This window comes from Eurosta solidaginis, chromosome 3 (genome assembly GCF_040869045.1).
Source record: "Eurosta solidaginis isolate ZX-2024a chromosome 3, ASM4086904v1, whole genome shotgun sequence".
NCBI classification, from domain to species: Eukaryota; Metazoa; Arthropoda; class Insecta; order Diptera; family Tephritidae; genus Eurosta; species Eurosta solidaginis.
The window spans coordinates 111651566-111939923 of NC_090321.1; the positions used below are offsets into that span (position 1 = coordinate 111651566).

At 38.8% G+C, this 288358-nt stretch overlaps 3 protein-coding genes and 4 long non-coding RNA genes across 10 annotated transcripts; 4 read left to right on the plus strand and 3 right to left on the minus strand.

Annotated features, from left to right (window-relative positions):
* The first annotated feature begins 18135 nt into the window (after positions 1-18135).
* LOC137246594 (uncharacterized) lies at positions 18136-25752 on the plus strand. Its single transcript, XR_010951587.1, has 4 exons — positions 18136-18523; positions 18623-18852; positions 23884-24064; positions 24135-25752. It is a non-coding gene; the product is annotated as an uncharacterized lncRNA (long non-coding RNA).
* Positions 25753-30007: 4255 nt separating this feature from the next.
* On the plus strand, positions 30008-195593 carry Ak2 (Adenylate kinase 2). 2 transcript variants are annotated; one of them, XM_067772949.1, is made up of 4 exons: positions 30008-30236; positions 147558-147794; positions 191780-191947; positions 195206-195593. In XM_067772949.1, the coding sequence occupies exons 1-4, from the start codon at positions 30138-30140 to the stop codon at positions 195419-195421; spliced, it is 720 nt and encodes a 239-aa protein (XP_067629050.1). In that variant the 5' UTR covers positions 30008-30137; the 3' UTR covers positions 195422-195593. The 2 variants fall into 2 exon arrangements, with proteins under 2 accessions (XP_067629050.1, XP_067629051.1); XM_067772950.1 differs by lacking the exon at positions 30008-30236 and adding an exon at positions 30547-30582.
* On the minus strand, positions 46499-49968 carry LOC137246595 (uncharacterized). Of its 2 annotated transcripts, none has more exons than XR_010951588.1 (2): positions 46643-49968; positions 46499-46564 (listed from the first exon to the last, which is right to left on the minus strand). XR_010951588.1 is itself a non-coding variant. In XM_067777662.1 (2 exons), the coding sequence occupies exon 2, from the start codon at positions 49440-49442 to the stop codon at positions 46830-46832; it is 2613 nt and encodes an 870-aa protein (XP_067633763.1). In that variant the 5' UTR covers positions 49443-49593; positions 49672-49968; the 3' UTR covers positions 46589-46829. The 2 variants fall into 2 exon arrangements, 1 of the variants encoding a protein (XP_067633763.1); XM_067777662.1 differs by lacking the exon at positions 46499-46564 and having other exon boundaries at positions 46589-49593; positions 49672-49968.
* LOC137246597 (uncharacterized) lies at positions 81065-82393 on the plus strand. Its single transcript, XR_010951589.1, has 2 exons — positions 81065-81654; positions 81860-82393. It is a non-coding gene; the product is annotated as an uncharacterized lncRNA (long non-coding RNA).
* Positions 84392-86771, minus strand: LOC137246598 (uncharacterized). Its single transcript, XR_010951590.1, has 3 exons — positions 86575-86771; positions 86233-86519; positions 84392-84767 (listed from the first exon to the last, which is right to left on the minus strand). It is a non-coding gene; the product is annotated as an uncharacterized lncRNA (long non-coding RNA).
* Positions 127345-128876, minus strand: LOC137246599 (uncharacterized). 2 transcript variants are annotated; one of them, XM_067777663.1, is made up of 2 exons: positions 127530-128876; positions 127345-127474 (listed from the first exon to the last, which is right to left on the minus strand). In XM_067777663.1, exon 1 carries the CDS (start codon positions 128655-128657, stop codon positions 127929-127931), a length of 729 nt encoding a protein of 242 aa, XP_067633764.1. In that variant the 5' UTR covers positions 128658-128876; the 3' UTR covers positions 127345-127474; positions 127530-127928. The 2 variants fall into 2 exon arrangements, with proteins under 2 accessions (XP_067633764.1, XP_067633766.1); XM_067777665.1 differs by having other exon boundaries at positions 127354-127462.
* A 5521-nt stretch (positions 195594-201114) lies between the features above and the next one.
* LOC137246600 (uncharacterized) lies at positions 201115-205719 on the plus strand. The gene is made up of 2 exons (XR_010951591.1): positions 201115-203620; positions 203680-205719. It is a non-coding gene; the product is annotated as an uncharacterized lncRNA (long non-coding RNA).
* Positions 205720-288358: the final 82639 nt, after the last annotated feature.

Here is a 288358-nt window from a genome sequence, read left to right on the forward strand (position 1 = left end):
TTTCGGCTTTCCTTTTTTATATTTTAAATAAAATAGATTTGTTTTAGTTTCCAAATTTTATTAGTTTCTTTAATTTAAAACTTCGTTCTTTTCACACTTAGTTCTTTACAACTTTTATATTTTTAAGTTAAACTATATTTACAGAAACCTTCTTTTCGGGTTCACTCCGTCTATCAACTTTATTTACAAAACTTTATATTTTCTGGTACAGTGTACTTTTTTATGTTTGCACCACTGTCCACTGGTTTTGTGTGTGTCCAATATTGCGCGTCTTAATCAGGTGCCGGTTCACTTAAAACTAAAAACTGCCGCTAACGCAACTCTGCGGCTTGGCTTATTTTTCCCTACGTTGCTTAGCAACGAAATTAATTATGGCGTCGAAATAAATCATGGCGTCGAGCAACGGCAGTTTCAGCCAATCAGAAACTCTCCGAGTTGCTCGACTCTAACAATTTTAGTGATGCCAAGTGCATCTGATGTATGGTTGCATCTTGGACATTTCCAAAGAGGGTTGCCATCTAAAATTTATTTTAATGTATTTTAATTTGGCACTACATCTTCCCCCTTTAGAAAAGAAGAATTTGGTAAGATTAAGGTAATTAATCTTGCCACATTCTTCTTTAGGCTTTAATATGTTGTTGTAATGTTATGAACGAAGGAGTTTGCTAGCATTAGGGTGCTCTAACCCGGGACTCATTCGTTCATCGCAGTGCAACTTCTAAAAAGATGATTAAAAATGAAAAGAAAATTTTGAGTAAAGTGAAATATATAAAAGTTAGTTTTGAAATTGAATTTAATGTTTGAAGTAAACCGGTTTTTTTTTCTTATTGTAAAATCTACCTGATTAAATGTATATTTGTTTGTTACATTTTTTTTTTTTTTAGCCTTCATTGGCGGTTTTAAAATATATTTATATGATTAATAATAGATTATTAGATTAATTAATTTTTTGTACTCGATTTTTGTGTACAATTTTTTCGTTTTCTTTACTTATTTCACAAATAGTTACATTTGGCCCATCAATATTCTTTACTATGTAGGGACCTTGATATATATTTTTATGTTTATTCCTAGGTTCTGTTTGTACTAAAACTCTATCATTAATTTTAATATCTAAAGGCTTAGCCGTTTTATCGTATAAATCTTTATTTCTAATCTTATGCTTATTAATCAAATTTTTTGCCATTTTATGCGATTTTTGCATTCTAAACTTAAGCTCTTTTGCGTAATTTTCTACGTTATAGATCGGATCAATTTGCTCTTTTTGCAATTCATGTGGCATTGTAGTTTTTCTGCCAAATATTAATTCAAAGGGAGTAAATTTATTATCAAAAACCGAACTACTTGTAGTATTGTGTAAAAATGTAAAGTATTTTAGGTATGTATCCCAATCTGAATACGTTTCATTCAGATACGCACGTAAGTATTCGTTAAAGACTCTATGATTTCTTTCAACAGTACCAACAGTTTCGTGATGGTAAGCTGTTGAGAAATCTTGATCAATTTTTAAAAGTTTCGTCAATTCAGAGAATAATTCGTTTTTATATTCCGTTCCTAAATCGGATCTAATAGCTTTCATTGTACCATATGTTAATATAAAGGTTTCAAAAATAGCGCAAGCAATAGTTTTTGCTGATTTATCTGGTACAGCTACTGTTACCAGGTATTTAGAAAAGTCACAAATCATAGTAACAGCGAACTTGTTACCATATTTGGATTCCGGAAGTGGACCTATTGTATCGACAATTATTATGTCAAAGGGTTTGCAGGGGGTTGGAGTCAAAACAAGATTTTCCTTTGTTTTTGGTTTTACTTTATTTAAAAGGCATTTATTGCAATTTTTGACAAATTTCGCAATGTCTCTTGTCATATTTTTCCAATAGTATTTTGTTCTTAATTTGGAATATAATCGTTTTGTACCGCAATGACCGCCTAACAAAGGGTCCTCATGATAAATTGTCATAAGTTTTTGTTTTTGCTCTGTTTCTGTTACAGTTTCTACAGAGTCTGTTAGTATTATTTGCAATGATTTTAAAATTTTATTACCGCTGATTTTAAAATTTGTAATCGAAAATTCTTTGAAAAATATATCATTCTTTGGCCATTCTAATTGCTTAATATTGTGACTGCCGGCTGCTTTTTCAAGCCTCGAAAATAACTCATCTAAATTTGTTTTTCACAAAATTAAGTAAACTTAGTTTTTTATGTTTTAAATGCGCATAAATTTGTATATTAGAGATCTCATTATTTTTATTAAATTGTATAGTCGACTTTATTCGCGGTATCTTTTTTGAAAAATTGTATGAAAATTTGTCATAAACTTGCACTTTAGGCGTTTCGCAAAAAGTATCAGTAAAATTATCGTCTTTATTTTGTAAATCCTTTTGTTTGGTTTGCGATCGCGTTTGGACTGCTAAAACATGCTTTGTAGATTCTTTTATTTCGTCTATACTAATGCGTGAAAGAGCGTCAGCCACAACGTTAGATTTTCCTTTTATATATTCAATCGTAAATTTATATTCTGATAGTTCTAATCGAATTCTAGAAAGTTTAGACGAAGGGTCTTTCATGTTAAAAAGATAAACTAGTGGTCTATGATCAAATTTTACTGTGAAATTTGTACCGTAAACATATGGACGAAAATGCTTTATAGCGAAATGTATTGCTAGGAGTTCTAATTCGATAATTGCTTTTTTCTGTTCTGCTTTATTAAAAGATTTTGACGCGAAACAAATTGGTAAATCGTTATCACCGTGCTTTTGGCTTAATATAGCGCCACACCCACTCTTAGAAGCATCTACTGTAATTATAAATTCTTTTGTGAAGTCAGGGTATTGTAGTAGTTGAGGAGACATTAATGCTTGTTTTAGTTTTTCGAAAGCGTTTTCGCACGCTTCGTCCCAAACAAATTCAACTTTTTTCCTATTTAAACGATTTAAAGGCGCTGCCAGTGACGCAAAATTCGGTATAAATCGCCTGTAATAATTTGCAAATGCGACAAATCGCCTAACCGCATCTTTGTCTTTTGGCTTAGTATACCTTTTAATAGCGTCTATTTTTGAATCGTCTGGCAGCAAACCTTTTGACGTACATTTATGGCCTAGAAAAGTTACTTCAGAACGAAAGAAATTGCATTTGATTGGGTTCAGCTTTAAATTAAACTTTCTACAGGTTTCGAAAACTTTTTCCAAATTTTTAAGGTGGTGTGTCTCACTACAACCAATGACGATAACGTCGTCAATATACATAAAAGCCTGATTTGGCGAAATGCCTGAAAATGCTATTGACATCATACGAGAAAATGAGTTTGGTGCAATGTTTAACCCGAAAGGTAAAACTTTCCAACGAAAAGCTCCTCGATCTGTACTGAAAGAAGTTACATCTCTAGATTTAGGGTGAAGGGGTATTTGGTGAAAACCAGAAAAAAAGATCTAAAGTTGAAAAGTATTTGGCTCTGCCAAGATTATCGAGTATGTCATCAACGCGTGCTAGTGGAAATTTGTCGGCTATGAGCTTTTTATTGACTGCTCTGAAATCTACGCACATACGATACGACTTTTTGCCTGTTGGATCTTTTTTCGGTACCAGAATTAAAGGACTGTTATAATTTGAAAAACTAGGTTCGATTAAATCATTCTGTAATAGGTTTTCGACTTGTTTATTGATTTCTTCGCGTTGTGTGTATGGCAAACGGTAATTTTTAATATAGACAGGGGTTTTGTCAGTTAATCTAAGTTTTTGTTCGTAGAAATTATTAAGCGTCATTACGTCGGTTTTTAATGCAAAAATATCAGAATATTTCAAACATAAATCAAGTAATTTCTTTTTAGCGTAAGAAGGCATTTGTTTTGCCAAAATTGATTTAAGCTCTTCTATACGTTTTGCATCGATAGATGTATCATTTATTCGATAGACATTGAAGTTTTTAATGTCTTCAGTTTGAATATTGAAATCTTTTACGTACTTGACCTCGTCGGTGGTGTTGATAACTTTTATTATTGGATTTTTTGTATCAACGATACATTTTGCTGTGAAAACACCGTTACTAAGTTCCTGAGAATCGACAAAAACTGGACTTGTCGAATTTTTCAAACTAAAAACACGAAAAACTTCGCATCTTGGTGGAATTACAAGAGTATTTGTTGAAGTGCTATGCAAAATTGAAATATTTACCTTTTCTGTCCCTTGTCCGAATGTAATTGTGTCATTAGCATAATTGATTATGCATTTGTTCGTTTTTAGAAAATCTTTCCCTATTATGCCGTCCGAAGGGATATTAAAGTTGTCATTGACAACGTGAAGAGTCAGAGGAAAAAATTTATTTGATGCGATTATACTTGTATTAACTGTTCCTATTGTCGTTACCGTGTCTGTTGTTACGCCTGTTATATTTATTACGTTACTATCGTCTACTTCTACATCGTTTGCCAAACTGGAAATTTTTATTAATGAAATGTCTGCCTGTGAATCTACTAGAAAAGAACATATTTTATGTGAATCGCTACAAGCGACTTCGACGAAATCGGAAAAATTTAAATTTAGACAATATATTGACTGAGAAATATTTAGTCGAATTGCTCCTGCTCCCTCAGTGTTCGCGCTTCGACATTTAAAGAACGAACATTGGCTGAATTTCTAGAATTTGAACCCTGATTATTGGAATTTCTGTTATTTCCAGACCGATTATTATTGTTATTGTTGGAATTGCTATTTCCTCTATTGTAATTGCGATTATTGCCTCTGTTATAATTGTTATTTCGGAAATTTGTATTATTGTGTTGCCTATTTGCGTTATTGTTAAATCGAAAATTACTATTATTGTTGTACCTGAAATTACTGTTGCCTCTATAATTCCCACGGAAATTATTATATCTTATTGGACGTGACCGAAACGCTAACACTTGCCGCTCTTTAACTTCCTGATCTCGCTCTATAATCATTTTTGCTACTACGTCCTTTGAGTCTTTGAAGGTTGTTGACGCAAGGATTGATTTCACCATATCTGACCTACTATTTAATCTACAAACGCTAATGGTTTGTTCAACTGCCATCTCATGGGCTTTTGCCTTCGTCATACCTTCAATGATTAGACATCGCTCTAACGAGTCAGAAAGCTCTTCTACCTGCTTTGAAAATTCTGAAAAGTTGTTATTGGTTACTCTTAAGGCTGCAATTTTTCCCGCGACAACTTTCGAGTTGTCTGGCCTAATTTCACTACATAGCGCTTCTTTAATTTGGTTGACAGATTCTATATGCGTTGGTAGTGCTTCGCGAGCTTTGCCTTCGAGCTTGGATTTTAAAAATGCAATAAAAGTAGGGGTTAAATTTTCGTTAGAGAATACTTCCATTAATTCAACTTTATTTATAAATGAGCCAAGTGCTAACGGGTCTCCACTGTAGTTGTCTCGCATAATCGAGGCGCAAGTACTAATGAACGATTTTTTCTCCTCGATTGTGGCCATGGTTGTAACGTTAAGAATCGGAGTTATAATAGAAAAACTTGAATTTGGAGTAACAGGTTGATTAGCAAAACCTAAAAAGTCTGCACTCAGGGATAATTTATAATTATGTTCACTTGTTAAGGTATCAGCTGACGATGCACTCGAAGATGAATCAGAATCTGAATTATTGGAATCTATATCTTGCTCTGAATTTTCGGAATCTAAATTTTGCTCTGAATTTTTGGGACTTGAACTCGAATGGGAATCTTTAGAAACAACCTTCCCGCTTCTTAGGTCCATACGCGTTGAAACGAATAGACAAAATATTAAAATTTTTGTTACAAGATATGTGGAATTTGTTTATGAAGATTGAATAGAAATTGAATTTAAAGAAATTAAATTGGAAGGGTTGAGTTGAGCTCAAAGAAAATTATGAAAGTATTCTTAAAGGGAATTTATGAAAATATTTTAAAAGAAATTTGTGAAAGTATGTAGTTTTGAAAGCTTTTAGCTTTTAGTTATAATTATACAATTGGTTAGCGAATACTTATAGCAAAAAAACTAGTTAGTGAATTTTATTGAAATATTAAAGTTAGTGATTAGTTAATGAAAAGAAAGATTAAAGAAATACTTTACGCTTTTGTTGTCCGCAAATCCAAATCCAATGATTGAAATTAGCTGAAAATTTTTCATGTAAAACGGGAATGGGAATTGGGATTCACATGCAATTTAAAAGATGTTGATTGTTTACGAATATATTTATTGAAATGTACGAATTTTTAATTGTACAGAATGTGAAAAAAAAATTTTTTGAATCAGAAATGTATGGCAAAGTTATAAATTTGTTTGAATTTAAATGCAAAGATTATAGAATGGCAAATATTTTTGTACAGGCTTTAAACGGACGCACCGCTTTTATCAAAATTGTCTTGTTTTTATTTTTATAGATACGGGCGCACCGCATCTTTCAAAAATTGATTATAAATGTCCTCGGACGCACCGGGGTTTGAAAAAAAATTTGTCATATTTTTACGCGGACGCACCGCTTACGAAAAGTAAAGAAACATTTTTTTTTGTATTTTTGTGTTGATGGAGCCCACTGTAGGGCAGAGTGGGATTAAACTAATGAAAACTTTAATGAAAATTTATTGAACCACCATTGTGTGAATAAAGAAAAGATCGAATGGATGAATAATTTTTTTTTCTTCAGTTTTTGTCCGACTCTGTTCTACAGTGCCTACCTATGGTTTTACACATATATGTATGTATGAGTATGTGAGTTTTAATAAAATTTTTTGTAGGCAATTTAATTTTGACTATAAAACAAAATATTTTTATAATAATTTTGAAAATGAATGAAATATGGTTTGCTGGGTAGAGCTTTTATGGTCGTTTTAATAAGTGTACTTTGTTGTTTTTGTATTCTTTGACGCGTTTCGACGCTTACTGCGTCATCATCAGAAAGCTGTTTTTATTTGAAAATATATCAAATATATAAACATTAACTACTTTATCCAACAATAAACATGAAAATGTTATCTTGACAATTGTTACTTACATTGATTGTTTAACTAATTGTAATATCACAGTTTAAAAACACACATACATATTTACATATTATCAAGTAGCACTGATTTGCGCTTGTTTCTTTGCTCTTTGTACAACTGCGGTATAGATGTTGCTTATATTGTTAGCGTCCTCTTTGAAATTCATAACCTGGTGTATTTTTTGTTGTATTCTTAAGCTCTCCAAAGTTAGACGTGTTTTTTCTCTTTTTTCTATGTCTAATATTTGTGCATGGTCAAAATCCGCTGTATGGTTACTCTTTGTAAGGTGCTGTGCGAGAGCCGTTGTCATCTTCTTATTTTTCGCATCTGTTCTGTGTTCATTTAGCCGTATACCCAGTTGTCGTTTTGTTGTGCCTATATAGTATTGATCACATTTTTCACCCACTTTGCCATTACATTTTATTTGATATACTACATTGTTCTGTTGCTCTTTTTCCACCGGATCCTTTGTTTTTGTAAAAATATTTCTTAGAGTGAACCACCGACCATAAAAGCTCTACCCAGCAAACCATATAGTTTCAAATTGGTCTAAATAAAAATAGTGAATGAAATATGTTTTAACTTCGATATAAAAATTGAAAAATGTAATTTTTAAATGTATTTATTAAATATGAAAATATGTATCAAAAGTTTTATTTCGCCATACCAATGCTGCTTGTTTGATTTACCGCTGTATGTTCTGCTGCTGCGCTTCCTTTTCTGCTGCTACTGCTTGGTGTTCTGCTGCTGATGGCGTTGCTTGTTTTCCGCTATTTTATGGTGTACGGTGGTTTGCCGTTACAAAGGTGGCGTGGCTAAAGTTCCGTTTTTCACTAAGGAATTTTTCCCAAGGTTTTGGTACAGTTTCACGAAAACGTATATTTGAGATTTTGTTGTTTTTTTTTTCATGTAATTGTTTCTAATTTATGTATTACTTCTGCTTGCAATTAGTTTGTTTTATTATTAATTTCAAAAATTTCTTATTATTTCCGTCTTTTATTAAGTCTTTGTATTATATGCACGTACTTTCCTGTTAAAGTTTTTATTTCTTTGCACAAGCCACTGCCAAAAACCACCGCCACTGCCATGTACCATTATCAATAATTTATGTTATTGTCTATTTGTACATTTTTCAAAATTTGTAATTTTAAAATTTTTCAATATATAATTGAATATGTCCAAATTTCCAAATTTTTGTGGATTTTTGTTAACTTTTATATAAATTTTTTTTGGTAGTTTTTAAGTATTTCAAATTGTTTTTGGAGATTTTTCTCAGTTTTATATCTTTTGTAATGGTTTTAAGTTTTATATATTTTTTTGTAAATGTTTTTTTTTTTAATTTCTGTTTTTTTTGTAGATTTTTAAATGTTTTTAATAAATTTTTTTTTTTGTAGATTTTAAATATATTTTTTTTGTTTTTTTTTTTTTTTTGTAGTGTTTTTGTAAATTTTGTATTTTTTTTTGTAGATTTTTCCAAATTTTTATATTTTTTTGTAATAGTTTTTTAATGTTTTATATTTTTTTTGTAAGAATTTTTAAATGTTTTATATTTTTTTTTTGTAAATGTCTTTTTTTTTTTTTTAATTTTTGTAGTTTTTTTGTTTTTGAAGATTTTTGATGTTTTTTTTAAATTTTTTTGTAGGGTTTTTGTATATTTTGTACTTTTTTTGTAATTTTTCAAATTTTTATATTTTTTTTGTAATATTTTTGTATGTATATGTATTTTTGTTACTTATTCAATCATTTTTTAAATTTTATGTGGGTTTTTTCGCATTAATTGGTGTTACACCCACGCCTGTTGGGAGGCTTTCCTAATGCCCACTCGCCGCATTTACAGGGCTTCTGCCCACGGTCGCCATGTGGAGGATCCATTTTAGATCCAGGGGAAACTAGCGCTCTAATGCGCTCCCGCCCCACAACGCACTTACTTTCGGCTTTCCTTTTTTATATTTTAAATAAAATAGATTTGTTTTAGTTTCCAAATTTTATTAGTTTCTTTAATTTAAAACTTCGTTCTTTTCACTCTTAGTTCTTTACAACTTTTATATTTTTAAGTTAAACTATATTTACAGAAACCTTCTTTTCGGGTTCACTCCGTCTATCAACTTTATTTACAAAACTTTATATTTTCTGGTACAGTGTACTTTTTTATGTTTGCACCACTGTCCACTGGTTTTGTGTGTGTCCAATATTGCGCGTCTTAATCAGGTGCCGGTTCACTTAAAACTAAAAACTGCCGCTAACGCAACTCTGCGGCTTGGCTTATTTTTCCCTACGTTGCTTAGCAACGAAATTAATTATGGCGTCGAAATAAATCATGGCGTCGAGCAACGGCAGTTTCAGCCAATCAGAAACTCTCCGAGTTGCTCGACTCTAACAATTTTAGTGATGCCAAGTGCATCTGATGTATGGTTGCATCTTGGACATTTCCAAAGAGGGTTGCCATCTACAATTTATTTTAATGTATTTTAATTTGGCACTACACTGTTTCAACAGGGGTGGTTGGTGTCATGTGGGTACACATTGCAAGCGGGGCATACATTTTGTATGTCGTGGTTGATTCTGGATAGGTAAGAGTTTAACCTATTGCAGTATCCAGAACGAAGTTGAGCAAGAGTGACACGCGTTTCCCTAGGGAGTATGCGTTCCTCTTCCACAAGTTTTGGGTACTTTTCTTTGAGTACTGGATTCACCGGGCAATTCCTGACATAAAGGTCCGACGCCTGTTTGTGGAATTCACCAAGGACCTGCTTGTGTTTTTTTTTTGCTTCATACGGCTGGGTTCTCAGGTGCCGTATTTCCTCAAAATGCTTACGGAGATGACTCCTCAATCCCCTAGACGGTGTTGGCTCATTAATCAGATGTCTGTTTGGATGCCCAGGTTTCTGGGTATTCAACAGGAACTGTTTGGTTAGCATCTCATTTATCTCCGTGATGGGGAGTATTCTCGCCTCATTATGTAGATGGTGTTCTGGGGACATAAGAAGGCAGCCCGTGGCGATTCTAAGAGCAGTATTTTGGCAGGCCTGTAGCTTCTTCCAGTGGGTAGTTTTTAGGCTTGGCGACCATATGGGTGACGCGTAGCACGTAAACGGCTGGCCAATTGCTTTGTATGTAGTAATGAGCGTTTCTTTATCTTTTCTCCAGGTACTGCGGTTTGATGCCGATGAGTTGACTTTCACTACCACACCCGGGGAAATAGACTTAGTTTCTCCCGAATTTAGCACTAACGAAGATCTAGATTTTATTAGGACCGTCACCAAAAACGAGGAGTCGCTTCCGGACTTATGAGTGGTGGATGGGGTAATTTTCAAAAGAGTTAAATTTCGTAAGGGGGTGGTAGGGGAAGAAGACTCGCTATGGCGTTTGTGGTTGCCGAAAGGGTTGACTGAGAAAGCACTGAGATTAGCTCATGACGCTAACCGGAGTTACCATGGCGGGTGGCAGAAAACCTTAGAACGTGTTATACGCCAATTACACGGCTCAAGTATCCTTGTGCCAATTACCAATTTGCACAAGGTTTTGGCCGGTGTGTGCACTGGTTGCGCTATTTGCGCAGAGAACTGCGCTAAAATCAAAACGATTTTGATATTTACGCATGCCTGCAAATATTGCACTTGCTTTTTTCTTCGTGTGTGGTGAATCTTACACAGTTTACCTGTGGTTTCTGATAATATAACATCAGTAATTATTGCCTAAAAATGTTAATATCGAAGGCGTAAGGACCATATCTAGCTTGTAACAGGAATTCACACAAATTCAATAATACATAATAATTTTTTATACAATTAGAAAACATGTTTCATTTGTTGCGCTAGTTGAAAAATGAATATTGCGCAGTGCTGCAATGAGTTGAGCTGGTCTTGCAACTAAAATATAAAAGTTATAAATACAATGGAAAATAAACGCTTCTGGTGCGAGTTTTTCGACTTATACTGTGAATTACCAGCACTGTGGAAAATAAATAGTGTTTTTTTATACAATTAGTGCATTTTTTATAAAATTAAAACACATGTTTCATTTGTTGCGCTACATTAAAAATGAATATTGCGCGTTGTTTTTGAGCCGTGTATGTCAACATTTTCATTTGCACAAATTCCGTCGTTTTATATTTGCGCATGGCTTTTGTGTCATGTATGGGCCGTCTTAGGCAAAAGTACTTCTGGCCACAGCAGGCTAAGGACGTCAGGGACTACGCCCAGAGTTATGACACTTGCAAAGCAGTAAAACCCACTAACCAGCAGTCGAGACCGCCTATAGAGAGTACCTTTGCATCCGAAAGGCCATTTCAACGATTATATCGCGATTTTCTAGGGCCTTATCCGAGATCTAAGCGGCGAAATCAATTTTTCTTTATAGTACAAAAAAAAAAAAAAAAAACGCCGGAGTCTTAGTGTTAACTCCTTTTCGCACCTCTTAGCTTTAACTCCCTTTAGCACCTCCGAGAAAGCCGGAGTCTTAGCGTTATCTCCCTTTGGCTTATCTCCTACTTCCGTAGTTGAACCTCCCTCTGACTCGCAGCTTTCGTGGTAGTTGCATCGTCGCTATTGGGGCCCATCTGTCTTTCAGCTTTGGGCCTACTTGTCTTGTCTATTCGACTGCCCTGCCTCGCGGTTCTGGGACTGGGTCCTTTCTGCCCCTTGAAAGCAGGCTTGTCGGCTTCCGCCGAACGTTGCCTCTTCATTCTGCCATTCGACGCTTCTTCCTCCTCGTACCGGTTGCAGAACCGAGGGTTTCTAGCAGCAAACCTTTTGAACTGTCTTCGACCTACTTCTACCGTCTCATGGGCCCATTCCAAGCGCTCGGGCTCCACTTTTGTTGGGTCGACCACTGCTCCCAGGCGTTGGACAATTCTTAGTGCTGCACAGTACTGCGAGAGAGCTCTTTTACTTCCTCTGCTCCGTACCCGTCTCCACTCTTCTACTCCGTTTTCATTTGTGTGCTTTTCCAACACGGAGTTCATTGAATCAGCTCTACTCACGCACCCCGAGTCCGACGCACCGCTTAGTGCGTATTCGTCGTCCTTGGATTGCGACTCAGTCCACCTATTATCGTCCTCCTTATTACAATTTGGTAATGAGTTGTTCATCTTGATCGTACGACCACCTGCCCGACAAGACGGGCTCAGCGGTCCAGTATTATATACGGGGAAAGAACCGTCAGCCGCAGCAGCGCCCCTTACTGTGGTAAGGCCATCAATACTTCCCGAGGTGGCCCGGTATCGGGAAGGCTCCGTTCGAATACAGCCGAATGTATCCCCTGGCTGCAAATCGTCCAATAGGCACAGTCCGCATAACACCCTAGATTAGGGGGTTGGCAGTCCTTGGTCACCGACATCCCGCCGCCCTCCTATGAGGCGAAACAGTGTAGATGCCAGTCCTAAACAGCTCCGCCTCATAGTCGGGCGCTTTGGAGATCGGCTAAGCCCTCACACCAACGACAAGGTGCCTACCCTAGTGAGGGCCACATCTTTGGCTAGTTGGTGAACTGTGCGTATGGCGAGGTAGGGGGCACAGTTTACGCCAAATGTGACTGTTTTAAGCCGGTAGTCCTTTATGGGATCGCGTGGAGATGACCGAAAGGCAATCCGCTGGTAGTTTCTGTCGTCCTCGTGCATGAGAATTTGACGGTACATTTACTCTATGTCTCCGTTGAAAACAAATTGGTATGTCCTCCATTTGAGAATAAGGAGCATAAGATCCGGTTGGAGGGTAAGACCGGTGTAGAGAACATCATTAAGATAATATCCTTATGCCGATTTTTTTGAGGCGTTAAACACGACCCTTACCTGGGTTTTTTTTCTCGGGTTTTATAACCGCATGATGGGAGAGATAAAACGAGGCGCATTTGCCTTCGTTGAATTTTTCATGGGAGCCCGTTTCTTCCATATGATCGATGGTGTTGTATTCTTCTAATACATTTCATATAATTCCTTTATATTTTCTCTTCTTGGGAGAGTTTTTTCCATCCCTAAAAATTGGCTGAGGGCCGAGGGGCGTGAATTTGATAATGGGATCGCATCGGGGAAGCTAGGCTTAAAGGGGAGCCTGACCACATAACGTCCATTATCTGCGCGCGTAGTTGTGGCTGTGTAATAATTTTCACAAAACTCATCTTCCGTACTTTTGTCATTGAAGCTGGGTATTTCTTCCAATTTCCAAAACTTCTGGAGTAGGGAGCTTAGGTCGTTATTCGTTACCTCGGACACTTGTATAGAGTAGGAGGATACTTCGACGGGCGTCTTGCCGCTGATGATCCATCCAAATATCGTGTTCTGAGCTAACAGGTGGAGTGAGAGCTTTTCGTCGCCTTCCTTAATTATTTGGGGGATTAAGTCACTATCTAGAACAAGGTCTATTTGGGATGGAGAGTGACAATTTGAATCCGCGAGGTTAAGGTGCGCCCTTTTCGTTTGAAGTTCATTGGCGAGTTGGAAGTTGGGGAGCATTTTCGTCAGCTGAGGTAATACTATTGCTTCCGCATTTATTTTGTCTGCTGTCAGCGGAACCTAGGGTCAGGGAACACAGTTTGTTGGAGGTTTGAACTGTTTTCCCTCCCATGCCAGAGATTTCAGACGTAGAGGGTTTATACGGGAGTCTGATCCCCTCTTGGGATCTTGTGGAGATAAAGCTTTTTTCAGATCCCGGATCTACGAGAGCTCTCCTCTATGTTCTACCGGGACGATAGCCTTGGTTAAAATTATTTTGCAATCGGTTTCTGCGCAGAACGATTACTCTTGGCTTTTCTGCGAGCAGTAAAGTTCTTCATCCATAAGATCTGCTTGATCCAGGGTTTTATCGGATGAGTTAATGGGGTTTGTCGTTGTGGTTTGGGAGGTTGTCATTTGCGCTCGGGAGGGTTGTCTCTTCGGCGTGGGTGAAGTGTCTTCATGAAGTACTAAGTTGTGCCGATCTCGACATTGATTACAGGTTTGAGTGCTAGGACAATCTTTCAACATGTGTGACTGGGAGAGGCAATTGAAGCACATATTGTTTTCTTTGACAAACTTCCTGCGGTCAGAGGTAGACAATTTCTTAAATTTTAAACAATTTATTAAGGGATGAGAGGAGGTTTTGCACATTTAGCATTTGTACATCGTTCGATGCTCTGTTATGTTAGACTGAGTCTGAGCTGTCGATCTATTTTGGAACGAATGTGACTGTTAAGGTTTAAATGGCGGCCTAGTTTGAGGAGTAGTGAATTTACTTTTACATCGGGTAATCAGAAACTGGTTCACTTGGGCCCAGTTGGGGAAATCATTCCTTTAGGTTAGAGACTATTCCCACAGGGTTACGTTTTCCGGGAGTTTAGAGGTAACCAGATAGATGAGGATTGGATCCCAACTCTGTTGAAACTTGCAACTATATTCGTGTGTGTATAGTTCTCATATAGTTTCTACTTGTTTACAATTGTCTACTTTTTAGCGCTTCTCAGATGTACATATATGAGTTTGTAGTTTACAGTCTCCCGCACACACATAAGCGTATAAGTAAATTCATCTGTGTGTGACAGCTCATCTCTCGTAGCCTTGTATGTAAATGTTGCTCGTCGGAATGTGTACATATGTGTAGACGCAATTATTGATTCGTTTATGTAGATACATAATGATTGAATTATTGATGTGAATTCACGTCACTGCTTAGCATCGGCCTGGAAATGGCAGCACTCCTTAGTTTTGCTAATATTCGTAACACTGCCCTCCACCTAAGTCTGATCGTCCCGATCAGACAAATCTCCCAATCTAAACGCCGCTAGCATCTCCAAATGTACCACCCTTCTAATCCGTGGTTTCCCAGTGGTTTTTATGCGGTAGATGGTATCACTGATCTTCTTCACAACTTTGTACGGGCCTTCCCAACTGCACCGAAATTGTGCTGGAACACCTTTCCGCCGGTGAGTGTTGTTTAACAGTACCAAATCTCTATTCCGGAAACCTTCCGAATTATTTTCCCTGTCGTACCTGTGTTCCATCTTACTACTCATTGTTCTGGATCGTTCTCTCGCACTCTGTTGCCTGGCCAATGAAGAACTACTTTGTAGAGCTTGTTCTTGACGGATTGGCTTCACATACTCAGTATCGTTCCGACGTTTCCCAACAAAAGTGCGCGCTGGCTTGAAACCATCCTTGCATTCTTTCTGAAAAATTCTTTCAGTCATTTTAGTGCGTCCATTAGGGTTTGTTGATGCCGGTCTTTTCCTCGGAGGTACTTTTAATTTCGCTTTATTTGGCACATTCGATCCATCAACCTTTGCTCGATCTACTTTCCTTAACTTTCGTGATCTCTGTCGAATCTCCTCCACCAGCACTCGCTTTCTGCTGAACCCTTTTTCCAAACTGAAGTTAAGTGGCACATCTTGGTTCTCATAATGCATCACCCTTCTCTGCATATCGAGCTTGATGTCATGGTCAACCAAGAAATCCACTCCCAATATAACTTCATCAACGATCTCCGCCACAACGAATTTGTGTAGAACCATGACCTTCCCAATCAATACTTCACATATCACTTCTCCCTGAACTTGGTTATACTCGCCAGTGGCCGTACGCAACTTTGCTCCAGGTAACGGTTTTACTCTCCTGTTGACCAAGTCAGATCGGATCAAGGAATGAGATGCGCCCGTATCTACAGTCAGTACTCGTTCTTTGCCATCCACATTCCCTCTGACGGAAAGACTGCTCGATTTTCTACCAATTTGCGACACAGATATCACAGGGCATTCAATAGCTGGATCTAGCTCTCTGCCTCTTACTCGCTCTTGCTCATCTCCTCTAGCTTTGCGTTTATGGCCACCCACATTGTTGGAACTATTAGGACCAAGATCGCAATGACGTGCAATGTGACCTGGGTTGCCGCACTTGAAACATTTAATAACTCTGTAATTGTTTCTACCCACTCTGGCCTTTCTACTTCCACACGGCGTGCTTTGTACGCTGGCTTACTCAAAAGTGAGGCTGTTTCCTGAGTCGGTGCATGCGATACCGTTTCAGCAAACGTTAGTTTTGGATTCGCATATGTAGCCCGCTTCGTTTCAACATCTCGTATGACATTTATGAAGCTCTGGATTTTTACCCTTTCAGTGTATTCCACGGGTGCGTCTGCATTTGCAAGATGAGCGAATCTTTCAATATCTGAAGCAAACTCCTGCAATGTCTCATTTGCTTTTTGGTAGCGGTTTTGCAACTCTATTTGGAATATCTGTTTCCTATGCTCGCTTCCGTAACGTCTCTCTAAAGCGCTCATCAATGTTTCGTAGTGGTTGCGCTCGTACTCTGGGATGGTCTGTAAGATTTCCGCGGCAGGCCCTTTCAGTGCCACGAACAGAGCTGCAATTTTATATTCAGCATTCCATTGGTTCACTGCTGCGGTCTTCTCAAACTGTAGCTTAAAGACCTGAAAAGGAACAGAACCGTCAAAGGATGGTGTCTTTACCTTTGGATTACTCGCTGAAACAGCTGGGCGGTTTAGTTGTAACTGCTCCATACGACCTTTTAACGCTTCTATTTCGGCATCAATTTTGTCCTCGAGTTGTAAAATTTTTGTATCCTGCTCTTCCATTTTCACAAAGAGCTGCGATGATACCTGTTCCGAAATTTGTGCCGACATTTCAGATATACGTGCCTCTTGCGCTTCCAGTTGAGATGCCAAATATGTCTTCTGTTCTTCCAATTGTGATGTTATACGGGTTTCCTGCGATTCCAGTTGGGATACCATATACGTCTTCTGTTCTTCAAGTTGTGAAGAAATTTGTGTTTCCTGTGCTTCAATCTTCGATGTTATTCGGTTCTCCTGCTCTTCCATCTTGGATGTTATACGGTTCTCCTGCGAATCCATATATGTTTGCTGTTCTGCCAGTTGAGATGACACTGTCGATGTTTGAGCAGATATTGCAGCTAAAATCATGTTCAAGTCTGTACTGGTAACCGTCTGCGATGTTTCGTTTTTCTCTTCAATTTTTGTTGTCTCCTCACCATCAAGATGAAAGAAATGCTCTTTCACATCAATTCCTTCTGCTTCCATTGCCTCTCGTAGCCGTGCCTGAAGTTCAAGTTTAACGCCGCTTGTATTCAATCCACGGCTCTCCAACTCCTTCTTCAGTTGCTGGATCTTCAATTCACTGAACTTTGCCATTTCCTTGTTGTCCTCTGGAATTTATTCAACAATTCCTCTTCTGACACCAATTGTAACGAATTTTACTTGCAAATCCTCTTATTTGCAATCCTCTGCTAAGTTCGAATCACTAAACTGCTGAATAAATAACTCCAATATTGAATAATGTAAAAATGGCCTTTATTAAAGTACTTCACAATGACACTTATACTTTGCTACTCGCTGGCTTAATAACCAAACTGATTGATAACTCAAATTGAACTCTACTATTGGCCGCCAGATCGCGTGCTTAATCAATAACTGATTGATTGCTCAACTCAAACTGAATTACTTCTTACTCGCCTGCCCCGCTTTTATAGTTTACGCTGCATACTTCTAGGCTCTTCCACTTCCAGAACTTACCAACTATATTCGTGTGTGCATAGTTCTCATATAGTTTCTACTTGTTTACAATTGTCTACTTTTTAGCGCTTCTCAGATATACATATGTGAGTTTGTAGTTTACAGTCTCCCGCACACACATAAGCGTATAAGTAAATTCATCTGTGTGTGACATCTCATCTCTCGATGCCTTGTATGTAAATGTTGCTCGTCGGAATGTGTACATATGTAAAAAAAAAAAAAAAAAAAAAATAAATGTAAGGCGCGATAACCTCCGAAGAGATCTAAGGCCGAGATTCTCTTCCAATTTGCGTCGTGCTCCTCTTGATTTTTCCCTACAAATTGGCCGGACGGGACCTACATGTTTTATGCCGACTCCGAACGGCATCTGCAAGGCAGATGAGTTTTCACTGAGAGCTTTTCATGGCAGAAATACAATCGGAGCGTTTGCCAGACACTGCCGAGGGGCGACCCCGCTTAGAAAAATTTTCTTCTAATTGAAAAATCTTATTTCTAAAATTTTGATGTTGCTTTGCCCGGGAGTTGAACCCAGGGCATACGGTGTGATAGGCGGAGCACGCTACCATCACACCACGGTGCACCGTCTTTTAAATCGTTACCATATTAAGTTGTATAGAATCGACGGGATGGCCTACAAGGTTTTATGTCAACTAAATCGCTCCCGATATGGTCGGGCTAGTACCTTAATGGTTCCCGGAACGTACCCGATCAGCATCTGGCAAAGGACCAACAAACTCGATAACGGGGAGTGTCCTTATCGCTACAACAACAACATTATTTACTTTCTGATTTTTATTCATACGTATGTGCATTTTTAAATAATAAAAAAAATGTTATATTATTCTAATAGATAGCATCTCCGCCGGGTTGCGATTCAGCTCAGAATATGCCAAAATCAGAGGAAATCTACAAAAATAAGGTACTTTACAAGCAACATGCTTTGGAATACGGTACCAAACTGGTTGGATGTATTTCCCTAAAAAAGGGTGGAACTACGCATCTTGGTTTGCCAGTATTTGCTTCGGTAATTTATATTGATTTGTAGTGATTAAAATACAAATACAAATACAAATACAAAAAAATTGCAATAGTAGATAATGAATAGTGAATTAAAATTGAATAGGTAGCCGGAGCAAAAAAGGCAACTGATCGGCATGCAACTGTTATTTATGTGGTGCCACCGGGAGCTGCTGCTGCTATCCTAGAAGCATTAGAAGCAGAAATGTCTTTGATTTTTTGCATCACCAAAGTTGTGCCATAACATGATAGGGTTCGCGTTAAGCACGCTCTCTTAAGGCAAAAAAATCGCGTCTAGTCAGGCCCGATTGTCCAGGAATCATCGCACCAGAAAGGGTAAATAAATTGGCTACCATATTAAATATATAAGCAACATGTATGAATTTTTTAGTGATAATTTGTCATGCTTTTGTTGATAATCAACTGAAGAATGCAAATACGACAGAGTTCGAAGTTCATGTGAAAACCAATTAATTTTTTTTATTAGCATTTGGAGAGAAAAATATATATGTATGTATGCATAGAACTGCATAGAAGGGGAGGAAAAATTAATTATTATCAGTAGATTTGCAAGATTTTTGTCATTTTCCCTGCATCGCAGTTGTCATTACATTGCGTTAAGAGAGGACATCAACACCTTACTACCCACAGCCAGTTAAAATTATTGTAAATTTTGCTCTTTTCATCACTGTTTCAAAACGTGGAAAGTTATATATCGAGCATTCCATGGAGAATGGTGCATTTTAGCAGACTTTCGCATTGCCGGCATTATTAAGATTCAATCCCTAGAAGGTTTAATGTAGTCACATCAATAGTTCCCGAGATGGTGGGGCTAGTACCACAATGGTGCTTGTTACCGGAACGTAGATAGATAGATCATTTATTGAGGATTGCACAGTGACTTGCACATCTCCTTCACAGCACCTCATCCTAGCCGACTTCCTTGATGAACCCCAGCAGTGTTCTTTGCTTGAGGGATTAAATGTGGGAATGCTCTGGCCATGGTGAGCCCATAAACTTAGCCCTACGTCTTGAAATTGCGCCGCAATCTAGAAGGATATGGTCCACCGTCTGCTGATCCATCACAAAATCGGTATGTGTTGTTCGATACTATACCCAGCTTTTGCATGTGACTGTTCAGTCTACAGTGTCTTGTAAGAATAGCCGTTGGGGTTCTTAGGTTATCTTTTTGAGAGGCCTATTAATGCCCTATATCGAGTTGTGCTGTAACCCCCTAACAGTAACTTGGATTGACTCAGGCCTGGCATATTGCGCCAGTGTTCTCTCTTTTCCCTCCCTTCTGCTAATAAATGCCCCTGTGGGCCAACTGGCAGGAACGGCTCGGGATCGATGGGTCATGCAGTTGCTGCCTCTCTTTCCGTGTTGTCCGCCTGCTGTTGTTGTAGTAGCAGTGCTTCGCCCCATCCAATAGGTGCGACCGATCACAAATTGTCATCAATGTCCTCTAACGGGAGTCCAAAGAAACTTTCTGTTTCAACAGGGGTGGGCCATAATGAGAGGAGTGTTAGAGGCGTTGGTTGCACAATACAGTTAAAGAGATGGTTGGTGACATGTGGGGACACATTACAAGCAGGACAATGTTTTGTATGTCGGGGTTGATTCTGGATAGGTAAGAGTTTAACCTGTTACGTTATCCAGCTCGAAGTTGAGCTAGAGTGACTACTCTCGTTTCCCTAGGGAGAGTGCGTTCCTCCTCTGCTACTTTTGTTCTTTGAGTACAGGAATCAGCGGCATAGAGGTCCGACGCCTGTTTGTGGAGTTCACTGAAGACATGCTTGTGTTTTTTAGCTGCATACGGCTGTGTTCTCAGGTGCCGTATTTCCTCATAATGTCATGAGGCCGTGAACAACAAGAGCCACAAAAGATTTATAAAAGTAACGGGGACGCTGGATTTTGGAATCTAGCCCAGAGCAACCTGTCCGATGCAACCATCCCTTTCACGTGAAACACTGACAAGAGTATTTATTTTTTTAATTTAATTTATTTATTCTTACGGCTGTTTAGGCCCAAAACATAAACTACTAAGTACAATTCATTGTTATAATCACTTATTTCTATTGAATATGCTGTTGGAATGCCATGTGATTCCGATCAGCATATTTACTAGCGTGACAGAGGGACGAGTCTGGGAGCCACTCATTAAAGGAAGGTTGGAAAGGACGCGTTTCCAATCCTCCAGTGATCCCAGCTTAAGGCAACAAAATTTGGAACTTATATTTTTCAATTATATGTGTATTTTAAGCTTTCGGAATGTATTAGTCTCCGATCAATGCAGCTTAACATGTCTTTGGATGTTGGAAATTGAAAATAACGTGTATCCAATCACCCCTCAACTTTGTTTAGTAAAGACGCTGTCGGAATGCATGAAGATTCCGATTAGCACAGCTCAACATATAATGGGAGGTTGAAAAGGACGTGTTTCCAATCCCCCTTGCTCCAACTTTTATTTGGCCTTATTTTCGTTATTTTTGTTACACAATATATAATTTTATTGTTATATTTATGCTGTCGGAATGCGAATGATTCCGATCAGCAACAGTAAATACCAGCTGGAAATACCGAATTCCAGCGAAATTAGTTGTTGGAACTGTCTGGAGTTACAGGTGGCTACCGATTTTCTTTCCCTTAGGGCCGGATGCATTGTATTTTGCTGCTACCATTATTACCATTCCCTTTTCGCGCTCCAGTATCGGTATATCATGTAAAAAAATAAAAGAAAAAAAAACTATCTTATTGGAAGGGCTTTACAATGCTCCAATAAACTTTTTTTAAAAGTATTGAAGTTATTACTACTTTTTATGTGATTAGGAAGTTCATTGAAATATTTCAGGCCCTTATATATATGACCGTCCTAAAAAGATTCTTTTCCGGCAAACGCAGCAAACCCATTTCTCAGTACTGGGGTCAGGAGAAGGACCCGGATTGGGGTCGATACCTTCCCGGAAGAGGAGAGTATGGCGCAGATCCGCTGCAAGGATCTGCTGGGGGTTGACAATTTGTGGGAGAGACGCAACAAATTAAACATGGAGTCCGCCTGCTCATTGCCTTCCACTCCCCTGTGGCCTAGGACCCACGCCAACAGTACTACGTTGTGTGCTCCTAATTGATTCAGCTTTTCTACGCACTAAAGGACAAGTGCTGACTTTATTTCGAACGCCGCAAGTGCCTTTAGTGGAACCTGACTGCCTGACTGAGTATGGCAATTGTTTCATTGGGGTATCAGCGCTGAAGGTTCAGCTTAGCGCACTAACTTATGGCGAATACTTCCGCTCGAAAATGCTCGGATGTGCTTTTAGAGTTACTGATATTTTGGTTCTGGGTCCGAAAACTCTGGCTCCAATCCCCTCTGGCGTCTTCGAGCCATCTATGTACCTTCCGATCTTGAGCCTAGTAATACATTGCACCCGCCTATACCTATACAGCCGTACCAAGAGACGGAGCAGCCCATTACATATTGGCACAACCGGAGCACTGCTGGACATCCATCCTATATGAAAGCTATGCATTCAAAAGTGTTTGTACCAGTGGCTGGTGCACACCGAACTGGACCAATGTATGCTATATTGAGGCCTGCACAAATACCAAGCTATGTTTATGTAAATAATGTTACTGCTAATGTCAATTTGCACGGTTGAGCACATACAGTACCTACGTTTATACAAGGTGGAACACCACACTACCTACATGGCGATGTAGCCACCGATCAGGTTGTTGTAAGAGATTAATTAAAATATGTTATTCATAAACACTGATTCTTATATTTTTATTATCATTAAACTGTAGACTAGACTCATGACGGGTATTCTTACTGGACACTGCCTTCTGGCGTCACATGCCTTTAAATTAGGCTTGGTCAGTGATAGCAGATGTAGGAAGTGCGAGTTGGAGGAGGAAACGATCGATTTCATTCTGTGCTCGTGCCCTGCGCTTGCCGGGCTAAGACTCCAGCTGACAGATGTCAGATCTAGAAGCAGCAAGTGGCTTAAGTTCTAGGAAGCCGCTAACCCGCTGGAGCCATGAGAAGCGTGAGTGCACTTTGGGTGTCCCAAGACAAGTTCCGTACCTGCTCCGAATAATTTGATAGATAGATAGATTAGACAGGGATCTGTTCTAGGTCCAACTCTTTGGAATGCGGTGTATGGCGGGGTGCTACAAATCGACCTTCCCGTAGGCACGGAAATTGTCGGCTATGCAGATGATATTGCCGTAGTAGCAGTCGCCAAGAAACTTGATCTGCTCAAAGCATTATGTAATGGCGCCGTGGGAAGAATAAACGAATGGTTGAACACGGGGCTGGAGATGGCTAGCAATAAGACAGAAGTGGTTCTGATGAGCTCAAAGCGGACTGTGGATGAGTTGGTCCTAACCATAGGAGATTTTCAAATAAATTCAAAGCCCTCCTTGAAATATCTAGGAGTAGGAACCCTAACGCGAATAATGCCCAACATCGGCGGCCCAAGCGAAGCTACCCGTCAGCCATTATCCAACGTAACCAGCTCTATAATATTATATGCAGCACCAGTATGGCACAGATCTAAAATGGTCCACCAAAAAGATATACTAGCAGCCTACCGCATTACTGCTATACGAATAGCATGTGCTGTTCCGACGACGCGATCCCTGTTTTATCCAGGAAAATCCCAGTAGATCTACTCTCACGTGAAATGGCCGATCTGTATGGCATTGGATTCAGCCGACCATCTGAAGATGCTAAGAAAAGCGCAAGGTCACGAACAATAGTTAGGTGGCAAGAATGGCGGGAAGATTCGAGAAAAGAGCGCTGAACCTTCATGCTAGTCCGGAATATAGCGGAATGGTACGAGCGAAAACACGGCAAACTAAATTACCATCTCACACAGATATTGAGCGGGCACGGTGGCTTGAAGGAATATATACATAAGCGTGGGATAGAGGAGGATCCTTTCTGTCCAAGCTGTCCGTCCGAATTGGAAAGCGCAGAACATGTAATATTTCACTGCCCTCGTTTTCACGGCGAGAGACTGTCTGTAAACAGAGTTTTTGGAGAGGAACCTTCCATTAGGAATTTAGTTCCACGAATTTGCGGACAAATAGATTGTTGGATTGCTGTGAGCAAGATGGCCTTTATAGTAATGACGAAATTGATGATGCATGCCGAAAGGGAGCGTAGAGAAATGCGCATACGAAGTACTGGCGACTAAATCGCCTTTGAAGTTACTTTACCAGGTCCTGATTCTAGTTATCTGAAATTTCTCTTGTGCCTTTGGAAAAGAGCTATGTGTGGAGCCCTATTTATGGAACACTTTTCGGCTTATATTAAAAACTTTTAATCTATTCTTACTGATATGAGTTTCTTTTTCATTCTAGGTAATTTGATTTTGACGATGTGAGGATAGAAATATCCCAAGTATTCCAGCTGTGGCTGTAAGAACATACATTTGCTCAAATTAGAAGAAAACTGCACGGTTGAGCACATCCAGTATCTACGTTTATACAAGGAGGAACACCACACTACTTGCACGGGGATGTAGCCACCGATCACGTTGTTGTAAGAGCTTATTTTAAATATGTTATTCATAAACACTGATTCTAATATTTTGTTTTGGTTTTTACTTTAGAGTCAACCTGTTATATAAGCGATGTCAGCTATGCCTGTAACTTAAGCGCCTTCAGATGTAATAGTTACCGCGGACGCGGTCACAGGAGTAGTTCACTACGTGGGGATTACACTAATCAAGGACTTTCAATATCGGAAGGTTTTCCAGCACTACAACACGCCAACAATATGTGCAATCACCCGAATAAATTGTACAACAAACGTTAACACCACATCATCAGCCAGCAACAACAACAACAAACGCAACAAGTTGAAACTTCTAAACAATTAATGACTAGTGAACCACCAACATATCCGCACTATGCGCAAGCATCAACACCAACATGTGTCGCCTACTTTGCAACACGGTGAAGATGGCCAAGGCCATTCTGATTCTAATACTGATAAAGGCGAACCATTGGCAAATTTAAAAACTCAAACAGACCACGAAAAATGTTGATGATGGTATTAATTCTAGTACGGATAGTAAAGAATTTAAACCTAGGAAAAAAGCTAAACGTGATAAAAACTTAACCGAAGATGACAATGTTTCTAATTCTAATACAAAGGAAGATGAACCTTTGATAAATATGAAGCTTAAAACAGAGTTATCAAAAAATGACGATGATGATAATGATGTTGATGCAAAGTCCAATGTTGAAAATTATGAAACAGAATCTGAAAATAGTATGAGTGTGGATTATAACCTGAAGCAAAACTGTCATATCCGGTACGACCAGAATTAGATGTTAAGAAAAGAGCCTACATAAAGAGGCTCAGTATATTTATGGAAAATTTATCATGAGACAATGCCCAATGTATGTATTTCAATTAAATTCAGCACATTGTTGGAAAAAGCATATAAACTTTATGCATCGTGTAGAGAAACCAGAACATTTACAATTTAAATATAAGGAACGTGGTGCAAAATGTCAATTTTGTGATATTCAAGCAGCTACACCAAGCTTCAACAAATTATTGGACCATGAGATTTCTCATATGCCTAATAGTCATTATTTAAAATGTAAATTATGCGATTGGAAGACGAAAATACATTCAAGTATGAATTTTCATTTACGTGTACAACACGCTGAAACAATTGATGTAACAACGAAAAGTTTAGAATTGAATGTTTGTCCATATTGTAATCACAATGGTATTTACGCAAACACTTAATACATCTTTTCTATGTTTAGAATGTGGTGAATAATTTAGAACAAATACAAGTTTACGTGTACAGCACAAGATTTGAACGGAAATATCTTGAGGGTATGGTTACACCTATGTGGCATCTACAAGCTATTTATAATGACTAGTATGGAATGAATCCGGATATGGAAGAAAACGGAGGTGACGAAATGAATCACCATGCTTCTTTGGATTCTGGTGATACTCCTGACATGCTTCCTAATTTCCCTACCTCTGATGTTACTATACCTACCAAACTAATATGACTGCAAACTGATGAGCAACACTACCAGCGCAGGAAAAATAAGAATAGACGTTAATGTATTTATATTGTTTATAAATATAAAAATTCACATATGTAAAGTTCGCTAGAGTAATAAGGCAATAATTTAAATTGTAAAAAAACATTGTATATATGAATAATTTATAATTAAATATTATCTGAACATAAAGGACGCGTTTCATTCATAGAAAAAGCGATTTGACAGAAGGTAACCGATACGGGTAACCGATATGACAGTTACCCGTGTTGTTGTTGTTGCATATGTTTTGGTTAGCGATAACGAAAACATAAGTGATGAAGTAACTTAAAAATGTAAATAACATCGAGCGAGAAGGAATGTCGAAAACACAATAGGTAAGAGCGAGAAAGCGAGTCACACGTACACTATTTTGAGAGAGCGCATGCGTTACCTTTTTCACGACAGCAATGTAAAAGTCATTAAGACGATAATTGGTGAACAAGTTATTAGTGACGATTAAGTAATCGATTAGGGAACGGGTACCTGTCTTGTAGGGAACTTCAAAACAAGGTTTCGGAAAGGGAACGACTATGAATAGACGTTAATGTATTTATATAGTTTATAAATATAAAAATTCATATATGTAAAGTTCACTAGAGTAATAAGGGAATAATTTAATTTGTAAAAAAACATTGTATATATGAATAATTTATAATTAAATAATATCTGAACATAAAGGACGCGTTTCATTCATAGAAAAAGCGATTTGACAGAAGGTAACCGATACGGGTAACCGATAGGCCAGTTACCCGTGTTGTTGTTGTTGCATATGTTTTGGTTAGCGATAACGAAAACATACCTAATGAAGTAACTTGAAAATGTAAATAACATCGAGCGAGAAGGAATGTCGAAAACACAATAGGTAAGAGCGAGAAAGCGAGTCACACGTACACTATTTTGAGAGAGCGCATGAGTTACCTTTTTCCCGACAGCAATGTAAAAGTCATTAAGACGATAATTGGTGACCAAGTTATTGGTAACGATTAAGTAATCGATTAGGTAACGGGTACCTGTCTTGTAGGGTAATGGTGACTTATAACCATAAAGCCATAACCAGATAAAACAGCTTATCGAACCTACCTTATGTAAATCAATGTAATCAATTAATGGTGCCATACCATAACGCTAACTCGATTACATTGATTTCCATAAGGTAGGTGAGATCAGCTGTTTTATCTGGTAATGGCCATTGTGAATGATGACCAAGTGTGATCTCTTATCTGTCAACTGCCTGACAGGCTGTTCAATATGGCTACTTTTCAGCGTTTTGACAGGTTGTTCAATATGGCGGCGCCTATCTTCAGCGGGTGATAGAAAGAGATACAGAATGAGACAGCGATAGTCAAATACGAATCAGGTGATCCGATCACTTTGGAATTTTGACGTTTATGCAGAAGAGATCACACTTTGTCATCATTCACAATGGTTATGGCTTTATGGTTATAAGTCACCATTAGGGGAATATTTTGAATAAGGTGCCTCGATTTTCCAACTTTTTTTTCGAGGGGTGGAGGGGGTCCTAAAAATCACAAAATTATCGTCCGCAACTCTAGGAAACACTTAGTTTATGAAATATAAGCTTTTTAATTTCCAAATTTAGTAAAATTTCAACTTAAGTCCTGCACTTAAAATTCGGGTCGCACATGTCGATAGCGATATCAAAAGACGCGTATTTGCGTCAAGATTCAGAATCCGAAAGCAGAAACTATATTTTTTATCTCGTTTAAGGGTTATTTGCGGAAACCCCGTCGATACTATTGTCGCTTTTTTCGTTGTTGCAATTAAACAAACGAAAACAAATGAAGGTGGTGAATAGTGTTGCCAGCTCCGCAACAATATCTTTTTATCTTGGTAGAACATTATAAGGTGGTGGCACGTCGACATAAATGCAAACAAACATACACTATCAATGTATTTTGTTTTTGCAATTCTCTGAATAATTAGAAATTAATGTATTTAATTTACCGGAACGCGAGATTTTTAAGTAAATATTAAAATTTTGTATGATAAGAATTTAGAAAAAGGGGCTTAAGTGCAGAATACATACAATTGTAAAAAAAAATAACAAATCGGACTTTATAAGAGATTTGTATGCTGATTCCAACGGTATATCTCTATTTTGGTGCAAATGAAAGGTTTGGGGGTAATTCCATGTAAAATGGCGAAATTATGAATTTTTCAAATCAAAATATCTCCGAAACTAGTGGATGGATTTCAAAAATTAAAAAATCTAAAAATAACTTATAAAAATACATTTTATCCGATGTATATATATCCTTAAATTTTTTAGTCTTTATTTACCAAAAATTTGAAAAAGCTCTTTTTTCGTGGCCATGGACAGTAGTTCAGCGTAGAACACATTTTTGCATAGGCGGCCTTCGGCCGCGCTTATAAAAAATAACCCTGGGCTACGCCATGCCAAGTCCGGGTGTGTGGTATAACCGTGGCTACCGCCACGTTGATGTCCTTCTGCGTAGGCGGCCTTCGGCCGCACTTTAAAAAAACAACCCTTAGCAGATCCAACACCGGCTACGCCATGCACAGTAATTCTGCGTAGAACACCTTTAAAAAAATTACCCTTAACCGATCCGACACCGGCAACAAGAAAACTAACATAAAAACTCACCTCCAAACAAACCCGTCAAAGAGTTTTACAAAATTAAAATAAATTGATATGGTATGTTTGCTTGCATTTATGTCGATGTGCCACCAGCTTATATAAAAAGTTATTGTTGTGGAGCTGGCAACACTATTCCCCACCTTCATTTGTTTTCCTTTGTTTAATTGCAACAACGAAAAAAGAGACAATAGTATCGACGGGTTTTCCGCGAGTAACTTTTAAACGAGATAAAAAATATAGTTTCCGCTTTCGGATTCTGAATCTTGACGCAAATACGCGTCTTTTGATGCCGCCATCGACATGTGCGACCCGAATTTTAGGTGCAGGACTTAAGTTGAAATTTTACTAAATTTGGAAATTAAAAAGCGGGAAATATTTTGAATAAGGTGCCACGATTTCACAACTTTTTTTTTTGAGGGGTGGGGGGTCCTAAAAATCACAAAATTATCATCCGCAACTCTAGGAAGCTCTTAGTTTATGAAATATAAGCTTTTTAATTTCCAAATTTAGTAAAATTTCAAATTAAGTCCTGCACTTAAAATTCCGGTCGCACATGTCGATAGCGGTATCAAAAGACGCGTATTTGCGTCAAGATTAAACAGAATCCGAAAGCAGAAACTATATTTTTTTATCTCGTTTAAAAGTTATTCGCGGAAAACACGTCGGTACTATTGTCGCTTTTTTCGTTGTTGCAATTAAACAAACCAAAACAAATGAAGGTGGTGAATAGTGTTGCCAGCTCCGCAACAATATCTTTTTATCTTGGTAGAACATTATAAAGTGGTGGCACCTGGACATAAATGCAAACAAACATACACTATCAATATATTTTGTTTTGTAATTCTCTGAATAATTTGAAATTAACGTATTTAATTGGAACAAGTGCAGAATACATACATTTGTAAAAAAAAAAAATAAATAAAAAATCGGACTTTATAGAGATTTTTATGCTGATTCCAACGGTAATTCTGCGTAGAACACCTTTCTGCATTATAAAAAATAACCGTGTGCTACGCCATACCAACTCCGGGTGTGTGGTATAACCGTGGCTACCGCCACGGTGATGTCCTTCTGCGTAGTACACCCTTCTGCGCAGCACCCCAAATAATATTAGACTACAAATTATTAAAAGTGTTTTACAAAAACAAAATACATTGATAGTGTATGTTTGTTTGCATTTATGTCGACGTGCTACCACCTTATAATGTTCTACCAAGATAAAAAGATATTCTTGTGGAGATGGCAACACTATTCACCACCTTCATTTGTTTTCGTTTGTTTAATTGCAACAACGAAAAAAGCGACAATAGTACCGACGGGTTTTCCGCGAATAACTTTTAAACGAGATAAAAAATATAGTTTCTGCCTTCGGATTCTTGACGCAAATACGCGTCTTTTGATACCGCTAACGACATGTGCGACCCGAATTTTAAGTGCAGGACTTAAGTTGAAATTTTACTAAATTTGGAAATTAAAAAGCTTATATTTCATAAACTAAGAGTTTCCTAGAGCTGCGGATTCCATTCTGGTAATTTTTAGGAAACCATCTACCCCTATTAATCAACAAAAGTTTGAAAATCGTGGCACCTTATATAAAATCCAACCCCACCATTAATTCGCTCCTTAATATGTGCAATCTACTCATAATCCTTAAGATAGAGTTAAATCCTTCTATATCAAAACCTGCCATTGTGACGGGGCTTTTGCACCATGAAGTATTTCTAAGTAGAAAATTTTATAATGATTGGATCACCCTGTTCTTACCTGGAAACTTCACACATTTCTTTTTGGGCCAACCAACGGACATGTCTTTTCCAATTGGTTCGTTTACTCGTTTCCATTCTAAATTGGCCGGTGCTGGTAGCTATATTAACGTAGTCTTTCACCTAAGGAGAATAATAAATTGCTTTTGAAGATGGCTCCGAACTTCGCAGCTCCAAGTTCACGGTATGAACCAAGTATTGGGATAAATGCTATTTTAATGGGACCACCAGGGTCCGGTAAAGGAACACAAGTAAGAATTGCAATTTATATGATTTTTTTAAAATGTAAGATTTAAAAATATATAGATTTTGTGATAACAAAATTGTTAACGCAAGTCTAATGATTATGAAAATGTGAATGTAACCAGGCCTAATAAGCTGTACTACAAATCTTGCAATTGTATAATTCACTGTTATGCACAAGCAAGTACAAAGTTCAACTTATTAGTGAAAGCTTGTTTTTTTATGTTGTGTAGTTCATTACTTGGCCTGGATGCAGAAGTTTGGATTGCAATGGTAATGTTGTGTTAACAGTGCTGTGCCCCATTCAATAGGTGCGACCACTCACAAATTGTCATGAAAGTTGGTGTAATAGGCGTAAGTTCCATATCACAATTTAAAATATTGTTGGTGTCATGTGGGACACATCGCATGCAGTACATACATTTTCTATGACCAGGCCCGTCGGGGGAAGGATCGAATGGGGATTCCCCCCGGGCCCGTGGTTTCTCAGGGGGCCCGCTATTTAGAGGTACTAAGAAATTTTTTTAATTCAGGAGAGTTTTTAGTTGTTCCATGTGCAAATTTTAAGCCGAATTTCAAAAGCAACGAATATTGGTAATGATTTTTTGCCTGGGCCTGAGGAGAAAATAAAAACATCAAACAAAAATGTATGTTTATATGAGTCCGAAATCGTAAAGTTTTCGTGGTGACACTGATGAAGGTTCATCTTCAAAAAGGCTTCCAACAGTACCGCCAACTCTGTATCAAAGTCCGGATTATTTAAACGACTTCGATATGGGTACCGTGAATAATGAGTTTTTCGATCTGAAGAAGTCAACGAAATAATTCGTCGAGGTCATCAAAAGTGTCCCGTTATTTTTTCACGTGATTGTCGTGACGAGACATTTCCTACCTCGGTAAACAGAATCGTGCCAAATGGAGAGAGAGTGGAGCGTGATTGGTTAGTGTGGAGTGCCAGTAGCAATGCTTTTTATTGCCTACCATGTCGTCTATCAAGCACCAATACTTTAAATCGACCTAAAATTTGTTATGCGGATATTCGAAATTCCAGGTATGGAAGAAGCTATACGATAAAACTGCCATCACCCAAAAATACTCAAAATCACGTTAAATGTTATATTCATTGGCGATCTTTACAATTCAAAAGGAGGCTACAATTGATACACTTATCAATGAACGGCTAATCACTGAAACTCAAAAGTGGAAAGAAATTTTATATAGAACTAGCGGACCCGTTGCACTTCGTAGCAACCAACCAAAAAAAGAAATGAAAGATTATACATTTTTTTTTATGAAATGAATGCATTGTATTTCAAAATTATTAATGTCAATCCAAAACATTTGGATATACAATATTTTTAGTTGCCCATTGGAAGCGAGCACAAACATAAGGTCGCGGAAGATTTAGTCGGTGAAAATGCCACTTTTTGCGAGGCGAAAAAACTGGGATTCAAGGGGTTGTGTAGCGCGATATATAGCTTCTCCAACCCAATTGTCAACCTCACCTTCGAGCGGCGAATCCCGTTTCACTAACAGACGAGGCTCTGGCGACCCCAAGCTCCTCATGGAACTTGGGGGTGGGGAGGGAGGGATGGCCTGAAGGTTCAATGTGGCCATATAAATCGTTCCCGAGATGGTCGGGCCAGCACCTTAATGGTGCTGTGTTACCGGAGCGTATCGGATCTGTATCCGACAAAGGACCATCACATCGATAACACTCCCCAAAGCCTTCGGGGAGTAACCTAATCGCTACAACAACAACAGGCGAAAAAACTGCAGAGATCAGGGAGGTAGCCGGTTATTCTATTGCATGGCTCATCGATCTGTGGGCCTGGGCCTGTGGCCATTATTGTGCAGTCATCGGCGTAGGAAACGATTGTGACTCCTTCCGGTGGTGAAGGTAGCTTAGATATGTAGAAATTAAACAAAAGTGGGGACAGGACACCAACCTGTGGCACCCTTTGTTTAATTCTTCTTGGTTTTGATGTTTCGCTCTAAATTGCACCGATGACTGCCGACCACCCAGATAATTTGTGGTCCACCTTTTAAGACATGGGGGAAGGGTAGACCCTTCCAGGTCTTGCAGTAACGAGCCATGGTTGACCGCATCAAAAGCTTTTGATAGGTCTAGCGCTACGAGTACTGTTCTATGGTGGGGGTTTTGATTTGAGTGCTAATGGCATTTAGCGCGGTGGTAGTGCTATGGAGTTTTCTGAAGCCATGCTGATGACAGGCTAGCTGCAAATTTGCTTGGAAATAGGGGACCAAATTGGCTTCAAGCGCATTTGCTACTGGCGATAGGAGAGATGTCGGACGATACGACTCTCCTATGTTAGCTGGTTTCCCAGGCTTTAGTATCGGCACCACCTTGGCCATTTTCCATTTTTCGGGTATGACAAAGGTGGAAAGAGACAGGTTGAAGACATGCGCTAAATATTTGAAGCCCTTTTTCCCTAGGCTTTTAAGCATCGGCATGGCTATGGCGCCTGGGCCCACTGCTTTGGATAGTTTAGCGTGACCAATGGCGTCCTCAACCTCTTTAGCGGTGATGGTGATTGGTGACGCGCTTAATTTGTGTTTATGTGCGTGTCTGTTGACCGTCCGTCTATCTTTGTCGACCGTAGAATGCATTATATATTGTCGGCAGAAAGCGCTCGCGCATTTTTTCACATCCAATAGCACTTTATCGCCAAAGGCGATGGAAACGTTGTCTTTATGCTTAGCCGGATTCGATAGGGACTTTACGGTGGACCAAAGTTTACCCACACCGGTAGAGAGGTTACAACCTCTTAGGTGCTCCTCCCATTTCGCCCGCTTGTGTAATCCACAAGCAATCTGATGCGTTGGTTTATATCCCTTATTTGGGGATCGCCTGGACAAATCTGTCTTATAAGGTCACGTTCTCTCTTTCAATGACCTTGCGGAAGGCACGCTCCCCTTGGCGGGCATCAGTCGGGATAGGGAGGGTAGCAAAGAGGTTGACTGTAAAAGATTTATATTCGTCCCACTCTCCTTTTTTGAAGTTTATGAAAGTGCGTTTTTCTGTGACGATGAAGTCGGCGGTACGCTCGAGCGAAATAAGTATAGGCAGGTGGTCGGATGCCAATGTTATCTGGCGAGCTGTAACAGCTTCTTACCATACGTGTGGGGGCGTCTCCGTTTATTGTGCAGAACGTCGTTTCTTCTATTTGATCCGCCAACATCTCACCCCTACTGTCCGCCCGCAAATTTGAATGCCATAGATCTTGATGGGCATTGAAATCGCCTAAGATAATGCGATTGTTACCAGTGAGTAAGGCGCTGATATTAGGACGGTATCCACTGGGGCAACAGGTGGCAGGAGGGATGTTGATGTTGATGATTTCTAGGTTTGCATCGCCTGACCGGACAGATAGGCCTTGAGGTTCTAAGACATTGTCCCTGCGGTCGATGCCAGGATCAAATATATAATATTGCACAGAGTGGTGTATGATAAACGCGAGGCCGCCTCCATTTCCGCTCTCACGATCTTTTCTGTGGACATTATACCCAGAGCAGGTCTGCAATGCAGATCTCGCTGTGAGTTTAGTCTCTTGAATCGCAGCAATGCGGATGTTATGCCGCTTCATGAAATCGACTATCTCCGTAATCTTCCCAGCTAGTCCATTACAGTTTAACTGCAGAATTCTGAAGTGCATAGGGGGAGACGTCGCCACTCTTGGGGTAAGTGACGGGTGACTACGCCTGGGTTGAGGAAGGCTAGGACGCAATTGCTGTCGTGGCCCTGGGACTGGGCGTCCTTGGGCAAGCATTGGGGTACCCGGATGTTGTTGTTGTAGCAGTGCTTCGCCCCACCTAACAGCCGCGACCGATCACAAATTGTCATCAATATCCTCTAACAGGAGTCCAAGGAAACTTGCTGTTTCAACAGTGGTGGACCATAAGGAAAGGGGTTTTAGAGGCGTTGGTTCCACATTACAAATAAAGAGATGGTTGGTGCAATTGTGCAGGTCAGGGAAACAGACTCTTAGTCCCTACCTCCGTTTGCACCGTCTGCCAGCACAGAATATATAGGTTTGCGACATCCGCCCAATGCAGCTCCTGCCTTGCGTGGTGCCACTTTCCTAGATGTTCTGGTCTCCGCGACGGCAACCCCCCGACGGGTTTCATCGCGCCATGTTGCCAGGTCGCAAACCCAAATCATCCGGGTACCCCAATGCTTGCCCAAGGACGCCCAGTCCCAGGGCCACAACAGCAATTGCGTCCTGGCCTTCCACAACCCAGGCGTAGTCACCCGTCACTTACCCCCAGGGTGGCGGCGTCTCCCCTTATGCACTTCAGAATTCTGCAGTTAAACTGTAATGGACTAACTGGGAAGATTACGGAGATAGTCGATTTCATGAAGCGGCACAACATCCGCATTGCTGAGATTCAAGAGACTAAACTCACAGCAAGATATGCATTGCAGGCCTGCTCTGGGTATAATGTCCACAGGAAAGACCGCGATAGCGGAAATGGAGGCGGCCTCGCATTTATCATACACCACTCTGTGCAATATTATATATTTGATCCTGGCATCGACCGCAGGGACAATGTCTTAGAACGTCAAGGCCTATCTGTCCGGTCAGGCGATGCAAAACCTAGAAATCATCAACATCTACATCCCTCCTGCCACCTGTTGCCCCAGTGGATATCGCCCTAATATCAGGGCCTTACTCACTGGCAACAATCGCATTATCTTAGGCGATTTCAATGCCCATCATGATCTATGGCATTCAAACTTGCGGGCGGACAGTAGGGGTGAGATGTTGGCGGATCAAATAGAAGAAACGACGTTCTGCACAATAAACGGAGACGCCCCCACACGTATGGTAGGAAGCTGTCACAGCTAGCCACATATCAATCGTGAGCGCAGAACTCGTAAACTGCGTCAACTGGCAGCCGATGGTAACATACTTATTTCGCTCGAGCGTACCGCCGACTTCATCGTCACCGAAAAACGCACTTTCATAAACTTCAAAAAAGGAAAGTGGGAAGAATATAAATCTTTTACAGACAACCGCTTTGCTGGCCTCCCTATCCCGACTGATGCCCGCCAAGGGGAGCGTGCCTTCCGTAAGGCCTTGAAGCCGCCTCGACACGTTTCATTCCCGCCGGGAGAATTCCCGAAATCCGGCCCCACTTCCCGGCGGAGGCCGCAAACTTAGCGAGAGAACGTGACCTTATAAGACAGCTTGATCCAGGCGACCCCCAAATAAGGGATATAAACCAACGCATCAGATTGCATGTGGACGAACACAAGCGGGCGAAATGGGAGGAGCACCTAAGAGGTTGTAACCTCTCTACCGGTGTGGGTAAACTTTGGTCCACCGTAAAGTCCCTATCGAATCCGACTAAGCACAAAGACAAAGTTTCCATCGCCTTTGGCGACAAAGTGCTGTCGGATGCGAAAAAATGCGCGAGCTCTTTCTGCCGACAATATATAATGCATCCTACGGTCGACAAAGATAGACGGAGAGCCAATAGACACGCACATAAACACAAATTAAGCGCGTCACCAATCACCATCACCGCTAAAGAGGTTGAGGACGCCATTGGTAGCGCTAAACCATCCAAAACAGTGGGCCCAGACGGCATAGCCATGCCGATGCTTAAAAGCCTAGGGAAAGAGGGTTTCAAATATTTAGGCCATGTCTTCAACCTGTATCTTTCCACCTTTGTCATACCCGGGAAATGGAAAATGGCCAAGGTGGTCCCGCTACTAAAGCCTGGGAACCAGCTAACATAGGTGAGTCGTATCGTCCGATATCTCTCCTATGGCAAAGACGCTTGAAGCCATTTTGCTCCCTTATTTCCAAGCAAATTTGCAGCTAGCCCCTCATCAGCATGGCTTCAGAAAACTACCACCGCGCTAAATGCCATTAGCACCCAGATAAATTGCGGTTTAAATCAATACCCCCACCATAGAACAGCATTCGTAGCGCTAGACCTATCAAAAGCTTTTGATACGGTCAACCATGGCTCGTTACTGCAAGACCTGGAAGGGTCTACCCTTCCCCCATGTCTTAAAAGGTGGACCGCAAATTATCTGGGTGGTCGGCAGGCATCGGTGCAATTTAGAAACGAAACATCAAAACCAAGGAGAATTAAACAAGGGGTGCCACAGGGTGGTGTCATATCCCCACTTTTGTTTAATTTCTACATATCTAAGCTACCTTCACCACCGGAAGGAGTCACAATCGTTTCCTACGCCGATGACTGCACAATAATGGCCACAGGCCCAGGCCCAGGCCCAAAGATCGATGCGCTATGCAATAAAATATACGGCTACCTCCCTGATCTCTGCAGTTTTTTCGTCTCGCGAAACCTGGCATTATCACCGACTAAATCTTCCGCGACCTTATTTACAACATGGACGTCCCAAATGTCGACCACTTTGAACATCCACGTCGATGGCACTACGCTACCGACTGTCCTACGCCCCAAAATCTTGGGTGTGACGGTTGATCAGGATCTACATTTTGGTGAGCACGCAGCCGCAATTGTTCCGAGAATTCAGAGCCGTAACAAAATCCTCTAATCCCTTGCTGGCAGTACCTGGGGAAATGATAAAGAAACGCTCATGACTACATACATAGCAATTAGCCAGCCGATTACGTGCTACGCGTCACCCATATGGTCACCAAGCCTAAAAATTACCCACTGGAAGAAACTACAGGCCTGCCAAAATACTGCTCTCAGAATCGCCACGGGCTGTCTTCTTATGTCCCCAGAACACCATCTGCATAATGAGGCGAGAATACTCCTCATCACGGAGAGAAATGAGATGCTAACCAAACAGTTCCTGTTGAATACCCAGAAACCTGGGCATCCAAACAGACATCTGATTGATGAACCAGCACCGCCTAGGGGCTTAAGGAGTCATCTCCGTAAGCATTTTGAGGAAATACGGCACCTGAGAACCCAGCCGTATGAAGCGAAAAACATAAGCAGGTCCTTGGTGAACTCCATAAACAGGCGTCGGACCTTTATGCTATGAATTGCCCGGTGAATCCAGTACTTAAAGAAAAGTATCCAAAACTCGCGGAAGAGGAACGCATACTCCCCAGGGAAACGCGTGTCACTCTTGCTCAACTTCGTTCTGGATACTGTAAGAGGTTAAACTCTTACCTATCCAGAATCAACCCCGACATACAAAATGTATGCCCCGCTTGCAATGTGTCCACACATGACACCAACCATCTCTTTAATTGTAATGTGGAACCAACGCCTCTAACACCCCTTTCCTTATGGTCCACCCCTGTTGAAACGGCAAGTTTCCTTGGACTCCCGTTAGAGGATATTGATGACAATTTGTGATCGGTCGCGGCTATTAGGTGGGGCGAGCATTGCTACAACAACAACAACAACAGATGGTTGGTGTCATGTGGGGACACATTTTGTATGTTGTTGTTATTGTTGTAGCAGTGCTTCGCCCCACCTAATAGCCGCGAACGATCACAAATTGTCATCAATATCTTCTAACGGGAGTCCAAGGAAACTTGCTGTTTCAACAGGGGTGGTTGGTGTCATGTGGGTACACATTGCAAGCGGGGCATACATTTTGTATGTCGTGGTTGATTCTGGATAGGTAAGAGTTTAACCTATTACAGTATCCAGAACGAAGTTGAGCAAGAGTGACACGCGTTTCCCTAGGGAGTATGCGTTCCTCTTCCACAAGTTTTGGGTACTTTTCTTTGAGTACTGGATTTACCGGGCAATTCCTGACATAAAGGTCCGACGCCTGTTTGTGGAGTTCACCAAGGACCTGCTTGTGTTTTTTTTTGCTTCATACGGCTGGGTTCTCAGGTGCCGTATTTCCTCAAAATGCTTACGGAGATGACTCCTCAATCCCCTAGACGGTGTTGGCTCATTAATCAGATGTCTGTTTGGATGCCCAGGTTTCTGGGTATTCAACAGGAACTGTTTGGTTAGCATCTCATTTATCTCCGTGATGGGGAGTATTCTCGCCTCATTATGTAGATGGTGTTCTGGGGACATAAGAAGGCAGCCCGTGGCGATTCTGAGAGCAGTATTTTGGCAGGCCTGTAGCTTCTTCCAGTGGGTAGTTTTTAGGCTTGGCGACCATATGGGTGACGCGTAGCACGTAAACGGCTGGCCAATTGCTTTGTATGTAGTAATGAGCGTTTCTTTATCTTTTCTCCAGGAACTGCGGTTTGATGCAGATGAGTTGACTTTCACTACCACACCCGGGGAAATAGACTTAGTTTCTCCCGAATTTAGCACTAACGAAGATCTAGATTTTATTAGGACCGTCACCAAAAACGAGGAGTCGCTTCCGGACTTATGAGTGGTGGATGGGGTAATTTTCAAAAGAGTTAAATTTCGTAAGGGGGTGGTAGGGGAAGAAGACTCGCTATGGCGTTTGTGGTTGCCGAAAGGGTTGACTGAGAAAGCAGTGAGATTAGCTCATGACGCTAACCGGAGTTACCATGGCGGGTGGCAGAAAACCTTAGAACGTGTTATACGCCAATTACACGGCTCAAGTATCCTTGTGCCAATTACCAATTTGCAAAAGGTTTTGGCCGGTGTGTGCACTGGTTGCGCTATTTGCGCAGAGAACTGCGCTAAAATCAAAACGATTTTGATATTTACGCATGCCTGCAAATATTGCACATGCTTTTTTCTTCGTGTGTGGTGAATCTTACACAGTTTACCTGTGGTTTCTGATAATATAACATCAGTAATTATTGCCTAAAAATGTTAATATCGAAGGCGTAAGGACCATATCTAGCTTGTAACAGGAATTCACACAAATTCAATAATACATAATAATTTTTTATACAATTAGAAAACATGTTTCATTTGTTGCGCTAGTTGAAAAATGAATATTGCGCAGTGCTGCAATGAGTTGAGCTGGTCTTGCAACTAAAATATAAAAGTTATAAATACAATGGAAAATAAACGCTTCTGGTGCGAGTTTTTCGACTTATACTGTGAATTACCAGCACTGTGGAAAATAAATATTGTTTTTTTTATACAATTAGTGCATTTTTTATAAAATTAAAACACATGTTTCATTTGTTGCGCTACATTAAAAATGAATATTGCGCGTTGTTTTTGAGCCGTGTATGTCAACATTTTCATTTGCACAAATTCCGTCGTTTTATATTTGCGCATGGCTTTTGTGTCATGTATGGGCCGTCAGGGACTACGCCCAGCGTTGTGACACTTGCAAAGCAGTAAAACCCACTAACCAGCAGTCGAGACCGCCTATAGAGAGTACCTTTGCATCCGAAAGGCCATTTCAACGATTATATCGCGATTTTCTAGGGCCTTATCCGAGATCTAAGCGGCGAAATCAATTTTTCTTTATAGTACAAAAAAAAAAAAAAAAAACGCCAGAGTCTTAGTGTTAACTCCTTTTCGCACCTCTTAGCTTTAACTCCCTTTAGCACCTCCGAGAAAGCCGGAGTCTTAGCGTTATCTCCCTTTGGCTTATCTCCTACTTCCGTAGTTGAACCTCCCTCTGACTCGCAGCTTTCGTGGTAGTTGCAACGTCGCTATTGGGGCCCATCTGTCTTTCAGCTTTGGGCCTACTTGTCTTGTCTATTCGACTGCCCTGCCTCGCGGTTCTGGGACTGGGTCCTTTCTGCCCCTTGAAAGCAGGCTTGTCGGCTTCCGCCGAACGTTGCCTCTTCATTCTGCCATTCGACGCTTCTTCCTCCTCGTACCGGTTGCAGAACCGAGGGTTTCTAGCAGCAAACCTTTTGAACTGTCTTCGACCTACTTCTACCGTCTCATGGGCCCATTCCAAGCGCTCGGGCTCCACTTTTGTTGGGTCGACCACTGCTCCCAGGCGTTGGACAATTCTTAGTGCTGCACAGTACTGCGAGAGAGCTCTTTTACTTCCTCTGCTCCGTACCCGTCTCCACTCTTCTACTCCGTTTTCATTTGTGTGCTTTTCCAACACGGAGTTCATTGAATCAGCTCTACTCACGCACCCCGAGTCCGACGCACCGCTTAGTGCGTATTCGTCGTCCTTGGATTGCGACTCAGTCCACCTATTATCGTCCTCCTTATTACAATTTGGTAATGAGTTGTTCATCTTGATCGTACGACCACCTGCCGGACAAGACGGGCTCAGCGGTCCAGTATTATATACGGGGAAAGAACCGTCAGCCGCAGCAGCGCCCCTTACTGTGGTAAGGCCATCAATACTTCCCGAGGTGGCCCGGTATCGGGAAGGCTCCGTTCGAATACAGGCGAATGTATCCCCTGGCTGCAAATCGTCCAATAGGCACGGTCCGCATAACACCCTAGATTAGGGGGTTGGCAGTCCTTGGTCACCGACATCCCGCCGCCCTCCTATGAGGCGAAACAGCGTAGATGCCAGTCCTAAACAGCTCCGCCTCATAGTCGGGCGCTTTGGAGATCGGCTAAGCCCTCACACCAACGACAAGGTGCCTACCCTAGTGAGGGCCACATCTTTGGCTAGTTGGTGAACTGTGCGTATGGCGAGGTAGGGTGCACAGTTTACGCCAAATGTGACTGTTTTAAGCCGGTAGTCCTTTATGGGATCGCGTGGAGATGACCGAAAGGCAATCCGCTGGTAGTTTCTGTCGTCCTCGTGCATGAGAATTTGACGGTACATTTACTCTATGTCTCCGTTGAAAACAAATTGGTATGTCCTCCATTTGAGAATAAGGAGCATAAGATCCGGTTGGAGGGTAAGCCCGGTGTAGAGAACATCATTAAGATAATATCCTTATGCCGATTTTTTTGAGGCGTTAAACACGACCCTTACCTGGGTTTTTTTTCTCGGGTTTTATAACCGCATGATGGGAGAGATAAAACGAGGCGCATTTGCCTTCGTTGAATTTTTCATGGGAGCCCGTTTCTTCCATATGATCGATGGTGTTGTATTCTTCTAATACATTTCATATAATTCCTTTATATTTTCTCTTCTTGGGAGAGTTTTTTCCATCCCTAAAAATTGGCTGAGGGCCGAGGGGCGTGAATTTGATAATGGGATCGCATCGGGGAAGCTAGGCTTAAAGGGGAGCCTGACCACATAACGTCCATTATCTGCGCGCGTAGTTGTGGCTGTGTAATAATTTTCACAAAACTCATCTTCCGGACTTTTGTCATTGAAGCTGGGTATTTCTTCCAATTTCCAAAACTTCTGGAGTAGGGAGTGTTTGAGCGAGGATTAGAATTTCCCGCCAATAATCCTCATTTCCCGCCAAATTTTCTCAAGTTCCCACTAAAATTGCACATACCATTTCGTATATATATATATATATATATATATATACATATAGCAATAACCCCATATTGCAAAACTCAGTACGGTATATGTGCAAAGCAAAATAAGAAAAACTCAGTAGTTAGCTACAGTGGGCACACTTGCTAAAAGCACCCCTTATATTTTAATGCGACATATCTCTTAATAATTTTAAATTTCCTCATTTTAAATTAAAATATCTCTTGTCGTTAATTAAATATATTGCACAACCTCTGCTAACTTCTGATTTTTCCCAATTTAAATTAATACAAAACGCAAAAAATATTTTCAAATCTCCATACTTGCGTATACATACATACGGATATACAAAAGAAAGAAAACGACATAAGCGGTGAAATAAAATATCGTGCACAGTGGTACAAGAGTGGTGCAGTGCGTATTATAGCACTTTTCTCGCATTAAATTTGCACGCTATAAATTCTCAATCCCCATTAAGAATTTCGATAAGCTACTAATTTCTCTCTCCTCAAAGCCCCTACAGTCCAACAAATCGAAGCTAAATAAGACTCCTCTAAGTCACAAAAAAAAAAAAAAATACACATTTTTAGATAATCTCATACGTATCAAAATTATAATAATTTACCCCCGAGATACTTTTAATACGTATATATACATATATCTCACATAATTTTTCCCACGTATATTTAAACCACCCTCATATACATATATTAAATATAGTGCAAACGCAGCACAGTGGTAAAATTTTCTCAGTCTCACCCTCAAATAAATTTAGCTTAAAAACTTTTTTTTGGTTTTGAAAAGTACTCTCTCTTGCTATTTAACGTGAATATTTTAACGTAACTCCCTCACATAGTTAAAAGCAAATACTCTCTCTTCAAAAAAAAAAAGTTTTCTCTCTGAAGTTAAATTTTTTGTTGATTCTCAACTCTAAGCGACATAAAACAAAGCTCAAAAATGAGTGACGATGAAACCAAAAAAGGTGGCTCCAAAACTCAAGGAGTTAAAAAATTTAAAATCTCGTCTGCCCCCAAAAAATTTACATCCGAAACGGACAATTTTTTGGAATATTGTGCTCGGTTTAGGTCGACGTCGCTCCAAGACAACACGGAGTCCTCACTCAAAATAAAAAACGCCAATATAGACAAATTTTGGAATAGAGTCCAAACAGTCTTCGATAAGATTGTCGAAACCCCAGATCAGGACCTGCCCGAAGATTTTCCAACATCTGCTAATAGCATATACAGGTCCTGTCTCATAGCATACGAAGACACAAAAGCCCAGATAGAAGACCAGCTTCACTTGCTTAAACAAGCAAATGCCCCCGCTCCCCCTACCGTCACACCAGCTCCATCTGACAACTCCGGTATTTCGCTGAAAATCCCTCCCTGCGATACCGAAATATTTTATGGTGGTTATGAAAAATGGCCCTCATTTCGTGACATGTTCACAGCCGTTTATATTAACCACCCGAAACTCTCCCAAGCGCAAAAATTGTATCACCTCAGATACAAAACCCAAGGAAAGGCAGCTCAAATAGTCAATCAATTCCCCTTGACTGACGACAACTTTGCCTTAGCGTGGGAAGCCCTAAAGGCCCGATACGAGAACAGACGAGTTCTCGTAGATAATCAAATACGGGCCCTAATGAACTTAAAAACTATCACTACCGAAAACAGTGAAGACATTCAAAGGTTGCAATCGTCGGTAAATAATTGCCTTCAAATTCTCGCCACGCAACAAGTCTCCACAGATAACTGGGACCCCATACTTATTTATCTCGTGACCTCTAAACTCCCAGAAAATACAGTCACGTTGTGGGAGCAATCTCTAACCTCAAGAAGAGAACTTCCCAACTGGTCCCAAATGGACCAGTTCCTCACAACGCGATACGAAGTGGTAGAAAGAGTTGATCAATGGCGCCCAAGTAAAAGTAAATTCACTCCTCCTCAAACTAGGCCGCCATTTAAACCCCAACAGTCACATGCGTTTCCAAATAAACCGACCTCCCACACCCAGTCCCATGTGACAGAGCAGCGGACAATGTACAAGTGCGCTATGTGTAAAACCTCATCTCACCCCCTTATAAGTTGCTTCAAATTTAAGAAGCTGTCGACCTCTAATCGCAGAAGGTTTGTGAGAGAAAACAATATGTGTTTCAATTGTCTCTCTCAGTCACACATATTGAAAGACTGTTCCAGTACTCAAACTTGCAATCAATGTCAAGATCGGCACAACTCAGTTCTTCACGAAGACACATCTCAAGTGCCGAAAAGACAACCCTCACGATTGCAAAGGACAGCCTCACAAGCCACCACCACGAATTCCACAGTCTCACCCGGCAATACTCCCGATCAAGCCAATGCTCTGGATGAAAGCCCTTCATGCTCGCAGAAAAGCCAAGTGCAATCGTTTTATTCCGAAAACGATTGTGAAATAATTTTACCCACGGCTATCGTTCCCGTAGAGCATAAAGGAGAAATTTTTAAACTACGAGCTCTTGTGGATCAGGGATCTGAACGAACCTTTATCTCTACCAGAGCCCAAGATAGACTCAAACTCCCATTCAAACCCTCTAGATTTGAAATATCAGGGATGGGCGGCAAGGTAGTTCAGACCTCAAACAAATTGTGCTCTCTGACTTTGGTATCCCCCGATTTCAAAACCAGAATAAGTGCAGAGGCAATAGTATTACCCCGGCTAACTAAAATGCTCCCCTCGCTTAAGCTCACTAGCGAGCTTCAAGCAAAATGGGCACACCTCAACCTCGCAGACTCGAACTGTCACTCCCCCTCGCAAATAGATCTCGTCCTAGGCAGTGATGTAATACCGCAAATCATCCAAAATGGCGTTGAGAAACTTTCCCCCCATCTTCTAGCGCAGAAAACCATTTTTGGATGGATTCTGAGCGGTAGAGCTCCTGTGTTGGTAAACGCTTTCTGCATGCAAGTGTCAGAAGTGTCCAACGAAGATCTTAACTCTTTATTGCGTAAATTCTGGGAATTGGAGGAAGTTCCCACCAAACCCCAAATAATCCCAGAAGACGAGTTTTGCGAAAATTTCTATGCAGGCACAACCTCACGCGATGATAACGGTCGTTATATCGTAAGGCTCCCGTTTAAACCCAGCTTCCCAGAGTCAATCTCATTATCCCACTCTCGGTCTTCAGCTCTAAGCCAGTTTCTTGGAATGGAGAGAAGTCTGCAGAAGAAGGGGGATTTAAAGACTCAATATGATAGTGTTCTAGAAGAATACCTCACCCTCGATCATATGGAGGAAACCGGCTCCTATGAAAAATTTGACGGAGGAAAATGCCTCTCATTTTATCTTCCTCATCACGCAGTTGTCAAACCCGAGAAAAAGACATCAAAGGTGCGGGTCGTGTTTAACGCCTCAAAGAATTCGGCATCTGGACATGCGCTCAACGACGTTCTGTATACCGGCCCTACCCTCCAGCCCGATCTGATGCTTCTGATTCTCAAGTGGCGTACCTACCAATTTGTTTTTAACGGAGACGTAGAAAAAATGTATCGTCAAATCATAATGCATGAAGACGACAGAGACTATCAGAGGATAGTCTTTCGCTCATCTCCGAGCGACCCCATAAAAGACTATCGTCTGAAAACAGTCACATTTGGTGTGAACTGTGCCCCCTACCTCGCCATACGTACTCTTCACCAACTGGCCAAAGATGTAAAGGAAACTTTCCCCAAAGCCGTCCCTGTTTTGACGAAAGAAACATATGTAGATGACATTCTCTCTGGCAGCCATGAAATTCTCTCTGCTGAAACATCTCTCTCCCAAGTCATCCAAGTGTTAGCGTCAGCAGGATTTCCATTACGGAAAATAACGGCCAATCACCCCAGTATAATAAAAAACATCAAAGAAGAGGACTTGCTAGATACCAATCTTTTGGAATTCGAGAAAGCAAGCAACACCAAAACTCTCGGCATACAGTGGAACGCTCTGACCGACACGTTTTCGTATACAGTGGACTCAATACCCCTCTCGTCCGCTAATACAAAACGACAAATTCTCTCCTCGGTCGCAAAACTTTTTGACCCCGCAGGGTGGCTTACGCCGATTATGATTCAGGCCAAGATTTTACTCCAAGAGCTATGGATAGACGGAACTGGCTGGGACGAACCAGTGAAGCCCCTCCGCTTCATTAAATGGACGCAGTTCGCAAAAAATTTACCCAACATCTCAGAGATAAAGATACCTCGATGGGTTGACTACATGCCGAACCAGCAGGTTGAACTGCATGGTTTCTGCGATGCGTCAGAAAAGGCATATTGCGCCACTATATATCTGCGAACAACCCACGGTGCCACCACATCGTCCCACCTTCTGGTCGCTAAAGGCAAGGTTGCCCCTCTTCGCACTACCAGTCTTCCAAGACTAGAACTATGTGCAGCTCTACTCCTTGCCCGACTAATCGCCGTCGTACAATCCCATCTCGAGCTCTCTCTTACAAATCTTTACATGTGGTCTGACTCGGAAATTGTGTTAGCATGGCTCGAAAAGCCTCCCCACGCTTGGAAAACTTTCATATCCAATCGAACAGCTGAAATTATGGATCTCGTCGGAAGCGCCTCCTGGAAGCATGTAGGCAGTCGCGACAATCCAGCAGACATGGGCACTAGAGGATGCAAACCCATGGACTTGGCAAATTCTTCGCTGTGGTGGAATGGCCCTGCGTGGCTGACCCAGCCCCTCGAAGCTTGGCCAAACCCATCTACCCGCAGCATCAACCCGCCTGAAATGCGCCGAGTCGAAGCACTATACTCAGCTGAAGATGACCCCGATGTATTGGATCGATTTTCCTCATTTCCTCGCGCCCTCAGGGTCATGGCATATGCCTTCAGGTTCATTAATAATCTCAAGGACCGAATTCGAGGCATTAAACCCGCTTACACTCCCTCTCTGTCTCATGAAGATCTCCGCAAAACGAAAAATAAACTTGTGACTTATTATTGTAAAAAATTTAATGAGCTGATAGGCCTTAGTTAAATAAAACACAATATTTAAAGTTGTGTTTTAGTTTTACTTCGTCGATATTTCGATTTCAGTCTGAAATCATCTTCAGGACTGTCAAACACAAATAGAAAAAAGGACTATTAGAATAATATTATATTTTGCATATAGGTATATAATAAAGCAACTTACACATATGACTATGTTTGATCGACTGATCAGATGTTCAAAAATTAAGTATAATAAAGCATAACAACGAAAGTAAACAATAGAAAATACCGCAAGTGTAAACAAATTTTTGCAATAACAATAATACATAGGACAAAGAACAATAAGACAGATAAAATGCATGAGCCATAACTATGGTGTTTAGTTGTTGTCATTGGATAGATTTTGAGCGGGATGTTGGCTGGACGCTGTTTGAATTTGCTGAGCACCGTGAAGCTTGCACTGCATTTTGTTGTTGTTTCAGCAATAGATGTCGATATGCATATGCACATTGGTCGGTGTCGCTTTTAAAATTCATTCTCTTATCATTAGGTGTGCTCATAATATGGAGCATTTCCAAAGTAAAACGCTTATTATAATGTTTCTCAATATCCAAGATAGAAACATTTTTGAAGTCAGGATAGTGACCAGTATCCTTACAAGGCGCTGTCAAGGCCGTCTTATTGTCCGAAGCAATGTTTCTAAGCTTTATATTGGACTTATGACCGGAAATCCTTGTCTTTAGCTTTAATTTGGTTGTCCCCACATATACCTTATCGCATAAGTGGGACCCGTCACCGTTGCATGGAATTTTATAAATGATGTTGGATTTCTCATCTTTCGAGATTCTGTCCTTAGTATTGCTGTAAACCTGTCGTAACGTATTGTTATATGTGAACGCTAGTGTAATTTTCTCTTTATCATATAATTGCGATGTCTTTATTCTCTCCGATATTCCTGGAACATATACTATAGACTTGTATATTTTACTTTTCGTTTCACGTGTTGCCTCATCATTAGAGGTTCTAATTTTGAAATTTCGTATGAGTTTGTTGATGAGATTACTGGGGAATTCATTTTCTTCTAGAGTTTTCTTTATAATCGCAATATTCTTTCCATGGTATATTCTGTCGCTAATAGTGAGTACCCTACTGATGAAGTTTTTGGCTGTATTTAAAATTGTTTTCCTTTCATGGTGTGAGTTGTAGTTGATTAATCTTCCCGAAGCTGTGGGTTTTTTGTACCAGTCAAAATATATTTTATTGTTGTGCGTGTTTATTAGCGTGTCAAGGTATGGTAGTTGACCGTCTTTTTCGACCTCCACTGTAAATCTGATGTTCTTGTTGTAGCTGTTGAGTTCCTTCAGCATATTCTCTACTTCATCCGTTTTGACAATCGCAAATAAATCATCTACATATTTAGTTAGTAGGCGTGGTTTACATTTGGCTTCCATCTCAAATCTTGTTAGCAGCTCTTCCATGACGATGTCTGCTATGACCGGGGAGGCTGGGGAACCCATGGGCATTCCTGTCCGTTGTTCATATATCTTTTCATTGTATTTGAAATATCTATTCTCCTTTATACAAAATTTGACAATCGTTAAAAAAAGTTCCCTTGTTAACGTTGTGTACTCTTTTATTTCATCCCACTTTGAAGAAATGATTTCCAAGGCCACATCAACTGGAATGCTTGGGAACAGGGAGACTACGTCGAAGGACACCAAGCATTCATCATCATATATGTACGTGCCCCCCACTTTGTTTTTAAATTCTGTCGAGTCCTTAACATTATACTTGGACGACATAGTAACTTTTTCAAGAATTTTCACGACATATTTGCATAAATTGTATGACGGGGAGTCAATCGAGGAGCATATAGGCCGTACAGGTATATTTTCTTTGTGAATTTTTGGTAATCCGTAAATTCTCGGTGTGTTTGCGTTTTTACATAGTAGAAATTTCTTTTCTTGGGCATCTATATTGCCATTGTTGAACATTCGTTGTACTAATTCATTGTTTTTCTCCTGTAATTTGTTAGTCGGATCGCGTTTTAAAACCCTGTAGGTAGAGATGTCGTTGACTACCGTCTGTATTTTTGAGTCGTATTCTTTTTTGTCCATGACAACCGTAACATTGCCCTTGTCGGCATTAAGTATGATTAACTGTTTGTTTTGTTTGAGGAACCGTTTTGTGTCTTCTAAGGTTTGGCATATAAATTTGTCTCGGAATGAAGTCGTCTTTTTCTTTAAGTGATCCTGTATTAGTGTCGTGAAATTATTTCTGGCTATTTCTTGCATATCTCTATCTTTTACAGTTTGTATGATGTTCTCCCCGTCTGCTATAAACTTAAACAATGGAAACTTCTCATTATCGGACGCAAGGGCGTATTTTGGGCCAAGGGATAATAGCCACTGTATGTTGTGTGGGATTTCTATCTGTGTTAGGTTTCGAAACCATTGTGGGACTACCCTAATATTTAATTTTTCCATTTCTTTTTGTCTTAGTTTTTCGTACTTGTTGGTTTGTGTCTTTTTGATATTGTTGGTAAGTTTGTCCAGCAGTACATTTTCACTGTCGAAAAACTTTTTTGAGTGATGCAAGTCAAGTATATGAGAAATCTCTGTTTTCATTTTTTCCGATTCCCTCTTTTTTTGTCTTAGGAGTTCATGTTTGATACATATTATGATGTTTAATAATTTTATTTGCACTTTGCTAATATATGTGGACACTCTGTTGGTGAACTTACTTGGTATCCTGCTGCTACTGGTGTTGTTGCTTATGATGTACATGATCGTTTTTGTTGCATCACTAATAAAATTCGGTGTTAGTCCGCTCCGCTTGCATCTCTCCAAAAACTTGGTCGACTGGGATAGTTTTGTAATTTGTTTGGTTATTTGTTGGTATCGTTTGATATACCTGTTGGTCCGATTATTGTATTCGTGTTTGATTGTATGGTACACTTTGAATGTGTTGATGTTTTCTCGGTGTGCTCTCCGTTTAAACATATTGCTGATTTTTGATAGCCTTGTAAGTACTTATTATTGTAAAAAATTTAATGAGCTGATAGGCCTTAGTTAAATAAAACACAATATTTAAAGTTGTGTTTTAGTTTTACTTCGTCGATATTTCGATTTCAGTCTGAAATCATCTTCAGGACTGTCAAACACAAATAGAAAAAAGGACTATTAGAATAATATTATATTTTGCATATAGGTATATAATAAAGCAACTTACACATATGACTATGTTTGATCGACTGATCAGATGTTCAAAAATTAAGTATAATAAAGCATAACAACGAAAGTAAACAATAGAAAATACCGCAAGTGTAAACAAATTTTTGCAATAACAATAATACATAGGACAAAGAACAATAAGACAGATAAAATGCATGAGCCATAACTATGGTGTTTAGTTGTTGTCATTGGATAGATTTTGAGCGGGATGTTGGCTGGACGCTGTTTGAATTTGCTGAGCACCGTGAAGCTTGCACTGCATTTTGTTGTTGTTTCAGCAATAGATGTCGATATGCATATGCACATTGGTCGGTGTCGCTTTTAAAAACGACACCGACCAATGTGCATATGCATATCGACATCTATTGCTGAAACAACAACAAAATGCAGTGCAAGCTTCACGGTGCTCAGCAAATTCAAACAGCGTCCAGCCAACATCCCGCTCAAAATCTATCCAATGACAACAACTAAACACCATAGTTATGGCTCATGCATTTTATCTGTCTTATTGTTCTTTGTCCTATGTATTATTGTTATTGCAAAAATTTGTTTACACTTGCGGTATTTTCTATTGTTTACTTTCGTTGTTATGCTTTATTATACTTAATTTTTGAACATCTGATCAGTCGATCAAACATAGTCATATGTGTAAGTTGCTTTATTATATACCTATATGCAAAATATAATATTATTCTAATAGTCCTTTTTTCTATTTGTGTTTGACAGTCCTGAAGATGATTTCAGACTGAAATCGAAATATCGACGAAGTAAAACTAAAACACAACTTTAAATATTGTGTTTTATTTAACTAAGGCCTATCAGCTCATTAAATTTTTTACAATAATAAGTACTTACAAGGCTATCAAAAATCAGCAATAAACTTGTGACGTTAACACAAACCCGATATTTTCCTCGCGAAAGAGCATGCTTGGAAAATGCAAAACCCATTGATCAAAGAAGCTCTCTACTAACCCTCAACCCATACCTCGATGAAAATGGGCTCCTCAGGGTTCATGGTAGACTAGTTCATTCGACGTTGACTTACAATGAAAAACATCCCGTTATTATCCCAGAAAAATCAAGATTCGCTGTCCTCTATATACAGTACCTCCATGAACTTCTTCTCCATGCCGAAATACGTCTCATGCAGCAATGCCTCAGACAGGATCTCTATATTCCACGACTTAAACCCCTCATAAAGAGATGCATACATCAGTGCAAAACTTGTACCCTCCACAAGCAGCAAATGCGATCGCAAATCATGGCGGCTTTGCCCCCGGAACGATGCACATATGCTCCGCCTTTCACCACTACCGGTGTCGACTTTGCGGGGCCTTTTCAAATAAAAGCCTCCTTGCTAAGGTCTCACACCTTACTGAAAGGCTACGTGGCCGTTTTTGTCTGTTTCGTGACAAAAGCTGTCCACCTTGAGCTGTGCTCGGACCTAACAACAAATGCCTTTCTCGCAGCATTCGCTCGCTTCGTCGGACGTCGTGGATATCCTGCCACAATGATGAGTGACAACGGCAAAACGTTTATTGGAGCTAAAAGAGCGACGGAAAAAGAGTTCGTTGACTTCATGAAAACTGCCTCTCAAGAAGTAATCGCAAAATACTCTCCCCAGGGCATTAATTGGAAATTCATTCCGCCCGGAGCTCCCCACATGGGCGGCTTGTGGGAGTCTGCAGTGAAGAGTTTCAAACTGCACTTCAAGAGGACTGCAGGAGCCCACAAGTTCACATTTGAAGAATTTACCACCCTCTTGGTAAGAATTGAAGCCGTATTAAACTCTCGTCCTATCTCACCTTTATCCCAAGATCCCACAGAGTTTACCGCGCTGACCCCCGGCCACTTTCTCCGAGGTAGCCCCCTCCTCGCTATCCCTGAAGTGGATCACGCGGATTTATCTCTTATAAACCGATGGGACAGGGTAAAAAGCTTACATCATCAATTCAGCAAAAGGTGGAAGGAAGACTACCTAAAGGATCTCCAGAAAAGGCAGAAGTGGAAAAATCCACAACCCGAACCCAAGGTCGGTGAGTGTGTCTGCATTTACGACGACTCACTTCCCCCGACTGAATGGCGCCTTGGACGGATTGAAAAAATACATCCAGGTCCTGACGGCCATATACGTGTTGTTGACGTTCGTACTCAAACCGGCACCCTCACACGACCACTTGTCAAGCTCTGTTTCCTCCCTCAGGCTGAAAGCCCACCCTCTCGGGCAACCCCGGAGAATTCGTAGCTACTCTCAAACTACCTCTGTCCACTCTTACCACATCACCGTCACTAATATGTCGTATTTTGCAACATAATGCCAGCTGAAATCCCCTGTATCAGTATTTCTCTCCACTAAAATACTTTTACAACTGTAATTACAGATCGCTATGGATCGTGCAAATCAGTCGTCGTCACGAAGACCAGTGCGGTCGGAGATCGTTGCTCCCAACCGCGCCAATGAATCACGCAGCTCGACACTAATAACAGATTACCGACGGTGCCGCATATGCACCCGTCAGCACGCTCTTCGGAACTGCGTCATATTCAAAAAAATGAAACCACCCCAGAGATGGATGCTTGCACGAGCCCATGAGTTTTGCCTGAATTGCTTGGCATTATCTCACATCACCAGCGAGTGCAGCTCGTACGACAGATGCCGGATCTGTGGAGCGCGACATCACTCCCTACTCCATCGGCGGGACGCTACCCCAAGCGCCCAGCGCGCCATCCAGGCACCCCGGCCTGGCAGATCCGCCGTACCGGCACCCCCTGCCGCCACCGGGCAACCCCGTTCTCGCCCGGGAAACAACATTCCCTCAGCAGCACCCAGCATCGCACGACGCACCATTCGATGCACCGCACAAGGGCTGCAAACCGCCAACGCTAGAGGAAGAGTGTCCCAAATCCTCGTTCGAGATGCATTGCGGACCCTTAAGGAGCTACAGGAGGCTCTAGCCGCTGAACGCGCCTAGGGCGGGGACGATGTTTGAGCGACTGTCGTAGTCGCCAACAGCCAACCCTTCTATTTAATAGAAATTAGGCTTAAGGAAACCTAAACCTGAATTTACCTGAATTTTATATTGAATTTATTGATATATGTACCTTTTACGTATAAGTACGCATTCTGAATTATTTGCACGTACAAATACGTAATATCATATATTACGTACATATTTATTAAACTTAAGAATTTGAAATGTTTGTATTTTACGCTAACACGCGAGCGTATTTCACCTCTCTGGCAACCCCAACAATGGGTTGACAGATGTGACTATGTACGTACATACATACATTTATATTATTGTTTTTGACATTTCTTTTATTTTTACTTATTCGAAATTTTTCATCCCGTGTGTGACACAAAATTTGTAAAGTCTCTTTAAAAGATATAATATATTAAATGAAATAGTAATTTTCGCTAAAGTTTAAACCCCTAGTTTGCTTTATGAAGTTATAAAGTGTTTTTCCCTTTCGGTTCGAGAAATATTCTCCGTTGTTTTTGTGTGTGCCGCAAGTACCTATCCTAAAATTTAGGAACGCACTCTGCTATCATCGAGATCGTAGAAAGCCGAATCCACGGAGCGTTAGATTTCCATCCATTCGCTACCATCAACAAAGCTCCGCCACTAGCACAACCATCATAATATCACGACAGCACCGCCGCAGCCATATCCATCAGCTACATCCCACTGCAGAAAAAGCAGGTAAATTGTGCATTATCCACACCCCCTTAAACAGGGAGCTTAGGTCGTTATTCGTTACCTCGGACACTTGTATAGAGTAGGAGGATACTTCGACGGGCGTCTTGCCGCTGATGATCCATCCAAATATCGTGTTCTGAGCTAACAGGTGGAGTGAGAGCTTTTCGTCGCCTTCCTTAATTATTTGGGGGATTAAGTCACTATCTATAACAAGGTCTATTTGGGATGGAGAGTGACAATTTGAATCCGCGAGGTTAAGGTGCGCCCTTTTCGTTTGAAGTTCATTGGCGAGTTGGAAGTTGGGGAGCATTTTCGTCAGCTGAGGTAATACTATTGCTTCCGCATTTATTTTGTCTGCTGTCAGCGGAACCTAGGGTCAGGGAACACAGTTTGTTGGAGGTTTGAACTATTTTCCCTCCCATGCCAGAGATTTCAGACGTAGAGGGTTTATACGGGAGTCTGATCCCCTCTTGGGATCTTGTGGAGATAAAGCTTTTTTCAGATCCCGGATCTACGAGAGCTCTCCTCTATGTTCTACCGGGACGATAGCCTTGGTTAAAATTATTTTGCAATCGGTTTCTGCGCAGAACGATTACTCTTGGCTTTTCTGCGAGCAGTAAATTTCTTCATCCATAAGATCTGCTTGATCCAGGGTTTTATCGGATGAGTTAATGGGGTTTGTCGTTGTGGTTTGGGAGGTTGTCCTTTGCGCTCGGGAGGGTTGTCTCTTCGGCGTGGGTGAAGTGTCTTCATGAAGTACTAAGTTGTGCCGATCTCGACATTGATTACAGGTTTGAGTGCTAGGACAATCTTTCAACATGTGTGACTGGGAGAGGCAATTGAAGCACATATTGTTTTCTTTGACAAACTTCCTGCGGTCAGAGGTAGACAATTTCTTAAATTTTAAACAATTTATTAAGGGATGAGAGGAGGTTTTGCACATTTAGCATTTGTACATCGTTCGATGCTCTGTTATGTTAGACTGAGTCTGAGCTGTCGATCTATTTTGGAACGAATGTGACTGTTAAGGTTTAAATGGCGGCCTAGTTTGAGGAGTAGTGAATTTACTTTTACATCGGGTAATCAGAAACTGGTTCACTTGGGCCCAGTTGGGGAAATCATTCCTTTAGGTTAGAGACTATTCCCACAGGGTTACGTTTTCCGGGAGTTTAGAGGTAACCAGATAGATGAGGATTGGATCCCAACTCTGTTGAAACTTGCTGGGTAGCGAGGATTTGGAGGCAATTATTTACGGATGATTGCAATTTCTGTATATCCTCGCTATTTTCGATGGGAATTGGTTTTAAATCATAAGGGTTTTTATTTGGTTGTCTACCAAAACCCTGCGATTTTCATATCGCAACCTTAGGGCTTCCCACGCCAGTTCGAAATTGTGTGTGGCCGGCTTTGCCTTGTGTTTTATACCGGAGGTGGGTTAGTTTCTGGGCTTTTGTGAGATTTGGGTGGTTAATATAAACCGCAGTGAACATGTCACGAAATGACGGTCATTGCTCATAACCCCCATAAAATACTTCTGTGTCACAAGGCTGGATTTTTAAGCCGACACCTGTTCCATCTCTGGGAAGTGATGCGGTTGGGGCGGTTATGGGAGTGTTTGCTTGTTGGAGCAACATAAGTTGGTCCCCTATCTGGGCTTTTGTCTCCTCATAGAAAATCAGACATGACCGGTATTTATTAAACACGACCGGTTTGAAGTCATCTGGGAGATCTTGATCTTCTGTATCTAATACAGCGTCATGGGAGGTTTGGACCCGGTCCCAAAACCTATCGATATTGTTATCTTTAATTTTTAGGGACGACTCCGTATTTTCGTTAATCGGGGTGCACCTGAATCGAGCACAGTAGTCCGTGACATTATCCGTTTCCGAGGTGAATTTACTTGCCGTGAACATTTGCTTATTTTTTTTTTGTGATTTGACGTGTTTGGCGTTGATCTTTGGAACTGCCTTGGGATTTTTCGTCGTCACCCATTGTAGGGCTTTTTGATTGACCCCTTTCCGGGACCCCTAACATATAGTGAGCAAGCTAGGGAGAGAGCCTGAGAGAGAGAGAGAGAGAGTGAGTTGACGAATTAAAGAAAACTTTATGACCGCAATGCAAATTTCACCACAAGAGAGAGAGCAACAAAAATAAAATTTTATCACTTTACCTCACTTTTATTTGTGTGTATGTTCTTTGTAAGGAGTATGAGTAAACAAAAAAAAAACAAAAATTTTCCTTCAATGGTATATATATTTCTTGTATATTTGAGGGTGGTTTAAATATACGTGGGAAAATTATATGAGATATATATATACTTATGAACGGTATTTAGGGGGAATTATTATACTTTTTTATACGGGAAATTAATATGTATGAGAGGTTCTCGAAATGAGTTTTTTTTTTTGATTTTGGTGTGACTTACGCTCCAATTCTGAGCGTTACCGGTAAAATAGTTCCCAGAACATTATGTAACCGAATATCGTTACCAGTTCATTTATTCGCGATTCTGGCCCAAGTGGTAACGCTGTCATCACTGAGAAACTCACCAGTGTCTGGAGAAATTCGAAAGGTAGTTTTCTTCGCTTTCACGGTTGCCATTTTGGTCCATTTTGCCCAAAAATGGACCCTTCCAACCCCATTTGTTCCACTGGTCCCTCTTCTTCAATTTTGGTCCTTTTTAGGCAGTATCCACGATTGGTACTTTTCTTCCTTTTTCACTCAGGTAAAAATTCTCAATATTGCCCAAAAATTCGCCACACTTTCGTTAGCCCCCATATAATTTTAAATTTACTTCAATGGAAATCTCACCATACAAATTGCTCAGTCAGTAAAATGTACCAGAACAATAACATTTCACCTAGGATATAATTTATGCCAGGCATTAAAAAGAAAAGTGTTGGCAAACACATTGTCGTTAATTGTTGATGAAATAACCGACTAATCAAAAAAAACTCTTGTTTTATAATAATATTAATAACGGCTAGATATTTCGATCGGTTGTACAACACTATGTAAAATATATGAAAATAAAAATTGCTTCTCGCCTAGCATAGCTTATAGCGAGCACTCTGCCGTGAGCCTAACACTTTCAAAACTTATACAAAGAAATTCTATGCATTACCTACTTCTCGTTTGGCACGTTGATATTTAAATCTTTCTCACCCAGCTCATTGAATTCAAGGAATTCCAGGACTGTTGTGGTGTTAAGCCACGCAAGGTAGGTAATTGAAAACTAAGTATCTTGGCACAAGAAATATTTTAACTCGAAGACAGAAGGAAGCAAATGCAAAAGAGATTTGATTTCGGAAGAAATGTTTTGTATAAAATTATTCCCGTAGGTGCTAGCAGAACCGCTGAGGCCTGGGGCAAAACTCACACTTACACAGTTTAAACGCTAAGGGAAAAAGTAAGCATCTATAAAAATAGCACTAACAAAATTGCCTAGTTTCATTTATGATTTACTGAATTTTCCACATACATAGTTCGGCAACACCAGAACGCAAATTTTGAACCGTTTCTTACTGAAACCTAACTGCATTATACATTTTATTTCATTGCAGTCAACAACATAATGCTAGAACCAAGAGCTTTGTGACCAAAACTAGGTTCACAACGTTTGGTTGGTGGAAGACATAGACTTATCCTATGTCAAAATATATAGTATCATTTTTGGTTGCATGCACATATATTTGTTTGTTCAGTTTTAAATAAAGGAAAGTCTTCACTATGTTTAGTAAAATTTTATAAGGAAACATCCTAAAATTTTGTATTTTATAGTATTAAAATAAAACAAAAATTTGGACTTTTTTCGATGAATTTTGGTCCGAAATGAAAACATGGTGTGGCAACCGTGTTCGCTTTACCGAAAATGTCTCACTTGTAGATACGAGTTTAACGAATAAACGGGACGATGTGTATATGCATATTATGCATGATAAGTTTCTACATAGGTATACTAGCGGGACTCATGTAACCGTATAAATGCCTTATAAAGTGTGTAAACGTATAAATTTATCTAGTGCGTAAACTAGCTGTCAAATTTTGTATGGAAAATCATTTACACAATTTGTATAAATTTACGCGTACATTTCATTGTGTAAACGCGGTAAACTCAAAGAAATGCAACCCTGCAGACATTACAGCAGGCATTTTCATCAGAAATCGCCAACATCAGCAATAAAGGCGTTTTAGTTTTGATTTTTCACTTAATTTTGGCATTTTTTAATTTGTATAATAATCAAAAAAATTGTCTTTGGCAATAATACAGCTGATAAACAATCAAGTTTATCAAGAGTATTACTAGGTGCGTTCATATAACAGCGTGTGTAAATGGATATAATTTTGCACCTTATAAGTTTATATGCTTTCATGAGTCCCCCTATTGTAATTTATTCTGTGAAAGTACATAATGTAAACAAATATGTATAGCAAGAGGCAACACTTTTTTACTATTATCTTTACTTATTTGCGCTTACAATTCTTTATTTTTCAGTTTTGCCTTTTTCTAAGCAACAGCTGTTGTGTGATTATTTCGATGTAACCACCTACTTTTGTGGGTAAAAAATTATCCGGCTACTTTCGCGGGTAGAATATCAAAAGGGTGTAAAAGTTGCATATTAATAGAGCTTGGCCTAGGGATGAAGAACAGAAATTAAGGATAAAGGCGAGCTTGCAATAGTAGTAAGGTGATAAGTTTAATTCTTAGAGAAGGTTGGCGGTGGAGAGTAAAGGAGGATAAGAAACAGTGTTTAAAAGACTGCAGTCGGAATAGTAAAAGTCACGAAAATTTCGATTTTCATAAACTTTACTGTTCGTCGACTTATTAATTCGAACACTTGCTTGTGCTTGCGCTTTTGAGAAAAAACAACAGTCTCAGTTCTAGCACAAGTAAAAAACGAAATACGAAAGAAATGAAATGCCGTAAACAGTCGAGCCTTCGTATATTTAATTATTGATATTACTGCGGCTTTCCTCAGAGTCCACAGTCGCTGTGAAATCAATGGTGTTTATTTTAACAGTCGCAAAAATTAACAGTCTCAAAAAGCAGCAGTCGTGAAACATGAAAATCAGCGCTTTTTGCAAACTGCAAGCGACTAATATTTTGCGTTTGGTTATGATTTTTGTTTACTAAGACGAGACGATACAGCGTTATACGTAATACGATGTACTTATGCATGTATATATGTATGTGCATTAAGGTGGCCCTTATTTTCCAGAGTGTTCCGATTCTCGATCTCACCCCTAGAAATATGCGAATAGCCTAAAAACTAGAATATAAAAAGTTTTAGGTCAATCGAAAAAGGGTTAGAGGTGGCGCAAAGAGCTTGAAATCGTGAAAAATTACGAATTTTTACAATTTCTTTAATTTGGTCAACCCTACTTCATTTGTTATGGGCGAAACGTAATTTATCGTGTTATTAGTAAGTTCTAGACATATTTTGCTTTCAAATAAATCTAAAACAACAAATATTGGACAAATAATAAGTTTTGAGAAAAGTGAGAAAAAGTTAATGCAGGTAAAAATAAATTTATAATAATCCTACTTGGTAGGATTTTATATAGTATGATTCTTTGATAAGAAAAAGTAACAAATTTTATATATACATAATTTTATTAGAAAATGGATGATTTTTTTTTGAGTTATGCCGTTATTCCACAGATCGAATATCATATATTTTGATTGATATACTTTATTAAACCAAATAGTAAATACATTAATAACCATTGTTAAATACATTATATTCTATAATTTAGATGTGCTTATAACTATTTGTTATTTCCGTTTATAATTTTTAGAAATTTTTTTTTTACTACTTTTATCACTTAAACTTTTTCTATTTTTAACAATGGAGTTCTCTGTCTGCTTAGTCGTTTTTGAAACCACTTCAATTCTTTTATTTTTCAGTTCTTTCTGGTCTACGACATTGAATATATTTTCATACCATTTCGATGCTTCACTACTGCAAAATTTTATTAGCAAGTTATACCGTTTTTCCATAAATGAAGCTAATATCTTTGTTATTATTTTCTAAGATTAATATGATATGTGTATGTAATCGTGCTCTTTTTATTTAGTTGATTTATGGAAAAACGGTGTAACTCGACTTATACCATTATTCCACACATCACCTCAATTAATGATGATTTATTGTGTGATTCAAATTTTTTTTGTAATCAGTTACAATTGTTTTTCTTGTTCGTCATTTGCAAGTATTCTATTATATGCTTCCAAAAGTTTTACTCCCCGTTCTGCTGTGTCGTCAACTACTTTTATATTTATAACAGTATGCTTAGCTTTTTTATATGTTTCTGTATCCCCCCAGTATCGTATCAATTGTATTTCCTGTTACAAAATCGTGTAGTTCTTTTTCTATGAATTTGTTGATTTCACTGGGCCTTAAGTGTAACCTCTTTAAATTTTCTGTTTCCTTGTCGCAGTTGTCTGTTATGTTTTTGATTTTTTCCACAATGTTGTTGTTGTAGCGATTAGTTACTCCCCGAAGGCTTTGGGGAGTGTTATCGATGTGATGGTCCTTTGTCGGATACAGATCCGATACGCTCCGGTAACACAGCACCATTAAGGTACTGGCCCGACCATCTCGGGAACGATTTATATGGCCACATTAAACCTTCAGGCCATCCCTCCCTCCCCACCCCCAAGTTCCATGAGGAGCTTGGGGTCGCCAGAGCCTCGTCTGTTAGTGAAACGGGATTCGCCGCTCGAAGGTGAGGTTGACAATTGGGTTGGAGAAGCTATATATTGCGCTACACAACCCCTTGAATCCCTTTGTTGTTGTTGTTGTTGTAGCGATAAGGTTGCTCCCCGAAGGCTTTGGGGAGTGTTATCGATGTGATGGTCCTTTGCCGGATACAGATCCGGTACGCTCCGGTACCACAGCACCATTAAGGTGCTGGCCCGACCATCTCGGGAACGATTTATGTGGCCACATTAAACCTTCATGAATCCCTTTCTTTATTCATTGTACAAGAGACTTTACATCGAACAATGCCAATGCAATACATTCTTCAGACAGGTAGGTGCCATAGGCGGTTACAAAACTTTTTTATTGCAATGTCAGATATTTATTTATTAACATTTCTGTATTTATAAATTTCTTTAATAAAAGATAAGTCTTGAAGAGGTGCTCTATAAGAATTGGTACAGTTAAACCAAAGCTTAACATAGAATTGTCTAATAAACGCGCATATACTTGCTATCGAATTCTCTTCATACTCCGTTAGTTTAAACTGTTCACGAAATAAATAAATTTTTAAGCAATACAATGCCTTAGACATCCACCGAGCATGATGATTGGGCCCTGGTACCCGAAACTTTATGCCATCACTTGCTCCTAGACATATAGACGTTAATTCCAATAATTCCCTATAGTCATCTCTTTCTATTTTATTTTTCAACTCTTCCTTAGAGAAATTTAGAATAGTATCTTTGCTATTGCTAAAAAGTAATTTCAATTCGTTATTTTGTAGCAAATCTTTAAAACTATTTTTGTCGATGTTTCTCCAATTATCTTGATATTGCCGAAATAACTGAACGTTCTTACTAGTATTTAATGGACAATAACATTCGAAAAACCCTCTCAGCAAAATTTCATAAGTATGATGACGACAAGGTAGATATAAAAGTTTTCGCGCAAGTTTTTTTTCTGATAACGTTGCCGCTCCTTTTATAACGCCTGTGTTAACCGATGTCGTATCAAAACAACAGGCCACAATATCATCCTTCAGATCCCATTCAAATAACAGTTCATACAACGTATCACCTATTGCCGAGCCTGTTGCAGCATATAATTTTGGAGCTCCTATTAACTGTTCTCAATTCCTGTAAGTAACAATTGGAAGTAGTTCCGCCTTTTTACGACCTGTTATTTCTGGAAATAGATTTCCACTCCATAACGGTTATAACGGTATATCACAAGCATGTCACGCTTCAGCATGCACGTGCAACACATTTGCACCAACTTAATTTACTTTTCAAATTTGGTCGTCGAAAGCAATATATATTTTGCCCTGTAACTCTGATCGACCGATTTTGAAGATTGTGGCCATTTTAGAAAATTAAGCAAATACAGATTTTATTACGGTATGGAAAAGCAGGAAATTTTCGTAGGGTTTAGAAATATGGAAGCCTGAAACACGAAATTGTAAAAATTCGTAATTTTTCAGGATTTAAAGCCCTTTGCCCCACCTCTAAATCTTTTTTGATTGGCCAAAAACTTTGCATATATTCGTTTTCAAGAATCCAAACACTTTTTTCCCCCTCCATGCAACGAAGAGCCACCCTAATGTGCATGCATTTCCATTTCAAGTATATTAAAAAAACAAGTAAGGACGGGCTGTGCCGAAGACTTCATACCTTTCATGAATAGGGCTGAACAATAATCTTATCCCGTTCGTAATCTCCAAATAATCGGATGTATAAGATAAATATATAGTGAACAGATGTACATACCTAAACGATTTTTAAGATAAATATAAAATAAATAAGTAAGGACGGGACTGTCTTCGGCTGTGCCGAAGACTTCATACCTTTCATGAATGGGGCTGAACAATAATCTTATCCCGTTCGTAATCTCCAAATAATCGGATGTATAAGATAAGAAATATATAGTGAACAGATGTACATACCTAAACGATTTTTAAGATAAATATAAAATAAAAAATGGCAAAAAACCCCCTTATCTGAACGATCGGTTGTATGGGATATATATTATATATAGCTCCGATCGAAATGATTTTTACAGGAAATCTATGATATATTAAAATATATATCACCAAGTTTCACGTTTTTATATTGGAAAGTAAGGGAAAAATGGCCCAAAATCGTTCTATCTGAACGATCGGTTGTATGGGATAGGTATATACTATATACATACATATAGCTCCGATCAAACTGATTTTTTCAATAAAATCTTCTATGATATATTAGGATAAATATCACCAAATTTAACGTTTTTATATTGAATATTAAGGGAGAAATGGCTAAAAATCTTTCTATCTGAACGATCGGTTGTATGGGATATATATTGTATATAGCTCCGATCGAAATGATTTTTTCATGAAATCTTCTATGATATATTAGAATAAATATAACCAAGTTTAACGTCTTTATATTGGAAATTAAGGAAGAAATTGCCAATCTTCCTATCTGAACGATCGGTTGTATGGGATATATGCTATATATAGCTCCGATCAAAGTGATTTTTTCAGGATATCTTCTATGATATATTAGAATATATATCACCGAGTTTCACGATTATACCTTCTAAATTGCGGCAGGAATGACCAAAATCGTCTTATCTCAACGATCGGTTGTATGGGAGATATATGTTATAGTGGTCCGATCCTACCGGATCCGACAAATGTCTAATATAATACAAAAATACATCCTTGTGCCAAATTTCATTGAGATATCTCAAAATTTGAGGGACTAGTTTGCGTTCAAACAGACAGACGGACATGGCTATATCAACTCAGTTCGTCGCCCTGATCAATTCGGTATACTTAATGGTGAGTCTATCTTCTATATTTCTCAACGTTACAAACATCGGACCAAAGTTAATATACCATTTCATGTTCATGAAAGGTATAAAAATAGAATATATGACATATTTCTGCATACATATGTACATGTGTGTATATTTTATTTTGAAACATTTTAAATTTAAATAATAAATATTTATTTATATTTTAATTAAAACAATTACATGGATTTAAAACAAGCACGAAACTAAAAATTCATTATCAAATAAAATTTTAGTTCTTATTTCAATTGACTTCAAAATCATGCTTCCAATGGTTGTTACGAGCTCCAGACTTGAGTTGTTAACAATGTTTTCAGTTTTAATTTTTATTTTCAGCCACTGTGCCTAAAAATTTGCATAGTGTAGATGCTCTTTTTGAAATTTTTAATAGTTTTTTGATGATTAGCTTACCGCACAAAATCATACTAAATTTTTAAATATGTTCTTTTAGCAGCAATATTAACCACCAAACAAAAAGAGATACCGTTACAATTACTGAGAAGTAAACGCAAAAACTAACTCCTAGTAGTGTTTGGATTTACATGTACAACGATTACGTGCAACGCTGTATCGCCTCGTCTTACAAACAAAAATCATAACCAAACGCAAAATAACACTCGCTTGCAGTTTGCAAAAAGCGTTGGTTTTCATGTTTCACGACTGCTGCTTTTTGAGACTGTTAATTTTTGCGACTGTTAAAATCAAAAGCATTGATTTTACAGCGACTGCGCGCACAGAGGAAAGACGCAGTAATATCAATAACACTGGTCGACGGCCAAAATTTACCAGAGACGCCGTTATGAAATTCGTATGTAAAACCACCCCCTGATTTCGAAAATCGAGTTCATTTTTGATGATATTTGCAATTTACCGTTATTCGAAAAAACCAAAAAGATGGCTCCCTTTAATTACGTATATCTCACGAACGGGTCAGGCAATTGCAAAAAAGGTTACAGAATCGGAAAGACGATAAAATTTGCTATAAATGCATAATACATTTATTTATTTATACAAATCAAAAATGAACTCAATTTTCGAAATCAGGGGGTGATTTTACATACCAATTTCATAACGGCGTTTCTGGTAAAGAGAAAAAGTTGAAATTCGTGGTCCAGTGTAATTAAATGAGTCGTTAATTTTGAAAGTGGTTTAAGTCCATTTTTTCTTATATTGAGGTATTTAAGGGTTTGTGTTTGATTTGTTTCAAAAATATTGTTAAGTAGTATTAATTTTTTTTTTGGCTTTGTGACCTTAAACATGTTAGAATATATAACGTAATATGCTTTATAAACTTTACTAGCTGCGTTTCAGAACCTAAAACGGACTTAAACCACTTTCAAAATTAATAAAATGGCTTTTTTGTTTGTGAAATTATTTTTAAGAAATTATATAATAGAAATTGTATATATTTTATCTTCGATGTAGATGAATGTAAAAGCTTTAAAATAAATAGAGAAGTTTTTAAGTTAGATATAGATTTGTATTTATGTAATTAAAAAAATGTTTTTAAAAATAAATATTAATTCATTTATTAAAAAATTTAATTTACATTCACTTATTTATTAAGGATAATATTGAAGATTTTGCCATATTATTTTTCCTCATTTAGATTATGTGTGAGGTTGTTAAAATATTCATAGTGCATAGGTGGTATATGTGTACCTTAGTAACTCCATCATATCCTTATACTTAGTAGTTGAAATGGGACGTACATTTTGCTATAATGGTGTTAATTTTATTTTGTTGAAGTTTCTTAGTCTTCGCCGACAACGTAATAAATCAAGTATTTTGAACCCTTCCACTTCCATAGATTCTTTATAAAGCATTTTATAGGATGCATTTTTTATAAATCGCATCCAACATATCCTTAGCCAATTTACAGGTTCGCCACTAGAGTTTTTTAATCTTTTATGAATTGCTTCTTCCAGATAATAATTAATAATAATAAATTTTAAATAAATATTAAATAATAAGTTTTATTTGAGTGGACTTAAACCAGTTTCAAAATGTTTTTTTTCCTTTCAAGTCCCCAAAATCATAGCGATTTTAATGATACTAGACTTAAATTGTTTATAAAAAAAAGATTATATAGAAATGTGATTATTGTTATCATTAACTCCATTTTTTTTTAAATGGACTTAAACCACTTTCAAAATAAACGACTCAAATATACGAAGGCGCGACTGTTTACGGCATTTCATTTATTTCGTTTCTCGTTTTTTGTTTGTGCTAGAACTGAGACTTTTGTTTTTTCTCAAAGGCGCAATGACAAGCAAAATCAAATAACATGACAACTCACACAGTTTTTTAAACACTGATAAGAAATCAGTAAAGTAAATAAGTTATGGAAGAATATGTGAGTTAGTTATAAAAACAGATTAACTCTTGCTTGAAATGCAGTGCGTTACGTATTTGCCTTATTCTAGCAGGAAAGTTATTCCAAAGACGGATCGAAGTGACAAAGAATTGTCTTTCAGAAACTAACATACGGTATTTGAAAAGTGCAAGAAGCATTGACCTTGTTGAATGAAGAAACTGAAGCCTTCGAAATGGGTAATGAGGAGCTTTGGTATGATTTATCTTATATAAGGTAGTAAGAGTTGTAACATTTAGAAGGTTGTCAAAGGATGTGTCGAGCAACTTTCCATAGTAATGGGAAACGTGATGAAGTCTATTCAGCCCATGTACATATCTGGCAATGTTATTGTAAGCAAAATTTGACTTCTTTTTGCTCGCATAGTCACAGTTAGAAAAATCTCACAGCCATAAAGGAGTATAGGTATTAAGTCGCTTCCCAAGGCAGTCGGTTCTATGTACCGGAGCGACTCGGGATTTTTCCCGACCAAGGACTGTCATTTCAGTTAATTAATTTTAATTTGTTTAATTTGTTGGGTCTCTCCTTGCAGCGGGACTGCTCCATATTCTCTTGCTCCGGGAAGGTATCGAATCCAATCCGGGTCCGTCTGAGAAATGGTTTTGCTGCGTCTGCCGTAAAAGAATCTTTTTAGGACGGTCAGACTCTTGTCAGTGTGTCTCTAGCAAGGGATGGTTGCATCGTACAGGTTGTTCTGGGCTAGATCCCAAAATCCGACGTCCACGTAACTTTTATAAATCTTTTGTGGCTCCAAGGGGAGCGTGCTTTCCGCAAGGTCATTGAATTGAATCCGTCTCGGCTCGCTTCATTCCCGCCGGTAGAATTCCCGAAATTCGGCCTCCGGCCTCACTTTCCGGCGGAGGCCACAAATTTAGCGAGAGAACGCGACCTTATAAGACAGCTCGATCCCGCCGACCCCCAAATAATGGATATACACCGCATCAGATTGTTTGTGGATGAACACAAGCGGGCGAAATGGGAGGAGCACCTAAGTGTTTGTAACCGCTCTGCCGGTGTAGGTAAGCTTTGGTCCACCGTAAAATCCCTATCGAATCCGTCTAAGCCCAATGACAAAATTTCCATCGCCTTTGGCGATAAAGTGCTGTTGGATGCGAAAAAATGCGCAAGCGCTTTCTGCCGACAATATATTATGCATTCTACGGTCGACAAAGAAAGACGGAGGGCCAAGAGACACGCATATAAACATAAATTCAGCGCGTCGCCAATTACCATCACCACCAAAGAGGTTGAGGATGCCATCGGTCATGCTAAACCATCCAAAGCAGTGGGCCCATACGGCATAGCCATGCCGATGCTTAAAAGCCTAGGGAAAGAGGGTTTCAAATATTTAGCACATGTCTTCAACCTGTCTCTTTCCACCTTTGTCATTCCCGAAAAATAGAAAATGGCCAAGGTGGTCCCGCTACTAAAGCCTGGGAAACCAGCTAACACAGGAGAGTCATACCGACCGATATCTCTCCTATCGCCAGTAGCCAAGACGCTTGAAGCCATTTTGCTACCCTACTTCAAAGCAAATTTGCAGCTAGTCTGTCATCAGCATGGAGAAAACTCCATAGCACCACCACCGCGCTAAATGCCATTAGCACCCAGATAAATTGCGGTTTAAATCAAAACCCCCCATAGAGCAGTACTCGTTGCGCTAGACCTATCAAAAGCTTTTGATACGGTCAACCATGGCACGTTACTGCAAGACCTGGAAGGGTCTACCCTTTCCCCATGTCTTAAAAGGTGGACCGCAAATTATCTGGGTGGTCGGCAGGCATCGGTGCAATTTAGAAACGAAACATCAAAACCAAGAAGAATTAAACAAGGGGTGCCACAGGGTGGTGTCCCATCCCCACTTTTGTTTAATTTCTACATATCTAAGCTACCTTCGCCACCAGAAGGAGTTACTATCGATTCCTACGCCGATGACTGCACAATAATGGCCACAGGCCCAGGCCCACAGATCGATGAGCTTTGCAACAGAATAAACAACTACCTCTCTGATCTCTCCAGTTTTTTCGCCTCGCGAAACGTGGCATTATCACAGTCTAAATCCTCCGCGACCTTATTTACAACATGGACGTCCCAAATGTCGACCATTTTGAACATCCACGTCGATGGCACTACGCTACCGACTGTCCTACACCCCAAAATCTTGGATGTGAGTTTAATCAGGATCTATATTTTGGTGAGAATGCTGCCGCAATTGTACCGAAAATCCAGAGCCGTAATAAAATCCTCAAATCTTTTGCTGGCAGTACTTGGGGAAAATACAAAGAAATGCTCATTACCACTCACAAAGCAATTGACCAGCCGATTGCATGCTACGAGTCCCCTATATGGTCGCCAAGCCTAAAAACTATCCACTGGAAGAAGCTACAGGCCTGCCAAAATACTGTTCTCAGAACCGCCACGGGCTGTCTTCTTATGTCGCCAGAACACCATCTACATAATGGGGCGAGAATACTCCCCATCAGGGAGAGAAATTACGTGCTATTCAACAGTTCCTGTTGAATACCCAGAAACCTGGGCATTCCAACAGACATCTGATTGGTGAGCCAACTCCGCCCAGGGGCTTAAGGAGTCACCTCCGTAAGCATTATGAGGAAATACGGCACCTGAGAACTCAGCCGTATGAAGCAAAAAACACAAGCAGGTCCTCAGTGAACTCCATAAACAGGCGTCGGACCTTTATGCCAGGAATTGCCCGGTGAATCAGTACTCAACAGTAACCGAAAACTTGCAGAAGAGGAACGCACACTCCCCAGGGAAACGCGAGTCACTCTAGCTCAACTTCGATCGGGATACTGTAACAGGTTAAACTCTTACCAATCCAGAATCAGCCCCGACATACAAAATGTATGCTCTGCTTGCAATATGTCCCCACATGACACCAACCATCTCTTTAATTGTAATGTGGAACCAATGCCTCTAACACCCCTCAAGCTGTTGAAACAGCAAGTTTCCTTGGACTCCCGCTAGAGGATATTGATGACAATTTGTGATCGGTCGCAGCTATTGGATGGGGGCGAAGCACTGCTACAACAACAACAACAACATAGGTATTAAGTAAACCAAGAATAATTAAACAATGGGTGCCACAGGGTGGTGTCCTATCCCCACTTTTGTTTCACTTCTACACATCAAAACTACCTTCACCACCAGTACGAGTCACTATAATTTCCTACCCCTCAAACATCGACAGTGGCATCTCAGCTGGAATCGCAGGAGACACGTTTAACATCCAAGATGGAAGAACAGAAAACATATATGGCATCCCAACTGGAATCACAGGAGGCACGCATTTCAAAAATGTCGTCACAAATGTCATCTCAACTGGAATCGCAGGAGACACGCATAACATCACAGATGGAATCGCAAGAAACACGCATAACATCTAAGATTGAAGCACAGGAGACGCGTATTTCCGAAATGTCGGCACAAATTTCAGCACAGATATCATCTCAGATCTCCACACAACTAGAAGAGCAGGAAGTCCGTATATCATCGAAACTGGAAGCGCATGTGGAAGAAAAACTAACCCAGTTTCATGAAGGCTTCAGGGGTCGACAGGATAAAATAGAGGCAGAGATGGATGCTTTGAAAGATAGGATCCAGGAATTACAATTAATCGCCCAGCTGTTTCAGCGAGTAATCCAAAGGTAAAAACACCATCCTTTGACGGTTCTGTTCCTTTCCAGGTCTTTAAGCTACAGTTTGAGAAGACCGCGGCAGTGAACAACTGGAATGCTGCACTCTTCGTAGCATTGAAAGGACCAGCTGCCGAAATCTTACAGACTATTCCAGAGTACGAACGGAACAGTTATGACACATTGATGGCTGCTGTAGAACGACGTTATGGAAGCGAGCATAGAAAACAGATATTCCAAATTGAGTTGCAAAACCGCTACCAAAAAGCAAGTGAGACATTGCAGGAGTTTGCTTCAGATATTGAAAGATTGGTTCATCTTGCAAATGCGGACGCACCCGTGGAATACACTGAAAGGGTAAAAATCCAGAGCTCATAAATGGCATACGGGATGTGGAAACGAAGCGGGCTACATATGCGAATCCAAAACTAACATTTGCTGAAACGGTATCCCACGCACTGACTCAGGAAACAGCGTCACTTTTGAGTAAGCCCGCATATAAAGCTCATCGCGTGGAAGTGGAAAGGCCAGACTGGGTAGACACAATTTTGGAAGCATTGAAGGGTACGCAGCAGAAGAATAATGATGCAGTCAAATGCTTTAAGTGTGGAAAGCCAGGGCATATTGCGCGTTATTGCAACACCAACCCTAACAGTTCCAATAATGTGGGTGGTCGTAAACGCAGAGCAGAAGGAGATGAGCAAATCTCCAAGACCACTCAATCGTTAAACTAAATCGAGTCAGCCGCAAGGGGCGGCAGCTGGCTCCCGCAATTGAATGCCCCATAATCTCTATCTCGCAGATTGGAAGAAGATCGAGCAATTTTACTGTTGGAGGACATGTGGATGGAAAGGAACGTTTACTGACTGTAGATACGGGTGCATCTCATTCCATCATTCGAGCGGATTTAGTCAACAAAACGATAAGACCATTGCTTGGAGCAAGATTACGTACAGCCACTGGAGAGGACACCCAGGTAATTGGAGAAGTTAAATGTGAAGTAGCAATTGGGAACGTCATAGCAATTGGGAACGTCACGGTATTACACAATTTTATAGTGGCAGGTATTGTTGATGAAATCATAATTGGAGTGGACTTCTTAATCAACCAAGGCATCAAAATCGATATGCAAAGCAAGACTATGCGATATAAGAACATGGATGTGCCACTTAATTTCGGTTACGAGAGAGGCTACAGCAGTAAACGAGTGCTGGTGGAAGAGAGTCAGGAAATACCACCAAAATCAGAATCAGTCATCTGGGAAAAGGTTGATGGAGATTGTGGGACAAACAAATTGTGGGTTGTCGAAGCAGCAAACAAATCAGCACCGAACATACTTGTAGGAAAAACCCTGGCTATGACAAAACAAGATGAACGTATTCCGTTAAGAGTACTCAATGAGTTCAAGTCACCACTCAAACTGACCAAAGGAGCTATTTTGGGAAGATGCCAGGAGGCTGAAGTAATTATTAACTGTGAACAGCTCCAGGAACACGTTTCATCTAGTAATACTGATCTTTCAAATGACATCACGGCATGGACGGAGGGGCTAGAGGAAGATTATCAGAGTAAGGCAAAGCAACTGCTCCTAAAGTACGCAAACATATTTGACCAGGATGGTTACAAACCATGCCGCACCAATGTTGTGAAACATCAAATTGACACTGGAGATGCAAGGCCGATCCGTCAAGCTCCACGTAGTGTTCCACTGGCGAAGCGGGAAGTTGTAAGTCAAATTATACAAGAAATGAGCGACAGCGGCGTCATCGAACCATCAGCTAGTCCCTGGAGCTCACCGGTAGTACTTGTAAAGAAGAAGGATGAAAAAATGAGGTTTTGCGTGGACTACCGGAAGTTGAATGACGTTAAGAAAAAGGATAGCTACCCATTGCCAAGAATTGACGACACTCTGGACTCGCTATCTGGTACGGAATGGTTTTCCACACTGGACTTGAAAAGCGGCTACTGGCAAGTGGAGGTGAAGGAGGAAGACAAAGAGAAAACAGCCTTCAGCGTCGGAGATGGTCTTTGGCAATTTACAGTGATGCCCTTTGGACTATTTAATGCACCAGCTACTTTCGAGAGACTCATAGATCAGGTATTGAAAAGACTCCATTGGAAAACATGCTTGGTGTACCTGGACGACATCATCGTATTGGGCAAGAACTTTGATAAACATCTTAAAAACTTAGATGAAGTTTTCCAGAGAATAGCTGGCGCTGGTCTGAAGTTAAGTCCCAAAAAGTGTGCGCTGTTTAAAAAGGAAGTAAATTATTTGGGTCACAAGGTAACGAGGTATCCGTACAGCGAATGAAAAGATAGAGGCAGTAAAGGATTGGCCAAGACCACAGAATCTGTATGAATTGAGAAGTTTCCTTGGGCTGTGCACATATTACCGCCGATTTGTACCAAATTTTTCCAGCGTAGCCCCTAGCCTCCATGAGCTTACAAGAACAAACAAAGCTTTTGAATGGAAGAAGGAGCAAGAAGTGGCTTTCCAAACATTGAAGAAGCGTTTGTGCACTGCCCCAATGTTAGCATATCCGATTCCAGGAGCAACATTTATTCTAGATACAGATGCGAGTGGATATGCTATAGGAGGCGTTTTATCACAACTGGTCGATGGACAGGAGAAGGTAGTTGCATATTACAGCCGTTCGATTGGAAAACCAGAGAGGAACTACTGTGTTACGCGGAGAGAGCTGGTGGCATTGGTAGAGTGCATTAAACATTTTCACAAATACCTCTACGGCCAGCGATTCCGTGCCAGGACAGATCACGCAGCGTTGAAATGGCTTCTGCAGTTCCGTAATCCGGAAGGACAATTGGCACGGTGGATCGAGCGACCACAAAGCTATGACTTTTCCATTGAGCATCGAAAAGGTAGTACCCATGGAAATGCTGATGCAATGTCACGAAGACCATGTAGTTTGGAATGCAAGCACTGTTCAAAGGCCGAGGCTAAAGAAGACATTATAGATGTCCGGCTAATGACTATAACGTGTACGGATGAATGGGACAAGGAACAACTAAGAAAGTGTCAGCTAGAAGATACAGATCTGTCACATGTCATGCAAGGGCTGGAACGAAACGAAAGACCAAGCAGAGAGGAGATGTCAGCAGAGAGTCCCATTGCGAAGTCATATTGGGCACAGTGGAACAGTTTAGAATTGATATCCGGTTGCTTGCATCGAGTATGGGAGAGTGAGGATGGTCAATGCAAGAAGAAACTGATAGTTCCCAGAAAGAGGATTCCTGACGAGCTCAGCGAGCTGCACAATGGTCCAAGTGGATGTCATCTTGGAATCACGAAGACACTCGAGAAAATTAAGCAGATACTCTATTGGGTTGGTTGCCGTCAGTCGGTCACCGAGTGGATTGCCAACTGCGAGGTATGCAACAGAGCGAAAGAGCCCAAAACCCGAAGTCATGGCCAGATGAAGCAGTATATTTCAGGTGAACCATTTGAAAGGATCGCCGTGGATGTCGCAGGTCCATTTCCTACTAGCAACCGCGGAAACAAATACGTACTGGTGGTTATGGATTATTTCAGTAAATGGCCAGAGGTATACCCAATCCCAAACCAAGAAGCAGAAACAGTAGCAGAAGTGGTTAAAAACGAATGGGTTGCAAGGTATGGTGTACCGATGGAGTTGCATTCTGACCAAGGCAGGACTTATGAATCAGCTGTGTTCCAAGAAATGTGCAAGAAGTTGGGCATTCGAAAAACGCGGATAACTTCATTGCATCCTCAGTCCGATGGTATGGTGGAACGTTTCAATAGAACATTGGAGGAGCATTTAAGGAAAGTAGTAGACAAGTACCATAAGGACTGGGATACACACATATCATTATTCTTGATGGCCTACCGATCGGCAGTACATGACACAACGGGCCAAACTCCCGCAAAGGTAATTTTTGGCAATGACCTTCGACTGCCAGCTGATTTTAAGTATGGGATGGATGCCGATGCGGAGAGGAATGTCAAGAAATCCACTGGTGTCTTGGAAGAAGAGCTGAGAGAGATACACGATCTGGTAAGGCAACGAGCAAAGATTGTGAGTGACAAGATGAAAGCGAGGTACGATAAAGCAATTAATTCGGAAGGGTTTCAGGAAGGAGATTTGGTGCTGCTATACAACCCACAACGAAAAAAAGGTTTGTCTCCGAAATTGCAGTGTAACTGGGAAGGCCCATACAAAGTTGTAAAACGGATCAACGATGTAGTTTACCGCATACAAACCACTACCAAACCACGAGCCAAAATGAAAGTAGTTCATTTGGAGAGGTTAGCAGCGTTTAGATAGAGAGATTTGTCTGATCGGGACGATCAGACTTAGTTGGAGGGCAGTGTTACGAATATTAGCAAAACTAAGGGGTGCTGCTATCTCTAAGCCGATTCTAAGCAGTGACGTGAATTCACATCAATAATTCAATCATTATGTATCTACATAAACGAATCAATTATTGCGTCTACACATGTGTACGAGCAGCGGAGAACAAATGCACAAACACATGCATATATCTTATCTGAGTTGTCACAAGAGAGGGCAATAATTTGTGCAAGTATTACTCAAATGGGAAATTATAAACGTAGGTGTGGCTGGCGATTTTGTAGCTGAAACAAACTAGTAAGTTCTGGAATAGAAAAGCCTGGAAGTATGCAATGAGAAATCAAAAAGTATAAAAGGCGCGACAGTAGAGGCGAAGAGGTGTTTCAATTGAGCTATCAATCAGTTTGGTTATTAAGCAAGCTACTCGTTGCAAAGTTTGAGTGTTATTGTGAAGTACTTTAATAAAGACCATTTTGCATTATTAAATATTGGAGTTATTTATTCAACAGTTTAGTGATTCGAACTCAGCAGAAGATTGCAAATAAGGGGAGTTGCAAGTAAAATCGTTACAATAAGTACAAGTATTAATTCATTGGTATTTTATACACTTGTTGGCACTAACTAAGTATTTTTGTGCTTAGGCACGCGCGAACGACAACAACCGACCGACAACTCTAGATGATCACGATGATGGCATTATATGACCAACTTCTTTCCCCCAACTCTCCAAACACGATTTAATTTTTATATCGTATGGTTTTCATTTCGCTTCTGACACCTCAAGTTTTTCATATCGCGATTTCAATCGTATAGACTACGGTCAACTCGATGCAGGTGTTAATGCTATAAATTGGAGCTCAATACATATTATGACTTCTGCCGATGATCAGATAAGTTTTATTCAAAAGAACATAAATATCCTCTTTGACCAATTTGTTCCGCTTATAACAAGGTCAGCTGGGTCCAAGAGGCATCCATGGTTTAACAATTTTATAAAGCAGCTAATAGAAAAACACAGCAAAGCTTATCTGAGTTGGAAACAAAATCGATCAGAGAGAGCTTATAATGATTACAAGAAACTGAGAAGAGACGTGAAAAAACAATTAAGAGGCAAAAAAGAAAGTGTTATGAATATCAGTTCAGTACAGCCATTGGCTCACAGAAGACGTGGAAGCAGATCCGCGAAATTGGCATTGGAAAAAAGTAGATGAGTTAAACGTAACCTTTGCAAATTCCCCACCTCTGCATAATATTAACTATAATCGTTATAGTTATGGTCCAAGTGTCTTACCCGGTTTTGCCTTTCAATGCGTCTTTGAATACGATGTGGTCGAGTCCATTCTCAATCAAGTCAAGCGCCGTTGGCTTTGATGGTGTTCATCCTAAGCTCGTAAAATGCATCCTGCCAAGAATTCCTTCATATATCGTTTACGCTTTCAACTCCATTTTAACTACATCAGTTTATCCTAAATGCTGGAAAAAAGCTAAAATTATTCCTGTTCAGAAACGAAATGTTGACTTTCGACCTATTGCTATTCTGACTTTTCTTTCTAAGGTTTTCGAACGCGTGATGCATCGACAGATAAATATTTTTGTCCATAACAACTCCCTGATAAGCCCGTATCAGTCGGGATTAAGAACAAGCAAGAGCTGTATCACAGCGCTATGAAGCGTTTCAGTTGATATTAGAAGAAATATGGATAAGGACCATGTAACGTTCCTCACACTCTTCGACCACTCGAAGGAATTTTACTCAGTTCACCATACTTTACTACGCTTAAAACTTAAAACGCTTTTCAACCTCTCAGCACCATCCTTGGAGCTAGTAAGTACGTATATTCTTGAGAGATATCAAGCATTAAGCGTCGTTATTATTCGGTCTATATAAATAATAATATAAATGGCCTGCCTGAAATTCTTAACCCTTAAGCACCTAACACCATCTCCAGACGGTCATTACTTAAATCAAAATAAAATTGAAAACAACGTGCGTAGCATCTTATGCGCTCATACCGTTGATTGTGCATGGAATGTGCTTTACAGCTGTTTTTTTCAAAACCGTTCGTGAAAATGACGGGAAATTATGTGTGAATTTAGAGCGCATTAGAATTATAATAAAAATCATTTTCTACAACGCAGTTGTTCTGAAATTTTTATGTAAGGTATGCGCTATTAAAACTTTGTAGTATTGAGGTTTTTGTGAAGGCCGTCTATAGACGGTCTTAGTAGCTTGAGTGATACAAAGTTCCTCAGTTTTTGTCACGTTTTATGTGCGGTTTTGTAAATTTTTTTATGATTAACGTTAATTTTTTAATTGAGAAAGTGTTTATTTGCTGTTGATTGCTGTTACCACAAAATGTCTCATCAGAAAATGTTGGTGTACCTGAGAGCACGTGATATATATAGTCTAGGAACTGTGAGAGCGTATCGGATCCCAAAATGCAAGCTACCAACGGACAAAAGTGAAGAATTGAAAAAAGTTCCACGGGGATATTCAACGGAGTTTGTTGCAACCGCTTACGGCGTCGACATCAGCACCGTTTTGTGGAAGGCCACAAAAAATTTCACACTTTGCTCGACATATGTAGGTATTAAACCTTTCGGAAGAGCGGATGTTGAAATTACAGATCAGCAATCTAAAATTCCAAGATATATAAGAAAGGAAAAGTCTTATATAGACATCGACTGTCCACAAATTATACGCGAATATAATGCGCACATGGAAGGAGTGGACCTAATGGACTCGTATATGGGTCGCAACGGACTCCGAATTAAAACTCAAGAAATGGCTAAAAGATTATTTTATCATCTCCTCGACATGGCTGTAACCAATGCATTCGTTTTGTATAGAATACTCAATGCTGAAAAAATGGGATTGCTGATGAAGAAGTACAATATATGACCATGTACGTATTTCGCTGTAGCATTGCCAGAGAGCTTTGTGCTTCAGTTGAAAAGAGGTCGGTTGGTCGCCCACTGGCTAATGAATAGCCAACTACCAGTACTAGTAGTGTTGGTAAAAAGGCCATTCATTCAGGGGATAATATCAGATTTGATCGAATTGACCATTTTCCTAAATGGGGACCAAAAAAATCCTGCAGGTTGTGTAAAAAATCTGAAACGCACACTTTTTGTACGAAATGCAATATAAATTTCTGTTATTCCGATGCAAAAAACTGTTTTACAGAGTATCGTATAGCAAAATAGTTATTTTAAAACATATTGAATATTTTTGTTATTGAACGGAATATTCACTTTAACTCTCCGATAGATTGTGGCGTCTGGCCAGACGAGAAGGCTTTATTTTCGTGAATAACTTTACTGCTACCCACCCTATCATGAAAAGCTTTAGTGACTTTTTAAGTTTATAGGCGGTCTTTATGATAATTCGGAAATCGATATTTTTTCTTTTTATTTTACCCATTTTTTTGTACTAAAGTTGATTATGTCACATCTTAGCGTTGTCGTCTGGCTAGACGAACATATTTTTAAGCCTATAAGACCTTATAGTTCGCATTCATTTCAAAATTTATCAATAAAATTTCAAACTTATTTCTGGGCTATCATAGTATGCGACGAATTTTCTTCCAAATTTAAATATTTGTGGATAAAGTTCATTGTGTCAAATTTCGTCTGGCCAGACGGCAACGCTAAGATGTGTTGAATCTATTAACCGCTAATCGGAGGGTTAAATAAAAGCACCTTTTGGTAAATGAATTGATATTTTGATGACTATTAGTGACACTACGTGATACTCACATCACTAGTCTGATGCTAAGAAAATGAAGCCACAACAACAATAAAGCAGGAAGTCACTTGTATCTGTATAAACGAATCAATCATTATGTCTACACATACGAACGTACACGCAGCGGAGAGAGACGCACAAACACATGCATATATCGGAGTTACTCCCGAAAGTATGCAATCATTTGTGCAAGTATCACTTACATATACACGCGCGTGGGCCATACGAGAAGCTATAAAATCGTGCATCTGTTATTATAGCTGATAAATAAGTGGTAGATTCTAGAAAAAGAAGCGCCTAGAAATATGTCAACGAGGAAACCAAACAATATAAAAAGGAGCAACAGTTGAGGCACGACAATCAGTTTGATTTACGCCAGCTGTCAGTTGCGAAATATAAGTGTTATTGTGAAGTACTTTAATAAAGGCCATTTTGCATTATTGAATAGTGGAGTTATTTATTCAACAGTTTAGTGATTCGAACGTTAGTAGAAGGTTGCAAATAAGAGGAATTGCACTAAATTCGTTAGAATTGGTGTCAGAAGAGGAATTGTTGAATAAATTCCGAAGATTGCGAATACAACTTGGACATAGCAAAGTTGAGTGAATTGAGGATCCAGCGACTGAAGAAGGAGTTGGAGAGCCGTGGATTGAATACAACCGACAATAAGATCGAACTTCAAGCACAGCTACGAGAGGTATTGGAGTTGGAAGGAATTAATGTTGACGAGTATGTCTTTTATCCTGATGTGGAAGAATCAACAACAAAAATTTAAGAGAAAAACGAAACATCGCAGACAGTTACGCACAGACTTGAACATGATATTGGCTGCAATATCTGCTCAAACTTCGACAATGGCATCTCAACTGGAATCACAGGAGACATATATGACATCTCAGTTGGCTGAGCAGTTGAAAGCACAGGAGGCCCGCATATCCTCGCAGCTGGAGGCACAGGAGATAAGGGTATCATTGAAGCTGGAGGCCCAGGATACAAAAATTTTACAGTTTGAGGAAAAAATCGGGGCCTAGGTGGATGCTTTGAGAGGACGTATCGAGCAGTTGCAACTAAATCGCCCAGCAGTTTCAACGAGTAATCCAAAGGTAAAAACACCATCCTTTGACGGTTCTATTCCTTTCCAGGCCTTTAAGCTACAATTTGAGAAGACCGCAACAGTTAACAACTGGAATGCTGAAGATAAAGTTGCTGCTCTTCGTAGCATTGAAAGGACCAGCTGCCGAAATCTTACAGTCTACTCCAAAGTACGAACGGAACAGTTATGACAGATTGATAGCAGCTGTAGAACGAAGGTACGGAAGCGAACACAGGAAACAGATATATATATAATTTAGAATTGCAAAAGCGTTACCAAAAAGCTAATGAGACTTTGCAAAAGTTTGCTTCGGATGTTGAAAGGTTGGTTCATTTGGCAAATGCGAACGCACCTGTGGAGTACACCCAGAGGGTAAAAATCCAGAGTTTTATAAATGGCATACGGGACGTAGAAACGAAGCGAGCGACATACGAAAGCCCAAAACCTACATTTACAGAAACGGTATCACATGCTCTGCTTCAGGAAACAGCATCGTTTCTGTGTAAGCCAGCGTTCAAAGCACGCCGTGTGGAGGTAGAAAGGCCCGACTGGGTGAACACAATATTGGAGGCGCTGAAAGGATCGAAAAAGCGGAGTGAAGTAGTTATCAAATGCTTCGAATTCGGGAAGCCCGGTTACATTGCACGTAATTGCGATCTTGATCGTAGTGGTTTCAACAGCATGGGTGGTCTTAATAACAAAGCTAGAGGGAATGAGCAAGAGCCAGTATGTTGTCTACATCGACAGCTAGCTCCAGCTATTCAATGTCCTGTGATATCTGTGTCGCAAATTGGAAGAAAATCGAGCAGTCTTACCGTCAGAGGGAACGTGGTTGGCAAAGAACGTGTACTGACTGTAGATACAGGCGCATCTCATTCCTTAATCCGATCTGACTTGGTCAACAGGAGAGTAAAAGCGTTACCTGGAGCAAGGATGCGTATATAACCAAGTCCAGGGAGAAGTGATATGTGAAGTCTTAATTGGAAAGGTCACAGTTCTACACAAATTCGTTGTGGCGGAGATCGTTGATGAAGTCATGTTGGGAGTGGACTTCTTGGTTAACCGCGACATCAAGATCGATATGCAGAGAAGGGTGGTGCGTTGTGAGAACCAGGATGTGCCACTTAACTTTAGTTTGGAAAAAGGTTTTAGCAGTAATATAGTGCTGGTGAATAAGATTCGATAAAAACCACAAAAGTCAAAGGCAGCAGTTCGGGCAAGGGTTGATGGAACGAATGGGCCAAACAAATCAAAACCGAAGGTATCTGCGAGAAAAACACAGGCATTGACAAACCCTAATAGACGCACTAAAACGACTGTAAGAATTTTCCAGAAAGAATGCAAGGGTGGTTTCAAGCCAGCGCGCACTATTGTTGTGAAACTTCAAGACGATACTGATGATGCAAAGCCAATCCGTCAAGCGCAAGCTCTACGAAGTAGTTCATTGGCCAAACAACAGAGAGTAAAACGGCCCAGGTTAATGAGTAGTAAGATAAAACTCAGGTACGACAAGAAAAATAATTCGGAAGGTTTCCGGGAGGAAGATTTGGAACTGCTATAAATCCCTCACCGTCTGCGGCCGAACGGTGTTCCATCCAAATTTTGGTGCAGGTGGGAAGGCCCGTGCGGAGTTGTGAAGAGGATCAGTGATGTCATCTACAAACAATGGAGAAACCTCGAAATATAAGGGTGGTTCATTTGGAGAGGTTAGCAGCGGTTAGATCGAGAGATTTGTTTGATCGGGACGATCAGACTTAGGTGGAGGACAGTGTGACGAATATTAGTGATACTCACATCACTAGTCTGATGCTACGTAAATGAAACCACAACAACAATAAAGCAGGCAGTCACTTGTATCTACATAAATGAATCAGTCATTATGTCTACACGTACGTACGTACACGCAGCGGAGAGAGAAACACATGCATATATCTGAGATACTCCCGAAAGTACGCAATCATTTGTGCAAGTATCACTCACATGTACATGCGCATGGGCCATGCGAGAAGCTATAAAATCGTGCATCTGTAGTTATAGTTGATAAATAAGTAGTAGATTCTAGAAATAGAAGCGCCTAGAAATACTTCAACGAGGAAACAAACAGTATAAAAAGCAGCAACAGTTGAGGCGCGATAATCAGTTTGATTTACGCAAGCTATCAGTTGCGAAGTATAAGAGTTATTGTGAAGTACTTTAATAAAGGCCATTTTGCATTATTGAATAGTGGAGTTATTTATTCAACAGTTAAGTGATTAGAACGTTAGTAGAAGGTTGCAAATAAGAGGAATGCACTAAATTTGTTAGAATATAAACATGTATTATTTTTTTCTTCACCTAAAGCACTAAGACCGTCTGCAGGCGTCCACCTGTAGCTTCCAAGGAACATTTATTTGTCAGGAAAACATAAGATTCGAGTTTTTCGCCTTCAAATCAATTAAGAGCTTTAATTTTCATAACAAAATATTAAGTATTTCCATTTCAGTTGCTTAAGGGTTAAATAGAGTAAAGTGCACGTTTATGCAGATGACGTTCAAGTATATTATTTAATAATAACTGTACGAAAACGATCTATGTCTCATGAATAAATGGGTTAGTGATAACGGGCTAGTCTTAAATCCAAGTAAGTCTCAATGCATCGCTATTTATAAAAAAAACCATTAACATAGATCAGCGCCCCAAAATAGCACTGAACAATGCTCCGATAAACTTTGTCGACACGGAAAAAAATCTTGGTGTAATTTTTAACAGAACATTAACTTGGAATAATCATATCCTTTCTACAATTGGCAAAGTATATGGCACGTTACGAACACTATGGACCACACAACACTTCACGCCAGTTAAAATTAGATTGCTTCTGGCAAAGTCTTACTTGTTACCATCATTGCTGTATGGCTGTGAAGTTTATGCCTATTGTGACAGTGGGTGTAGTAAAATACTTAGGGCCGATTTCACCAACTCGACTAAGGCTAAAACTTAGTTGTGACTTAAGTTAGTCCTGATTTGCGGCTTAGTTTTTTTTCGGTTTCACCAACTTAGTTACTTAACGAAATTGACATACAACAACCCTATCAGCTGTTTTATACATAGTAGTATTTTTTGCTACTCTTTAATTTCACGCAACCCAATCCATTTGAAGTATTGTCAGTTACGGCTGTCAGTTGCGTATTGGCAACTTTTAATAAAATTATAATAAAAATAATAACATTTCATATGCGGGTGTAAGCGGTTTTGGTAGTTATTTAATGTATGAGAGTGGTACAAGTGGTTGCTACCTGCAAGCTTTCTGAATTCAATTGGCGCTAACACTGAGGCGACACTTGTGCACATGCATCCAGGTAATGTGCCACAGAAGCAAGCAATGAAAGAGTAACTAACACGTTGTATCTCGGTAAATTTATATTCGGTGCTGCGAGAATACTATCAAAAGAAGGATCAACAGGTACCCGAGGCCGCAACTGAGCCAAGTACATCCATTGAAGAAAGAGAGCCAAGCAGTAAAAAGCAGAAACTAAGCGAAGATGATGCGGGTAAGTAACATTGAATAAACGATTAGACAAGCTTGATCTGTATAAAAATATTGCCAAAAACACTTGGAGAATTCTCCAAAGCCTTTCTGGTCTTGTTTACAGAACGACCTAAATTTGTATGCTCAAAAACCTCGGACAGGTTTTCGCCATTACAGCACAATAAAACCTTGCTAGCTGTAATAACTTGACTCTTTTTTTTCTGCAGCAACTTCGGGCGCAACATCAAGCACTGTTACAACAACAGCAGCGTCCCCTAATAGCGACAGCACCGGCGATTATAGCGAAACAAATAACCCATCTGCAACAGTTCCAGCAGCACCGGCGCAGAAATGGCAGATAGAAAACCGGCGTGCATGTGAGTTAATGCGCGGCACTTTTGATGCACTTGTCATAGCAGCAAAGGAACACCCAAGTAACATCGTGCAAGCTTTATTACACTTTGTAAAACCTTCACGCCCAATAGTGTTGTACAGTCTTAGCAAGGAATTGTTAATGGACTTGTATGTAGAGCTGAAAACCAACTGTAATGTCACACATTTGCATTTTACTTGAAATTGGTTACGTTACTATCAAATATTGCCCAATCGCACACATCCTGAAGTAAATATGAATGGTAATAGTGGTTACCTCTTGACTGGTTATAACATAGGCTAACATTCTTAGTTTATTTATAATGTGTAAACAATTATATTGAAATTAATAATATATCGGACGAATATATACCACGGTTTTAAGTTGACTTTTGCTGTAATTCTTTTTAAATTGGTTTTACTTCCTTTAATTGGAAATAAAATCCACATTCACACCGTTTGGGTGCACCCTTTTCCAGCCACATCCAATTAACATAGCGATTACCCTTACCTAAAAAGAATGGTTGCAAAAAACTAAATACAAAGCATAGTTGGTTGCTCTTTAGGGCCAGGCCCACGCTTTATGATTGTATCGAGTAGCAAGGGATTTGAGGATTTTATTACGGCTCTGGATTTTCGGAACAATGTCGGCTGCGTGCTCACCAAAATGTAGATCCTGATCAAACGTCACACCCAAGATTTTGGGGTGTAGGACAGTCGGTAGCGTAGTGCCATCGGCGTGGATGTTCAAAATGGTCGACATTTGGGAAGTCCATGTTGTAAATAAGGTCGCGGAAGATTTAGTCGGGATCAGGGAGGTAGCCGTTTATTCTGTTGCAGAGCTCATCGATCTGTGGGACTGGGTCTGTGGCCATTATTGTGTAGTCATCGGCGTATGAAAGGATAGTGACTCCTTCTGGTGGTGAAGGTAGCTTAGATTTGTAGAAATTAAACAAAAGAGGGGATAGAACACCACCCTGTGGCACCCCTTGTTTAATTCTTCTTGGTTTTGATGTTTCGTTTCTAAATTGCACCGATGCCTGCCGACCACCCAGATAATTTGCGGTCCACCTGGTCCGCCGGGAAGTGGGGCTGGATTTCGGGAAATCTCCCGGCGGAAATGAAACGTGCCGAGGCGGATTCAATGACCTTACGGAAGGCACGCTCCCCTTGGCGGGCATCAGTCGGGATAGGGAGGGCAGCAAAGCGGTTTTCTGTAAAGCATTTATATTCTTCCCATTTTTCCTTTTTTGAAGTTTATGAAAGTGCGTTTTTCAGTGACGATGAAGTCGGCGGTACGCTCGAGCGAAATAAGTATGGGCAGGTGGTCGGATGCGAATGTTACCATCGGCTGCCAGTTGACGCAGTTTACGAGTTCTGCGCTCACGATTGAGATATCTGGCGAGCTGTGACAGCTTCCTACCATACGTGTGGGGGCGTCTCCGTTTATTGTGCAGAACGTCGTTTCTTCTATTTGATCAGCCAACATCTCACCCCTACTGTCCGCCCGAAAATTTGAATGCCATAGATCGTGATGGGCATTAAGGTCGGCTAAGATAATGCGATTGTTGCCAGTGAGTAAGGCGCTGAGGGATGTAGATGTTGATGATTTCTAGGTTTACATCGCCTGACCGGACAGAAAGGCCTTGACGTTCTAAGACATTGTCCCAGCAGTCGATGCCAGGATCAAATATATGATATTGCACAGAGTGGTGTATGATAAACGTGAGGCCGCCTCCATTTCCGCTCATGCGATCTTTTCTGTGGAAATTATACCCAGAACAGGTTTGCAGACCTTGCTGTGAGTTGAGTCTCTTGAATCGCAGCAATGCGGATGTTGTGCCGCTTCATGAAATCGACTATCTCCGTGATCTTCCCAGTTAGTACATTACAGTTTAACTGCAGAATTCTGAAGTGCATAGGGGGAGACGTCGCCACTCTGGGAGTAAGTGACGGGTGACTACGCCTGGGTTGAGGAAGGCCAGGACGCAACTGCTGTTGTTGCCCTGGGACTGGGCGTCCTTGGGCAAGCATTGGGGTACCCGGTAGATTGGGGTTTGCGACCTGGCAACATGGCGCAATGAAACCCCTCGGGGGTTGCCGTCGCGGAGACGCTAAAGCGTAGACTACGGTATGCCCTTGGACGTGAACAGCAAGGAGCCACAAAAGATTTATAAAAGTTACGTGGACGTCGGGTTTTGGGATCAAGCCCAGAACAACCTGTCCGATACAACCATCCCTTACACGAGACACACTGAACAGAGTATGACCGTCCTAAAAATATTCCTTTCCGGCAGACGCAGCAAAAGCATTTCTCAGGACCGGGGTCAGGAGGCGGACCCGGATTGGATTCGATACCTTCCCAGAGCAAGAGAATATGGAGCAGTCCCGCTGCAAGGAGCTGCTGGGAGGATGCAAATTTGTGGGAGGGACGCAGCAAATTAAATGGGGTTACACTGAAATGACAGTCCTTCGTCAGAAAAATCCCGAATCGCTCCGGTACATAGAACCGACTGCCTTGGGAAGCAGTCACTAAATATAATCAACATAAATTACAGTGTTTATAAAGTATTAAATTATTATTATTATTTGTGAATTTATTTGGTTACTTTTTTCTTAATAAAAATATATTTGCGTTTATTTAAAAGTAATAAGTTTATACAGGAGCTTTCTCAACCAATTTTAACCAATGACCGCATTAGCAGCGTTTTGATGTACCTTTTTGCAGCCACTTCCATTGCACATAAGTTTGATCTTCTTCGCCTGGAAATAATATAAAATAAATGTTTAGTATGTTAAAAAAATAGTTTTTGTTCGCTGGTGCTATTTATTCTTCACTCACAGATGCAACATTTTAGTGAGCACGCAGCCGCAATTGTCCCGAAAATCCAGAGCCGTAATAAAATCCTCAAATCCCTTGCTGGCAGTACATGGGGAAAAGATAAAGAAACGCTCATTACTACATACAAAGCAATTGGCCAGCAGTTTACGTGCTACGCGTCACCCATATGGTCGGCAAGCCTAAAAATGACTCCACTGGAAGAAGCTACAGGCCTGCCAAAATACTTTTCTCAGAATCGCCACGGGCTGCCTTCTTTTGTCCCCAGAACACCATCTACATAATGAGGCGAGAATATTCCCCATCAGGGAGAGAAATGAGATGCTAACCAAACAGTTCCTGTTGAATACCCAGAAACCTGAGCATCCCAACAGACATCTGATTGATGAGCCAACACCGCCTAGGGGCTTAAGGAGTCATCTCCGTAAGCATTTTGAGGAAATACGGCACCTGAGAACTCAGCCGTATGAATGAGGGTTATTAAAAGCGTTGGTTCCAAGAGGGGATAAGAAGACGGGGCGGTTGCTGATGCTCGGCATTGCTACCAACTCAACTACGGAGATTGTAGTCATGAGTGGAAGCGGCCGTATGAGCTGGTGGCGCCGTGGGGCGTGGCTTGTTGAGCAGCAGAACTGCTGAAAGGTAGTGAGGGGTGCTGAGGCGTAGACTACGGGGCGCCCTTAGGGTTCGATACCTTCCCGGAGCAGGAGTATGGCGCAGTCCCGCTGCAGGTAACAGTCTAGTTGAGGGGTCGACCGCTAATACGCGTCCAAAAATATCGAGAGGTGTCAAACGACGCGTCTTGACATCAGTATTAATAATCCGAAGGCCGAAAGTAAGAATTTTAACTCGTTCGAAAGATATTAACGAAAAACAGAAATATTTCCCGCGGGTCCCTCCGAAACCAGGGGTGGGATCCATCGTATTTTTGCGCAGAACACCTCTCTGTATTGGCGGCCTTCGGCCGCGCTTATAAAAAATTACCCTGGGTGGGTCCAACACCGGTTTGTAGACCAAAACTATATCCGCGCAAAACACTTATGTTCACAACTTTTTTTGTGGGTACACAACGTTACAACAACCACATGAAAATCGCCCACTTCAACTGCAAATATCTCAGAACTGAGATACAATTTTTATTTTCCGCCCTCGGATTATTATTTTCGAGATTATTCGCATCTTTTGATACCTCTCTCGATATTTTTGGTAGCGTATTAGCAGTCGACCCCTCAACTAAACTTTTACCCCGCTGCAAGGATCTGCTGGGAGGACGCAACAAATTAAATGGGATTAGACTGAAATGAAGCCGGACAGCACCGGCTGCCTTGGGAAGCGTTTATAAATAAATATAGAGATATTGTTTTCCAATTGCTATTCACGCATATTCACCTGGGGAATTGATTTTAACATGGGTGCAGTCCATTGCCCCAATTACACGCGGAAAATTTGCCCTTTCTTTAAAAGCAGCCTGTGTTTCCAAGCGCTCCTGTTTCGTTTGAGGAAATTTCACAAAATCTGGTTGCAAGGATACTAGATGGTAGGAAACTAGCGTAATTGCACGTGAGGCACTTGCTTTTGAAACTCCGGAAAGGGCTGCCACAATTTGCTAAAAAGATCCTGGAGCATAGAACCGGAGTGCGATGAAAAATATTTGGTGTGGCTGCATTGCGTTGTTGCTGTAAACGGAGAAGTAATTTAGGGCAACATTTATAAAATATGATGTAAACTTACCGAGCTTCAAGATAAATTTTGTCTTTCATTAAAGAAAAAACCAACCAAGCAGCACCTTTGCACATAAGAAATCGTTCGCGAAAGTCAACATCGTTATAATAATGAAACAAGTCAGGACGCTCTTTAATTTTTCTTTTTCGTCGAAGCACGATTACCTGCAGAGCTTCAAAATCGCAATCACTTTCACCAGAAGCTCGAAGATCCATTAATTTTTATACAAATTTTCCACCGAGAATACAAATAAGCCTCTTCAGAGAAATTACAGATGTCAACAATAGCGGGGTTGCTATATTTGCATAATTAAATAAGTATAAATAGTGCCATTTAATTCAACTCAAAATTTGTACTACAGCAACACTGTTGAAAGTCGAGAATAAGCCAGCTAACAGGTAGGCTAATTTGCGACTTAGCTAAGCTTTGGTGGTGAAACAGAAAAATTAAAAAATATGACTTAACTAAGTTAAGTCGAGTTGGTGAAACCGGGCCTTAATGTAATTTAAAATAACATAGCCCGCTATATTTATGGTATACGCTCTTATGAACATATTTATTTATTTATTTAATTTCTTCAGTGAACAAAAGTTTCTTACTGACTACGCATATACTAGTAACAATAAAATACTTATACAATTAAAAAGCAGAAAATTGTTTAATGTAGTTTAAAACAACATTTCTTAATACTGAACCCGGAAGTGAAAGATACAAGTCTATCATTTGGTTAATATGATTAATTTCCTTAAGGGCTCGCCCAATTGGTGCATTCATAGCATAATTCGATCTAGCAGCGGTCAAGTAAAAATAAATCAGAACGCCTCAAATTTCTAAAAGGAATATTGAACGGTATTTTACGAAGAATATCCGGACAATCTACCACGCCGGTAAGAACGTTCAGAATGAAAGAGCAAGATAAAAGTAATCTCCTATCCACTAGTAGATCTAAGTTTAGAAGCAAACAACGTGACTTATAGGATGGCATAGGTTCGCTGAAGTTGAGAAATCTTAGTGCAGACTTAAAAACTTTCTTTTGCAGATGCTCAATTCTATTTATGTGGGTACTATGGAAAGGTCGCCAAATAATCGCAGCATATTGAAGACAAGACCTAACAAAGGCCGTATAAAGAGATTTAAGAGTGTACGGATCGGAGAAATCGGAGCTATTGCGGCGTACAAAGCCCAGCATAGAGTAGGAGTTAGCAACAATGAAATTAATATAAAAATTAAATGTGAGTTTAGAGTCAAAATACACTCCTAGGTCTTTAACCATATCGACCGATTTCAGTTGATTACCAGCAATCGAGTAGGTCGAATTCACTGTAATCAACTTTCTTGAATAGACCATCTGAAAACATCTGCCAATATTTAAGAAGATGTGATTCCTTTCACACCAAGAGTTAACCCTCTCGAGATCAGATTGCAGAGAAATAGAGTCCTCAGTTCTCGAAACAACCGAGTAAATTTTGAGATCATCAGCATAAAGCAGACATTTTGCTGATAAGAAACACGAGCTTATATCATTTATAAAAATTATAAATAAAAGCGGTCCTAGGATGCTACCTTGAGGAACTCCTGAGCTTGCATGAAACTCCCGTGATAATACATTATCTGGCTGGATTCTACAGTACCTTCCACTGAGATACGATCTGATCCATTCGAGAAACATGGGATGAAAACCCATTAATGCTAACTTTTTAAGTAAAATTTTATACGACACCCTATCAAATGCTTTGAAAAAATCAGTGTACACTGCATCAATTTGAAACCCACCAACAAAACTTTTGATGCAATCTTCTGTAAAAATAGCAAGATTAGATACGGTTGATCTACCATTGACGAAACCATGCTGGTTCGGACAAATAAGTTTTTTAATACTAAAACTAATTTTATCTCTTACAATACTTTCAAACAATTTAGCTATTGTTGACAGTTTGGCAATTGGTCTGTGGTTCGAAACAGCATTTTTATTACCATTTTTGTAAATAGGCATTATGTTAGCACTTTTACAATCAGTTATAAATATTCCAGATGAGAGGGACTTAAAATACCATTACTGATGTCTTCCTCCGAATATGATAGAGAGCCAAAAGAAAAACACGAATTAGAAATAACGGGAAAGCTCCTCATCCATCTCATTACTAACAAAGTTTGCACTAAAAAAGTCAGCAAAAAGATTAGCAGAGTCTATAGCCGAATAAGAGTGCTTTCATTATAATACATCGAGGTAGGAATATTTGATTTATTTTTCTTTGACTTAATAAAAGACTAAAAGGCTTTAGGGTTAATCTTTATATTACTTTCGAATTTGCATATCTAGTTTTCCCGAAGTAACTAATCAAGAGTTTTATAATCAGCAAGGCAACATTTATATTTTTCAAAGTGCAAGATATTTTTCGGGATTTTGAATTTTCTGTAAAATTTACAACAAATATTCTTTAAATGCTTTAGCTCTTTCGTATACCACGGTAGCTTATATCGCTTATTAGGTAAAACCGGAACATGATTCAAACAACTGTTATGTACCATAGACGTAAAAATTTTGAAGCAATGATCTACATCTACATTAGCAAAAAGCCCATCCCAATCAAACTCAGCCAGACAGTTGTTGAGGGCCTCGAAATCGCACTCATTAAAATTAAAGTTTAGAGCATCACATCCGGGAGAGATATTAAGAAATTCGTAGAATTCTATCTCTAACACTAAAGGAGGATGATGCAAACAAGCCGGAGAAATTGGTAAGCAACACTCAAACAGCGTAAAATTTAAATTACTTGATAAGAAAATTAAATTCAAAATACGAAAACACTTATTATAAAATCTATTAACTTGACGCAGATCTAAGCTTAAGAAATTATCAACTAAATATGATTCATAAAATCTAATAACATTACCAGGAGTAAGAAAGTCTGCGTTATGTAAATAAGACCAAGAAACACTACTTAAATTAAAATCGCCAAGGACACATAACTGTTGATCACCAATCATTGATTGTAACGATGTGACGTTATCGACATGCAACTTGTAATTGTGATTCATGACTGTTAGGAGGCCAATTGGTAACACCAAGGGAGTTCAAATCGTTCTCCACCTGGTCCTTCCAACGGAGTGTGGGGCGCCCTCTACCTCTGCTTACATAGGCGGGTTCCGATAGAAACACTTTCTTCGCCGGAGCATCATCTTTCATTCGCTAACATGGCCTAGCCAGCGCATCCCCTGCGTTTTAATTCGCTGGACTATGTTGATGTCTGCGTATAGCTCGTACAGCTCATCATTAAATCTTCTTCGGTACTCGCCATCGCCAACGCGTAGAGGTCCATAAATCTTTCGAAGAACTTTTCTCTCGAACACTCCCAAAGCCGCTTCATCTGCTGTTGTCATGGTCCATGCTTCTGCCCCATATAGCAGGACGGGTACGATAAGTGACTTGTATAGTATGATTTTCGTTCGCCGAGAGAGGACTTTACTTTTCAATTGCCTACCTAGTCCAAAGTAGCATTTATTGGCAAGATTGATTCTCCCTTGGATTTCAGTGCTGACCAAACCCATCTTTACCGCTTCTTTTTCCAGTTTGGAGTAAGCAGAGCTAACAGTGCGGGTGTTTAGGCCGATGATATCAATGTCATCAGCATATGCCAGTAATTGCACGCTTTTGTAGTATATTGTTCCAGGCGGTTAAGTTCTGCAGCTAGTAGGGGGACTCATGTAACCGTATAAATGCCTTATAAAGTGTGTAAACGTATAAATTTATCTAGTTTACGCACGAGCTGTCAAATTTTGTATGAAAAATCATTTACACAATTTGTATAAATTTACGCGCAGATTTCATTGTGTAAACGCGGTAAACTCAAAGGAATGCAACCTTGCAGACATTACAGACGGCATTTTCATCAAAAATCTCCAACATCAGCAAGTAAAGGCGTTTTAGTTTTGATTTTTCACTTAATCTTGGTATTTTTTAATTTGTATAACAATCAAAAACATTTTTTTGGAAATAATACAGGTGAAAAACAATCAAGTTTATCAAGAGTATTACTAGGTGCGTTCATATAACCGCGTGTGTAAATGGATATAATTTTACACCTTATAAGTTTATATGCTATCATGAGTCCCCCTAGTATAATTTTCTTCAGCATCAAATTAAAGAAATCACACTATAGGGAGTCACCTGTCTGAAACCTCGTTTAGTTTCGAACGGCTCGGAGAGGTCGTTCCCAATTCTGACTGAGCTGATGGTGTTGCTTAACGCCATTTTGCACAGCCGTATACGTTTTGCGAGGAAACCAAATTCAGACATAGCGGCATATAGGCAGCTCCTTTTCGTGCTGTCGAAGACGGCTTTAAAGTCGACGAAGAGGTGATGTGTGTCGATTCTTTTTTCACGGGTTTTTTCCAAGATTTGGCGTATTGTGAAAATCTGGTCGATGGTAGATTTACCAGGTCTGAAGCCGCACTGATAAGGTCCAATCAGACGGTTCACGGTGGGCTTCAATCTTTCGCACAATACACTTGAAAGGACCTTATATGCGATATTGAGAATGCTGATTCCACGATAGTTGGTGCATTTTGCAGTATCCCCCTTCTTGTGGACTGGGCAAAGAACACTTCGATTCCAACCGTCGGGCATGCACTCTTCCGCCCATGTTTTGCTAAGAAGCTGCTGCATGCGTCTTACCAACTCCTCGCCGCCGTACTTGAATAGCTCCGCAGGCAATCCATCAGCACCCACGGCCTTGTTGTTTTTTCAATATGGTTATTGCTATTCTAACTTCGTCATAATCGGGCGGGGGGACATATATTCCATTATCATCGATTGCGGGAACGGGTTCTTCATCTCTACGCGCTGAATTGCTGCCTCCATTTAGTAGAACAGAGAAGTGTTCCCTCCATAATCTAAGCACTCTCTGGACATCAGTTACAAGGTCGCCGTTTTCGTTCCTACAGCAGTTTGCCCCGGTCTTAAAACCTTCCGTATGTCACCGTATTTTTTGGTAAAATTTTCGGGCGTTATTCCTGGTGGCTAGCAGCTCAAGCTCCTCGCACTCACACCTTTCTGCTTCTGCTTTTTTCTTCCTGAAAAGGCGTCTCGCTTCCTTTTTCAACTCACGATAGCGTTCACACACTCATCTTGTCGCGCTCGCTTTTAACGTAGCCCTGTAGGCAGCGTCTTTTCTTTCAGTTGCAACGCGGCATTCTTCATCGTACCAGTTGTTTTTTCGTGGTCGCCGGTAACCAATTTGTTCCTCCTTCAGGATGAGTTGTGCTCTCAGAGAGCAGGTGTGAGAGTCGAGTTGCGAAATCATTGGCAGTCTGTTGTGATTGAAGCTTTTCGACGTCTAGCTTCCCTTGTGTTTTTTTTCCTTGGTTTTAGACGCGTTGAGGCGGGTGCGTATTTTGGCTGCAACGAGATAATGGTCCGAGTCGATGTTAGGTCCTCGGATCGTGCGCACATCTAAAACACTGGAGGCATGCCGTGCGTCTATCACAACGTGATCGAGCTGATTACGAGTATTTCGATCCGAAGACAGCCATGTAGCTTGATGTATCTTTTTATGCATGAACCTCGTGCTGGATATGACCATGTTCCGAGCACTGGCAAAGTCAATCAGCCTCAGTCCGTTAGGAGAAGTTTCATTGTGTAGGCTGAACTTTCCGACTGTAAGGCCAAAAACACCGTCTTTGCCCACCCTGGCGTTAAAGTCACCAAGCACGACTTTTATATCGTGACGGGGCAGCGCTCGTATGTGCGTTCTAAGTGTTCATAAAAAGTGTCTTTCACCTCATCGTCTTTCTCCTCTGTCTGCGCATGGGCGCAGATGAATGATATATTAAAAAATTTTGCTTTTATTCGGATAGCGGCGAAACGTTCGTCCACAGGTGTGAACGCCAGAACTTGGCGACAAAGTCTCTCTCCCACCACGAATCCGACGCCGAAACTGCGCTTATTCGTATGGCCGCTCCAATATATGTCACAATTTTCTTTCTTCCTTGCTTCGTCCAACGCATTTCTTGGATGGCGGTGATGTCAGATTTTGCTTTGACGAGGACATCTGCACCAATCCCATTCAGGGAACGGACGTTCCAGGTGCATGCCCTCAATTCATTGTCCTTCAAACGCCACGGTCGTCATCAATAGAGAGTGTATTTATCCGAGGCTTGTTGTTATATTTCATTGGAGTATGGTTTTACGTGGCGGGTCCCAAGCCCAGCACACAACCCGCTCAGCGAGGGTGAAAATATTACTTGGCACGTTTATATAGCGAGCCGCTTGCTCCAAGACAGACGCCCGCTTGCAGCCGGACCTAGAGGTGTACAGACGCTGCCGATGAGATCTCCCCCGGCTAGCCCTTAAACCGATTATGTCAGAGTGGCCTAGCCATGTTTTCGCCTTCTCACATTAGCTCACCGCTAAACGGATGTATAGCGGCTACCCAGAGGATAATTGGCCGCAAGCGACCGGCAGTAGTGAGCTGCTTGAACCGCATGCAAAAGAATCGCTCTGGCCATTCCCAGGTGAATGGCGGTCAGAAGCTTTCCCCACTTTCTTGGACTTCTACACACGGCCCCACCCTCCCTGCAACATCTTTACTTTTCGATAATCTTTGGTAGCATCACGAACCAAATCAGCAGAAGCAGCAGCGCCATCAGCAACAACAAGAGTTGGTTGTTCGTTCTTCATACCATTGCTAACAGTGGCAGGCGAAATGCAATTGGTGTTAGCGACATTCGCTTTAGAGCGCGTAGTAACCACATTATTGCTTTTATCACTGTTGGACTTTTTAACATTAGGAGCTTGATTGATATTAGCAATTATTTGTTGTATCATCATATTTTCGGAATATGCTCATAAGATAACATTCGACAATCTGCTTAAATTTAGATGCATTTCACTCCTTCATAGAATAGTGTTGTTTAAGGAGCCTGCCTATTTATACGAAAGACTTCAGCTAACACGGTCTGTGCGACCAGTACAACTACTGCATACAAAATATGGCTCACGAATTTCTGAGCGTCAATTGTTTGTTATAACAGTATGTCTCTGGAATGTTTTGCTTTTGGAGATTAGAAGCATTTCTAACATAATGCACTTCAAAAAGAAACCATTGAGTCATCTTTCTTAACATGTTGAAATACTTTTGAAAATCCTTCACTCTTTTTTCTTTACTCTTCTCCTTTCATATCTTATATCTTTCTCCATACAATCTTTACATAAACACATTTAATATTATGTTACTTTAACACCAAACACTGTAAATAAAATTTATGGTTGTTGTGTTTGGAATTTATAAATAAATAAATAAATAAAATAAATAAATGAATAAATAAAATAAATAATTACAAAGCCATCCTTAAGATTGAAGAATTTAAAAGAGATACATAAAAATTAACATGTTATAAAAATTTGACATCGTATTGCATCTACATAATGAGGCGAAAGTACTCCCCATTAGGGAGAGAAATGAAATGCTAACCAAACAGTTCCTGTTGAATACCCTGTACCATGGGTACATGTTTTACTTTATCTGCAAAAGCAAGCTTTATTCCATATATTGTATTTCAACACGATTGATTACCAGTCTACTTTTCTGCGTACACGGACGCCCTGTACCTTTCACAAAAATAAACGCATTTATTTTTTTATTTCCTTTTTATGCTATGTTTGTCTAGAGAAATAGCGATAGACATGACTGGCAATTTGGCTTAGTATCAGCTTCCGCAAATTTTCCTCTTTCTTTTCCTTTGGAACTTTGGAATCGACGGTAGCTGATTAGCATATTTAATGTGTGTCCAAAATTGGTAGATGACTAGTGGACATTTTAACTTTGATTTTTTTAAAGAAAAAAGGAAAATAATTTAACTACCGCACCAGCAGAATACCGTAGCTGCCAGTATATTAGCAGATACAATCATTGGTAAGAAGAATAAAGTATATAGTGAAGTGCCCATATGCATATTACATTTGATACTCACCTCTAAATATAAATAGGTATACGCACTTACCTTAATACTTACAATAAGATTTTCTGAAATTAATTACGCACTATGAAGAAAAAGCTTAAATTATAAAAATTATAATACAATAGAATTTCGCTGCTTTTAGATATTTATCAATATTCAAGTTTTAAATGTAATCTAAAATATGCATATTTACTTATAATTTTTGCAATCATACATACTTAAACTTACGTTTGATTGTCGAACTATGTTTAAGTGGTAGGTACACACATACAAACTAGTGTATATGATTTAACAGTCTTCTTGCTTAAATCGTAATAATGATCAATAAGATCGTCCCACCTAACTCAACATAGGAGTATGTTCATACACATTAACTCAATTTATATGTACTATTTAAGAGCGTACGCTTTTAAGAGCACAAGACATTTCGGTTAACATTTCTTTCTTTGATTTTTGTTTCCATTTGAGTCTGAGATGAGCGCTTACTCCATCTCCCATTCCGTGCTCTAGTTTGCTTAGTTGGCATATAACTACTGAATGTGCCCCTTAGTCATACCTTAGCAACATTTTTATATGTCCGATTTAGGTAGACCTTTATATAACTATGACCGGCATAGATATATTATAGAAGAGTTATATAAACCTGTCGTCCCTCGTCGAAGGACAGCGTGGTTTAAATGCGCATCTGTTTTCTAACGCCGTTCGCCGTTATATACATATGAATAAACCAAGCACAGTAAGCGGAATCGCTACTCACAGGAAGCAGCAGCAACACAGCAAGGAGGCCTCTTCGCTACGGGGGAATGCCAACAACGTGAGTTCGTCTGGTTTGATTTTTATTTATAAACATATATTAAGTATTGGTATTGATATGCATATTTATTAACTTGCAATAATCCATGCATATAGGTATATTCACATTTTATTTGATAGTGAACCAAGAGGGGTGGGCAATTTAAGTCACCTCTGAATCAAAGAAACAAACCCAGGTAAACCTAAATGCATGAATTATTATAGATGTCGTGGTTAATTTTTTTTTCTTCGCGCTTCACGCTCCCTGTCGTACTTAGATCCGGCACATACTCCGGTATATGCTTCACTAACCACAGAGACCAATAATATCGTTGCTTGACCACTCTCTGAGTACACCCTTTTGAATATCTTTATGCATTCAATTAGTTTTCCTCTCTTCTTTCATAAATCGATTTCCGAGTTCCTTTTGGCTTATCTTACTTGCGAATGTATGCACATACTTTTATTTTAAATGGGTCAACGACATCAAAGATTCTTGCGTTGAGGTAGGTCGGAATACAAAATTATATCCATGGTAGGGTGGGTGCAGAGCAGTCGCCAATATCATTATAAGCAGGCGCTGCATCAGGTGTAGGGGCATGAATGACACAAAGCGGGAGACGGTTAGTCTGGAGTTGTGGTTATTTAGTGTGCAAACTAAGTTTTGTTAGGGTCATAGTCTGAGGAGGAAGGGGCTTGGTCAACCGCTAAGAGTTTTACCCACCCCAGGCTGAAGCTCCGGGAACAAGCGAGTGCACACGCCTTAGCGTTTGGCAGCATCACAAGACCTTCTCGCTGAACTGATACGACCGTTACGCCAGGCTCAGGCTACCAGCTCATAACAGAAATGGCGTCCAAGTGTGGGGCCCGGTAAACGATGCGGCTGATTTTAATTAGACAAAGTAATTGCGGCTCCAACAGTATATTCCTCTTTGGAATAAGTTTTAGTCCGTTTTGGTTTTTTTTTTCCTCTATAAACTGTTCTAATACTTTTTTGTTTGTTTTGTGAGACCAATCGTAACTATTTGGAAATTAAATTTAATGCGAAGAGCACAGATTTTTGACCAGGTTACTAAAGTTGGTATAATCTTGGTATTAATGTTAGTATGCAGACGACTAGCTGGAATTGCGACTTTTATAGACTATATGTTTTGGAAGTTGACCACTAGGATAGGGTATACATTCCAATTCCTGCCAAACCAGTTGATTTTCCGTTCCAATTCTATTTTGGAATTCTTGCCAGTTGTTTGAAATTGAGGGTTAGAACCATCTAAATGATAGTTGGCTCACCAGCAACGTTAGAGAATTACAGCTTCCAGAATTGACGACGTTTATTTCTCAGTCTTGCTTCGAGAAGCCTTTCAATAATACACATACAAACATTTTTTTATCTGATTTTGTTTGATTGATTAGCTTTTTGTCAAACTCCAGATTGATAGAAAACCCACTTTGGGTTGATCCTTAGCCACCTACACCAATAAATACGACCACATGACCGGAAAATCAGACCATTTTATTGATACCTTTTGTACCGCTCTCGATTACAAGAAAAACTACTTTTTTTTTCATTTTTTTTGTTGTACGCGGGAAATTCGTGTGGACATCCATACATACATTTATTAGTTTACTTCACATTCGTTACATTTAGTTAGGTACTCTTAGTAGATAACTACTGTTGCCCTTTTACCAATTGTAGGGAACAACCCCAATTCTTTTTTATTACACATAGGTACATACCTAGAAGGCATAGCACAAAACTTAAACAGGAACCTAGTGCTTGAGATATTTCCATAAGACTACTGGAACTATTCAAGCAAATTTCGTTGGTTCACACAATCTTTTTTTTCAAATTTGTTTTTTTTGCCCGACCTTTGGGTTTTGTCGAATACCTACTGGTTATGAAGATGTCGCTAAGAAATGCAAGCGACTCTAGATTTGAGCCAGTTGGCTCCTGTTCTATCTGTAGAGATGACCTTTCGGAAGGTGACGATGTTCTGGGAACGACGTGTGGATATCGCTTCCATAGGACCTGTCTGCTAAATTGGCTGAAGAAGAACTCCTCGTGTCCCCAATGTCGGGCCAAATGCACCAGAAGTGAGTTTACTAAAAAATCGGGGCACGTTCAAAAATTTCAAGTGCCGCACAGTTAGATTCGAACTTGGATAATCTTACTTTGCCCCAGTCAACCCAGAACAAAGACCAGGAAGTTCAAGGAGCAGCCAGCCTACCTATTATAAATGAGGAAGAGAATCGTGTTCGTAACATTGTCGCCGCTGTAATATCAGCGAGACAAGCATCAATTTTTGATAGCCTGGAGAACTGAGTTTCTCAATTAATTGAACAAGAATGGATGGTATACTTACCACCTTAGTAGACCGTTTGCAATTGAATCCTCCGCAGCCACAGCAGGCACACAACAGCCCTAACATTAGCACTCACGCTTTTGCCCAACCAGCCCCAAATCAACGTAACCGATCAACACCCGCCTGGCCTAGGGAGATACCAAGCTTTAATCAAAACACGAATAATTTTCACCATCAAATTGACCAATTTCGGTTTAGCGATTTGTCCAGTGTGCCAAACTCAGGAAGAATCGCGCAATTGATTTCAAATTGGGATATTAAATTTGATGGATCCCCCAAACTTTCGGTTGATAGTTTCATCTATCGTATAGAGTGTCAGGTGACTGATACGCTTGGGGGAAACTTCAACATATTATGCGAGCACGTACAAAGTTTGTTTGTTAAAGAAGCTAGATAAGGGTATTGGCGATATCGACGCTCGGTTGAACGCGTCACATGGCCCTCACTTTGTCAAGCTTTAAGAATAAATTTTCAACTTCACAAAAGCGACTTCGAGATCAAAGAAATGATTCGAAGCCGCAAACAGGGTTCAACTGAAAGTTTCGATGATTTCCGGAACGCTGTCCTTAAATTAGCTGAGACCCTACAAACACCCTTACCCGAACCCGAGTTACTTGAAATTTTGCAACACAACCTTAGACCACGCGTATGTCAACAATTACTATACGTGAATATAAGCTCACTAGCGGAGTTGCGTAGGTTATGTTTAAAAGGTGAAAGCCTGCTAAACGAAATCGCGAAACCAACCAGTCAATTACTGGCGGCCAACGCCCGGCAACAACAGCGGCGCTATGTGGATGAGGTGGACGATGCAGACAGCTTGGAAGAGGATTTGGAGGTCCAGATAACTGAGGTGGGAAGAAATGCAACAAGGCCAAAGTTAGCTTGCTGGAACTGCCAAGCCGACGGTCATCGATACATGGATTGCCTGGAGGACAGATCAGTCTTTTGCTATGGATGTGGTGCTCCAGAGGTTTACCGCCCGAAATGTCCGACCTGCAGTCCGGGAAACTTGAAGGAGAGCGAGGTTTCAAGACAGAATCCTCGCAACGACACGAAGAAAAAGGTTTAAATAATGTCCCAATACGGTCTAACGGCAATGTCGTTAAACCACCCACTCGCTCTAATATACCAGTCACAACCAACCCATTGGTGCACAAAATCATCCCGTATGAAATACGGTTAGCTAAATACAATCAAATTAGAGACCGAATTTTCAATGAAAAATATAAAAATGTAAATAGCCCAACCCGTTCCACTACCAGAATGAAAGATTTTTGGAAATGTGTAAAAAGAAGCCGAAAGATGGTCAACACCTTTATCTCTGCCATTGAGCACAAACCCTCCGATTTGAGGCCATATGCCAAGGTCGGACTTTTAGGCGCAGAATACTTAGGCCTATTAGACAGTGGAGCTCAGGTTTCTGTTTAGGTTCCACTTTGGCTGAGCGCATTTGTAGAGGCGAGAAACTGCGTAAACATACAATGTCCGTCTGCACGGCGAACGGAAAACAAGTCGTTTATGGCATCGTCGACTTAGTCGTTAGATTTCAGAAAAAAAAAGCGGTCATCAGTTTCTTCGTCATCCCTAGTATGTCGCAAAAGATAATTTTAGGAGTCAATTTTTGGATCAAGTTCCAAATCGCCCCTGATTTCCGAGATTTCCTTTGATGCAGATGAAAATACTCTTTCCCTAAGTAGAGAGCAACAACAACAACTAGATTTAATAAAGAATAGATTCCCATCTTTTGAGAAAGAAGGTCTGGGAAAGACCTCATTGATGGAATACGTCATAGAGCTCCAGCCAAACGTCCGTCCGATAAAGCAACGATACTTCCCGATATCTCCAGCGGTTGAAAAATTAGTTCATGCCGAGATAGATGAAATGCTAAAGTTAGGTGTAATCGAGGAGGCTCCAAACAGTCCATGGTCCAGTCCGATTGTTTTAGTCTGTGTTTAGATTCTAGGAAAGTCAATAACGTAACCATCAAGGACGCTTATCCCCTACCTCATATTGATGGTATTCTGAGTAGAATACCTAAGGCAAGATTTATTAGTTCCCTCGATCTGCGACGAGCCTTTTGGAAAATCCCCTTCGCAGAAAACTAACGAGATTACACATGTTTTACCGTCCCTAATCGTCCGCTTTACCGATACCGTGTTATGCCTTTCGGTCTCTGCAACGCCCCGCAAGCACTATGTCGCTTGATGGATCGTGTTATCCCACCAACACTAAAAAACCAAGTATTCGTCTACTTAGACGATCTTTTAATAGTATCGGAAACATTCGATACCCACATTTCCGTTTTGTCCGAAGTCGCTCATCATCTGAGGAAAGCAGGTCTTACTATAAACGTCGAAAAGAGCAGATTCTGCATCAGGGAAGTGAAGTATCTCGGATATATTGTAGGTGATGGTATCTTGAAAACCGACCCTGACAAAGTTTCAGCGGTTACTAATTACCCGGTTCCAACAAATGTTAAAAAATTAAGGCGCTTTTTGGGCATTGCTGGGTGGTACAGGCGGTTTGTAGAGAACTTCGCGTCCATTACAACCCCGTTAACTAATCTTTTGAGAAAGAGCAAAAATTTTACTTGGAATGACGAAGCCCAAAAAGCATTTGACACTTTAAAGAACATGCTTTGTTCCGCGCCAGTGTTGGCCAGTCCTACCTATGAGATCCCCTTTATAATTCAATGTGACGCAAGCAAACTCGGTGTCGGTGCTGTGCTGTCCCAGAAAGATGCTGAGAGTATTGAGGTGCCTATCACCTACTTCTATCAAAAGTTAAATAAGGCCCAAAGTAAATACAGTGTAACCGAGTTGGAATGTCTAGCGGCTATCCTTAGTTTGAAGAAGTTCAGGGCATACGTGGAAGGCCAGGAATTTACGATTGTGACCGATCACGCCAGTTTACAATGGCTCATGCGGCAGACCGATTTATCGAGCAGATTAGCGAGATGGTCTTTAAAATTACAAGGATATAGGTTCAAAATCGAACATAGAAAAGGTTCCTTCAATGTCGTGCCCGACAGCCTCTCAAGGGAAAATTTCGACACAGCTGTCGAAACCAACGGTTAGAAGTCCGCCCCTTAGTCGATTTGAGTTCGTCCGATTTTTTGTCCGAAGACTACAAAAAGATTGTTAGTCATGTCCGAAATAATAAATCACAGTTACCAGATCTCCAAATTATTGATGAAACAGTATATAAAAGAACTGAACATGCCGATGGAAATCCGGCACGTGAGGCTTTTAACTGGAAGTTGTGGATACCGAAAACTTTGGCTAGACAGGCAATCGAAAATGCCCACTGTCCTCCAAATAAATGCCACGGTGGCATAGCAAAAACTTTAGAGCGGTTGAGACTTACCCTATATTGGCCAAACATGACTACCGATGTTAAAGATTACGTTGCGAGTTGCCAGGCTTGTCGACAGAGTAAGGCCGCTAATAGTATGTTACGACCACCTATGTCTGCTCAATATGTTGTCCAACGGCTATTTCAAAAACTTTATATTGATCTAATTGGTCCTTATCCAAGATCAAAGCAGGGAAATACGGGCATACTGATTTTGCTTGATCATCTCACCAAATTCCCCCTGCTAAAAGCTATTCGTAACTTTAAGACTACCTCGATTTGCAGATTCTTGAAAGGCAATGTCTTTAGCGTTTTCGGCACTCCTGAAATAATTTTTAGCGATAACGGGAAGCAATTCAAATCACAACAGTTTAGCAGTCTATTGGCAGAGCGGGGTATTAAGCATATCTTCACGGCTCTTTATAGTCCCCAGGCCAACGCCAGTGAGAGGGTTAATCGGTCAATTATAGCAGGCATTAGGTCCTATTTGAAAGAAGACCAAACATATTGGGACAAGCATCTGACGGACATCGCAGAAGCGCTTAGGAGTTCATTGCACCAAACGATTGGCTGCTCGCCATATTTTGCACTGTTCGGCCAACATATGGTAGCACATGCTAGCGAATATGAGCTATTGAGGTAGCTTGATACCCTGGATTACAATGTTTTGGATAGAATCGATAAATTAAAGATCGTTAGAAAGGATGTCATGGAAAATATAAAAGCGGCATTTGAACATTCCGCAAAGCGGTACAACCTCCGGACTTCCAAAGAAACTTTCAAAGGAGGCGAAATAGTGTACAGAAGAAATTTTGCTCAGAGTGACGCGAGTAGGAAATTTTGCGCTAAACTTGCACCGAAATTTATAAAAGCCAAAGTAATTGCACTAAAGGGAAACTGCTTGTATCAGCTCGAGGATGTGGGGAACGGGAAACGAGGTATATACCATCGTAAAGACATCCAGAAAGCGAAAGACTAATTGCGCACTCCGCCAACACTTTAGGTGGTGGGTGTGTACCATGGGTACATGTTAGAATCGCTTTACTTTATCTGCAAAAGCAAGCTTTATTCCATATATCGTATTTCAACACGATTGATTACCATTCTACTTTTCTGCATACACGGACAGGGCGTCCTTTCACAAAAATAAACGCATTTATTTTTTTATTTCCTTTTTATGCTATGTTTGTCTAGAGAAATAGCGATAGACATGACTGCCAATTTGGCTTAGTATCAGCTTCCGCAAATTTTCCTCTTTCTTTTCCTTTGGAACTTTGGAATCGACGATAGCTGGTTAGCATATTTAATTTGTGTCCAAAATTGGTAGATGACTAGTGGACATTTAACTTTGATTTTTTTTTAAAGAAAAAAGTAAAATAATTTAACTACCGCGCCAGGAGAATACCGTAGCTGACATTATATTAGCAGAGACAATCATTGGTAAGAAGAATAAAGTATATAGTGAAGTGCCCAGTGATTATTTGCAATTTTTTTATTAGGTGTTTGAATTTCTACTTAACGAAATTGTGTTAAAGGGATTTGGGGATCGAGCAGCCGGAGCAGCGTGACCGGCACCCGGCCTAAACGTTTGCTAACAGCCACAGGAGCTGTTTATATTAATAAAAAATATATTAATTTATTTAAGATTCTTGAAATTTCTACCTAACGCGCGAGTAGGCATAAAAAGGCTAAGGATTTCTCGCCTTACCTCTGCGTTTAAATTTGCTAAAAGCCTGCCAAATTTTCTGTGCGATCACAGAAAAATACAATTATTTCATTTTTCCCACCATAACGTTTCACGCAAATATCTAACTATACATATTTATAGAAAACGAAAAAAAAAAAATAAGAACCTGAAATCAAAGGAAATATACAGGACAAGGTCCAATATGCATTTGCATATTACATTTGATACTCACCTCTAAATATACATAGGTATACGCACTTGCCTTAATACTTACAATAAGATTTCCTGAAATTATAAAAATTATAATACAATAGAATTTCGCTGCTTTTAGATATTTATCAATATTCAAGTTTTAAATGTAATCTAAAATATGCATATTTACTTATAATTTTTGCAATCATACATACTTATACTTACGTTTGATTGTCGAACTATGTTAAAGTGGTAGGTACACACATACAAACTAGTGTATAGGATTTAATAGTCTTCTTGCTTAAATCGTAATAATGATCAATAAGATCGTCCCACCTAACTCAACATAGGAGTATGTTCATACACATTAACTCAATTTATATGTACTATTTAAGAGCGTACGCTTTTAAGATCACAAGACATTTCGGTTGACATTTCTTTCTTTGATTTTTGTTTCTATTTGCGTCTGAGATGAGCGCTACTCCATCTCCTATTCCGTGCTCTAGTTTGATTAGTTGGCATATAACTACTCATAACTCCAAAAATAAAATGTGCCCCTTAGTCATACCTTAGCAACATTTTTATATGTCCGATTTAGGTAGACCATTATATAACTATGACCGGCATAGTTATATTATAGAACAGTCATATAAACCTGTCGTCCCTCGTCGAAGGACAGCGTGGTTTAAATGCGCACAGTAAGCGGAATCGCTACTCACAGGAAGCAGCAGCAACACAGCAAGGAGGCCTCTTCGCTACGTGGGAATGCCAACAACGTGAGTTCGTCTGGTTTGATTTTTATTTATAAACATATATTAAGTATTGGTATTGATATGCATATTTATTAACTTGTAATAATCCATGCATATAGGTATATTCACATTTTATTTGATAGTGAATCAAGAGGGGTGGGCAATTTAAGTCACCTCTGAATCAAAGAAACAAACCCAGGTAAACCTAAATGCATGAATTATTATAGATGTCGTGGTTAATTTTTTTTTCTTCGCGCTTCACGCTCCGGTATATGCTTCACTAACCACAGAGACCAATAATATCGTTGCTTAAATAGGTCAACGACATCAAAGATTCTTGCGTTTAGGTAGGTCGAGATACAAAATTATCATATTACGCCCTAGGAAAAATGTTCGTAGATATACTTTTAACCATTAAGTATTGTAATCGAGTTTAAATTCACTATTCTCTTTAGAAGTCATATATTGTTTAGTTTTACTTTATATAGGCCTTATATAGGTATAAGCAGCTATGAGTTGAATTTTTAAATAAAATATTGTTTGCATTGCTGATTTGAAATTTTGGTCTGATTTAGAAGGAAGCGTAGGTGGTTGAGAAGGGGCTTTAAGAACATCAACAAAGCCATGGTAGGGTGGATGCAGAGCAGTCGCCAATATCATTATAAGCAGGCGCTGCATCAGGTGTAGGGGCATGAATGACACAAAGCGGGAGACGGTTAGTCTGGAGTTGTGGTTATTTAATGTGCAAACTAAGTTTTGTTAGGGTCATAGTCTGAGGAGGAAGGGGCTTGGTCAACCGCTAAGAGTTTTACCCACCCCAGGCTGAAGCTCCGGGAACAAGCGAGTGCACACGCCTTAGCGTTTGGCAGCATCACAAGACCTTCTCGCTGAACTGATACGATCGTTACGCCAGGCTCAGCTACCAGCTCATAACAACCCAGAAACCTGGGCATCCCAACACACATCTGATTGATGACGCTACACTGCCCACGGGCTTAAGGGTCATCTCCGTAAGCGTTATGAGGAAATACCGCACCTGAGAACACATCCATATGAAGAAAAAAAGCACAAGCAGGTGCTCATTGATATCCACAAACAGGCGTCGCACCTCTATGCCAGGAACTTCCCCGCAAATCCACTACTTAAAGAAAAATACCCAGAACTAGCAGAGGAGGGACGCACTCTCCCTAGGGAAACGCGCGTCACTCTAGCTCAACTTAGATCTGGCTACTGTAACAGGTTAAACTCTTACCTATCCAGAATCATCCCCGACATACAAAATGTATGTCCTAGTTGCAATGTGTCCTCACGTGACACCAAAAATCTGTTATTTATTTATTAGTCTACACATTTTACAATTAATCATACTAAATATAATTATGGATTACAGAATAAATTACAGAAGCATACATAGTGAGAAAACTTATATTATAAAATATGTTTATATATTATTAAATCAGTTGTCTGGATGGACTGAGATGCCGAGCAACGGAATTGAATATTAGTGCTGTCGGAATGGACGTGATTTCGAGCAGGTGATGTATATTTAACACACATCAAGTAGGGCTGCGATGTGCGGAAGTTTGGAAAGGACGTGATTCCAAGCCACCCGCCCAAAGTAACTATTGATTATTAGTGCTGTCGGAATGGACGTGTTTTCGAGCAGCTGATGTATATTTAACACACAATGAGTAGGGCTGCGATGAGTGGGAGGTTGGAAAGGACGTGATTCCAAGTCACTCGCCCAAAGTAACTGGAGCTGGTAACAAATTTAGTTTAACATGTTAATCTTGAAACAGCTATGAGTTCAAGGCAGTGATTATATATTTTTATACTCAGTTGAGCAGAGCTCACAGAGTATATTAAGTTTGATTGGATAACGGTTGGTTGTACATATATAAAGGAATCGAGATATATCAAAATAATCAGGATCGAAAAAAAATTTGATTGAGCCATGTCCGTCCGTCCGTCCGTCCGTTAACACGATAACTTGAGTAAATTTTGAGGTATCTTGATGAAATTTGGTATGTAAATTGCTGGGCACTCATCTCAGATCGCTATTTAAAATGAACGATATCGGACTATAACCACGCCCATTTTTTCGATATCGAAAATTTCGAAAAACCGAAAAAATGCGATAATTCATTGCCAAAGGCGGATAAAGTGATGCAACTTGGTAGATGGGTTGATGTTATGACGCAGAATAGAAAATTATTAAGATTTTGGACAATGGGCGTGGCACCGCCCACTTTTACAAGAAGGTAATTTAAAAGTTTTGCAAGCTGTAATTTGGCAGTCGTTGAAGATATCATGATGAAATTTGGCAGGAACGTTACTACTATTACTATATATGTGCCAAATAAAAATTAGCAAAATTGGATGAAGAACACGCCCACTTTTTAAAAAAAAAATTTTTTTAATTCAAATTTTAACAAAAAATTTAATATCTTTACTGTATATAAGTATATAAAGTCAGAATTCAACTCCAGTAATGATATGATGCAACAAAATACAAAAATAAAAGAAAATTTCAAAATGGGCGTGGCTCCGCCCATTTTCATTTAGTTTGTCTAGAATACTTTTAATGCCATAAGTCGAACAAAAATTTACCAATCCTTCTTAAATTTGGTACAGGCATAGACTCTATGACGGTAACTGTTTTCTGTGAAAATGGGCGAAATCGGTGGAAGACACGCCCAGTTTTTATACACAGTCCACCGCCTGGCCTTCATCTCGGCCGTTAACACAATAACTTAAGCAAAAACCAATATATCTTTACTAAACTTAGTCCACGCACTTATCTGAACTCACTTTATCTTGGTAAAAAAAATGGCCGAAATCCGACCATAACCACGCCCACTTTATCTATATCGAAAATTACGAAAAATGAAAAAAATGCCATAATTCTATACCAAATACGAAAAAAGGGATGAAACATGGTAATTGGATTGGTTTATTGACGCAAAATATAACTTTGGAAAAAACTTTGTAAAATGGGTGTGACACCTACCATATTAAGTAGAAGAAAATGAAAAAGTTCTACAAGGCGAAATCAACAGCGTTTGGAATCTTGGCAAGAATACTGTTAGTGGTATTGCATATATAAATAAATTAGCAGTACCCGACAGATGATTTTCTGGATCACCTGGTCCACATTTTGGTCGATATCGCGAAAACGCCTTCACATATACATCTAAGGGCCACTCGCTTTTAAAACCCTTATTAATACCTTTAATTTGATATCCATATCGTACAAATACATTCTATAGTCACCCCTGGCCCACCCTAATGGCGATATCTCGAAAAGGCGTCCACCTATAGACCTAATGCCCACTCCCTCTTAAAATGCTCAGTAACACCTTTCGTTATTTACCCATATCGTACAAACATTCTAGAGTCACCCCTGGCCCACCCTAATGGCGATATCTCGAAAAGGCGTCCACCTATAGACCTAACGCCCACTCCCTCCTAAAATGCTCAGTAACACCTTTCGTTTGATACCCATATCGTACAAACATTCTAGAGTCACCCTTGGCCCACCCTAATGGCGATATCTCGAAAAGGTGGCCACCTATAGACCTAATGCCCACTCCCTCTTAAAATGCTCAGTAACGCCTTTCGTTTGATATCCATATCGTACAAACATTCTAGAGTCACCCTTCGTCCACCTTTATGGCGATATCTCGAAAAGGCGTCAACCTATAGAACTAAGGATTACTCCCTTTTAAAATACTCATTACCACCTTTCATTTGATACCCATATCGTACAAACACATTCTAGAGTCACCCTGGCCCACTCTAATGGCGATATCTCCAAATGGCGTCCACTTATAGACCTAATGCCCACTCCCTCTTAAAATGCTCAGTAACACCGTGGTGTGATGGTAGCGTGCTCCGCCTATCACACCGTATGCCCTGGGTTCAACTCCCGGGCAAAGCAACATCAAAATTTTAGAAATAAGATTTTTCAATTAGAAAAAAATTTTTCTAAGCGGGGTCGCCCCTCGGCAGTGTTTGGCAAGCACTCCGGGTGTATTTCTGCCATGAAAAGCTCTCAGTGAAAACTCATCTGCCTTGCAGATGCCGTTCGGAGTCGGCATAAAACATGTAGGTCCCGTCCGGCCGATTTGTAGGGAAAATCAAGAGGAGCACGACGCAAATTGGAAGAGAAGCTCGGCCTTAGATCTCTTCGGAGGTTATCGCGCCTTACATTTATTTATTTATTTATTTTTTAACACCTTTCGTTTGATACCCATATCGTACAAACATTCTAGAGTTACCCCTGGCCCACCCTAATGGCGATATCTCGAAAAGGCGTCCACCTATAGGCCTAATGCCCACTCCATCTTAAAGTGCTCAGTAACACCTTTCGTTTGATACCCATATCGTACAAACATTCTAGAGTCACCCTTGGTCCACCTTTATGGCGATATCTCGAAAAGGCTTCCTTCCACCTATAGAACTAAGGATCACTCCCTTTGAAAATACTCATTAACACCTTTCATTTGATACCCATATCGTACAAACACATTCTAGAGTCACCCCTGGCCCACCCTAATGGCGATATTTCGAAAAGGCGTCCACCTATAGACCTAATGCCCACTCCCTTTTAAAATGCTCAGTAACACCTTTCGTTTGATACCCATATCGTACAAACATTCTAGAGTCACCCCTGGCCCACCCTAATGGCGACATCTCGAAAAGGCGTCCACCTATAGACCACTCCCTCTTAAAATGCTCAGTAACACCTTTCATTTGATTCCCATATCGTACAAACACATTCTAGAGTCGCCCCTGGTTCACCTTTATGGCGATATCTCGAAACGGCGTCCACCTATGGAACTAAGGATCACTCCCTTTGAAAATACTCATTAACACCTTTCATTTGATACCCATATCGTACAAACATATTCTAGAGTCACCCCTGGTCCACCTTTATGGCGATGTCTCGAAAAGGCGTTCACCTATAGAACTAAAGGCCATTCCCTTTTAAAATACTCATTACCACCTTTCATTTGATACCCATATCGTACAAACACATGCTAGAGTCACCCCTGGCCCACCTTAATGGCGATATCTCGAAAAGGCGTCCACCGATAGACCTAAGGCCCGCTCCCTCTTAAAATGCTTAGTAACACCTTTCATTTGATACCCATATCGTACAAACAAATTCTAGAGTCAGCCCTGGTCCACCTTTATGGCGACATCCCTAAATGGCGTCCATCCATATAACTATAGCCTACTCTCTCTTAAAATACTCTTTAATACCTTCCATTTGATACACATGCCATACAACCACATTCCAGGGTTACCCTAGGTTCATTTTCCTACATGGTGATTTTCCTTATTTTGTCTCTATAGCTCTCAACTGAGTATTTAATGTTCGGTCACACCCGAACTTATCCTTCCTTACTTGTTTTATACTGTAAAATGTGTCACAAGTATCAACGTTGTAACGAATTTAGGGAAATTCCGCTTATTCCAAACCTTCTGCTAACGTTCCAATCGCCAATTTGTTGAATAAATAACTCCAATATTCAATAATGCAAATTGGTCTTTATTAGACTACTTTGAAAGTACTTCACTATAACACTTATACTTCACAACCAATAGCGTGCTTAAACCCAAACTGATTCCTCATTCCTCAGCTTGCGCTGCTTTTATACTCTGCTGCCTCGTCAGCATATTTCTCTAAAAGTCTAGACGTTTCGCCTTCTAGAATCTCTTGCTTGGTTACCAGCGATATACATGTATATTTGTAGTTTAGGCGTTCTCGTAGTCATATGCGTGTGTATATGTACTTCGGCTGATGATTACATGTTTTTGTGAGTATCTTTCCGTTGCCTTGTATGTTTAAATTATTATTGATTTGTTTACGTACATACGAGTGGCTGCTTAGTATTAGCTTAGTGGTGGCAGTATCACTTAGTGATGCTAATATTCGTCACAATATTATTGCAGTGATTATTGAAATCTTGACACAGACAACGAAGAGGTTCATGCATTTACCAAGCAGAAATGGACTGTTTATCATCCCTCTTAATAGTTTTACCATGAATAAAACGCCAAGCATCTCCCTACGGCTCTGTAGTGAAGGCAGCTGTAAAAGTTTTAACCGGCTGCAGGAGGGCGGTAGACTCCTTGATGGATCCTAGGGAAAATGATTTAAAGCAAAAAGCAAAAATTGCTTTTGGACCGATGCGAATTTTTCGTTATGAATCTGATAACGCGGGTTCCAGATAATGGAACCATATTCCAATATAGGTCTTACTAACGATAAAAAAAGAGTTTAGTGACATAGGGGTCATTGAATTCCTTTGACTACCTTTTCACGAAAGCCAAAGTCCTTCTAGCCCTATTCACACACGATTCGATATGTAATTTGAAGTCCAGTTTAGGGTCCATTATAACGCCAAGATCAGCAAAGTTTGTGGCTTGCTTAATGATATAATCGCCTATCAAGTACTAATGGGATTTAAAAGATTTCCTCGTAAAACACATAAACTTGCACTTCGGTAAGTGACGTTCACATCACACCACTCAACAAGGTTATTCAGATCCGATTGAAGAAGTGCCCTATCTTCAGGTGAGCGAATTGGCATAACCAGTTTGACATCATCAGCGTACATCAGCGGCATGCAGCGCTTCAAAACATTTGGGAGGTCATTAATGAAGAGCAGGAAAAACACTGTACCAAGGTGACTGCCCTGGGGAACTCCAGAAGGGGTCTACCACGTTATCCTAAAAATCACAATCCCCTAATCAAAATCCCCAAAATCAAAATCTCAAAAATCAAAATCCCCAAACTCATAATCTCCAAAACCAAAATCCCCAACACAAAATCCCCATCGCAGCGATTTTAAACCTAATTTGAATTTATTTCACACATAAAATGAGGAGTTATGTTAGATATATTTCAAATAAAGCAGAAGAAATTTCATGTATAACGAATTTACAAATATTTAATAGGTATATTGATGAAAATGCAATACAATCTGAATACACTTATGTACATATATTATACAATCTATTATATAAATAAATACAAAATTCTTTGCTGTCGTTTATCAATAATATAAATACAATCGTAGCGATTTTAAACATAACCACGAAACTAATTACATCCATTTGAAAATGACGTAATTTGTGGTGCTGAGCCAATTTGAGTACAATTGTTGTTTTGATAATGGCAATTTTTATAGTCTTGGACAGATAAAAGTTGCCACATTAAGAACATATAAAAGTTTTTCAAAAAAGTTTCAAAAATTATAAGAAAAATCACTTTGAAAAAAAAAAAATTTTTTTTCCCATACAAAATATACGGAAAAAAAAATAGGGACCTCTAAGGGTTAAGCAATCGCGGCCATTTTTTGTGAGGGGTATTTTTTATCAATACTAACTTTTAAGGGATAAGACCCAGAAAAAAAAAAGAAATTTTTTTTTTGCATCACACTCATATACATACATACATAAATAGCTTGAAATGTTGGAGTACTAACTACAAAGTGAAATATTGAAGGCTTTGGATTTCAAATAAGTTAGCTTATCTAAACTCAAACGATTTTTAACAACTTTCTTAATTTTCTTGGCACGCTTCACATTTTTTTTATTTCTTCGTATCCCTGAACCTGATTTGATCTTTTCTATCTCTGTTTTAACTTCAATCATTTCTTTTCGTAAGTGTGTTATCATTTCATACACACAACATTTTTTTTGACTGTAATTACTTTAAGCCTACGGTGCCAGGCTTCGATAGAGTTTTGAGTGCGTGGAAAATTTTATCTAAATGTATCTGAAACACACCAAAAATTAGGGTCATTTCGGGACACCCGACCTTGTACTTGAACTAATATAATTTTTTTTTAAAACCAAATACATATTTTCTTAAAATCTTTATCAGTCGATCTGTCAGTTAAATCAGTATAATACTCCGAAACACTTTCTGGAGGAACAAATGATGGACTTTTCAGCATACGGATTGATATGCAGAAAACTTCATTATTTCCGTATTTTTGGGTAAACCTTTTTTTTGGACTCGTCTCCAAATAATATGACCGAAGTGAAATAAACATCCCTTATACTCGGCACCACGAAAATATTCTTTCGCCGCAGACGAGATGGTTTTTTCAAAATCCGAAATAATTCTTTTTGGATTCAAATTTATATTTTGTGCTGAAGCCAAATGAAACAATTGATGAAAAAATTCAGTATATGCCTGCTTTGATTTTTTTCTCATAAGGCAAAAAACGAGAGGCACAAATTGGCCATAAATTACTCCCTGGATGGTGAAAAGCTGGCGAAAAACTGTCGGTACAACGAAAAACGTTCCATCCATCACCCAGCATTCCGATCTTCCTAATTCTTTTAAAGAATCCGACGTGCCCATAATTATGTTTTTTTGGCCGTCGAAATCCCAGTCGCTCAAAACGAAAAGTTACCATCTAAGAATTTTAAGTGTTCTGGAATATCGATTTGTTGTAAATTACTCGGCTCGCTGGCTGTATTTGTTGTTTTTCGAGTACGCGAAATTTTAATTTTTTGTGCTCGCTTCGATGGCAGGTACACTCGACACTCTGGTTGACAGTCAACAATTGCTTCCCTTATAATTTGGGAAGGTTCTAGAGAAGATGATTTACTCAGCTGTTTCACTTTATTGTTAGCACCACATATGGACCCAAGACGGGCCTTTGAGTCGTGATTATGAGGGGTAGGATCCCGTTTTACTTCATGTGTGTCACTGGTTTCTTTAGTAATAATAACACTTTTACACAGCAGTGCCTTCCTTTGTGCACAAGACCATCGGCATTCTTCTTTTTGTTATTTTGCGAATGAAAATGGTATTCAAATCCATCAACAAATATTTTTTGACCATCTTTATTAGATTTAGTTACATTAACTTCCATTTTTGATTCAAATAAATAAATTACATTTCTTTCACCACAAAAAAACAGCTGCACGCACTGAGGTTAAAGCTGTAGACATTGGTGCTTTACCGGTAACCGTATCGGTAACCTTATAACAGCTGATTCGACCAACCTTATGGGAATCAATGCAATCGATTATTAGTGCCGCTAAGGTCGTAACCGTATCGTACCCAACCAATTGGTTTTTGGTTTACCGTCGTAAAAATAAACAGCTGATTACGTTACGACTACAGCGATACGACATACGGCACCAATGACTCTCGCTTAAGAAACATTGTAAATTTTACCAAGTAGCGCAACTAACAGCTGATCGGTGAAATTCGCACATTCACACGCACAGTTCTCGACTCAATTTCAAAAATCAACTTTAGATTATTTAGCTTAAATTTTAAAATGAGATAAACCTTACCAATTGATGTATAAATAGAATATATAAGGCGTATTTGTTGTTATTAAAAGACACTTTTTATTTATAACTTATTGTTTTATTTTTATTATATTATATATATTTATTATCAACTTTAATTTAACAATTTCATGCGTTTTTGAAGCATTTTCATGCAATGGAATACAACCATGTGCATATACGTTTTGACATTATATTTCATACTCGTTCGTGTTTGCCATTCTCATTGTTTATAAATTCGTAAACAAGGACTGCAGTTATTCGGTGTGATTTTTCGATTTTTTTTGTGAAATTTTACACTTAATCTGTGGTATTGTCGTGGTCAAAAAGGTTTTATGCAAAAATACTTTGGCTTTCAACGCGACAATGTATTTCGTAATGTCGATGTACTTATATGTGTATGTATTTGATGTGGATCTTGCATTTGAGAACACGGTTGCCACCTCAGTCCATTTGGACAAAAAATGGCCCTTTTCAACCCCATATGGTCCGCTGGTCCCTTTTTATCAATTTTGGTTCTTTCTCGGCATGGATTTGGTACTTTTATTTTTTTTTCACTGAAACAAAAATTCAAAATACTGCTAATAAAATTTTCGGCAAATCTATTACCCACACATAATTTTCAATTTACTTCTGTAAACCAATTATGTACATGTAAGTTATTAGAAGTTAAGCAACCCTATTGTAAATATTGTAAAACTATCGATATGAAAATAGAGGGCAACTTTGAAAATAAAAATGGTGGCCTGAACTTCCGGTAAATCTAAAGACTAGAAAAGTCGTGTTTCAACTTAATCATTAAACATCGTATAAAATAATTGAAATACCTAACCAATTTACACTTCAATGGAATTCTTACCACGAAAATTGCTCTATCTATAAAATGTAGCAGAACAATGACATTTCACCCGGTAGATAACTTAGGCAAGGCATTAAAAAGGGAAGTGTTGAATGTTCGGGCAAACACATTGTCATTAATTTTTGATGAAACAACGGACTTATCAGAAAAAATACTTGTTTTAGTGGTTAGATATTTCAATCGGTATTCAGTTATTACACAGTTGAAACTTTTAAGACGCTTGATTTTTAGTCTGAGTTCCAACTCACACTTACTGAATCTAGGCTCTAGTATGAAGTTTAAACTGTTAGGGAAAAAGTAAACATCTATAAAAATAGCATTAATACCACTGCCTAGTTTTATTTACGATTTACTGAGTTTGTCACAACGTAAATTTTTTAACCGTTCTTTAATAAAACCTAACTGTGCTATGCACTATTCCATTGCAATCAAGCAAAACTAGGTGCATAACGTTTGGTTGGTGAAAGACATAGACTAATCCTAGAAATGTGAACATATAATACCTAAAGGTGCACTTTATTTTTGTTTGTGCAGTTTGAATTAAAACCAAGTTTCTACTTTATTTAAAAGTTTATATATTAAACCATTGAAACATCCCAATTGTTTGTATAACAATAAAAAACCAAAAATGTGGTCCTTTTTTTGAGATCTGGTCTTTTTTCGATGCATTTTGGTCCTAAATGAAAACATGGTGTGGCAACCGTGTTTGAGAACGCATGTGACAAGGTTGCATTTTTCAGAACTAATTTTTTTTTAAATAATGAAGTAGTAGTATGGAAGCGACAGCCATAGTAGTAGACATGTATGTGAATATTAGCAAAGTTTAAAAAACAAACCTTTTTTTCTTTGAAAATAATCTAAGGGAAGATGCACACGAGGCGTATCTTCAAAGACGCGTATTAGGTACAGCATAAGAAATCTTTAGGCGTAGAAAATCGTAGCTGCATTCCATATTTTGTATGGTGTGTATCTTGCCTAAGTTTAGCTTCTTACGAGATACAACATTTTTAATTAATAATGATAAATTACACGTGAAGCAGCTAAGCTTAAGGTGACTTTTGAGTCGTTTTGGCACTTGCGTTGCGTCTACATCTGACTTTGAACACAGGCGCTTTAATTGCTTCAATCTATAAGCAACGCACCGCCAACGTCAAAGCAAAATACAAATAATTAAAAACTTAGGGTTCTTCTTGAAGGTTCCTGGATTTCTTGAAAAATATAAGAATTTCTATCGCCGTTCAACTAAATAAAAAACATAATTTTGTATTCATGTCGATTTCGTGATCGATCAGGAGAGACGGTGGAACATATCCTCCTGGAACGCGACGCAATCTGATGAGGGCACAATAGATCAACTGTCGCAGTGCAATCCCCAATAAATTTTCTATCTATCTTCATGTTATAAAAATAGTTGTATTTCATTTTTCCTCATGTGACAGGGCACTGTCCCATGGGTATCCATGCGGTACGTCTCAATATATTGGAAACTCCATCCTGCTGCAGCTGTATGGAGGGATGAGGTGGAGTCACCAAATCACTTTATGCTTGATTGCCTAGCTTTTGCCAGAACTAGGCGAAAGTATTTCGGTCGCGACTCACTTGGATCTCCCGAGGAGCTATCCAAGGTTGAGATCGGGATCATTCGGAACTTTATCGTTGCTACCCAACGATTCTCTAAGTAGTTATATCTACGTCACCGTTATTTTAGTTTATTTTATGTGGTATCACAACGGACCTTCATGTTGTCCAAGTGAGCTTCCCCTATCAGGGAAGCTATCACCCAACCTAACCTAACAGGGGAACTTTTAACGTCCGTTATTTTAAAGTAACCCTTATTTGAAGAATGACTGAACGATTTCTTTCAAATAAAGTGTTTGTTAGCGTTCACCGAAGATGGTGAAAACAGCCCTGGAATTGTTCTTATATAGCCAAAGAAAGTTATGCATAAGCAAAATTTAGTCAGCACAAAACGAATAAAAAAATAAAATAAATGTAAGGCGCGATAACCTCCGAAGAGATCTAAGGCCGAGCTTCTCTTCCAATTTGCGTCGTGCTCCTCTTGATTTTCCCTACAAATTGGCCGGACGGGACCTACATGTTTTATGCCGACTCCGAACGGCATCTGCAAGGCAGATGGCTTTTCACTGAGAGCTTTTCATGGCAGAAATACACCCGGAGCGCTTGCCAAACACTGCCGAGGGGCGACACCGCTTAGAAAAATTTTCTTCTAATTGAAAAAAACTTATTTCTAAAATTTTGATGTTGCTTTGCCCGGGGTGCGAACCCAGGGCATACGGTGTGGCAGGCGGAGCACGCTACCATCACACCACGGTGGCCGCCAGCACAAAACGAATAGTTAGAGAAAATTTAAAATATAATGCATATGTATAAAATGCATGCAATTTATGAAATCATTTTTATTATATAAAATTAGTTTGACATATCAGATTTGTCAATATTATTTTAGCCCTGCTACTTTTAACACATTTATAATATTTAAGAAGAACATTTAAGAAGTAAGAAACATGATTAATGCTTACATTAATACGTGTTTCATTTGTTTTCATTGAGGAATAAGTTCGTAAATATAAAAAGCTCGTTTTTATAAAGTGCATGTGAAGCTCCATAGATAAAATGAGTAATAGAAGGAACATTGGTTTATACATTACATTTTTAAAATGAAAACCTGCTAAAAAAGTTATAGAATGAACATTGGTTTGTATATTACATTTTTAAAATGAAAATCTCCTGCTAAAGAAGGAGCAAAGCCTAACTACATTTTTTATTTTCGTACTTAACTACACTCCCTTTTGTGATTCAGGATTTCGAACAAATTTTGAAAAAACTCCGAACATGAATTCCTTCATTTTATGACATTCGCCTGCCTAGTCCACTGCCTTCTATATAGTAAACTGCCAAACTATATAGTAAACAATGTTAAGAAATTAATGTAAGTTAAAAATTAGTAAATTCATTGCTGATAACTTAACGGTACAAGTTTTTTTTTTGCAATTTATGTACATATAATCATATTTTTTTCCTAAATAGATGTTATGTTATATTTTTTCATTAGCAACGCAGCTGAAATCAATAATTTCCATCTATTGGGTCTGCTGGTATTGTGTTGGCTATTTTGCCATTGAATTTTATATGATGTAATAGCCGAGTGGCTAAAGTTTTCGACTACCATGCAACCGGCGCGGGTTCTATGCTTAGATCCAGGCTCTATATTTAAAAAATGTCGATAAACACAGCCAAAGTAAAGTAAAATAGAAAAACTAATATTTTTAATATTTCAGTTACTTGCAGCCCTCTGCGTGCTAGTTGCTGTGCCTAGCAGCTGCGCCACTTCCACATGTTGAAATAGGCTGCGAAATGCGCAACAAGCTATAAGTATTGATAAACTTGAAACTTCGCTTATGGCTTAAATTCCCGTTTCTCTTTTTGTATCAGCTTCGTTGTTAGCTTGTTCGAATTATAGCGACTAGCAGTCCTTTATATGGATAAGTAAAAATATGTATTGCCAAAACGTGAATATATAGTTATACATACATAAATATGAATGAAAGGGGAAAGAGATATTGCTATTTTTTACACGGTCATGATGTTTATCCATGGTTCAGTTATGTACAGGTTGGCTCATCTCATCAGCTGATTTTAGTTATGTCATTGCATGGTCGAAGGGATTGTCAAAAGGAGATGGCAAACTAAAAATGAAACGAACACATTGGCAACATTTTACTTACACATACAAAAACTGTTAAGTTTTATGTTTCCATTCCATACCATTCGCACCAACACCAATACACAGATTTTGACAATTTGAACAGACATATCTTGTTGCTTTACAGATGAGCCAACCTGTATATAGTTGAACCATGATGTTTATCATAGCACTGGGATTTTGTGTTTGGGGATTTTGATTTTGGTGATTTTGAATTTGGGGATCTTGTTTTTGGGGATTATGTGTTTGGTTATTTTTTTTCTTTGGGGATTTTGTGTTTGGGTATTTTTTTTTTTTGGCAGCCACCGTGGTGTGATGGTAGCGTGCTCCGCCTACAACACCGTATGCCCTGGGTTCACACCCCGGGCAAAGCAACATCAAAATTTCAGAAATAAGGTTTTTCAATTACACGACAATTTTTCTAAGCGGGGTCGCCCCTCGGCAGTGTTTGGCAAGCGCTCCGGGTGTATTTCTGCCATGAAAAGCTCTCAGTGAAAAGTCATCTGCCTTGCAGATGCCGTTCGGAGTCGGCATAAAACATGTAGGTCCCGTCCGGCCGATTTGTAGGGGAAATCAATAGGAGCACGACGCAAATTGGAAGAGAAGCTCGGCCTTAGATCTCTTCGGAGGTTATCGCGCCATACATTTATTTTATTTATTATTTTTTTTTTTTGGGATTTCCCCCTCCAGAAGATACACTGATGAATTCAGATAAGCAATTGTTAAGCACAACGGTTTGCTTTCTTCCTTCCAAGTACGAAGAAACCCAAGAGAGAAGCCGTGATGGAAAAACCCAATCGATCGAGTTTTAGCAGGAGTAAGGAATGGGAAATTTTATCAAACGCCTTACTGAAATCAGTTTAAATGATATCAACTTCGCAGTTCGTCCTAAAGTTATTGGATACAAGGTTTGTGAACTCCAGCTAGTTGGACACAGTGGACTTACCCTTGCAAAAGCCATTTTGTGACAGGTCCGCTGCTGAAGATACTGTAAAAACCAGTTGCTTTGTGACAATCGATTCAAATAGTTTTGGAATAGCACAAAGTTTGGCTATTCCTCTATAGTTTGTGACACAAGATCTACTCCCACTTCTTTCCAGATGTCTTAGTACCTCATCTGTATGAATATTGGAGTGGGTCGATTTATTAACCGATATCGCGCCATCGATTTTTCGAGAGGATTTTGGCTTAGGAAAAAAGAGTTCCACTACGCATACCCCAAAAAATAATTTTCGAAAAAAAATGGCGAAAGGGTAAATTTTTCGACCAAAACACTCCCCAAAACTCAAAAAATATTTTTTTTTTTCAAAAAACTGTTATCGCCAACATTTTTACAACAATCATCCCTGCAGCCGAATGGAGTCAAAACCTCCAGACGAATATATCCTAAGCACAAATGAAGTCACATACCTTCAGGTGCGCTTTTGATCGGTAGTAATAAAGCCTACCGACTCATATGCCTGTTTCCTAATCTCCCTGCCTTTCAATACGAATTCGTCGCCCTTATATACTAAATTTGCACGAAGGCAAACGGTTATTTTATAATAACAATTTTCATTTAGTAATATTAACAATATATTACAACCGTTATTCCGGTGGATATTTGGTCCATAAATTTCCATGCACATAATACTCCACGTTGAACACAATTTATTTACATTTGCCCGCATGCCGTGTTTTCCAGCCTTCGCTTTACCTATTGCATTTGACTATTGTGTGTTTGCAGAGACAATTTTAAAGTAGATAGAGATGTTGCATGCGCGAAAAATAGTGTGAAGCAACCTTCACAAAACTCTAGTAGGTCACATTCACCACTCACTACAGTAGAATGTGTTAAACTACAACAGTCTGTATTTCTTATTTAACAATTATTTGTACACTTTTTATTCAGCTAATCTGTTCAGAAGTTTAACTTTTACTCTCTAAAACTCCAATCAGTGTATTTTGTGTGCTTAAATTATGTTAACAATTGTGTGAAAGTTTGTGGTGTGGTGGAAGTTTCCTAACAGAATTTTGTGAAGCTCCGCTGCTTTCCACTGAAAATCGCGCATGCAACATCTTTATGTTCAAAAATGTTCGGTGTTTGTACGTATGTTCGTTGTCACTTGATTCTAATGCTGCGTTGGCTTTGCTCGATGCTTTCAACTTCTGCTTTACGGTGTGTGTTGCTATGTCGTATGCTAGTGCGTAAATATGTATGTAGTAAGGGTTAAGGCAAATACAACCCTGTAGACTTTAGGACAGACTAGACGAAACGTTTCCGAACTTAACCAACGCCAACTAGAAAACGATACGAACAGCTAACGATCGATTCAAAAAGGAAGTTGAACACGTACACCCAATATCGATGGATACGCGCGCTAGTATAAAATGTAGTCGGTACAACTTTAATGAACGTTATCAATTTAACACTGAAAGAAAAACACTGGTAAAATCAACCGAAATACGGGGCAATTCAACCGAAATTTCTGTCAATTTTTATCCATCGCAACAAGATGTTGAATCAACTGCGCACAAATCGTTGATTCGTAATTGACCGTTTTAGTAGTCAAATAAACAAAAAAAAGTTGTTTCATTATACTTTACCCATAGTTTTGTTAAATTAACAATTATTACTGTCGCTCTAAGAATACCAATCAAAACTGTTAATATGAAAGGGATTTCTGTTCATTCGAAATAACCAGCGTAAACTGTTAAATTAACAGTGTTTATTGTCGAAATGAAACTGACAGTGAAATCTATTGAAATAACAGATATTTTTGTTTTTTCTAGATTAATAGCGTAAACTTCTACATCAACAGAGTTTTCTCTTCATACCTATGACATTAACACCTGTGGAAAAAATAAATGCCGGATAAATATATACATATTTAAACATAGGTAGTTTTTTTTTATTTGTATAAATTACACATAAGTACATTTCATTTCTAATGATGTTATTGCGGTATTTAGTAATATTAATTAAAATAATAATAACTTAAATCTGAATTCAAAAAAACAAAACTTGTTTCGAATTACCATCGGCAGCTTTGTACGAAAGTATGTTGCCATAGATATACGTAAATATGTGAATACATAAATACGCATGCTTGCTACATACATATATGTATATATAAAAATAAATAAATAAATGTAAGGCGCGATAACCTCCGAAGAGATCTAAGGCCGAGCTGCTCTTCCAATTTGCGTCGTGCTCCTCTTGATTTTCCCTACAAATTGGCCGGACGGGACCTACATGTTTTATGCCGACTCCGAACGGCATCTGCAAGGCAGATAAGTTTTCACTGAGAGCTTTTCATGGCAGAAATACACCCGTAGCGCTTGCCAAACACCCCGCTTAGAAAAATTTTCTTCTAATTGAAAAACCTTATTTCTAAAATTTTGATGTTGCTTTGCCCGGTGTGCGAACCCAGGGCATACGGTGTGGTAGGCGGAGCACGCTACCATCACACCACGGTGGCCGCCATGCATGTATGCTACATACATATTCACGCACGCGTTAGTACATGCTCTAGCGAAAATAGGGCATGCACCGTTTGTTAAACCACATTGGCGTCGGTTTCAAGAACTTCATTCCAACTTTACAATTAAACATTATACACTTTATTACTTTGTTTTCACCAAATTTTATTTTTTATAATTTATTTAATTTATAGTTTTGAACTTCGCCGCGCGTCACTTTACTTTTAAAATAGAAATGAAAATAATAGTAACGAAACTGATTCTCAATTCTTTCAGCTGCAGCTCATTCTCAATTTCTTCTCTCGCATGTAGAGTTGCCACACGTGATTGTTTCGAACAAAACTTGTAGTATAAATGTTTGACATTACATTTTAAATGGAGAACTTATAAGTTATAAAAAAGTAAAGAATCAAATCGCGGGAAGGTAAATCACCCCTGAAGTAACTTTACATATTATTCGGCAAGTTTAATTCTCGTTACACGATCAAACGATTCCAAAACAACTCAAACTTGTATGCTGTCGGAAACATCAACATTAAAAAGGATGTTTTTATTATCTTATTAGATTCGTTCGCGTGAGTGAAAATTCGTAAAAACTTGAACAAAATGTTACTAATTTTGGAAAAATCCTGTTCGTTCAAACAAAATTTTTGCATCAAGAGGGCTCAATTCTGCATTTCGCTTGGAGGAGAAGTTGCAAAAGTGTACCCGATAAATAGGTGTCCGGTATCGCATAATTTTTTGAAATTCAAAAAAGGGGTTTTTTTCTTTTGTATTGATAACTGAAAAACTAGTTTTTTGTTGTTTTCCCAGTTCGTGTGTTTTTTCGATTTGGTGGTTTTCTTATTTTGGTGTTTTTTTTTTTTAACAAGTAGCACCATTGTCATAAGTACAAAGTAGAGAGCGCAGTGAGCGTAAAATTCTCTTTGAAACTTGCTCATGCATTGACTGTTGTTCGCTGTTGAAATGACCTGTAAGATCAGTTGTGTTAACAGAAAAATCAGTTAGATTGATTAGGAATCTGTCAATTTTACAAAATTTTGTTAACTTAAGAGCGACAATTTCTCTTCTGTTGAAATGACTGAACTAATTTGTTCGCTTGACAAAGAACTCGGTCGAATTAACCATAATTCGATCAATTTCTACGAATCTCCGCTAAGTCAAGAACAACAGAACGGATTTGTTGATTTTACCTGCACCATTTCTTTCAGTGAACTAACTGTAGCTATATTGAACTTAAACTGTGTACTATTATTAAAGTTCTTATGCTACAAAATAAAATGAGTTAATAAACATTAAACATAAAAACACTACAATTTGGGGGCTCAACCGTGATGTGAACGAGTGGATGTGCATATGTGCTCACGTATTGACGTTGCTACTACGAAAAAAAGAATAAAATTTGTTTTAAAACATTAGTTGCATTGTGCAAAACTAAAAATGGTAAAAGTTGATAGTGCTTAAAACATAAAATTGAAAAACATAAAATACATACTATATACAGATGTATGCATGCATAGCCAAACGAAATTGAAAAAAAAGCGCAGTGTTTGGGTGCTCCATAGTGCCGCAAGTAGCCTCAAGTAAATTTAGAGGTTATGTGTATATGTTCACATCGTACATTTAAAACGAACGTTAGCCTCAGTGGCCCAGGTTGCAGCGTTCATCTAATTGCGTAGTAACAAAAACTTTTCAAAGTTGAAATGCGCGTAAAAGTTGAAAAGAGTGCCAAGCTTTACATTTAAAAAAGGGGAATCACAGAACAATCGGTAAAGCGAAAGAAAAGCAGCAGCATCATTGAAGGCAGAGTGGCAGCAGCATATATATAATACTTCTATATCAATACCTTCCTATCTTCCTAATGTGCAAATTTTCTGTCAATCATTATTTGCTGAAACTGTGCAAATGTATGTTCTGCGCATGCGCGGGCTTTGTTAGTGTTAGTGAATTGTAGTAGCGTGTGTAAAAAAAGTATCGGGTCACTATACCCTTTACCCAACTTCTGCATACTAATTGTTATAAAATCTCACTTTAGTCGATTAAACAATGAAAAGGCCAACAAATACAATAAAAGGCTTGATGTATTTATTATTTAACCATGGACTGCAGCCATTCAAAGAATATTATTTATATAAATAGGAAAAAAAAAACACAAAGCGAAGAATTCATATTTTTGAAATGAAAAAAATTCAAATATACATGTATAAAAGTATACTTATACATACATCCCAACAAGCATTTCTTTAAACGTTTTCAAAAAGCAAAGTTGCAAAAAGTTGAAAAATAGTAAAGAAATTTAAGAAAAAAGAGAGAAATTGATAAAAGTTTAAATCAAAACGAAAATAACCAAAAATTTATAAGAAGAAACAATGAAGCTGAATGCAAGCAAAAGCTCAAAGTCGAACGAAACCCGAAAGTAAGTTGAAAAGAACGAACGAAGTTAATATAAAGATAGAAATGAAAGAAAGAGACGAAGTGAGTAATAAGTTGTTTTAAACCAAATAAATTGATAAGTAGGCGAAGGTGAATAGATATCTTAACATAAAGTTTCGTTGAAGCGAGTCAAATAAATAAAGAAAGAGGCAGATGTCTTGGTAAAGTAGTTCTAAAAAGAAAATTTGTAAGCTAAAAGAAGCAAACATCATAAAACCGTTGATGCGAGTAAACAATTGTAGGACGACCGTTCAGTTTAATGGTTTACTTTATTCTGATTCTCTTGTTGTACAAAATGTCGCTTACAAGCTACGTGTGTTCTGCCTATACATATATTCCTGTGTATATTATATGGCAAATACCAGATACATGAAATTATTTGAAACATAACCGTCTTATTTTCTATTCATATTCTATATAAAAGTACATGAGTGTCAATCTTCAACCGCAATGCAGTATGTACGAGTAACATGTATTTAGAGTAGAGAAACACATACTTATGTATTATGTATGTAATCGTACACTCGAACGTGTTGATCAATAGCGCTACAAGGCAAGAGCGAGCGCTCAAACTGTAACTATAGCATGTTCGCTATTTACCAACATAGCCAACCATATGTAAATCCATTGTCTCATATATTTTATGTACAGTGTGTGCCACTTAGATGTTACCTACTACAATTCCGCCATCCTGACAATTGAGATCACCTGATCTCTAGTATGTTGGTCTGAACACCCCTTGAACCACGGCCGGATATTTACGACTGCCCACACGCCTTTGTATGGTATTCTAGACTGTTGAAACCCTTCCACGTCTTCCAGAACATACCTATCATTACGTAAGACCTTTGCTATTTTGTAAGTACCTTTGAACTTTGGGATGAGTTTTTTAAATGTACCTACGTAGGAATCGAAATTCTTTATTACCACATAATCGCCCTCTTTGTATTCTGTCGGGGTTCGTCTTTTCTTGTCAACATACTGTTTATTATAATCTTACACTAGCTTTTCGCATTCTTTCGCTTTTTCTTTAATCTCTTTGTGACTTTTTAAGGGTGGATTTTCAAAACTATCTTTTAAAGTTTCCATAAATATATATTCTACCTTTCCGCGCTGCTTTACTCGGAAAAGCATCGCACTGGGACATTCCTTTATTGTGCGGTTTATTGTATTGTTAATGGCATATTCAACTGTATCTAATACATTATCCCATTGTACGTTCTTTTCGGAATCTGTAAGTTATGCAATCATTGGCCCTAACGTCCTGTTCACCCGTTCAACCTGTCCATTAGCCTGTGGCAAACCTGTGGAAATCTTTATGTGCTTTACGTTTTCTTCCTCTAGAAATTTTTGGAACTAGTTTGACGTAAAACAACTACCTCTATCTGAGACTATGCATTTCGGTCGGCTATAAGAACGAAAGTAGTCTTTCAAAGCTATGACAACCTCTTTTGTACTTGTCGTTTTAGTCGGGTATAACCTAACAAATTTCGTATGGGCACCTATAATGACCAGGATGTGTTTCTTTATGCGGGAGTTATCTATTGGTCCAAAATGGTCGATAAGTACTACTTCAAACGGACTACCATCTTTTGGAATGCTATGCAAAAATCCTTCTTCGCGTCCCCGTTTTGAAGAGAAAACTATACATTTCAAGCAGTTTTGTATGTGAGTTGCTATTTTCTGCTTCATTTTGGGAAACCAGTAAGTTTTTGAAATAAGGTCAAACGTTTTATCAACTCCGGTATGTCCCATCTCATCATGATATTTAAACATGACATGACTTTCCATTTCACCCGGAACATAAAAAACAACACCTCCACTTTCTTTTTCCTATATATAACCCCATTTCGCATTTCAAACAAACCGTTATCGCTTTTTTCGAGTTTTTCTCGTAATGTTTTTATCTGCGTATCTTTTGCTTGGCAGATGATCAAGTTTTCTTCAAACGTATTGGTTTCAATAGTAGAAATGTTGTTGCACCTACTAAGGGCATCTACATGCTGCATCCGAGATCCCGGACGATGTTCTAACACATAGTCGTAGTTCTGGAGCTCTAGAGCCCACCTAGCTATTCTTGGATTTAATTCTTTTTTGTTAAGGGTTAATGTCAACGAATTGCGGTCTGTAATTATTTTAAACTTGAGGCCCTTTACATATACTCGGAAACGTTTGAGAGCATATACTATAGAAAGCGTTTCTAGCTCAAAGCTATGGTACTTTGACTCTGCTTCGCTTGTGCGCTTGGAGAAATAAAAAACTGGGTGCATTTTCCCATCCACCTTTTTCTTTGAGAGTCTCGAAACATTTCAATTCTTCGTTCCCGAATTCAAATTTTCTATCTTTTTGGTTAAATCATACAATGGCTTAGCAATAACTGAGAAATTTTTAACGAATCTACGAAAATAAGAGCATATTCCTACAAAACTTTGAACTGAATGCACCTTCGTTGGCACCGGGAAATTTCGAATAGCATCAAGACCCTTTTCATCTGGTTTTATTCCGCTTTTCGATATTGTATAACCTAAATACTTTATGTCCGTTTGAAAAAACTCACACTTGTCTACTCTCAACTCTAATTTGTTTTGCACTAAACGTTTAAATACTTCTGTTAAAATCTCAAAATGTTCACTTATACTTCTTGTTGCTATCATAATATCGTCCATGTATACTATCAATCTGTTATCTTTTACCATATCTGCAAAAATCTTATTCACAAAACGTTGGAACGTTGACGGCGCATTCTTAAGCCCGATAGGCATGCGCAAAAATTCGAACTGCCCTAATGGAGTGATGAAAGAAGTAAACTTGACTGAGTCAGAGTGCATATAGACATGAAAGAAACCATTTTTCAAATCTAGCTTTGTAAAAAATTCTTTTTCTGCTAATCTATCTATTAAATCTTCGATCAGGGGGATTGGATAATTATCTTTCGTTGTTACCTTGTTAAGGGTTCGGTAGTCTACACACATTCTACTGTCGCCTGTCTATTTCCGCACTAGTACGATGGGAGACACAAACTCTGACTCACTGGGTTTGATAAAACCCATCTCTAAGTAGTCATCTGAGAGTTTTTGTAAACTTTGTTTTTCAGTATAGGACAATCTTCGCGGTGTACAATTAAATGGTTTAACATTATCTACAACTAATCTCATCTCGCACTTGACCTGTGGTTCAAGTGGGCGTTCAGTTTTCTGATAAGTATTTTCAAATAACTCCAAAAGTTTTTGCTGGTCCACGTGACCTAGGTTACTACCGATTTTTATTGAATGATTTTCCAAACCATCGCACTCAATTTTCAGAATAGAGCTATCTAGCCAGCTGCACTCTTGCCTGCTCTTTTTTATACCTGCATCAATTGAACCTTGCATTTGGCAATTTTCTATTGCTAATTTTGTTACATTGTTATTTCGGTCTGATTTTAATTCAATTTGCGATGTTTTATCAACAACTTCCAATTTTTCCTTACTTTTTGAATTTTCCGTATCCTTTTGATTATTTAACAAACTTTTTATTTTTTCTTTTGAACTTTGTTTTGTATAACTTTCTTCAGCAAGCTTTTTGTCGTTTGTACATTTTCTAAAATCTGAATTAGTCTCTTTTAAATTTGTATCAGCGCAAATCTTTTTACAACATTCTAAATTTACCGCATTTTTATTCAACATACTTTTAACATTTTCTTTACCTAAACTTTTTCCCATGTAACTATTATTAGTTTGAATTGGTTTTCTTACTAGCTTATACATACATGTTCCAAGAAAATCTCTTCCCAGAACTGCCTCATAACCCATTGTCCCATCAGCGACCACAATAAAATTTATATCAAAACGTTTATTATTTAATAAAACGGTACATCAAAATTTTCCAAAAGTATGTATCTTGGATTTATTTAAACCAAAGTAGTTAAAATTTTTATGCGAAAGAAACTTGAAGTTAAAGTTTTTTGAACAGCATACTTCCTTATTAAGCTGATCGTGCTGCCGGAATCTATGAGGCATTCTAAATAAAAGTGTATATGGTTAAAATTGTTTATGATAAAATTGAATTTTTTTACCCATTCATATTCATCTGCATCAACCAGTTGTACAACCTTCTTCTTATCTGGGCAATCGACTGCACGATGAGCTGTGCTTCCGCATGCGTAGCAAGCGCCCTTTTCCCTTCTGGGCTTCTTACACTCTGCAGCAAAATGTCCACGCGAATTGCAATTGTAGCACCTGATTTCGCGCTGTGCCGTCGTAGTTGTTGCCTTGTCGCCTTTCATTTTAGTTTTTGCAAACGCCTGCACCAATTGTGCCCTGGTGGAATACCATTTCATATAAGCTTGCGTACGTAATTGCTCGTCTGCGATACCGTCAATGGCATACTCAACAAACTCATCTTCGCTAAGTTGTATTGGTACTGACATCATAACTTTTTCGTTAAAATAGTCAACAAATGCTTCTCCAACTTTTCATTTTCGTGCTTCAAATTTTTTCCGCAAGAGTAGTTTACTGTCTTTGGATTTGAACATGTCTTCCATCTCATCTAATAGTGTATCAACACTATCTGTCACAAAATTTGGTTTGGAGTACATCCATTGCAATACTTTGCCCTTTAATTTGTTGAGCAAAAGCATGCGTTTATCGTTGTCACTCAATGTATATGCATTACCAACATTTTCAAATTGGGTCAGCCACACATCAACGCTTGTTTTCCCATCGAACTCGGGTAAAACGTTCAGCAGCATTTCCTTCGAAATTTTAAACGAAGCTGCTTCTGATGAATTCTGCGCCGCTGCGCCAACTGCTCTGCCATTGTAGTCTGCTACGCGCCGAAGAAAATCGTTTTCACGCTCAAGCAGTTTTATTTCGCGCATAAGAAGTTGTATTTCTTTTTCATCGCTTTGTATGTTTTTGTTGCTACCGTTGTCACCGTCGTCATTATAATCTTCGCCTTGAAAATTGCTTGCTTCTTCGTTATGAATTTCTTGCTGCTGATCACGTACATACATCTGTACGTTTGTTTGTACGTCTACACCATCGTCGCGCACTGTAGGACATTCCCCACGTTCACTTGCTGGTACTGCACTTATACGCAAAGCTAGGGTGCTCTTCGTCGCGCTGATTGGCAGCGACAATTTTCGCGACCAAGCTCGAAGTTGCGCGACACTATAGTTTTCGGCACACACCATTTTTTCCATTTTTATTGTTTTCAGTTTCTTTCGAATTTTTTCACCTTTCGTTTAAATTTACAGTTGTCTTTCGACTTTGATACTCTTACTTTCAATTTTTCAGTTAGCTTTCAATTTTCACACTTTTTTCTTTCACTTTTCAGTTAGCTTGCAATTTTTTGTTTTCTTTCAGTTTTCGGTAAAAAAAAATTGAGCCAACATTAACCAATTTACTCTACAAGACGCACGTTTTTACTAATTTAAATACCAGAGTGGATTTCGAATCCTACTTCTGAATTGTAGGACGACCGTTCAGTTTAATGGTTTACTTTATTCTGATTCTCTTGTTGTACAAAATGTCGCTTACAAGCTATGTATGTTCTGCCTATACATATATTCCTGTGTATATTATATGGCAAATACCAGATACATGAAGTTATTTGAAACATAACCGTCTTATTTTCTATTCATATTCTATATCAAGGTACATGAGTGTCAAGCTTCAACCGCAATGCAGTATGTACGAGTATACATGTATTTAGAGTAGAGAAACACATACTTATGTATTATGTATGTATTCGTATACTCGAACGTGTTGATCAATAGCGCTACAAGGCAAGAGCGAGCGCTCAAACTGTAACTATAGCATGTTCGCTATTTACCAACATAGCCAACCATATGTAAATCCATTGTCTCATATATTTTATGTACAGTGTGTGCCACGTAGATGTTACCTACTACACAACAATATTTTAAAATTAAAAATAAGAGCTTAACAGAGGTTAAATAACATATAAACGTTTAAGGGTTGAAAATTGAAACTGAATTAAAGTTTGAATAAGAATGTCATACTTAATCCAATCTTTTTAAAGAAATTTTGGTTTTTTTGTGTAATAACTGAATTCAATATGGGTGCGCGGACATAGCTAACGTTGACAGTGGACAGTTTAAAGGAAAAACTGACAGAGTGTGGATTAAGCACAGTAGGAAGAAAAGCTGAATTACAGGACAGACTTTTACAACATTTAGGTCTATCCGAGAATGTGGCATCCGACGGCGAACATAATGAGTCTGTATATGAAGACAAGGGCGGTACCACCCAGCGAGTACCGACCGTACCACCATCACATTTCACTTTGCCGGATATAGAAGATTGCATGGGACATTTCACCGGTGTAGGGTATCCAGGTATAGGACAGTGGGTAAAAGATTTCGAGGACAATGCTTTTACTCTTAATTTGAATGAGTTACAAACATTTTTTTACGCAAAACAACTGTTGAAGGGAGATGCCAGGGCATATGTTAGAAGCCAATCGAACATATGTGATTGGCCATCGTTGAAAACTGCGTTAAATAAAGAGTTTGGAAAAAAGTTGTCAGCAATTGAGGTTCATGAAATGCTAAGAAACCGACGGGAAAAGCCATCAGAAACTTTAAGAGAATATTTGTACTCCCTTATAGAGATAGGAAATGGAACTAATCTCGACGAAGAAAGTTTAATAGATTATTTTGTTAGGGGTATTCCGGATTCATGGCAAAACAAAAAAGTTTTATACCAAGCTCAAGCGGTGGAAGAGTTAAAGGTTCATTTGAAAGTGTACGAAAAAATTAAGCTGTCCAGATCTCAACCTTCATTCTCGAAGGGTAGTTCACAGGGGGTCGTAGGAGAGGGAAAGACACATGAAGGTAAACAAACCTCAAATGAACTCTCGTGTTTCAAGTGTGGAATGAAGGGGCATATTGCAAAAAGCTGTAGCTTGAAAGGATTTAAATATTTTAAATGCAATAAAGTTGGGCATAGAGCTACAGAGTGTAAATCCAAGAAACCAGACGAGGTGAAAAAAGAGGTGGCGAAAAAAGGGAAGGACGGAGTGCATATGACTTCCGATCACGAAGTGATAACTTTAACTGAGTCAGGTAATCGCGTTTTCAAAGAGTTTACTATCAACAACGTAGTTGTATGTGTACAATACGGTATGACACACTCATGTTGTTACGTGACATTGAATTATCCAATGAGACAAAGAAATTTACGGGAATTGGAGGGATGAAGATCACAACGGTAGGTAGCTTTACAAAAGAGGTCGAAATCGATAGCATACATCTGCAGATCAAATTTCACGTCGCTAGGGAGAAGGACATTTTGCATAACGCAGTCCTTGGAAACGATATACTTAAAGTTGTCGATGTATTTATAGGTGAAAAAGGTGCTAGATTCTAGGCTAAATTTAAATCTACCGAGCAAAAAAGCGATGAGTAAATTATGTCACGGGATTTAGATAAGAAGGCGAAAGCTGGAGAAAGTGTGGTGGTGAAAGATAAAAGTGCCGATGAAAGCATCCGTATGCTTACACAGGAAGTTAACCAAATTTGCCTGTCAGCTGAAGAGGGTGAATTCAAAAGGAAATCTAACTATGAGCTATGCTATCTAAATGTTGAAGATAGCGATAAAGTCACAAAAATTATAGAGAGATATGAACCAAAACCATTTCAAACGTCACCGGTAGAAATGAAAATAATTTTAAAAGACGAAGTACCAGTGTATAGCAGACCTAGGAGACTGCCTATTTCAGATCAGGTTATAGTAGAAAATCAAGTTAGAGACTGGCTTAATGAGGAAATTATTCGGAGCAGTTCGTCTGCACGGTATGCCTGAAGCAAGTTTAATTGAATATTCAAAGCACAAACGATTTTCTCGTGGATTCTTATTTTATGGATCAAATTAAGTCATAACCCAAAATTTAAGCTTTTTCTACCGAGCCGTTTTTGAGAAAATTCGATTTAAATTTTGAAAATAGCAAAAAATCAGTACTAACTTTTTTGATCTCTTTTGATTTGTGGTCCGATTTGGCTCATATTTGGAACACATTAAATCGAGCATGGTATCCCATGCAGGCGGAGTTACAACTGAGTACTTGTTGGTTCAGGTGTCTAGTCCCCTGTCTAAAGTCCTCTTGTCATGTGTGTACAATCCCAATAGATGTTTTAGTGTAAATGATTTCTTTAATACGTTGTCTGTAGTAGCTGTTGATTATGATGAAATAATAGTATGTGGTGATTTTAATGTAAATATGTTATCACGTGATATGTATAGCTCCCGCCTTTTAGATGACATGTCTAGTGCTGGTCTTTCTTTAGTAAATTCCTCTGTACCGACTAGATATGGGAATAATTGTTGTCCTAGTCTACTAGATTATTTCATTGTGTCTGATTTGTCTTCTGTCTTAAAGTTCGACCAAATTTTGTTTGTGTCTGACCATGATTTAATTTTCTGTTCCTTTGACATTACTTTTGATCATGGCAATTTAGTTTCGGTTCCTTCAAGTTTTCCTGACTATCGCCCGATCAATTTTAACAATTTGAGTACTGAGATGTCTAGGGTAGACTGGACTTATTGCTGGAGCTTGCCATCGGTAAATGACAAGCTAAACTTTTTAAATAATATATTGTTATCTTTTTATAATGCTCATGTACCGATGCGCACAGTTCAGCGGAAATCTTGATCGTGCCCATGGTTCAACAAAACTGCTCGGGACATAATCTGTAGACGTAACAAAGCCTATGCAGTATGGAAACGGAATCGCACTGATATAAACTGGCGTTCATATACGAATATACGGAATGTAGCTACTGCTACTATAAAACATGAGAAGCAGGCATACTTTCGAAAAATGTTAAATTGTGAACTTCCTAATAATGTGTTGTGGCGTAACTTGAAAAGTCTTCGACAATCCTGATTGCTCGCTCGACTCTGAAGATCTGAATGCAGTATTCGTTAATTATGCTACCTCTTCCAATGTCCCAATCACCCACCCGATACATTGTCCTGTGAATTTTTCCCAGAAATTTGAATTTCGTGCTGTGTCGGAGCATGATGTGGTGAGATGCATTTATAAGGTACGCTCAAATGCTATTGGTGAAGATGGTATTCCTGTAAAATTTATAAAAATTGTTCTTCCACAGATACTTCCAGCCCTGACCCACATTATCAACCACTGCATCACAACCTCGTGCTTTCCTGATGTCTGGAAGATCGCATCTGTCCTTCCTGTAGCTAAAAATAAGTCCGCCTGCCGTCTAAGTGATTTTCGTCCGATAAGCATCCTTCCTACGCTGTCGAAGACCTTTGAGAGCTTGTTATCAGAACAGATCCTTGCTTATATTGACAAGATCAATCTACTTACCCCATTCAAGTCTGGATTTAGAGCAAAGCATAGCTGTTCAACTGCAATAATCAAAATCTTGGATGATATTCGTGCGCCCTATGATAGTAACAAGATAACTATGTTGTGTCTGCTCGACTTTTCCAAAGCGTTTGATTCTTTCAACCACACGTTGTTGTGCATGAAGCTAAAGTCTTATTTTGGTTTTGGGGACTCTGCCTTAGGTTTCATGAGGAGTTACTTGGGTGGTAGAGCGCAACGAGTGAAGGTGGAATCGCAAGTCTCTAGTCTTAAGATGTTATCAAATGGTGTCCCCCAAGGTTCTATACTTGGACCGTTGTTATTTAGCCTATTTATTAATGACATATTTACCACCTGCAGGTATGCTCAAATGCATGCTTATGCAGATGATATTCAACTTTATATGTCTGGAACACATGCGCAAGTTTCTGAACTCTGTGCCAAGTTTAATAGTGATTTGTCAGCTATTTCGTCTTGGGCGCAAAAAATTGTCTTTCCCTTAATAGTGATAAATCGTATGTGCTACCTATATCTAAAAGGCAAATTAACTCATCAAATCTACCAGCTTTATATATCAATTATAAGTGCCTTAAGTAAGGAATCTGGGGGTTGTTATTAACTCTAGTCTCTCTTGTGATGATCATATTAACGCTGTTATCAGTAAAGTTTATTACACTCTACGTAATCTACGAATGTCTGCCCCCTTCACCCCACTTGGAATTAGGAAGCGGCTTGCTATACAACTAATGCTACCAATTATCTGCTATTCGGATTGTATATACAGCAAATTAGATTCAAAATCGGCACATAAGATTGATGTCGCCTTTAATCATATCACGCGGTATGTCTTCGGGTTGGCTAGGTATGATCATATATCAGCGTGGCGAACGAGTCTCTTGGGTTGTGAAATATCTGAGTATCTTAAGGCAAGGAACTGTATATTTTTGTGTCGTGTGATTGCTGATAAAATGCCTACTTATTTATATAACAAGCTAACATTCTCTAGATCTGCTCGCATAAATGACTTGATCGTGCCCAGCTATAATTATCTAAACTCTGCAAGACTTTTCTTTGTCAATGCTATCCGCATTTGGAACTATCCCCAACTCGGTTCGCAATAGCTTAAGTAGAAGCAACCTTAAGAATGTTATATTTTCTTTCTTTGGTAAAGTTTATACAAATTAGAATCTGAGTTTAGCTACTTATTAATCTAGTCAATCATTGTTGCTGAATGTCCTTGTCACAATTCTTGTGAAACTTATATATTATTACTTTTATTACTTTATGGAATAATATATACATTTTTAAGTTTTAAGTTTTAAAAAATTATACTCATTATTATGTAACCATTGTTGCACTATAAAAGATCATACAAGATCTTATTGTGCTAATACTGTCAATAAATAAATGAAATGAAATAATACATACAAGAATAGAAATCGACCTATGCAAAAAAATTGCCGCTAGGTGGCGCATGGATCGAGATATTCACAAAAATCGTATTTGTGATCCGATTTGACATTCGAAAACTTATAGAGGAAGAAAACATGCAAGAATTGGAGGAGGAACGGGATTCAAAATAATAAATCTTTCGACAGGAAGCGGGTAAAAGAAACGACTTATTCACCAGGGGAACTAGTGGGTATAAAAAGAACTGAATTTGGGTCCGGATTAAAGCTAAGGCAAAATTTTCTAGGACCATACAAAATAATACAAAAGTTTCAGCATGGACGGTACTCGATTAAGAAAGTTGGGGATACTGAGGGGCCTCGAAGGAGCTATGCTATAGCCGAAAACATGAAAAAGTGGGACCCAGCATTCGGGTCGAATGCCCTGTCAGGATAGCCGAATGTAGGAAGGGTTAAGGCAAATACAACCCCGTAGACTTTAGGACAGACTAGACGAAACGTTTCCGAACTTAACCAACGCCAACTTCAAAACGATACGAACAGCTAACGAACGATTCAAAAAGGACAGTTGAAAACGGACACCCAATCTCGATGGACGCGCGCGCTAGTATAAAAAGTAGTCGGTACAAATTTAATGAAAGTTATCAATTGAACTAACTATAACTATATTGAACTTAATAATTTATCTAAACTACCTACTACTATTAATATAAACCATTAAACTATGTACTATTATTAAAATTCGTATGCTACAAAATAAAATGAATTAATAAACATTAAAATAAAAAACATATATGTAATACTCCTATATTGCTATTAGAAAATGCTCGCAATGTGTTTTGAATTCGAAATCAAAACAAGACAGCCTATAAAATTTTTGTGATTTTAGCAGCATAAGTGTGACAAGAAAAAATTTAAATTCACATAACATTACACACATAACACATTAACATTCGATTATTGAATACAAAAACGTTTAAATAGCAATATATCGGCACTCTGATGTTTGGGAATGTACCTAGCCTTTTGTAGCAATATAGGAGTATTACATATATGATAAAAACACCAAAGAGTATATATTTGTCAAGAGGCGTCACTCGATACTTTTGTTGTTGCCAAAGCAAATTACTCGATGTTTTCTCAAGGTAGTCGTTGGTTTTTTTTATCAGATGTATTTATAAAAACTCCTTCTATATATTTTCGTGGGGTATTTGTGTTTATTTTATTGATTGTATTAAATTAATTAATTAATTCTCTTTCCAAAAATCGTAATTATGCAAAGTCACTTTACCGCATAACTATATAGGATTCAATTAAAAAAAACTAAACAAAACTTCCTTGAGAATCACATTCGACATGACAGGGTTGCTTTGGCAACAACAAAGTATCGAGTGACGCCTCTTAACAAATATATACTCTTTGAAAACACTACATGTATACCAAATTTCCAATCAGTATCGGCGCTTATTTTTGGCGACTTGCTGCTGATCTCCGTTCACTCAAATTATTATGTTGTATTTGTAGTTGGTGCATTGGATTGCGCTTGTACAAAAGGTTGGTTGACCGATGCATTTTTATGTTTTTTGCGTGTCACTTCTCCAAATGTTGCGTGTACATCAGGGTGACCCTATATTTAAAATTTATGTGAGCGGAAATGTAAATATTTTGCTTGTGTGCAAAAGTGCGCAAGTCTAATTTGAACTTCAATCCAGTAATTAATAATTCAATATACAACAGAATATATATACCGATTTTGGCGTATGATTCATAAACATATCCATATGTACATTTTCGGGTACTTCATAGAAAATGTATAAATAATAATTTCAAAGATTACATTACAAAATGTATGTTTAAAAATGTATATGCATGTATATGTTGTGAGGGTGCAAAACCCTCGATTTTGGGTCCTCACATATGTTTTATGCCGACTTCGAACGGCACATGCAAGGCAGATGATTTTTCATTGAGAAGTTTTTCATGTCAGAAATATACTCGAAGTGCTTGCCAAATCACTGCCGAGGGGCGGCCCCGTTTAGAAAAAACTCACTTATAATTGAAAAAAACTTGTTTCTAAAATTTCGATGTTGCTTTGCCCGGGGCGTGAACCCAGGATCTTCGGTATGGTTGGCGGAGCACGCTACCACCACACCACGACGGCCAATCCCTTATTTTCTTGGTTTTAATACAGATAGACCGATTTATTTAATTCTTTTCTTGTAGGTAGATGGGTAGGAAGAGGGTAGAGGTGCGCAGATTCAGAAGTGTACCCCCTGAACATTTCCAGACTGCCACTTTCGTAAAATTATCACCGTGATTTCTGCCAGCTGTCAGCTTCTCAACAATTAAATGAGCACTACGCAAATTACAATAGACGCTTGGCTTAATCTGATCGGAGCTAAATCGAAATTTTTATGTTTATTGTATTTTATCTTTCAAAAGTGTCTATTTGCCATCCTCAAGTTGGGAAGTGTTTCATTGCCATTTACGAAAGGATATTTAGAGCCATTCATTTTATGAAGTTTTCACTCATTTGACAATGCATTAGAATGCGAAGGCCTAACCAATTATTTATGAATTCAGTAGAGATAAAAGATAGATATTTATTCATTACCGCCCGAACGAGGGGCCGGAAATCGCCGTTTTTTAAAGGCTATTAACCGGAGCTTTTCTGCGCAGAAAATCTGAATCAGAAATCAGTACTTTCTTGAAAAGCTCAATTCATAAAGTTTAATTTATGCCTTTTCCCTATTGTATCCTGAAACCTCTTTCTTCCCCTCTCCCGCAATATCCCTTTTTACGTATGCCCTCTCCTTTACGCCTCCCTCTGCCTTACCATAACCCTTTTCCTTCCTTCTCCCGTGCAAAAAGATTAACGAAATTGCTCTATCTGCTTACGCTTGGTGCTAAGACGAACGATATTAAGGATTCATTTTTATATGTATAGATTTAAAAATTTAGTATTGACAATATTTTCGCATTCACAATAGCAACCAGTTGTCAATTTTGTATGGACTTAGGTCGAACAGGCTGGTCCGTGAGGAACTTACAGAGACTGAGTGGGTCCATAGTGTACCATTTGTCTACCGTTTTAGTCACTTCAAGAAGTAATTGTAGGATAGTATTCATAAAGAACAAAACTAAGTATTTTAAATCAAAAATACTTCCTTAATTTACAGATTTGTTGTAAATATTAACTGGTATATAGCGGAAAATACTTAAAACAAGGAATATCAAAAATAAATACTGGCACGATTTACCTCCTGCAACATCGTGTTAATGCAACATAAATGGTTAAGATGCGAACATCTCTTGAAAAATACTGTTTCGTTAAAAATTTTAAACATTTCGTTAGAATTCTTAAACAAAAGCTCTATTTTTTGGTATGTTTGTATGTATATGCTAATGTTTTTGCACTAAGGAGATTTAATTCTTCAATATATTTTTTATGCTAATTTGTATGCTGGTCGTAATGACAAAATAAATGAGTATCCATTTTTTATATTTTTTAATGCCAGCCATAATGTACTCTTTTAGAAGGAACAGTTACTTTTCAGAATTTTCTAATTAAAATTTGTATCTAATTTGTGTAAGCTGTGCTCATTGTGAATTAATTCACTCAAAACAAAAGTGTGATCTTTAAACCAAAAATAAATAGCAAAAACGAAATGATTACAAGTGATGAATATTTTTCTTTAATAAAGTTTAAAATATCGCGTACATTTATCAAAATAATTGTAAGGGTTTTTAGTAAACTTTTCTGAAAGGAAAGGAAAGCAACGAAGGGGAAGTAAAGGAAAGGAAAGGAAAGGACAACAGAGGAAAAAAGGAAAGGAAAGGAAAGGAAAGAGATTGACGAAGATATTGAGTTAGATAAATACATAGATATAGAGGGGGGCTGAGCTCAGGCCAAGGGGGTCACTGCTGGCGGGCAGTGAACGGCCTATTAATTAGGTTAGCTGCGAATATCAAATAAGCAGCCCTCGACCAAGAGCGGCTGGTGAGGAGGGTTTGGCTTAAAAGGCCTAAAGCACCCTGAGAACCTCCAGTGGCAGGGCGAGTAGATGCCGCCCTGAATTAAGCATCCACAGCCTAGTACGGGGTTGCTTAGAGGGAATACCTACCCAAGATAGGGAGGCAACTATACGACGTGGGATACACTCAGAAAGGTAAAGAGGTAAATTATTTGTAAATTTAAGGAGATTGTCACATTAAGACTGAGCCCAGTAAGGTCTTAATTAAGGAATACTGTAATCAACGACTCGGATATGTTTCTTAAGGGCTGGCGAATGTGGCATTCGGAAATCTCAGTACACGGCTTGACACACCGTCGAAATGACTTTCCGGTTAATGTCCCATTCGTCTCCGTCCCGTTAAAACCTTGGCAGGCCTTGGGGTACGTTCAAAGTCCGTCATCATTAAGTTGGTGGTGCAGGTTCGGTTGAGATCCTCCCGATTAATACTGATCTGGCTCTGAACGCAGTCTTCATGAGGGACTGCGTCAACCTTCACGTGGCCTCCCTGCCTTCGCATAGACAACCACGGGATCTATATAGGTAACTGCACACTCGGACCAAGATAGCGGCCTCAAGTGGGGACCCAATTAAATAAATGATGAGCAACAACAATACTAAAATAAAAAACCAAACACAGGAGAATGAAATGGCGTTCAATCCATTTGTAGGAAGGAAGCTAGCTCGCTCTCCAGAAGGGCGTGGTCCATCGGCTGGGGGCCTTAACAATTCGTCGCAAGTGGTAACGAAACCCAAAGAAGCGGAGGCCGAAAGCAAGCAAGGAGCGTTGTCGCCGGGTGCTACACCGAAGCTTTGCAAAAAGAACTCCGACAGCAAGGCTCAAACGGGCACACCATTATTAAGTGAGCTAATTAAGCAGGCGTCAGCTGCGTTAAATCAGCAAAACCCCCCTGGAGAAAAAAAGATGACCAAGCTAGGCAAGGCGATTGAGGACTTGATACAGTTCTTCATAGGGCGTAATAATATACACGCGGCAATCAAGCGCTTGGCCTGCGTAATAAAAGTGCTGTACATCGAGTCGGCCCTAGAGGTAAAGAATTTAGAACATAAATTGCGTGCAAGCGAATGTGCCAAGGATAGAAGTCCATCACCCCCAGGAAAGCGACCGAGGAATAATTTGTACTCGACCAAGGAGAACAACGTGGTAAAACCCACTACTACACTAAAAGACGTCTTGCCAGGGCATGTGGGTGGTCACAAACGACGGCAAGAGAAGACGGAGCGGAAAGAGGAAACTGCAGCCCAAAAGACGGGAGAGTGGCAGTTAGCTAAAAAGAAGAGCAAGAAAAAAGCACTTAAGGCTAGGCCGGATGCAATCATCATTTCCAAGGCGGGGATGCGACGTACGCCGACATATTGCGTAAAGTGAGAAGATGCGACGAATTAAAATCCCTGGGTGATGACGTCAAAACGATTAGAAGAACGGCGAAAGGAGAGCTGTTACTAGAGCTGAAAAAAGAGCAAGATGGGAAAACAAGCGCGTACCAAGCAGAAATTGAAGCGGTACTAAAGGACTCGGCTAAAGTTATAACAAAGTCCCAAATGGTCACGCTACAGTGCAGAGATCTCGATGAGATTACTACGCCCGAGGAGATTTGCAACGCCCTCCACCAGCAATGCAACATCAAACTTCCAGATGTGGCTGCCATAAAAAGCATACGCACAGGGTACAGTGGCACGAAGTCGGCACTTATAATCCTTACAGCGGATGATGCCAAGGCGGTTCTTAATACGCAAAGAATCCGGGTAGGATGGGCATATAGCTCAGAAATGTAAGGAGACTGTAGATAGGTCTACCCTATGCAGGAAATGCGGCCAGGAAGGTCATAAGGCTGCAAGTTGCGAAAACGCGCTGAAATGCGCGCTATGTGGGGGACAACATTCAGCAGGCAGTTTTAAATGCCCACAACGAGAGAGCAGCAAAATGGCTGTCTCATGAGGGTATTGCAGCTCAATTAAAAGCATTGCGAGGCAGCCCAAGAGCTATTATCCCAAACAGTCTATGTAGGAGGATATGACATAGTGGTACTCTCTGAACAATACAAAAATCGCCAGGAGCAGGGTTGGCTCTCAGATTCAGCAGGGAAAGCCTCGATTTGGGCACCAGGGAAATTTCTCCCACAGGAAATTATGACGCCAACGGTAGCAGGCTTCACGTGGGCAAAAATCAACGGTATATACGTCTTCAGTTGCTATGCCCCTCCGAGCATGACCATCGCCGAGTTCGAAGACATGATATACGGGATCACCATTGAAGCACGAGGTAAACACCCGCTTTTAGTGTGTGGAGACTTCAATGCATGGTCATCTGTGTGGGAAAGTAGACGAACCAACGAAAGAGGGAGAGCTCTCCTCGAAAGCCTTACTTCTTTGAGGCTAGAACTCCTAAATTAACCAGGGATATATACCTTCGATACAGGTACCAGGCGATCCATTATAGATCTCACCTTCGCTACCAGCGAAATAGCAAGACGTCTACACACACAGCGACCATAAAGCTATTAGCGTAGAGCTGCTCGAAACTCCGCGAACGGTAGCAGGAAGACATCGACAAAGTAGGAAATGGAAACAGCACCTTTTCGACCCACAAATATTTGACATTATCTGGAAGGACGCCATAGTACGAGAATCGCATGCGGAAGACCAGTCGGTTCAAATCACTAAGTTGCTATGTATGGCATGTGATGCTGCCATGCCCAGAAGTCGCGGAAAAGCACAGCGCACTCCGGTATATTGGTGGAATGAGGAAATTGCGGAAGAGCGTAGAAAATGTCACAAAGCACGAAGAATAGCGCAGATGGCACGGTCATCACCACGATATGCAGAGCTACAAAGCACCTATGTCACACAAAGAAAGGCACTTAAAAATGCCATAAAAAAGAGCAAGAAGTTATGCTTTAGGGAACTGCTGGATAATGTCGACCTAGGTCCTTGGGGATCAGCCTACAGAACTGTGATGGCCAAAGTTAAAGGACCGATATCACAGCAACCTACGTGCCCGATACTGATGAATATTATTGTTGAAACACTTTTCCCGGCGCAAGATCGCTGGACTTATCCAAGCGAGGATCTAGAAAGTACGGAAATTCCGCAAATTACAGAGCAAGAGGTGCTGGACGCTGCAAAAAGAGTTGCTGATAACAAATCCCCAGGATCCGGCGAAGTTCCAAACATAGCCCCTAAAGCCGCGATCACAACTAGGGCTACATTATTTACTGATCTTTTTAATGCCTGTATGTAAGAAGGCGTGTTCCCTCGCCCGTGGAAACGACAAAGACTTGTCCTATTGCTGAAACGTGGTAAACAGCCGGACCAACCATCCTCATAGGCCACTTTGTATGCTGGATTCCCTAGGGAAGATTTTCGAGCGTATAATTAGTGAGCGCCTACAGCTGACTCCAGAAAGACCAGGTGGCTTATCGAATAGTCAATATGGATTTCGCAAATCAAGATCCACCGTAGATGCAATACAAACAGTCGTCAATATAGCTAGAGAAGCTATCTCTGGAGGCCAAAATAAAAGGAAGTTCTGTGCACTGATTATGTTGGACATCAAGAATGCTTTTAACACTGCGAACTGGATGCAGATAATGGCAGCGCTGCAAAGCTTCGGCACTCCAGCTTACTTACGCAGAATTATAGGTAGCTATCTTAAAGACAGAGTACTTCTTTTTGACACGGATCAAGGAGCAAAAGAGTACAAAATCACAGGAGGCGTCCCACGGGGATCTGTTCTCGGTCCAACGCTTTGGAATGTAATGTATGACGGGGTGCTAAAGATTGATCTACCAGAAAACACGCAAATTGTGGGATATGCTGATGATATTGCAGTGGTAGTAGTGGCCAAGAAACTGGACCTGCTTCAAGCATTATGTAATGACGCCGTAGCAAGAATAAAGGAATGTCTGACCAATAACGGGACTGGAGTTGGCTAGCCAAAAGACGGAAGTGGTATTAGTAAGCTCCAAACGGTCGGCGAACGAGTTAGTCTTAACTGTCGGGGATCATCAAATCACCTCAAAGGATTCCTTAAAATAACTAAGTTAACTTTCAAAGAGCATTTCAGAGCGGTGGGGGAGAAAATTACCAAAGTTAATGGATCACCTATGCGAATAATGCCTAACATTGGTGGTCCGAGCGAGGCTGCACGTCAGCTATTGTCCACAGTAACCAGCTCAATAATACTATACGCAGCACCAGTGTGGTATGGATCTAAACAGACCCATCAAACATATATATTAGCAGCGTACCGACTTGCTTCTTTAAGAATAGCAAGTGCTTATCGGACGGTGTCCGACGACGCGATCTTGGTTCTAACCCGGAAAATCCCAGTGGGCTTACTGGTAAGCGAAATGGCCGATCTGTATAACACTAATATCGAGTGACCATCTGAAGAAGACAAGAAAAGAGCAAGGACACAAACAATAGCTAAGTGGCAAGAACGGTGGGAGGCCTCAAGTAAAGGGCGTTGGACTTTCACACTAGTTTGGAACGTAGCTCAATGGAATGAGCGGAAGCACGGTGAACTGAACTACCATCTCACGCAGATAATGAGTGGACATGGCGGTTTCAAAGAGTATTTATGGAAGCGTAGGATAGAGGAAGATCCTCATTGCCCAATGTGTACCACGGAGTTAGAAAACGCAGAACACGTCATGTTCCACTGCCCCCGTTTCCACGAAGAAAGACTCACCTTGCATGGAGTCTTTGGGGAGGAGCGTACCACGAGAAATTTAGTATCACATATGTGCAACAGGAAAGAGTGCTGGACTGCAGTGAGCAAAATGGCATTTATAGTAATGCACGCCTGATGGATGCTGAGAGGGAGCGCAGAGAAATGCGCATGCGAAGCAGTGGCGATTAAATGGACACTCAGAGCAAATAGCGGGAACCTGGACGCAGAGACAACAGTAGGCTCTTAAAAAATGAGAAATATGGAACGCCACCCTGAAGTAATGCGAAAGTGGTGCCGGGGTGGGCGACGGTTCCAGAACGGGGCTGTTTTTTAGTCTACGGACACACGGTTGCTGCGACGGCAGCAATTATGGTGCATTAGGCAGTTTTCAGCCTCCCCGCACAAAAAAAAAAAAAAAAAAAGATCGAGGGGGGCGCAGGGAGGGAGGTAGAGAGAAAAGAAGGAAGGGAAGAGGTGAAGAAGTAAAAAGAAAGAAAGGCAGAGATAGGAGTGAATAAAAGGGTGAAGAAAACGTGGAGAGAGGTGAAGGGAGAGTAAGATGTTAAAATTTGCTAAAAGTTATGCAGATAGACCAAAGTTAGGGCAGAACAACGTCCGGGTAAAAATTTAAATATAAATTTTCAACAATTCCGCGGACTACGGATAGGCCACCAAATAGATTTTCCACGTTGGAGGTCTTCGACGACTACCCTGTAAAAAAAACCGGTAAAAATGTTTACCTTTTACTCCCCCAAAAACCTCCTCCAATTAACAGTTCTAGATTTATATAAATATCCTCTGCTGATAAAAATACATCACTCTCACTCATTCGTGATCAAAAAGTGCATTGAATCAATTTCAACTAAAGTCGAATCGATTTCCGCAAATTAGAGACGACAACCTACCTATCCTAACACGTAATGCTCAAGATGCTGATAAATTCCTAAAAACTTAATCTCAATCAACGTAAAACTTCATGAAAATCTGAACTCTGTCAAGGGTGTCACGCCCCCTGCCTTAAGCACGTGCCCGAAGATGAAATCGTAAATGAGATGAAAAATCAAAACGTCACCGGAGTTTACAAGTTTTCTCGCCAAATTGAAGGCAAATCTACAATAACTTACCTAATGGCAAACACTTCACAAAAAAAAAAAACTCAACTACCATATCCAATAAATCAACTTAATTCTTTACATCCCCAACCTCAATCACACCATAGCCTAACACCTCGGGCAATTTATCTAATTCCTACCAATCTCCATTTGTATCTCCAATTTCTCAATTCACACTAAATTTACTACAAACCAATCAATATCCCAAAGAACTTGGATGACTCTATGGACTCTTCTTATGAAGAACCTTACAGTAATCTCAACTCTAACCAGCAAAAGGACACCTTAATTCTTTATATATCCTATCTTTATCATACAACCTTGCGAATGCATTTCGAAGCTTGAAAAATTTTTAAGCAGTAAAATATAAATACAACAACCTTTTTGGATTGCTTCAAATCGAGGACTTTGGTTTGTTTGTTTAACGAACTGTGAATCATACTAGAGCTTGTATTTTATCACTCCGCTTCAAAACGTAAATGGCATATACATAGGTCGGCTAAGGCTATCCTACGCTGATATTGTTGAGGTAGCAGCAACACCTTCATTCGGTCCAATTTGTTCGTTCCAAGCCGCTACGTTACTCGTTTGTTTTAAGATTTGTATTGAAAATGCGGACAAACATTTAACCGACCTAATATAAAGGAAATAAAATGTCACTCTCTATCTATGTAAGCCATTAATAGCTCTTAAACTAAAGACAAGCCGGCAAGCTACGCTGTTGTTAACACATATGGTCACACACAGAGAATACAAAATCTATCACATATCGCGTCAGCATTTACCGCTGAAGCCGCTGCCGTTCATATGGCAGTAGAGAAAGGTAGTCATATGCACAGACAGTCTGTTTTGAAAGAAGTGCTAAACCCTAACTCCACTTCGAAAACAATTCAGGTGATAAGAGACGAAATAATTCGACTTCTTTGGATACCCGGACATATAAAAATATTGGACAATGAAGCAGCAGATATTGCAGCCAAGTCGGCTTCCTACCATCCTGTTACATCTGACAATACAAGCGATAAAAAGATATACGCCGCGTTGTTCTACGTCAGTTGCGACAGGGTGAGGTAGAAAAATGGCAATAATTCAATTATCCTCACTACAAATTAATGAACTAAGATCTGTCATCTCCTACCGACCAAGCGGTTCCTTCGATCAAGACGAAAATTTTTCATATTTAAGAATTTTAAATTTAAATGTTTTTGTTTTTTGGCTATGCGAACGAACTATCTTAGCTCCCAAAAATGATCATGTTAACAAAATCGATGATCGCATTCAAAATCAATTTCCTGGTGAAGTGACGAAATATAAATCGATCGACACAGTTACAGATGAAGATAAAATTGTGAATTATCCAAATGAATTTCTAAACTCCTTAGAACCAAAAGGAATGCCTGCGCATATATCAACTTTGAAAATTGGCTCACCAATCATGCTTCTTCGGAATTTAAACTCACCAAAATTGTGCAATGGAACCAGACTTTGCGTTTAGAAATTAATGCCGAATGTAACCGAAGCAGCAATCATCAGCGGTAAAATCAAAGGTGAAGATGTGCTCATACCACGAATCCCAATGATTCCTACAGATTTGCCATTAAATTTTAAGCGCTTACAGTTTCCTGTACGCCTTGCTTTTGCAATTACAATCAACAAAGCACAAGGACAATCGCTTTCTGTTGCAGGCTTAAATTTAGAGAGTCTGTGCTTTTCCCATGGCCAGCTATATGTTGCTTGCTCTAGAGTTGGAACACCAAAAAATTTGTTTATCTTTGCACTGAACGAATAAACCAAAACTATTGTACACCCACATGCATTACAATAAGATACAAGAATAAAGTGTTTTAACAGAAAGTTTCACCAAATATGTGTACAAAATTAAACTCAATTTACAGAACAATAAATTAAATTATCAACAAACAAAACAGAAAAAATAACGCAACATTCATTCAATCTCGGGCGCTACAACGTACGCCGGGTAAAGTTTGTTACTATATATGTGCTAAATAAAAATTAGCAAAATCGGAAGACGCACACGCCCACTTTTTACAAAAAAAAACAATTTTTTTAAGTAAAATTTTAACAAAAAATTGAATATCTTTATAGTACATGAATAAATTATGTCAGCATTCAACTCCAGTAATGATATGGTGCAACAAAATACAAAAATAAAAGAAAATTTCAAAATAGGCGTGGCTCTGCCCTTTTTCATTTAATTCGTCTAGAATACTTTTAATGCCATAAGTCGAACAAAAATGTACCAATCCTTGTGAAGGGCATAGCTTCTATGCCGGTAACTGTTTTCTGTGAAAATGGGCGAAATCGGTTGAAGCCACGCTCAGTTTTTATACATAGTAGACCGTCTGTCCTTCCTCTTGGCCGTTAACACGATAACTTGAGCAAACAACGATATATCTTTACTAAACTTAGTTCACGTACTTATCTAACTCACTTTATCTTGTTATTAAAAATGGGCGAAATCCGACTATGACCACGCCCACTTTTTCGATATCCAAAAATGAAAAAAATGCCATAATTCTATACCAAATACGAAAAAGGGATGAAACATGGTGATTGGATTGGTGTTTGGACGCAAAATATAACTTTATAAAAAACTTTGTAAAATGGGTGGTAGGTATTAAGTACGACAGATGATGTTCTGGGTCAGCCATATCCATATTTTTATCGATATCTCGAAAACGCCTTCACATATACAACTAAGGGCACTCCATTTTAAAACCCTCATTAATACCTTTAATTTGATACCCATATCGTAAAAACACATTCTAGAGTCACCCCTGGTCCACCATTATGACGATATCTCGAAAAGGCGTCCACCTATAGAATTATGGCACACTCGCATTTAAAATACTCTTTAATACCTTCCGTTTGATACCCATGTCACATAAACATATTCCAGGGTTACCCTAGGTTCATTTCCCTACATGGTGATTTTCTCTTATTTTGTCTCCAAAGCTCTCAGCTGAGTATGTAATGTTCGGTTACACCCGAACCCGTGGATCGACGGAAATGGCTAAATTAATTTCTTTTTTCGTCCAGATCATTTTGATATATAGAAGTCTATATCTATCTCGATTAGTTTATGCCGTTACGGGGTACCGTTATGCGAACAAAATGAATATACTCTGTAAGCCCTGCTCAGCTGGGTATGAAAATAGGGTTGAAATAACGACATAGTCCACACCTGAACTTAAAGCTTCACAAACAAAATTACGTAAAGCTTTAAGCATTATCACTTTAATTTGGAATTCGTTGTAATATTTAAGTCTCAACTGAATGCATACAAAATCGTGACAAATCACTCTTCAACTCTAAGTTTAAGCTTATTTTAATGCATGATACCTCTTCTGTTGAAAATAACTTTGAAGTAAAACACCTGCAGTTTGAAAAGGGTTTCAAGAGGCGTCTTTTGAGTTAATGTGATAAACCTCAATAGTCATATTCTAATCCTGCTCTGGTATCATATACCTATATGTTTAATTTATTTATTTCAAGGCTCCAAAACTCAAGGAAAAGTTTTGTGTATGCCACTTATCAACTGGCGACATGCTTCGTGCGGAAATATCCTCGGGATCTAAACTCGGGAAGGAGTTAAAAAAGGTGATGGATGAAGGCAAACTGGTATCCGACGACCTAGTTGTGAATATGATTGACAGCAACTTAGATAAAACAGAATGCCGAAATGGATTTCTTCTTGATGGTTTTCCCCGTACCGTTGTTCAAGCGCAAAAGGTAAGTAGGATAAATTAAATTTCTCTAAGCCATCGTATCGTACTAATAACAAAGCTCAGTAGAATTCAAAAAAAATCTATCTATTATATATAGAGATGGGAATGTACCGGGTATTTACCATTTTTATGGGCAAATATCTGAAATTAAAAATATCTCGTTTTGATTTTAAACAAACAACCCAGTAAACGCTCGGAGTCAACAATTAGTCTGAAAGGAGTCCAAACTTTGGATCGGTTGCACTCGTTATGAACTCATTTAGGATCCTGAAGTGGGGGAAATTGTTGTGATAAATCTTTCATGAGGATAAGATAGAAAGGAAATTAGTATTAGTTGAATTAAATTTTTATTTAGAATAAATGTCGCGGGGCTGCCTAGTTTACTAATATTTTTCGTTTGTTCATCAAATTGGAGTCATAAAAGACTCTTAGGTGATAGTATTTTTGAGGCTGATATTTTTTACATATTTCGAACCCATATTAAACTCCAGAACTGTAAGCGCTTCGAGACTGTTTATAGGGTACATATATTTACGCAAACAAAGCTACCCCTCAAACATGCTCACGACGCTCATAATTTAAGAATCCGCAACGAGTCCAAAATAAGTGGGCAATGTAGGAATCAGAAAAGCATCGAAACGCGTAGGAGGGTAAAAAAAATTTAATTTTTGGCTTTTATTTAACGGTCTGTTGGTAAAACATTAATAGTAATAAATTTTCGTTACCTCGTTTTCAGGTTAAGTAAAAACGCGTGCGTAAGTTTCTGTATCCAGAATCCAAGAGGGTTAATTTTATTACATATATAAAAGTTTCGTATATGTTACAGGGTTGCAGAATAATAAAGTAAATTGGTAGTATAATGAACAGAGCTGCATCAGAAGGAAAAATGTTAAAAAATAATTAAAATATTGTACATTCTCCCACACGAAAACGAAAGTTTTTTTTGTTTAAGATGTCAACCGAAAGCAAGCTGTTTATGTTAGCAAAACATTACTAGTAGTTTCATTGTTATCTTTGATAGGTAGCAAACAGACTTTGGAAATTGGCCTCTTCATCATTTTTCCATTGCAGTACAGCGTCACGACCCTTACAAGACCATCTGCACCCGGATGCACCTCGTACACTCTTGCCAAAGGCCAATGGCCTGGAGCACTTCGTTCATGGAATAGCAAAACTATATCGTTGACTCGAAGATTTCGATGAGGTTCCATCCACTTAGATCGAGTTTGCAGGGTATGCAAATATTCATTAGACCACCGATGCCAGAAATGTTGTTTTAGGCGCTCAACTAGTTTCCAGCGTGTAAGTCTCTCAATATTGGAGTCGAGTATACCTGCCTCCGAAATGCAGGTTGTGGGTTCCCCAACCAGAAAGTGTGCGGGCGTGAGCGCTCGTTGATCAGCGGGATGTGCTGGTAATGGACATAGCGGACGTGAGTTCAAGCAACTCTCAATTTGTGCAAGAAGAGTACTAAGCTCTTCGAATGTAAGTATTCTATCTCGCATTATTAGTCTTAAATGATGTTTAGTCGACTTGACTGCCGCTTCCCATTAGCCCCCAAAATTCGGCGAAGCTGGCGGAATGAAATGCCAGGTCGTACCTTCATTTGCCAAAGTAGCCGCCAAATGTTCAGGTACCGATGCCCTTTGACGCTCAAAATTAATGTTTAGTTCTTTGTTTGCTCCTACGAAGGTAGTACCGCAATCAGAGTACAAGTCGGAGCATCGACCTCTCCTTGATATAAATCGCCGGAATGCAGCTATAAAGGCGTCCGTGTTTAAACTAGAAACTAATTCAAGGTGTATGGCTTTCGTGCACATACAGATGAATAAACATATATAGCCTTTCGTTGTTAGTGCTTTCCGCAGTGTTGACAACTTTATAGTTATTGGGCCAGCGTAGTCGAGCCCACTGTGCTGAAACGGTTTAGAAGGTCGAAGACGAACTGCTGGTAAATTACCCATTTGCTGTTGCTGCGCCTTCGCTTTGTATTTAAAACAGATTACACATTTACGAAGCACTCTTTTCGCCAATATGCGGGCTGAAGAAATCCAATAATGTTGTGATACAAACGATAGCATCTGCTGAACGCCACCGTGTAGTGTTTGGTGATGAGCGTCTGTGAATATAAGAAACGATAAAGGTGATTCTTTTGACAATAAAAGTGGATGTTTTACATCAAATGTAGCTTTTGCCTTCGAAATTCTTCCTCCTACTCGTAGCAACTGTTGGTTATCCAGAATAGGAGCTAACTGAAGAATTTTACTGCCTTTGTTAATAACTTCTTTATTTTTCAGCGAATTTATTTCTTGAGCAAAGTCAACACCTTGCACTTGCTTTATTGTTACAATGAGCGCATTCCTAATCTCATGTGACTTTAAAAAACCTGTTTCGAGTAAATAATTTTCCTTGTTTTGTAGCTGCAGTTTTGCTCTTAAGCTATAATAAAATCGTAGAATATAAGCGACGACTCGCGTAAGCCGAGTGAGCGAAGAGGATTGATATAGAAAATCTGGGTATTTGTTTGCATAAATGTCGGACCGAACCACCTTAAGCTCTCTTGGAGTCAATCCACGCGTTAAGCAATCTGCCGGGTTATCACTAGTTGGCACGTGCCTCCATTGACTTACATTAGATTGGCGTTGTATTTCCGCTACTCGATTGGCGACGAATACGGCCCAGCGTGCGGAATGGCATCGTATCCAGCTCAAGACAACAGTGCTGTCAGTCCAGTAGAAAATAAGGGAATCTTTGTGGAAATAGGTTTTCACTCTCGCCATTAGTTTCACCAGTAAAGCCGCCGCACATAACTCTAACCTAGGGATGGACACAGTTTTGAGAGGTGCTACCTTTGTTTTCGCTTGTATGAGTGATGTTACAATAGATGAGTTGTTGTAAACGACGGCATATATAACCGCACCATGCAACTCAATTTTGTCAAACTTTTCACATCCAAACCAACGTGAAATCTTTATACCTTCGAGTTCATGAAGAGAATCTCTGTACAGTAGCCATTCAGCATTTAATTTAGTTGGAAGGGGGTCGTTCCAGTCTAATCCTTCAATCCACAAATTCTGAAACATGATCTTGGCGATAATAGTTGTAGGCGCCAGCCAACCAAGGGGATCGAACAATTTAGATGCATCAGACAGCATACTGCTTTTTGTTATAGAAGTGGAAAAACTAAAGTTGATTTTAAATGAGAATTCATCTTCTTTAGGACTCCAAAATAAACCCAATGCCTTTACAAAATTCTCGGATTTAAGTTCAATTCGATCTGTGTTCTCTTTATTCTCAGAGGGAATTGTTTGTAGCAGCACATCAGAATTCGAGTGCCACTTTCTGAGATTAAACCCACCACTATTTGAGAGCTTAATGAGTTGTTTTTGTAGCTCCATTGCTTCTATCTCCGTGTCTGCGCCTGAGATGATATCATCAACGTAAGTGTCGTTTAAGTACACTTTACTCGCGAGAGGATATTTTGTTTGTTCGTCTATGGCCAATTGACGCAAAGTACGGATCGCCAAATATGGAGCCGATGTCGTTCCGTAAGTAACAGTGCAAAGTCTATATATCTTAATTCTCTGTTTAGAATTCTTTCTCCAGAGAATGCATTGATAATCTTGATGCTCTTTACAGACATTGATTTGCCTAAACATTTTCTCTAAATCAGCTGTAAAAGCTATTTTGATCTCCATCGAGAAATAATACTTGGCAAATCGTTTTGTAATGCCGGACCTGCGGCCAATTCCTCGTTTAGAGAGGTTTGTGGAGAACAACGATTCCCCCCATCGAATACAACACGTAATTTGGTTGTAGTGCTGTGCTGGCTAATGACTCCATGATGACAAAAAAAGTATGAATTATCTGGCAAATTTTCAGGGTAGCAGCCAATTTCTTGCATGTGGCCTAAATCTTCATATTCTGCCATAAAATTTTTATAAAGCTTTGCGAATTCAGGTTGCTTTTCGAACCGCACTTCTAGCTGTCTTAGTCGCTTAACAGCGTTGTAGTCAGTACCACTAAAGGTTGGCAACTTTCCGTGTGCGATTAGGCTTTTAAAGGGTAAACAAACAGTGTATCTTCCGGCTTCATCTCTTTTGTGAGATTGCAGAAAGTGATTTTCGCAAGCTATTTCATCTGCTCCCAGAATAAACGCAGCTGATTATCGAGTGTACATAAATTTGCTTGCAAATGGTGTTGGGAAGAACATGCAGCAGTTGGGCCGGAAATCATCCAACAAAGTGTGTTTCTTGCAGGAAAATGCTACGTTCATATTTTTTCATACCAAAGAGTAATATATCGCCATAGACATCTCCACCTAAAATTAAGTCGATCTTGACAGGTAATGCAAATGTAGGGTCGGCAAGAAAGATGTCAGATAAATTTGGCATACCCCGCCATGTATGAGGTGATGGCTTGTAAGAAGTTAATTTTGGTAAAATAAACGTAGTACACTCCATTTTAAAATCTTTCTCGTAATTAGAGCGCAAGCTTAAGGATATGGACTTTCTGACTATAAAATCTTTAGCCCCACCAATTCCCGCTACCACAACGTCGGTGTGTCGTTTTGGCAAGTTGAGAAGTTGAGCGGCATCCTCAGTAATGAAGGAGGCTTGAGCGCCTTGATCAACTAGAGCTTTCAATTGATATCGTCGCTCAGGTAATTCCACAATCACCTGCACAGTAGCGAGAAGGATTTGTCCGTTGTTTGTTGCAGAGTGTATTTCAACACAAGTATTTTGGGTATTAATTGCAAGATTTACAGAGAGTTTTTCTTCATTAGTTTTGTTGTTGTGAATAGCGTATGCATTGTGTAGAACCGTATGATGAGGTTGTTTTGTTGTTTATGTTGTAGAACAAAGTTTTGTTTTTCAGCAGCAGGTAGTGCAGAAAACTTAAAGCATTTATATAGAAGATGATGCGTTAGACAACAGGGACAGACAGAACTGGAAGGTGTGGAATTAGCGGCAGTAGCGGCGGCGTTAGCATGTACAGGTTTACGAAAAGCTTGTTGCTGTTTTTGTTTGTCGCTATAGCAGCGGTGTACAACCTTTTTTGAGGTGTCCTCTTCTTCGATAAATTCAAGGGAACGGAAGGTAGTTTCGAGAAACTTGAGCAAAGTTTGTACTGAAGGAATGGCACTGGAACCGCATAGAGATTTTTCCCATTCCTTTCTGGTTTGCTTGTCAAGCTTTTGGGTAAGTAAAAATATTAGAATCGGATCCCAATTAAGAGTGCATATGTCTAAAATTTTCAAAAGTGCGAGGCTATTTCGAGTGAGATCGAGCAATAATTTTACGCTTTGCAAGCCCCCGTCAGTAGTTTGGCTATTGATAAGCCTTTTAAGAATTTGATCCACTAATTTCCTTTTATTGTGAAACCTACTTACCAGGGCTGCCCAGGCAGGTTCATAGCTAGCATCTGTTGCTGGATATTCATTCAGCATTTCCTTAGGTGTACCGGTGCAAGATCCCTTTAGGTAAAAATACTTTTGTACCGGGGTTAATGCGTCGTTATTATGTACCAGAGATATAAACAGATCGCGAAAAGGTATCCACTCCAAGTAGTCTCCAGAAAAAGTTGGTAATTCTATTTTAGGCAAGCGTGCTGATGCTGTGGTAGTGTCATTTCTTGTAGTGGCAGTGGCGAATGTACTGGCATGGACCCCTGGCGATGTCCATGGTGCGAGTTCATTTTGTCGATCAAGCAAGCTGGACTTGAAAGTTATGTATAAATCGTAGCAGGTATAGAAAACATCCTCCTTCAGATAGGGAATGTCGTCCTCTTGAAGCGAGGCGTTGCGTATATGTGCGTAAATTTGTTCGTGACCGCGCTTAAAGTCCTGGAATACATTGTCAATCTCTGTGAGCAGGCTCTGAACGTAGCCTCTCGTTATTTCAGACGACTGCTTTGTTTCGAACGTAGTCTTGATTCGAATTAGATGGGCTTGAGTTCTGCGCTGGTCCTCAATAGCGCCACTTAGAGAATCCACCATTTCTTTTATGTTTTCAAGTGAAATTTGCAGAAAGGAAATTCTTCAACAAGCTAAGCGTAGAAATAGCTTGTAATTGCTTTTGTTTGCTTTCCTTCCCGGGTTTCGGCACCAATTTAATGTTGGTAAAACATTAATAGTAATAAATTTTCGTTACCTCGTTTTCAGGTTAAGTAAAAACGCGTGCGTAAGTTTCTGTATCCAGAATCCAAGAATAATAAAGTAAATTAGTAGTATAATGAACAGAGCTGCATCAGAAGGAAAAATGTTAAAAAATAATTAAAATATTGTACAGTCTGAAAGCTCCTAACCTAGCATGCAAAAATTATCATTTTTCAAATATTTATGTTCGTTAAAGCGAGTTTGGAACAAGTATTGATACTTTGTTACAAAATGAATTACATTTGTACATTATTGTCACCCTTGGTGTTCTTTTTTTTGTATAAGCATCGACGTTTTTCCGCTCATGAACGCTTCTCAACATTTTATGTCGAACTATATATGCCCCCAATAAGCCATATAATTAGAGTTTATTAAAGTAGGAGAGTATAATATCAGCTGTTTAAAAGCTTTTTAAGACTCATGTGGGACTATTTAGGATCAAATGATATACGTTAGTAGGCTCATATAGCACGACCATTGCAAGAAGGTACATAAATACATTGGTTTCGGCCTTCAAAATGAGCTCATAGTGACTGTAAACGCCAGTTTAGATATTCTTTTCTGACTTAAAATTTTTGCTGGGTTAACTAAAATTTGGGCAACTATGCATAATCGGGTAAAGAATTATTAAAAACGCTGGATTACAGATTAAAACTAAATCAACCGATAGCGCAATGGAAAACTACCCACCAATACATTACAAATTGGGTACATTTTGCATTGAATTTGTGTGTTTGTTTTCCATATTTTCCAAAATATTATTTTTACCCTTCTTTTGGGTAAATATTTGGGTATTTACCCATTTTTACCTTATTTAACCAATTTACCGGATATTTACCATTTCGGTATTTTACCCCTTTCTTATCTCTAATTATATATGTACATTGTACATATGTATTACAAAAAGATTACAAAAACATTATTTACGAAAAAAGAGTTCTGGGGTTCATCTACTAAATTTTCCCTACCGAAGGATGGGCTCTTTATTGGACGCGGACACTATCTATAAGCGAAGTCCTAAGGACAACAACTGTAATATGCTAAAACCAGGGGTGGTAAAAAGGGACTTCGAGATAATCTGAAATTAGCGGAAAATGATGCGAGCGTAGACGCCGTGGTAAAGGTGTTGGAAGTGAACAAACAGTTCAATGATACACTAAAAGCAGGGGTGATAGCAGCTTACCTCGGGAACGTGGAACTAGAACAAAATATTATAAATAATTAGGTAGACAGGGACGTACAGAATATGAAATAACCGGCTAAAACCCGCAGCGGGGGTGCAGTGGTGGAGAAGCAAAAAACGGAAATCGGGGTCAGAGCTGCAGTCAAGGTAAGAAAGGCCTGTACTCGTGCATGCTATATAAATTCAGCATTGAAGACCTAGCGGTGGTAGCCACAGAGCAGAAAAACTAATATTTCCTAAGTAGGGTGCAATATTCGCGGGGACGATATTCCCAATAGGTAAGCTCCTTTGTGGCTATATACTGCATAGTAATCTTCAAGTGGCTAATAGGGAAAACGTTACGTATTACTGAATACTAGTATCTCCCGTGGTCGAAATTCGACCAACTTGTAATTTTTTAACTCACTCTATGCATCCAGTGCATAAATACGTTGATAGTTGAGCATTGAGTGAAAAAATAGCAGCCTCGCTCTGTAGTAGTGGTGGTAGAGCTGAAAATAATTTCACTATACTTTAAAAGTTGTTGGTGAAAATACTTTTAGCTTCAGCTTAGTGCGCAAACATTTTTGTTCTTTATATTTTTAGTTTAGCGCCGATTTCTTTCCTACCACCCAAGTGAACAAAAAGACTTCAGTAAATTTTTTAAGTAGTGAAGAAAGGCTGCACACTAAGCTAAAAAAATTACACGCACATAAATTTTTCAAATATTATTTAATTCTTAAGAAAGTGTATTGGACATACATCCTTAAACTGCTCATATAGATTATGAGATATATATCACCAGCATAGTTAGACTAATAGCGTTTTCTTTTCTGGCTGAAGTGTTACGCTTTTTGAACGCCGCGCAAGGGTTGTTGTTCTATTCTAAAAAACAGGCAACGCCTTTACGGTGTATTTCTTTCTTTTGTGAAAATTGTTGCCTGCTCGCAACGCAAAAGCGTTACACTTTTACCCTGTATAAAATGGCGGTGTGGCAGTGCAACTCTGTGAAACTCTCAATTCGCTCTTAAGTTCCACATATACTCTGTTAATATGAGTGAATATGGTGAGTTGAAATGTTCTTTGTATGCACTATAAATGTTGAAAATTTTCTGGGGTAGGAGTAACTCTATTAAAGCTTTACCATTTACTTAATCAACAACGCAACAAAAGAAAACGCTATAATAATAAATACTAGTATCGCCTGTGGTCGAAATTCGACCAACGTGTATTTTTTTCAACTCAGTCTATGCATCAAGTGTTGGAAATATAGCAAACTGGTCTAACTTACTTAACTTTTTCTTTAAAATTTTGAATTTGATCTAAGACTTTGTACTTTTTGATTGTATTTTCTTAAATTTTCTACAAACTTTTCACATGTAATTATAACGTTTTGGTATGGAGCTCCTTAAACAAAAATATAAAAATTATGTAAAATCATATGAAATTTACATAGAATTATGGTGAAATTACTTGAAATTGAATTGAAAAATAGGTTTTTCCACACCACCCGGAAGGTCCCCGTTGGCGCGCTACCAAAGTTAGTTTTGGGAGCTCGGTTCGCCAGTAGGCCTATATCACCCATATACACGTCAATAGTGTCATAATTCAAAAAACACGAACTTTTAGTTAAAAATTAAGAAATTTGCTAAAGGAATTTAGCCTATTTCACGCCACCCGTTTAAGTTGGTATAAATACATATCTAATATGTAAGTGTGACACAAAACAAAAATTTCGAGTAAAATAGAGGATACCTTCATAAAAAATAAAATAAAAATATAAAAAAATTATGTAATGAGAAAGAAGGCAGAGTTTACTAAAAAAATGTTTAATTAAAGAAAAAAAAAAACAAAGTACTTAAATTGCGAAAAATTAAGTGAAGTGAACAAACAGTTCCATATAAAAACGCAATAAGTGCACTTATACTTTTTTCCGGGTTTTAAAGTGATCATTGTGGAAATATGAAGACTCTAATAATCGGATATTTAATGTTGGGATCCCATTGAGATCTATGTACGCAATTAATTTGTATTTAATTTGTAAACACTCCATTTCATGAATATATATGACCATATCTACCATAAAATATCGTCTGTGAACAATATAATACTAAGATATAACAGAGCAGAATAAATTAGCAAGAAAGGAAAAACAAACAAAAACATTGAAATTATTCACGCAAACATATTTACTAAAATAAAGTTGATTTCATAACTTTAAGCGACATAAACAAATTAGGGTTATGGGATCTAAGCATCCGACTAATGGATATATAATCCAACAAAGTTAGCCTAATAATAAATATAGGTGAGTAATATACGGCCTATGCAATACGGCCGCACAGTGTTTCGTGTAGAACAAGCTAGATGGACAAAAACAAAGTTCTTATTCCAAGAAAAGTGTAATGAGAAATGAAAGAAAACAAACAAAATAACGGGATTTTTGCTTTTTTTGTATTTTCAATATATTTAACATTCCGTTATTAAGAAGAAAAGGTATTTTTTCTCTATATTTTTGACTTTAGGGACAAAAAAGTTACATACATCCGCGGACATCCGGGCTAAATTTTACATATGTTATAGTCGCAAGTATTCTCTAATAGTCGAAAGAAAAAACCATTGCGAATTCTTTGCACATCTATTTTTAATTTTTTTTTTTTTTTTGTAGATTTAGTTATCTCTACATATAAAATAGGATGTATGTACGTACCAGCTCCGACGAGATATTTGAACCTTTAAAGCTGATCTACAAACGGCAAAACCAATTCCCAGGTACAGGGAACAAACACGTAGCCATAAAACACACAAAAATAAACGCGCAAGGTCAACAAGAGCACACCAAAACCAAAAAGGCGAAGATCACTGACTTCAGCCTCCCACAATCAACCGCACCAGTCTCCAAGGCATAAAAACAGGTACATACAAAGCAATCCTAATGCAGGTATAACCACACAGGAACGCTACACAAAACCACCGCATTTGGTATCATCTACGCCAATAAATGTAATATAAATACTGCACAACTGATAACAAATCAGAACGATCAACGACACTTAAGATGGCAGCAAAACAATCATCAACTATTCACCCTGTCGGAAAATCAACAACACAAAGCAGTTTAGTTATAACCGTACCAAGAACGGAGCTTTTTGATATTTGGGTTCAACATTCGAAGGAAACTAGATATAAAGAATTATTGAGTTTTGTTTTACTTAGATACGATTTAAGCGAAGGAGCGGAACAATTATGAAGCATTGATGGCTGCTGTAGAACGACGTTATGGAAGCGAGCATAGAAAACAGATATTCCAAATTGAGTTGCAAAACCGCTACCAAAAAGCAAATGAGACATTGCAGGAGTTTGCTTCAGAGATTGAAAGATTGGCTCATCTTGCAAATGCGGACGCACCTGTGGAATACACTGAAAGGGTAAAAATCCAGAGCTTCATAAATGGCATACGAGATGTGGAAACGATGCGGGCTACATATGCGAATCCAAAACTAACATTTGCTGAAACGGTATCGCATGCACTGACTCAGGAAACAGCCTCACTTTTGAATAAGCCAGCATACAAAGTTCATCGCGTGGATGTAGAAAGGCCAGAGTGGGTTAACGCAATATTGGAGGCGCTGAAAGGATCGCAAAAGCGGAGTGAAAGAGTTATCACATGCTTCAAATGCGGGAAGCCCGGTCACATTGCACGTCATTGCGATCTTGGTCCTGGTAGTTCCAACTTGGGTAGCCGTAAACGCAAAGCTGGAGGAGATGAGCAAGAGCGTGCCAGATGTAAACATCGAGAGCTAGCTCCAGCAGCGGCGCATCTCATTCCTTGATTCGATCTGATTTAGTCAACAGGAGAGTAAAACCGTTACCTGGAGCAAGGTTGCGTACGGTCACAGGTGAGTATAACCAAGTCCAGGGAGAAGTGATATGTGAAGTCGTAATTGGGAAGGTCATGGTTCTACACAAATTCGTTGTGGCGGAGATTGGGAGTGGACTTCTTAGTTGACCATGACATCAGGATCGATATGCCAAGAAAGATTATGTGCTATGAGAACCACGATATGCCACTTAACTTCAGTTTGGAGAAAGGGTTCAGCAGTAATCGAGTATTGGTGGAGAAGACTCGACAAAGACCACGAAAGTCAAAGGTAAAGGTTGAAGGATCGAATGGGCCAAATAAAGTGAAATCAAAAGTACCTGCGAGAGAAACACTGGCATTGACAAAACCTGATGGACGCACTAAAACGACTGAAAGAATTTTCCAGAAAGAATGCAAGGGTGGTTTCAAGCCAGCGTGCACTTCTGTTGGGAATCGTCGGAACGATACTGAGTATGTGAAGCCAATCCGTCAAGAGCAATCTTTACAAAGTAGTTCATTGGCCAAACAACAGAGTGCGAAGGAACGATCAAGGATAATGGGAAGAAAGATGAAACACAGGTATGATAAGAACTTTAATTCGGAAGGTTTCTTGGAGGGAGATTTGATACTGCTATATAACCCTCACCGGCGGAAAGGTGTTCCATCCAAATATCGGTGCAGCTGGTAAGGCCCGTTCAGAGTTGTGAAGAGGATCAGTGATGTCATCTACCGCATACAAACAATTGGGAAACCACGAAGTAGAAGGGCGGTTCATTTGGAGATGCTAGCAGCGTTTAGATCGAGAGATTTGTCTGATCGGGACGATCAGACTTAGGTGGAGGGCAGTGTTACGAATATTACCAAACTAAGGGGTGCTGCCATCTTTAAGCCGATGCTAAGCAGCGCCTTGCATGCACATCCATAGATCAATCGTTATGTATCTACATAAACGAATCAATCATTATGTCTACACATATGTAGGTACACGCAGCTGAGAGCAACGCACAAGCACATACAGATATCTTATCTGAAATGCTCCTAAAGGTATGCAATTGTGATTGTTGAAGTGTCGCTCACACACAAGCGCATGGGGTATGAGAGAAGCTATAAAAATTATACATCTGTAGTTGTAGCTGAGAAATTTATAACTAACTAAGTAAATTCTGAAAGCGCCTAGAAGATGCCACGAGGAAATCACAGAGTATAAAAGCATCAGCGGTAGAGGCGCTATGGGCAGTTTCAGTTAAGCACGCTATCTGTCGGGCAATAGATCAGTTTCATTTAAGCTATCAGTCAGGTTGGTTATTAAGCCAGCTAGTTGTAAAGTATAAGTGTTATTGTGAAGTACTTTAATAAAGGCCATTTTTCCATTATTCAATATTGGAGTTATTTATTCAACAGTTTAGTGATACGAACTTGGCAAAAGGGCAAATAAGAGGATTTGCAGTAAATTCGTTACAATATGTACTCAAAGCAATTAGCGCGCACAGTTGACACCGAACAATCACACACACGATTTTTTGGTAAAAATGTTACTTTTGTTTAAACAATTTGGCTGATATAAGAAAGGAATCAAGTATTTTTTTTGATGCAGAACGAAGGTAAATATTTCAAAGTTTTACTGAAAAGTAGAATTTTTCAAATCCATCCTTCCGTTTATGAGTTATAGCTGTGTAAACAAAAATTTTATGATTTTTTACTACATTTTGGCAATTTGCCACGCCCCTATAATATATACCTTCAACTTATATTAACTGTACTATCTCACGTAGCTAAGCTTTCAAATGCAAAAAACCGTTTTAAAATTGGAGCATTCTGTGTGAAGTTATGTGCATACATGTCATTTAGTGACTTTATTTTATAAGATTTATAGAGGATACCACGAACAGTATTCCTGCCAAGATTCCAAGGGCTTTTGATTTCGCCCTGCAGAACTTTTTTATTTTCTTCTACTTAATATGGTAAGTTTTTCTAAAATGGGTGTGATTTTAGAAAGTTTTTTTCTAAAGTTATATTCTACGTCAATAAACCAATCCAATTACCATGTTTCATCCCTTTTTTCGTATTTGACATAGAATTGTGGCATATTTTTCATTTTTCGTAATTTTCGATATCGAAAAAGTGGGCGTGGTCATAGTCGGATTTCGGCCATTTTTTATGCCAATACAAAGTGAGTTCAGATAAGTACGTGAACTGAGTTTAGTAAAGATATATCGATTTTTGTTCAAGTTAACGTGTTAACGGCCGAGCGGAAGGACAGACGGTCGGCTGTGTATAAAAACTGGGCGTGGCTTCAACTGATTTCGCCCTTTTTCACAGAAAACAGTTATCGTCCTAGAATCTAAGCCCCTACCAAATTTCACAAGGATTGGTAAATTTTTGTTCGACTTATGGCATTAAAAGTATCTTACACAAATTAAATGAAAAGGGCGGAGCCACGTCCATTTTGAAATTTTCTTTTATTTTTGTATTTTGTTGCACCATATCATTACTGGAGTTGAATTTCGACATAATTTACTTACAATTGTTACTCGATTCGAACCTTGCATAATTTACTTATATACTGTGAAGATATTAACTTTTCTTTTCAAATTTGACTTAAACATTTTTTTTTTAAAGTGGGCGTGGTCGTTCTCCGATTTTGCTAATTTTTATTAAGCATACATATAGTAATAGGAGTAACGTTCCTGCCAAATTTCATCATGATATATTCAACGACTGCCAAATTACAGCTTGCAAAACTTCTAAATTACCTTCTTTTAAAAGTGGGCGGTGCCACGCCCGTTGTCCAAAATTTTACTAATTTTCTATTCTGCGTCATAAGTTCAACTCACCTACCAAGTTTCATCGCTTTATCCGTCTTTGGTAATGAATTATCGAATTTTTTCGATTTTTCTAAATTTTCGATATCGAAAAAGTGGGTGTGGTTATAGTCCGATATCGTTGATTTTAAATAACGATCTGAGATAAGTGCCTAGGAACCTACATACCAAATTTCATCAAGATACCTCAAAATTTACTCAAGTTATCGTGTTACCGGACATGGCTCAATCAAATTTTTTTTCGATACTGATGATTTTGGTATATGGAAGTTTATATCTATCTCGATTCCTTTATACCTGCACAACCAACCTTTATCCAATCAAAGTTAATATACTCTGTGAGCTCTGCTCAACTGAGTATAAAAATTTAATATTAGATATTTTTGGAACAAATTTATTTTCTTATGTTCAGTATAAGACGTACTTTATCAAAAATGAGCATAAAATCTGGAAATGCAAAAATATTTTGGGGCAAATTGGCCATTAATTGTTATAAATTAATTTAGTTAGTTTCAACAAAAGTTAACTCATTATTTGTGATTTCATGTTTTTTTGAAAGCAACTAAAATAAAAAACAAAGAATCTGTCAAATAAAGACCTATCTATTTACGTGTAAGTGAAATTTTCCCAAAATATGGACTTGTAAAAAATTTATTCCATTTAAGTTTTTTTTTGCGCTAAATATTACTTTGGAACAATTTTTTTAGGATTTTGGAACAAACCGCTATATGTAAGTAGTGGCAACAATTTGGAAACCATGTCTAATTCGAATTCAAAATGAGTAAGAGTGTAGTTCTTTCACCGGCTGCCGCGTAGGCATATGTATGTAGGTGAAACATTTGAGCAACACGACTACGCAGCTTTTCGAATTACGATTTAGAGCGGGATTACATAATTGGTTTGTGTCTTTGAATTTTGGAAAGACGCCATGAAAATTTTATGATCCTAGAAATGATGTGCATTTCGGGCACGAAAGTAAATTTCGATATTTGAAGAGATTGTCTGCAAAAAACTTTTTCTATTAATTATAAACAAATAAGGAAATATTTTTTAACAATATGCGGCTGATCCATACGAATCGATTCATAAAATTTAGCGAAAAAATCTGATTTTTTAGGTAGCTACTATCGACTTGATCGGTGGTAGCGCCTTGCGATTTTTTATTGCTCATCGATTTATCCGTCAGCCTATTTGTCCGAGGGGTCCTCATGTTTTGTTTTGCAATAACTTTTATATATGAATGAATTGTAATGCAATTTAACATCCTACTTCATCTGACCGTGACTAATACTCCTGTTAAAAGTGGGCGTAGGAGGTATGTTATCACGGCTCTTTTTTATAGATCAAATATTATTCTGGAATGAAATAAAATTTTGTGATAATTCTATACTTAACGGGATATTTCCGTAATTTATAAAGCGACAATGCTAAAATTTTACATGAACAGCTTCGTAAGGTGACATAAAAACTGTATTTAACTATTTTGGAAAAACGCGAGTTACATACCCTCTTACTATTAAGAGTATGTACAGTTAGCTAATATAAACATACGTAGCTCTCATTGTTAATTTTATTTATTTTTCTTTTGTATATTAAAAGTCTCCGCTGTTAATACCATATAAGCATTACCTACATATCGCAGAAAGAGAACTTCCGTTACTATTAACATTCATTCACAAATATTAGCTACAATACCTTTTCTTCAGTTTTCAAGTTTTAGTTTTATGATACACAGCTGTTGAAACTGTTCTATATGAAAAAATATAATGAAATAAACGTCATTAAGAAAACTTTGTCGACCAATTAATCTACTTGTTAATAAAGAATATTTAAACCAGTTCGGTTAAAAGTACTGAAGTACGATTTTTAAATAAAATACTTTTAAAAGTATTAAACAACTTTGTGCTAAAGCATTGTGTTGAATATGCATAAGCGTATTCCATTTGTGGCGCAGTCTTAATCAGTTATTTCCAGATATTGAAAGTGAATCGTTTGCTCCTTGTATACTTGTGCAAGCACAGTACATTCTTACGTATATTTTTATGAACAATAAACGACAAATTTTGTTTGACAAGAACCGAGAATTACCAAATATGGAAGAGTTGGTGGAGGAATTAAATCAAAAGCTAGCTGCAATGGAACTAGCTCTTAGCCAACAACAATCTGTAATTGCGCAACAACAACAATAAATAGATATGCAAAGGCAACAGCAAGTGGTGCAAAATCAGGTTTTTCAACTAAGTCCTAAAGACATTATATTTTAGGACTATTAATGGAATAAACCAAATAAAAAACAAAATAACCACTCCTTTTCCTAAAGAATTTAATCTATATGGGACTATTTCTTGGAAAGTTACTAATATAAATAATAATAATTATAACGCCATTATTGGGCAAAACGTTCTAAAGCCGCTAAGAGCCAAAATAAATTTCCAAAACGATTTTATAGAAATAAATGGCAACAAATTATTTTTCCACGAATACCCCTTTGATATTCACAGCATTTGCACGCTGAAGCCAGTGCTGCCCGACATACTTAAGAAACTGAATTTGAATCACCTTAGTAGTGAAGAGCATAAAGATCTAAAAAAATTATTATCGGTGTATGAGGACTTATTTTACAAAGAAGGCGAGAGCCTCGCGGCTACTCATTGCATCCAACACGAAATCGTTACGCAAACCGACAACCCCATCTACTCGAAAATATATAGATATCCCAAAGTTCACGAGGAAGAGATAAGTCCCTTATGGATTGTGCCAAAGGGGTATAATAAAGCGGGATTGAAAGAATGGCGAATCGTTATTGATTATCGGAAACTGAATGGAAATACAGTTGCCGATAAGTTTCCAATTCCTAATATAGACGGTATATTAGAAAAATTGGGAAGAGCAATATACTTCACTACACTGGACCTTGCGAAAGGCTTCCATCAAATTGTGGTGAAGCCAGAAGACAGGAAAAAGACTGCGTTTTCGACCCCTCATGGACATTTTGAGTTCATCAGAATGCCATTTGGGCTCAAAAACGCCCCATCCACCTTTCAAAGGTTGATGAATATAGTTCTCCAAAAGTACATAAATAGAATATGTGTGGTCTACCTGGACGATATTTTGATTTTTAGTACCTCTTTGCAAGAACATTTAACAAACTTGAAACCAGGCATGCTTAACGAACGAAACGATATCATTTCGTTACGATAATCAACGCTAATAAACGAAACGAAGTCACTTGAAACTAATATTTGAAGCATTACGGAAAGCCGGTCTTAAGATACAGGTAAATAAATGTAACTTTTTATCGAAAGAAACAGAGTATTTAGGCCATGTCCTAACTCCCGAAGGAGTGAAACCTAATGGCAACAAAATAAATGTAATCCGGAGCTTTAAATTACCAACTACTGAGAAACAGATTAGGTAATTTTTAGGCATTACTGGCTATTACCGTAAATTCGTCAAAGATTACGCGACAGTAGCATATCCGATGATCTATTATCTGGAGAACGGAAGAAAAATTAATTCTAATGATCCTAATTATGTCTCAGCGTTTGAAAAATTGAAAACTTTAATAACGGAACATCCCATTTTACGTTACCCAAATTTTAACAAAAGGTTTAAAGTAACCACCGATGCAAGTAACTTTGCTGTTGGAGCGGTTTTATCTCAAGATGGCAATCCTATATGTTTCGCTTCGAGGACATTAAACGACCACGAGAAAAATTATTCGGCGATCGAGAAAGAGTTACTTAGCATAGTTTGGGCAGTTCAATATTTTAGGCCATATGTTTTCGGCAAGGAATTCGATTTGCAGACGGATCATCAACCGCTTAAGTGGCTACAAGTAAAGTATAGGGGTAAGGATATAAATCCACGTCTTCAAAGGTGGCTGGTCCAATTAGGAGAATATGACGCGAAAATCGAATATATTCAGGGAAAAGATAATAAAATTGCAGATTTTCTAAGCCGAATCAATTCCACTACTAACGAAATTAATGTAATCAATCGGGAAAATGATAATTTTTCCACCATGGCTACTATACATTCCCAAGAGCAAGACCACAATGACCACTTCCCGATATTAGACACAGTTGTGAACAGGTTTAAAACACAAATTATTTTACTAAAAGAAAAATCAATAGAAACGGAGCATGTACTCGGAAATAAACGAATATATGTATATACAAGAAAGTGATATTCCTGATTTTATATCAGACATAGTTAGGCGAAACAAGCTATTAGGCAAAATAGGTATATATTCCGGGCTCAGCGATTCTGTTTACAACACCGTGCAGATAAAGTTAATAGAATTATTTGAATATAGTAAAAGTGCAAAATTCGTTAGATGTTCATATATGGCTAAAGATTTAAAAACAGAAGAAGAAGCCATTAAACATATATCAATTTTCCATACTAGGGAATCTGGCCATTCGGGCATAATACAAAATTACGAAAGTTTAAAGCGAAAAATTTATCATCCAAATTTAAAACATATCATCAGTAAGGTGATAAATAATTGTGATATTTGTACAGCTTCTAAATATGACAGAAATCCCATAAAGAAAAAATTTCACATCACAGAAACGCCCTCAGGTAAAAATGAAATAGTTCACATAGACACCTACGTTAACTCGAAACATTCGTTTATTATTTTTCTCGATAAATTTTCCAAGCATGCTGTAGCTTTTTTCCTAGAAGATAGAAATAGCATTACTCTTATAGAAAAAATTAGACTGTACATCTCAGCCTTTGGTAAAATGAAAAAGATCGTTTGCGATAACGAATTGAGCTCTATTAACGTAAAACAATTTTGTAAAGAGGAAAATATAGAAATACATTTAACAAAGCCAAACAGCCATACAGGCAATTCCGATGTTGAAAGGCTAAACAACACGTTAACTGAAAAAATCAGGGCCTTAAATTTAGAAAACAAGTTGCCAATAAAAGGCCAAATAAGTAGAGCAATAGAGCTTTACAACAACACTTTTCATTCAACTATAGAGAATACTCCCAACAATATTCACAACAACAAAGTTGACACAAGTAAAATAAAGGAGAAGACCGACTAAAAAAAATTCAAGAAAATATCCAAAGCAAATGAAAAAAGAGAGGAATATATAGAAAATAGAAGTGAGGGGTTCGTAAAAAATTATTTAAATGTCCGACACAAAGAACAACCAAAATTTCGGAAAACTAAGTTGGCAAATGTCCATGAATCAAATATCAAAAGACCGTTTAAACGAAGTACTAGCAAATAAATCAAAAGTTTCATATAAACATATGTAAGCATACTGCTGGTATAAATATTGCATTGCTATTTTTATTTAAAGTAACTCTATTCTAATGAGTACAAAATTGTTCTATACGTACATACGTACATTATCATTTACATATATATATATTGCAATAATACATACCTATTTCCCCAAAAAACAAGCAAAAAAAAAAAAAACTTCATAGCGTTATACATATGAAGTCATTCACATAGCTACATACATAAATAAAATAAATAAAATAAGTACACCTAAGATAAAGCATAAAACAAAGCCAATGTACATAAAAATCCCGGAGTATTTTGCAAACAAGGTGGGGAGGAGTTACATACCCTCTTACTATTAAGAGTATGTACAGTTAGCTAATATAAACATACGTAGCTCTCATTGTTAATTTTATTTATTTTTTCTTTTGTATATTAAAAGTCTCCGCTGTTAATACCATATAAGCATTAAGGTCTAGCTGTAAGTATTTTCATTGTACCTACATATCGCAGAAAGAGAACTTCCGTTACTATTAACATTCATTCACAAATATTAGCTACAATACCTTTTCTTCAGTTTTCAAGTTTTAGTTTTATGATACACACCTGTTGAAACTGTTCTATATGAAAAAATATAATGAAATAAACGTCATTAAGAAAACTTTGTCGACCAATTAATCTACTTGTTAATAAAGAATATTTAAACCAGTTCGGTTAAAAGTACTGAAGTACGATTTTTAAATAAAATACTTTTAAAAGTATTAAACAACTTTGTGCTAAAGCATTGTGTTGAATATGCATAAGCGTATTCCATTTGTCGCGCGGGGCAACGCTTAATATCCATATTTCCTTTTCAAAATATAGTTACCGTAGACAAGAATCACAAATTCACTTATATTAAAATAAACAAGTAAGGAAGGCTAAGTTCGGGTGTAACCGAACATAACATACTCAGCTGAGAGCTTTGCAGACAAAATAAGGGAAAATCACCATTTAGGGAAATGAACCTAGGGTAACCCTGGAATGTGTTTGTATGACATGGGTATCAAATAGAAGGTATTAAAGAGCATTTTAAAACGGAGTGTGCCATAATTCTATAGGTGGACGCCTCTTTGAGATATCGCCATAAAGATGGACCAGGGGTGACTCTAGAATCTCTTTGTACGATATGGGTATCAAACGAAAGGTGTTCATGAGTATTTTGAAAGGGAATGAGCCTTAGTTCTATAGGTGGACGCCTTTTCGAGATATCGCCATAATGGTGGACCAGGGGTGACTCTAGAATGTGTTTGTACGATATGGGTATCAAATGAAAGGTGTTAATGAGTATTTTAAAAGGGAGTAGGCCTTAGTTATATAGGTGGACGCCTTTTCGAGATATTTCCATAAAGGTGGACCAGGGGTGACTAGAATGCGTTTGTACGATATGGGTATCAATTGACAGGTGTTAATGATTATTTAAAACGTAGTGGTCCTTAGTTCTATAGGTGAACGCCTTTTCGAGATATCACCATAAAGGTGGACCAGGGGTGACTCTAGAATGTGTTTGTACGTTATGGGTATCAAATTAAAGGGATTAATGAGGGTTCTAAAAGGGAGTGGCCCTTAGTTGTATATGTGAAGGCTTTTTCGAGATATCGACCAAAATGTGGACCAGGGTGACCAAGAACATCATCTGTTAGGTACCGCTAATTTATTTATATATGTAATACCACGAACAGTATTCCTGCCAAGATTTCAAGGACTTTTGATTTCGCCCTGCATAACTTTTTCATTATCTTCTACTTAATATGGTAGGTGTCACACCCATTTGGCTTTGGGAATGTTCGAGAGAAAAGTTCTTCGAAAGATTTATGGACCTCTACGCGTTGGCGATGGCGAGTACCGAAGAAGATTTAATGATGAGCTGTACGAGTTATACGCAGACATTAACATAGTCCAGCGAATTAAAACGCAGCGACTGTGCTGGCTCGGCCATGTTATGCGAATGAAAGATGATGCTCCGGCCAATAAAATGTTTCTATCGGAACCCGCCTATGGAAGCAGAGGTAGAGGGCGGCCCCCACTTCTTTGGAAGGACCAGGTGGAAAACGATTTAAACTCCCTTGGTGTGACCAATTGGCGCCGGTTGGCGGAGCGAAGGAGCGACTGGCGCGCCTTGTTGGACGGCCATAACCGTTTAGACGGTTAAGCGCCAATTAAGGAAGGAAGAAGGATATCGATTTTTGGTCAAGTTATCATGTTAACGGCCAAGCGGAAGGACAGGCGGTCGACTGTGTATAAAAACTTTGCGTGGCTTCAGCAGATTTCGCCCATTTTCACACAAAACAGTTATCGTCATAGAATCTATGCCCCTACCAAATTTCACAAGGATTGGTAAATTTTTGTTCGACTTATGGCATTAAAAGTATTCTAGACGAATTAAATGAAAAAGGGCGGAGCCACGCCCATTTTGAAATTTTCTTTTATTTTTGTATTATAAAGTGCCCATTATATACTCACACTTGTGGGTATGAAGCCCACGCGCACACCTGCACACAAAATCCCCTAATTTCTTTTTTTGTTCGAAAAATTAATATACTTAGTTCCGTTTTTCTTTGTTCACAGTTTATTTGCAATAATTTGCTTATATAGAACACTTTTAGTCTTACTTAAGTTATTTTAAACTTTATTTATAATTTATGTTCAACAATGTACTTAGCCTCTTTTTTTATAATTCTTCTGTTCACAAAGTTTCGCTTTTGGTTTTCGCGTACTAATGCATCTGCCGGTTCCTTCAAACTTTCAACTGCCGCTAACGCAACTCTGTGGCCAGGCAGCTTTTCTTTAGGTTGCTTAGCAACGAAATTAATGATGGCGTCGAGCAACGGCAGTTTCAACCAATCAGAAACTCTCCGCGTTGCTCGACTCTAACATTTTTAGTGATGCCAAGTGCATCTGATGCATGGTTGCATCTTGCACTTTTCCAAAAGGGAGTTGCCAGCTACAATTTAATTTAATGCAATTTACTATGGCACTACAGTATTTTGCTGCACCATATCCATTACTGGAGTTGAATGTTGGCATAATTTACGTATATACTGTAAAGATATCAAATTTTTTGTTAAAATTTGATTAAAAAAAATTGTTTTTTCTCAAAGTGGGCGTGTTCGCCATCCGATTTTGCAAATTTTTATTTAGCACAAAAATAGTAATATTAGTAACGTTTCTGCCAAATTTCATCATGATATCTTCAACGACCGCCAAATTACAGCTTGCAAAACCTTTAAATTACTTTAATTTTCTATTCTGCGTCATAAGGTCAACCCACCTACCAAGTTTCATCGCTTTATCCGTCTTTGGTAATGAATTATCGCACTTTTTCTGTTTTTCGAAATTTTCGATATCGAAAAAGTGGGCGTGGTTGCAGTCCGATTTCGTTCATTTTAAATAGCGATCTGAGATGAGCGCTCAGGAACCGACATACCAAATTTCATCAAGATAACTCAAAATTTACTCAAGTTATCGTGTTTGCGGACGGACGGACGGACGGATATGGCTAAATGAATTTCTTTTTTCGCCCAGATCATTTTGATATATAGAAGTCTATATCTATCTCGATTAGTTTATGCCGTTACGGATTGCCGTTATGCGAACAAAGTTAATATACTCTGTGAGCTCTGCTCAGCTGAGTATAAAAATACACATGTAGACACACAAACATATTCGACTCTACAGACTCTACCGCTTAAAAATAATAAATGTAAGGCGCGAGAACTTCCGAAGAGATTTTAGGCCGAGATTCGCATCCAACTTGCGTCGTGCTCCTTTTAATTTTTCCTACAAATTGGCGGGACGGCACCTACATGTTTTATGCCGACTCCGAACGACATCTGCAAGGCAGATGAGTTTTCACTGAGAACCTTTTCATGACAGAAGTGCCCTCGGAGTGATTGCCAAGTAACTGCCGAGGGGGATCCCGCTTAGAAAAACTTTCTTCTAATTGAAAAAACTTGTTTCTAAAGTTTTGATGTTACTTTTGCCCGGGACGTGAACTCATGATCATCGGTGTGGTAGGCGAAGCACGCTACCACCACACCCCGCGCCATGTATTTGGCGATGACTGGTGTGACGACTATCGACGTCGGTATTTCCCTAAATGTAGTCATATCCAGATCAAAGTTTAAGCAGAAGATCCATAAAGCTACAAGGCTGTCACCCGATCAAAAAAAAAAAATGGTAACAAAAATTCGCTGAAATTTCTGTCAGATAGATTAAGCCGACCTAGTAGCCAATGTTCAGACAGTGCTTCCAGAGGGAAACCTTCTATGTAAGTTAACATAATAACATTAATAAGCAACTGAATAAAAATCGCAAGCGTAACAACGAAGTCGCTTGTCAGCAGTGCGGCTCAAGTATCACAAGCATAGCTTGCAAACAATTATATAAACAAGAAGTGCGGCTCAGGTGCTGACAGCCCAAATTGTGGAAATTGCAGACTCGGCTAAAAATATGGTCACATGGCACGCCGCGTTGGGTGATGGCAGTGAGCTATGTAGATATGATATTGTAGGCATTTAGGTGAAGACGCCGCCTTAATGAAATTATTTCTATTTACTCGCTGAGCTGGATTGAAAATAAAATAAAAAGTTAAATAAAAGAAACCACATCCCAAGGAGCCCAATGAAATGCTGACCAAACAGTTCTTGCTTAATTGTCACAAACCAGGAAATCCTAGCAAACAACTGCTTGATCTAGCATCGCCTCCACGGGGATTAAAGGAACATCTCCTAAAGCACTATGACGAGATCCGGCACCTGCCAACACTGCCGTTTGATCCAGGCAAGCATAAGCAGGCCCTTAGCCAAATCCACACAGAGTCGGTAAACGCCTTTGTCAGGACGCGCTCGATGAACACCGTTATTAATATGCAATATTCCACCCTTGCTGAGGAAGAAAGCACACTACCAAGGGAAACACGAGTCACCCTGGCCCAACTCCGTTCTGGATACTGTAACAGGTTAAACTCTTACTTGTCCAGAATCAACTCCGACATACGTAATGTATGTCCTGCATGCGATGTGTCCCCACATGACATCAACCATCTTTTCAATTGTAATGTGGAACCTACGCCCCTAACACTCATCTCCCTATGGTCCGCCCCTGTTGAAACAGCCAGTTTCCTTGGACTCCCGTTAGAGGATCTTGATTACAATTTGTGAGTGATCGTGCCCATTGAGTGGGGCGAAGCACTGTTAATACAACAACAACAGCATCCCCCTAGTGGTCCTCAACGAACCACTTGCTTTCCCTGATGAACCCAAGAAGAAACGAGACGTCCACCTTCCCAACCTCTGCCAGGCTGTCGAAGAAGCGTGAGCCCAGAAATCTGAGCCTTCTTCTTTGAAGCGCCGTACATCGGCAGAGAAAGTGGTAGATCGACTCCTCTTCCTCCTCATCCTGCAGTTTCTGCAGAGGGAGCTTGCAGCAGCTTTGCCGCTCTGTCTATAGCATAGTACTCGGCTTGGAATACACTGCATGCGTCAGGAAGCCGGAATGATTGACTTAACTGTAGATGTGTTGAGTACATCCCAGTTCCAGTTCCCTTTTCCATTTTCGAGCCCGTCGTGGTCTAGGCCTACTTCCCATTCCTCCCTTCAAGGATATCGTATGTTCTGAACCTGGAAGTCCAAAACCCCTGTGATGTGGTCTGTCTTGGATATTGGGTCGGTTATTATTCCGTTTAATTGGCCCTTCGTCATATCGTGCAGAAGCGTCGGGTGTCCGTGCTTAGCTGTTTTCCACATGTTGCATTCTCTAGGTCGTAGAGCTCCTCTAGCGGCTAATCCCTGCACGAAGACTTGTAGAGGCGTCAAGTGAAAGATTACATTTAGCGCTTCCTGAGATGCGCTGCACACGGCGCCTGACTTTCCCAGGCATGCCAGCCTTTGTATCTTCCCGATCCTCTGTTCATGTTTTTGTCTAGGGCCTTCCACCAGACCAGAGCTCCATACGTTAATATCGGTCGAATGACTGTGCTGTACAAGCCATGAATGACATGTGGTGCCAGTCCCCAGTTTCGCCCAAAAGCCCTTTAGCAGGCGTAGTATTCTTCTAGAGCTTTTTTTGATCTCATATCAATGTTCCTTCTCCAGCTTAATTTGGAATCGAGTATAATTCCAAGATATTTCGCTTCCGAAGGTAGGTTTAACGTTGTGCGGTTTAGCCTCGGTAAGTTAAAGGAGGATATCTTTGTCTTTGTCGTGAACAGGACAAGTTCGGTTTTTGTTGGGTTTACCTCCAGCCGATTTTGCCTTGCCCATCGCGAAATGTCGCAAAGTGCCGATTCCATGAGTTCGCTGATAGTTGGCAAGAATTTCCCTGTGATCAGAATCACTAAGTAATTTTTTAAGTTTTCTCCTACACATTTCAAGAATTTCGTTGACCACCAGTAACAACAAAAGAGGCGATAGCACCCCGCCTTGGGGGGTGCCTCTGGTGCTCATTTTGCTAAAAGAACCAGTCCCTAAAGTCACGTTGATAACTCTACACCTATGTATAGAATCGATTCATGCAACTATAGAGCTTTGGGTTCCATATCGTTATCGTGCAAGAGCCTTGCACGTTGTTGAAAGCGCCGCCAATGTCGAGGAAAGCTGCTAATGTGTACTCCTTGCAGTTCAGTGAGTTCTCGATGGCACTGACTGTCTGATGGAGGGCACTTTCAACTGATTTGCCTTTTTGGTATGCGTGCTGAGCTGCATCCATCTGCCAGAGATTGGCACTGCTTTTAATATGTAGAACGACAAGTCTCTCCAGTGTTTTAAGGATAAAGGAGGAGAGGCTTATTGGTCTGTAATCTTTGGCTTCCGAGCGGTTAAATTTTCCTACTTTAGGAATGAAAACCACCCGTATATTTCTCCAGGCTTCGGGTACATACCCATCTTGTAGGCATCTTGAGAAGATGCCGTGTATATGTGGTATCAATTCGTCACAAGCGGCTTGTAGCATAGCCGGTATCACACCATCCGGTCCCGCCGATTTGTAGGGTTCGAATGATTTTATAGCCCATGATATTTTATCCGGATCAACGATGGCCGTGACGTTGGTTTCCGGAAGGTATGCGCGGTTTTCTGCCATCGTCGTGCCTGTCGTATCCGTGCATCCCGGAAAGTGTGTCCCCATCAAGACCTCTAGAGTTCCCTGACTGGAGACGGTCCATGAGTTATCAGACTTCCTTATGCTACTAGTGGCTGAACTAGATCCTGATAGTATTTTGCGAAGTCTTGATGCCTCATTTGTCGTCGCCAAGTTCTCACAGCATTTTTCCCATGATATCCTTTTGCCTTCCTGATGCAGTTTTGTATTTGTTAAAGCTACATCTGTAGGCATCCCAGTCCTCTTCCAGCCGGCTATGTCTGGCTTTGTTGAAGAGTTTTCTTGTTGTTGATCTGAGTTGGCTTAGCTCTGTGTTCCACCACGTAGTCCTCGGGGCCAACAGAGTTCAAAAGTGTTTGTCAATATCCTTGTCAGTCGGTTTATCGCCCTGTCTATATTATTGGCTCCCCGTCTGACTTCCATTTCCGTGGATGCCAGTTTGTGAGATACTACTTCAGAATATTTATTCCAGTCTGTTTTTCTTGGATTCCTATATGGCCGGCGAACTTCCCCTTCAAGATCGATGTTGAAGACTATCCAACTATGGTCCGAGAAGGAGCATGTGCCCGACATTCTCCAGTCATCGATTCTTACAGTGTGAGAGTCTGTGGCCAGGATGATATCTATGACTTCCTCTCTAAATCTATTCATAAACGTTGGCTGGTTGCCTTTGTTGCATACAATTAGGTTAGTAGTATGTAAGTAGTCAAAAATGGACTCACCTCCTGCATTTGTGTCGCTACTCCCCCATAGCTCATGATGTGAGTTGGCGTCACAGCCATGACAAGGTCCATCCCATGCGTTTCCGCGATCTCCACGAGTTTTCGGGCAGGTGTCGGTGGTGGCGTGTCATCCTCGTACGGGAAGTATGCGGACGACAGCAGCAGCTTGCGTCCCTGCTTTTGTTCGCACACTACAGTGAAGAGGTCTCCGTTGCAGTGCTGTGTAGAGATAAATAGATTAATATTTTTCTTAGCTACAATGCACGGTAGCCGTCCAGCCCTAATCCGCAAACCCTGCCCTAACCAGCCAGAGTTCTTGGATTAGAGCTATGTCCACTCCGTTTCCTGCAATGAACTTCGTTAGGTCGAGCGAGGCGGAAGCTGAGTGGTGCAAATTAATCTGCACCACCGCGAGCTTCTCCCTTTGCGGAATCTGGCCTGTTAACCGGCACAAAAACTTTAAGGGAGCCCAGCCCAAACCTAACGTCTCCATTAAGCGTATTTATGGCTTGCAGCGACGTTTGATCAATTGCGATCAGTAGGTCGCTGCCCGCCCTTGTCTTGGAGGGAGTCATAGAGACCACCTGCCACTGGTCTGCCCTTAGCTCCTTGTTCTGCTTGCCCAGTAGTTTTAGTGTGGAATCCGTTGCCATTACTGGAGGTGCCATCCACACTGAGACCACCGGAGGAAGCGGTAAACTGGAGCGAGGGATCACCTCCAACTGTGCTCCCGGCCAAAGAGCGCCCAAGCCACGGACTGCCTTCGTTAAGAAATCCCGAGATTTCTTGTTGCAGCAGCCGACGACCTTGACCGCCCTTCTGCCAGCCCGCCCCGTCGAAGGACATCTCCTCCCTGTCAGCTTCGAGCATTCTTTCCATTAGTCTCTCTTCTACAAGCAACCACCTTTCCGGCGTTATCTTCCCGTCAGGGTTGATTGTGTCAATGATGGCCACTTGTAGATCTGAGGGGCAGTCGAAGGTAGCGTGAGGTCTACGCTTTTTCGACTCCTCTGGTCCCTCATCGGATCTGATGCTTTTTCAGCCTTGTGCGCCCATCGATCCGTACGAGGACGCTTGGTTGGCGTCTTTGCCCTGATCATCTGGCGTTTTCTGGCCGTCGTTTTAGCAGCATTATTTGCCTTGAACTTTGCTACTACCTTCCTATGCTTCATAATAAGAGCCTTTTCTCTCACAGTGAGAGTGGCAGGATCTTTCTTCTGCATCTTCCGAAGGTAGAAGGAAGATTTTTTGTAGCCCTTCAGGGATTTCTGCTCACTTTTTGTCTTCTCCGACTCTGAACCTTTATTCTCCGCAGTTCCTGACTTCTGGGCTTGCTCATTCAGCAGAATGCTCTCAGCCTCGGAGTTTGTTTCATCGTCGTCGCTCACCAGTAATGATAGCTTATCCTCGGTGGCGCTGACAATGGTTAGACTCCTCAACCGATACCTAACGCTTCCCTGAGCACCAGACTCAGAACCTGTTTTTGCCGTGATCCACAGAGCGTGCTCGGACAGGGAGCTCTTGTTCTCCCAGTAGCATTCGTAGACTGTGTAGCCTGGGGTTCCGCTCCACAGCCTGAGAAGAGGCTGGATCTCGACGCCAGATGGCTTTCTTGCCCACAATCTACCGCCGGTACTAGAATCCGGCCCCCCTGCACCGTAACTTGACTTCCTCCTCTGCCGCTCATAATCGACGAACTGAATTCGCCATCAACCTCAACCTTTCAAGTCTACCACTCCTTCCAAAAGACTCGGACTCGGCCGCCCCTAATCTGGGGAAAACAGACGTCTTTGTGTGCCGCCCCTGACATGGGGAACAGACGCACACGTGCCGTTAAAGCTATGTGTGCCAGATGCCGCCTCTAACATGGGGAAGCAGGCGCATCTGACGACTTTTTGACCCGTTAGGGCTACGTGTACCAGATACCGCCCCAACAGGTCGAAACAGACGCATCCGACGGACAAGAAGTGCCGTCCCTAACATGGGAAAACAGCCGCACACTTATAGCCGTTAAGGCAAAAACAGCAGTTCTTAGTTACCGCTCCACGAAGCTCGAACCATACGGGTGGAGGATGCCGGATCCTTTTTCTATGTTCACTGCTTCGCGGAAGCGCCATAAGCCCCCGCTCCGCGACAAGGTGCCTGCCATAGCGGAGGGATCAACACCCACATAACTATATTAGATATAAAAATTAGATATTGGCATGAAATTGTAAGTAGATAAATTAAAAAGAAAATTTATTCCCAAATTTCATTTAAAAAAAATGACTCGACAGGGACGAAAGCCCGGTTAGGGGGTTAGAATATACCCACGTCGTAAGAGGCGACTAAAATACCAAATAGATTCAGGGGGTTGTGTAGCGCAATATATAGCTTCTGTTGTTATTGTTGTTGTAGCGATAAGGTTTCTCCCCTAAGGCTTTGGGGAGTGTTATCGATGTGATGGTCCTTTGCCGGATACAGATCCGGTACGCTCCGGTAACACAGCACCATTAAGGTGCTAGCCCGACCATCTCGGGAAAGATTTATATGGCCACATTAAACCCACCCCCAAGTTCCATGAGGAGCTTGGGGTCGCCAGAGCCTCGTCTATTAATGAAACAGGATTCGCCGCGGATAGGTGAGGTTGAGAATTGGGTTTGGAGGAGCTATATATTGCACTGGCAACCTGAAAGGGTTGCGCTACACAGCCTCTCGAATCTGGTATTTTAGTCGCCTCTTACGACAGGCATACCTACCGCGGGTATATTCTGACCCCCTAATCCGCTGGGACATATATATATATATAGCTTCTCCAACCCAATTGTCAACCTCACCTATCCGTGGCAAATCCTGTTTCATTAACAGCCGAGACTCTGGCGACCTCGAACTCCTCATGGATCTAGGGGTGGGAGGGCGGTATGGCTTAGAAGGTCGCATGTGGTCATACCAAATCGTTCTCGAGATGGTCGGGCTTGGTACCGGAACGTATCGGATCTGCATCCGGCAAAGGACCATCAACATCGATAACACTCCCCAAGGCCTTCGGGGAGTGTCTTTATCGCTACAACAACAACAACATTGACGAAAATACCGTTCGTAATTTAATGACCGCCGCTATTCGGACAGTGACCGAACAAACGAAACGAGAATTCCAATCGACGATAGACGCCTTGACAGCTTGGCTCACACAGATAGAAAGACCATCCCAGGTTGAGGAATATCGGGAGGTGACGATCGACTCGACAATCTAGTGCGATGAATCCCTTGACATACTAAAGTCCTTGCCGAAATTCAATGGTGACCAATAGCGATACGTATCGTGGCGTCAGGCCGCACATACAGCCTAAAAAATCGTTGAAACTGCGCAGGGAAGTTCGAAACACTACCAAGCTGTGGCCATAATAAGGCACAAAATAGTGCGTCCTGGCGACGGAATGCTGCCCTCTTTTAATACTATACTGAGAATCAAAGCTATTATAGCCAGACTCGACTTTACGTATGTAGACAAGAAACCGGTCTACATAGTAGAACAGGATTTGTCGACTCTTCGCCAGGGAAAACTGACCATAATCGAATTCTATGACGAAGTAGAAAGGAAACTGACGGTAATAATTAAAAAAAAGCGTTGATGTCCTACCAAAACAAGGATGTTCTGGAATCATTAAACGCAAAGTACCGCCAGGATGCCTTTCGGGTATTCATATCTGGGCTTAATCGCCTACTTTGCGATATTTTTTTCTCTTCAAGACCAGCGGATATGGCGTCAGCTTAGGCACTCGCTCAGGAGTTATAATCCAACAAGGCAAGTTCTTTATTCGCACACAGATTTTCAGATATCAGATTCCAGGACTACACCTTGCAATCATGCAATTTGAATATAATGGCTGTGGGAGGGAATGGTTTACCATTTCCTAAACAACCAAGTGGCCCGTCGTCACAACGATCAACTCCTATGGATATAGATCTGAGCCTCTCTAAATTCCGTGGCACCCAAAGAGGTGATATATCGCAATCCTCCACTGAGAGCAACCTCGGCGCAGCCTACCTCCTCTAATTCCCAAGCCTTTCCTTAAGGTAGGACAGCCTTTCGGATTCAATACCCGAAGAGCTCCGAAATGCAGCAGGCGCAGTTTAGTCGAGAAATGAGATGTAGAGCAATTAAAAGCGAAACATTCCGCTGTTTTTTATGACCCAAATGAGTCCTTGCCGTTCAATATTAACATTGTGGCTACTGTTAGAACAAGTAATGATGAACCAGTTTACCTAAAGTCTTACCCTTATCCAATGGCAGTATCCGAATTTGTCAACGAGGAAGTTAGCAATCTCTTGCGTGATGGTATCATTAGACCATCACGCTCCACTTGTAATAGTCCAGTTTGGGTGGTTCATAAAAAATGGAACATATGTGTCAGGGAAGAATAAGCTGTGCATGGTTATAGACTTCAAAAAACTCAATGAAAAGACCACCAGCGATAGATACCCAATACCTGACACATCAGTAATCCTTTCAAACCTAGGGAAATCACCTATTTTTACAACAATAGACCTAAAATCTGGGTTCCAACAGATCATCCTCACTGAAAAAGATAGGAAAAAAACGAATTTTGCAGGTTACCATTTGGGTTGAAAAATAGGCCTAAAAAAGGATTACGAAACTCACTTGCAGGACGTAAGTCGAGTGCTTGAAAAGCTATATTCAGCTAACATGAGAGTTTCCATGGAAAAAACTCAATTCTTCAAATCGGAGGTTGAATTTCTGGGATATGTTGTCTCAAAGGAGAGCATTGGGACATCGAAGGATAAGGTAAACGATATAATTAACTACGAGGTTCCAAAAACACTCCGACCATTGCGTTCCTTTTTAGGTTTATTTAGTTACTATAGGCGCTTTATTAAAGAATATGCTTTGATAGCTAAACCACTAACAAAATACCTGAGAGGTGGAAATGGAACGATTGGCACTAACTCTTCCAAAAATATAAAATTACATTTGATGATGAAGCTCACGAAGCGTCCCGAAATATCAAGGATATTCTGTCTTAAGAAGACATTCTCCTTCTTTATCCCGACTATGAAAAGCCTTTTTATCTAACCACAGACGCGTGATTTCACGCCTCGGGTGCAGTCTTTTCACAAGGAGGCTGATCCCTCACGACAAATGAGCGAGAACTTCTCGCTATCGCCTTGTCCCTTCAGAAGCTTAGAAACTATCTATACGAGGCAAACAATATTAACATCTTTACTGATCATCAACCACTTACGTTTTCGATATCGGACAAGTATCCTAATGCGAAACTGAAGCGATGAAAGCCTTCGTAGAGGAATTCTATCCGAAGTTCCACTACAAACCTGGCAAGAAAACATTGTGGCTCATGCGTTATCGAGACAGCACATAAACAGCCTGGATCCTAAAACCATATCCCATATCAGACGGCGAGACCGTCCACAGTGAAGAATCCTCCACAGAAGTAATATCTACTGTTACGAACCCAATAAATTCATTTGTAAACCAGATTGTCCTCGAAAGCGGTAAAACATGGTCAAAACCCACAAAAATTCTATTCCAGTCGAGAATTCTACACCATATCATTTTCCAAAATATAGACGATCTCTTTGATCAACTAAAGAACTGCATAAATCCAAATGTTACCAATGGATTACTGTTCAACCTATCTGTATTGGGAAAAATTCAAAACAGACTTAAGACAGAGTTCCCATCTTTAAAATTCGTGCATACAAAATATTTGGTAACCGACATATCTAACGAAGACGATCAGAAAAAAATCCTTCACACGTAACATAATAGGGCTCATTGATCCCTAAAAGAGAATGTGAATCAAATCATAAGAGACTATTATTTTCCAAACGTGCGCAAATCGTTAAAAGAAATTATAACCTTGAATCATTTATCAATAGGCCGATAAAAACAAAAACAATTGTTAAGAAATTATAACCAATTGTAGAGTTTGCCGGGAAGCGAAGTATCAGCGCCACCCGCCAAACTCCGAAATTGGGAGAACTCCAATCCCTACCAAGCCCGGAGAAATTCTGCATGTGGATATTTTCTCTACTAACAATAAGCATTACTTAGCCTGCATTGACAAGTTTTCTAAGTTCGCCGTGGTTCAGTCCATCTCCTCTAGGTCAAAAGTCGACATTAATGCAAATTATGAACTTTTTCAAGGAAACTAGAAGCCTTGTTTGCGATAATGAAAAATCACTAAACTCAGTTACAATAAAATCCCAACTAAAGGATCACTCTAATGTTTTAATTTTCACAACCCTTCACAGCACGACCAACAGACAGATAGAACGATTTCATGGAAATCAGTCGATGTGTTAAACTTAACAAAGGGCTGAATGTGAGGTATGACCTGATCTTTTTTTTTTTTTTTTTTTTTTTTTTTTTTTGCGGGGAGGCTGAAAAATGCCTAATGCAACCGTGTGTCCGTAGACTAAAAAACAGCCCCGTTCTGGAACCGTCGCCCACCCCGGCACCACTTTCGCATTACTTCAGGGTGGCGTTCCATATTTCTCATTTTTTAAGAGCCTACTGTTGTCCCTGCGTCCAGGTTCCCGCTATTTGCTCTGAGTGTCCATTTAATCGCCACTGCTTCGCATGCGTATTTCTCTGCGCTCCCTCTCAGCATCCATCAGGCGTGTCATTACTATAAATGCCATTTTGCTCACTGCAGTCCAGCATTCTTTCCTGTTGCACATATGTGAAACTAAATTTCTCGTGGTAGGTTCCTCCCCAAAGACTCCATGTAAGGTGAGTCTTTCTTCGTGGAAACGGGGGCAGTAGAACATGACGTGTTCTGCGTTTTATAACTCTGTGGTACACATTGGGCAATGAGGATCTTCCTCTATCCTACGCTTCCATAAATACTCTTTGAAACCGCCATGTCCACTCATTATCTGCGTGAGATGGTAGTTCAGTTCGCCGTGCTTCCGCTCATTCCATTGAGCTACGTTCCAAACTAGTGTGAAAGTCCAACGCCCTTTACTCGAGGCCTCCCACCGTTCTTGCCACTTAGCTATTGTTTGTGTCCTTGCTCTTTTCTTGTCTTCTTCAGATGGTCGCTCGATATTAGTGTTATACAGATCGGCCATTTCGCTTGCCAGTAAGTCCACTGGGATTTTCCGGGTTAGAACCAGGATCGCGTCGTCGGACACCGTCCGATAAGCACTTGCTATTATTAAAGAAGCAAGTCGGTACGCTGCTAATATATATTTTTGATGGGTCTGTTTAGATCCATACCACACTGGTGCTGCGTATAGTATTATTGAGCTGGTTACTGTGGACAATAGCTGACGTATAGCTTCGCTCGGACCACCAATGTTAGGCATTATTCGCATAAGTGATCCATTAACTTTGGTAATTTTCTCCCCCACCGCTCTGAAGTGCTCTTTGAAAGTTAACTTAGAGTCAATGTGCACTCCTAAGTATTTTAAGGAATCCTTTGAGGTGATTTGATGATCCCCGACAGTTAAGACTAACTCGTTCGCCGACCGTTTGGAGCTTACTAATACCACTTCCGTCTTTTGGCTAGCCAACTCCAGTCCTGTATTGGTCAGCCATTCCGTTATTCTTGCTACGGCGTCATTACATAATGCTTGAAGCAGGTCCAGTTTCTTGGCCACTACTACCACTGCAATATCATCAGCATATCCCACAATTTGCGTGTTTTCTGGTAGATCTATCTTTAGCACCCCGTCATACATTACATTCCAAAGCGTTGGACCAAGAACAGATCCCTGTGGGACGCCTCCTGTGATTTTGTACTCTTTTGCTCCTTGATCCGTGTCAAAAAGAAGTACTCTGTCTTTAAGATAGCTACCTATTATTCTGCGTAAGTAAGCTGGAGTGCCGAAGCTTTGCAGCGCTGCCATTATCTGCATCCAGTTTGCAGTGTTAAAAGCATTCTTGATGTCCAACATAATCAGTGCACAGAACTTCCTTTTATTTTGGCCTCCAGAGATAGCTTCTCTAGCTATATTGACGACTGTTTCTATTGCATCTACGGTGGATCTTGATTTGCGAAATCCATATTGGCTATTCGATAAGCCACCTGGTCTTTCTAGAGTCAGCTGTAGGCGCTCACTAATTATACGCTCGAAAATCTTCCCTAGGGAATCCAGCATACAAAGTGGCCTATATGAGGATGGTTGGTCCGGCTGTTTACCACGTTTCAGCAATAGGACAAGTCTTTGTCGTTTCCACGGGCGAGGGAACACGCCTTCTTGCATACAGGCATTAAAAAGATCAGTAAATAATGTAACCCTAGTTGTAATCGCGGCTTTAAGGGCTATGTTTGGTACTTCGTCGGATCCTGGGGATTTGTTATCAGCAACTCTTTTTGCAGCGTCCAGCACCTCTTGCTCTGTAATTTGCGGAATTTCCGTACTTTCTAGATCCTCGCTTGGATAAGTCCAGCGATCTTGCGCCGGGAAAAGTGTTTCAACAATAATATTCATCAGTATCGGGCACGTAGTTTGCTGTGATATCGGTCCTTTAACTTTGGCCATCACAGTTCTGTAGGCTGATCCCCAAGGATCTAGGTCGACAGTATCCAGCAGTTCCCTAAAGCATAACTTCTTGCTCTTTTTTATGGCATTTTTAAGTGCCTTTCTTTGTGCGACATAGGTGCTGTGTAGCTCTGCATATCGTGGTGATGAGCGTGCCCTCTGCGCTATTCTTCGTGCTTTGTGGCATTTTCTACGCTCTTCCGCAATTTCGTCAATCCACCAATATACCGGAGTGCGCTGTGCTTTCCCGCGACTTCTGGGCATGGCAGCATCACATGCCATGCATAGCAACTTAGTGATTTGAACCGACTGGTCTTCCGCATGCGATTCTCGTACTATGGCGTCCTTCCAGATAATGTCAAATATTTGTGGGTCGAAAAGGTGCTGTTTCCATTTCCTACTTTGTCGATGTCTTGCTGCTACCGTTCGTGGAGTTTCGAGCAGCTCTACGCTAATAGCTTTATGGTCGCTGTGTGTGTAGACGTTGCTTATGGACCATTTTGCTCGTCTTGCTATTTCGCTGCTAGCGAAGGTGAGATCTATAATAGGTCGTCTGGTACCTGTATCGAAGGTATATATCCCTGGTTCATTTAGGAGTTCTAGCCTAAAAGAAGTAAGGCTTTCGAGGAGAACTCTCCCTCTTTCGTTGGTTCGTCTACTTCCCCACACAGATGACCATGCATTGAAGTCTCCACACACTAAAAGCGGGTGTTTACCTCGTGCTTCAATGGTGATCCCGTATATCATGTCTTCGAACTCGGCGATGGTCTTGCTCGGAGGGGCATAGCAACTGAAGACGTATATACCGTTGATTTTTGCCCACGTGAATCCTGCTACCGTTGGCGTCATAATTTCCTGTAGGAGGCTTTCACTGAGGCTTTCACTGCTGAATCTGAGAGCCAACCCTGCTCCTGGCGATTTTTGTATTGTTCAGAGAGTACCACTATGTCATATCCTCCTTCATAGACTGTTTGGGATAATAGCTCTTGGGCTGCCTCGCAATGGTTTAAATTGAGCTGCAATACTCTCATGAGACAGTCATTTTGCTGCCCTCTCGTTGTGGGCATTTAAAACTGCCTAACTGCCTGGTATGACCTGATCTAACACTCAACCTACAAGTACAACATAACAATACACTCCGTGGCCAAACAACGGCCCATCGACATAATCCACCCCGCAGCATCAAAATACATGGTCGAAATTACAAATAGCTTGACGAAAGCGCAATACTCCGAACTTACCTACCACAACAAAAGAAGGCAAACCAAAATTTGTATGCCAGGGGAAAAGGTTTTTATAAAATCTAACAAAAAACTTGGTAATAAGCTCAGTAAACTTTATACTGAAAAGGAAGTTCAAAAAGATTTAGGAACCGCAGTCCTTGTTGATGGTAGGAAAATTCAAATAAGTAATCTAAGATAATTTCGTTTCATCCATAGGTTGCTTATCCTGACGGCAGCTGCATTAGCACGACCGGACATTTTAAACTACAACTATATTACTCACGACCTAAATTTGACCTCTTACGAGAACATCGCTGAAGAAACGTACAACCTTCTTGAAACCTTTCCACAGTCCCACATTAGAAAAACAGTGCAACTGGACTTGGACCGCATACTACGGCTACTATACTCATTAGCAATTCATCACCGTCACTCACGCAGCATTAATTTACTGGGAACCGCTCTTAAATTCGTTGCGGGAACCCCCGATATCGATGACTTTAACCAAATTCAAACCCGAACGGAATCTGATTGAAGCAAATGAGCAACAGACTTATTAATAACTTGACACAGGACATTTATTCGAGCTAATATCGGTCAGAAATAGAGCTTTAATTGACGATGTAGAATCAGCCCTGTATTCGGTCACTTTGGGAAAAATACAGAAATATACAGTTGATTAATCCAATATTGTTAAACAGTGATGAAGTTAACAAGTAAGGAAGGCTAAGTTCGGGTGTAACCGAACATTACATACTCAGCTGAGAGCTTTGAAGACAAAATAAGGGAAAATCACCAAGTAGGAAAATGAACCTAGGGTAGATAACCCTGGAATGTGTTTGTAGGACATGGGTATCAAATGGAAGGTACTAAAGAGTATTTTAAAAGGGAGTGGGCCATAGTTCTATAGGTGGACGCCATGTCGAAATATCGACGTAAAGGTGGACCAGGTGTGACTCTAGAATGTGTTTGTACGATATGGGTATCAAATGAAATGTGTTAATGAGTATTTTAAAAGAGAGTGGGCCTTAGTTTTATAGGTGGACGCCTTTTCGAGATGTCACCATAAAGGTGGACCAGGGGTGACTCTAGAAAGTGTTTGTACGATATGGGTATCAAATGAAAGGTGCTAATGAGTATTTCTTAGTTCTATAAGTTGGCGCCTTTAATGAGTATTTTAAAAATTAGTGGGTCTTAGTTCTATAGATGGACACCTTTTTGAGATATCGCCATAAAGGTGGACCAGGGGTGACTCTATAATGTGTTTGTACGGTATGGGTATCACATTAAAGGTATTAATGAGGGTTTTATAAGGGGGTGACCATTAGTTGTATATGTGAAGGCGTTTTCGAGATATCGACCAAAATGTGGACCAGGGTGACCCAGAACATGATCTCTCGGGTACCGCTAATTTATTTATATATGTAATACCACGAACAATATTCCTGCAAAGATTTCAAGGGCTTTTGATCTCGCACTGCAGGCCTTTTTTATTTTCTTCTACTTAATATGGTAGGTGTAACACCCATTTTACAAAGTTTTTTCTAAAGTTATATTTTGCGTCAATAAACCAATCCAATTACCATGTTTCATCACTTTTTTCATTTTTCGTAATTTTCGATAACGAAAAAGTGGGCGTGGTCATAGTCGGATTTCGGCCCGTTTTTTTACCAAGATAAAGTGAGTTCAGATAAGTATGTGAACTAAGTTTAGTAAGGATATATCGATTTTTGCTCAAGTTTTCGTGTTAACGGCCGAGCGGAAGGACAGCCGGTCGACTGTGTATAAAAGGTGGGTGTGGCTTCAACCGATTTCGCCCATTTTCACAGAAAACAGTTATCGTCAAAGAGTCTATGCCCCTACCAAATTTCACAAGGATTGGTAAATTTTTGCTCGACTTATGGCTTTAAAGGTATTCTAGACAAATTAAATGAAAAAGGCCGGAGCCACACCCATTTTGAAATTTCTTTTATTTTTGTATTTTGTTGCACCATATCATTACTGGAGTTGAATGTTGACACAATTTACATTAATACTGTAAAGATATAAACTTTTTTGTTAAAATTTGACTTAAACATTTTTTTTTACAGTGGGCGTGTTCGTCATCCGATTTTGCTATATTTTATTTGACACACATATAGTAATAGAAGTAACGTTCCTGCCAAATTTCATCACGATATCTTCAACGACTGCCAAATTACAGCTTGCGCAACTTTTAAATTACCTTCTTTTAAAAGTGGGCGGTACCACGCCCATTGTCCAAAATTTAAAAAATTTTATTTTCTGTGTCATAAGGTCAACCCACCTAGCAAGTTTCATCGCTTTATCCATCTTTGGTAATTAATTATTGCACTTTTCGGTTTTTCGTTCATTTTAAATAGCGATCTGGGATGAGTCCCCAGGAACCTACATACCAAATTTCATCAAGATATCTCAAAATTTACTCAAGTTATCGTGTTAACAGACGGACGGACGGACATCGCTAGATGAATTTCTGTTTTCGCCCAGATCATTTTGATATATAGAAATCTATATCTACCTCGATTAGTTTATGCCGTAACGGATTACCGTTACGCGAAGAAAACTAATATACTCTGTGAGCTCTGCTCAGCTGAGTATAGAAATTTACTAACCAGCAAGCACTCTACAAATATCACAATAACTGATTTACTTACAGTCTCACAATTGAAAATTTGTTTTTGTTTTTACAATTGTTTTTGTTTTTATCGGCCTATTGATAAATCATTCAAGGTTCGAATCGAGCTCAAGGCCAGAACAATAATTTTTTTCTAATGATAATTATTGTTATTTTTTAATTTTTCTAAATTTGAAAAATTGTATTTTGTTTTTGGAATAGTAAGTAGAAAATTTTTCAGACAACCTGCCATAGCTGCGCAGATAGATTCATTTCGAAGGGTGCTAAGCCTTCATCATCAGTACCCCTTAGGCATGCTGCGCTAACCATTTAGCTATACAGCGGTGGTTTTTTTGACTGGCAAATTTGCTACTTCTATTCCTTTTTACATACTATATTTGTTCAGTGTTGCGCCATCTGGTGCAAATCACTGATAATGCTGGATTTTTGTTTATTGTCAATTACTTTGTTTGACATTCCCAAGTGCTCATGGTTTATTAACAATTGTTTTTGTTTTTATCGGCCTATTGATAAATCATTCAAGGTTCGAATCGAGCTCAAGGCCAGAACTATAATTTTTTTCTAATGATAATTATTGTTATTTTTAAATTTTTCTAAATTTGAAAAATTGTATTTTGTTTTTGGAATAGTAAGTAGAAAATTTTTCAGACAACCTGCCATAGCTGCGCAGATAGATCCATTTCGAAGGGTGCTAAGCCTTCATCATTAGTACGCTTTAGGCATGCTGCGCTAACCATTTAGCTATACAACGGTGGTTTGTTTGACTAGCAAATTTGCTACTTCTATTCCTTTTTACCAACTATATTTATTCAGTGTTGCGCCATCTAGTGCAAATCACTGATAATGCTGGATTTTTGTTTATTGTCAATTACTTTGTTTGACATTCCCAAGTGCTCATGGTTTATTAACAATTGTTTTTGTTTTTATCGGCCTATTGATAAATCATTCAAGGTTCGAATCGAGCTCAAGGCCAGAACAATATTTTTTTTCTAATGATAATTATTGTTATTTTTTAATTTTTCTAAATTTGAAAAATTGTATTTTGTTTTTGGAATAGTAAGTAGAAAATTTTTCAGACAACCTGCCATAGCTGCGCAGATAGATCCATTTCGAAGGGTGCTAAGCCTTCATCATCAGTACGCTTTAGGCATGCTGCGCTAACCATTTAGCTATACAGCGGTGGTTTGTTTGACTGGCAAATTTGCTACTTCTATTCCTTTTGACCAACTATATTTATTCAGTGTTGCGCCATCTGGTGCAAATCACTGATAATGCTGGATTTTTGTTTATTGTCAATTCCTTTGCTTGACATTCCCAAGTGCTCATGGTTTATTAACAATTGTTTTTGTTTTTATCGGCCTATTGATAAATCATTCAAGGTTCGAATCGAGCTCAAGGCCAGAGCAATAATTTTTTTCTAATGATAATTATTGTTATTTTTTAAATTTGAAAAATTGTATTTTGTTTTTGGAATAGTAAGTACAAAATTTTTCAGACAACCTGTGTGTACATAAGTGTGGCTGCTTGCTCTATTATTGTTGTGCATTTATTTAGTAGCAGCATAGTGATGTATAAAACTGCTAATATTCGCCACAATACGAACTTCTGGGTAAATGTGAGTGACTGCGATGCAAACATTCACGGTGACATTAATAATACGGGCATAAAGCATACTATTACTTCTTATTTCTTACGTCTAAGTATTTTAATTTGTTCTTGTAATGAAAGAAGATGTTTCGGGCCACAATATACTCTTGTCAAGTGGGTAAAGTGGGGATGCATGACATGAGGACGTATTCGAAGAGTTCAACCGAAAGCTTGCTTTCAAGCATGTAATCATAAAAAGCTGTGATTTATATTTTGTATAACTCTTAGATGGATAGGCTGAAGGCTCGCCCTCAGGTGGTCAGGGTATTTGATTTAAGCCGGAAAATTCAGTATCCGCGAGCCTTCAAATTGCCTCATGATGATTACGTAGCGGTTTTCAAAATGGTACCATCGAAATATGCCAGTACATATTTCGTTCTTTTCAGTTTGTCTTAAAAAAAATAATATTGAATATTTAATTATTATAAGCCGGTATTAAGGTCATGAATTCTGAAATATTAAGTAAAAAGTGAACACACCATTAAACATACAAACGTAAAATATAAACGTTGACGTATAATTATTATACAAATAAAATATTTCTATTTTCGTTTAAAAATCATCACAAAGCAACGTTTATGATAAAATTTTGACTTCAGGAAAAGTTTTTAGTTTGAAAATTTGGAATAATAATTAAATTTGGTCTATGAATTAATATATACACATCAAAGCTGACTTTCCATTAGAACGAGTTACTAACATTTCCTAGATAATGAAAAATCAATGTTGCCGTACAAAAAAGCCTACTTCAAAGGCGGTTTTAAGCCAGGCCTATACGAGGGAGCCAACAAAATTTTAAAAGTTATTGATATAAACAAAAAAATCTATCAAAAAAATATCGTTTCGTTAATATCAAAATCTTAATCAAAAAAATAAAATTTGTCTTTGATTTCTCGAAGTTTGAGCCTTTTCTTGTGCTATTAATATAAAATAAACACAATGAATTTTGGAAGAGTGCTATTCTAAGCACGTTGAATAATTGATATACTTTATTGAATTGTTGCTCAATCCATACAAATTTTATCGTAAACAATTCTTATTTTCATAGTTATTACATACATTCTTGCATATTTTCTATAGTACGTAGTTATTACATACTTGCATACGTATGCACATATGTAGGCTACAAAGTCGCATTCATATGTGCATAGGTATGTATCACAGGAATACATATAAGCGCACACACAAGAACATGTTGGCGTAACCCTGCAAAAATCGTTGGATCATGTGGTCCACTGGAGTACCTACCATTATACTCCACTGTAATGCATGCATGGAGTACTCGCGATTTTTGCAGGGAAACAATTTGCTTGCTCGATATCAAACTGAAATAAAAGAAGCCTGAACTTACGAGGCGAATGTACTGAGTGCAATGGCATATCACGAGTCAAAATATATGTATGTATGTATGTATATAGAAATGAACGAATTTCAAGACATACTACAGTGTAAATTTTATATGGAAACAAGTAAAGGTGTCTAAGTTCGGGTGTAACCGAATATTATATAATCAGCGTGAGCTTCAATTGTACATTTCATTTCAGATAAATTACTTTTCTACATAACACGTGGCACCGCCCGTTTAAAAAAAATGTCTCCCCATTTCCTCTTACAATAAATCTTGATAAGTGAAATATCATTGATTCAAAACTATTTTTTGCTAAGTTATAGATTATTTTTCTAGTCTACGACCCTTTTAAACTTGTTTTATATCTAAGTTGCCGTGGTCTTTAACCGATCCCGTCCATTTTTACTAGAAATATTTTCTGCTATAAGGAAAATATGTGTACACGATTTCATTACGATTTAATTTTTCTTCAACTTATGGCTCCCGAAACAAAGAAAATTGCTTAGTCATAAAAGGGGCGGAGCCACACCCATTTTCAAAAATTTTAGTGTTTTCTAATTTAATGTTATAATTCAATTTAGAAAGTAAAATTCTATTGATAAAAAGCTCTTTTTCGCTAAGATATAGCTTATTACTTGGTCGTGGTCTTTAACCGATCTCGTCCATTTTTTCTAGAAATATTTCCTGCTATAGGGAACATTTGTGTACCAAATTTTATTACGATCCGTAAATTTTTCTTCGAGTTATGGCTCCCGAAACATAGAAAATTGCTTAGTCATAAGAGGGGCGGTGCCGCGCCCTTTTTTAAAATTTAAAGATTTTCCTATTTATTGTTATAAATCCACTTGGGAAATGAAATACCATTGATACAAAGCTCTTTTTTGCCTTTTATCCTTTAAAAATCTTTTATATAAAAGTGGGCGTGGTCTTTAACCGATTTCGTTAATTTTTCTACAAAGCATTCCTTATAGTAAAGGCAACCTCTCTGCCAAATTTTGTTACGATAGGTTTAACGGTTTTTGATTTATTATTAATAATATTTGTGCAATTGATTTCATAACAAAAGGGGCGGTGCCACGCCCAAATTTGGTGGAGATATCACAATATTTACTCAATTTATTGTGTTAACGGGCGGACGGACGGACATGGCTCAATCAAATTTTTTTTCAATACTGATAATTTTGAGATATGGAAGTTTATATCTACCTAGAACCCTTTATACCTGTACAACCAACCGTTATCCAATCAAAGTTAATATACTCTGTGTGCAAACCACGCTGAGTATAAAAAATACTCAAACTAGAAAACGAAATGCTTTTGAGATTGTTTATTGGTATCAGCAAAACAAAATTTTTTCGTTTGAAAAAAGTTATGCTAAAACTATTTTTTGAATGGGGCGAAGCCCTTCTAACACAACAACAACATAGTATAAGATTATAAATTTAAGTACAAAATAATTTATTTTTGTATAATTTTTTAACAATATTTCAGCTGGATGAGTTGCTTGTCAAACGAAACGCCAACCTTGATGCTGTTGTTGAGTTTGGTATCGATGACAGTTTTTTAGTTCGCAGAATAACAGGACGATTAATTCACCCTCCAAGCGGTAGATCCTATCATGAAGAATTTGCTCCTCCAAAACAACCCATGCGTGATGATGTAAGTTTTCTTTTAAATACATACCAATGTTATGCCAAAATGTAGTGGGAAAATAGGCTTATAATATGGCTTATTCTCTACAACAGTGGTTTCAAACTTTTTAAAGTAGCGACCCAAAAATGGTTTCCAATAAATCTGGAGAGTCATTATGACTGATGATCAGGGGTGGTCGTGGGCTTAGCACATGCTAAGCGACCATTAGTGTTGCCATTTTGGTGCTTTTGGAGCCAGATCTACCCCTTTTTTGCGTGTAGCTCCAAAAATTCCGGTTTAGCCCCTAGCTCTTTTTTGCCCTCTTTAAAATGCTGGCCCCTTTTTGGCTCCAAATCTGTTTCGGCAATACGTATTGTGAAATTTGTAATGTGTTTTATGTGTGTCGACGTTCTACTTTGTTTCGTTATTTTTGACGTGGCAACTCGGTACTCAACTGATAACAAAAACTTTAATCGATAAACTGTGTCATGAAGTTGTATATTTGGTTTCCAGCTTGTGCAACAGCCGGAGATTGAAAATAATTGTTAGCAAATATTATTTTCTTTGTATTTCAATGAAAAAACTATAAAATGTAAAACAAAAAACCATAAATCAACAAAAAATATAATTTTTAAACTTTTTTTGTCTTTCAGCAACTCAAAAATTTTATTTTTGAACATAATAAAGTGAATAAGAACTGATGAGTTAAGTTTCACAAGTAATAGTTTTTCAAGCGTTTCACCGCATAAGTTGTACCTCCTTTCATCCAAAATGAAATTCAAAGAAGAAAATTATTTTTCTACTGATACTTGCGTAGCAGGGACACCAAGAATGACTAATTCAAACAGCTCAGGAGATGTAAAGCGAATATTTTGATAATAAGTAAAAATGTTTGTCTTCATATACCGCCAAGCGTGTATGAAGGCTTTCAAAATTGTCAATTTCAGCAAATATAATAATAAGTTCGGAAACTTCATGATGAGGAACTACAGCTACTTTATTTTGAGCCATCTCATACAAAAAGGTACCGAGTTTCGAGCTTTGATGAGCGTTTATAAGCTCCTGGTGAACAGAGAGGCATATTTTAGTAATTTTTTTAGCGCCCTGATGTATGCAATACCCATAAATTTGCTCCAGCCTAATATCATATTCCTCAAGTGTTTCCAATACCGCCCCTTTTATTTTGTCCCCAGTGTGGGTGTGACAATGGTCTCATTCCGAGAGTTTTTACAACTACTACTAATTTTGAATTTCAATATACTGTAAGTTAATGCCTAATATTGAGCGGTCAAGCCGAGTAGCGGCATCAATTTTAATTGACACTAATTTCTTTCCAACCACATTTTTTATTTCGTTTTTTATTTCTATAGCACGATTACTTATTAACTCAACATTATGGGGGCTAATTGGATTCATATTGAGAGCTTTGAAGATGGGAACCACTATCACCCTGAACCCTTCACTGTCCAATTGCGACAACGGCCGCCCATCTTTTGTTACAATTTTTATTAACGAATTCTTAAAGGACTCTGGTTGTATAGAGTAGACATTTTAATTTTCTTTTTCGGTGGTTCGCTATTTTTGAAATTAGCCCTGAAACCTTCTAGAAATCTTCCGTGCTTCGTTATTATGTGGCGGTTTAAATTTGTCAAATGTTCGCCCGCCAATTTACTTTTGCACATTTTACATTGCGACTTTTTTTCTTCCTCGTTATATTGGTTGGAAAACGTCTCTAATGGCATTGCTTGCTGCAACCCTATTCCTGCCCATAGTATATTTACACGATATGATATTTACCCAGTTTATTGTTTGAGTTATTCAAGTTTTTCAAAATACTAATCAGAGAAAGAACGAAAATTTCAAACTGTAAGGTTTTTTCTGAGACAAAAAAATTTTTTTTGCTTTTGAATTTTAGTTTTCACCGAATATCTGAATATTTGGCTTAACTTTCATGCTATTTTGAAAACCTTTTAAATTGTTAATAGATATAGTGTCACCTTATAAGAGTTTCGACCCTTTAACTTGAGATTATAATAACTTTTTGTCTCCCGTACCTTACTTTCATTATACCTTTGACAAATATATACGAATTAAAAAAAAAAGATAAATATACAGACGAATTCATTGAAAGAAAATACGTAATATATGTCGCGACTTCATAATTAAATTAATAGGGAAATTAAGGCAACGCTTGCCGCACAATATAGAAACGCTTAGCAAAATAGATTTCGGTTGAAAACACATTGAGAATTGTAAAACCTCAAAGGTTTTCATATTTCACAAATGAAAAAAAAAAAGTATAGCTCTTATGAAATAAAGAGATCACAAATGCGTTGGAAAAATGTCTATCTCTTAAATTGGAAAATTGTGACTTCAACATTAAGTTTTTGGTTTGATGTTGAACAGTATAATTCCAAAAGCTTGTCGATTTTGTGCTGCCGCTAAGTAATGCTGAAGTTGCAAGAAACAAAATGAGTTTAGTTATGTTGAATTCGCGTCTGACAATAAGAAGTGGTCTTAAACGGCTGAATAAATGCTGTCATGACTTTGAAATAAACAACGATCTCTTAAAATTAATGAACACAAAAAACATTTATGAGTGTTGCAAAAATAATATTTATTTATTTTATTTTATTTTATTTTAATAATTCATATTCTGAGGACGAAATCATAGATTTTGAAGTCTAAGGCCCTTCAAACATATCTCGTCCCAACATAAACTTGAATATCGCACACGTGTATTTTAATGGTGATTCCTACACCGTATAATTGGAAAAAATTTAAATTAATTTTCATCAGCAAACATTTTGGCAAGTCGTATTTTTGGCGAACCTATAGCCGTGCCGTCATTGTAGTAGTGTTAAAAATACTTCTTACTTTTTAACGATACCTTACCGCCAAATGGCAAAACAGAATAAAAAAAAAAACGTATTTTTGTTATTAGAAAATATAAAATGAACTATAAAAACAGTATTATTTATGTCCCTCTCTTGTACCTTATTTTTTTTTCTTTTTTTTTTTACTGTACCTTTTTTATAATTTTGTTTAAGTTTGATTTGAAATAAATATGACAACTTACATTGAAAAATATACATATACTTTTAGCTCTTTTCGTATACATGTTATCCTTATCGCCCAGCTCTGGTTTAAACTGTTTTGTACAATTTACAAAACAATATACAAATTTTTGTTCTGTGCCATGAAAACTAAAAAAAAACTATATTTAGATTTTTTACCCATTCATGATGAAATTATTAAGGAACAAAATTATTACTTCTATTTTAGGTGACTGGTGAACCCTTGATTCGTCGTAGTGACGATACTGCTGAGGCTTTGAAGAAGCGATTAGAAGCGTACCATAAGCAGACTAAACCCTTGATAGACTACTATGCTATAAGGGGTCTTCATTTTAAAATTGACGCAGCGCAAAATGCGAGTGATGTTTTTTCCCGTATTGATAGTATTTTTCAAACACAACGTAGATCAAGGGAGAGATTATGAACTCAATGTAGTTGCATAGCAACTAATTAAAACTGGATGCCCGTTGCTATGACAAGTTGAACATTTTCATTTCTACGTAACAGTTTAAGAATCAAGTAAAAATCGTTAGATATAACTTGTATTGTAAAACATTTCTTAACGTTTTAAATAAAGGTTTATAGACGTTTTAAAATTATCATCTGAAACTGTCAGTGTGGCGTTACACAGGCTTTCCTCCGATTATGTCGTAATAATGTCAGGTGTTCTATGTAGTAGTAGAGGTTTACGCCGATAACATTTTCGGCGGCGGCGTACGATACATAGCAGAAACAATTTTAAAGTAGAGATGTTGCATGCGCGAAAAATAGTGTGAAGCAACCTTCACAAAACTCTAGTAGGTCACATTCACCACTCACCATAGCCCAATGTGTTAAACTACCACTGTCTATATTTATTATTTAACAATAAAAAAATAACAGAATTTTCATTTTTACTCTCTAAAACTCCAATCAGTGTATTTTGTGTGCTTAAATTATGTTAAAGTTTGTGGTGTGGTGGAAGTGGCCTACTAGAATTTTGTGAAGCTCCGCTGCTTTGTACCGAAGTTCGCGCATGCAACATCCTTATTCTTCAAAAATCTTTGTACATAGTATACCGGCGGCGACGCTGGCATACTTACATTAAATAACTTGATTTTCTTATTAAAAAAAATATTTAGGAAAGGTTTTGCTTATATGTATTTATATATCTTATTAAAAAAAATATTTAGGAAAGTTTTTGCTTATATGTATATAAGGAAATCGACGTTTTGAACATTTCGGACCTCCCACGGCAACCGATTCTATATACTGGAGTAATCCGAGGTTTTTGCCAGGACCAATGGCTGACATTTCAATGCAACGCTGTTCAAATTCTCGCGGATCGTTCAAAAAGTTTCAGGAGTAGCTCCTTGCGGAGGGACTGTCACTTCGCTTGCTTCAAGGAGGCTTCGATCCTAGCCCCGGTCCTAGGGACTGGTACTGCTGCGTTAACCAAAAAAAGGCGACTTACGGTAGGTTTCTTACTTAATTTAATTGGCGCTTAACCGTTTTCTTCTTAGCCGAAGCGTCATCTTTCATTCGCATAACATGGCCTAGCCAGCGTAGCCGCTGAGTTTTAATTCGCTGGACTATGTTGATGTCTGCGTAAAGCTCGCACAGCGCATCGTTAAATCTTCTTCGGTGCTCGCCATTTGCCAACGCGTATAATCTTTCGAAGAACTTTTCCCTCGGACACTCCCAGAGCCGTTTCATATAGCAGGACGGGTACGATAAGTGACTTGTAGAGCATAATTTTCTTTTGCCAAGAGAAGATTTATATTTTCAATTGCCTACCTAGTCCAAAGTAGCATTTATTGGCAGGAGTGATTCTTCGCTGAAATTCAGAGCTGATATAGTTGTTAGTGCTAATGCTGGTTCCCAAATAAACGTAGTCTTTTACTATTTCGAAATTATGGATGCCAACAGTAGCGGGGCTGTCAAGGCGCATATGCGCTGACTCTTTGCTCGATAACAGCAGGTACTTTGTTTTGTCCTTATTCACCATCAAACCCATATTTACCGCTTCTTTTTCCAGTTTGGAGTAAGCAGAACTTACAGTGCGGGTGTTCAGATGTTCAGCCTAATTAAAATTATTTTTTCTATTAATCGCCATATTGCCCATGGCACATTTTAAACGATTAGCATCAATACTGGCCTATTGTTTGAGCGCGCCAAAGAGCGCCACTAGTTTTTTCGGCTGTTTTTAACAGCTACAATTTCCCAAATTCGAACAGTAGCAATCCCAAGCACCAGTCGCTACCGCGCATCCTCCCTCTATACCATCACGGAACCTATAGATCTGGGACTTCGAATTCATACCTTCGTCGACGTCACTTTCCTAGAAGATCCCGGTCTATCTCCGGAAACTTTTCGACGGACTTCGTCCTCCTGCCAAGTACTAGGAGCTTTTTAGGACCTATGCAACTTGCAGCTTATATAGCTCTGACAGTTGTATCAGTCCTAATACTTATAGTCTTTGCTTGGCAAACGCAGGGCACGAGCACAAAACCTGCTCAATCGTTTCTTCCTCCACCAAGCACTTCCTACATCTGTTTGTCGCAGTGTCCAGTCAGAATACCTGTGAAAGAGTCTACAGCCCTCTCTTTTTAATTATAGGAGTAACTTTTCTAGTCTAAGGTTATAAGACCTACATGTGATCTTCGTCACTTTGCAGCCCCACGATTGGTTCCACGGATTTCTCTCTTTGTTGACCATATGCAACTATCACCTCCTCTTAATCTCGACCAATCTAATTTGGACGTTTACGGAGCAAGCTACAAGAAATGCGCCGTTTTTAGCATGTTCATTCGGTTTTTCATTCCCATCTATTCCCATATGCCCTGGGACCCAATATATATGTATGCTTCTCCCTATCCAGATTCTTTCCAGGGATTGCTTACACTCTAACGCACATTAAGATGCTGTGCTTTGGCTGATTATTGCCTTAATTGCTGCTTGGCTGCCAATAAAAAGTTGACTTGGCTGCAGTTTAAGCTATTTTCTGCTACCGCGTTGAAAACGGCTACTTCTTCTGGCTGGTAAACGCTGCAGTGATCTGGCAGCTTGTAGGACCCATTTATTTCCTAGTCATTACAGTATACCGCAGACCCTACTACTTCCACTACTTTGGAAACGTCGGTGTACACGTCCATCGCCTCGTCCGCCTCTTTGGGTACCCTTGCGCCAACCATCCACCTATATTGTGGCTCTAAGAGCGCCTTCAAAGCGCAAATCATGTAATCTGTTCGTGCTGTAATTGATAACGCTATACTGCTATGACCGTATGGTCAGCGCTCAAGATGCCCGAGGCACTGAGTCTCGTTTCATTTGATAACGCTATGTCCTTTTCCACCAGGTCCACAGGTGGAATGTGCAGAATGGCATACAATGCTATGCTAAGCATTGATAGCGTGAATACCCCCTCCACCAAACAAGAACTGCATAGTAGAGGATAGGCTTTAATATCGCTGTAGATACCCAATGAGAGAGAGAGGGCGATAAACCACATCTACATGACAGCTTTTTTTTACGTGCTTTTAAGTGCCGTCGAGACCTCCTTAACCCTCTGATCCACGTTGAGCTTCCACGACAAAAATGATCCCGTAAAAGTACCGCAATGACCCTGACATAGTCCAGAAAAAGTCCTGAAATTATCCCGACGGGATTCCGGACGGATCCCGAAAACCATCCAGAAATGATCCCGGAAGGGTCCCGAAATGACCCCGACGGGATTACAAATAAGGTGAAGCTAATTATAGAAGCATGTTAATAAGGCAGCAGGCGCGTTGAAGATAATGAAGAGTTACAAACAAACATACAGGTGAAGCTAATAAAAGCGTATAGAACGTAATTTGTAAAAACTGGCTCAGTTCAAAATTGCACGGCTAACTAAGCGGTTGCGAATAAAAATTATATTTGAACTACATTTACTTAAGCTACAGGCTTGAAACTTCGAGTATAGTTCAGAACCCGATGACAATGGAATAATAAGAAAAACAAGTAAGGACGAGACTGTCTCCGGCTGTGCCGAAGACTTCATACGTTTCATGAATGGGGCTGAACAATAATCTTATCCCATTCGTAATCTCCAAATAATGCGCTGTATAAGATACGAAATATATAGTGAACAGATGTACATACCTAAACGATTTCAAGATAAATATAAAAAAATGGCAAAAACCCCCTTATCTGAACGATCGGTTGTATTGGATATATATTATATATAGCTCCGATCGAAATGATTTTTACAGGAAATCTTTGATATATTAGAATATATATCACCAAGTTTCACGGTTTTATATTGGAAACTAAGGGAGAAATGGCCAAAAATATTTCTATCTGAACGATCGGTTGTATGGGATAGGTATATACTATATACATATAGCTCCGATCAAAGTTATTTTTCCAGGAAATTTTGTATGATATATTAGAATAAATATCACCAAGTTTCACGTTTTCATATTGGAAACTAAGAGAGAAATGGCCAAAAATCTTTCTATCTGAACGATCGGTTGTATGGGATAGGTATATACTATATACATATAGCTCCGATCAAAGTGATTTTTTCAGGAAATCTTCTATGATATATTAGAATAAATATCACCAAGTTTAACGTTTTTATATTGGAAATTAAGGGAGAAATGGCTAAAAGTCTTTCTATCTGAACGATCGGTTGTATGGGATATATATTATATATAGCTCCGATCGAAATGATTTTTCCAGAAAATCTTGTATGATATATTAAAATATATATCACCGAGTTTCACGCTTATTCTTTCTAAATGGCGACAGGAATGGCCAAAATCGTCTTATCCGAACGACCGGTTGTATAGTGGTCCGATCCTACCGGATCCGACAAATGTCTAATATAATACAAAAATACATCCTTGTGCCAAATTTCATTGAGATATCTCAAAATTTGAGGGACTAGTTTGCGTTCAAACAGACAGACGGACGGACGGACAGAAGGACATGGCTATATCAACTCAGTTCGTCGCCCTGATCAATTCGGTATACTTAATGGTGAGTCTATCTTCTATATTTCTCAACGTTACAAACATCTAACCAAAGTTAATATACCATTTCATGTTCATGAAAGGTATAAAAATCGCCGCTAGGTGGCGCAAGGATCGAGATATTCACAAAAATCGTATTCGTGGTTCGATTTGGCTCATATTTGGAATACATAATACATACAAGAACAGAAAGCGAACTATGAAAAAAATCGCCGCTAGGTAGCGCAAGGATCGAAATGAGTTTCGAGGTATTCACAAAAATCGTATTTGTGGTCCGATTTGGCTCATATTTGGAACACATAATACATGAAAAAAAAAATCGCCGATAGGTGGCGCAAGGATTGAGATATTCGCAAAAATCGTAGTTGTGGTCCGACTTGGCTCATATTTGGAACACATAATACATACAAGAATAGAAAGCGACCTATGACAAAAAATCACCTCTAGGTGGCGCAAAGATCAAGATATTCAAAAAGATCGTATTTGTTGTCCGATTTGTTCCATATTTGGAACACATAATACATACATGAATAGAAAGCGACCTATGATGTCCGATTTGGCTCATATTTGGAACAAATATTACATACAGTCCGGTAGAAGCGACATCAAAACATTTTGGAGTTGGAGGAGGGACAAGCATACGTGGCGCAGAGTCGAGTAAAGTCTTTTAGAGGATTATCTATTCAGGACTTAGATTGTAACTAATTGTCAGGAAAAAGTCCTTGTAATAATGAGTCACTAAATGAACCAAATAGAATGAGAAATAATAAGCAATTAAATAAAGACTAAAAACTTGAAAATAAAATAATTTAAAGAAAGTTTAAGTTTTTTTTACAAATTACGTTCTATAGGAATTAATAGCTCGCTGAAGAAATACATATTTATCTAATAAAAGTGTGTTAATAAAAACGATTGAAGGAGGGATGATGGCGGGAGGAAAAGGAGAGCACCAGTGATCGTTTTCCCAAAATTGTTTAGATTTCGATCTGTCTGAGCCATATACCAAAAATTATTGATTTAGGAGAAAATATATTTCGAGTAATAACAATTTAAAGATTTTGCACCAGCGGGAGGAAGGGGGGGGGGCGGGTGGAGGGTGTCACTGGTCACTCGACTTATTTGGCCCATTGAGTTTGTGATATTGGTGAAGGTTAGTATAAATAAAGTTATAATGTGTAAAAATTATTAAAAAGTAATTTTTCGAAGAGGTCGTGGGACCACCCCCTCCCATTTTCGAAAATTTTTTAGCCAGTAGACTATTGTCTACCTGTGTCCCAAATTTCCAAATTTCATCAAAATCCGTGTAGCCGTTCTGGCGTGATTCAGTCACAAAGACGAAAAAATGCAATTAAATTATAACTGTTCCTGGGGCGCGTTGACCTCACCCCTTTTCAAAAACATATAGCTTGTAGCTCCTTCTAGACTATTGGCTATATGTGTGCCAAACTTCCTCAAAATCCGTCCAGCCGTTCTTGCGTGATTGTGTCACAAAGACAAACGTCTGGACATCCAAATTTTCACATTTATAATATTAACTAGCCTTTACCCACGCCGTCCGCAAAGAGAAAAATTAAATATATGGGCTATTCACGTTAACCTGCTTATCAAGTTATCTGTTTAAATATTCACCCCTATTACGGTATCCGATGAATGCCATCCGCGGGGAATGCGAATCGAATTGAGAAGATCTGGTATTCTCATAACCGATCGGCAATGCAGCTCGCGAATAAAATTTTGTAGATAAAGCAGTTCGGTGATTCCCTGCATTCCGATAACCGCAATAGAAACGCAATAGCTGTCATTTGCTCGTAAGTTTCATTCGCTAAAAAACTGTTGCGGATTGAAAAGAAAAATTTTACATAACGCGCAATAAAGTTGAAATATAATGGAATTCAATAAAAGGTTAGTTATTTCTTATATTTTTTGATAAAATGTATGTAATAGTTATATTTTTAAACAGAAGTCGCACCACAAATCGCGAACAGTTTTCTTTGATAGTTGAACGGATGAAGCTCAACGAGGACATCGCCAAAAACATGCCCAAGCAGCCGCCAGACGTACTCTTAGAGTTTTGAACAACCCTAGGCACCGACTTAAATGCGTTGGGACCTCCAACAAAGTCCATTGCTGAGTGGAAAAAAGTAAGAAAAGTTTTTACATATAAACAATTTTGTTAAACTCATGTCAATTTCAGTTATGGTCGGATTTCAAATCTTCCGTTAAGAAGAAAATGTCCCACAACCGCACCCAAATGCTAGCAACAGGTGGTGGACCAAACACCACAATAAATTTGACTGCCTTGGAAGAGGAAGTTGCGCAGCTGGTATGTCTTGGTGACGCCATAGCAGGAATTTCTGGCAGACACTTTGGCACACAATAGAACTTGCCCCGCCATATTTAAAGCGGTGCTAGCGAAACATTCTTAAGTGTCGCGGTGAACAATGCAGAAACTGACATTGCTGGGAGCGAAGAAAACGGGAACCAAAACACTCCTGCAGCTTCCTCTTCGCAGCCACAGAAGAGAACACCACAAAGAAGGAGCCAGATAACGTTGTTAAAAACGCAAATTTATTTACAGAAAAAGTTCCACGATAACGTGTCATCTGCAATGAGGTCACAAAAAAGAAAAATGGAAGATTTGACCAAAAGCATCAAAAATATTGAAAATACATAGTTGATCGATACATATTTTTATTCTTTTTGAAACCGACATTGACTTTTCAGATTCACAGTTTGCTATTGGAATCGTAGTTAAAATCTTGTAAGCGATGTAGATATTCGGGAATACTTCGATCATGTTCACATTTACAATCCAATTAAGAACTTGCAAAGGGCACAGAATTTGTTCTAATTCGTTATATAATTTTTCTGTTCTATTATTACAATGAGTATATGTCATGATATACTTACTATAGTCCGAACTCAGAACGTGCTTGCTTATATTATCTTATTCTTAACGAGTGCGTGTATTCTTTTCCATCTTACTATTGTATATAAATTTTGAGGTGCAAAATTAAATTATGTGTACGCAAATACGTAATATGATATTATTTATTCGAGCTCTCAGGGCCCTCCCGATGCTGGGGACCGGGCCTATAGCCCCTGCTAGCCCCTCCTTTAATCCGCCCTTGCGTCTACCTCAGTCACTTTGTTTACTACATGCTAGGAATGGCTCAACCAACAGTGTCGAAAGTGTTTTCAGAGGTTCTTGAAATTATGGAAAGTGAATTGTGCGAAAAGTGGATTAATTTGAAAATGAATGACGAGGGGCAAATGGAATCCCGAATTACTTCTTCAACAAATCCAAAATTCCTGGACTTGTTATGTGCATTGATGGTACGCACGTAAGGATAGCAAAACCTTCAGGTGCGAACTCCCATTTATTTTATAACCAAAAAGGTTTTTATAGTCTTAACGTACTGGTTGTAAATGTGCTAAATATTTATTGTATTCTTTTTAATCAATGTGTTTAATTTTTCAGATATGTGATTATAAACAGCGTATACGGTACATTAACGCGAAATACCCTGGGTCCACACATGACTCATTCGTTTGGTCAAACAGTGACGTATCACAATTCTTCCAAGCTCAATACGAAAGCGGAAATAGAAGTCTATGTCTATTAGGTATAAGAAATCTTTATAATAATTTACTGTTCAACGATAAATTTATATCCAATTTATAGGTGACGCAGGATACGGTCTTGCACCCTGGCTTATAACTCCTTTTCGTAACCCTGCACATAATACTCCTCAAAGCCGCTTCAACAAATGGCATAGTTCAGGTCGAAACATAGAGAGAACTATTGGTGTTTGGAAGAACTGGTGTAGATGTCTTCTGTCTGCACGGCAACTTCACTACTCTCCTGAAAAGGCTGTGCAAATAATCAATGTAGCTGCAGCACTTCACAATTTACGCATTAACTACAATATCCATGATAAGTATCTCGATAACGTAAATAATGAGGAGGACGGAGAAACTCATTTTCAAGAAATTGAGCAACCGGAAAGGTATTATAGTGAATCAGTTGAATTACGAAATCAAATGCTGCAAAGTTTTTGTAAACAATTTTATTTTATTATAAACAAAAATATTGCCTTCATGGCCATGTAAAATATTTACTATACTTAAACTATAGTACATTGCAAATTTGATAAATTGTGCTCGTTTTTTGTTTATTTTCATTAATTAAAAAAATTCATTATAATAATATAAATTCATTATAAATAAAAATACTGCCTTCATGGCCACGCCAAACATTTTATACAATATACATACATTATTTTAATACTATTTTTTAAAATTTTATTGCACCTAATATTTAAATCATTTCATTTTCTTTATTAAAAAAAAAATATTTTATAATTTTTTAAATTTTTTTTTGTTTGCAAGAGAGGCGGGGATGGAGATAGGAGGGAAGGGGATGGTGGATGCAAGCTAGGATGTGGAAGGGAAGGTTTTAGTAGCGCACTATTCACTCTTTCAAGCTCCAGTTGCAAGAGTTGCCCCTTTACTTGAGTCTTGTCCCGCAATAACTTTTCAGTTGCAAAGTTATGCAAGTTTCTGCAACTAAGTCCGTTAATGCCGAGCAAATTTGTTCAGTGTTCCTGTTCAGGCTGCTTATGAACGGTTGTCCGCATTGATGAGGTTAAGCATTGAAGTTGATTTACTTCGATCGATTGATTTTGATCATTTGATAAGTGACTGCCAGAGCAAAATCAAGAAAAAAATAGTTTTAATTGTATAATAATTTATAGTTTTTAATATATAAGTACCAAAGAAAAAATATTTGCGAGAATAAATTATAAAAATAATTATGACAATTTTTATTTATTAAAAAAAAAAATCATATTTTGCTCCCCTTAACTGGGCCCCATATTCATTTTAGTCCCGGGCCTCGTAAATCTTTAATCCGCCCCTGGGTAGACGGTGTTGATGTAAAGATTTTTGATAAAGCTAAAAACAAAGAAAAAACCATTCATAAAAATCGTATACAAAATATTACTTAAAGAAATTAATAAATGAATTCTAATTATATATACTCAGATTTAAGATCTTATAAATATAAAATTTTCTTTTTCAAACCATGAAGAACGGTTATGTGCTTTTATGCTATATAATGAAAATTTAACGCCTACTAGTAATATAATTAATAATCTTACTACTAATATAATTAGTAATATAACTAGTAATATAATTAGTAATATAACTATTAATTAAAAGATTACAGTAAGCTATAATAAATTTCTAGAGAGATTAGTAATAAAATAGCCAGAGTAGAAAATTAAACTTACCACAAAATTGATATGGATGAACGAGATAAAGGGGGGGAAGAATTAAGTAATTTAATGTAAAGAAATCTCGTTCTTCCAAATCAATTTACATCACTACACGGTAAAGGGATTTTTGTAAGACTGATCACCTTACAAAAATCTTTTCCCTAGGGGGATGGTGTAATGGCACCACTAACTATAAAATAATGCAATATCGATAGTGGACTGGCAATGCCGTCATTCCCAATGGAATGCCATAACAGGATAGTGAAAATTTGCAAAAGGCAAATTCATTACAGATACCCGCTTGAACAAAAAAGTCACTATTGCCGCTGCCGAGTATATATAAGTATATATTAAATATAGATTATTTATACTCTAATTAAAGTAATACTTAATATTACTAAAATTGCAATAAAAGTTTGTGATCTACAGTAAGTGTGAAAGAAAAACATTTCATTTTGTTGAAGAAGTGTGAAGTTACCCACTGACATCGGTGTTCAATATTCCGACACCAGAGAATCGCAGCGTAAGTAGCAGGACGTCAGGCATGGAATACCACGAGTGTTCATATCAGCTTGCGCTCTTTTATACTCTCTGCTGCTTCATTCGCATATTTCTACTACAATCTAGACGCTTCGCCTGCTAGAACTGCTTTTCATATCTCCCACTTAGCTATATACGTCTATATTTGTAGTTTATGCGTTTCTCATAATCATATGCATGTGTATGTGTAACAACTCTTCGGCTGACGACTACATGCGTTTGTGAGTATCTCTCTGCTGCTTGTATGTATGTGTATATGATGATTGTTTACCTACATACTACTTAGTATCGCCTTAGTGATTAGGTAGTATCGCTTAGTTATACTAATATTCGTCACACTGCCCTCCACCTAAGTCTGATCGTCCTGATCAGACAAATCTCTCGATCTTACCGCTGCTAGCCTCTCCAAATGAACCACCCTTCTATTCCGTGGTTTCCCAGTAGTTTGTATGCGGTAGATGGCATCACTGATCCTCTTCACAACTTTGTATGGGCCTTTCCAACTGCACCAAAATTTGGATAGAACACCTTTCCGCCAGTGGGGGTTGTATAACAGCACCGAATCTGCCTCCAAGAATGATTTGTTTGGCCCATTCGTCCCATCAACCCTTGCGCGATCTGCTGCCTTTGACTTTTGTGGGGTTTTTCGAATCTCTTTCACCAGCACTCGCTTACTGCTGAACCCTTACTCAAAACTGAAGTTAAGTGGCACATCCTTGTTCTTATACTGCATAACTCTCCTGTTGACCAAATCAGATCGGATTAAAGAATGAGATGCGCCCGTATCTACAGTCAGTACTCGCTCCTTGCCATCCACATTTCCTTTGACGGTAAGACTGCTCGATTTCCTTCCAGTTCGTGTGATACCTACGACATTCAATAGCTGGGGCAAGTTCTCGATATTTACATCTGACTCGCTGTTGCTTATCTCCTCCAGCTTTGCGTTTACGACCAGCCAAGTTGCAACTACCATGACCTGTGCTGCAATGACGTGCAATGTGACTTGGGCTACCGCACTTGAAACACTTCATAACTTCGGCATTTTTGTTGTAATGCCTTCAGTGCTTCCGAAATTGTGTCTACCCAATCTGGCGATGAGCTTTGTATGCGGGCTTACTGAAAAGTGACGCTGTTTCATGAGTCAGTGCATGGGATACCGTTTCAGAAAATGTTGGCTTTGGGTTCGCATATGTAGCTCGTTTCGTTTCGACATCCCGTATTCCATTTATAAAGCTTTGAATTTATGCTTCTCGGTGTATTCCACGAGTGCGTCTGTATTTGCGAGATGAGCCAATCTTACAACATCCGACGCAAACTCTTGCAATGTTTCACCAGGCCTCTGATTGGGTCCCCAAATTATCCCGAAATAGTCGCAAAAAAGTCCGGAAATTACCGTGACGGGCTCCCGGACGGATCTCAAACACCACCCAGAAAATAACCCGGAAGGGTCAGTTAATTATCCCGCCATAGTCCAGAAAAAGTCCCGAAATGACCCCAACGGGCGAATCCCAAAAACCATACAGAAATGATCCGGAAGGGTCCCAAAACGATACCGAAATAGTCCAGAAAAAGTCCCGAAACTACCCCTACGGTATCACGGACGGATCAAGAAATGATCTCGGAAGGGTCCCTGAATGATTCTTGAAATAGTCCAGATAAAGCCACGAAACGACCCCTGACGGGATCGCGTACGGATCCCGAAAACCATCCAGAAATGATGCCGGAGGGCCCCCAAATGATCCCGAAAAAGTCCTGAAATTTCACTGGCGCGATTCCAAAACCATCCAGAAATGATGCCGGATGGGTCCCCCATTGATCCCGAAATTACCCTGACAGGATCCCGGACGGATCACGAAAACCATCCAGAAATGATGCCGGAAGGGTCCCCCATTGATCCCGAAATTATCCTGACAGGATACCGGACGGAACCCGAAGACCATCCAGAAATGATGCCGGAAGGATCCACAAATGATCCCGAAATGACCCTGACGGGATCCAGGACGGATCACGAAAACCATACAGAAATGATGCCGGAAAGGTCCCCAAATTATCCCGAAAATCATCCAGAAATTATCCCGGAAGGTGTCCAAATGATCCCGAAAAAGTCTTGAAATGACCCTGACGTGATGCCCGGCGGAACCCGAAAACCATCCACAAATGATGCCTAAAGGGCCCCCAAATAATCCCGAAATTACCCTGACGGGATCCAGGACGGATCGCCGAAATGATGCTGGAAAGGTCCCGAAATGATCGCATAATAGTCCCGAAGAAGTCCCGAAAAGACCCTGACGGGATCCCGAAAACCTTCCAGAAGTGATGGCGGAGGGGTCTCCAAATTATCCCGTAATAGCCCGAAATTACCCTGACGGGATCCAGCATAGATCACGAAAACCATACAGAAATGATGCCGGAAATGTCGCTAAATGATCCTGAAACCCATCCAGAAATGATACCGGAAGGTCCCAAAATGATCCCGAAAAAGTCTAGAAATGACCCTGACGGAACCCGAAAACCATCCAGACATGATGCCGGAAGGGACCCCAAATCATCCCGAAACAGACCCGAAATTACCCCGACGGGATCTCGGACGTGTCCCGAAAACTACCAGAAATTATGCCGGAAGGGTCCCAAAATGATCCCGACGGAATCGCGGACGGATGCCGAAAACCATCCAGACTTGATCTCTGAAGGGTCCGCAAATGATCCCGAAATATTCCAGAAAAAGTATCGAAATTGCCCCGACGGGATTGTAATGATAGAATAAGTTAAACAAGTTACGTACATGGGGCTTTCACAAGTGAAAAATAAAGAGGAATCAAGAACGAAGGGGCCATTCTATTCTTACCGGCTTCTTGAACGTACGTGTTTGCTCAAAAAGTTTAATTAGTTTGAGTTTTATTTTGTATTTTACAAAAAACTCCTTTTGATGTGCTGGAGGAGAGGACCCCCTAGACTAATATAAAGACAGCAACAAAATGGGAACCATCTGGAGGCGGCGCCCTCCACGAAGATGGGATTCCATCCCAGGTAATTATGGGTGAATGTGGTCGGCTAGCGAAGCCGTATGCGCAACCTGGTGACCGTGACAAGGTAGGTGGTGATGCGAAATTTTGTTTCAACGGCAAAATAAAAGTGTCAGTGGGTGAACGAATTCAAAAGTTAATATAGGAATAATAAAAGAAACCTAATACTACGAATAATTGCAGCAGAAATAATACAAATATCATTTAAATAATAAAAATGACAATTAAATGAAACGGAAATAATACAAAATTAAATACTTGTAGATTTTTTTTAAATAAAAGAAAACTAACACTACGAATAAATTAAGCATAAATGCTAAAAAAATCTTTTAAATAGCAAAAACCAACTTAAAACTACAAATAAGACGACATTTTTTGCGAATATCGTAATCACGCCACTAAATAACGGCATTCCATCGACATTTTCCACCGCCACTAGCGAGCAAAGAGTCAGCGCATACGCGCCTTGGCAACCACGCTACTGTTGGCAGCCATACTTTCGAAATAGTAACAGACTTCGTTTATTTGGGAACCAGCATCAACACTAGCAACAACATCAGCATGAAATCCAGCGAAGAATCAATCTTGCCAATAAATGCTACTTTGGACTAGGTAGGCAATTGAAAAGTAAAGTCCTCTCCCGGCGAACGAAAATCATACTCTACAAGTCACTTATCGTACCCGTCCTGCTATATGGGGCAGAAGCATGGACCATGACAACAGCAGATGAAGCGGCTTTGGGAGTGTTCGAGAGAAAAGTTCTTCGAAAGATTTATGGACCCCTACGCGTTGGCGATGGCGAGTACCGAAGAAGATTTAATGATGAGCTGTACGAGCTATACACAGACATCAACATAGTCCAGCGAATTAAAACGCAGCGGCTGCGCTGGCTAGGCCATGTTATGCGAATGAATGATGATGCTCCGGCCAAGAAAGTGTTTCTATCGGAACCCGCCTATGGAAGCAGAGGTAGAGGGCGGCCCCCACTCCGTTGGAAGGACCAGGTGGAAAACGATTTAAACTCCCTTGGTGTGACCAATTGGCGCCCGTTGGGGGAGCGCAGGAGCGACTGGCGCGCCTTGTTGGACGGCCATAACCGTTTAGACGGTTAAGTGCCAATTAAGTAAGTAAGTAAGTAATACATACAAGAATAGAAAGCGACCTATGAAAAAAAATTGCCGCTAGGTGGCGCAAGGCTCGAGATATCCACAAAAATCGTATTTGTGGTCTGATTTGGCTCATATTTAGAACACATAATGCATACAAGAATAGAAAGCGACCTATGAAAAAATAGCCACTAAGTGGCGCAAGGATCGAGATATTCACAAAAATCGTATTTGTGGTCCGATTTGGCTCATATTTGGAACACATAATACATACAAGAATAGAAAGCGACCTATGAAAAAAAATTGCCGCTAGGTGGCGCAAGGCTCCAGATACAAAAATCGTATTTGTGGTCCGATTTGGCTCATATTTGGAACAAATATTACATACAGTCCGGTAGAAGCGACATCAAAATATTTTGGAGTTGGAGGAGGGACAAGCATACGTGGCGCAGAGTCGAGTAAAGTCTTTATAAGGATTATGTATTCAGGTACTAGTCATCGCACTCCTCATCAATATAGGGCGTTGATCAGACAATTAAATAAAAGCGTTGAACGCGTCAAATTTCTATTGATAGTCATATATAAGACCAACTGAACCTCAATAAATGTATGCTACAAGCCTCACACTTTTAGAAATTTCACGTGCCCAACGCTTTTATTTAATTGTCTGATCAACGCCCTATATTGATGAGGAGTGTGATGACTAGTACCTAGGACCTACCTAATTATTTTCTAGCTTTTAGTATTATTATTACTGCATGTAAGTATTGTTCTCAATAAAACCGTTTAACTTAAACATTTTTTTAAAATTATTTTATTACATCTATAGACATTTACGCCTAAACTTTCTTTGCACTGCTAAGCGTTAAACTTTATCTACTCTTCTGAAATTGCCGCGCATAAAATTAGTACTACTAAATTCCAATACGCATTATACTCAGATGCAATTGAAATATGTCATTGGTTGGTTGGTTGCTGCGCTGCCCGGCTATGGAGCCGGGCCCAAGTAGCGCTCTAGGCGCCATTTTGATGCACTTTCTCCTTGAACCAGTTATATGTTGGCTGATGTATCCTGCGTATTGCTTTACTCAAACCACTTGGTTAAAACTATAAACTTACTGATGTCCTTGATGCGGCAGTTTGACACCGCCCTTAAGTCGGGAAACACCTCTTTCGGTTATTATTGTTGCTGCGTGATTCCTCACCAGTTTAGACGTATCCCATGATGATAGGTATACAGTTGAGTACGAGGCTGGGGTAATTTTTTTTATTTCGCTGGTTTTCTTTTGTTTTGTTGAATTATCTCTCTCTGCATACATTTACATTTTTAGTAACGTTTTCGCTGTAAGTACCGAGGCAAGCCCACCCCTTTTCCCTGAGCTAAGCTGTAGCAAAGCAAGGTATGTAGACTCGCCTCGAGTGCAAGCACCTATCCTAATCCCTGAATATTTTTCGAAGCAGCTGAATTTAGGAGAAAGATCATTACATCTCCCTCAACTCAGGCGTAGTCACCAGTCACTTAGCCCTATAGTGACGACGTCTCCCCCGCTGCACTTTAGAATTCTGCAGTTAAACTGTAATGGATCAACTGGGAAGATCACGGAGCTAACTGATTTCATGAACTGCCGACCTGCTCTGGGTATAACGTCCACAGAAAAGATCGCGAGAGCGGAAATGAAGGCGGTCTCGCGTTTATCATCCACCACTCAGTGCAATATAATCTATTCGATCCCACATGGCCGCAGGGACAGTGTCCTCGAACGTCATGGCATATCTGTCCGCGCAGGCGATGTAAACTTAGAAATCATCATCATCTACATCCCTCATTTCACCTGTTGCCCCATTGGATACCGCCTTGACATCAGGACACTAGTTACTAGCGATAATCGCATTATCTTAAGCGATTTCAATGCCCCTCATGATCTATGGCATTCTAACCTACAGGCGGACAGCAGTGGTGAGTTGTTGGCGGACCATATAGAGGAAACGACGTCTGTACAATAAACGGGGACGCCCCACTTTTATGCTAGGAAGCTGTCACAGTTCGCCAGATCTATCCATCGGGAGCGCAGGACTAGTAAACTGCGTCAACTGGCAGCCGATCCCGACTGACGCCCGCCAAGGGGAATGTGCTTTCCGCTAGGTCATTGAATCCGGCTCGTTTTATTCCCGCCGGAAGAGGAGGGCCAGCAGACACGCACATAAACATAAATTGAGCGCGTCCTCAATTACCATCACCGCCAAAGAGGTTCAGGATGCCATCGGTCAAGCTAAACCATCTAAAGCAGTGGGCTCAGACGGCATAGCCATGCCGATGCTTTAATACTTAGGCAAAGAGGGATTTAATTATCTAGCGCATGTCTTCAACTTGTCCCTTTCCACCTTCGTCATCCTAGAAATATGGAAAATGGCCAAGGTGGTCCGCTACTAAAGCCTGCGAAACCAGCTAACATAGGAGAGTCATATCGCCTGATATCTCTTCTATCGCCAGTAGCCAAAACGCTTGAAGCCATTTTGCTCCCCTACTTCAAAGCAAATTTGCAGCTAGCCTGTCATCAGCATGGTCTTAGAAAACTCCATAGCACCGCGCTAAACGCCATTAGCACCCAGATAAATTGCGGCTTAAATCAAAACCCCACCATAGAACAGTACTCGTTGCGCCAGACCTATCAAAAGCTTTTGATACGGTCAACAATGGCACGTTACTGCAAGACTTGGAAGGGTCTCTTCCCCCATGTCTTAAAAGGTGGACCGCAAATTATATGGGTGGTCGGCAGGCATCGGTGCAATTTAGAAACGAAACATCAAAACCAAGAAGAATTAAACAAGGGGTGCCACAGGGTGGTGTCCTATCACCACTTTTGTTTAACTTCTACATATCAAACCTACCTTCACCACCAGAAGGAGTTACTATCGTTTCCTACGCCGATGACTGCACAATAATCGCCACAGGCCCAGGCCCGCAGATCGATGAGCTTTGCGCAGGGCCTTAAGGAGTTACCTCCGTAACCATTATGAGCAAATACGGCACCTGAGAACTCAGCCGTATGAAGCAAAAAAACACTAGCAAGTCCTCAGTGAACTCCACAAACAGGCGTCGGGCCTTTATGCCAGGAATTTCCCGGTGAAACCAGTACTCAAAGAACAGTACCCAAAACTTGCAGAAGAGGAACGCACACCCCAGGGAAACGCTAGTCACTCTAGCTCAACTTCGATCTGGATACTGTAACAGGTTAAACTCTTACCTATCCAGAAGCAACCCCGACATACAAAATGTATGCCCTGCTTGCAATGTGTCCCCACATGACACCAACCACCTCTTTAATTGCAATGTTTAACCAACGCCTCTAACACCCCTCACATTATGGTCCACCCCTGTTGAAACAGCAAGTTTCCTGGACTCGCGTTAGAGGATATTGATGACAATTTGTGATCGGATGAACCTATTGGGTGGGGCGAAGCACTTCTACAACAACAACAACAACATAGGTATTAAGTAAACCAAGAATAATTAAACAATGGGTGCCACAGGGTGGTGTCCTATCCCCACTTTTGTTTCACTTCTACACATCAAAACTACCTTCACCATCAGTACGAGTCACTATAATTTCCTACGCCGATGACTGCATAATAATGGTCACAGACCCAGGCCCACAGATCGATGAGCTCTGTAACAAAATAAACAAATCTCCCTGATCTCTCCAGTTTCTTCCCCTCGCGAAACCTGACATTGTCATCGACCAAATCATCGGCGACCTTATTTACAACATGGACGCGCCAAATATCGACCATATTGAACATCCACGTTGATGGACCGCTATCGACTGTGTGACGTTCGATCAGGATATACCTTTTGGAGAGAATGCAGCCGCAATTCTTCCGAAATCCAGAGCCGTAATAAAATCCTCAAATCTCTTGCCGGCAGCACTTGGGGTAAAGATAAAGAAACGCTCATTACCTACCACTTACAAACCAATTGGCCGGCCGATTGCATGCTACGCGCCCCGATATGGTTGCCAAGCCTAAAGGTTAGCCACTGGAAGAAAATACAGACCTGCCAAAATACTGCCCTCAGAACCGCTACGGCTGTCTTCTTATATCCCCAGAACACCATCTACACAAAGAGGCGAGAGTATTCCCCATGAGGCAGAGATACGAAATGCTAACCAAACAGTTTCTGCTAAATACCCAGAAACCTGGGCATCCCAACAGACATATGATTGATGAGGCTACACCGCCCAGGGGCTTAAGGGTTCATCTCCGTAAGCATTATGAGGAAATACGGTACCCGAGAACACAGCCGTATGAAGCAAAAAAGCACAAGCAGGTCCTCAGTGATATCCACAAACAGGCGTCCGACCTCTATGCCAGGAATTGCCCGGCGTATCTAGTACACAAAGAAAATTACCCAGAACTAGCAGAGGAGGAACGCACTCTCCCTACCAAACGCGCATCACTCTAGCTCAACATCGATCTGGGTACTGTAACAGTTTAAACTCTTACCTATCCAGAATCAACCCCGACATACAAAATGTATGCCCTGCTTGCAATGTGTCCCCACATGCCACCAACCATCTCTTCAATTGTATTGTGGAACCAACGCCTCTAACACCCCTCTCATTATGGTCCACCCCTGTTGAAACAGCAAGTTTCCTTGGACTCCCGTTAGAGGAAATTGATGAAAATTTGTGATCGGTCGCACCTATTGGATGGGGCGAAGCACTCCTACAACAACAACAAGAACATGAACACGTAGCCGGTGGTACAACGACGGTCATCTTGGTCACCAGCCCAATCAGCGTCACAGTATCCCAGTATTTGATCATTATTACCTTTTTTATACCTTTCATGAAAATGAAATGTTATATTAATTTCGTCACGAAACCCAAAATTCTAAGTCCTTAAAGGAAAATAGACAGACCCACCATTAAGTATACCGAAATAATCAGGTTGAAGAGCTGAGTTGATTTAGCCATGTCCGTCTGTCCGTCTGTCTGTTTGTACGCAAACTAGTCCCTCAATTTTTGAGATATCTTGATAAAATTTGGTGAGCGGGTGTATTTGGGTGTCCGATTAGACATTTGTCGGAACCGGCCCGATCGGACCCCTATAGCATATCTCCTCCATACAACCGATTTTTCAGAAAAAGAGTATTTTTGTAATATCTTACTCAATTTAACAGATTGTAGCTTCCAACTTCACCATATACTTTCGTATATTGCACATATTGTGGCCTGAAAAAATTGATGAGATCGGTCGTATATATAGTATATATCCCCCACAACCGATTGTTCAGATAAGAAACTTTTCGTAATTACTGCCCTATTTTAAGAGCTAGAGGCTTCAAATTTCAACGAATGCTTACGTATATAGCATATATTATTGTCTGAAAAAATCATAAAGATCGGTGGTATATATAGTATATATATGGTGGTATATATAGTATATATATATATAGTATATATATATATATAGTATATATATAGTATATTTTCGCAATTTTAGCCCCATTTTAACAGCTAGCAGCTTCAAATTTCACCGAATGCTTACGTATGTAGCATATATTGTTGTCTGAAAAAATCATAGAGATCGGTTGTATATATAGTATATATCTCATTCAACCGGTTGTTCAGATAAGAAACTTTTCGCAATTTCTACCCCATTTTAACAGCTATAAGCTTCAAATTTCACCGATTGCTTACGTATATAGTATATATTGTTGTGTCAAAAAATCATAGAGATCGGTGATATATATAATATATATATGATGGTATATATAGTATATATATTTTTTTTTTGCGATTTCGGCCCTATATTAACAGCTAGAAGCTTCAAATTTCACCAAATGCTTACGTGTATAGCATATATTGATGTCTGAAAAAATCATTGAGATCGGTGGTATATATAGTATATATCTCATACAACCGATTGTTCAGATAAGAAACTTTGCGCAATTTCTGCCCCGTTTTAACAGCTAGAAGTTTCAAATTTCACCAAATGCTTACGTATATAGCATATATTGTTGTCTGAAAAAATCATAGAGATCGGTGGTATATATATTATATACTTCATATAAACTGTCATTTTTGCCCCTTTTTTAGGGCTAGAAGCTTCAAAATTCATCAAATTTCATCAAATAGTTACGTTTAGGTCATATATTTTTGAAATACGTGATTCGTAGTCATAGTTCTTACATGCAGACCACAAAAAACGTGAAGCTTTGCATCCTCACACAAAGTACCTACCTATTTTTTATTTTATATTTATCTTAAAAATCGTTTAGATATGTTCAAATTTCACCAAATGTTTACGTGTATAGCATATACTGTTGTCTGAAAAAATCATAGAGACCGGTGGTATATATAGTATATATCTCATACAACCGATTTTTGAGATAAGAAACTTTGCGCAATTTCTTCCCCATTTTAACAGCTAGAAGCTTCAAATTTCACCAAATGGTTAGGTGTATAGCATATATTGTTGTCTGAAAAAATCATTTAGATCGGTGGTATATATAGTATATATCTCATACAACCGATTGTGATAAGAAACTTTACGCAATTTCTGCCCCATTTTAACAGCTAGAACCTTCAAATTTCACCAAACGCTTACGTATATAGCATATATTGTTGTCTGAAAAAATCATAGAGATCGGTGGTATATATATTATATACCCCATATAAACTTTTGCCCCTTTTTTACGGCTAGAAGCTTCAAAATTCATCAAATTTCATCAAATAGTTACGTTTACGTCATATATTGTTGAAATGCGTGATTCGTAGTCATTGTTTTTACACGCAGACCACAAAAAACCTGAAACTTTGCTTCCTCACACAAAGTACCTACCTATTTTTTATTTTATATTTATCTTAAAAATCGTTTAGGTATGTAGATCTGTTCATTATATATTTCTTATCTTATACATCCGATTATTCGGAGATTACGAACGGCATAAGATTATTGTTCAGCCCCATTCATGAAAGGTATGAAGTCTTCGGCACAGCCGAAGACAGTCCCGTCCTTACTTGTTATATGTTAAGTTTATGCCTACAGTGCCTTTTAAATATCAAAGCACTCTTTTCACTCCTACCCAATGTCCCTTGCCATAGTTGTAATTAAAACGACTGAGCATACTCTCGGTGTTGGTTATATCCGGGCAATTTGTGCAGCATACATAATGCTGCCTATTGCTTCTTGATAAGGAATCGAATGCATTTCTTGTCGCTCTTCGTCTGATATTGGACTCATTTCCCTGGACAAACGCTGATTTGGATCCATCGGCGAATTAACTGGAGTACATTCACACATGTTGAATCGCTGTAGCATATCCAGTAGATACTGTTTCTGGTCTATAAAAATCGACCCATCATTGTGGCGTGAAATGTTCATACCAAGTACCGTCGTCGCCGGTCCCATATCCTTCATTTTGAATTGTGTAGACAAATCGATTTTAAGTTTTCCAATTATTATAGTGTTGGTTCCGTAAATCAAAATATCGTCAGCCAGTATTAGGATAGTTTTCGCCGAGCTCTTGAAGTAAATACCTTGGTCAAAATGTGTCCTTTAAAAACCAAGTTTCTTTATCAAGACAAAATTAAGATTCATGTTCCACATGCGGCTGGACTGCTTAAGTCCATATAAGGATTTCCGAAGTATACATACCCTACTGGTCTGATCGTAAAAACACTGTGGTTGTCGTATTTAAATTCCCTCTTCCAATTCACCTTGTAGAAAGCTGATACTGCATCCATCTGAGCACAATCAGGTCATATTTAACGGCCGTAGCTAGAAGAAAACGGATCGATGAATATCGTGCAACCGGGGAGTAGGTTTCTTTGTATTCGATTTCTCTAACTTGCGAATAACCTTTTGCTGCCAAACGTGCTTTGTATCGGCTAACTTCACCATCTGAGTTCTTCTTCACCTTGGACACCCACTTGGATTTAATAGCCTTTCTTCCACGTGACGGGTCGGTTAGCTCCCAAGTGCCGTTTTGTACGAAGGCGTCGTATTCGTATACCATCGCATTCTTCTATTCTTTCCTATCTGCGCCACCCAGCGCTTCTCGAACGGTTAATGGCTTATAAGAGTTACTTTCTATTGCAAATAGGCCAACAGCACCCGTTGCTTGAATGTCACCGACGAAATTTGAATGACTGACATCTCGCTGAATGATTGATGTTGAGGATTCTCCTCCTCATTGATACGCTCATCACCCTCACTGAATCCGAAAAAATCAGATTGATCAGCAGAAATATTTGGAGAAGTTAGAGTCTGTCGTTGCAAGTTGGTATCGTTTACAGTTTGGGATTCGCTTCCTTTAAATCGCGATTTACCCTCACTCAATCCAAAAGATGCATCATCATCAGATTCATCATCGGATCGTGGGTCTTTCATTTCGTTTTACTGGACTAAACGCATTCAGGTCGTTGGTATTACCTTTTACATTTGCCATCTGTTTTTCAAAAAAGATAACATCACGACTTACCACAATTTTCTTTGTGTTCCTATTATATAACTTGATATAACTTGTATGCTTTTGCTGTATCACAGTAACCCAGGAAGATGCATTCTTCTGATTTTGAATCTATTTTACGCTTTTTTTCTTTTGGTATATGTACCACGGGCTTACATCCAAAGACTCGAATATGTGGCAAGTTCTGTTTTTGCTTTGTCCAAATTTCTTCTGGTGTTGTATATTTCATATCTCTACAAGGAGTAGCATACAGCGTACTTTTTGCATATATGTAATACTCCTATTAGCAATATAGGAGTATTACATATATGACTTTCTATTATCGTTTTGTTCATTCTCTCAGCAACGCCGTTTTGTTCAGGCGCTGTACACTAATGTATAATTCCATGATTTTTCATATATGTATGTATTACATTTTTATTATAGAATTCTGTGCCATTGTCTAATCTCAGTATTTTAATAGTCGAACTTTGCTGATTTTCGATCAACTTCTTGAAATTGGCAAATATATCAAAAACTTCGCATTTATGTTTCATCGGTTAAACGAACACTTTCCGACTAAAGTCATCAACGAATGTTAACAAAAATCTCAAACCCCCGAATTATTTCATTGACATTGGTCCACATACATCTGTACGTATTATTTGTAAAATTTCCGTTGCGCGGTTACCATTTTCTTTAAATGAAACCCGAGTTTGCATCCGTTGAGCGCATAGGTTAGGTTGAACTGACCGGTCCATGAGGACCTCACATAGACTGAATGAGTCCGTGGTGTTACCAGAAGTTTGTTTTCAACGACCAAACTGAAAAACCCTATCAAAAACCAGAACCTATGTTATAAAATAACTCCGTCCTCTGGCCAAATACTAGAAGCTTCCTAGAACTTAAACCACTTGTTGCTTTTTGATATGACAGCTGTATCACTCCTAATAGCTGGAGAGTTAGCCTGGCAAGCGCAGGGCACAGAACGTGCCCCTCCTCCAACCCGCACTTCCTACATCTGCTATCACTGACCAATCCTAATTTAAAGGCATGTGGCGCCAGAAGGCAGTGTCCAGTCAGAATACCCGTCATGCGTCTACAGTCCTCTCTTTTTAATGATAGAAGCAACTTTGTTAGTCTAAAGCTGTAAGACCTACACATAATCTTCGACACTTTGAAGCCCCGCGCTTGAACCCACACCTTTGCCGCTTGGTCGATCATGTGCACCTCTCGCCTTCGCTCAATCTCGCCCAGTCTAATTGGGATGTCTACGGAGCAAGCTTCGAGGGATGCTCCCCTTTTAGCTAGTTCATCCGCTTTTTCATTCCCATCTATTCCCATATGTCCTTGAACCCAATATAGATGTATGTTTCTCCCTGTCCCGATTCTCTCCAGAGACTGCTTACACTCTAACACGCATTTAGATGCTGTGCTATGCGAGATTATTGCCTTAATTGCAGCTTGTCTGTCAATATAAAAGTTAACACAGTTGCATCTTAAGCTATTCTCTCCCAGTACTGCTTTGGTTATGGCTAACATTTCCGCTTGGAAAACGCTACAGTAATCCGGCAGCATATAGGATCTCTTTATTTCCGGATCAACACAGTAGGTAGGTTGTTTATTGTGTGTCTTTCCACCAAACAAGAACTCCATAGTATAGAATGGGGCTTACAATCGATGTAAAAACCCAATGAGAAAGGTAGGGCGATAAGCCCCACGTACACCCCAGCATTCTTTTACATGCATAAAGTGCCGTTGAGGCCTTCTTCACCCTCTCCTCCACGTTGAGTTTCCATGACAGCTTGCTGTCTAGGATGATTCCTAGATATTTTGTGCAAGGCTTCTCCTGTAGCGTCACCCCTCCTAATTTGGGCTGGACTAATTTGGGACCTTGTAACTTTTTGTAAACAAGACCATATCCGTCTTCTCCGCGTTGGATTTTAACCCGACATTAGATGCCCAGGTATAAATATCCCGAAGCGCCCGATCCACAAAAGAGCTAATCGTTGGAAGGCACTTTCCACTTATGACAATTGCAACGTCATCTGAGTAAGCCGTAAGTTTACGGGTCCCTCATCCCAACGCCCGAGCAGTTGGTTGATCACCAGCGTCCACAGCAGTGGTGATAGCACCCCTCCCTGCGGCGTGCCGCTGCCCACTGATTTCGTGGCGTGGTACATCCCCATTGTGCTGTAATCTTCCTGCAATTTAACATGCAGCCGATCCATTTGGTTAAGGCTGGATGTACTTTAATGTCTAATGAATGTCTAAGAAGACTCCTAGAGCATAATCCTTATATTCCAGGGCTTTACGCTTATTAACAACCTATGCAATGCGGTGTCTACCGAGTTGCCTTTGGTGTACGCATATTGTGTTGTGGAGAGCAGCTTTTCATCCACGTTGGACTTTTTGTACACATCTATCAGCCTCTCAAAGGTTTTGAGCAGAAATGATGTTAGCTAGTTTGTCTATTGTCTTTGGGATACACGTGACCGATCTTCCCCGCCTTTGGTAGGAAAGCTACACGAGTAGTTCTCCAAGAGTGCGGTAATTGATTCAGTCTTATGCACCCTACGAATATTATTTCAAGCCATTCCATGAGCGCCCTACTTGAAACTTTTAGCATGGCCGGGAATATACCATCTGGGCCCGGCGATTTAAACTTAGAAAACTTCTTCACTGCCCATTCGATCTTGGTATCGGTCACCAAGCCCGGCACTACCCGCTCCGTGATCGAAGTGTGAGTGCTGTCAGTTGGCTCTTCTAAACCATCTCCCAATGGGGAATGTGGAACGAAAAGCACCTCAAGGGATTCCTCACTATTACGTGAGCATTCCCCGTTCTCTTTCTTTATTAGTCCCTGGACTACGTTTCCCTTTGCTAAGACTTTCTTCAACTGTGCTGTTTCGCTGGAGCACTCCATGTCCGTAAAGAAACTTTTCCATGAAATTCTCTTCGCCCTGGAAATTTCACGCTTGTAGATTCTCAGTAGATCCCTGTACTCGTCCCGACACGCGTCGCTTTCCGCGGTCTTTGCTAGCTTAAACATTCTTTTCACCTGTCTTCTTAGAAGACTCAGCTCATTGCTACACCATGTCGGCTTTGCTTTTCCTCTGAATCTTCGTAGAGGGCAAGCTTTGTTATACGTAGTCATAAGCGTCCTTGTTAGGAATTCATTAGACTCTGTAGCATCGTTTACCACAATAAAAGGCGAGTTTAATATCTTTAAACTATATATTTACTAAAAACTTTATCGTGACCGCGTGGTTTACTCAAGAGGTCGGGTTGGAAATATAATTAAAAATTAGCGCTGACAATATATGTATATCTTAAAATCGATACAGTTTTCGTGTTACATTCGGTGCGTAATACTAACTATTATTATGCCCTGTTCGGACCGTCACTACTACATACGTGGAAGTGTACGATGTTCGCCACAATACTCCCCTGCTAGTTACGAAGTTAACGATAACGAACCGGCAGCCTTACTCGTCGTCCGGAGGAGGTAGTTCGCGCTGGTTGTTCCTTCTCGTTATACCCCCTTTGCGTTTCGTTATTGCTCGTGGGAGTTTTTGATCTGCTTCGGGTGGTTGAAGAATCATCGTAAAAGTATGCAGCCTTTAGCCGATCGATGGAGATTTTTGAACTGCGTTGTTGAATTTTCACCGTGAAATATTTGTCGTTTTTGGCGATAACTTCGTACGGGCCCTCATATGCGGGTTCTAGCGGAGATCGTACTCTGTCAACGCGGATGAATACAAATTTGCAATCATGTAATGCGGGTTGCACGTACGAACTATCTTTGCAATGGCGTGATGTTTTAGTCATAGGAAGCTCTCCCATTGCTTTACGTAATAACTGCAAAAACTCCGTTTCACTGCTTTGTAAGTTTTTAGGTTGTATAAACTCTCCTGGTATCTGCAAGGTGCAACCATACATCATTTCGGCTGGACTTGCCCCAATATCAGCCTTCGCCGTAGTTCTCATACCGAGGAGAATGAGCGGTAAAACGAAGCTCCAATTCGTCGTATCACAACACTTAATAGCCGCTTTTAAAGAACGGTGCCAACGCTCGATTATGCCGTTGGCCTGTGGATGATAGGGTGTTGTACGTAAATGTTGAACGCCCAATAAACGTGTCAACTCTCGAAAAACGCCGGACTCAAATTGGCGGCCTAAATCTGTGGTGATTTTCTGTGGCACACCATACAATGCTATCCATCCACTAATAAGACCGTTCGCTACGCTTTCTGCTGTTATGTCGGTGAGTGGTATGGCCGCAGGCCATCGTGAAAATCGGTCTATGCACGTCAAGCAATAGCGGAAACCATTGGATGTCGGCAATGGCCCCACAATATCTATATTGATATGTTGAAATCGCCCGTCACACATGGCGTAATTACCCAGCGGTGCTTTTGTGTGTCTCTGTGTTTTCGCTTTTTGGCATGCCATGCATCCACGAACGAACTTTGCAACATCTGTGTGCATGCCAGGCCATACGTAGCGCTCTGCAATTAACTTACGCGTTGCTCTGATACCGGGGTGTGAAAGATTATGCAATTTTAGTAGTACTTCATTTCGAAAGCATTTGGGTACGAAAGGTCGTGCCTTATCCTTAGATAGATCGCAGAGAATGGCCTTTTTTGAACCCGGAATACAAACTTTCTTCAAAATAATTGATTTATTCTCACCTGAATTCAGTAAAACGTTAAGTTCAGCGTCGTTCTCTTGTTCTGTCGCCAGCTGTTCGAAATCGATGATGTTTGTTTGTATTTCGTTGATACGTGACAGCATGTCAGCAATGTTGTTATCTCGGCCGTGCACATGTCGTATATCAGTTGAAAATTGACTGATGAAATCCAGCTGTCGTGCTCTCCTTGGCGAAGCTTTTTCGCTCTTCTGCTGAAAGGCGAATATTAAGGGTTTGTGGTCAGTAAATATCACAAACTCTCTGCCTTCCAAAATGTATTTAAAATGTTGTACTCCCTGGTATATGGCGGTCAGCTCTCTATCGTAGGCGCTATACTTTATTTGCGCTGTTGTGAGCTTTTTCGAATAAAAACCCAATGGTTGTACCTGTCCGTCGGTGATTTGATGTAATACGGCACCTACAGCTTCGGCGGAGGCGTCGACGCTAAGCGTCAACTGCGCAGCTGGTGCCATATAATTCAATAAAGTAGCATTGGCTAGCTCTTCTTTACAAGCGTTGAAAGCAGCTGTTGATTCGGCGGACCAATTTATAGGCGTTTTGTCATTTTTTCGATTACCCTGTATTAATTGCTGCAAAGTTTGCTGATTTTTTGTCGCATTAGGAATAAACGCTCTATAAAAGTTGATCATGCCTAAGAACTTTTTTAGGTCCTTCGCTACGGCTGGTAACTGGAATTTGCGTATAATCTCCACCTTTTCGGGGGGTGGCTTAATACCTAATGCACTGATTGCATGCCCCAAGAAAGTCAACTCGTTTCTGCCAAACTGGCATTTAGCCACATTAATCGTTAAGTTGTTTTTACGAAGGCGTTCGAAGACGGCTCGCAAGTGCATTTCATGCTCTTCGTCTGAGCTGGAAGCTACCAGGATATCGTCGATGTACGAAAAAGTGAAATCGAGGCCTTTAAGCACACTATGGATGTGGCGCTGAAAGGTTTGAGCGGCGTTTCTTAAACCAAATGTCATAAACGCGAACTCAAAAAGACCGAATGGCGTTGAAATTGCCGTTTTTGGTATGTCGTTCGGTTCTATTGGGATTTGGTGATACGCTCTTTGAAGATCGATGGCGGAGAAAATCGTTTTACCGTGCAAAATGCTAGTCACATCATGCATATACGGTATCGGGTACCTATCTGGCACCGTTATCGCGTTTAAAGCCCGGTAGTCACCGCAGGGCCTCCACTCGCCATTCGATTTTTTTACCAGGTGCAGTGGGCTGGCCCAGTTACTTTTGGAAGGCCTGCAAATTCCTTTCTCCATGAGGTAGTCGAACTCCCTCTTGGCCGCTTGTAACTTCTCCCCTGACAGCCTTCGTGGGCGTGCGAAAACGGGAGGTCCTGTTGTCGTAATATGATGTGTGACTTTACAGTCAGTTGGCCCTTTATTTGCATTTATGGTTAGCAGGTCTTTGTACTCCTGAAGTAGTTTACTGAAGTTTTCGTGCACATTGTAAGTGAAAATTTGTTTAATATCTGCTTGAGTAGTAACGCCTTTGGATTGAAGCAGGGTTTTTCTATCTAGCAACACCCCCTTTCTAATGTCCACCAGTAGGTCATAATGTTTTAAAAAATCGGATCCCAATATAGGTGAATTGACGTCGGCCAGCACGAACGTCCAGGGGAATTCGCGCCGTAGACCCAAGGAGATTTTAATTCTTCTCTCGCCGTACGTACGTATAGGGGAAGCGTTAGCTGCGAAAAGCTTCGGAGCGTGACGGACTATATTTGATGTTGCGTAGCGCGCTGGAAGAACCGATACGTCAGCACCTGTGTCTACTAAAAAGTTGATTTTCGAAATATTGTCTCTGACTAAAAGGCGAGCTATACAAGGAGTATTTTCTTCCAACCTGCTCGCGGGATCAGAAGATGCGTTTAGTTTTTTGGAGACTTTTTTGGGTACGAGCAAGGACTGCGACATTTTTTGGCATTTTCCCCATGCTTTTCGTGATACCAACAGTACTCGCCGCTGTCACGTTTCGGAGTCGGCGATCGCCTACGGCGCCTTGCAGAACTTGATCGCGATCGTTTGTGTTGTCTATAATCGCAGTTTTGAATAAATTTACTTACTTGCTTTTCGATCCGTTCAATTCGTTGGCTGATGTCTGCTAATTCACTCGCAGCTGATTTTGGTGTAGAGATTGCTGATATGTGCTGAAAGTCACCAACCTCAAGAATTTTGTCGGCCAGCTTAGCTAACTCCGGGAGTTGTGCGTCTGATGCTTGCAGTATTGCTCGTGCCTGTGGTGGTAGTCGCTGCAGCCAAAGTGACTTTAAAAATTCTGGAGTTACTTTGTTTTTTGCCAAAGCGCTTAACTCATTTAACAGCTGTGTTGGTCGTTTGTCGCCTAAATCAACTTCAGATAGTAGCTTTTGAGCCTTTTTCTGCTCACTTTCGCAATATCTTTCGATTATACATTTTTTTAGGTTAGCATATTTTCCGCTATCCGGTGGATTCAAAATGGCGTCTGAAATTTGAGCTAAGACATTCGATTCCACCGCGGCCACAACCGTGTTGAAGCGGGAACTGTCGCTGGAGACACCAGAAACTCCAAATTGCGCCTCTACCTGGGCGAACCATATTTCCGGCTGTTCCGGCCAAAATGGGGGTACCTTCACAGATACCTTGTTAACTATTGGGTATTCCACGTGTGCGCTAGTTGCTGTTCCTACGGCGGGCTGTCCAGTGTTCGATGTCTTTGCACCGTCGGGGTCACCAGTTTGTAGCATCGTTTACCACAATAAAAGGCGAGTTTAATATCTTTAAACTATATATTTACTAAAAACTTTATCGTGACCGCGTGGTTTACTCAAGAGGTCGGGTTGGAAATATAATTAAAAATTAGCGCTGACAATATATGTATATCTTAAAATCGATACAGTTTTCGTGTTACATTCGGTGCGTAATACTAACTATTATTATGCCCTGTTCGGACCGTCACTACTACATACGTGGAAGTGTACGATGTTCGCCACAACTCCTTCAGTTCCTTTACATTGGCAACCTCTTTGGGTTGTCCCAGTTTTGTTTTTACCTGTTTCTGGAATTTAGTCCAGTTCGTTGACCTGGGGTTTCTAAAGGTTCCTCCCTTCTCTACCCTCTTTAGGTGGTTGCTGAAGCTGATATACGCATGGTCAGAGAAGGATGGTCTATCAAAAATCATCCAATCATACCTTGATATATCACGTTCGGAGCTCAATGTAATATCCAGAACATTGCTAGATGTTGGACCAATGTATGTAGGGAAATTTTCCCCGTGGGCTATCTGCAAATTGGTTTGCAGGATGTAACAAAGTAGAGATTCACCTCTATCGTTCGTATCTGCTCCTCTCCACGCATTTGCATCCGCGCCAATGAACCTTTCCTCCCTATGAGAGCCACGGCTCCTGGATCAGCGCCACGTCAAACGAACCCTCATCAAGGGTTAGGAGGAGTTCGCTCGACGCCACTTTACTGTGTGTGGAGGTTTATCTGTAGGACTCGCAGCACCATTGGGCTGTTTGTCCCCCTCCAGCACATTCGTCGCGACGTCGTCGTCCTCTCCCTGCCCTTTTGGTTTAGAGTATTCGAGGCCCCCTTCAGCCCCTCGTAAATGCTGTGCCGGGTGTTCCTCTGTGCGACTCGCCGCACCATTTGGCTGTTGGTACTCTTATAACAGCTTCGTGGTGACGTCAGCTACCTCCACCTGTCCTTTTTCTTTTAGGATTTTGATGTCCTTTTCGACTTCGCCCACTTCTAGCGTGTTAGGATTTTTATCCTCGGGACTTCTTTTCCTGAGTCGCATGTACATTTTGGCTCTACCAAAGCTCCCATTCTACAGATCTCCAGTTATCTGTCCGAAAGGACTGCTACGATCAACCAGCGCCACAGTCAGTGACTGCTTTGCCACATCACTTATCTTCTTGGGAAAAGGCGGAGTCTTAGTGTTAACTCCCTTTGGCACCTCCGAGAAAGTTGGAGTCTTAGCTTTAACTCCCTTTAGTACCTCCGAGAAAGCCGGAGTCCTAGCGTTATCTCCCTTTGGCTTTACTCCTACTTCCGTAGTTGGAACTTCCCTTTGTTTTACAGCTTTCGAGGTAGTTGCTTCCTCGCTATTGAGGCCATCTGTCTTACAGCTTTGGGCCTACTTGTCTTGTCTATGCGACTGCCCTGCCTCGCGGCTCTGATACTGGGTCCTTTCTGCCACTTGAAAGCTCTTGAATGCAGGCTTGTCGCCTTCCGCCAAACGTTGCCTCTTCATTCTGCCATTCGACGCTTCTTCCTCCTCGTACCGGTTGCAGAGCCGAGGGTTTCTAGCAGCAAACCTTTTGAACTGCCTTCGACCTATTTCTACCGCCTCATGGGCCCATTCCAAGCGCTCCATCTCCACTTCTGTTGGGTCGACCACTGCTCCCATGCGGTGGACAATTCTTAGTGCTGCACGATACTGCGAGAGAACTATTTTACTTCCTCTGCTCCGTACCCTTCTCCACTGTACTACTCGGTTTGCATTTGTATGCTTTTCCAACACGGAGTTCATTGAATCAGCACTACTCTCGCTCCCCGAGTCCGACGCATAGCTTAATGCATATTTGTCGTCCTTGGCTTGCGACTCAGTCCTCCTCTCATCATCGTCCTTATTACAATTAGGTAATGAGTCGTTAATCTTGCTCGTACGACCACCTGCCCGACAAGACGGGCTAAACGGTCCAGTATTATATACGGGGAAAGAACCGTCCGCCACAACAGCGCCCCTTACTGTGGTAAGACCATCAATACTTCCCGAGGTGGCCCGGTATCGGGAAGGCTCCGTTCGAATACAGCCGAACTTATCCCCTGGCTGCAAATCGTTCAATAGGCACGGTCCGCATAACATCCTGGATTAGTCACCTACATCCCGCCGCCCCCTATGAGGCGAAACGGCGTAGATGCCAGTCCTAAACAGCTCCGACTTATAGTCGGGCGCTATGGAGTTCGGCTAAGCCCTCACACCAACGACAAGGTGCCTACCCTAGTGAGCGCATACTATGCACGGATCTAAAACTGCATTTGGCAAATCAAAACCTTCCCCTTTTGCGGTTTAAATTCGTTTCGCACACATGAACCATGCGTTGGTGCCATAAGTAGCGAGTTGTCGTAGCTGTCAACGCTGTTGCATATTGTTTCGTCGTACAACTTAGTCGATACAAATCGTCGACTAGCGGATCTGTAGTCAACAGCTTATTATTTTGGTCGAAAAAGACAATTTTCATTATTAACAAGTAAGGAAGGCTAAGTTCGGGTGTAACCGAACATTACATACTCAGCTGAGAGCTTTGGAGACAAAATAGGGGAAAATCACCATGTAGGAAAATGAACCAAGGGTAACTCTGGAGTGTGTTTATATGGCATGGGTATCAAATGGACGGTATTAAAGAGTATTTTAGAAGGGAGTGGGCCGTAGTTCTATAGGTGGACGCCTTTTCGAGATATCGCCATAAATGTGGACCAGGGGACTCTAGAATGTGCTTGTACGATATGGGTATCAAATGAAAGGTATTAATGAGGGTTTTAAAAGGGAGTGGCCCTTAGTTGTATATGTGAAGACGTTTTCGAGATATCGACCAAAATGTGGACCATGGTGACCCAGAACATCATCTGTCGGGTACCGCTAATTAATTATGTATGTAATACCGCGAACAGTATTCCTGCCATGATTCCAAGGGCTTCTGATTTCGCCCTGCAGAACTTTTATAATATAATTCAGGATGCATTCTATAAAGAGATTGGCCTTAGAGTTGACTGTTCAAAGTATGGATACGGAAATACAAATAATGGTAACTCCTCAAGAAGATATTTTGAAAACGATGAAGTGACTGCTCGCATAACAGGAGTTGATAGAGATATTGTGAAAAGATTGGGAGTAATTTAAAATATTTTAAACTACCATGAACCAGTTAATGGACCCACATTTGGAGAATATGCATCTAAAACTACAGAGTTGCTGCATCAAAAGTATCCTGAGAAGAAACTTACACCAACGGTACATAAAATTTTAGCACATTGAAAAGATTTAATAGAGTACCAGTGTTTACCATTTTGTTACTTTATACTTAATTTTTTTGTTTCAAATAAAAGAATAAATTAATTTAGTAATTTATAAATATATACTTTTCGTTGTTACATTTCTCTAAAGTTTATCAAATTTATTTTAAAACTTAGGCATTTCGCCTTCAAACGAGTATTAAATTTTTATAGAAATCAATAAGTCTTTCGAGTTTGGTACAAATTGGTAAAGCGGTTACTAAGATCAAACTTTTTAGCATAAATGGGCAGTGCCACTCCCCTTTTCCAAAACTCGTTGGCTGTTTAATCTTTAGCTAAAATAAAATTTCATTGAACCACTTTCAATAACTTTTAGTTATTAATAAAATAAATATTTGGCTTGTAAATTAAAAAAAAAAACATGCAAAATATTACGATGCATTTTGAGGCACCTTGTTATTGTGACACCAAAAACGGACATTTGAGTTTTATAAGAGTATTGCCATTTAATAGAAACAATACGTCTATCGATTTTGGTAGTTATTGATTACGTGACTACTTAGATACAACTTTTTATCATAAGTGGGCAGTGCCACGCTATCTTATCAAAATCATTAGTTTATCTTATTTAATGCTTAAATACGTCATTATAAGACAAATCTCATTTTATTTTTTTTATTTTTTACTAAAAACATTTTGTTTTTGTATTTTTCTAAAAAATTTCGACTTTGGCGAATTTTTTTGAAGCACCCTGTATCTGTGACATTCTGAGCTTTCACACAATAAAAATAATTAACTTTAATTTACATTTTAAATTTTTAAAATATCTTCATTGGTTCAAAAGTTATGATTTTTGCAAAGAAAAAACTCAAAAGGCGCCACTGTGCGACGTAAAATTTTTTTTTGAAACTACTCTCGACTTAGTTCAGGAATATGACCAAGAATATATTTATATTTGTCGTACCGATCTAGGAGTGGAGTTGTAAAGTGGCATTTTGATGCCACTTATTTTTCTCGGACATGCAGCCCACGCCTACACACCCACACATACACACTCACTTAGCTTTTCTTTTATTAGTATTTCTTTCTTTTCTTTTTGATTTACGAACTAATAAAAACTATTGTTCTTTTTAGTTTTACTAAAACCACTTTTTCTTTATTTGTAGACGTTTGTTCTGGTTATACACCTTGAGTTATTGTAAATTGTTTCTAGTTTTTACTTATTAAAAGTATGTTTGAGCTCTAGGCCAATATATACATATGTTTATTAAAATACAGCAAATGTGTTTAAACAATGTATATTTTTTGTCGAATGGTTTGTCTTGCCAATATTTCGACTTCAATCTGAAGTCATCTTCAGGACTGAAAAAAACGAAAAACATTTATAGACATTGGTACATACATACATAATTATACAATTGTCGCAAGTGCCAACTTACACTTATGACTGCACCTGGTCGACTAACTTTATATTTTATATTTTAACAAACAAGGGTAAAAGAACATTAAAAAACATAAACAATAAAATACAGTAATCGTAAACAAATATTTTTACTTATAGTTTTTAATTTACATATGAGGGGATGTGTGGAATAATGGTATAAGTCGAGTTACACCGTTTTTCCATAAATCAACTAAATAAAAAGAGCACGATTACATACACATACCATATTAATCTTAGAAAATAATAGTGATATTTAACAAAGATATTAGCTTCATTTATGGAAAAACGGTATAACTTTCTAATCAAATTTTGCAGTAGTGAAGCATCGAAATGGTATGAAAATATATTCAATGTCGTAGACCAGAAAAAACTGAAAAATAAAAGAATTGAAGTGGTTTCAAAAACGACTAAGCAGACAGAGAACTCTATTGTTAAAAATAGAAAAAGTTTAATAATGATAAAAGTAGTAAAAAAAAATTGCTAAAAATAACAAACGGAAATAACAAATAGTAAAGGCACATCTAAATAATAGAATATAATGTATTTAACAATGGTTATTAATGTATCTACTATTTTGTTTAATAAAGTACCTTAATCAAAATATTTGATATTCGATCTATGGAATAACGGTATAACTCAAAAAAAGAAATCATCCATTTTCTAATAAAATGATGTATATATAAAATTTGTTACTTTTTCTTATCAAAGAATCATACTATCTAAAATCCTACCAAGTAGGATTATTATAAATTTATTTTTACCTGCATTGTTAAGTTTTTTTCACTTTTCTCAAAAGGTTGATTCTTGAGTTATACCGTTATTCCACACATCCTCTCACATTATCTTAGTTCTGTAGTCTTTTAACTGTGGTTCACAATTTCTGTATGTTTTTCTACCGTTTTAATTTCACGTTCGCGCATACTGCCGGTTCACTTCAAACTGAAAACTGAAGCTGCTGACGCTTCAAAGCAGCCCTGCCGGTATGCATTTTCGCATAACGGGAAATCGCATGATGCAATGGCGGTTGCTCTCTTTTATCTATTATTTAGGTGACATATATTTAGTAAATTAGCCTGTATCGACATTAACATAAAAAAAAATGTTTTTTTTTACATTCATTGGCGCATTCTTAAAATATATTTATATTTAACGATTATTTAGTAAAATTTAAAAGTACTATCAATTTCAGTTAAATTTTTGGATACGGTTTTTATGTACAGTTTTTTCAATTTTATTAATTTCGTCGTAAATTGTTACATTTGGTCCATCGATATTCTTTATTATGTAGGGACCTTGATATATATTTCTATGTTTATTTCTCGGCTATGTTTCTACTAAAACCCTATCATTAGTTTTAATTTCTAAAAGCTTAGCCGTTTTATAATTCTTTATTTCTAATTTGATGTTTATTAATCAAATTTGTGGCCATTTATTTCTATATTTTAGCTCTTTTGTATAATTTTCTACATTATAAATCGGATCGATTTGTTCCTTTTGTAATTTATGTGGCATTCTAGATTTTCTGCCAAATATTAATTCGAAAGGAGTAAATTTATTATCAAAAACCGAACTACTTGTGGTATTATGTAAAAATGTAAAGTATTTCAAATATGTATCCCAATCTGAATACGTTCCATCTAGAAATGCACGTAAATATTCGTTAAAAGCTATGGTTTCTTTCAACAGTTTCGTGGTGATAAGGTGTTGAGAAATCATGATTAATTTTTAAAAGTTTTGTTAATTCCGAGAATAATTCATTTTTGTATTCCGTTCCTAAATCGGATCTAATGGCTTTCATTGTACCATATGTTAATATGAAACTTTCAAATATAGCACATGCGATAGTTTTTGCTGATTTATCTGGTACGGCTACCGTTACCAGGTATTTTGAAAAGTCACAAATCATAGTAACAGCGAACTTGTTACCATAGTTTGATTCTGAAAGTGGACCTATTTTATCGACAATTACTATGTCAAATGGTTTACAAGGTGTTAGAGTAAGGACAAGATTTTCTTTTGTTTTTGGTCTCACTTTATTTGAAAGAAATTTATTGCAATTTTTTACAAATTTCGCTATATCACGTGTCATGTTCTTCCCGTAAAATTTAGTTCTTAATTTGGCATATAACTTTTTTGTTCCGCAATGACCTCCTTACAGTGGATCTTCGTGATAAATTGTCATAAGTTTTTGTTTCTGTTCACTGTTTGTTACTGTCTCTACAGGGTCCGTCAATATTATTTGTAATGATTTTAAAATTTGTAGTTGTAAAATTATTGAAAATATATAATTTTCTGGCCATTCTAATTGTTTAATATTGTGATTGTCGGCTGCTTTTTCAAGCCTCGAAAGTAACTCATCTAAATTCGTTATTTCGTTAACAATCACGAGATTAAATAAATTATATTTTTTATATTTCAAATGCGCATAAATTTGTAATTTTTGAAAAATCGTATGAAAATTTATCATAAACTTGTATTTTATTATCGTTAGAAGTCGTATCATTTAAACTTATTTTTTCGTTTTGTATTCTTGTTGTTTAGTTTGTGATCGCGTTTTAACGGCTAAAACGTGTTTTGTCGAATCTTTAATTTCGCCTATACTTATACGCGAAAGAGCCACAACATTTGATTTTCCTTTAATATATTCAATAGTAAATTTGTATTCTGATAAATCTAATCTGATTCTAGAGAGTTTCGAGGAAGGATCTTTCATATTAAATAAATAAACTAATGGTCTATGGTCTGATTCTACCGTGAAATGTGTACCGTAAACATACGGCCGAAAATGTTTAATAGCAAAATGTATTGCCAAAAGTTCTAATTCTACGATTGTTTTTTTCTGTTCGGCTTTATTGAAAGATTTTTATGTAAAGCAAATCGGTAAATCATTATCTCCATGCTTTTGGCTTAATATAGCGCCACAACGACTCTTTGAAGCATCTACAGTGATACTAAATTCTTTTGAAAAATCAGGGTATTGTAAAAGTTGAGGAGACATTAATGATAATCTTAGACGATTTAAAGGGGCTGCCAGTGACGCGAAGTTAGGTATAAAACGCCTATAATAATTTGCAAATGCAACGAACCGCCTTACAGCGTCTTTGTCTTTAGGCTTAGTGTATTTTGTAATTGCGTCTATTTTTGAGTCATCTGGCAGCAGGCCTTTTGGGGTACATTTATGGCCTAAAAAAGTTACTTCGGAACGAAGGAAATTGCATTTGTTGGGTTTTAACTTTAAATTGAATTTTCTACAAGTTTCGAAAACTTTTTCTAAATTTTTGAGGTGATGTGTCTCGCTACAACCGGTGACGATAACATCGTCAATGTACATAAACGCAAAAATGGCCAAATGCCTGAAAATACTAATGACATCATACGTAAAAAAGAGTTCGGTGCTACATTTAAACCGAAAGGTAAAACTTTCCAACGAAAAGCTCCTCGATCTGTACTGAAAGATGTAACGTATCTAGAATTGACATGATGTGGTATTTGGTGAAAACCAGAAAAAAATCTAAAGTTGAAAAATATTTGGCTCTGCCAAGATTGTCGAGTATGCCGTCTACACGTGCCAACGGAAATTTGTCTGCGATAAGCTTTTTGTTGACTGCTCTGAAATCAACGCACACACGATAAGACTTTTGGTCTGTAGGATTTTTTTCGGTACCAAATTAAAGGACTGTTGTAATTAGAAACACTGGGTTCTATTAAATCATTTCGCATTAAATTTTCGACTTGTTTATTAATTTCTTCACGTTGTGTATATGGTAAACGATAATTTTTTATATATACTGGATTTTTATCAGTTAAACGTAGTTTTTGTACGTAAAAGTTATTTAAAGTCATACGATCAGTTTTTAAAGCGAATACATCGGCATATTTTATGCATAAATCTAGCAATTATTTTTGAGCATAACCTGGCATTTGATTTTTCAAAATTTTCTTTAATTCCTCTAAGCGTTTGTGATCTTTAGTAGTTTCATTGATTTTTTGGACATTGTAGTTGGTGATATCTTCTGTTACGACATTGCAATTGTTGACATGTTTTACTTCGTTAGTAACATTTAAAATTTTTATAACTGGATTATTTGTGTCAACAATGCACTTTGCCGTAAAAACACCACTACAGATTTCTTGTGAGTCTACAAAAACAGGATTGTCGCATTTTTGTAATTTAAATAAACGATAAATTTCACATCTCGCAGGAATAACTAAAGAATCGGTACTTGTGCCGTGCAAAATTTGAATATTTAGAGTTTTTAAGCCGGTATTAATAGTTATGCTATCGCTTGAATAATTAATAATGCATTTATTTAATTTAAAAAAGTCTTTGCCGAGTATTCCGTCTGATGGTATATTGAAATCGTCGTTAACTACACGTAAAATATGCGGTATTAAAAAATTATATGCAATTAAGTTGGTTTTTAAGGTGCCTAAAGTTACTATTAAAGATACAATTTGGAAATAAACTTGAAATTTTAATTAATGAAACATCTGCTTGAGAATCTACTAGAAAAGTGCAAGGTTTGTAGGAATCGCTACATTTAAGTTCAATAAAATCTGAATAATTAAGGTTCAAGCAGTAGATAGATTTTGATGTTTTTGAAGAAGATTCGTTTAATTGTCTAAATTGTGATCCCGATCCCCCAGTGTTCGCTCCTGAGGGTCGTTCACGTTTAAAGAGCGTACATTGGCATTACATCATTATTAGTAGCGTTATTGTTACTACTACTAGGCTGATTGTTTCTATTAGTGCTATATCTATCATTATTACTTCTATTAGAATTATTGTACCTGTAATTATTATTGTTGTAGTTATTTCTATTGTTATTGTTGAATCTTGCATTTGGATTGTTTTACCTACTATTGAAATTATTACCTCTATAATTTCTTCGAAAGCTACTGTGCCAATTACCACGAGAACGAAATGATAGCACTTTCTTTAACTTCATTATTACGTTCAACTATCATTTTTGCAAATACGTCTTTTGAATCACTGAAGGTAGTTGAAACCAGGATGGGTTTGACTAATTCTGAACGAGTGTTCAACCTGCACACATTCACTCTTTGCTCTACGGCCATTTCATGTGCCTTGGCTTGTGTCATACCTTCAATAAATAAAGAACGTTCCAATGCGTCGGATAGTTCTTCAACGCGCTTAGCAAAGTCCGAGTAGTTATTATTGATGACATTTAAGGACGCGATTTATTCTATTTATCAAGGCAGTCTTTATGTCATCAACTGAATTTATCACGGTTGGCAATGCTTCGCAGCCAAGCAGCAGCAACATCAACCAGCTAATAATCACCAGGCGAGCAAAAACAAGCAGACCAGACAGCAATAATAAGGAGCAGTACATACAGGAATCGGTGAGTAGGCAGTATTTTACTTTTCATAAAAAAAATATAAAAAATAATACAACTTTTTTCCACAAAAGTTATATTATTTTTGTAAACTGCAAAATATATATATATATATCCACATATATATATGAATATTGCGGAAATTTTCTTAACGTTGGTTTTACTGCACCTTTTTTGCAAAAAAACCAATTATATATATATATATATAGCACATCACCAGGGCCGCCGAGAGGGGGTTTCGGAGGGGGCCCGCGATTTGAGGTACTAAGACATTTTTTTTAATTCAGGAGAATCTTTAGTTGTTCCATGTGCAATTTTTAAGCCGAATTTCAAAAGGAACGAATATCTGCATTTCGTTTTAATATTATAGTGAAGTGTGAAAAATAAAAATCTATATATATTAAAAGAAAGGCTAAAATGTGTGTTAGTTGGTCGCCGGTGTTTGAAGAGATGCGTCGGTCCATTTTGTTCAAACATAACTATTTACATACGTCCTATTCGATTTGCCTGTTATTTGGTATATAAATTTGCCTATATTAGTAATATTAGTATTTACGATCCTTTTTTCCGGGAAGTAGACCAGAGACGGACTGGGACTGAGACTCGGAGTGGGACTGGGACTGGGACTGGAACAAAATACATACCACCCTCTGGGACTGGCAATAAGGGATGAAGAAGAATGAGAAGAACTTGAGAGAAGAGAAAAGAGAGAAGGAGACTGAGAAAGAGATAGAATGAGACGAAGATGGAGATAGATGAATCGAAAAAGACGAGGGGGGAATGAATAAAAGAATTAGGAAAAATTGAAGAGGGTGGGAGGACAGAGTTAGACGGAAAAAGCTCATTAAAATGTATGCAGATAGGCCAAATTTAGGGCAGAACAATGTCTGCCGGGTCTTCTCGTATTATGTATAAATGTGACAAGTGCGTTGCTATGTTTTCTCGCTCTAAAAACACAAAGCGCTAAAAAGTGTTGGTGCGCTGCAGAGTTTTTTGACTTGCTAATGCCTGGAGAGAGTCATACGGATGAGGTGGACGATGAGAGAAGTAAAATCCGTACGCGCTCAAAGACAAAGGTCAGTGCACCTGAAGTAACATAAAAAGCTATAACACAAGGCGAAATAATGCAAAATAAAGCACACAACAAATCACATCAACCAGTGCACAAGGCAGTGAATTCAGGTGACAATGAGAAGCCGTCTTCTTCATCTTTTTAAATGCGAGTGACAATAAAAATAACAGTGAGACAGCACTTCTGACAACAACCATAGCGAATGCTGTACGTAATGGTGCTGTCTCTCTGTTGAATGTGCTCTCAGATGCCAAAGCTTGTCTTAGCAATCGTCACAATGACACAAGCATTGACTTGCCGCTTGCTACTGGCACTCGCTCTTTCGCTGCTGCTGCTGGCGCTGTTAACTATCCTATTGCGCCTAATGAGTCTACTGCTGCGCCTGCACTGCCAACAAATGCGGGTAAATCTGCAAGGGAGAAGTCACATGCAGTTGTTAGGGGGAGCAATAATAATGCTGAGTTGGATGTTTTTGTCAAATTCAAATGGATTCACATATCCTCTTTTAAGCCCTCTGTCACGAAAGAGCATATTATTAAATACATCTCTGAACATGCTCTTATCGATGCTGATAAGATTGGTTGCTTAAGTTATTTAAGAGAGATGTCGATATCAACACTTTGGTCAGAGTTGCTTCCAAAGTACGAGTGCTATCTAAAGACTACAGTAAGCACCTTAATAACGAGCTATGGCCCTCTAATGTGACGGTTAAGCCGTTTCACTTTTTTCAAAAAAAAAAAAAAAAAAGAAAGAAATCGTGCCGAAGACGTAGTTTTAGCGGTTCAACGCACCTAAATATTTATTTTAATAATGTTTCTGGCGTGAGAACAAAATTTGGTATAGTTTTTAACATGAGCTCTCAGTCTGATTACGATGTTTTCGTTATCGTCGAAACTTGGCTCAAGTCTGATTTTTATGACGGTGAATTTTTTGATTGCAACTTATACAATGTGTATCGCAAAGACCGGGACTACTCTAAAACTGGTCTCTCACGTGGTGGTGGTGTTCTGATCGCTGTGAATTCACTACTTGATCAGCTCTGTGTCTCTGTTCACGGCACCTCTAAAATCTTTATCTGCGCATCCTACATTCCTCCTGCAAGTCCGGATCATCTCTATAAATCACATGTTGATAGTACGCAATCATGTTGATGATCACTTCTGTATTTTAGGCGACTTTAATTTGCCTATTTATTGTATGGTTATGTGTCAACAATAGTTAAAATCTAATTCCCTCGAATTTCCAGTACCTCCGAGGTGTATCTTATTAATAATTTTTTTAAATTTAAATCTATCCTAGATAAATAGCTTCTCCAATCAGTTATCTAGAATGTTAGATCTTGTCTTCATTAGTGATAATATTAACTGCATGGTGGCTGAATGTCTGGATCCACTATCTAGCCCTGATATACACCACATACCTCTTACGCTTGCCATAGATTTTTACATTTTCGACAGCATCACTGCCGATATTGGGTCTCCTGGTTTTTCTTTTAGACGTGGCAATTTTGATCAAATTTTCCAGGAGGTCTCCTCGATTGATTGGGAAGCTCTTTTTCTGGGTTATGATCTTTCTGAGAGTTTTAATGTTTTTAAAAATACCGTAAATTGAATCTGTATTAATAATATTCCGCGGAAGAAAAACAGTTGTTATAAAATTCCATGGTATACTAAGAAACTAAAGCTACTAAATAATCTGGGAATAAATATTTTAAAGTTGAAATCTACAAAATTGTTGGCTCATAAACGTAAATACCTTTTTTACTCCAATAAATTTAAAGCGCTAGGCAAGAGGCTCCACAGGTATTTTGTTAGCAACTACGAATCTGACATCAAAGTAAACCCCAATGCTTTCTGGAACTATGTTAAGGCTAACAAACTTTCCTCGTCTATTCCTTCATCAGTCTGTTACAATACGGAGCGAGCTTCTGTACCTTCTAATTTATTCGCAGACTTCTTTCGCGCCAACTTCGTGGCACAGTCTGATTTCCCAACGGGTTTTCCCTCATTAGTATATAATCCTATTAACTTCGGCGCCCTGACTGTCGCTAGACGGATATAAAAAAATATAAAATTTTCTACCCAGACAGATATTGACCGCTTATCGTCTTATTTTTTTAAAAACTGTTTTACTTTGGCCACCCGACTCCTGCTAATTTTTAACAAATCTCTCGAGTGCGGCGAGTTTTTAGATGCATGGAAGATGACCCCCATCACCCCTATTTTCAAACACGGTAACAAAAATAATGTTCCTAACTATAGGCCCATTGTCAGGTTGTCTACCATTGTCTCTTTGAGTATATTGTCAAACAGAAAATGTATTTCGCCGTTAGGCGTCTAATCATAGAGAATCAGCACGGTTTTGTGTGTGGCAGATCTACTGTGACGAACCTGTCGATTTTCTCTGAATATTGCCTATCAGCTTTTAACAGTCGCCTTCAAGTCGATGCAGTATATACTGATTTTTCTAAAGCGTTTGACAAAATCAGCCATTCAATATTGATCTCAAAACTGGCCTGTGCAGTTGTGATAGAAAATGCGCGTTCGAACTCTTTTGTGGCCACCTCAGGCGTACCTCAAGGTAGCATTCTTGGACCATTACTATTTATAATTTTTATAAATGATATTTCGGTCTGTTTTCAACACTCAAACTTTCTGCTATATGCTTGTCAGATTCAGATAAGTTACAGTCCGACAATGTCGCTGCCTGGTGTAACTCAAACAATCTACCGCTAAACGTTAGTAAATGTTTTCACGTAACATTTTCAAAATCGCGTTATCCCATATCCACGTCTTATACCATTTGCGGTTATCGCCTCTCGAATCTTACAGAACTGAAAGATCTTGGGGTAGTTTTCGACTCTAAATTTTCGTTCTCGATACATTTAAACTCTACAATTGCTAAGGCCTATTCTCTTCTTGCTTTTATCCGGCGTTTTAGCTCAAATTTTACGGATCCTTATACTCTTAAGATACTGTTCACCTCACTTGTTCGCTCCAAGTTGGAATATGCCTGTTTTATTTGTCGACCCTTATCATGAGTGTCATATCAAGAGGCTCGAAAGTGTGCAAAAAATCTTTGTTCGTTTTGCACTGCGTTCTCTGAATTTTTCCGACCCGATTCCTTCCTACGAAGCCAGATGTGCACTCATCAAGCTTCAGTCTCTAGAATCTAGAAGAACCTTGCTGTCAATGACTTTTGTTTTCGACATTATCAACGGTTCAATCGATGCGCCAGCTCTCCTCGAGGGTATTCGATTCCATGCACCAAACAGACCGCTTAGAAATTACAAAATGTTTATACTGGGTTTATTCGGACCCTCTATGCTTCTAATGCTCCCATTTCTCGAACATTAACAGAATTTAATATTCGCTCAAATTCTTTAGAAATCGACTTTGCATTATCTAAACATATTTTTAAAGCTGTATTTGCTCATTCATAATTATATTATATATTATTTTTTTTTTGTATTTTGTATTACATATTGTAATGACTATTAGCAGCACTAAGGGATACTATCATCTCTAAGCCGATGTTAAGCAGTCACTTGTATGCACATCAATAATTCAATCATTAAGTCTACACATATGTACGTACACGCAGCGGATAAGCAACGTACAACCACATGCATAAATCTGAGATACTCCCGAAAGTATGCAATGGTTGTGCAAGTGTCGCTCACACATACAAACGTATGGGGTTTGACGGAAGCTATAAAATCATGCATCTGTTGTTACAGCTGAGTAATTTTATAGCTGATAACTAACTAGTAAGTTCTGGAAATAGAAAAGCCTAGAAATATGCAACGAGGAAATCAGACAGTATAAAAGGCAGCAACAGTAGAGGCACGACAATCAGTTTGGTTTAAGCAAGCTATTGCAAGCAAGCTATGCGAACTTTAAGTGTTATTGTGAAGTACTTCAATAAAGGCCATTTTTGCATTATTCAATATTGGAGTTATTTATTCAACAGTTTAGCGATTCGAACGTTAGCAGAAGATTTGGAATAAGCGGAATTTCAGCAAATTCGATACAATATATATATATCTCTACGTATTCTGTAAGTATATTTTTGTACTAAACTATTTTTGTAATTTGTAACTGATCAAATTACTAAATAAATAAGAAAATAAATAAATATACGAAATCCGGACTAACCATCAACACCTCAAAGAGCAAATTTTGTCTAACCGAAGTTCGATATCTCGGTTACGTCGTTGGGTTGGGTATTCTTAGAACAGATCCCGGAAAAGTTGAAGCTATTGCGAACTACCCTGTTCCTAAGACGGTTAAACATCTTCGCCGTTTTCTTGGAATGGCTGGTTGGTATCGCAGGTTTATTTCGAATTTCGAATTAGTCACACATCATTTAACAGAACGACTGAAAAAAGGAAAGCCGTTTGAATGGACGAAAGAAGCAGAAGAAGCATTTGAATTATTAAAGTCAAAATTATCATCGGCTCCAGTTTTGGTAAATCCCGATTTCAGCAAACAGTTCATAATCCAGTACGATGCCGAGCAATTGGTATCATCCATAAACGTCGACTATGTGCCCGAAATATGTCTTAATCCTGCTGCTTTTTCTGACGCTGACTATGTAGAGTAAAGGAGAAACTCACAAGCCAGGCAGATAAGTTTCCTGATTTTAGGGTTCTTGATAGATATATATATCGGCGGACAGAATTTTACACAGGGGATAGGGAGCAAGCAGATCTTGCATGGAAGCTTGTAGTACCGACATCACTACGTACCGAGGTAATAAAGAATGCACACGATGTTGCAACAACTGCTCATGGAGGGATAAGCAAAACCATAGATAGGGTTCGCAGGCATTTCTATTGGCCTGGGTTACATCGCTCAGTTCAAGAATATATTGCAAACTGTGATTTGTGCAAAACAACAAAACACCCTGCAGTGACTCTTAGGCCTCCCATGGGAAAAATTACACCTGTCGATAGGATATTTCAAAGGCTGTACATAGATCTGATAGGACCACTTCCACGATCTAAAAGTGGCCACATCGGTATCCTAATTGTACTAGATCACACGTCCAAACTTACCTTTTTATGCCCCATGAAGAAATTTACCCCTCCACCTATTATAGGTCCGACACATAAGCAGTTTTTCATATAGATGAGTCTAATACATGCTTATGCATTATGAGTAGATTGCACGTATTTTTATGGAGAACGGTAGAAAGAGCGACACTGGCGCCATCTGATATTGAAAATTAGCCAACTCCCAAATTTTGTCCCAAGCAAACCATAAGAAGAAGAAATTGACATTTGCTTTGGCTAAGGGTGTTGGCACACTTTGCAAGTGAAATTATTTTTTCCAGTGGTTGGTAAATTTTCTAACATTTTTCGCAATTAAAAACTGCAATAAAACAATCGAATACGACACAAAACATGTTAGCAAGAATTTTTGTTGTATAGGGAGAATGTTTACAACAGTGCTTCGCGAAATTTTGTATGTGAATGGGCAAGGCGTAATAAACTTCAATTGCCAAGCCTGAAGTTCCTTCATATTTACCAACGCAACATCTTGGTTGATTGTGGCGATCTTATCGGAATGCGTAAGCTTGTGTTAAACGCATCTATATGAAAAATGTCATTGTGTCAGCGCCTTTATACATTTTTTGAAGACGGAAGTTTTTGATCCGGGGTGGGCGTGAGCTTAGCACCTGCTAAGCGACCATATCTGTATACGATAAGCGAGAGCACAACGGCCACTTCGTCAAAAACAACGACAGCTCTTTTAGTTTGATTTCGATGGTCCAACAGTAAGGAAGTGTCGCACGCGCGCTTAAAACAGAGTACCAAAGAATGCGTGTGACACGTTCTCACCGCTCAAGCATTGAAACAAAACTAAATAAATTATTGATTTTGCTTTCGTGCTCGCTACCCGCTCGTGTTTACTAACACATTATCAATTGGTAACTGTGTAAATGTAGTGGTGCCCACCGCTGTTTTTGATGTATTTGGTATTCCTGAGTATATCGTTGGCGACAATGGGAGCCAGTTTAAGTCGAAAGAATTCGAGGCTTTTCTAACCACATGCGGAATAAAGCACACCTTAACAGCTATATACTCCCCTCAAAGCAACTCATCGGAACGGGTGAATCGCTCCATTAATGTCGCTTTAAGGGAGTATGTGAAGGATGATCAGCGAAACTGGAATTGTCATCTGAGTAGTATTAATTCCGCGCTGCTGAATTCTATTCATCACTCCACAGGGTCATGGTGACGATTATGCATTACTTCAAAAAATTAGCATGGTAGAGGAAGGTTAAGTTGAGAATAGTAATCGTAGGGACAGGCTCTTTGGAATCAGAGATAAGGTTAAACGAAATTTGCAAAAAGCTTACGATCGTAACAAATACCACTATAACCTAAGATGCCGGGAAATCAGTTATAAAGTTGGTCAAGAAGTGCTCAGAAAAAATTTCGCCCAAAGCGATATGTCAAAATCGTTCAACGCAAAACTGGCAAAGACTTTTCTCAGGGCAAGGGTCCGCGAAAGGGTTGGATCGTCATGTTATATTTTGGAGGAAAGCAATCGGAAGGTGATTGGCACATTCCATGCAAAATATATGCAGCCCTGCTAAACTCATCGCCTTTCTCAGGTCTTTCTTTGCAATACTTACAGAAAAACCTGCTTTGTGAACGCGACTTATGAAACCGTAAAAGTCCACTCTAAAACTTAGTATCCTTTTATGCTTTTGATGGCAACCCTACTAACGATACTGAATTATTTGTGAGGTTTGTCAACTTGACAGTGGAGAGATGTCAAACTACCTGCACGAGAAGAGCAACTTCGAAATTCCGCTGGCGAGAGAGCTTCTTCCCTTTTTAAGTTGGCGTGGAAGCAGATCAGTTGGAGTAGAAAATAAAATACGCTTGAAAATAATTAAATAAAAGTAATTACAAAGTGAATTTGCAAAGTTATGCAAGTGTTTGATGTTTTAAGAAAATAAGGAACTTTATTGAAGTTTGTGCAGTTAAGAGTGATTTGATGACCAAGATAAAAATTGATTGCCGAATTTAGAGGTAAATGAATATTTTTTCTTCAGCAAAAGTACTGTAACATATTGTTCGTTTTGTACGAAACGCTGGCGCGTTACGCGATATTTAAGTTCTTGGATGAAAAGAAACTAGCAGAAGCAGATAACCTCTATCTGAAATTTCAACCACCGGAAAAGGCGAATACTCTATTAAAATTGAAACATTTTGAGAAATTCAGTGACACTACGGAAGCACTGGCCGCAGCAACTGCTGCAGTGGAGGGAAAAAGGCCTCTTAAAAAGACATACAAATTTTTCTTTGCTGGTTGCAGATGCAAAGTTGGGTAATGCTATAAAAGATAATTGAGCCAGGTTAACAAGGTGTTTCACGCCATAGATTACGACCCATGTACCAAACATATACATAAATTTTAGAAATTCATTAAAATTTTTAATCGTGTTAAGTATACAATTATTTTTATTATTTTCTCTAACAAGAGTTTAAACAAAATAGCACGCAGGTAATGCTTAATCCAGATTACAATATCAAACCATTTTTCTTAACCACTGCTCATAACTTTTTTAATAAGCTTTGTTTGAAAATATAAAATATATAAATTTTGCTAAACATTAGAATGAAGATTAAGCGGAACCAATTTAAAAACTATAAACAGTTTTGTAGAAACTCATATTTTTTTCAATTGTAATGGTATTTTTATAAATTTTCTTAATCTGATACAAAAAAAAAAAAAAAAAAATAAAATAAAATCCGTTTGAGAAAAAGAATAATACAGAGCTAAATTTAGTTTATGAAAAATCCACTTTATTTAATTAGTATATAAAAGGAGGAACAAATATTTTTTTCGAAATTTCGCTATAAATGTAGCATAAAACATAAAAGCTTTTTAGATATTGTTACATCTTTGGATTTAACAAATATCCAATACTTCCCTCTTATATCATCTAATTGGAATAATGTAAAATAGTATTTACAAACGTACATCGTAAGAGTGGGTTACAGTACTTGTTTTAGTGAGAAAAACAAAAAACCAAATAATGTGATATTTAATTTCAACAGCTTAAGAGATATAAACAATCTCTTCGTTCACGACCATTGTAGTGTAAACAGCCAACAATTTAAGGCCAAAAAATTTAAATCAGATACCCTGTAACAAAAATAGTCTAAATGTTCATCAAAACATAAAAAAGCATTTTCAATTCTTGCTGACATAGCCATTCACACGATTTAATACAGGTGTGTGTACAACACACAACCAAACAAATTTGCTTTCAAGAAAATTTGCGAACGTTGCATTTCCCTTAATGCTTAAGGTAAATATTTATCTAAGTATGTATGCTTAAATGTAGATATGTGTGTAAGCATATGTTAGAATAATTTTGTATAAATAAGCTGACAACATTTGAATAAAGAGCAATTAATCATTGAGCTTTGATCACTCACAACGCAGTCTATTTCAAACCTTTTACATGGCGATCCTGCCTATGATTCTTCTGGCTGGTTTTTCAGCCTAATTTCATAGCTGGCAAGGACTTTACTGGCTGATTACAGCCTAAGCTTTATAAAAGGAACAAAGAGTGAAGCTGTAAAACGAGTTTTTACTCTAAATTTTATCCTGGAAGAAAAGCAAAAAGGAGCTGATCAAACGAAATCTACTGAAAGCTAATTTGAATAAATTTGGAGCACTCAAAAATGACGCCATTTACAAATTTTATGATAATTTACGGGCTTTATAATCGAACTGATGCAGGAGCAGTGGATGTGACCAATTTGGAGCACTCAAAAATGACGCCATTTAGCAATTTTTATGATAATTTACGGGCTTTATAATCGAAATAATGCAGGAGCAGTGGATATGACCAGTAAAAATATTGATATTACCTTGGAAGGAACAAAAGAACCACATTCGGAATAAACAACAAGACTGGAAGCATAATAAGTATAAATATAATAAATATAATTACCTTAATTTTGAAATAGTTTTAACATTTGAGACATAATTTCTAAGCAGGAAAAATATTCGGGCAACCTAAAGACTGCCTATTGACAAGCAAAAATTCAAATTTCTGCTGTAAAAACCTTTTTTTTTTTGCTAAATTTTGAGATATGTTCCAAGAAGAGGACATACAAAGTCAAAGCCAATTTGATCAAATTTTTGAAAAATTAGTTAAACTAAATCTGAAGTTCCAAGAAGGTGAAAACAAAACACCTGAAATAACCAAACAAGGCCCTAAGACAATAACAATCGAGGAATATAGACAGAGAAATAAGATTCAAAAAATTGAGGAACCTAAAGTTCCAAAACCGATAAATTTGAAAAGAAAAAGAGGAGGAAAGCAATTTGCCATTCGAAAAACAATAGTCAAGATTTATGAAAAAATTAATTTAAGCACAAATCAGGCAGAAAAAATTAAACTAAAACAAGAAATCAAGGAATTAAGGAAAAATAATTATCAAAATAAAAACAAAACCCAGCAATGTAAACATTAGGGTGTTGAAAAAAAAATTTAAATAAAATATAATTTTGTAAAACTATTGATTTTAAAATTATGGAAAGACCAAGAAAAATTAAAAGTTATGTAAAATACAATATGGAATGTAAGAAACCCACCAGCAAAAACATCCGAAGAATTATATAGGTACGAAGTCAAATATATGGGAAGAACAGATTAATATATTGAAAAAAATAAACATTTTTTGAATAAAAGCAAAAAATTTTTTTTTTGTCTTCATATTTTTTTACGATGGGAAGCCAAGAATCAAAAATAGAAAAACCAAAGGCAAGCGTTGTAAACTTAGTACAAGTAGTAGATCATACTGAGGCATTAGAAACTATCAAAATCATGCTTCTAATAATCTGCGTAGTCAGTTGCATCAGTTTGTTTCTGAAACTCAACTCAACCCATAATAAATTCCTACAAAAGCGATATACCAGCCGCGCAGACGGTTTAGATAAGGTTTAACTAAATTTTAACTACCACCCCCAATGGGAAAATGGGAAGATATAGTTAAACTACTTATAGAAGAAAAAACGATAGGAGAAAAATCTTACAAATGTATTAATAAAAATACAAAAGTAAAGGCAGAACCAGTAGTAAAGCATCTTAAAATAATAGTTGAAGTATTTAACAAAATAGGAAAAATAATTCAACAGTTGAATTTTAAACTAGACGGCAATCGAAAGGAGGGTGGGGCCGTGTGTAGAAGTCCACGAAAGTGGGGAAAGCTTCTGACCGCCATTCACCTGGGAATGGCCAGAGCGATTCTCTTGCATGCGGTTCAAGCAGCTCACTACTGCCGGTCGCTTGCGGCCAAGTATCCTCTCGGTAGCCGCTAAACATCCGTTTAGCGGTGAGCTAATGTGAGAAGGCGACAACCTGGCTAGGCCACTCTGACAGGACAATGAATTGAGGGCATGCACCTGGAACGTCTGCTCCCTGAATGGGATTGGTACAGATGCCCGGCTGGTTGATGTCCTCGTCAAAGCAAAATCTGACATCACCGCCATCCAAGAAATGTGTTGGACGAAGCAAGGAAGAAAGAAGATCAAAAATTGTGACATATATTGGAGTGGCCATACGAATAAGCGCAGTTTCGGCGTCGGATTCGTGGTGGGAGAGAGACTTTGTCGCCAAGTGCTGGCGTTCACGCCTGTGGACGAGCGTCTCTCCGCTATCCGAATAAAAGCAAAATTTTTTAATATATCATTCATCTGCGCCCATGCGCCGACAGAGGAGAAAGACGATGAGGTGAAAGACACTTTTTATGAACAATTAGAACGCACATACGAGCGCTGCCCCCGTCATTATATAAAAGTCGTGCTTGGCGACTTTAACGCCAGGGTGGGCAAAGAAGGTGCTTTTGGCCCTACAGTCGGAAAGTTCAGCCTACACAATGAAACTTCTCCTAACGGATTGAGGCTGATTGACTTTTCCGGTGTTCGAAACATGGTCATATCCAGCACGAGGTTCATGCATAAAAAGATACATCAAGCTACATGGCTGTCTCCTGATCGAAATACTCGCAATCAGATCGATCACGTTGTGATAGACGGACGGCATGCCTCCAGTGTTTTAGATGTGCGCACGATCCGAGGACTTAACATCGACTCGGACCATTATCTCGTTGCAGCCAAAATACGCACCCGCCTCAGCGCGGCTAAAACCAAGAAACAAAAAACACAAGGAAAGCTAGACGTCGAAAAGCTTCAATCACAACAGACTGCCAATGATTTCGCAACTCGACTCTCGCACCTGCTCTCTGAGAGCACAACTCATCCTGAAGGAATACAGGAGCAGTGGGAGCGTATCTCCAAAGCACTTCGTACTGCCGCCGAGGAAAAAATTGGTTACCGGCGGCCACGAAAAAACAACTGGTACGATGAAGAATGCCGCGTTGCAACCGAAAGAAAAGACTCTACCTACAGGGCTACGTTAAAAGCGAGCGCGACAAGAGGAGTGTGTGAACGCTACCGCGAGTTGAAAAGGGAAGCGAGACGCCTTTTCAGGAAGAAAAAAGCAGAACGGAAAGGCGTGAGTGCGAGGAGCTTGAGCTGCTAGCCACCAGGAATAACGCCCGAAGATTCTACCAAAAAATACGGCGACAGACGGAAGGTTTTAAGACCGTGGCAAACTCGTGTAGGAATGAAAACGGCGACCTTGTAACTGATGTCCAGAGAGTGCTTAGATTATGGAGTGAATACTTCTCTGCTCTCCTAAATGGAGGCAGAAATTCACCGCGCAGAGATGAAGAACCCGATCCCGCAATCGATGATGATGGAACATATGTCCCCCCGCCCGATTATGACGAAGTTAGAATAGCAATAACAAGATTGAAAAACAACAAGGCCGTGGGCGCTGATGGATTGCCTGCGGAGCTATTCAAGTTCGGCGGCGAGGAGTTGGTAAGGCGCATGCAGCAGCTTCTTAGCAAAATATGGGCGGACGAAAGCATGCCCGACGGTTGGAATCTAAGTGTTCTTTGCCAGTCCACAAGAAGGGTGATACTGCAAAATGCACCAACTATCGTGGAATCAGCCTTCTTAATATCGCATATAAGGTCCTTTCAAGTGTATTGTGCGAAAGATTGAAGCCCACCGTGGGCCGGTTGATTGGACCTTATCAGTGCGGCTTCAGACCTGGTAAATCTACCATCGACCAGACTTTCACAATGCGCCAAATCTTGGAAAAAACCCGTGAAAAGAGAATCGACACACATCACCTTTTCGTCGACGTTAAAGCAGCCTTCGACAGCACGAAAAGGAGCTGCCTATATGCCGCTATGTCTGAATTTGGTTTCCCCACAAAACTTATACGGCTGTGCAAAATGACGTTGAGCAACACCATCAGCTCAGTCAGAATTGGGAAGGACCTCTCCGAGCCGTTCGAAACTAAACGAGGTTTCAGACAGGGTGAGCCCCTATCGTGCGATTTCTTTAATTTGATGCTGGAGAAAATTATACTAACTGCAGAACTTAACCGCACTGGAACAATATACTATAAAAGCGTGCAATTACTGGCATATGCTGATGACATTGATATCATCGGCCTAAACACCCGCGCTGTTAGTTCTGCTTACTCCAAACTGGCAAAAGAAGCGGTAAAGATGGGTTTGGTGGTGAATGAAGACAAAACAAAGTACCTGCTGTCATCGAGCAAAGAGTCAGCGCATATGCGCCTTGGCAACCACGCTACTGTTGGCAGCCATAATTTCAAAATAGTAAAAGACTTCGTTTATTTGGGAACCAGCATCAACACTAGCAACAACATCAGCACTGAAATCCAGCGAAGAATCAATCTTGCCTATAAATGCTACTTTGGCCTAGGTAGGCAATTGAAAAGTAAAGTCCTCTCTCGGCGAACGAAAATCATACTCTACAAGTCACTTATCGTACCCGTCTGCTATATGGGGCAGAAGCATGGACCATGACAACAGCAGATGAAGCGGCTTTGGGAGTGTTCGAGAGAAAATTCTTCGAAAGATTTATGGACCTCTACGCGTTGGCGATGGCGAGTACCGAAGGAGATTTAATGATGAGCTGTACGAGCAATACGCAGACATCAACAAAGTCCAGCGAATTAAAACGCAGCGGCTGCGCTGACAAGGCCATGTTATGCGAATGAAAGATGATGCTCCGGCCAAGAAAGTGTTTCTATCGGAACCCGCCTATGGAAGCAGAGGTAGAGGGCGGCCCCACTCCGTTGGAAGGACCAGGTGGAAAACGATTTAAACTCCCTTGGTGTGACCAATTGGCGCCGGTTGGCGGAGCGAAGGAGCGACTGGCGCGCCTTGTTGGACGGCGATAACCGTTTAGACGGTTAAGCGCCAATTAAGTAAGTAAGTAAGTAATCGAAAGGACCAAGCATATCAAATTTTTTCCAGCTTTAGAGACAAATTGGTGTCCTCACTGGTAAGATATGATATAGAATTCAAAGTACCAACGAGTTTCAAGAAGGAAATAGAAATAGACTTTAGCACATTCCTTCTGGAGTCAGCCTCCGATTTAGAAGAGGAACCAGAAATAGAACAAAAAGTAGAAGAAGAAAAACAGGAAATTTTAACAGAGACATCAAACTCACAAACTGAAATCAACAAAATGTCACAAACAATAGTCGAATTTTTAAAGACTGCTTTATCAGTTTTGCCAGAATTCGATGGTAAAACTGAAAACTTGAATAGCTTTCTGGATGCTTTAGATATATTAGAATAAATTAAGGATACCCATGAAGCTATAGCGGTTTCAGTGATAAAAACCAAGCTGAAAGGAACAGCCAGAAATCTAATAAACACTGAAAGCACAATCGAAGCAATAAGACAAAAATTAAAAACAACAATTAAAGGTGAATCAGTTGAAGTTTTGACAGCAAAACTCCTGAATATCCAAAAGCGCAATAAAACTGCAAATCAATACACTGCTGAAATTGAAAAGCTCACAAAATCGTTGGAAGGAGCATACATATCCGACGGACTAACACCAGAGTTAGCAACCAAGTATGCTACACAATCAGCTGTGAAAGCTATGTGTAAAAACTGCTCCAACGATAAATTAAAAACAATTATGCAAGCTGGAACGTTCGCAACAATGAACGAAGCCATATCAAAATTTACTAACAGTTGCACAGAAGTAACTGGAAATACAAATTCACTACTACATATTCGCCAACAAAATTCCAATCTCCGAGGAAACTTCCGCAGGAGTTACCAAAACAATAATTATAGACGTTCTTTCAATATGTATAATAATAATAATAATAATAATAATAATAATAATAATAATAATAATAATAATAATAATAATAATAATAATAATAATAATAATAATAATAATAATAATAATAATAATAATAACAATAATAATAATAATAATAACAGACACCTAGCCATATTAGGGGACTACCTAAAAGATCGCTGGCTCACGTACGAAACAAACCAAGGTCAGAGAAAGGTGAGGATAACAGGCGGAGCAGCCCAGGGATCGGTGCTAGGTCCCGACCTCTGGAATGCTTCGTATGACAGCCTCCTTCGTTTGTACATGCCAGAGAGTGCTTTTCTTGTCGCTTTCGCAGACGACGTGGCTGCCGTAATTACAGCACGGAACTGCGAGCTGGCGCAGCTTAAATTAAACCAAGTAATGCGCAGTGTAAATAGATGGATGAGTGACCGTGGACTTCAGCTCGCGACAGCGAAAACTGAGATCGTAATCCTCACGAAGAGACGAATTCCCACCATTACGAATATGATGGTTGGAGAACAACAAGTACAAACACGCAGCTCCACGAAATACCTTGGGGTGAGGCTAGATAGCAAACTAACCTTCTCGGAACACTTTCAAGGAGCCTGTGAGAAAACTGCACGGACCATAGGATACTTAAGCCGATTAATGGCAAACACAGGCGGGCCAAGGCCATGTATAAGAAAGCTGCTTGCTTCCGCTTCGGATTCTATACTCTTGTACGGGGCAGAAATTTGGGCGGATGCAATGAAATTCCGAAAGTATCGAGCAGCTATTACTTCTGTCCAACGCAGAGGAGCGCTACGAATTGCCTCAGCTTACCGCACGGTTCTTGTTATTGCGGGAACCATACCGATACATCTTCTCGCTGAGGAGAGGAAATCAATTTACCACCTCCGAGGAGAAGTACGTAGAGATTTTGCTGCCGCGCAGGCGCGAAAAGATTCTATCCGTCGCTGGCAACAGCAATGGAGCTGCAGCACTGCAGGCAAGTGGACCAGGCAACTGATTCCCGAGCTGGAGCCATGGTTAGAACGGCCACATGGAGAGGTCGACTTCTACCTGACACAGTTTTTAAGTGGTCACGGCTACTTCCGGGAATACCTCCACAGGATGGGCAAGGTTGAAAATCCGAATTGCTTATACTGTGGGCTCATAGACGACGTACACCACACCTTTTTCGAATGCGATCACTTTGCACAGCAACGAAGAAGAGTGGAAGTAACACTAGGCGACCTATCCCCGGGCAGTGTCATCCATAAAATTACCTGCGGAAATGACAGATGGGACATGGTCTGCAGATATGCAAGGAATATTCTCCTCGCTAAACGGCAAGATGGTTGCTTAGCCCAATAACGTGAGAGTAGCCAAAGAGCTCACGTAGCGCGCTTCCGTGCCCGAAGTTATGCTAAACGCGGTCCCAGGTGCGGAAAATGCGCGGGCCGTGGGAGGTTAGGTTTTAGTGGGTAGACCATGAAGAAAAAGAAAGGGAGTCCTACACTCGGAGAGGCTCGCTGCTACAGAGAGTAGCACCGAGGCTTAAAAACCCGGTTAGTGCATAAAGCATTTCCTCCTTCCACGTAACAAAAAAAAAAAAAAAAAAAAAAAAAAATAATAACAGACAAAATAACCAAAGACGTGGTCAAAATTTCGGATCGCGAGGAAATACCCGCAATAACACCACAAATGTCCGAAATGTTACACAACAGGAAAACCAACAAACTCCACTTCAATAAATAACAAATTTTACATCTTAATAGCTACATATCTTCCAGAACAACTCTGAATGATTCCATATCAACCCTCCTAATCGATACGGGAGTGGATATTTCAATAATAAAAAAAGGGCAGATTGACAGTAATGTCACGATAAATAATTCTCAAAAAACAGATATAAGAGGAATTGGTCAAGGAATAACAGGCACTATTGGCACAGTTAAAGTTATTTTAAAAGATGATTACCTATTAATTAGACACAAATTTCACGTAGTAGAAGACACTTTCCCAATCCCATGTGATGGAATTTACGATTAGGTTTCATTAAAAAATATAATTGCATTTTGGATTATCAAATAGAAGGTGACACTCTAATAGTGAGACCATATGACTACCCAGAAAACATAATAATTCAGATGACTAACAAACCAACAATCAATAGTATTTCAATTCCCGCACGATCAGAAGTAGTTCGACAAATTCACAGAGAAAATAAAAATTCAGATTTATTAATTCTACAACAAGAATTGTCTGAACGTATTTTTATTGCAAACACACTAGCAAATTCACAACAAATATTTGTTAGAATTATAAATACAACAAATAACAAGTAAGGAAAGTTAAGTTCGGGTGTAACCGAACATTACATACTCAGCTGAGAGCTTTGGAGACAAAATAAGGGAAAATCACCATATAAGAAAATGAACCTAGGGTAACCCTGGAATGTGTTTGTATGACATGGGTATCAAATGGAAGGTATTAAAGAGTATTTTAAAAGGCAGTGGGCCATAGTTCTATAGGTGGACGCCTTTTCGAGATATCGCCATAAAGTTGGACCAGGGGTGACTCTAGAATGTGTTTGTACGATATGGGTATCAAATGAAAGGTGTTAATGAGTATTTTAAATGGGAGTGGGCCTTAGTTCATAGGTGGACGCCTTTTCGAGATATCGCCATAAAGGTGGACCAGGGGTGACTCTAAAAGTGTTTGCACGATATGGGAATCAAATGAAAGGTGTTAGTGATTATTTAAAAGGGAGTGGGCCTTAGTTCCATAGGTGGACGCCTTTTCGAAATATCGCCATAAAGGTGGACCAGGGATGACTCTGGAATGTGTTTGTACTATATGGGTATCAAATGAAAGATGTTAATGAGTATTTTAAAAGGCAGTGGGCCTTAATTCTATAGGCGGACGCCTTTTCGAGATATCGCCATAAAGGTGGACCTGGGGTGACTCTAGAATGTGTTTGTACGATATGGGTATCAAATGAAAGGTGTTAATGAGTATTTTAAATGGGAGTGGGCCTTAGTTCTATAGGTGGACACCTTTTCGAGATATCGCCATAACGGGGGACCAGGGGTGACTCTAGAATGTGTTTGCACGATATGGGAATCAAATGAAAGGTGTTAATAAGTATTTTAAAAGGAAGTGCGCCTTAGTTCTATAGGTGAACGCCTTTTCGAGACATCGCCATACAGGTGGACCAGAGGTGACTCTACAATTTGTTTGTGCGATAACACCAAGATAAATTGAGTTCAGGTAAGTACGTAAACTTAGTTTAGTAAAGATATATCGATTTTTGCTCAAGTTATCGTGTTAGCGGCCGAGCGGATGTTCAGACGGTCGACTGTGAATAAAAACTGGGCGTGGCTTCAACCGATCGCCCATTTTCACAGAAAACTTTTATCGTTATAGAAGCTTTGCCATTACCGAATTTCATAAGGATTGGTAAATTTTTGTTCAATTTATCGACTTATTAAATGTATTCTAGATAAATTAAATGAAAAAGGGCGGAGCCACGCCCATTTTGAAATTTTCTTTTATTTTCGTATTTTGTTGCACTGTATCATTACTGGAGTTTAATGTTGACATAATTTACTTATATACTGTAAAGATATTGAATTTTTTCATAAAATTTGACTTTTAAAAAATATTTTTTTTTAAAGTGGGCGTGTTCTTTATCCGATTGTACTAATTTTTATTAGGCACACATATAGTAATAGGAGTAATGTTCCTGCTAAATTTCATCATGATATCTTCAACGACTGCCAAATTACAGCTTGCAAAATTTTGAAATTACCTTCTTTTAAAAGTGGGCGGTGCCACGCCCATTGTCCAAAATTTTACTAATTTTCTATTTTGCGTCATAAGTTCAACCCAGCTACCAAGTTTCATCGTTTTATCCGACTTTGGTAATGAATTATCGCGCTTTTTCGATTTTTCGAAATTTTCGATATCGAAAAAGTGGGCGTGGCTATAGTCCGATATCGTTCATTTTAAATAGCGATCTGAGATGATTGCCCAGGAACGTACATACCAAATTTCATCAAGATATCTCAAAATTTACTCAAGTTATCGTGTTAACGGACAGACGGACGGACGGACGGGCATGGCTCAATCAAATTTTTTTTCGATACTGATGATTTTGATATATAGAAGTCTATATCTATCTCGATTACTTTATACCTGTACAACCAACCGTTATCCAATCAAAGTTAATATACTCTGTGAGCTCTGCTCAACTGAGTATAAAAATCTAATTGTTGAGGCTAAGATTAATTTAGGTCAATTCTTTGCCAGGCTTATAAAAGAAGCCGGCAATTTAGGAATTAGAAAAATACAGTTTTCCTTAGGAGACAAATTGTTTAAAGATAATTATGCCCGGGTAGACACATTTAAAGAAATTGGTACCAAAGTTCTCAAAAATATAATTGTAGCATTAACTCCAGACGTTATGCACGTGACAAATAATGTAAAAATTTAAGAAATTCTTCACAAATTTCATGACGATCCTGTTTTTGGTGGCCACCCAGGAATAAATCTCATGACAAATAAAATAAAACAAAAATACTATTGGAAAGGAATGAAAAACGACATCAGAAAATATATCAAAAAATGCACTCATTGCAATAAAAATAAAATAATAAAAAACTTGAAAGAACCTATGATTATAACCGAAACGCCCACAAAAGCGTGAGACACAGTACAAACAGATACGATAGGCCCTCTTCCCAGGTCGGAAAATGAAAATGAATATGCAGTTACTATAGTATGTGACTTAACTAAGTATTTAGTTGTAATACCAATACCCAGAAAACACGCAAACACAATAGCCAAAGCTATATTAGAAAATTTTATCCTAGTTTACGGTTGCAAGAAGACAATTATAACAGATATGGGAAGCGAATATAAAAATAGCTTATTTGAAGAATTATGCAAACTTCTAAAAATAAACCATAAAACGTCAACACCTTACCACCATCAAACTTTAGGCACAGTTGAACGTAGTCATAGAACATTCAAGGTCAATTGACAAAAATGATTGGGATGAATATCTTAAATATTTTGCGTATTGTTACAATACTACCCCATCTACGGTTCATAATTATTGTCCATACGAATTAGGATTTACCAAAAAACCCCAGACTTACGAATTTTTAAGAGAAAACATAGTAAGCCCATTTTAAAATTATGAGGTTTACGACAAAGAAGTTAAGTATAGGTTACAAATAGCGCAAGATAGAGCATAGAAATTAGTAAAACAGGCTAAAGAAAAACAAAAGATTGGTTATGATAAAAATATTCACTATAAGGAAATAAATATAGGAGATGGTAGTGTTAGTAAAAAATGAATCAGGACATAAGTTAGATAATAGATATAAAGGGCCCTTTAGAGTAGAAAAGATCGGCAGAAACAATAATTTTACTCTAATTCCATATAAAGTAGAAAATATCGATAGTAAAAATAATGACACTTTAATCCCATTAGAATAGGAAATGAGGATAAACAAAAATTGCCCAGTAACATAGAGAATAGCAATATCATAAATAATAAGAAAATAGTAATTCACAAAAACTGACTTAAATTAATAGAATAAGTAAATTTTCAACCTACAAACATAAAATATAAAATATAGAATTAGTTTATACTAGAATGCTCATGCATCCTCCAAATGCATAAGCATTCTAAAAAAGGGAGATGTAGTGTAAACAGCCAACAATTTAAGGTCTAAATGTTCATCAACACATAAAAAAGCATCTTCAATTCTTGCTGACATAGCCATTCACACGATTTAATACAGGTGTGTGTACAACACACAACCAAACAAATTTGCATTCAAGCAAATTTGCGAACGTTGCATTTCCCACAGAAGTCACAACTCAACACAGGTGTGTAGGTACATATTTTGTATCAAGTTATATGTAGGTATGTAAGTATGTATGCTTAAGGTAAATATGTATGTAAGTATGTATGCTTAAATGTAAATATGTATGTAAGAACATGTTAGAATAATTTTGTATAAATAAGCTGACAAAATTTAAATAAAAGAGCAATTAATCATTGAGCTTTGATCACTCACAACTAAGTCTATTTCAAACCTTTTATACCATCTCACCAGGCGCCTGATGACATCGATCGAGACCAAAACCATGTAAGTTCTTTAATTGTTTTTTGCATAACATTTTTTTATAGTATACATACTATCGCTACACACTTCTACGTGCATAATATATACATGCCGCAAGATACATTTTGGTATATAAGGGGGTCCGCTTAGCATTCGGTATCACAAAAATCGAAAGTCGCGGTCTTAGTGTTGCTTTGCCAAAAGCAGTGAAACAAAGTGAAGTTTATATTAAAAGTGTATAGTGCTGAAAAATAAAGTTTGTTAAAAAGTTTTATTTTAGCAAGTGCGGGTTCCACGCAAAGTGTCGCGCGAAGTGCGAGTGAACGACCAAGTCCCTGGGAATTTTCCCCAGGACCATCAAAATCCTGGAACCAGGAAGAAACACAACCCGGTTGGAGATCAGTTTCCTTTTTCCCCTATATTGTTGATTTTTCGGTAGGTAGGTAGGTTGAACTGGCCGGGCCATGAGGACCTCACATAGACTGATTGAGTCCGTAGTGTTATCAGAAGTTTGTTTTAACGACCAAACTGAAAAACCCTATCAAAAACCAGGACCTATGTTATAAAATAACTCCGTCGTCTTGGCAAATACTAGAAGCTTCCTAGGACTTAAGCCTGCTGCTTCTAGATCTGACAGCTGTATCACTCCTAATAGCTGGAGTCTTAGCCTGGCAAGTGCAGGGGACGAGCACAGAACGTGCTCGATCGTTTTCTCCTCCGACCCGCACTTCCTACATCTGCTGTCACTGACCAAGCCTAATTTAAAGGCATGTAACGCCAGAAGGCAGTGTCCAGTCAGAATACCCGTCATGAGTCTACAGTCCTCTCTTTTTAATGATAGAAGCAACTGTGTTAGTCTAAGGTTGTAAGACCTACACATAATCTTCGACACTTTACAGCCCCGCGCTTGAACCCACGCCTTTCGCGCTTGGTCGATCATGTGCACCTCTCACCTTCGCTTAATCTCGCCCAATCTAATTGGGACATCTACGGAGCAAGCTAGTTCGTCCGCTTTTTCATTCCCATCTATTCCCATATGCCCTGGGACACAATATAGATGTATGCTTCTCCCTGTTCCGATTCTCTCTAGAGACTGCTTATACTCTAACACGCATTTAGATGCTGTGCTATGCGAGATTATTGCCTTAATTGCTGTTTGACTGTCAATATAAAAGTTAACACGGTTGCAGCTTTAGCTATTCTCTTCCAGGGTTTCTACTGCTTTGGTTATGGCTAATATTTCCGCTTGGAAAACGCTACAGTAATCCGGCAGCCTGTAGGATCTGCTTATTTCCGGATCAGCGCTGTATACCGCAGACCCTACTCTTTCCACTACTTTGGAACCATCGGTGTACACATGTATCGCCTCGTCCGCCATTCGCGCACCCTTGCGCCAACCGTCCACCTCTATTGTGGCCTTAAGATCTCCCTCGAAGCGCAGATAGGGAATCATGTAGTCCGTTCGTCTTGTGATTGATGACGATATACTACTATGGCCATATGGTCGGCGCTCAAGCTGCCCCGAAGCACCGAGCCTGGTTGAGGTCGTTAACGCTTTGTTCTTTGCTACCAGGTCTACAGGTGGGATGTGCAGAATGGCATACAGTGCAGCCATCGGGGTTGTTTTCAGGGCTCCCGTAATGCTAAGCATCGATAGTCTGCATACCCCTCTAATTTTTTGATGTTTTTTTTTGTGTGGCTTTCCATTAAACAAAAACTCCATAGTATAGAATAGGGCTTACAATCGCTGCAAAAACCCAATGAGAAAGAGAGGGCGATAGGCCCCACGTACACCCCAGCGTTCTTTTACATGCATAGAGTGCCGTTGAGGCCTTCTCCACGTTGAGCTTCCATGACAGCTTACTGTCTAAGATGATTCCTATATATTTTGTGCAAGGTTTCTCTTGTAAGGTCCCTCCTCCTAACTTAGGCCTGGTCCGATTTGGGACCTTGTACCTCTTTGTAAACAAGACTATATCCGTCTTCTCCGCATTGACTTTCAATCCGACATTAGATGCCCAGGTATGAATATCCCGAAGCGCCCGATCCATCAAAGAAGTAATCGTTGGAAGGCACTTTCCACTTATGACAGTTGCAACGTCATCTGCGTAAGTTTTACGGGTCCCTCATCGAATTGCCTGAGCAGTTGGTTGATGACCAGCGTCCACAGCAGAGGTGATAGCACCCCTCCCTGCGGCGTGCCCCTGTCCACTGATTTCGTGGCCTCGTACAATCCCCATTGTGATGTAATCTTGCTGCAATTTAACATGCAGCCGATCCATCTGATTAAGGCAGGATGTACTTTAATGTAATTAAGACCATCCATAATCGCCCATTTTGCAACATTATTGAAAGCCCCGGCAATGTCCAAGAGGACTCCTAGAGCATACTCCTTATATTCCAGGGATTTCTCTATGCTTATTACCACCCTATGCAATGCGGTGTCTACCGACTTGCCTTTGGTGTACGCATGCTGTGTTGTGGAGAGCAGCTTTTCATCCACGTTGGACTTTATGTACACATCTATCAGCCTCTCAAAGGTTTTGAGCAGAAATGATGTCAAGCTAATTGGTCTATAGTCTTTGGGATACACTTGGTAGAAAAGCTACCGAGAAGTTCTCCAAGAGTGCGGTACATGATTCAGTCGTATGCAGCCATCGAATATTATTTTAAGCCATTCCACGACCGCCCTACTTGAGACTTGTAGCATGGCCGAGAATATACCATCTGGGCCCGGCGATTTAAGCTTAGAAAACGTCTTCACTGCCCACTCGATCTTGGTATCGGTCACCAAGCCCGGCACTACTATCTCCGTGATCGAAGTGTGAGTGATGTATGCTGGCTCTTCTAAACCGTCTCCCGATGGGAAATGTGTATCGAGAAGCACCTCAAGGGATTCCTCACTATTACGTGACCATTCCCCGTTGTCTTTCTTTATTAGTCCCTGGACTATGTTTCCCTTTGCTAGGACTTTCATCAACCGTGCAGTTTCGCTGGAGCACTCTATGTCCGTACAGAAACTTTTCCGTGAGTTTCTCTTCACCCTGGAAATTTCACGCTTGTAGATCCTCAGTAGATCCCTGTACTCGTCCCGACACGCTTCGCTTTCCGCGGTATTTGCGAGCATTTCTTTTACCTGTCTTCTTAGAAGACTCATCTCATTGCTCCACCATGGCGGCTTTGCTTTTCCTTTGAATCTTCTTAGAGGGCAAGCTTTGTTATACGCAGTCATAAGCGTCCTTGTTAGGAATTCATTCGACTCCTCCAGTTCCTCTACATTAGCAACCTCTTTGGGTTGTCCCAGTTTTTTTCTACATGTTTCTGGAATTTAGTCCAGTTCGTTGACCTAGGGTTTCTAAAGATTCCTCTCTTCTCTACCCTCTTTAGGGGGATGCTGAGGCTGATATACGCATGGTCGGAGAAGGGTGGTCTATCAAGAACCATCCAATAGTACCTTGATATATCACGCTCGGAGCTCAATGTAATATCCAGAACATTGCCGGATGTTGGACCAATGTATGTAAGAACATTTCCCCTGTTGGCTATCTGCAAATTGGTTTGCAGGATGTTACAAAATAGGGATTCGCCTTTCTCGTTCGTATCTGCCCCTCCCACGCATTGTGGTGCGCATTTGCATCTGCGCCTATGACCAACCACCCTTTCGCCCTTCCTCCTGTACTAGCCTTTTGCACTCCATCGGTGGAACCTCCGCAGCATGGGCCATGTAGCAATACGTCAGGATAAATGCCTGCTTATTCTTTTGCTCGACGGCCACCGCTACGAGATCTTCAGTGGTGTAATTAGGCAGCATATATGGATGCAGCTGTTTCCTTACCATTACTACAGCTCGCACCCGTCCTTCCGTTTGCGCGTAGTAAACGCCAAAACCGCGCGCGCTAAGTCCAGAAACCTTTCTTCCCGATGAGAGCTACGGCTCCTGGATCAGCGCCACGTCAAACGAACCCTCCTCAAGGGTTAAGAGGAGTTCGCTCGACGCCACTTTACTGTGTTGGAGGTTTATCTGTAGAACTCGCAGCACCATTGGGCTGTTTGTCCCTGTGGTGATTGAAACCACGTTTTAATTTATAAAAACTTTAAACTATATTTATTAATACGCCTTTATGTATGCGTCTATTTTATTTTTTATATTTCACAACAATCAAAATTTTTGAAAATTGAAAAATCAATATTGAAACTTAAAATATTGATAATACATTTAAAAATTACACAGTTCCAAGTAACTAAAATACAAAGTTAAATAAAAATAATAAGAACCCTACATTACTCCCCCTTCAAGAAGATTTATCATTAAACAAATTGAATGTAACTCTCTTTTTATGAAAATTCTTGGTGTTGTTTGTGTCTGTTGTTTCAATTATTGCAGGTTTCAATCTATCAATAGGAATAGTTTTAATATTATTATCTCTTTCAAGTTTAAAACATTTTTGGTCTTTTTCCACAATTTTGTAAAGTCCTTCATATGGTTGTTGTAATGAATGTTTATTAATGACTCGAACAAATGCAAATTTACAAGTTTGAAGATCTTTTGGAACGCAAATTCCAGTATCAGAATCTTTATGATGACTTAAATTTGATCTAACATTTCGAAAATGTTCACGTAAATCACTTAAAATTTCAGTTGATGAGAAATTTTTAGCTGATGGCACAACAAGTTCCCCTGGCAAACGTAAATTTTGACCGAAACCATTTCCGCTGGTGTAACCGAAATATCTTCTTTGTAAATAGATCGCAAACCAAGTAATATGACAGGTAACTCATCATACCAATTATTTGTGTCCTCTCTAGCTATTATAGTAGTTTTTAATTGTCTATGAAACCTTTCAAGCATTCCATTTCCTTGAGGGTGATATGCGGATGTTGTAATTTGGTGAGTAATTTAGTTAACTCTGTAAACAATTTCAATGTAAATTGGCTACCTTGATCAGTTGTTATCTTTAACGGAACTCCAAACTGAGAAATATATTCTCTAAAAAACTTATTTGCACCTGTAGTTGCTGAAATATATTTTAATGCATATGCCTCAGGCCAACGGGTAAATCTTTCAATAATCGTTAAAATATAGCGATGTCCTTTTGAAATAGGTAATGGTCCAACTATATCTAAATGGATGTGTTCAAATCTATTCTTGGGAATTTAAATTTTGACAACAGGGGATTTTGTATGACGATAAATTTTAGACTTCTGACAATTAAGACACTCTTTTGACCAAACATTAATATCCTTATTCATATTAGGCCAATAATATTTTTGAACTATGAGCCGTCGTGTAGCTCTAGTACCCGGATGTGCCATTCCATGTAAAATATCAAATACTGTCTTTCGCAAATTACTCGGTACAAATGGCCTAGGAGTTTCTCTTGAAATTTCACACCAAGCATTAAAATTTAAAATGGGAATATTAATTAACGTTAAATTTAGATATTGAGAATCAGATACAAGTTGATTTAAGTCATCATCTTTTTGTTGATCAGTTTGTAAAATTTTAAAACTCAGTTCTGTATTATATATTGCATTAACCTCAAAAGCTCTAGATAGCGTATCTGCTACAACATTGGATTCTCCTTTAATGTATTGTATGTCATCAGTAAATTGTGCTATAAATTCCAAGTGTCTCGTTTGTCTAGGACTTCGTTCTGTTTTTGAATTTAAAGCAGTTTAAGCAAAGGTTTATGGTCCGTATAAACTGTAAATTGTCGTCCTTCCAAAAGATATCTGAAATGTTTTATATTTAAATAAATCGCCAATAATTCCCTATCAAAAGCACTATACTTAATTTCAGTTTGAGACAGTTTTTTAGAAGAGAATGCAATGGGCTCAATTTTATTATTGTAATTTTGTTGTATAACGCCCCCAATCGCTGTGTTAGATGCATCAACTCTTAAAGATAATTTAGCATCTTTGTTAAAATGATTTAACAATATCGTAGATGCAAATTTATCTATAATGCATTCAAAAGCTTCATTCGAATTCTCGTCCCATACCAAAGTTTTGTCACGTTTCTTATTTACTTTGTTAATTAGATCATAAATTTTGTTTGTGAATTCGGCTAGTTTTGGAATGTATCTATGATAATAATTTACCATACCAATAAATTTCTGTGCCTGCTTAACTGATTTTGGACGTTCGAAATTGCGAATAGCTGATACCTTTTCATCAGAAGGTCGAATACCTGTTCCAGAAATGTTATGTCCTAAAAAATCTACATTTGTTACACCAAAAGTACATTTACTTGGTTTAATGTTTAAACCGTACTCTGTAAGGCGTTGAAAAAGGATACGTAAATCTTTTAAATGTTGTTCTTCGTCTTTACTTGCAATATGTAAGTCGTCGATGTAAGCATATACAAAATCTAAGTCACCTACTACCTCATTTATAAATCTTTGAAAGGTTTGTGCAGAATTTCTAAGTCCGAAAGGCATTCTCATGAATTCAAACATACCGAAAGGAGTTGTAATAGCAGTTTTATAAATATCTTCTTCAGCCATAAGAATTTGGTGATATGCCCTAACTAAATCTAATTTTGAAAATATATTTTTATTACGAAGGTTCATATTCAAATCTTGAATATGAGGTATGGGATAACGATCGGGAACAGTTACAATATTCAATCTTCTAAAATCACCACATGGACGCCAATCATTCAACTCTTTTTTAGGTACAAGGTGAAGTGGTGATGCTACTGAAGAATTTGAAGGCCGACAAATGCCTATTTTCACTAAGAAATCAAACTCCGTTTTCGCGACTTTGTATTTTACCGGATCTAAGCGCCTGGGCTTAGAAAATGGAAGACTACCTTCTGTTACAAGTCGATGCACTGTTGTATGTTTAACAGGTTTAGTATAATGTGGCTCTGAAATAAGTGACGGAAACTCTTTTAATAATTTTGTAAATTTATTGTCAACCACAAATAATTTGGGTAATGGAATATCACAAAAGTAAGATACTGTCTTAACTGAGAGATTGGTTAATGGACCTACTAAACGTTTATGTTTAATGTCTATAAGAAGACCATATTTACAAAGAAAATCAGCGCCAATTATTGGCTTGGCTATATCCGCAATCAAAAATGTAAAGGGAAATTCACGTCTTAAACCCAAATTTACGTTTAAAAGCCTTTTCCCGTAAGTGGCAATTGTTGAGCCATTAGCTGCAGTGAGAATTATGTCGGAACGTTTCGTATGAGAAAATTTAGACGCGGGTAATACCGAAATTTCTGCTCCACTATCAATTAAAAAATTTTGTTTTTCTCTATCAAAAATAAATAAGCGACGCGTCGAAAATTCTAAATTTCCGTTGTTCGTCGCTGCAACAACGGAAGAATTTAGTTTGTTGAATCTTTGTTTTTGTTATAAGAACATGGTTTTTCACAACTTCTAGCATTATTTCCAAATTTGTAGTGAAATCTACACAACCAATTTGGATTATTACGTGAGTTAGAACGATGCCTAAAAGAATTTCTAAAATTATTCCTAGAATTAGAACGCGACCTAGATTTATTCCGATACACTTCTGTTTTAATTTCTGCTAACTCCAAAGAAAGTTTCTGAAAACTTTCACACATTAAAGAAGTGGTTTTAACTAGATTTTCAATAACTGAATTTTGAGCTTTTGTATCTGATATTGTATTTACTGAGAAAACTTCTTTTTTATTCATAAATTCAAAAATGTTATCCGCTAATTTTACTAAATCATTAATATTATTGGAACTTGAGCCAGCTAAAATTGCATTTAAATTTTTGGGAAGTTTTCTCAACCAAATTCTCTTTAAAATATTTTCACTAAAATTTAAACCGGCTAACAAAATTAATAACCGATAAAATTCGGAGGGCTTGCGATCACCCATTTCAGAATCATTTAAGATTTTGTCAAGTTTTGAATTTTCACTAAGAGAATGTCTTTCTATTAAAACTTTTTTGAGTTCACTAAACTTGTTAGTGAGGGGAGGGTTTTGGATAAAATCTAAAATTGTTACTATTACGTCTTGTAGAAGTGCTGTTATAATGTGTTCGTATTTGGTATTCTCTTGAGTTATATTTTTGGTGCTAAATTGTGTTTCAGCGTGTATAAACCACGCTTCTAGACTACTAGTCCAAAATTGTGGAAGTTTGACAGATGTAGCACAAATTTCAGAATTATTTTTATTTGCATATGGATTTACTAATTCTTCTTGAGAAGAATTATTCTGTAAATCAATAAGCGAATCAATTAAATTTTGTGTGAGTGTAGAAGTGTGTGTATTGTGTCGTGGAGAATGAAACATTTTAACTAAATTGAAGAAGGAGTTTACAAATTTAGTAAAATATTAAATATCAATATTAAAAATATTTATATTTTATAATAACTATTTAAATAAACAATATATATATATTTTAGTATACATACATAAAAGATGATATTTTTATTCAAATACTTGCGAATATTTAGTTTGTTGCCGTAACTGATACTTCCTGTTGCTACTTCTTCTCCATTAAGTTATTCGAGGATAATAATTGCTTTTGTTGTTTTTTAAATGTTTGAAGGTTCTACCTATGAATGATGATGATGTACGGTAGCAATTGTTTGAAATTTGTTCGATGATAATGTTTTGAGGCCACTTGAGTACTTTTAAATTGTGTTGGCTGTTGATAATTTCACAGTGGAATTTGTTGATGTTACGCTTTAGCTTATTGGATCGAAGTAACTGTCAAATAAATCTTCCAACTCCTTATCTTCTGGCTTTAATTCCTCAATATCTCGCAATACTTCAGCTAAACAATCTCTTTATTTACTTCATATAGTATTCAAGGTTTATAAATCATATTTTTATTCTATATACTTTCAATTTAACCTCTTCTTCCCTTAAAGCTGCCATATTTTGCTCACGCGTCTCTGGATCTTCATCTTTATGTGTAGTTGAGTGTAACCGTAGCTACGAAGCCAAACAAAAGGTTAAGGGACAAAACTTACATCTGTGTATATTATCACCCAGATGTAGACGTAAATGCGGATTCAGTGCACTTGTTTGTAGTATTTGCATTTATATGGTTTTTCACCGGTATGAGTACGCATATGCTGGTTTAAATACGCAGCATATATAAATCGCTTATCATAAAGATCACATTTTTGGCCTTTTTACCGCTATGATATGATTTATGTCTATTTAAAACCGACTTTGCTTTAAAATTTTTTCCACAAATATCGCACTGGTATTGGTATTGTTCGTTCTTGTCACGTATGTTTTTGTATCTTATTATCTTGTTGTGATCCAAGGTTGGATTTTTGGGTGCTGCCACAACGACTTTAAAAGCATGATTTGTTACTTTATCGCACACACATCAAAAATGTTTATTTTTTTTATTTAATTATTAGCTCCTGGCAGGATCGCCAGTGTGGTGATTGAAACCACGTTTTAATTTATAAAAACTTTAAACTATATTTATTAATACGCCTTTATGTATGCGTCTATTTTATTTTTTATTTTTCACAACAATCAAAATTTTTGAAAAATTGAAAAATCAATATTGAAACTTAAATTATTGATAATACATTTAAAAACTACAAAGTTCAAAGTAATTAAACACAAAGTTAAATAAAAAGAATAAGCACCCTACAGTCCCCCTCCAGCGCCTTCGTCTTGACGTCGTCGTCCTCCCCTTGCCCTTTTGGTTTAAAGTATTCGAGGCCCCTTTCAGCCTTTCGTGACTGTTGTGCCGGGTGTTCCTTTGTGCGAGTCACAGCACCATTTAGCGGTTGGCCTCTTCTAGCACGTTCGTGGTGACGTCGGGGACCTCCACCTGTCTTTTTTCCCTTAGGCTTTTGAGGTCCTTTTCGACTTCGCCCACCTCTAGCGTGTTGGGGTTCTTATCCTCGGGACTTCTTTTCCTGAGTCACGTGTAGATTTTGCCAGTGCCAAAGGACATTTTGCCAAGCTGCGTGCACAAAATATCCTCCGCCTGCTTGTTTATTTGGAAGATGTAGATCTAACCATCCTCGGTAGGCCGAGATACAGTAAGTACCTTCCAATCCTGTGTCGGTATGTTCGGATTCTGATTCTGCAGAAGTCGCAGTGTATCCTCCGACTTCATCACGCATGGTGGGGATTTGCGCTTTATCCACCACCTTAAACCGCGCGTTCGTGCCTTGCCTTTGGAGGTTTGGAACCACTCCCTCCAGCCACCGCAAGCTCGCGACGTTGTCGCACTCTATCATCTTCACACCATTATACCATCCCCCGAATCAAAGGTTAGAAGGGGCTTACTTGGTTGTTCCCGCATCATCTTAATCACTAAGCTGATAAGCTCCCTTTCCACAGATCTGCACGTTTCAGTAGTCATTTGTCCGAAAGGTCTGCTACGATCAACCAGCGCCACAGTCAGTGACTGCTTTGCCACCTCACTCATCTTCTCGGGAAAAGTAGGAGTCTTAGTGTTATCTCCCTTTGGCACCTCCGAGAAAGCCGGAGTATTAGCGTTAATTCCCTTTAGCGCCTCCGAGAAAGCCGGAGTCTTAGCGTTATCTCCCTTTGGCTTATCTCCTACTTCCGTAATTTGAACTTCCCTCTGACTCGCAGATTTCGAGGTAGTTGCTACCTCGCTATTGGAGCCCATCTGTCTTACAGCTCTGGCCTACTTGTCTTGTCTATGCGACTGCCCTGCCTCGCGGCTCTAGGACTGGATCCTTTCTGCCTCTTTAAAGCAGGCTTGTCGCCTTCCGCCGAACGTTGCCTCGTCATTCTGCCATTGGACGCTTCTTCCTCCTCGTACCGGTTGCAGAACCGATGGTTTCTCGCAGCAAACCTTTTGAACTGCCTTCGACCTACTTCTGATTTTTCGGTAAGTAAAATGTAATTTTTTTAGTGATTTTTATATGTGAAGTGAAAAATTCTTTTTGATTCCTTTTTTTTTGTTAAATTTTTTTATAACGTTGTGCAGGCTTGATAATTTTAACGCAGTGAAATAAATGCAATTACAAAAAAAAAAAAACACTTCTAGTATGTGGTTACTTTTGAATAAAAAGTGAATTAAAAATCAAAATTTTTTTTATAAAAATGTATGTGAAATCGTCTGTTTTGTTTCTTTTTGATTATGTTGCATCGTCTTATTTGCATATTCTTGCATTTATGAACCGACTATGTATTTGTGTGCTTATGATTTCAGTGTTAATGTGGTGTGTGTTCTTCTATTTTTGCCAGGAACGAGAAGCAGTCGTAGGCCGCGACTTAGAAAAATTTCAAAGAAGACTAAAACTGCCCAGAAGGTTTAAAGCACGACGTCCACCAGCACGGAGAAAAGCTCACAAAACATTTTAAAGGGGGTAGTAATAAAGCGGCAAAATTCACGGAGATACACGCAACACAACACGACTACTTTTTCCAACAAATTGCGCCAACACGGAATCACATCTACACAAACGGAATTCATCATTCGCATACACAAACACAAAGTTGGTAAGAAAAAATTTACACGAATACACGCACACGTACACATTTCCACAACACAATTGAGGCCACATTGTTGGTTAGACACGTCAACATTAACTCAACTTTTCACGACCACGCAACACGTAACTTTCGCATTTGACATAGTTTATAAGGCGCAAGCAACCTAGCGCCAGCAGCACTTGGCAACATATAGCTAGCTACACGAAACGCCACACATTTTTGTCGGCAACTTTCGATCAGCATCCAAAAGGAGACAGAGCACATCACGGAGAACCCACCACACCGGCTCTCAGTAATCTTCATATCCAAAATAAATCAGCGGCTGTCACCAGTGTTGCCAGGTTAGCCTTTTCGAGGCTAGATTTAGCCTCTTTTTTGCCTTTAGCCTCGAAATTTTGGATTTAGCTTCGTGACTTTTTTCTAGCCTTTTTTACTCCGAAAGCATTTTTAATAATTTCTAAAATAAAATAATTTCAATAGTTCCTGTGAACACCTTGTACATAAGCACCGCCTGGAATGTGTTATAATCTTTAGTTATGCGTAGAAACCCTGTGACAATGTTGACGTCATTATTTACTATACAGTTTGGCAGCTTAAATAGAGGTCACGTTGCGAATAGAGTGGAAGGCAGTGGACTAGGCAGTCGAATGTCATATAATGAAGGAATGGTGTTCGGAGTTTTTTCAAAGTTAAAAAAAAAAATGATAAAAGCTTTAATATAAATAAAATTATGGTTTTAATAACAACAAAAATGCCTTATATATTCTATATACATAAATTCGTAAGGATTATCTTACTTTAAAATTTGAGTTAAATAACCTAAATTTTTTTTTGAAACTGAGTCGAGAACTGTGCGTGTGAATGTGCGAATTTTCACCGATCAGCTGTTAGTTGCGCTACTTGGTAAAATTTGCAATGGTTGACGTTTTGCTTTCGGCGAAATATAATCATACATATGTAAATACGTTCGTTTATTTCGATTTGTGTCAAGCTGCTGGAGAAAAAATGGAAAGGTAAGTTAAATACTTATATTTGACTAATTTTAGTGTAATTAAATTATCATTTTTATTAATTCAATATAGATATTTAAAAAGGCTGCCGAATTCGGTTTTACAAAGGGCAGCCAGCAGTAATGGAGCGCCTGCAAATGAAACAGCTGAATTCTGCCCATTTAGCACGTATGATGCATGTAATTCTTTCAAATTTTACTTTACTATTATATTATAATTATTATTACAGCAAATCCAAACGAGATTACTGTCACCAAAGTGAGACATCAAGTGACAGCGATAGTTTCAAATCGGAAGTTGAAGAACCTCGTAACAAAAAGAAAATATATGTGAATAATTGGTAACATCAAACATTGCCGTTGTTTTCAATATATATTTATGTATATGTATTTGTGCTCTTAAAAAATGTCAGGCTTCAGTGGCTCATTTTAAGGGATAACTCCTTAAGTTGCAAGTATTGCTTATGCAAACTACAGCCGAAACTTTCTGGCCTTATTTCACATGCGAACAGAAATAAGCACATAGACGCATTAGCGCCATTTAAAACTGGATGCCAACCAATGGTCCCCTTCAAACCGGCAAGAATAATCGTCGATACCAAACGAGCCGATTTACGCAACGCAATTCACACTTCAATTCGTTCCGTCGATCATTTAACTATGATGCAGAAAAGTACATTTTTGGATAGCGAGCAACTTGCAACTAGGAAGAACAAAGTGCAGTGCCTTAATAACACTGGTCGACGGCCAAAATTTACCAGAGACGCCGTTATGAAATTCGTACGTAAAACCACCTCCTGATTTCGAAAATCGAGTTCATTTTTGATTCTATGGTACCGTTTTTGAGATATTTGCAATTTACCGTTATTCGAAAAAACCAAAAAGATGGCTCCCTTTAATTACGTATATCTCACGAACGGGTCAAGCAATTGAAAATAAGTTTACAGAATCGGAAAGACGATCGATGAAATTTGCTATAAATGCATCATACATTGTTTTTTGCTCAACCATATAGTTTTCGAGATATTAGCTCATCATTTCAGATTTTTGTTTTTTTTTTATGAAAAAATATGAAAAAAATTAATTTTTGCGAGGGCAGCATTCCAAAACCACAACTTTTTTCCAAATATTTTTTATTTACGTAAAGCTCTGTTTAATTAGAAAAAAGATAGGATATCATCGAAGAAAATCGATGCAAAACTACGTAAGTTATAAGCGATCAAATAAAAATACCTAGGTTGCGCAACTTCAATGTATGTATACATACGTATATTAAAGGTATAAAGTGCAAATGGGATATTATCCGGATAAACGAATAACACCATAACAATGTTAATACTTTTTCTTTAAATAAATCAAATAGTACTTTTAATACTCGAATTGTTTTATAGTAGGTAGAGTGGTTGCATCGAAAGGAAGAGTAGTTGGGTTCGAAAGCTGCTGTAGGCATGTAGTTATAAACATGTATTTCCGTCACTTATGGGTAAGTATGCAGGTAGATTTTCAAAATTATAAGACACAGAAAATTGTTAAAGCCTACATCTAAAGCAGGTTGTATTTTCTTTTCCCGGCTTCGTATAAAAAGGAACCTTTCTGTCTAGGTAAGATTTGATTTTTTAAATTTTATTCTTGTTCCGAGTATAAATATGAGTTAATGCGCCTTGAAACTTCATAACATCTGAAAGGCTCGCCGGAGATAGTTCAGTTCATAAGTCAAATTTCAAAACCGTGATTTAGTAAAAAAAATAAAATGAGTAAAAGGACGCGAGAATTTGAGTGTAATAACGATCCAGATATGTTCTGTTTCATGTGTGGCCAATATACTATCATAAGGCGACGACGAGTGTTCTCAGATCATATCAAAACTTTATACTCCAAGTATTTTGGCATTGAGCCTAAAAATGCTGAAAAACCATGGACACCGAACACTTTGTGTACATCGTGTCGAGTAGAATTGATTCAGTCGGAATCCGGACAACAAATAAAATTTGATACACCAATGATATGGAGAGAACCTACTTGCCATTCAATAGGGTGTTATATTTGTCAAACAAAAGTACTTGGCGTTGGAAGATCAAGAAGAGTAACCTATGCCAGCGTACCTACAGTGACATTACCAGTACTACATTCAACGGCAGTTGCGGATCCAGTTCCATTGTCAACAGTAGCATCTGAGTGCGGGGAATCAAGTTGTATTGAATTTTGCATGGGAAAGGAGAGAAACGTTCTATCACAAGCACAACTTAATGATTGGATAAGAGATTTGGAACTACCCAAGGAAAAGGCCGAGATCCACACTTCTCGTATGTAACAATTTAAATTTGTATCATCCGATGTTAAGGTGATATATTGTAGAACTCGTCACGAACCATTTTCCAAACACTATACCAAGAAAGACAGTATATGCTACTGCAACGACATTCCTGGTTTATTCAAAGAGTTTGGTCAAATATATGATTCAAAAGAGTGGCGATTGTTCATAGACAGCAATAAACTGAGTTTGGTGGCTGTATTATTGCATATTGGTAAAAAAAAAAGCCTTCTATCCCAATCGCACATGCAGTAAATACAAAGGAATCCTACGAGGAAATCCAAAAACTAATCAAACTTATCAAATATGAAGAGCATGATTGGAAAATGTGTTCTGATCTCAAAGTCGTTGCAATGCTATGCGGTCTACAAAGTGGCTACACCAAGCACTGCTGCTTCCTCTGCAAATGGGATAGCCGAGCTCGTAAGGACCACTACGTCAGAAAGGATTGGCCGGAATGAGTTGAGTTTTCCGTTGGTGTGGATAACATCAAATACACCCCTCTTGTCAAGAAAGAGAAAATCATACTTCCACCCTTGCACATCAAGCTCGGTCTCATTAAAAACTTTGTTAAGGCTTTGGACAAAGAAGGCGAAGCATTCGACTATTTGAAAACAATTGTTCCAGATATTTCTCAAGCCAAGATAAAGGATGGTATTTTTGTCGGACCACAAATAAAAAAGTTGATCAACAATAATCAATTCAAAGGACTACTCTCATCAGTTGAGGCAGCAGCGTGGGAATCCTTTGAAAACGTCGTTGCTTCTTTTCTCGGTAGACACAAAAGCCCTAACTACGAACAGATAGTGAACGACTTAATCAATAATTATGCGAAAATGGGTAAATATTAAAGGCTTATTAAAATTAATTTCCCAAAATTCTATAACTTGTTTACCTAACTAATATTTTCTTTCCAGGCGTAAATATGTCGTTAAAAATTCACTTTCTGCACTCACATTTGAGCTTTTTTCCGGCAAATCTTGGCGACGAAAGTGACGAACATGGCGAAAGGTTTCATCAGATTCTGGGACGTCGCAATGATGGGTGATTACTGCTGGTTTCTCATAAGAGAAACCGATCCTAAACTGAATAAGTGTCAAATTCGAACACATAATTATTTCGACTACATAGTAAAATAAAATTAAGATAAAGATTGTTAGAATATAGTACAAACATAAATAAATTTAAAAAAAAAAGTTAAATATATGGGTAATTTCATTCATAAATTGAACTTTTAACTAAATAGAAACAGAGCATAGCTAGATATTTCACTCTTCTTTATACCATACATACGTTTTGAGGTATACGTTGAAATTGCGCAACCTGGGTATTTTTATTTGATCGCTTATAGCTTACGTAGTTTTGCATCGATTTTTTTCGATGATAGCTTATCTTTTTTCTAATTAAACAGAGCTATACGTAAGTAAAAAATATTTGGAAATAAAGTTGTGGTTTTGGAATGCTGCCCTCGCAAAAAGTAATTTTTTTCATATTTTTTCATAAAAAAAACAAAAATCTGAAATGATGAGCTAATATCTCGAAAACTAAATGGTTGAGCAAAAAACAATGTATGATGCATTTATAGCAAATTTTATCGTCTTTCCGATTCTGTAAACTTATTTGCAATTGCTTGACCCATTCGTGAGATATACGTAATTAAAGGGAGCCATCTTTTTGGTTTTTCGAATAACGGTAAATTGCAAATATCTCAAAAACGGTACCATAGAATCAAAAAGGAACTCAATTTTCAAATTAGGGGGTGATTTTACATACGAATTTCATAACGGCGTTTCTGGTAAAGAGAACAAGTTGAAATTCGTGGTCCAGTGTAACCAATGTCTTGTCCCCCTACTTCACAAAAAATTTACTCGAAGATATTGGAAGTGCACAGTTTAGTTTAATTATAGATGAATACACCGATATTGCAACTAGCAAGACACTAGGTACAGTGTTACGATATTATAGTGCAAGTACGAAGCGTTTTATTAACACATTTCTTAGATTAGTAGAATTGTCGAATTCTACTGCAGAGGGTATAGTAGATGCTATTCTAAAAACGCTTCAAGAATGTAATCTCGATATAAACAAACTAATAGGGCTAGGGACAGACAATGCCAGCACAATGGTGGGGATAAACAAAGATGTCATTGCGCTTCTAAAAAATCATAATAAAAATATAATTTTAATGCCATGCAAATGTCACTCGATTCAGCTAGCCGTATCCAGTGCTTCTAAGTACATCCCTAATGATATCGAATTTTTAATTTCCGAGAGTTATAATTGGTTTTCGAAATCTGCTTCTAGGCAAAATAGTTACAAGCAAGTTTTTTCTTTAATTAACGATGGCCATGAGCCGTACAAATTAGTTAAGGCATGCGATACACGGTGGCTATCCATTGAAACAGCAGTTAAACGTATTTTCGATCAGTGGATTGAACTGAAAACACATTTTGGGATTACGCCTTTAAAAGAAAGCTGTCATAAAGCCAAAATTTTATATGATTTATACACGGATGCACACTTGGCATATCTTATATTTTTAAAGCCAATACTGAATGAAGTTCAAAAAGTGAATAAATCATTTGAAAGTAATTCGGCTGACCCTACGAAGTTATTTTCTGATCTAAAAAAATTGATTTCTACTTACTGTCAACAAGTTTTGCTGTATTCCGAGGATTTTGATCCTCTGTCGTCGTCTCTTACCCCGTATATCATTGCAACACCATATTTTTCATATGATTTCGAGGAATATATAAAATCCAAGTTGAATGAAGGTAGTATTAAGGACGAAGTACAAAAAAATATTCGGAAAAACTGTCAACTATTTTTAATTGAGTTGATAAACCAGTTACGACAACGCATACCTAACAATATGAGCTCTCTACAAAAGATTAATTTTTTTTCTGCTGAAAATTCGTTGAAAGTTTCAAAACCAGATTTATTTTCTTACTTTGAAAAAGAGAAGTATAGTTATTCTTCAAGTCAGATAGCATTAATAGAGCTGCAGTGGCGAAAACTTATAACTAGGCCGAGATACAGTAAGTACCTTCCAATCCTGTGTCGGTATGTTCGGATTCTGATTCTGCAGAAGTCGCAGTGTATCCTCCGACTTCATCACGCATGGTGGGGATTTGCGCTTTATCCACCACCTTAAACCGCGCGTTCGTGCCTTGCCTTTGGAGGTTTGGAACCACTCCCTCCAGCCACCGCAAGCTCGCGACGTTGTCGCACTCTATCATCTTCACACCATTATACCATCCCCCGAATCAAAGGTTAGAAGGGGCTTACTTGGTTGTTCCCGCATCATCTTAATCACTAAGCTGATAAGCTCCCTTTCCACAGATCTGCACGTTTCAGTAGTCATTTGTCCGAAAGGTCTGCTACGATCAACCAGCGCCACAGTCAGTGACTGCTTTGCCACCTCACTCATCTTCTCGGGAAAAGTAGGAGTCTTAGTGTTATCTCCCTTTGGCACCTCCGAGAAAGCCGGAGTATTAGCGTTAATTCCCTTTAGCGCCTCCGAGAAAGCCGGAGTCTTAGCGTTATCTCCCTTTGGCTTATCTCCTACTTCCGTAATTTGAACTTCCCTCTGACTCGCAGATTTCGAGGTAGTTGCTACCTCGCTATTGGAGCCCATCTGTCTTACAGCTCTGGCCTACTTGTCTTGTCTATGCGACTGCCCTGCCTCGCGGCTCTAGGACTGGATCCTTTCTGCCTCTTTAAAGCAGGCTTGTCGCCTTCCGCCGAACGTTGCCTCGTCATTCTGCCATTGGACGCTTCTTCCTCCTCGTACCGGTTGCAGAACCGATGGTTTCTCGCAGCAAACCTTTTGAACTGCCTTCGACCTACTTCTGATTTTTCGGTAAGTAAAATGTAATTTTTTTAGTGATTTTTATATGTGAAGTGAAAAATTCTTTTTGATTCCTTTTTTTTTGTTAAATTTTTTTATAACGTTGTGCAGGCTTGATAATTTTAACGCAGTGAAATAAATGCAATTACAAAAAAAAAAAAACACTTCTAGTATGTGGTTACTTTTGAATAAAAAGTGAATTAAAAATCAAAATTTTTTTTATAAAAATGTATGTGAAATCGTCTGTTTTGTTTCTTTTTGATTATGTTGCATCGTCTTATTTGCATATTCTTGCATTTATGAACCGACTATGTATTTGTGTGCTTATGATTTCAGTGTTAATGTGGTGTGTGTTCTTCTATTTTTGCCAGGAACGAGAAGCAGTCGTAGGCCGCGACTTAGAAAAATTTCAAAGAAGACTAAAACTGCCCAGAAGGTTTAAAGCACGACGTCCACCAGCACGGAGAAAAGCTCACAAAACATTTTAAAGGGGGTAGTAATAAAGCGGCAAAATTCACGGAGATACACGCAACACAACACGACTACTTTTTCCAACAAATTGCGCCAACACGGAATCACATCTACACAAACGGAATTCATCATTCGCATACACAAACACAAAGTTGGTAAGAAAAAATTTACACGAATACACGCACACGTACACATTTCCACAACACAATTGAGGCCACATTGTTGGTTAGACACGTCAACATTAACTCAACTTTTCACGACCACGCAACACGTAACTTTCGCATTTGACATAGTTTATAAGGCGCAAGCAACCTAGCGCCAGCAGCACTTGGCAACATATAGCTAGCTACACGAAACGCCACACATTTTTGTCGGCAACTTTCGATCAGCATCCAAAAGGAGACAGAGCACATCACGGAGAACCCACCACACCGGCTCTCAGTAATCTTCATATCCAAAATAAATCAGCGGCTGTCACCAGTGTTGCCAGGTTAGCCTTTTCGAGGCTAGATTTAGCCTCTTTTTTGCCTTTAGCCTCGAAATTTTGGATTTAGCTTCGTGACTTTTTTCTAGCCTTTTTTACTCCGAAAGCATTTTTAATAATTTCTAAAATAAAATAATTTCAATAGTTCCTGTGAACACCTTGTACATAAGCACCGCCTGGAATGTGTTATAATCTTTAGTTATGCGTAGAAACCCTGTGACAATGTTGACGTCATTATTTACTATACAGTTTGGCAGCTTAAATAGAGGTCACGTTGCGAATAGAGTGGAAGGCAGTGGACTAGGCAGTCGAATGTCATATAATGAAGGAATGGTGTTCGGAGTTTTTTCAAAGTTAAAAAAAAAAATGATAAAAGCTTTAATATAAATAAAATTATGGTTTTAATAACAACAAAAATGCCTTATATATTCTATATACATAAATTCGTAAGGATTATCTTACTTTAAAATTTGAGTTAAATAACCTAAATTTTTTTTTGAAACTGAGTCGAGAACTGTGCGTGTGAATGTGCGAATTTTCACCGATCAGCTGTTAGTTGCGCTACTTGGTAAAATTTGCAATGGTTGACGTTTTGCTTTCGGCGAAATATAATCATACATATGTAAATACGTTCGTTTATTTCGATTTGTGTCAAGCTGCTGGAGAAAAAATGGAAAGGTAAGTTAAATACTTATATTTGACTAATTTTAGTGTAATTAAATTATCATTTTTATTAATTCAATATAGATATTTAAAAAGGCTGCCGAATTCGGTTTTACAAAGGGCAGCCAGCAGTAATGGAGCGCCTGCAAATGAAACAGCTGAATTCTGCCCATTTAGCACGTATGATGCATGTAATTCTTTCAAATTTTACTTTACTATTATATTATAATTATTATTACAGCAAATCCAAACGAGATTACTGTCACCAAAGTGAGACATCAAGTGACAGCGATAGTTTCAAATCGGAAGTTGAAGAACCTCGTAACAAAAAGAAAATATATGTGAATAATTGGTAACATCAAACATTGCCGTTGTTTTCAATATATATTTATGTATATGTATTTGTGCTCTTAAAAAATGTCAGGCTTCAGTGGCTCATTTTAAGGGATAACTCCTTAAGTTGCAAGTATTGCTTATGCAAACTACAGCCGAAACTTTCTGGCCTTATTTCACATGCGAACAGAAATAAGCACATAGACGCATTAGCGCCATTTAAAACTGGATGCCAACCAATGGTCCCCTTCAAACCGGCAAGAATAATCGTCGATACCAAACGAGCCGATTTACGCAACGCAATTCACATTGTAATTCACACTTCAATTCGTTCCGTCGATCATTTAACTATGATGCAGAAAAGTACTTGCAACTAGGAAGAACAAAGTGCAGTGCCTTAATAACACTGGTCGACGGCCAAAATTTACCAGAGACGCCGTTATGAAATTCGTACGTAAAACCACCTCCTGATTTCGAAAATCGAGTTCATTTTTGATTCTATGGTACCGTTTTTGAGATATTTGCAATTTACCGTTATTCGAAAAAACCAAAAAGATGGCTCCCTTTAATTACGTATATCTCACGAACGGGTCAAGCAATTGAAAATAAGTTTACAGAATCGGAAAGACGATCGATGAAATTTGCTATAAATGCATCATACATTGTTTTTTGCTCAACCATATAGTTTTCGAGATATTAGCTCATCATTTCAGATTTTTGTTTTTTTTTATGAAAAAATATGAAAAAAATTAATTTTTGCGAGGGCAGCATTCCAAAACCACAACTTTTTTTCCAAATATTTTTTATTTACGTAAAGCTCTGTTTAATTAGAAAAAAGATAGGATATCATCGAAGAAAATCGATGCAAAACTACGTAAGTTATAAGCGATCAAATAAAAATACCTAGGTTGCGCAACTTCAATGTATGTATACATACGTATATTAAAGGTATAAAGTGCAAATGGGATATTATCCGGATAAACGAATAACACCATAACAATGTTAATACTTTTTCTTTAAATAAATCAAATAGTACTTTTAATACTCGAATTGTTTTATAGTAGGTAGAGTGGTTGCATCGAAAGGAAGAGTAGTTGGGTTCGAAAGCTGCTGTAGGCATGTAGTTATAAACATGTATTTCCGTCACTTATGGGTAAGTATGCAGGTAGATTTTCAAAATTATAAGACACAGAAAATTGTTAAAGCCTACATCTAAAGCAGGTTGTATTTTCTTTTCCCGGCTTCGTATAAAAAGGAACCTTTCTGTCTAGGTAAGATTTGATTTTTTAAATTTTATTCTTGTTCCGAGTATAAATATGAGTTAATGCGCCTTGAAACTTCATAACATCTGAAAGGCTCGCCGGAGATAGTTCAGTTCATAAGTCAAATTTCAAAACCGTGATTTAGTAAAAAAAATAAAATGAGTAAAAGGACGCGAGAATTTGAGTGTAATAACGATCCAGATATGTTCTGTTTCATGTGTGGCCAATATACTATCATAAGGCGACGACGAGTGTTCTCAGATCATATCAAAACTTTATACTCCAAGTATTTTGGCATTGAGCCTAAAAATGCTGAAAAACCATGGACACCGAACACTTTGTGTACATCGTGTCGAGTAGAATTGATTCAGTCGGAATCCGGACAACAAATAAAATTTGATACACCAATGATATGGAGAGAACCTACTTGCCATTCAATAGGGTGTTATATTTGTCAAACAAAAGTACTTGGCGTTGGAAGATCAAGAAGAGTAACCTATGCCAGCGTACCTACAGTGACATTACCAGTACTACATTCAACGGCAGTTGCGGATCCAGTTCCATTGTCAACAGTAGCATCTGAGTGCGGGGAATCAAGTTGTATTGAATTTTGCATGGGAAAGGAGAGAAACGTTCTATCACAAGCACAACTTAATGATTGGATAAGAGATTTGGAACTACCCAAGGAAAAGGCCGAGATCCACACTTCTCGTATGTAACAATTTAAATTTGTATCATCCGATGTTAAGGTGATATATTGTAGAACTCGTCACGAACCATTTTCCAAACACTATACCAAGAAAGACAGTATATGCTACTGCAACGACATTCCTGGTTTATTCAAAGAGTTTGGTCAAATATATGATTCAAAAGAGTGGCGATTGTTCATAGACAGCAATAAACTGAGTTTGGTGGCTGTATTATTGCATATTGGTAAAAAAAAAGCCTTCTATCCCAATCGCACATGCAGTAAATACAAAGGAATCCTACGAGGAAATCCAAAAACTAATCAAACTTATCAAATATGAAGAGCATGATTGGAAAATGTGTTCTGATCTCAAAGTCGTTGCAATGCTATGCGGTCTACAAAGTGGCTACACCAAGCACTGCTGCTTCCTCTGCAAATGGGATAGCCGAGCTCGTAAGGACCACTACGTCAGAAAGGATTGGCCGGAATGAGTTGAGTTTTCCGTTGGTGTGGATAACATCAAATACACCCCTCTTGTCAAGAAAGAGAAAATCATACTTCCACCCTTGCACATCAAGCTCGGTCTCATTAAAAACTTTGTTAAGGCTTTGGACAAAGAAGGCGAAGCATTCGACTATTTGAAAACAATTGTTCCAGATATTTCTCAAGCCAAGATAAAGGATGGTATTTTTGTCGGACCACAAATAAAAAAGTTGATCAACAATAATCAATTCAAAGGACTACTCTCATCAGTTGAGGCAGCAGCGTGGGAATCCTTTGAAAACGTCGTTGCTTCTTTTCTCGGTAGACACAAAAGCCCTAACTACGAACAGATAGTGAACGACTTAATCAATAATTATGCGAAAATGGGTAAATATTAAAGGCTTATTAAAATTAATTTCCCAAAATTCTATAACTTGTTTACCTAACTAATATTTTCTTTCCAGGCGTAAATATGTCGTTAAAAATTCACTTTCTGCACTCACATTTGAGCTTTTTTCCGGCAAATCTTGGCGACGAAAGTGACGAACATGGCGAAAGGTTTCATCAGATTCTGGGACGTCGCAATGATGGGTGATTACTGCTGGTTTCTCATAAGAGAAACCGATCCTAAACTGAATAAGTGTCAAATTCGAACACATAATTATTTCGACTACATAGTAAAATAAAATTAAGATAAAGATTGTTAGAATATAGTACAAACATAAATAAATTTAAAAAAAAAAGTTAAATATATGGGTAATTTCATTCATAAATTGAACTTTTAACTAAATAGAAACAGAGCATAGCCAGATATTTCACTCTTCTTTATACCATACATACGTTTTGAGGTATACGTTGAAATTGCGCAACCTGGGTATTTTTATTTGATCGCTTATAGCTTACGTAGTTTTGCATCGATTTTTTTCGATGATAGCTTATCTTTTTTCTAATTAAACAGAGCTATACGTAAGTAAAAAATATTTGGAAATAAAGTTGTGGTTTTGGAATGCTGCCCTCGCAAAAAGTAATTTTTTTCATATTTTTTCATAAAAAAAACAAAAATCTGAAATGATGAGCTAATATCTCGAAAACTAAATGGTTGAGCAAAAAACAATGTATGATGCATTTATAGCAAATTTTATCGTCTTTCCGATTCTGTAAACTTATTTGCAATTGCTTGACCCATTCGTGAGATATACGTAATTAAAGGGAGCCATCTTTTTGGTTTTTTCGAATAACGGTAAATTGCAAATATCTCAAAAACGGTACCATAGAATCAAAAAGGAACTCAATTTTCAAATTAGGGGGTGATTTTACATACGAATTTCATAACGGCGTTTCTGGTAAAGAGAACAAGTTGAAATTCGTGGTCCAGTGTAACCAATGTCTTGTCCCCCTACTTCACAAAAAATTTACTCGAAGATATTGGAAGTGCACAGTTTAGTTTAATTATAGATGAATACACCGATATTGCAACTAGCAAGACACTAGGTACAGTGTTACGATATTATAGTGCAAGTACGAAGCGTTTTATTAACACATTTCTTAGATTAGTAGAATTGTCGAATTCTACTGCAGAGGGTATAGTAGATGCTATTCTAAAAACGCTTCAAGAATGTAATCTCGATATAAACAAACTAATAGGGCTAGGGACAGACAATGCCAGCACAATGGTGGGGATAAACAAAGATGTCATTGCGCTTCTAAAAAATCATAATAAAAATATAATTTTAATGCCATGCAAATGTCACTCGATTCAGCTAGCCGTATCCAGTGCTTCTAAGTACATCCCTAATGATATCGAATTTTTAATTTCCGAGAGTTATAATTGGTTTTCGAAATCTGCTTCTAGGCAAAATAGTTACAAGCAAGTTTTTTCTTTAATTAACGATGGCCATGAGCCGTACAAATTAGTTAAGGCATGCGATACACGGTGGCTATCCATTGAAACAGCAGTTAAACGTATTTTCGATCAGTGGATTGAACTGAAAACACATTTTGGGATTACGTCTTTAAAAGAAAGCTGTCATAAAGCCAAAATTTTATATGATTTATACACGGATGCACACTTGGCATATCTTATATTTTTAAAGCCAATACTGAATGAAGTTCAAAAAGTGAATAAATCATTTGAAAGTAATTCGGCTGACCCTACGAAGTTATTTTCTGATCTAAAAAAATTGATTTCTACTTACTGTCAACAAGTTTTGCTGTATTCCGAGGATTTTGATCCTCTGTCGTCGTCTCTTACCCCGTATATCATTGCAACACCATATTTTTCATATGATTTCGAGGAATATATAAAATCCAAGTTGAATGAAGGTAGTATTAAGGACGAAGTACAAAAAAATATTCGGAAAAACTGTCAACTATTTTTAATTGAGTTGATAAACCAGTTACGACAACGCATACCTAACAATATGAGCTCTCTACAAAAGATTAATTTTTTTTCTGCTGAAAATTCGTTGAAAGTTTCAAAACCAGATTTATTTTCTTACTTTGAAAAAGAGAAGTATAGTTATTCTTCAAGTCAGATAGCATTAATAGAGCTGCAGTGGCGAAAACTTATAACTATACAATGGAAAAATATACACTCCACCATTGAATTTTGGTCGGAAGTCCGAGAATATAAAAATGCATTAAACGAACCTCCTTTTTTAGAACTTGTCGAATTCATATTTAGTTCTTTAGTATTATCACTCAGTAATGCGGAGGTTGAAAGAATTTTTAGTGGCATGAAAATTCTGAAAACTAAATTAAGGAACAAACTAAAAATTAAAATGCTTAATGCGCTGCTTAATATTAGATGCTCGTTAAAACGCTTATCTAAATGTTGTAATGATTTTGAAATTACCGGTGATCTCATATCTATGGTAAATAGCCAAACTTTATACGCAGACTTAAGCTCTTCTGATTATTCAGACGAGGAATATTTTATATAAATAATTAGTTTGTAATATTTTTTTATGTATATACACATATGCAATCATTTAAAGTAATTCCATGTGCTAGTCAAGAAAAATGTGCCTGATATGTTTTGTAACAAGAAGTTATGTTTAAGTTTTGTTAATAAGTTTTTATTTACAAATGTCTAAACTAAAATATAAAAAAAATTTAATGAATTTACCAAAAAAATGTCTGGCCTTTTTTAGCTTCCTTTTTTACTAAATTTAGCCTTTTCTAACCTTTTTTTTCCAATCTAGCCTTTTTTTTCATCACCTGGCAACACTCGCTGTCACAACACTTAAAATAACCAAAACTAATCACACCATTAGAGCGTATCACAATATTCATAAGATTATTTCCTCCAAAAAAAAATTAATTATTAGATTTAAACATTTTTTACCTTATTTTTATATAAATTTTTTTTTTTTTGAATCAAACACGAATTGCGAGTTTTTTTGAATTAAAAAATTTTTTTTTAGACATAACGTGTTTTTTGAACTTCAATTTCAATCCTACTAATCTTGTGAGAAGGCAAAAACTTCATATATTCTCGATTTTAGTTTTGGATTTTTTTTTCCGTAAAAAAAAAATTCCAAAATTTTTTCACTGAATTTGATTTTGTTTTGATATTTTTTTTTAAATTTATAATTTTTAATAATTTTCCTTAATTTGATTTCTTTCTTTACAATTTTTTTTAATAATTATGTTTTTTTTAAGTTGCCTAACTACTGCCCGACAGTAGTAACAAACTTACCTATGTTTTTTTTATATTTTTTTTTTTTTTGCACTCTTAGCCCAAGGGCCAAACCAAATTTTACATAATCGCGTTTGTTTTTTTATATTCAGTTGAGCAGAGCTCACAGAGTATATTAACTTTGATTGGATAACGGTTGGTTGTACAGGTATAAAGGAATCGAGATAGATATAGACTTCCATATATCAAAATCATCAGTATCGAAAAAAAATTTGATTGAGCCATGTCCGTCCGTCCGTCCGTCTGTCCGTTAACACGATAACTTGAGTAAATTTTGAGGTATCTTGATGAAATTTGGTACGTAGGTTCCTGGGCACTTATCTCAGATCGCTATTTAAAATGAAGGATATCGTGCTATAACCACGCCCACTTTTTCGATATCGAAAATTTCGAAATACCGAAAAAGTGCGATAATTCATTATCAAAGACGGATAAAGCGATGAAACTTAGTAGGTGAGTTGAACTTATGACGTAGAATGGAAAATTAGTAAAATTTTGGACAATGGGCGTGGCACCGCCCACATTTAAAAGAAGTTAATTTAAAAGTTTGGCAAGCTGTAATTTGGCAGTCGTTGAATATATCATGATGAAATTTGACAGGAACGTTACTCCTATTATTGTATGTATGCTTAATAAAAATTAGCAAAATCGGAGAACGACCACGCCCACTTAAAAAAAAATGTTTTTTTAAGTCAAATTTTAACAAAATTTTTTATATATTTACAGTATATAAGTAAATTATGTCAGCATTCGACTCCAGTAATGATATGGTACAATAGAATACAAAAATAAAAGAAAATTTCAAAATGGGCGTGGCTCCCCCTTTTTCATTTAATTTGTCTATGATACTTTTAATGCCATAAGTGGAACAAAAATTTACCAATCCTTGTGAAATTTGGTAGGGGCTTAGATTCTAGGACAATAACTGCTTTCTGTAAAAAAGAGCGAAATCGGTTGAAGCCACGCCCAGTTTTTATACACAGTCGACCGTCTGTCCTTCCGCACGGCCGTTAACACGATAGCTTGAGAAAAAATCTATATATCTTTACTAAACTCAGTTCACGTACTTACCTGAACTCACTTTGTATTGGCGTAAAAAATGGCCGTAATACGATTATGACCACGCCCACTTTCCGATATCGAAAGTTATGAAAAATGAAAAAAAAATGCCATAATTCTATATCAAATACGAAAAAAGGGATGAAACATGGTAATTGGATTGGTTTATTGACGCAAAATATAACTTTATAAAAAACTTTGCAAAATGTGTGTAACACCTACCATATTAAGTAGAAGAAAATGAAAAAGTTCTGCAGAGCGAAATCAAAAGCCTTTGGAATCTTGGTAAGAATACTGTTCGTGGTATTAAATATATAAATAAATTAGCGGTACCCGGCAGATGACATTCTGGGTCACCCTGGTCTACATTTTAGTCAATATCTCGAAAACGCCTTCACATATACATCTACCACTACTCCCTTTTAAAACACTCATAAACACCTTTCGTTTGATACCCATATCATAGAAGCAAATTCTAGAGTCACCCCTGTCCACCTTTATGGCGATATCTCGAAAAGGCGTCCACCATAGAACTAAGGCCCATGCCCTTTTAAAATACTCATTAACACCTTTTATTTGATACCCATATCGCACAAACAAATTCTAGAGTCACGCTGGTCCACCTTTATGGCGATATCTCGAAAGGCGTCCACCTATAGAACTAAGGCCCACGCCCTTTTAAAATACTCATTAACACCTTTTGTTTGATACCCATATCGTACAAACAAATTCTAGAGTCACGCTAGTCCACCTTTATGGCGATATCCCGAAAGGCGTCCACCTATAGAACTAAGGCCCACTGCCTTTTAAAATACTCATTAACACCTTTCGTTTGATACCCATATTGTACAAACGCATTCTAGAGTCACCCCTGGTCCACCTTTATGGCGATATCTCGGAAAGGCGTTCACCTATAGAACTAAGGTCGAATCCTTTTAAAATACTCATTAACACTTTTCATTTGATACCAGTATCGTACAAACAAATTCTAGAGTCACCCCTGGTCCACCTTTATGGCGATATTTCGAAAAGGCGTCCACCTATAAAACTAAGGCCCACGCCCTTTTAAAATACGCATTAGCACCTTTAGTTTGATACTCATATTGTACAAACGCATTCTAGAGTCATCCCTGGGTATCAAAACCCATATCGTGTAAACAAATTCGGTTGAAGCCACGCCCAGTTTTTATACACAGTGGACCGTCTGTCCTTCCGCTCGGCCGTTAACACGATAACTTGAGAAAAAATCTATATATCTTTACTAAACTCAGTTCACGTACTTATCTGAACTCACTTTGTATTGGTGTAACAAATGGCCGTAATACGACTATGACCACGCCCAATTTTTCGATATTGAAAGTTACGAAAAATGAAAAAAAAAATGCCATAATTCTATACCAAATGCGAAAAAAGGGATGAAACAGAGTAATTGGATTGGTTTATTGACGCAAAATATAACTTCAGAAAAAACTTTGCAAAATCGGTGTGACACCTACCATATTAAGTAGAAGAAAATGAAAAAGTTCTGCAGAGCGAAATCTTGGAATCTTGGTAAGAATACTGTTCGTGGTATTACATATATAAATAAATTAGCGGTACCCGGCAGATGACGTTCTGGGTCACCCTGGTCCACATTTTAGTCAATATCTCGAAATCGCCTTCACATATACATCTACCACTACTCCCTTTCAAAATACTCATAAACACCTTTCGTTTGATACCCATATCATACAAGCAAATTCTAGAGTCACCCCTGGTCCACCTTTATGGCGATATCTCGAAAAGGCGTCCACCTATAGAACTAAGGCCCACTCCCTTTTAGAATACCCATTAACACCTTTCATTTGATACCCGTATCGTACAAATTAATTCTAGAGTCATCCCTGGTCCACCTTTACGGGATATTTCGAAAAGTCGTCCACCTATAGAACTAACAAACGCATTCTAGAGTCACCGCTGGTCCGCCTTTATGGAGATATCTCGAAAAGGCGTCCACCTATAGAACTAAGGCCCACTCCCTTTTAAAATACTCATTAACACCTTTCATTTGATACCCATATCGTACAAACAAATTCTAGAGTCACCCGTGGTCCACCTTCATGCCGATATCTCGAAAAGGCGTCCACCTATAGATCTAAGGCCCAATCCCTTTTAAAATACTCATTAACACCTTTCATTTGATACCCATATCGTACAACAAATTCTAGAGTCACCCCTGGTCCACCTTTATGGCGATATCTCTAAAAGGCGTCCACCTATAGAACTAAGCCCACGCCTTATTAAAATATTTTTTAACGCCTTTCATTTGATACCCTAGAGTCATCCCTGGTCCACCTTTACGGGATATATCGAAAAGTCGTCCACCTATAGAACTAACAAACGCATTCTAGAGTCACCGCTGGTCCGCCTTTATGGAGATATCTCGAAAAGGCGTCCACCTATAGAACTAAGGCCCACTCCCTTTTAAAATACTCATTAACACCTTTCATTTGATACCCATATCGTACAAACAAATTCTAGAGTCACCCGTGGTCCACCTTCATGCCGATATCTCGAAAATGCGTCCACCTATAGATCTAAGGCCCACTCCCTTTTAAAATACTCATTAACACCTTTCATTTGATACCCATATCGTACAACAAATTCTAGTGTCACCCCTGGTCCACCTTTATGGCGATATCTCGAAAAGGCATCCACCTATAGAACTAAGGTCCACACCCTTTTAAAATACTCATTAACACCATTCATTTGATACCCATATCGTACAAACAAATTCTAGAGTCACCCCTGGTCCACCTTTATGCCGATATTTCGAAGAGGCGTCCACCTATAGATCTAAGGCCCACTCCTTTTTAAAATAGTCATTAACACCTTTCATTTGATACCCATATCGTACAAACAAATTCTAGAGGGCTCTGGGATGTTAGCACCCCATTTCTGGAATTTTATAACAAAACATATGCCAAATAATTGGTCACTAATTGGTCATAATTGGTCAGCGAGTCCCATTAATTGGTCAGCCATAGAAAATTTTTTATGGCCATTTAAAGTTTTCCAAGGGAAAAACAATTTTCCTGTTTAAACACCCTGTATACATAAATTTTCCAAAAAAAATGATGCCAATTAATTGGTCACTAATTGGTCATAATTAGTCACCAGATTTCGTTAATTGGTCAGCCATAGGAACTTTTTAATTAATTTTTAAAGTTTTCTTTGTTATCGGATGTTACCCTGTTATCGGA

Excerpts from the sequence above, each read along its gene's own strand:
- LOC137246599 (XM_067777663.1), bottom strand. The coding sequence starts at position 128,657 with ATGGAAAAAATGGTGTGTGCCGAAAACTATAGTGTCGCGCAACTTCGA.
- LOC137246595 (XM_067777662.1), bottom strand. The coding sequence starts at position 49,442 with ATGTTTAAACGGAGAGCACACCGAGAAAACATCAACACATTCAAAGTG.
- Ak2 (XM_067772949.1), top strand. The coding sequence starts at position 30,138 with ATGGCTCCGAACTTCGCAGCTCCAAGTTCACGGTATGAACCAAGTATT. Across the intron at positions 30,237-147,557 it reads GGTCCGGTAAAGGAACACAA|GCTCCAAAACTCAAGGAAAA; the intron begins GTAAGAATTGCA and ends ATTTATTTCAAG. Across the intron at positions 147,795-191,779 it reads CCGTTGTTCAAGCGCAAAAG|CTGGATGAGTTGCTTGTCAA; the intron begins GTAAGTAGGATA and ends ACAATATTTCAG.